At 34.9% G+C, this 286151-nt stretch overlaps 28 protein-coding genes, 6 long non-coding RNA genes and 4 pseudogenes across 45 annotated transcripts in view; 15 read left to right on the top strand and 23 right to left on the bottom strand.

The window, feature by feature from the left end:
* The window catches only part of LOC145597433 (5-formyltetrahydrofolate cyclo-ligase, mitochondrial-like), a 3906-nt gene extending 120 nt beyond the window's left edge, over positions 1–3786 (top strand). Inside the window, exons 1-8 of the mRNA XM_081653596.1 lie at positions 1–229; positions 1197–1337; positions 1709–1873; positions 2445–2486; positions 2579–2624; positions 2995–3065; positions 3159–3285; positions 3407–3786. The exon at positions 1–229 is cut by the window's left edge and continues 120 nt beyond it. Coding sequence (XP_081509722.1) covers positions 1–229; positions 1197–1337; positions 1709–1873; positions 2445–2486; positions 2579–2624; positions 2995–3065; positions 3159–3285; positions 3407–3425 — 840 coding nt within the window. The 3' untranslated portion in view covers positions 3426–3786. The remainder of the gene's footprint in view (positions 230–1196; positions 1338–1708; positions 1874–2444; positions 2487–2578; positions 2625–2994; positions 3066–3158; positions 3286–3406) is intronic.
* Positions 3787–4049: 263 nt separating this feature from the next.
* On the top strand, positions 4050–4839 carry LOC145597434 (germin-like protein subfamily T member 2). Its single transcript, XM_081653597.1, has one exon. It carries the CDS (start codon positions 4093–4095, stop codon positions 4729–4731), a length of 639 nt encoding a protein of 212 aa, XP_081509723.1. The 5' UTR covers positions 4050–4092; the 3' UTR covers positions 4732–4839.
* Positions 4840–6450: 1611 nt separating this feature from the next.
* Positions 6451–7572, top strand: LOC145597134 (F-box/kelch-repeat protein At3g06240-like). Its single transcript, XM_081653298.1, has one exon. The coding sequence runs from the start codon at positions 6451–6453 to the stop codon at positions 7570–7572; it is 1122 nt and encodes a 373-aa protein (XP_081509424.1).
* A 1034-nt stretch (positions 7573–8606) lies between these two features.
* On the top strand, positions 8607–9284 carry LOC145597132 (germin-like protein subfamily T member 2 pseudogene; annotated as a pseudogene).
* A 3350-nt stretch (positions 9285–12634) lies between these two features.
* On the bottom strand, positions 12635–17661 carry LOC145598105 (transcription factor bHLH79-like). The gene is made up of 6 exons (XM_081654412.1): positions 17025–17661; positions 14580–14768; positions 14321–14386; positions 14054–14122; positions 13741–13812; positions 12635–13080 (listed from the first exon to the last, which is right to left on the bottom strand). The coding sequence occupies exons 1-6, from the start codon at positions 17364–17366 to the stop codon at positions 12931–12933; spliced, it is 888 nt and encodes a 295-aa protein (XP_081510538.1). The 5' UTR covers positions 17367–17661; the 3' UTR covers positions 12635–12930.
* A 19254-nt stretch (positions 17662–36915) lies between these two features.
* Positions 36916–38830, bottom strand: LOC145598257 (uncharacterized). Its single transcript, XM_081654587.1, has 2 exons — positions 38181–38830; positions 36916–37092 (listed from the first exon to the last, which is right to left on the bottom strand). Exons 1-2 carry the CDS (start codon positions 38778–38780, stop codon positions 36937–36939), a joined length of 756 nt encoding a protein of 251 aa, XP_081510713.1. The 5' UTR covers positions 38781–38830; the 3' UTR covers positions 36916–36936.
* Positions 38831–41653: 2823 nt separating this feature from the next.
* Positions 41654–46677, bottom strand: LOC145598256 (uncharacterized). The gene is made up of 4 exons (XM_081654586.1): positions 46099–46677; positions 45173–45277; positions 44406–44687; positions 41654–42289 (listed from the first exon to the last, which is right to left on the bottom strand). Exons 1-4 carry the CDS (start codon positions 46561–46563, stop codon positions 42089–42091), a joined length of 1053 nt encoding a protein of 350 aa, XP_081510712.1. The 5' UTR covers positions 46564–46677; the 3' UTR covers positions 41654–42088.
* A 17688-nt stretch (positions 46678–64365) lies between these two features.
* On the bottom strand, positions 64366–65676 carry LOC145598802 (uncharacterized). Its single transcript, XR_014103622.1, has 3 exons — positions 65335–65676; positions 65011–65066; positions 64366–64586 (listed from the first exon to the last, which is right to left on the bottom strand). It is a non-coding gene; the product is annotated as an uncharacterized LOC145598802 (long non-coding RNA).
* Positions 65677–87716: 22040 nt separating this feature from the next.
* On the bottom strand, positions 87717–89237 carry LOC145598849 (uncharacterized). The gene is made up of 2 exons (XR_014103634.1): positions 89069–89237; positions 87717–88216 (listed from the first exon to the last, which is right to left on the bottom strand). It is a non-coding gene; the product is annotated as an uncharacterized LOC145598849 (long non-coding RNA).
* Positions 89238–91414: 2177 nt separating this feature from the next.
* LOC145598593 (uncharacterized) lies at positions 91415–92863 on the bottom strand. The gene is made up of 2 exons (XR_014103585.1): positions 92380–92863; positions 91415–92200 (listed from the first exon to the last, which is right to left on the bottom strand). It is a non-coding gene; the product is annotated as an uncharacterized LOC145598593 (long non-coding RNA).
* A 658-nt stretch (positions 92864–93521) lies between these two features.
* Positions 93522–94895, bottom strand: LOC145599293 (uncharacterized). Its single transcript, XR_014103723.1, has 2 exons — positions 94756–94895; positions 93522–94039 (listed from the first exon to the last, which is right to left on the bottom strand). It is a non-coding gene; the product is annotated as an uncharacterized LOC145599293 (long non-coding RNA).
* Positions 94896–99906: 5011 nt separating this feature from the next.
* Positions 99907–101690, bottom strand: LOC145598383 (uncharacterized). The gene is made up of 3 exons (XR_014103545.1): positions 101672–101690; positions 101455–101593; positions 99907–100312 (listed from the first exon to the last, which is right to left on the bottom strand). It is a non-coding gene; the product is annotated as an uncharacterized LOC145598383 (long non-coding RNA).
* Positions 101691–105360: 3670 nt separating this feature from the next.
* LOC145597131 (serine carboxypeptidase-like 20) lies at positions 105361–109787 on the top strand. Its single transcript, XM_081653297.1, has 14 exons — positions 105361–105812; positions 106205–106350; positions 106708–106790; positions 106921–107043; positions 107320–107422; positions 107523–107560; positions 107707–107808; positions 107887–107967; positions 108059–108304; positions 108713–108778; positions 108880–109001; positions 109107–109220; positions 109316–109361; positions 109560–109787. The coding sequence occupies exons 1-14, from the start codon at positions 105664–105666 to the stop codon at positions 109641–109643; spliced, it is 1503 nt and encodes a 500-aa protein (XP_081509423.1). The 5' UTR covers positions 105361–105663; the 3' UTR covers positions 109644–109787.
* A 783-nt stretch (positions 109788–110570) lies between these two features.
* Positions 110571–112251, bottom strand: LOC145596627 (uncharacterized). Its single transcript, XM_081652835.1, has 3 exons — positions 112116–112251; positions 111844–111979; positions 110571–111384 (listed from the first exon to the last, which is right to left on the bottom strand). The coding sequence occupies exons 1-3, from the start codon at positions 112249–112251 to the stop codon at positions 110571–110573; spliced, it is 1086 nt and encodes a 361-aa protein (XP_081508961.1).
* A 7333-nt stretch (positions 112252–119584) lies between these two features.
* LOC145597376 (hydroxyproline O-galactosyltransferase GALT6-like) lies at positions 119585–124383 on the top strand. The gene is made up of 7 exons (XM_081653530.1): positions 119585–120952; positions 121470–121702; positions 121781–122071; positions 122166–122294; positions 122375–122548; positions 123515–123622; positions 123741–124383. Exons 1-7 carry the CDS (start codon positions 120088–120090, stop codon positions 123948–123950), a joined length of 2010 nt encoding a protein of 669 aa, XP_081509656.1. The 5' UTR covers positions 119585–120087; the 3' UTR covers positions 123951–124383.
* Positions 124384–127295: 2912 nt separating this feature from the next.
* Positions 127296–135626, top strand: LOC145597981 (calmodulin calcium-dependent NAD kinase-like). Of its 4 annotated transcripts, none has more exons than XM_081654262.1 (8): positions 127296–127720; positions 129018–129141; positions 131158–131548; positions 132837–133064; positions 133334–133463; positions 134319–134638; positions 134764–134908; positions 135210–135626. In XM_081654262.1, exons 2-8 carry the CDS (start codon positions 129057–129059, stop codon positions 135471–135473), a joined length of 1563 nt encoding a protein of 520 aa, XP_081510388.1. In that variant the 5' UTR covers positions 127296–127720; positions 129018–129056; the 3' UTR covers positions 135474–135626. The 4 variants fall into 4 exon arrangements, with proteins under 4 accessions (XP_081510388.1, XP_081510389.1, XP_081510390.1 ...); XM_081654263.1 differs by lacking the exon at positions 127296–127720 and having other exon boundaries at positions 128805–129141; positions 131158–131381; positions 131487–131548; positions 133331–133463; positions 135210–135625; XM_081654264.1 differs by lacking the exon at positions 127296–127720 and having other exon boundaries at positions 128805–129141; positions 131158–131381; positions 131487–131548; positions 135210–135623.
* Positions 135627–135996: 370 nt separating this feature from the next.
* Positions 135997–137383, bottom strand: LOC145597662 (uncharacterized). The gene is made up of 2 exons (XM_081653881.1): positions 137175–137383; positions 135997–136813 (listed from the first exon to the last, which is right to left on the bottom strand). Exons 1-2 carry the CDS (start codon positions 137271–137273, stop codon positions 136274–136276), a joined length of 639 nt encoding a protein of 212 aa, XP_081510007.1. The 5' UTR covers positions 137274–137383; the 3' UTR covers positions 135997–136273.
* A 2613-nt stretch (positions 137384–139996) lies between these two features.
* LOC145597130 (putative mitochondrial protein AtMg00310) lies at positions 139997–140482 on the top strand. Its single transcript, XM_081653296.1, has one exon. The coding sequence runs from the start codon at positions 139997–139999 to the stop codon at positions 140480–140482; it is 486 nt and encodes a 161-aa protein (XP_081509422.1).
* A 2122-nt stretch (positions 140483–142604) lies between these two features.
* On the bottom strand, positions 142605–146252 carry LOC145597129 (fructan 6-exohydrolase-like). The gene is made up of 7 exons (XM_081653295.1): positions 146204–146252; positions 145943–145951; positions 144370–145244; positions 144102–144260; positions 143588–143835; positions 143088–143178; positions 142605–142811 (listed from the first exon to the last, which is right to left on the bottom strand). The coding sequence occupies exons 1-7, from the start codon at positions 146208–146210 to the stop codon at positions 142605–142607; spliced, it is 1596 nt and encodes a 531-aa protein (XP_081509421.1). The 5' UTR covers positions 146211–146252.
* Positions 146253–147501: 1249 nt separating this feature from the next.
* LOC145597128 (AAA-ATPase At3g28580 pseudogene) lies at positions 147502–149683 on the top strand (annotated as a pseudogene).
* Positions 149684–150562: 879 nt separating this feature from the next.
* On the top strand, positions 150563–158361 carry LOC145598859 (uncharacterized). 2 transcript variants are annotated; one of them, XM_081655256.1, is made up of 4 exons: positions 150563–150698; positions 152773–153118; positions 155618–155725; positions 158223–158361. In XM_081655256.1, exons 2-3 carry the CDS (start codon positions 152827–152829, stop codon positions 155695–155697), a joined length of 372 nt encoding a protein of 123 aa, XP_081511382.1. In that variant the 5' UTR covers positions 150563–150698; positions 152773–152826; the 3' UTR covers positions 155698–155725; positions 158223–158361. The 2 variants fall into 2 exon arrangements, with proteins under 2 accessions (XP_081511382.1, XP_081511381.1); XM_081655255.1 differs by lacking the exon at positions 158223–158361 and having other exon boundaries at positions 155618–155876.
* LOC145597127 (hyoscyamine 6-dioxygenase-like) lies at positions 158236–159641 on the top strand. Its single transcript, XM_081653293.1, has 4 exons — positions 158236–158436; positions 158658–158908; positions 158978–159296; positions 159369–159641. The coding sequence occupies exons 1-4, from the start codon at positions 158236–158238 to the stop codon at positions 159639–159641; spliced, it is 1044 nt and encodes a 347-aa protein (XP_081509419.1).
* A 1530-nt stretch (positions 159642–161171) lies between these two features.
* On the bottom strand, positions 161172–164811 carry LOC145597297 (eukaryotic peptide chain release factor subunit 1-3). Its single transcript, XM_081653432.1, has 2 exons — positions 164674–164811; positions 161172–163121 (listed from the first exon to the last, which is right to left on the bottom strand). The coding sequence occupies exon 2, from the start codon at positions 163091–163093 to the stop codon at positions 161780–161782; it is 1314 nt and encodes a 437-aa protein (XP_081509558.1). The 5' UTR covers positions 163094–163121; positions 164674–164811; the 3' UTR covers positions 161172–161779.
* Positions 164812–167764: 2953 nt separating this feature from the next.
* LOC145597126 (AAA-ATPase At3g28580 pseudogene) lies at positions 167765–169249 on the bottom strand (annotated as a pseudogene).
* Positions 169250–170103: 854 nt separating this feature from the next.
* LOC145598247 (DDT domain-containing protein DDR4-like) lies at positions 170104–181160 on the bottom strand. The gene is made up of 12 exons (XM_081654578.1): positions 180140–181160; positions 179930–180040; positions 176829–176915; positions 176690–176727; positions 176530–176611; positions 176092–176198; positions 175780–175948; positions 172953–173045; positions 172646–172766; positions 171835–171877; positions 171546–171725; positions 170104–171461 (listed from the first exon to the last, which is right to left on the bottom strand). Exons 1-12 carry the CDS (start codon positions 180758–180760, stop codon positions 170720–170722), a joined length of 2394 nt encoding a protein of 797 aa, XP_081510704.1. The 5' UTR covers positions 180761–181160; the 3' UTR covers positions 170104–170719.
* A 13512-nt stretch (positions 181161–194672) lies between these two features.
* Positions 194673–200888, bottom strand: LOC145598157 (HIPL1 protein-like). Its single transcript, XM_081654471.1, has 9 exons — positions 200764–200888; positions 200410–200662; positions 200173–200305; positions 198470–198627; positions 197094–197894; positions 196803–197016; positions 195803–195981; positions 195349–195590; positions 194673–195158 (listed from the first exon to the last, which is right to left on the bottom strand). Exons 4-9 carry the CDS (start codon positions 198521–198523, stop codon positions 194738–194740), a joined length of 1911 nt encoding a protein of 636 aa, XP_081510597.1. The 5' UTR covers positions 198524–198627; positions 200173–200305; positions 200410–200662; positions 200764–200888; the 3' UTR covers positions 194673–194737.
* On the bottom strand, positions 200700–204127 carry LOC145598158 (protein NUCLEAR FUSION DEFECTIVE 4-like). The gene is made up of 2 exons (XM_081654472.1): positions 203603–204127; positions 200700–202153 (listed from the first exon to the last, which is right to left on the bottom strand). The coding sequence occupies exons 1-2, from the start codon at positions 204056–204058 to the stop codon at positions 201008–201010; spliced, it is 1602 nt and encodes a 533-aa protein (XP_081510598.1). The 5' UTR covers positions 204059–204127; the 3' UTR covers positions 200700–201007.
* Positions 204128–206801: 2674 nt separating this feature from the next.
* Positions 206802–216417, top strand: LOC145597292 (uncharacterized). Its single transcript, XR_014103314.1, has 5 exons — positions 206802–206925; positions 207882–207954; positions 208045–208173; positions 210849–210946; positions 216278–216417. It is a non-coding gene; the product is annotated as an uncharacterized LOC145597292 (long non-coding RNA).
* Positions 208817–213617, bottom strand: LOC145597289 (protein NUCLEAR FUSION DEFECTIVE 4-like). The gene is made up of 2 exons (XM_081653424.1): positions 212772–213617; positions 208817–210079 (listed from the first exon to the last, which is right to left on the bottom strand). The coding sequence occupies exons 1-2, from the start codon at positions 213234–213236 to the stop codon at positions 208928–208930; spliced, it is 1617 nt and encodes a 538-aa protein (XP_081509550.1). The 5' UTR covers positions 213237–213617; the 3' UTR covers positions 208817–208927.
* On the bottom strand, positions 213826–216653 carry LOC145597291 (protein NUCLEAR FUSION DEFECTIVE 4-like). Its single transcript, XM_081653426.1, has 2 exons — positions 216183–216653; positions 213826–215379 (listed from the first exon to the last, which is right to left on the bottom strand). The coding sequence occupies exons 1-2, from the start codon at positions 216651–216653 to the stop codon at positions 214252–214254; spliced, it is 1599 nt and encodes a 532-aa protein (XP_081509552.1). The 3' UTR covers positions 213826–214251.
* A 267-nt stretch (positions 216654–216920) lies between these two features.
* On the bottom strand, positions 216921–219090 carry LOC145597290 (protein NUCLEAR FUSION DEFECTIVE 4-like). The gene is made up of 2 exons (XM_081653425.1): positions 218526–219090; positions 216921–218388 (listed from the first exon to the last, which is right to left on the bottom strand). Exons 1-2 carry the CDS (start codon positions 218982–218984, stop codon positions 217258–217260), a joined length of 1590 nt encoding a protein of 529 aa, XP_081509551.1. The 5' UTR covers positions 218985–219090; the 3' UTR covers positions 216921–217257.
* An 836-nt stretch (positions 219091–219926) lies between these two features.
* Positions 219927–222985, bottom strand: LOC145598777 (protein NUCLEAR FUSION DEFECTIVE 4-like). The gene is made up of 2 exons (XM_081655167.1): positions 222483–222985; positions 219927–221232 (listed from the first exon to the last, which is right to left on the bottom strand). Exons 1-2 carry the CDS (start codon positions 222951–222953, stop codon positions 220096–220098), a joined length of 1608 nt encoding a protein of 535 aa, XP_081511293.1. The 5' UTR covers positions 222954–222985; the 3' UTR covers positions 219927–220095.
* A 7712-nt stretch (positions 222986–230697) lies between these two features.
* On the top strand, positions 230698–235083 carry LOC145597860 (protein NUCLEAR FUSION DEFECTIVE 4-like). Its single transcript, XM_081654117.1, has 2 exons — positions 230698–231276; positions 233230–235083. Exons 1-2 carry the CDS (start codon positions 230812–230814, stop codon positions 234379–234381), a joined length of 1617 nt encoding a protein of 538 aa, XP_081510243.1. The 5' UTR covers positions 230698–230811; the 3' UTR covers positions 234382–235083.
* Positions 235084–240347: 5264 nt separating this feature from the next.
* On the top strand, positions 240348–253360 carry LOC145597568 (zinc finger protein BRUTUS-like At1g18910). 2 transcript variants are annotated; one of them, XM_081653763.1, is made up of 12 exons: positions 240350–240703; positions 241835–242053; positions 245331–245525; positions 245602–245930; positions 246032–246263; positions 246387–247960; positions 248670–248885; positions 248959–249096; positions 249178–249415; positions 250123–250182; positions 252779–252850; positions 252928–253360. In XM_081653763.1, the coding sequence occupies exons 1-12, from the start codon at positions 240431–240433 to the stop codon at positions 253027–253029; spliced, it is 3648 nt and encodes a 1215-aa protein (XP_081509889.1). In that variant the 5' UTR covers positions 240350–240430; the 3' UTR covers positions 253030–253360. The 2 variants fall into 2 exon arrangements, with proteins under 2 accessions (XP_081509890.1, XP_081509889.1); XM_081653764.1 differs by lacking the exons at positions 250123–250182; positions 252779–252850; positions 252928–253360 and having other exon boundaries at positions 240348–240703; positions 249174–249349.
* Positions 253361–253680: 320 nt separating this feature from the next.
* LOC145597125 (LOB domain-containing protein 27-like) lies at positions 253681–254676 on the bottom strand. Its single transcript, XM_081653292.1, has 2 exons — positions 253970–254676; positions 253681–253768 (listed from the first exon to the last, which is right to left on the bottom strand). Exons 1-2 carry the CDS (start codon positions 254674–254676, stop codon positions 253681–253683), a joined length of 795 nt encoding a protein of 264 aa, XP_081509418.1.
* Positions 254677–261237: 6561 nt separating this feature from the next.
* Positions 261238–275209, bottom strand: LOC145596663 (uncharacterized). 2 transcript variants are annotated; one of them, XM_081652881.1, is made up of 16 exons: positions 274143–275209; positions 272224–273843; positions 271991–272119; positions 271717–271908; positions 271559–271599; positions 271111–271399; positions 270785–270917; positions 270437–270646; positions 266811–266912; positions 265295–265491; positions 264991–265206; positions 264640–264915; positions 264356–264503; positions 264105–264238; positions 262145–262231; positions 261238–262065 (listed from the first exon to the last, which is right to left on the bottom strand). In XM_081652881.1, exons 1-16 carry the CDS (start codon positions 275112–275114, stop codon positions 261979–261981), a joined length of 4833 nt encoding a protein of 1610 aa, XP_081509007.1. In that variant the 5' UTR covers positions 275115–275209; the 3' UTR covers positions 261238–261978. The 2 variants fall into 2 exon arrangements, with proteins under 2 accessions (XP_081509007.1, XP_081509008.1); XM_081652882.1 differs by having other exon boundaries at positions 271111–271360.
* A 2088-nt stretch (positions 275210–277297) lies between these two features.
* LOC145598990 (pentatricopeptide repeat-containing protein At1g18900 pseudogene) lies at positions 277298–282361 on the bottom strand (annotated as a pseudogene). 2 transcript variants are annotated; one of them, XR_014103677.1, is made up of 2 exons: positions 282166–282361; positions 277298–280432 (listed from the first exon to the last, which is right to left on the bottom strand). The product of XR_014103677.1 is annotated as a pentatricopeptide repeat-containing protein At1g18900 pseudogene, transcript variant X1 (transcript). The 2 variants fall into 2 exon arrangements; XR_014103678.1 differs by lacking the exon at positions 282166–282361 and having other exon boundaries at positions 277300–279945; positions 280022–280150.
* Positions 282362–283360: 999 nt separating this feature from the next.
* The window catches only part of LOC145598216 (uncharacterized), a 4471-nt gene continuing 1680 nt past the window's right edge, over positions 283361–286151 (top strand). For all 4 annotated transcript variants that reach the window (XM_081654539.1, XM_081654541.1, XM_081654538.1 and 1 more), the window contains exons 1-3: positions 283361–283409; positions 285472–285618; positions 285714–285801. In XM_081654539.1, coding sequence (XP_081510665.1) covers positions 285514–285618; positions 285714–285801 — 193 coding nt within the window. In that variant the 5' untranslated portion in view covers positions 283361–283409; positions 285472–285513. The remainder of the gene's footprint in view (positions 283410–285471; positions 285619–285713; positions 285802–286151) is intronic.

Genomic DNA, 286151 nt, shown 5'->3' with positions numbered 1-286151 from the left:
ACCACCCACATTCGCTTACTCAGCCCGTGCCACCGCCTCGCACGACCTCCTTCTTTCTCCCTCTCCTCTATTAGAATGAGCTCCTCCGCCGTTGACGGTGGCAAAATCTGCAGTTCCGGCGATGTTTCTGCTACTGAACTGGACCCCATTTTCAAGCAGAAACGCCTTATTCGATCCAAAGTTCGTAAATCCCTTAAGGAAATGGACCCTTCTCAGCGTGCCATGGAAGGTATAATATAAAAATATCTAAACTTTCTTCAACTCTTGTTGATTTGATTGTATTTGTGAATTGGGGTTTTAGTAGAATTGCTTAATTTGGTGGTGCATTGATTTGATTGGGGAGTTTTAGTGGAGTGTTAATTGGGGGTTGGAATTGGGTATTTTGGAAGTTTGATCGTGTGGGTATTTAAATTGTGAATTTCATCAATTTCTTCTATGAATTAGTATATTTTACTACTGTATTTTAGTTGGATGAACACATTATTGGATCATTTACCAAGAGAAATTTAGTTTTTGTAGAAGATTAAAGGAACAATTGAATAAACTTGCACTCGTTTCATTGATTTTTGAGGGAGTTGTAAAATACCCTATTGTGAGGTCTTAACTTGATTTGCACTATAAGTTGAAGAAGGTTCTTTAATCCCTATGCAAAAATTGTCTCCTTAGGCATCACCACATCATTTCAGAATAAACCAAAATGGGCAAAATCTGTGATAAAGTTATTTCTAAAATGTTGCAGCACTATCTGGATTAATCTCATAAAACCAATGCGGGTTGGTTCTTTGTTACAAGAGTATTGCACAGCATGGGTTCTTTGGTATGGGTCGGTCCTGTGGCATGGTGTGATGATTCAACCTATTAAGACCCTCTTGATCACTGCACAGCATTCTTGAATTTAACTACAACCTGCAAAACCTAGGAAATCCAATGCTCTGGTATAAAGTCATTGTAAAATTACAGGAGAAGAATTGAATAATTTGAGGAGTGCTCCATTCTATTATGTGCTCCATTCTAATGTTATTTGGAAATATCTGCAATAGTGGGGCTTCCCTGCTTGACAACGGACTTTTACCACCGTGTGCTTGCTTTGTCCTGCTGCCATCCTTTTTCTGAATTTCATATGTTTAACTTGTAATAACATTAGTAGGTCACTGTTACCTTACTCACATATTTTGTATTATTAACTTTCTACTCAGATGATGCAATTCAGAGTTTGGTACTGGATGCTCCATGGTTTAAATGTAGCAGAAGGTTATGTGCATATATAAGCTGCCGTGCCTTACGAGAAGTTGATACGTCTAAAGTTTTGGCGAAGATCCTACAGACCACAGACAAAGGTTTGACTCTGTAATTTAGCCCTTAACTCTTAACTTCAAGAACTCTAGTATTTGGGCAGTCTAATGATCTTCTGAAGGTCAATGATGTTCTGAAGGTCAATGATGTGAACTTAATTAAGAATGTTCACTCGTACTTGATAAATTTAATCTGTCATTAAGGTCTGGAAGTGACAGAAAGTCATAGAATCTGCCATTGGTACCTATTAAGACTATTAATTTGGAAGTTTACATGTACTCTGTATTTTACTGGATTATTGGTGCTAGTAAATAGAATTCCCTGGTGAAATTTGGGTTGACTACTATCTTGAAAGCACTGGCCCAGTATTCTTCATCTTCTTTTGACAATTTTAAACTTTAGTTTTGGCTTGCAGACGAACAGGAACTCAAAGGGAAAACACTTTATGTGCCAAGGGTGGAGGACAAGAACAGCTATATGCGGATGCTCAACATCTCTAGCATGGATGATCTAATTGCAAACTCAATGGACATTCTGGAACCTGCTCCTGTAGATAGTGGAGGAAATCAACGTGAAAATGGTAGCTTATGTATCTAGTTCGTTATTGACTTGATTCTGTTATGTTATGTGTTGTTTAGGTGACACATCTGTGGCTATAACTGAATGAACTCATTGTATCTATGTCATGAAGTTAACTGAAATTTGGCTTGCCTAAATACAATAGATTTTAACTGCCAGCTTTTCTACAGCTCTGTATTGGGTATGTATAATAATAATTCATTTACTTCAGTACCTAATCCAGGTAAATTGTTACATTTTCTCAGCTGTATAAATTCATGCTTGGTTTTCTCATGTCTCAAATCCAGTCTCTACTAAATTATCTGTTTTAAACATGAAAAAAGAAGTCATTTCCATTTCATTCTTGTTTGGTTTTCATGAGTAGGGATATATTCATGGTGCTCAAGTGATAAAGTTGATGTAAGGGGGACAGGTGTCCAAATTTAATTTGTGTAGCTTAAGTATATCTGGTAAAAAAATTCTTCATTTTGTTTGTAGTTAGTAGGCCATTAGCATCCTTGGGTTTTTGCTTTTCTTGATTATGGATCTAACATTGATAAAAGCAAGTTATGATATATGATCTCTTGTTGCAGTTATGCATGCAAACGAAGGAATTGATCTTTTGCTCTTACCTGGTAATATAGCTTATTAGTTGCTCTGATCATGTCCACATTGCTGATATTGAAAGTGTAACCTTTTAGTTGATTTATGTTATTCCCTTCTCCAGGACTTGCATTTGACAAATCTGGAAGGCGCTTAGGCCGTGGTGGAGGGTATGTGAAAAAAATTTCAAGTGCCTAAAGTGATATTTCTTGATTGGTTTTGCTAATATTTTGTGTGTTACAAACTATTACTCTGGTGCCGTGAGGTGTGAACTCCACCACGTCTCTCTGAGTATGCTTCTCTGACATTCCAGTATTCCACCCTCCCTTTCTTATCATAAAGGGAAGATAAAAATGAATATAGTGCCTATGTGTAGCATGTATCAGGTCACTAGCATTTAGTTTACCTTTTAAAAAAAAAAAAAAAAAGCTCCATTGGCATAGACTACAAGGGTGAAATAGGAGGGCTACAAAGTGTAAGCTTAAATTTGAGTGGTTGTTTTAGTAATCTTCTAATCTTTTGTGTTCCAACCTTTTGAAGTTACTACGACACCTTTCTGAAGAACTACCAACAGCTTGCCAACGAGAAGAACTGGAAACAACCACTGCTTGGTATGTTTTTTACCCCTCCCTGTATTAGCTATCATTCTTGTTAGCAATTTGTCTAAAGATCAGATATATTGATTCATTGATTTTGTTCTGTAGTTGCTTTGTCGTATTCTGTTCAAATCTTGGATGATGGAGTCATTCCGATCACGCCCAATGATGTTTTTGTGGATACCTTAGTATCTCCAGCTGGTATTATTCCCATAAGCTCAGCTGCAATTCAAAGGTATCAAATTTTATTTATCACCATCAGTTGCTTTTCTTATAGTTACTCCGTTTATTTTAAATGCAACACTTTGACCTGGACGGAGTAATAGCCATGTAGATTAAATTGTATAATGTTTCAGGATAAAGCATGGCATATGACTTTTGAGGCGCCAGTATCTCAATCTATTCGTCAGGTAGTAGTCTCGGACTCTGATGTATTCAAAGTTGCTTATGCTTAATCTCTGAAAATGAAATGTATTCTATCAAACTTTCTTGATTGGGTTGTTTAATACCCCTGCTACGTAGCCTTTTCAATTGGTTAGTGACCCTCTTCATTGCTCTTTTTCAATTGAGCTGAGAAACAATGTGGTTTAGTCTGAGAATGCTACAAGGAGAGAACTTATACATGACCTTCTGCTAAAAGCCTAAGGTTTTGGTGACAGTGGAAAGATTGTTATTCATATATCGAATAATATACGAATTTACGAATTGATAATAACTTATGTATTTTTGTGACTAATTGAGTTAGTGTGTGAAAGTTGGATGGATTTTAAGCAAAACATGAGCTTCTTCCATGTTCAGCAAGTTGAATGAGTCTTTTACCTCCCAAGTCTCCAACCACTACAACTTACCATATCAAAATTAAGGGATTACCTATGTTCTTCCCTCAGCAATGCTAAATTTTCTTATTAAACACCATTTGCAGCAGTCGTAATGAATTAAATATATTTTTGCATGTCCTTGACAAAGTCGCATGCTGATGGCCTATATAAACACCTTAATCTATTTCTTCAGACATACAAAGCACTCTTCCAAACACATACTCATGGCTGCCCTACTTTGGATGGTAGTTTTCTTGCTAGCTCCTTTTCTCTCTAACGCCGCTGATCCTGATCCCTTGCTGGACTTCTGCATAGCAGACCTCAACTCCTCCCCCACGTTTGCCAACTTCCCTTGCAAACCTACCTCAAATGTCACCTCCGAAGACTTCTTCTTTGATGGGTTGATGAAGGAAGGCAACACGTCAAACATTTTTGGATCAAAGGTCACACCTGGGAACGTTCTCACATTCCCCGCCCTAAACATGCTTGGGCTTTCAATGAATCGGCTTGATATCGCCCCTAATGGTCTGAACCCGCCTCACACCCACCCACGATCAACCGAAAGTGGGGTGGTGATCAGTGGTAAAGTCCTAGTCGGGTTTGTGACTACCGGGAACGTATTCTACTCCAAGGTGTTGGTTCCAGGGCAGATGTTTGTGATCCCCAGGGGATTAGTTCATTTTGAGAAGAATGTGGGGAATAATAAGGCAGTAATTATAACAGCTTTCAATAGCCAGAATCCAGGGGTAGTGGTTGTACCCACAACACTATTTGATGCACAACCTTCAATTCCAGATGATGTTTTGGCCCAAACTTTCCAAATTGATTCAAGCGTTGTCCACGAAATAGAATCCAAATTCTGAAATTTGGAACGATCATATATACTATGAAAAACTTACTATGAAGATTTCCTTAATTCTTTTTACGATATTTTACGTGAATAACTGAATAAGGATTGAAGCTTTTATGCATGTTATATTTATTATTAATTCAATAAATGATGTAGTTTAATAGCTGCTGGCATAGTCATTGCCAAGATACATCAATAAAATATTCGAGTTGTATACGAACTTATTGTTTTGTTTCCTGATGAATGAATAAAGCATTGGTAGATCATCTAACACTAATTGAACGTGAGACATCTAACTACACGGCAAAGAAAGAAATCAACCCATAATATAACAAAAGTCAACCTCTATTAGGAGGTGCTTGGCTCATTTAATTTACTACCTCCGCTACATATTATTTGCAACGATTAGACATTTCCCCCTCTCTACTTTATGTCAAATCGTTGCAAATAATATGTAACGAAGGTAGTAGCTATAATGTACGGATTTTGAATGATTTAAATTCATATATGTTTGTTTTACAAGACAATTTTGTAATGCCTACAAGAATATTGTAGCCATTGTAATCTTTCAATCTGGACCTTTAAAATTTAAAATTAAGTCTTGACCATTTATAAAATTGAATAAATAATAATTATGAAGCATAAGCATCTCCAATGGAAAGCTACAATGCTTTGTAGTTTGCTTTTCCATATTAATTTTTAAGCTACTACACTTTTTAGCAACAAAATGTTCCAATAGTAAGCTACAACATTTTATAGTTTGTAAAAAATAAATTTTAAAAAATAAGTAAATAATTATACACATGTTACAATATAAGTGGAGTTTATTTATCTCTTTTTCAATAAATGTAGCTAGAAATTTTATTTATATTGCAAGCAAGTCCTTTTAGCTACATCTTACATTGCCAGGCTTAATTTTATTGTTTTTGACGGAAGGCTATTTACCCCATTTTTGTCCCCAAAAAAAAAAAAAAAAAAACCTTTTAACCCAAGTTACCTTTTTTTTTTCTCTCTCTCTTTTAGAAACAATTTTAGGAAATTTTGTCAAGAACTACCAATTAAAACGCGTGTTTTGAAAACAACTACCTATTATAAATTTTTTTTAAAAGAACTACCACAAAACTGTAAAAAGTTTAAGTTACACTACCACTCTAATAATTCCAAGTAGAATATTTGGCATGTAGGTTCCACTTTTTACCTTTACCTCATAAAATCATCATCTAAATTGACTAAATTACCCTTTATAAAGGTAAAAAGTGATAAAAAATGAGAGTAAAATACCAGAGATTCTAGTCAAAATTGTTAGATCGAGTGGTAGTGCTACTTAAACTTTTTACAACTTTATGGTAGTTCTTTTAAAAAAAAAATTTAATAGGTAGTTGTTTTCAAAACACGTGATTTAATTGGTAGTTGTTGACAAAATTTCCACAATTTTATTTCTTTTTTTTTTTTGAAACAATTTTATTTCTCTTTAACTTTTTTTTTTTTTTTTTTTTTTTTTTTTTTTTTTTTTTTTAAGATCCTAACTTTTATGTCCTATACTCCTATATATGTTTGTTTTACTAAATATTCTAGGTTTAGGATTCTTTCTTTATTTTTTTTCCATCACTTCACAATTTCACATAAACCAGATCAAATCATATTATCCCACATATTGGCTTATCATTGCATCAAAAACATATTGGCTTATCATAAAGCCGAACAATTGATACTATTGAGTGATTTTGTCACAATGAACCACTCTATAACATGGAAGAATGATGATTCCGTATTACCGGAAAGCAATCATTTACTGCCGGAGTTATGGATCGACATCTTCGCAAGACTACCGGTAAAAACCCTTTTAAAAATCAGGTGCGTGTGTAAATCCTGGTGCTCTGTAATCGATTCTTCAATGTTTGTATACTTGCATCTTGATCGTTACAACAACAATCGCGACAAATCCCACGTGTTAGTCAAGAGAGGGTTTAGCAAGAGATGCATGTTTTATCTTCACAACATTCACGATTTTAATAAAATTGGTTTTGTTCATAGTACTCGTGATTCGTACACCCTTGTAGGAAGTTGTAATGGGATATTGCTAATGCGTGATACGTCAAGCGAGGGAGTCGAAAATGTGATGCGTTTATGGAATCCGTCGATAAGAAGGTCATTGTTACTTCCTAGACCTCCTTATACGTATCGACAGTGGGTTATTATGGGGTTTGTACCTCGTACTAATGATTATAAGGTTGTCGCGTTTGGAAACTTTAAATCTATTACTGAAGTAATGTCCTTTGCAGTTTATTCACTCATTGATCATCGTTGGAGGATTGAGAATATGACGAGGGTTATTCGTTTTGTTTATGCGAAGAGGTTGCAATATGGAGGTGGGTATGTTTATTTGGATGGGGTTGCGTATTGGATTGGAGGCTCCCCAAACAGACCTGAATACGAGACTCATGTTGTCTGCTTTGATTTTGATGTCGAGGAGTTCAGCTTTGTTGAGTTGCCTGATGCAGGGGAAGAAGTGACTGGTAGGATCGCGTTTCTCCTTGATGAGTCGTTAGCTGTTTTGAGTGTCTCTTCTAAAAAGAGTTGTGTATGGGTTATGGAGAAGGATGGTAAAGGAAAGGAGACGTGGAGGGTGTGGTTTTCAGGGGACTCGAATTCAGAGGCTTCCGATTTCATCAGTGATTGCATTAACAATAATGTTGTGATTCTTCATGTTAAGAACACTGATATGATTTTTGTAGTACTCTCTGGAAACGCATATTACTATAACATTAGGACTCAGCAGTTAAAACAGTGCGAAAAAACTATTCGCGGTTTAGATTCTGTTTGTACTTATGTTGAGAGCTTGGTGTTGCATTAGGATCCAAATGATTGGTATAGGAACAACAAGTAAAAGCATTGTATTTGCAGTCTATAGTAATAATACACCTTTTTTTTCCCCTGTTCTTACAACCTTCTTACATATATATCTATGTTCAGATGTTCTTGTGGATTTTGTATTGCTGTGTCTCATTACAAATAATCTGCTTCAGTGATTGTTATATGCCTTGCGCGATAATGATGGTATATGTATACTTTGTTTCGTCTTCTGACCTTCATCTGGTAATGACAGTAAGACTAAAAATTTACCCATTGACAGCAACTTTTATCATTATTAATTTGAAACTTAACATGGGAATTAATTGTTTAGTGATGAATCTGTTCCTCTGGGATTATATTTGCTGAAGTTAAGTAGATTATTGACAGATTGTTGAGGCTTTCATATGTAATTCCATTTTGTTAATACTGTTTTTCGGTTTCTTACAGTTGCTGATTTTAAGTCTTAACTTGCTACATACTTTGCTGTGATGCTTGCTAGGCATCATTGTTGTCATGTACTAAATCATCTCATCATTATTTATCTCATGAAGTTGTTTGAAATTTGGCTTCACTAGATAAACTCAGTTTAGTTTACTGTCTTATATCTGCTCCATTGTTATTAATTTGTCAGTCCAAGTTTATTGTTGCATTCTAACTATTATGAAATCCGAATGCATGAACTATTCAGGAACTCATCTCTTGTAATCAAGAGAACATTAAGTTGAGTGTCTAAGATGATTGCAGGAAGAATTTGGTGTGTGAAAATCAGACTAATCAGTCGTAGGTAAAACATGAGCTTATTCCATGTTAAACTAGTTGAATTAGTCTGTAATTACATCATAAATGACCAAGTCATTAACAACTACAGCTTATTATTTACTCGATTCTTCCCTCAGCAATGCTATATTTTCTTTGTATAAACATCATTTCAAGGTTTTTAATTGATTAATGTATTTTGTATGCCTTGACAAAGTCATGTTTTATTGGGCTATATAAACACCTTAATCTTAGTCTTCAGATATCAAATATTATACCAATCACCTTCCTAAAAACATACTCATGGCTGCACTACTTTGCATTTTAGCTCTCTTGCTAGCTCCTTTTCTCTCCCACGCCGCTGATCCTGATCCCTTATTGGACTTCTGTGTAGCAGACCTCAACGCCTCTCCCTCGTTTGCCAACTTCCCATGCAAGCCTACCACAAATGTCACCTCTGAAGATTTCTTCTTTGATGGGCTTATGAAGGAGGGAAACACATCGAACCTCTTTGGAGTCAGTGTCATACAAGCAAATGTTCTCGCATTTCCTGCACTAAACATGCTTGGACTTTCAATGAACCGGGTTGATCTAGCTCCTAATGGACTGAACCCACCTCACTCCCACCCACGAGCAACTGAAAGTGGGGTGGTGATCAATGGAAAAGTTCTAGTCGGGTTTGTGACTACAGGGAATGTATTTTTCTCCAAGGTGTTAAATCCGGGGCAGATGTTTGTGATCCCAAGGGGATTAGTCCATTTTCAGAAGAATGTGGGGAATAAGAAGGCGGTAATTATAACAGCTTTCAATAGTCAGAATCCAGGGGCAGTGATTTTACCCACAACTCTATTTGGTGCACAACCTTCAATTCCTGATGATGTTTTGGCTCAAACTTTCCAAATTGATTCGAGCATTGTCCATGGAATAGAATCCAAACTTGGATCACCAATTTACTAGGAAGATCAGGTCAAATTGATTTTACTGTGAAGAGTTTCTTTATTCTTTTTACAATATGTTGTGAACTAGGATTGAAGCTATATATGCATTTTTACGTAATTATTTTACATACAATAAATGATGTAGTTTTTTTTGGTGACTTGCTAGCCTGCTCATTGGCAAAAGACATCAAATAAATAAAACATTTTACTTCTATGCAAAGTTTTTGTGTTGTTTTATGAAAAAAGTCTTGGTAGACCAATATAATCTTCTATACAATCTTCCACTGTTAAAAGAGCATACAGTAAAGCTGAAAATTACAAAAAATAATACTTTCTGACAAATTTACAGAGGACAGTATTTTTGTATTATCCATGAAACTATATACAAAATTAAACACAATTACTCAAGCAGTAATTAAGATAGCAATGGGATATCTCAACTCATAATGGATCATCGTATTGTTCGTTCACAACTTCAACCTAATTACATGTGTATGTAATCACTGATGCAATCCTCTTATTTCTGCTGCCAATACTCTTGCAGCTTGTTCCAAGATCATGCCTCTTGGATCAACTGATGAGGGTAAACTTAGCTGATTAACTTGGATATATAGTTGTAATAGTTCCATATTGCTATGTAAGTAGCTATATAAACTTTTAAGTAAACCTTTAGTAGGATTTTATGCAACATTGACTTCAGCTCATAGGAAATTTACCCTTGGACTCGCAATAGGCATTAAGCTTGAGCTTCCGATTAGACCCAAACAGAGGAAGTCTTATAAACTAGCCAAATTCAGGTATAGTAGCCAAAAATTCTCTGCTATATGTATGACAATCACATAGTAATGGTTTTCTAGGTATGTTGCATATGAATTATGAACTTTGATTCCTTAAGTATGATAAAAGAACTAGTGTTTTGTTGAGATGATTCTTCATATAGCTGATGTATTTTGACACTTAAGTATTAGCTATGATACATGTTCTTGACAATAGGCTCTCAGATCATTTTCCTTTTAGTATGTATGTTGATGCTAGCCGAGGTCTTATGTATCAAAGTTTAATGGCATCTAGATTCTTTGTTTTGTCTTCTGACCATCATTTAATTGTGACAGTAGTAAACTAAATAATCAGCAATTAGTACTACAAATTAGTACTAATGCAAGAACTAATTGATTAATGGCGCGATTCTGTTAGTTCCCCTGAGATTTACTGAACCTAGTAGTAGATTATGATGATTGAGGCTTTCATATGCAATATTTTTTGGCTGAATCATCCTGGGAAGTTACTCTTGGTTTATTTACAACTGTGATTTTGATTTTACTTCTTAGCTTGCAGATAAAACAGAAACTTGGTGGGAAAAACAATATATGTGCTAAAGTGGTGGCCTATAACAGTCATTTGTAGTTGCTTAACATCTCTAGCTTGATGCGTGAAAGTCAAATTGTTTACAAGCAAAATATGATCTTTTTCCAAGTTCAACAAGTTGGAATTAATCTTTTGTTACATCATAAATGACCAAGTCTGCAACTACAGCTAAAAATTTACCCTATTTTCTTTCCTCAGCAATGTTATATTTTCTACACAAATTTTTGTATGCGGCTGGCCACATGGTGCGGCATGGGTTACTTGTATGGTGTTACCTGTTTCTGGGGTTACTTGTATGAGTGTTACTGGTTTTGTCAGGGGTTACTTGTAGGTGTTACCTGTATTCCGGGGTTACTTGTATGGGTGTTACTGGTTTTGGTCAGAGGTTACTTGTAGGTATTACTTGCATTATGGGGTTATTTGTATTGGTGTTACTAGTTTTGGTACTGTTCAGGGGTTACTTGTAGGGTGTTATTGGTTTGGTATGAGATTTTAGTCTGGGGCGGTTACTCAACCCATTCAAGTGTTCCATACAAGTAACCCCAGAATACAAGTAACTCCAGAAACAAGTAACCCAGAATACAATTTTTTTTTTCAAGAGTTACTTGTACGATATTACTGGTTTTGGTCAGGGGTTACTTGTAGGGTGTTACTAATTTTGGTCAGGGTTACTTGTAGGGTGTTACTGGTTGGGTATAGGGCATACGTACAAGCAACCCTTGAACAAGTAACTCATACAAGTAACACTTATATAAGCTAGTAACGTAACTCATATAAGTAACCCTTGAATAATTAATCATACAAATAACCTCCGAATAAGTAATCCATACAAGTAATCCCTTTAAAAAAAAAAAAAAACAAATAACCCCTAAAAAATACAAGTAATCAGTAACTCTTGAAAAAAATAAAACAAGTAACCCATGAATGATACAAGTAACCCTTGAATAAGTAATTCATACAAGTAACTCTTGAAAAAAAAAATATAAGTAACCGCTGAAAAAAAAAAAAAAAAAAAAAAAAAAAACAAGTAACACCTGAAAAATACAAGTAACCCTGACAATACCAGTAACTCTCATTATTTTTGCTGACTTGGCAGTAGGCCACACCATGTGGCCTGCTGCACCAAAAAGGCACTGTATTTTCTATGTATAAACATATCGTTCTCAGCTAACTGAATAATTATATATTTTACATGCCTTTGACAAAGTCTCGTTTCATTGGGTTATTCAAACACATTAATCTCAGTCGTCAGATTATAATGTATAACACTCCTATGAAGTACTCAATCATGGCTGCTGTACTCTGTGTTGTAGTTTTCATGCTAGCTCCTTTTTCTCTCCCACACCGCTGATCCTGATCTCTTACTGGAATTCTGTGTAGCAGACCTCAACGACTCCCCCTCGGATGCCAACTTCCCATGCAAGCCTAAGCTACATGTCACAGTGTCACCTCCAAAGATCTCTTCTTTGATGGGCTTATGAAGGAGGGCAACACAACAAACTTCTTTGGAGTTGGTATCTCACCTGGGAACGTTCTCACATCCCCTGCCCTAAACACGCTTGGACTGTCAATGAACCGGGTTGATCGTGCTCCTAATGGACTGAACCCACCTCATACAGTCATACCCACCAACGAGCCCACGAGCAACTGAAAGTGGTGTGCGTGGTTATCAATGGTAAATTCTAGTTTGGTTTGTGACTACAGGCCTACAGAGAATGTGCTCTACTCCTAGGTGTTTTTTCCATTGTTGAATTTTTTTTTCAATTGTTGATTCAAGTATTATGAATTATACATTTATGATTCAAGTTGCTTTGTTGGCAAGACACAACATTATAAATCTATTTGTATGCAAATCTTTGGTGGTGTTTGCAAAATATATATGGAGAATGTCGACCATATCTTAACTAATTTCATTCTGAATCGGCTCATACACAACTTTGCTACCTTAAGATCAACCAAGATAACCCCAACTTCGCAAACAAATTAGAAGACCATATCTAACAATAAAGTCATTATAATAGAAGATTTTTCTTAGAAGCATAATTATCTCGGTTATACAGATTCAACACTTTCAGCAACCTAGGACTCTTCAGTCTTTGGGTACTAGTTAGAGGGTCATACAACAGGGCTGAAGGTTACAATGAATACTTTCTACAGAAGGCAGTATTCTTGTATTACAAATCAAGGAAATTAAATGTAGAAATAAACATCCCCACCCAATGATGTAGGTAGAGTTGTTCCCTGATTATGTGAAATAATTGATTAAGGTAGTGAATTGCAAAGCGATCTTTTACAAGAAATCATGATGTTCGTTCGAAACTTCCACCTAATTGCATATGTAACCACTCTGATTGCGGTCCTCCTCCTCCTCCTGCTGCAGCTGCTAATTCTCTTGCAGCTTGTGCCAACATCATACTTGGATCAAATGAGGACATCCCTAGCTGATTAGCCTGGATAGATGCATCATATTTCATTATATTAGTAGCCAAATATACTTCAAGTAATCATCAGTAAGAAATGTGTTATATAGACTTCCATCCTCTTGGAAAATTACCAGTGTTTCTAAGACTTTAAGCTTACGCATTTGATTTAAACCAGAAGTCTCAGAAACTAGCCAAATTTACTCTAATTGTAAATTCAGGTATGTCTCCGTATGTGTAGTGGAAGGCGGAACAATCAACTGAATAATGCTTTATGAGCACTGACTGTTAATCACAGATTAACAAGTTTCAGACATGTAGCATATATATCATGAGCTTCCTTAATTTCTTAGTAACAGAGGAGGAAAAAGATTAAAATTTCCCAAAAGGAGAACTTATTTTCTTCAAATAGCTAATAGCATACACTTCTTAAAATCACCAGCCAGGACTTCGGGAAATTAGCTCATATTACATAAGAATTCTTTAACAAAAAAAAGTCCATTGTTCCAGTTTGTTTAGAGATTGAGTTGGTCACGAGCATTACTCAAAAAGAATATAGTAGATTCAAGAAGTAACAGATTGCAAGAGATCAGTTTGTTTTTACTAGTCTTGCTAGATGAAATTGCAAAGCAATATTATTGGGTCAAAAAAATATTATTGGGTCAAAGACTGACAGATTTTCAAACTTACATCTTTTGAATGGAATCCCCCGATAGAAGGGACCATGCCAGAGTTGACTGCTTCAAGCTTCATGGACAAGAACTGCAACACAAAAAAGATAACAAGACAATAAGATTGTAAGCTTTGCTAACAATAAATGTAGGCAACATAGCAATATAACATCTGAAAAAAATTAGGATTGGGATTTGATGGGAATCATGACAAGCCTAATTTACAGACGATCTAGAAATGACACAAAATCGAACATAGATATTGATCGATTACAGAAGATCCTAATGAACAGATTATCTTCAGACTTCTCAGAAATCTAGATGTAACTCACCTCAACCTGTCGTTGTAAGGATTGTATATAGTTGATGATCTCATCAAGGACAAGTGCTTTTCCAATAACCTGCCCAAGAAAGTAAAAACTCAATTGCAAGAAAATGATATCTGAGAAAGCATTTCTAATATTCAGGGAAAGACAGCTGACCACCCGGAATTTTTTTTTTGAAAAAAAGAACATATTTTTGAGCTCAAAGGTCAATAATATTACACATGATTATCTAAATGACTTATGCATACCCATTTATTGATCCATAATACCAACCTTGTTGCATCCAGGAACCAAATCTTGTAAAATTTTCATTCTCTCACTTATCTTTTCTCTCCTGGCCTGCCAGAAGCAAAAATAATGAGTAAAAACTGCTGCAGAAGCCACAGGAGTATTCTTCCACAAATCAAGGGATTCAATTGCAACAAAAAAGCATAAGAGCGTATCTTGTTTCATGGTTTATAATTTAGTTAATCTTCTACAAGAACTGAAAACAACGGGAAAAAAAAGTCACCAAAATCAAGAAGAAAATTACTCTTTCTGCAAGACTGTGGCTATCTGTAGCTTGACCCCTTCTTGCTCTGACATGAATGTAGTCTTTTGGTGGTTCAGCTGATTTATCACCAGGCTTGTTACCACCTGCTGAATTTGATTCACCTCCAGCCTTTGAACTGCCATTTTCATCCTGTGAGGATGTTTTGGTGCGTTTACCATTTGATTCTTTCTGTACAACAAGAAAGAAACAAAAAGTAAGGTGACAAATCAAAATTTAAGAATATAAAACCTAAATCCACAAGAGTATTGGATAAACCACAATTCTTATTAAATGTGGATTTACCATAATTCCAATTATTCAGATCTCAAGAGACAATTGCAAACTAAGTACATGATAGGAATAAGTCATCAGCTTCATGTCTCCTATAAGGAGTGGTTTCGTTGCATACCTGTGAATTGTTTGAGATAGATGCATAGCTACTGTCTTAAATATCCATGGTGCAAGTCATATAAAAGAAATCCAAGATTCCGATAATTTTTAACAAGGTCCTAAGAACAAAATGTGGATTAAGCAGCCATTTTCAGAGCTAAGTTTTAGTTCATTCAATCCCAACAAGCTAAGAAGAACAACTAGTGGAAAGCTGCCTTTGACTTAGATTGGTATTTTTATCGTTAATGTTTTCATTGTGGACATCAAAAACCTGTACCTATGTTTTTGGCATGTCTAGAACTAGCATTGACCGTGTCCCTAGAGTTTAAGAAAAAACAGGTTAGGAAGCTTCAATTCATTATCTGTTTGTGTCTTCCCACCATCTTCCTTGCCCCTCCCTCTTTCCACTAACATAGTGAGTTATATCTTGTTGCAAAGGCCCTTCATTTCACCTCAAGTACCCCTGATTCATACCCCTCCATCCCCAGATAAAAGTCTCAATTGCCTTTTGCACACTTCGGCCAAGTCTGACAGCTATACGGGTACTTATGCAGTTATGCCAGACATTAGTAGTCGAGCATGACTAACATAGAGGGATATACAATCATCTACGCCTGTCTGCAAAGGGATGGGGGGAGGTTGATCACCAAAAAAGAGCCCTATTCTAAAAAAATGCTCCCTCCATACCAAAACAGAGTTTCTTATCACAAAGTTGAGATGTCAAAGAAAGAGAGGTTCCATTCGCAAAGTTGAGATGTCAAATAAAGAATCACCTTTCTATAATGATATGATATATCTTCTCAAATGCACCCCCTTCAGTAATTTTGACAGTTTGGACTTTGGAAGTTAGATTCTATAAAAGCTTGAATATAGCAATTATTTAAAGCAAGAAAAGGTTTCTAGGCTTTCAAGCCCTACCCTTATCATATATGCCAAAAGCATGGAGGATGTCTGATTCAGGACAAAGGGAGAACCGGAGAAAAGAGGATTTCACATCTTTCATCAAATTCAAATGATAAACTAGAGAGAATGCTAAACTAAGATAAATGGGCATTCCTACTTAACTATATTTACACTCAGTTTATGCTTTAATATAATATACTAGTACTTCGTATTTGACATTTCATAGTTTTACAACTATATGTTGCAGTGGTAGAAATCAACTATTGATAAGAGGATGACTTATCAATTGTTATCATAACTTTACCCTTCTTTATACTCTAGTTCCTGGTACCTTCTCTTCTCCTTCTCTTTATCCTCTGATAGTTCGTTAATTTTGGTCAGAGATAGCCCAATTTTACAGGGATTCAACCTTATCAATTTCTGGCCTCTTCTCCTACTTCATCAAGTTAATCAAAAAATTGCATGTATATTCTATAAGTTTCTGTAGTTGTCTTCTGTGTATGAGGGTGTTCATATAACTCTTCTTTGGAGCTTTTAATGTAGTTGCATAAGTTCTCTAAATTGTCAAGATGCTATCATGGATGTAAGTTCTATAGGAATCCCATAAAATTGAAGAGATAATGCTTTCAAGGAACAAGACGACAGCAGAACATGATGTGTGGATCATCAATCAATTAAAATTCAATGAGTTTGAGTCTTGTTGATCATGGTATCATACGGCATCTTATTAATAAAATTGTACCTTGCAATCGAACCAAATGGGATGATCGATGCAAGTTTAAACCACAAAGCTAAAGATGGCCTATTTGATGGAATGAAAAAAATTCCATTTGCTCTTCTTTTAACCTCAATTTCAAGAAAGCCTCAGCTAGAACTTGTTTTGGTAAGTTGACCAAATCAATTGCACCAAGGTTTGTTAGTTACAGTCCATCATTGATCAAGCTCAAGTCAAAATAAGACAGCAAAATCAAGATAAAATGCTGAATTATCAACATAAAGCAGCCAAAACTAAGAAAACACACATGTATGAGCATAATGTATACCACATAAACATCCATAAAATTATAACCCAAACTTTCAAGCTTCAAAATCATAACAAAATTACAATAAAACAACAATTGACAAAATAAATAAAAGGAAAGAGAAAATTACCAATTCATTGCCACTACTAGTAGTGGAAACAATCTTAGAGGACTCATCCTCTGAAACATTCTCTCTCCTCTTTCTTCCACCACCACCGCCGCCGCGACTACCACTTTGGTCAGTGACAGTCGATTCTTCAATTGATGCATCTCTATTTATTACTCCAACAACACTATTATTCAATAACCCATCAATCAAACTACTCACAAAACCACCACTACCACTACTCATTCTCAACCCCAACATTCCGCCGCCGTCTGAATCGCCGCCGCCGCCGTTAAACGGCCAAATCTCCGCCATTGAAGGGTTTGCAGTTGAGAATGAACCTTCACTTATCAATGGAGGATCCATTAGATTAGTTTTATCTTTAATCACATTCAGAATTTGCAGTTTAAGGTTGACCTAAAACGTCAAATCCCCAGAAAAAATTGGAGGAATTTCGAGAAATTGAGATGTGGGTATTGCAATTGGATAGTTAAATTCAAATGGGTGATGCTTAATTTGGTGAAATTTGGTCCAGATTGTTGATGAATTGTTCTGATTAAATTGAGGGAAAAATGAATTTAAGAGTGAGCTTAATTATATAAAGTCTAGAGAGAGAGGAAAGAGATCTGCTTGAGTTGGGGTAACTGGTAAGTGTACACTGCGCCTACTGCGCACGTTAAGCTTAGTGAGGTCAGAGAGAGAGAAAGAGAGATGGATCAGAGTTTAGATCGGGCATAAAAAGCCCCACGCGCAGGGTGGAAGGTAGTGATTTCGCACTCACATTAAACTCTACAAAGATGTTTGGCGCGTGCACCACATATGTTGACTCGTGAAATGTAGATAATTGGAGCAGAATGTATGAATTATGAGTCGATTATGCACATAGCTTTTGTATACTTATGTGTATGATGTAATTTGGGAATATAATTTGACATGGAGGGATTGTATATTTATATGTATGAAAATCGTGCACCCATCGACAAATGTGCAATTCGTGATACTGATACATTATGTTTTGTGATGCATATCATGCATTTAAAAATTGACAAACAATGTGTGTATGTTAACACACTCTTGGACATGTAAGGGTAGTAAATTATGCCCCCTTTTTTTTTCTCATATAACTCCATTTCTTGTAAAAATAAATTACAAAGTAACTTGATTTCTTCCGTCAATATCATCCATTATGATGAATAATTTGACTAAATTATTAATACTAATAAGACTGTCAAAGGATATATGTTAATATGTTACTCCCTAATATATTACTCGTAATATGTATGACACTTTGTTTTGAGTGATAATTAGTTATTGTTTTGTTATCAACAATTATCAATTTTGTTACACGGAGTACAATACATCTCACTTTAAAATTACAAAAAAAAAATATAATAATCTTGTTTTTAGAAGGAGATCAAAAAAACATTGTTTTCGAAAGAGAAAAAACATTGTTTTTAAAAGAGAAAAATCATTTACTTTCAAAAGAGGCAAGTTCCTCTCGAGTAGAGAAACTATTATTATAAGCTAAAAGAATACAAAAGACAATTAAAAAAAACCTAGATTGGGGCATTCTACCAGCAAGATCTGATAGAATCCCCTCAAAAATTAACAATGGAAGCTAAGATTTAGGGTCTGTTCACATTTACTGAAACAAGATGAACTGAACTGAACTGACTGATTGGAGCTGAACTGGACTGAGCTGAAATGAATATTATTTCATGAGAGAGGGAAATTAAGAGCTGAATTGAACTGATTGGAGCTGAACTGAACTGAATGGATTGGAGCTGAACTGAACTGAACTGAAATTAAATAAATGTGAACAGACCTTTAGATTGAAGCTTTTCATCGGCCTTTAGTTTAAAGGATTTTTTTTTAAAAAAAATAAATGGCAAATCGAAGTAGTTATTACAAGCCGTAATATTTATCAAATGAAGTCAAAATCTTACAAAAATTTGAAAACAATTAATAATAACAAATCTATACAAAGCAGCAAATAAGAAGGCGAGTACGTAGGGTCTGGCACACTTATATTTGAGACATCAATTATTTGAAAGAAGTTTTGGGATCATGCACTCCTCCCTCCTCTTCTGATTGCTGCAACTCTCTGACTTTCAAATGAGACTGTTAATTAGTTTAATTTAGTTAATTAAGATGCTTAATTGTTTCAAGCCAACTAGATAGCTTGCTCCCACGAGCTAATCATATTTTATTAATTAAATTAAATTTTTTAGCTTAAACATACAAGTAGTTCTTTATTTGTTTTATTTGTATTGTTTTGTTTTGTTTAGGTACTACACTTTATATTTTATTACTTAACCCATGATTTATGACCTTACCATGCAATTTATATTATAATTTATGCCTACTATTATCATAGTCTTCTGTTGTATTTTTAAATCATTGATTATTAGATTAGATGTACTATTATTGGCTTTTTTTTTTTTTTTTTTTTGCCCATCCCTAGCCATTAGATGCTTTCTTAATGCTTATGTTTTGTTGTTCCCTTTAGTATTCTTCCCAACTTGATAAATGTACATATACGGATGATAGAATTAAATTTAATTCTAAACTAAAGTAGGGTCGGGTCAAAGACATAATATAGGGTTCATATGATTGTACACCTTTGATCAAATCACTTTGACACCACCCCAAGTGGTCATAATATTGTGATTTGAGATTTAATTTCTATTTTGTTAGGGGTTACTTTTCACTTTTTTAAAAGGGCGAGTTTTGAATTTAATACAATATTTATCTCAAAATATATTAGTGTGCTTGTTGCACAAGATAAAGTCTTTTTCGATTGGCATAGTCTTACAACAATATATATTAGAATTTGGAGGATATGAGGAGAATTGAAGGAAACCACACATATTCCCTATCAAGGAATAATTTCATTATAAGATCTACTAACCATCTCTTTGTTAATACATCAATTGTCTCCTTTCAGTAATTCTTTTTCCATTTTAGTGAGAAAAAATGCTCCTAAATTATTCTTTTTTTATTTTTCAAAATATACTTTATTGTTAAAGTTAGCTCTGAAGCATACTTTTGATTGCATTAATGATTTTTCTTATTAAGGTATAGTTTACTTTAAATTGACAAGTCTTTTAAATCAATTAATTTTTACATTGTTCAACTTAATTCAACTATTGTACATTTGTACCGGTGCCGCCTTACTTCTAATTCTCTAAATATCTAGCTAGCTTAATAATAATTAAATATCCATTCATTTCACTATCACTTTTATAGTCTATTAATTTCAATGTCATTTTCATAATCTTTCAGGTAGTATTACGTCTATTGAGGAACAACAATAGCTCTCCCTCCGATCCTTTATGCTGCTCTCATTCAAAATCTTTAAATCCAATACTCTTTCAATAAATGTATAAGGAATAACATACTCATGTGTGATCTTGCATTTGTATATATACGTCTATTTGATATGTATTGTCAGTACGAGATAAGAGATATAATTGGAAAGAAACCCGGATAACATACAATAGCCCTCACTCAACTTTCTCTCTATGGCATGAAATTATGTTAGATTGAAGTACTTATCAGCATAATTAAAATATGCACATCATAGGCAATTGTGAGACCAAACAAAAGGTTTGGTGATTGGAGGTGATAAAAAATAACCAAAAAAAGATGAGAGGCTAAATATTGTTAGTTTTTCTCAAGTAAGATTGTGTAGTTGATTGCCTAACTCCTTTCAACTTTGTCATGAATTTTGACATTTGCCTAACTTTACCTTAGCAATTACTCTTGGTATTAAGATCAGTTAAACATCTTCTTAATCCTTATAAAGCTTCTTTGTGATGCTCCTAATATGGCCATTATACTCATCATCATCATGTGGCTTTAATTATGTGCCTACCTCACTATTATTAAGGGATAATCAATTAAATTTTAATTGTGTAATAAGGAGTATATTCACACATTTTTGGAATATAATTGTGTTAATTTTTGTGGAAGGTAGTTGAGATGGACTTGGTTGAATTGGATGCATTATACTTTGATTGCCTTATCTTTGATAAGCAACTTCATTATGTAAAATGAGCAAGTGGGGGTGCTACTTTATGAGTAATATCTTTTGCACAAAATAAATGAGCTTCGAATGTTGCTTTACTTACTTGACCTATGAAAGTTTAGATTACTTTTTACATCGTCTTAGTCATCACTGTATATTGATACATAATCTATGATTTTAGATATAAGGATGTGGAGTTGGCTTGATGGTAGCACTCCCATCTCGTAACCTCGAGGTTACGGGATCGATCCTTGCCCCCGACATATGCTGAAATTTCCCCCGCCCCCCGTTGTACCCGCCCTTGTGGCTCATATGAATCAAAAAAATAATCTATGATTTTAGATGCAATGGACTCAAATAGCATGGTTGATCAAAGTCTAGGAAGCTACACCCTTCAATTTATATATATATATAATTTTGTGGTATTTATTGTATTCATGTTGTTTAGGGTAAAAATACCCCAGGAACGTGGCCCAATCTCATAGTGACACGTGGCCCAATAAACAGGTGACACGTGGCCCTATGAGAATGTGACACGTGTCCACTGGTCATAGTGACACATGTCAGCCATCTCTAAATGCCCCAATGCTAAAATCAGAAAGAGAAAAGGGCCCTGATGACCTCAGGCCCAAATCCCGAGAAAACCTTGAAAGCCGTAAAACGGCGCCCCTTACGACACGTGGCGACTTCTGATTGCGCAGCCAATCATGTCACGAAATTCTAGGGTATAAACCCTAGAGGGGTACATGTTCTCACCCCTATAAATACCCCAATCATTTATGATGGGAGGGGGATTTTGTGACATAACATAAATACAGAGCATCAAAAAGCTCCAACTTCTCTCTACTTTCTCTCTCTAGCCTTTTCCGTTTCCGTTCACTAACTTGAGCGTCGGAGGCGAATATTCCGTACACCGGAATATTCGTTATTTTGCAGGTGTCCGAGTCTCATTGCCAGCAGAGCGTGACCAGTATCCGAGGGAATCACAAAAAACCCCGAAACATCTGGCGCCGTCTGTGGGGATACTCGTCCGTTATGGCAATAGACGGTCAGGCACCTAATTCTGGACCTCGTCCAGGCGAAGATGGATATGTAGAGGACATACATACTACCATACACTCAAGCAATCCTTTGACCGCCTCATTTGAAGAGGCCGAACAACCTTCCCCGGCTGCTTTAATGGCCGAGCTGACTAAGCTCCGCAAGGAGTTAGCGGCTGTCCAGCAAAAAGGGGGAGGAAGTATCTCTAAGAAAGCAAACAACAAGACCAATGCAACCGATGCTGGTAATACCCCATTCCGTCGTCCGCACGGAAGATCTCCCCGAGTCCCTCGGACCAATTTCTCTGACCTGCTGGCGAAAACACAGTCGGCTGGGGGGAAGGGCAGACAGCCAAAAAGAGTAGAGGCTGAACCGTCCCAGCGTTTTAAGGATGCAAGGGATTACATTCGGCACAAACAAAGGGAGAGGGCCGCATACTCTGACACGGCCTCTACCCCAACCATGCCGGAGGGAGTCTCCAACCAATCTTTCTCCCAATACACCAACACGGCTGCTTCTAGCAAGAGTCATACTATTACTCCCCGACCAGTTCAGCCGTTGCCATATCAGCCCCCTCAGGTACTCAATGGGTGGATGCAACCAACTCCCCAAGTTTTTGGGCAAAATGGGCCGTATGGTCAGATGTTCGGCCAGACTCCCTACCTGGCTGGAACGTCCGCTCAGCCTCAGCCCATTGACTGGCAGATGCGTTTGTTGAATTTGGGAGATAAGCCGCCTCCGTTTTCGCAAGACATATTAGCATCTCCTCAACCAGCAAAAGTCAAGAGTGTACTAGTGGGTGCCTATGATGGTACGGGCAACCCAGAAGAGCATGTTACCTCGTACAGGAATCTGATGTACTTGCAAAGTGTAGATGATGCTACATGGTGTAGATGCTTTCCGGCCACTCTCAAAGGGGTAGCTCAGGATTGGTTTAACAGCCTCCCAGCCGGGTGCATCAATTGCTTTACCACCCTCAGTTTGTTGTTTGTGGGAAACTTCTCATACAACATCCCACCAAGAAAGACAAGTCTCAACTTGGCTACAATTGTCCAAGAAAAGAATGAAGGACTACGTTCGTACGTCCAAAGGTTTAACCAAGAAAAAGCCCAAATTCATAATCTTCCGGACGAAATGGCTTACTCAGAATTTCTCCGGGGATTAAGGCATAATGGTTTTAAGTTTGATTTGGTAAGAAAAAAGATTCGGTCATACGCAGGTGTGTTGCGGGAAGCCGAAGCCTATATTGAGGCCGCGGATTTTTGTTCGCTCACCAAATCAGAACAGCCGGCCAAGGGGGCTGAGAAGAAACAATCTTCTCGGCAAGACTCGGCCGGTCGAAAGAAAGAAAGAAACAAAAGAAAAGAAATCTGGGTAGCTGATGACCAGCAACCCAAGTCAAAGAAAACCAAGACATACGAGCCTCAGTATGAGTTCAACAAGGATGGGTACTCTATTTTGATGGAGATAAAAGACAAGTTTGAGTTTGAGAAGCCTCAGCCTCTGAGAGGCTCAGCCCAGTACAGGAACAAAAACAAGTATTGTCATTACCACAAGGATGTGGGTCATGACACGAATGAGTGTATCAATTTGAAGAGACTGTTGGATAAGTTGGCCGACAAGGGTCTACTGAAACCCTATGTGACCAAATCCAAATTCACCTTCAAGCGGACAGACAACACGTCCGAGAAAAAGCAACAAAGCGAAAAGAAAAATGACAAGGAAGATGATGGGAATAGCACTGATTCAGGTTTTGTGGCCGTCATATCAGGAGGCTTTGCCTCAGGCGGCCCTACCATGAAAGGAATCAAGCAGGACGCTCGAAACCTGTCAAAAGTGATGCAAATGGACGTTGTTAAAGCCGAGCCATTTCCTGAAGTGATCATAAGTGAAGCTGACCGTGGTGAGGTCAGAGCTTTGCACAATGATCCCATGGTCTTTGTAATGAAAATAGCAAATTTGAAGGTGGGACGGGTATTGATTGATACGGGCAGTTCGGCCGATATCATAAGTCTCTCTGCCTTGAGGAATTTAAGCTTCCCAGAAGATGCTCTCCAAGATATAACTCATCCTTTAGTAGGATTTGGGGGGAATATCATTCATCCAGTCGGACGGATTGACCTTCCCATCCGTTTCGGGCAGAAGGGGGAAGGAAGAGACATGGTCGTCCGTTTCCTTGTGGTAAAAGAGTTGACTGGGTACAACGTAATCCTTGGCCGCCCTACTCTCAATGCAGCCAAGGCGGTCATAGTGCCTCACTTGATGTTGCTCAAGTTTGAAAGGTCAGACGGAAAAATCGGAACAATTCAAGGAAGTCAGAAAATGGCCAAGGAATGTAATCAGCTGGCCGTGAAGCCAACAGCACGCGGCCCAAAGTTGTCCGAGGTAAAGGAGGAAGGAGCCTCACTCCCAGCATACCAGGTCGGCCAGAAGCGTAAGGCGACCAGGACAGAGGAAGCCTAGCAACTAATGACTGTCGGCCGGCCAGATGAGTTGAGGCCCCAGCCGGCCGGCAGCCACCAGGATATAGTGCTTGACTCCAACCACCCAGAACGGACAGTTAGTGTCGGCACTATAGCCTTGGAATTGCTTGGGGATGAGTTAGTGCGGCTGTTAAGAGAATTCAAAGATGTGTTTGCATTTGAAGTTGGTGAAATGCCAGGAATAAGCCCTGACCTGGCCGTGCACAAGTTGGCCGTGAATCCTTTGATAAAGCCTATCCGCCAGAAGAAGAGAAATCACGGAGAAGAAAGGAATCAGGCGGCCGCAGCAGAGGTAAAAAAGCTGCTGGACGCCGGTTTCATTCGGCAATGCTCTTACCCAGATTGGGTGGCCAATGTAGTTCTTGTGAAAAAGCCGAATGGGACTTGGAGGATGTGCGTGGATTACACGGACTTGAACAAGGCGTGTCCTAAGGATAGTTTCCCCTTGCCTAAGATCGACCGCTTGGTTGACTCTACAGCCGGACACGCCCTCATGAGCTTCATGGACGCATACTCCGGATTCCATCAAATTCCTTTGTGGGAAGAAGATCAAGAGAAAACAGCGTTTGTGACCGAGCAGGGGTTGTACTGTTACAAGGTTATGCCATTCGGCCTCAAGAATGCCCCTGCTACATTTCAGAGGCTGGTTAATACAGTCTTCAGAGACCAGATCGGCCGTAACATGGAGGCGTACATTGATGACATGATTGTCAAGTCAAAAGAGCCGGCCGACCATCTCAAGGATCTACGAGAAACGTTCGCCGAACTCAGGCGGCATAAGATGATGTTAAATCCAAAGAAGTGTGTATTTGGTGTTGAGTCCGGCAAGTTTCTCGGATTTTTGATTGATCAACGTGGAATCGAGGCCAACCCTGAAAAAATTCAAGCCGTCCTTGACATGAAGTCTCCAAGAACAGTCAAGGAAGTGCAAAGACTGACCGGTTGTTTAGCAGCCCTTGGAAGATTTTTGTCAAGGTCAGGGGATAAGTGCCGTTACTTTTTTCAAACCATAAAGAAGAAAGCCATGTTCGAGTGGACAGAGGAGGCCGAGGAAGCATTTGTACAGTTGAAAAATCACTTGCATACATTGCCTCGCCTCGTCAGTCCGTTCAAGAATGAGAAACTATACATCTACCTTGCCATCTCTGAACACTCTCTAAGTGCCGTCCTTCTCGCTGAAAGAGACGGCCATCAGGTCCCAGTGTATTTTATCAGCCATGTACTTCACAATGCTGAGCTGAAGTACCCTCCAATTGAAAAATTTGGCCTGGCCTTGTACATGGCATCTAAGAAGCTGCGGCCATATTTTTTAACACATTCAATCGTGGTCTATACAGACCAACCCTTGAAGAAGCCGTTCTCAACTTTGGAGGCAAGCGGCCGCATGCTCAAGTGGGCCTTAGAGCTCAGAGGTTTTGACCTTGTATTTGAGCCAAGGAAGGCAATCAAGGGGCAAGCCTTTGCAGATTTTTTGGCTGAAATGACACGGCCTGATCTTCAGCCGGCCGGGGACCGAGTTTGGAAAGTGTTTGTGGATGGTAGTGCAACAGCGACCGGGTGTGGCGCTGGTATTATATGTGAATCTCCTGAGGGAGACAAGTATGAGTACGCGTTGAGGTTTCAGTTCCAAGCGTCAAACAATGAAGCTGAGTACGAAGCATTGTTGGCCGGCCTAAGGATGTGTAAAGCGGCCGGGGCAACCAAAATTGAAGTATGCTCGGACTCCCGGCTAATAGTCCATCAGGTCAATGGTGGCTTTGAGGCCAGGGAGCCGGCCATGATGAAGTACATGCAGCTAGTTAAAAATGAGGCCGAAGGCCTAGAGCTTTTCTCTCTCAAGCAAGTTCCCCGTTCAGAGAATCATCAAGCGGACGCCCTCTCCAAATTGGCTTCCTCGGCGTCATGTGATACTCCTAGATCAGTGTATTGGGAGGTAAAGGAAAAAAGGAGCATTGATGCCGAGCCCGTTCATATAATAGATAGAAGTTCAACCTGGATGGACGGAATCATTTCCTACTTAAGGGATGGAATACTTCCGGACGATCCGAAAGAAGGTTGGCTATTGAAGAGGAAGGCGGCCTGGTTTGAGATGAAGGACGGAGAGCTATTCAAAAGAGCCTTTGTGAAGCCTTACCTTAAATGTATAACTCCCGAAAGAGGGCATGATGTGTTGGATGACCTTCATCAGGGGCATTGTGGTTCGCATATTGGAGGCCGAGCCTTAGCTGAAAAGGCGACACAGTTGGGATATTACTGGCCGAGCCTAAAATCGGACGCCATGAAAATGGTGAAAAAATGTGACAAGTGCCAGAAATTTTCAACCCTTATTCATCGTCCAGCAAATAGCCTATCAGCCATCAGTAGTCCACTCCCCTTTGCCAAATGGGGCATGGACATTTTGGGACCGTATACTCCTGCATCCGGCCAGAGACGGTATGTATTGGTGGCAGTAGACTACTTCACCAAATGGGTTGAAGCTGAGGCCGTCCGGGGCATTAAATGGACGGATGTGTCAGCCTTCATTTGGAAAAGCATTATCACTCGGTATGGGGTGCCTCAGTCAATGGTGTTCGACAATGGACCCCAATTTGAGACGCGTCAACTCAAAGAATGGCTGGGCGACCAAGGCATTACCCATTGCTTTGCCTCGGTCGGCCGACCACAAGCCAATGGTCAAGTTGAGGCCTATAACAAGTTGATTGCAAATGGGATCAAGCGCAGGCTTGAAAAAGCAGGCGGCCTATGGGCAGACGAGCTGGTCAATGTACTATGGTCCATACGGACAACAGCAAAGAGTTCTACAGGGGAGACTCCATTCTTTTTGGTCTATGGAGCTGAGGCCGTACTCCCAATTGAAATGTATGAGCCCACTTTGCGGGTAATGCTTTATGATGAATCGGCCAATTGGGAGGCCATGAAGACCGCCCTAGATTTCCTTCCGGAAGCTAGGGGCAATGCGGCGCTTAGGCATGAAATTTATCGCCTAAGGATGACAAGGGCATATAACCGCCGAGTGTCTAAGCGGCCGCTCAAGATGGGGGATCTAGTGTTGAGAAAAATGGAAGCTGTTGGTCGTGCCAATGAGGACGGCAAGTTGACTCCAAACTGGGAGGGACCGTACAGAATCAGGGAAGAAGTCCGAGACGGCACATATCGCCTTGAGGCAATTGATGGCCGTCAGATCCCACGGACATGGAACACTGATAACTTGAAAAAGTATCATGTTTGAGCTTGGTTTCTTTAAGTACTTAGCCAAAAAGCTGTTTATACAGCTAGGTCTACTGACCGAGCCTTGTAATTAAAGTCGTACGGCCACAACAATGTACTTTTGACAAAAATTAATGAAAGTCAGGCATTGTTGAATTGTTTGTTGTTTTTATGTTTAAAGGCCGAGTTAATAAGGAAGCAAGGTTGCTTCCAATAAAGTAACGCGGCCTACCATTCTTTTTGAATGGCCGAGTTAACAAGGAAGCAAAGTTGCTTCCAATGTAGTAACACGGCCTATCATTCTTTTTGAATGGCCGAATCAAAAAGGAAGCAAGGTTGCTCCCAATATAGCAACTCGGCCACACACAAAAAAAAAAAAAAAAAAAAAGAAGCTGATTTAATTCAGAGATCAATGCGTCCGCCCAAATCTAGGCGGACGATTGAGGCAAGGTATCCCGAACTTGTGTAGAGAACAAGTGTCCTTTATAAATAGGGCAAGGGCATACCTAGGCATTTAGCCCGGCCAATCAAGGAATCTCTGAGTTGAGATAATACTCAGGATTTCTAGGGTACGTCCGAGCGATAGATTCAACGGACCACTCGTACAATGATAGCCGAACGGCCGATTAAATTAATTCGGTGCTTCACCTAGCCCAAGGGCAATCATTACTATGATTTGATTAACCTGCTAGCCGTCATGCCCTTTTAAGGCATAAAAACTACCAAGTTAATCAAACCACTTAGAAAATGGACTAGGCGAACACCGAATAAAGGGGCATACCCCTAGAAGCGTACGAAAAGGCATAATACTGAGACGTACGGAAAACTTGCAAAAAGCATAAAATTTGCAAAAAATTGCCAAGTACAAAATAAACTAAGTACACAGTAAGCTGAAAAAGAAAAGGAAAGCTGAGCAGACGGCTGCTGGAGGACCTGAGCTCTACTTAGCCGTGTTATCTGTGGCAGGCTCCTCCGCTATCTTGGCGTCCTTGGCCGGGGCAGCCTTCTTGTCCGCCTCCTCCTCCTCCTCATCCCCGTCCTCTCCGGACTCGGGGGAAGTAACTACTAGTTCTGGAGGAGGCATGCCGGCCTTCCTTGCCTCTTCTTTAAGGCAGACGTACTGAAGCCGCTTTTTGAAGCGTTCCTCGTAGTAGGCGGCTTCACCTTCGTCCACCATCAAGTTGAAGGCATCATAGAAGTATGCCTTAAGCCTGTCTTCTGCATTTTGCTCGATGCGGATGACTTCTTCAACGCTGATCGGCCGAGGAGTTTTAAGTTGCTCCTCATAGTCCGCAAGGGACTTCTTTAGGGTTTCCACCTCGGCCTTCAACGCGTCCGCTTCATCTAGCGCAGACTTAAGGTTGGCTTGTGCCATCTTCAGTTCGCTCTTCAGGGCCTCGGACGCCTCGAAGCCCAACCGCCATTTTTCCTTTTCCAGGACGGCCTCGTCCCTCTCAACCCTCATGGCCTCCCTGGCCAAGGACTCCTGTTCGAGTGCCTGGCCCAGTTTGACCAGGTCCTCTGTTTGCCGCGCCGCTTTGTCGGACAGCGCGGTTATTTGGGTCTCAAAGTGTACCCTTTGGACGGCGGCCGTCCCAGTTACAGCGTCCTCAGCTTTCCTGATTTCAATCCAAGCGTTCTTCAACCGTTCATTCTCCTTGTCCTTCCAATCTAGGAAGGCGTTCAAACGGAGGAAGAGCTGCGGACAGAAGGAAGAAACTCAGTCAAAAATATAAAAAGTTGGCTAAGTGTTGGAGAGCAAAAACATAAGGAGATAGAAGTCTACCTCGGCACTGCAGTTCAGCATGGGGCCGAGGAAGCCTTCGTTGATCCCCCGCAGCTTATCACGCTGCGCTTGTGGGACCGCGCGAACCATGGCCTCGCGCATGGCCTTCCTGTCCGCGCCAGTCAGTGACTGGCCGGGTACCCTCAACTGCATCTCCTCTGATATATCTGCGGACGACCGTGTAAGAGAAGTTAGCTGAATTTTACAACAGACTTATAAAAAGTGAGGAAAAAGATGGCTAACCAGTGGAGAAGGTTGGAGGAGAACGGTTGGTGGGAGGAGGCGGTAAAGGAGCTTCCTCCTCTTCCGGACGGCTCCCTTCAGCGTCGCTGGACGGTGGGTTGACCAGCACCGTCCCGATCCAGCGACCGGTCATTTGTTCTGGGGTTAACCTATCCCCACCGTCCGAAGGGACGGACTCCTCACGGACCTGACCAGCAACAGGTTCCGTGGGCTTGGAGGCCCCGCTTTGTGTCAGCCGGGGTTGTTCTCCTTTAGACTGCGTTGTAGCAGTCTGCGACTTTGCCATGGCCGCTGCTTGAGAAGACGTCTTGGAAGCAACCGTCTTTCTCCTCTTGGATGCGTTCGCATCAGGAGTGGACGTGGCCGGCTGCTTCCGCCTGGCCTTCGGGGTGGAAGAGGAGGTCTGCAAAAACACCAAGTCAGAACAATTTGATGGCGTCCGTGCGATTTGGGAAAGGAGCTCCCTGTCAGCATGCATGAACGGACATAGAGCGTCCGTGCAAACTCAGGAAGTAGGCTCCTTCCAATATAGCAGAGCGGACGCATTAAGAAATGAGAAATTCAAAAAATAAGCTAAGTGTTTACCTCTTTGAGTTGCTCGTACATCTTGAAGCGAGCCTTGTATCTGGCCAAGTCCACCTCGGACATCTCAACCTCCGCTTTTTGGGCCGAGTCAAGCATAGCGTACGCCTCCGCTGCAAAAACAGAAGGCAAAAGTGTTAGAATATTTTTCTGAAGAATTCTATGTGCGTACAGAAAAGTTTATATATCTAGGTGCCCACCTTGGGGCATGTTCTGGTACAGGCCGTACGCAGACATGAAGATAGGGTCCCTAAGCCAATTGGCAAGTGGAACCCAATGGCTAGGGACCCGTTCAGTTTTGTTGCCCCGCCTGACTCGATTAACTTTGAAGTACTCGAGCTGGTGTTCGTGGCTTGGGTGGATGGGCGGCTTGTCAGGCTTGAGGTCTCCGCGTCCGAGTTGAATAGGCTCTGGACGGCACCTGTTCATGCGGAGGTTGAACTCCGCGTCCTGAGTTTTGATACGGTAGAAACGGTGCTTCCAGTCCCTCCACTTACTGACACGGTCGACCACGACCATGTAATCCCTGGTTGCACTCAAGATAAGCCAACCATCCACCTCCTTTTCCAGCCGAGTGAGTGAGTGCATCTCACAAAAGACCGCAAAGTCTGGTGTAAATTTCTTAGCGATGCACGTCACTAAGTACCCAAAGATGTTCAACCAACTGTTTGGCGTCAGTTGGAAGAGGCCGATGTCATACTCGTCCAGGACAGTCCGGACGAATGGGTGAAGAGGGAAGCGGAGCCCTACATCAAAGGCGGCCCGGTAAACGCAAAACGCTCGTTTGCGCGGCTTCTCCTCATCCCAGATAGCCACAGCAATGGCCTTCCTGGGGACTTGAATCTCGAATCCCTCCCCCAAATGGAGGGACTCCTTATACTTCTCAAAATCTTTCTTTAAAAACTTTAGGGCTGTCTCCCCAATTGTACAGGCGTACGGGTCCCTAAAGTTATCAATGTTGGCGACGGTCTCTTCGGCCGCCTCCTCGCCCTCGGCTGTCTCACCCACGGCCTCTTTTTCAACTTCCTCCTCTTCCACTTGGTGAGAAGGGGCACTCCCAAACTCTGAAGACAGCACTCTGTCCAAATCTGCTGCCTCGGCCGAGCTTCGGCCCCTTGAGCTTGGGACGCCCATCGAAGAAGGAACGTCCTCCTCGACCATTGGACGCTTGCCTTTATCCTTGGCAGCGTCCGCCCCATTTCCCGAAGGAGGGGCGTTGCGAATAGGCAGAGCGGACGGTTCACGGATTGAGATTCCTGTTAAGGGTCTGTCCGCCCCACCCAGTTGAGGCCGAGGTTGAGAAGAAGGGACGGACGAACCAGAAGCGTCCGCCCCCGGGTTGGAAGGGTTGTCCATACAGGCTACCAGTTCAGCCCCATCCATGACTGAATTGGCAAATTGAGGGAACCTAAGTTCCGGAGCGGGTGCGGACGAGGCGCCTTCAGCTCTAAGGCGTTCCTCGAAGGAAGAAGTGACCTCCACGGCCAAGTGATGAGAGCCAGTGGAGGCGGTCGTTGTTTGGGCGGTGGAGTCAGTCTCCACCATTGTACTTGGATCACTAGGGTCATAAGGGACCCTAGGATGAACCAGACTTCCGTCTGGGTTCCTGGCCGCGTTAAGCTCACGCGTACGCATGGTTCTCGCCATTGCCTGTTGGGACAGAGAAGAATAAGTGGGGGTGAGTATGTACGCATCAGACATAGACTCACTCCAGGGAGGAGACAACTCTTCTCCGTCCACTCTAGATTCCTCAGTCCCAGGCGAACGGCCGGCCTCATGAGAAGAGTCGGACGAAGCCGAGTATGGATCCAGAATTGAAGTAAAAGAAAAAGAAAACGAGTAAAAGAGAAGATGTAGACGGCCTACCTCTGTACGTTCTGAAAGTTCTGAAGGTGGTGGTGAAGTTCTTGAAGATTGACCGGAAAGCTCAAAAATGCCCGGAAAACTCAAACTCACGGCGGCGCTCTTGAAGATTAAGGGAAAAATAACTTTCTCTCACTAGAACGCTCTGACTTCTCTCTAGAATTCACAATTGGGTAAAGTGTGAAAATGAGAATTCACCTCCCATATTTATAGAGTGAATTCAGGAGGGCAAAATGGTAAAACCATCTTTCCCGCCTAAACACTCAAACGGTAATTTCTTGAGAAATCACTCGAAGAAAGGGCCAGGACGACGTTAGGGTTCTGTTAACTTGTGAAAGAGACCAGATGAACAATTAACACCTTCAGCACTTAGTCTCCAAAAATTGAGAAAATCTAAGAGGAAAAGCGTCCGCCCAGTTCTCAGACGTACAAAGCATGATTAGAAAGCCAGGAAGTACATCTGAAATCATGGAAGCCCAGATTACCCCAAAGAAGATATATGGCCGTTCTGGGTGGTTAGGAGATAAGCTCCTCCCAGAGTACCAGAACGTCCAGTCCCATTAAAGTGGCCGTTCTGGTCAGTTAGGAGATCAACTCCTCCCAGAGTACCAGGACGTCCAGTCCCATTAAAGTGGCCGTTCTGGGTGGTCAGGAGATAAGCTCCTCCCAGAGTACCAGAACGTCCAGTCCCATTAAAGTGGCCGTTCTGGTCAGTTAGGAGATCAACTCCTCCCAGAGTACCAGGACGTCCAGTCCCATTAAAGTGGCCGTTCTGGGTGGTCAGGAGATAAGCTCCTCCCAGAGTACCAGAACGTCCAGTCCCATTAAAGTGGCCGTTCTGGTCAGTTAGGAGATCAACTCCTCCCAGAGTACCAGGACGTCCAGTCCCATTAAAGTGGCCGTTCTGGTCAGTTAGGAGATCAACTCCTCCCAGAGTACCAGGACGTCCAGTCCCATTAAAGTGGCCGTTCTGGTCAGTTAGGAGATCAACTCCTCCCAGAGTACCAGAACGTCCGGTCCCACTAAAGTGGCCGTTCTGGTCAGTTAGGAGATCAACTCCTTCCAGAGTACCAGGACGTCCAGAGTGCAAGATCAGAGGAGGCGGCCAGTAAGTGTACGAGCCACCCCCTCTGAGGGGCAAATGTTTAGGGTAAAAATACCCCAGGTACGTGGCCCAATCTCATAGTGACACGTGGCCCAATAAACAGGTGACACGTGGCCCTATGAGAATGTGACACGTGTCCACTGGTCATAGTGACACATGTCAGCCATCTCTAAATGCCCCAATGCTAAAATCAGAAAGAGAAAAGGGCCCTGATGACCTCAGGCCCAAATCCCGAGAAAACCTTGAAAGCCGTAAAACGGCGCCCCTTACGACACGTGGCGACTTCTGATTGCGCAGCCAATCATGTCACGAAATTCTAGGGTATAAACCCTAGAGGGGTACATGTTCTCACCCCTATAAATACCCCAATCATTTATGATGGGAGGGGGATTTTGTGACATAACATAAATACAGAGCATCAAAAAGCTCCAACTTCTCTCTACTTTCTCTCTCTAGCCTTTTCCGTTTCCGTTCACTAACTTGAGCGTCGGAGGCGAATATTCCGTACACCGGAATATTCGTTATTTTGCAGGTGTCCGAGTCTCATTGCCAGCAGAGCGTGACCAGTATCCGAGGGAATCACAAAAAACCCCGAAACACATGTTAATGTATAATTCCAAATATCTACTTATACTAATTGGTAATTAAAAATGTTATTAGTTAAAATTTAGAACAGTTACCAAAAAAAAAAAAAAAAAAAAAAAAAAAAAAAAAAAAAAAAAAAAAGCAGTCCATTAAGCTACGTCTACATCATTTGTCCCCTAATTGAGGATCTTTCTAAATTATACCAGAAAAAAAGAAATTAAAAGTAAAATAACCAAAAAAAAAAAAAAAGTTGATTGGGCTTGGTGAGCTGGTGTAGAATGTAACTTGGGAATTCTAGAGCCCATTACTATCAACAAAACATAAGGTCTAGTAAGAATGCTCACAAATTAGGTCAACTTGTTGGATAAGTAAAGTTTTGTTTTCTTCGTACGAGTATTATTTTTAATCAAGTAAATTTTTACTATTTTTTTTTTATTAATACTTATATTTACTAAATTAAATTTAATTTTTTTGTTTGAAACTCAATTTTAATTATTAAAACTGATTTTTGTATAAACTTTTTTTTTTTGTAAGGTGATAAGGCAAAATATTAGCCAACAATCTATTTCATCAGAAATGATTGGATCTAACATGGTTCGGTAAATTTTGTACTTGCAACTTCCGAAGACTGCAAATTATGGTATCATAAATTGGGGAAAGAAATAATAGCACACACAAATTGAATTTGATGTGGTTTGGGTATTTGAGAATATGATAACTATACTTTTATAGACCCTATTTCGGAAGCAATGTTTCCCATGGCCTCACAGTTATGCACAAGCAAATACAAACAATGGTAGTTTTGTAAATAATGACATTTTGAGAGTACTATTGATAGGTCCTATATATATGATTCCATTAATATAAAAGACACTCTTAGTAATACTTAAAAAAAACATCTCAATAGTTAGGACTTTTAGTAGTGTAAAAGGTTGTTATGCAATTTTGCTTGTGTCCAACGCTAATGTATTAGGAGATTTAGGACTTCCTCGTTTCATTATATAACTCCTCACCTAGGCACCTAGCATAAAAATAGAAACTTACATAAAGTTTCAGTGTAAAAAAATAAAAACAAAAATTACAAAAGGCAAGGTGTGTTCTATTCACCTGATTTTCACTTATCCAAACTTATTTGAACTTAACTTGACTTAATTGAACTTATCTAAACTTAAATTATTCGAACTTATTATAGTTGTAATTTGAAGTTGGGCAACCCTTATCAAAACTAATTTTTCTTGAACTGAACTTATCTGAACTTATTTTTTCTCTGAACTGAACTTATCTTAACTTATGAAACCTGAAATAAGTGAAAATAAGGTGAATAGAACAGACCCGCAATATGTGAAGAGAATAATCCATACTTGAGTTAGGAAGTTATGCGCTAGAAGAACTTACGAGTCTGTTTGACTACTCCACCAAAAGGCTAAACTTGTTTGTAATTAGACTCTCAAATAAAGCTGATTTGGTTCAACCTAATGAAGATTTATCATGGTATCATATTGTATCACGATTGTAACAAAATACCACAATGTATATAAGACTATTGGGTTAGGGCCTTGGGGCTGTTTGAACTTTAAAGGTATATACAAATATACAATAATGTCTAATGTTTTTATCTTCAGATCATATTTTGAACCTAATATCCGCTTGGAAAAATGTTGGTACCTAGTGGATCTGGATCATGACCTTTGTTACCTTGGGCCTTTTATTAATTGGTTTAACTCCCTCTAAGCCGGCCAGTTTTAAAGGTTAAGTTTAATTATAATAGGAGATGCAGCCATTATACGTAGTGTTCTGAGAGTGAGGGAAAGCTCAAGTTGTTAGAGCTTCCCTTCCGGTTTCAGAAGATTTTGGGATCGATTCTCACCCCCGTTCTTTGTGGCTCTCTAAATACCCAAAAAAAAAAAAAAAATTATACGTAGTATTCTTATTCTGATGTACATTATTACAACCCAAAACTGATCCCTGAATCCGAATCACCCTAAAGGGTGAACGGTGTAGAACCAACAAAAAAAAAGAGAGTAAATGCTAAATGTTCCATGATTGTAGTCATTTTTATAATTGGTTAGCATTTGAAGTACGGTACTGTCCTATTCACAACTTAAATTGAACTTTCCCAGTTTACAAAGGAGTCCTGGATGTTTTGAAAATGACCTCTCAACTTAAGGCCATGCATGCATGTCGTTGTTGTGTTGCGACACTTCTTCCTCGAGCATACGTCAAAGAGAAGGTACACAACTACACACATTCATTAGAAAAGAGGATTGATGTGAAATATCAAATGAACCTAGATCTAATACTTTCCATAATTTCATCCCAACTTGAATGCAGCCATTTGACAATAACTATGATCGATCAAGATTAGATCAGATAAGTTAAGATTAACAATCAATAAGGATACGTTCTATTCATTCTTATTTTCATCTTTATGAGCGTAAGGTAATGCACTAATGCCTAATGCATGGTTCGAATTTGTCAACGTTAATTAAAAAGGACATTCCATAGCCCTTTCAAAGACTTGGAGCTTGAGATCATTAACAAAGCATACTACTTCAGTCATTTGAGCATATTAGAAATATACCTTGCACCTTGTACAAATTGTTGAAATATATCCGAAATAGTTGTCACACTCGTCACCATTCAAAAACAATACAAGATCATACCATATCCGTAATTATACATCATGATAATTTTCCCCGAATGAAAGCAGTACAGTATCTCATAATGCATAACATACACTACCACAAATGCATCTACAAAACATAGACTTGTAACTTTGTAAGTCATAACTAGATTAATCGTATTAATATTTGAAGTAGCAAGAAACATGTACAAGCTTAGCTTAGCTTTCCAACCCAAAAATATACTATAAGCAGACAAACTTTGGTATACAAAACTACAAAATGTGTTTCACTATTTACTCCCTAGGAAACCTTTTTCTTTTCTTCTGCATCTTCAATTCTTCATTCATCTAATCAATTCATCTTCAATTTTTGTTTTTTTTGGTACCATTAATCAGCTCTTTGTACAGTAGTTTTAAAAATCAAAACATACAATTTCTGATCCAAAGAAAAATAGAGAAAACCACCAACAGAATGAGTGACAAATGACCCAAAACTGGTCCCAACAATACAATGCCAAGCAGGTCCATAAACTCCATCAAGTTCCTGCATTCATTCATTCAATTCAAAGTTAATCAAATTTTCTACACATTTGACCAACCAATCCCTTTATATGGATTTATTTGACATGACTAACAACAATATGGGTCCCAATTTTGGACTAATTTGATGGCCGGAAATACATGCAAATCTTATTGCCCACCTTACCATTAATTATATTATATGGTTTAATTATATTGGTCACATTTACATTGACTGTTCAAACCTAATTAAAGGGTGTCAAAGATATGGTTTTTTTAGTTGATTTTTCCAATTTTAGTGAATAGAGTATAATTGCATTCATCAAATGTCAATTAGAAACACCTAGGTCCATTAACTTCATTAAATTTGATTGAATCTACTCGGCTATACACCTGAATAGGATGTACTCTAAAGAAGGTTGTGTACATCTGAATATCTAATCCCTTCGACCCTCGATGGGAAGAAGGGAAACCTCTCTTCAAGGCCAACAAGGGTATTGGAGGTTTTGGAACAATAGTTGACATTATTTACTTCTACCATTTACAATAGAATCATGTCATAATAACATTACTCTAGTTTTCCTACCTAATGTTTTTCAACTATAGTCTTATTTTTGTACCTACTCTTCAAAGTTCAAATGCAAAAGGGCAGAAGGTGGACCCCAAATCTGACCAAAAAAAATTCAATTACACACCTATGACCTACAGTCATATCATTTCTCTGATCATGAATAGTCAATTAAACAGTATTCATTTCAAAATATTTGGCCATGTTTCTATTGTTTTGGGATCATCAAATCATATTCAAAACAAAATAACTGTAATTAACTAAACATATTAGTCATTCAACAAATCATAATCTTTCACATAAAAACCTTACTATATTCAAAACCAAATCTATTGGACTGATCATTAATGATTTAACAGCCAGAGCATTTACTCTCCTTATTTTCAATAAATTTGGTGTACCTCTTCACTCAATCTCATGAAAACACACATTTCAAAAATACAAACCCGCACATTACTAGTTCAAATTACACTGTCAACACGACTATTAATCCCGAACCAACCATAATATACACAAACATTAGGAAAATAAGAGTAGTAAAGTACCTTTTTGAGTGACAAAGCAAGAGTCTTTGAAGTGAATTTCTCAAGACTATCTTTAATCTTTCTAGCAAAACCAACAGCATGAATCTGCATAAATGGTGGCATATCAGCAGAAACAACTTTAGCACAATTAGTCACCAAGAAATTAGCCAACTCCACTTTTGCATCACTAAATGACCTTCTTTTATCAATCCCATTAACCACTAATGATGGTTGCTTAATCACCATAACCTCACTATTATTAGTATTATTAACCTTCTCTTCTTTCTCTTGAACAACAACCAAAGACTTGTTTTTGGCACTTTCTAAAACAACCCTTTTCTCATTTTTCCCAAATTTTTGATTAGAGGGGTCTAAATTAACAGATTTAGAGATGGGTTTAGCTTGTAATTGGGAGTTAATCTGTTTAATAGGAAGTGGGTTGTTTTGGGTGTTATTGGGCTTTATTGGATTGGGCCTAAGCCTTGAAAAGTGGTTGGTGAGGTTGTAGACGGTGGAAGTTGCGGTGGTGGAAGGTTTAGTGTGGCGTTTACCGGTGGTGGGTTGTGGTGGTGGTGGGTCCGGAGTGGCTAACTTGCGCCGGTGGGTCGGGTTGTGGGCCATGTTAGTGGGTTAGGGTTTGGGTTTGGTGGTGAGTTGAGAAGTGGGTTTTGGTGCTAAATTGAGCCGATTGAGGACTAGAAATATGAGTAAGTTTTTGGGGTGTGGAAAAAATGGGAGAAATGAAGGGGAAAAATGGGGAAATGGTAAAGTGGGGTCCTTAAGTAACATGCTTTTACATGCGTTTAGAGCAGAAAGTGTGTGAAATGGGGACCACTTTTCGTGAGTTTTGACATATTGTCTCCTTTAACCAAAGTTCAATTGTAAATTAACATTATAATTGTTTGATTAATTTTTTTTTTTTTTTTGAGGGAAGTTGTTTGATTAATTAGCTATGGTTGTGTCTAAAGAAATGAAATTAGCTATGGTCTAATTTTATTCAGCTTATCTTAATCATAAAGTTTTTTTTTCCTTGAAACAATTTTACACCATTGAAATAGATAGAATAAATAAGTTCGAACAAAATAAGTTTTTATAACACTCATTTGCTCGGTAGGTTAAAGTAGTATATTGTGTCCAAAAAAAAAAAAAAAAAAAAAAGGTTAAAGTAGTATGGACTCTCTGGAGTATATGACAATTAGATCCTGATATGAGATGATTTAGCTAGTTCCCACAATCCATCATTGATGGAATCACATGTAAATCAGTGTAATCATTGTTCATTAGTTAAAATTTTCATTATGTAGTCTAAAAGTTCTACTCATAATTTCCATTTACTTCACATTTTTTTTTTTAGAAAATGAAAGAAATTACTTAAGGTTCAAGTAAAGGAAATGCCCCCTTTCATGAGTGTCCATATGTCATTTATGCATAAGTGCATAACTATGCCACTTTTTAGTTTGATTAAATCACAAGGACAATCAAAATTACAAATAAATCAATAAGGGTGAAATATTAGAGCTTGCAACGTACAATAATATACACTGGCTATTAGTCTAAGGGCATGTTCATATTTACTAAACTGAACTAAATAGAGCTGAAATGAATATTTTATGAGAAAAAGGAAATTAGGAGTTGAGCTGAACTTAACTGAACTGATTGGAGCTGAACTGAAGTGAATTGAATTGATTGAAGCTGAACTGAACTGAAATAGAATTAAGTTGAAGTGAACATATCCTTAACCGTTAGATGAAAGACTCATTAGTTGTTGCAACTAGCTAGCATTTTGATATTTAACTTTCACTTGTGTGCTAGACTATTGTAGACACACATTTTGACAAGCTTCCTAAACTCTCCTTGTTCCTAATTGAAAAAAAAAAGTACAGGCAACACGTGAGATAGAATATTGACAAACTTAATTAAAACTTGGCATTCGTTTAGGTTGTAATTATCTGGTAGGCTGCTTTTGTCTCGTGCTGTAATTGCGATGATTAACATTAGATACTAAATTGTTGTCCCCACTTACTAATTCTGGTTATGTTATAGCCAACATCGCTAGGTAATACTTTTTCCCGCAAATGAACGCTCAAGTTATTTATGTGATTAAACCTATGAAAGACATTCATAATGATTTGCCACTACTACTAATAATACAAACCAGTCAAATCAAGAACAATGATTTATTTAGACACTAACAATTCAGACTAGCAATTCAAATTTTGTGGAAATACATTTTGTCGATGATAGGAATTTTAATTAAACATTTAAACCCTTGTATTAATGATTAGTTACGTTCACTCTTTTTACCAATTATCTATTCAGAAGAAGGTTTTCATAATGTCATTTTAACTAGTACTTCGAATTAAAGATAATTTTCAACATAAATTGTGAGTTGGAGCGGAATCTCATCCATTTCTACACAATCTTCTTTCAACAATGATGACGAGGGCCTATCAAAGGGAAAAATTTAAGGCTTATCTCGGGTATACCAAACTTACTATGTTATACAAATACTATACATTTGTTGTAATGATGTGCTCTCTCTTTATAATTTGTAAGGAACTAAGAATGAGTTGTTCCCTTAAAAAAAGGAGTTAAGTACTCCGTAGTTCTATATTGAAAAATAACTTTTTTTTTTTTTTTTTTTTTGGTAATATATAAATTTACAAATTTACAATTCAAGGGAGAATTATGTGCACATACTATACAATTATATGCAAAATCGACATGGAAAATTTTGGTACACATTTGTTTCTCAAGTGTTCTTTCCTTATCATGTACTTCGTATGGTTTATGAGTACAATACTCAACTTTAGTGGGATAATAGTATATACAGTCCAAAATAAAACTTGGTAGTTACAAAAATACAAGCCCATGGTCCATGGATAGAGAGAGGTGGCATATGCGGCATTTCACTTTCAGCTAAAAAAAATGGATGTGTGAATACCATAATCAGGCATCATATAGCAGAAGTCTGTGTAAGATCAAACATGGCTCCCAAGGACGGCAATTAGTCTTGTATTCCTAGGCAACATGGATGGTGCACACGCTTACGAGTGACATACGTGCAAGGCCATACGACACGCAACACTCAAATATAAGGACCAGTCGTGCAAATTAAAGCATGAACTCACCTTATTTGAATACAAAGACGCATGGTGAATTGGTGATAGAGAAATTGAACTTTGTAATGAGGCACGCGTGACGATATAAATCCAAACTTATTCTTTGTTGGATTGTTATCATCCACAGGCAGTGTAGGTTTGCCCTGGATGTGCAAATTCTTATGTATAAATCCGTGGTCCAGCTGAAACTGAAGAGTAGTTCGTTGCTGAAAATATGCCAAGACCTTGGCTCTTTTGAATTACATGCTAAAATTCATAAAGCTGGACTTTCTAGGATTCAGCCAAATCATCTACTAGGAAAGACATGTATCAATTATTACATAATAGAAACAACAAGAAGAAGCAGAAGCAGTATGGATTTGCATTATTCATTACGAGTGTACCCAGCTATATAAATACGAGTTGGTGCTAAACCAAAAGTCCAAAATGGACTTTACATAGCCTTCTAAATAAAGACATTAAAATTGCATGAAATTCTGTTTTTCTATCAATTCATTTACATCCATTACAAAAATCACCCTGATATACAACCCAAAATGAACACCAAGAACCGAGCTAACAATGATGTACTTCGAAATTCCATGGCACAACACCATACATCAGGAACTGTATGTAGTACAAGAAACAAATATTACTAAATCAGTACAGCCGTGTCTATATTTGCAAATTTAATTATCTAACCTAGTAGATACTACAATTTACTGCAAGCAATCAACAAAAGCAAGCTTTGTCCACCAAAACGGAGCATCAAACCTTATCTAATTTATACGCCTAGTATGTCTGAACCTGAGATTGAATATAAGGGCATTAATTCCATGGGCTTGGGTGCCGGGCATCTCTAAAACCTGAAGTGCCACCAGAAGCAGCAGGGGAAGGTGAAGATGCAAAATAGTTTGTCCCAGATACAGAAACGGTTGGCAAGTTTGATGGGTGACCTTGATTCCCCGAGGGAGCAAAACGTGAGGGACTGCCAGCAGCAACCAATGCTGCTCGAGAAGGATGAGGAGCCTGCACAAGCAAATAACATCTGAGCTGAAGTGTAACTATCTTTATTTTCTTCATTAAATTATTATCACATACTCCATAAAGCCACAAAAAAGTAACAAATTTCATTACTCAGTATTAAAGTCTCAAAGACACCTTAAAAGGAAACTCATGCAGGACACAACATATTTACAGACTACTATTTCAATGATTTCTATTCCGGTATAAAAAGGCCACTTGTGTCTAAAATGAGGCTTTCCAGAGATTCAAAGAAAAGCCAGCTTGAATACTCTTTAATATATATTCCAAGAATACAGGATATATTTTTACGCTCCCACAGAACATGAACTTCTGACAGCTAAATAGAACAGTTATTTATCATTCATTAAATTGAATAAGATGACATGATCAAAATGCACTAGCAGAGAGCGAAACAAAGAATTATTTCTTTCTACAAATTAAGCCTGTTGATTAACAAACCATGATAGACAAGAATCAGAAAAATAACCCACCGATGATCGATAGCATTATTCCCAAATTGCTGATATATGTAGTGCACATGTAGTCATGTACATATATACACTTGGCCTGTATATCATGGCCATCTAAAAATAAATATTTCCACTTTACCTCATAAAGAAAGATTGAAAATAATTTGCATCAAATCACTTGAATTTTCCTATATGTAAATTATATATACATGTAGTACATCCTCCCTTACACGCGGATGTCACTGAAACTATATCATTATCTTATCAGGTTCACCAGCTCCCACAAGGCACCCCGTTCATCTATGTAAAAATAGTTTTTAACATTTAAACTAATTATATATCTTATCTTCTTACTCCTTTCTTCTATCCTGGTGGGTAATTTTTTTTTTTTTTTTAATTATTGTATATTTTGTTATCCCTGAACCCCCTGGATTAACAAAAAAAATTCTTCAACCTCATTTAATTTGCAGTACACATCTTCAATCATTGTTTACTTCCCAGTTATAAGAGGTCTTCAATTCCAAACAAATTAAACAAATAGTATAATAGTATATTACTGTCACAAGATATGCATGCCTATCTTCAAAAATCAAAGGAATGCTAACCACTCACAAGGCTTGCAGTCATAATATCTTGAGATGTGAGTCATGTGACAAACAATCATCCAAATAAAAACTCATTCTTACTCGACGAGATCTCTTCAATCATACTTTTGTAAAAGGAGGCTAAGAAGATTTCAATTACATCCTACTCACTCTTTATCCGACACATTGACAACTTGTTTGGTAGCTTCTAGTGAAAGAAGTAAAGGGAAAGAAAATAGAAGAAAATGAAAAAGAAAGTAATTATACATTATTTTCAGATGTTTGGTTAAATGTTAGAAATTGAAGAAAATCCAATATTTGGTTATATATTAAGCCTGTTAAAATGAGATACAGGACCGTGAAAAAAAATGAAATCAAGGAAAGGCAAGGGGATCAAAAGGTTAACACTTTTAGATTATCTTTCATCCTAAGTGTCTCAAATTTCTCCAATTTTGGAGAGAAGTTTACAATTTTCAATTTCTTCCCTACCAAATCCACATATAGTATAAAACCAAATGGAAAGTCAATTACTGTATTTCCTTTTCCTTCCTTTCTTCTCCAGCCAAATCCTCTACTACTAGCAACCAAATTAAAAAAATTAAAAAAAAAATAAAAAAAAAACTTCATACTAACAAGTTTCCATAAATAATCACCAAAAGAGACTTCCTATCCAAATTTAAACCTGTATCAAAACCAAATCGCCTATTACACTTCAGAGCTCAAATATGTGATTATTATATAAATTAACAATACAGGATATACCAAACAAACTTACACTACCCCACCCCCACCCCCCCCCCCCCCCCAAACCCCGCGTCAGGTTAAAGATGCAGTAGCCACATATTCACATGGATAGAACTGTTAAAATTAGCGCTATTTGACATAATGATCGACAATTACACACATCCACCAAAGGACAAAGGTAAAGTAACTGGCTAGAAATGACAGAAAATCAAGTGAACAGATAAATTTTTGCACATCTAGGAGTTTTCACAAGTCGCGTCTTTAACACTTTACAATATAGAAAGAAGGGTATGTGAGATAATGAAGTTAATAAAGATTTACCGCATTATGCTGGAAATATGGTGCTCTTCTGAGAGCAGACTCCGCAGAGGGTGAAGTACTGCTCATGCGGAGCAATTGTCTAGATTGTGGGTTATTATTTACAGCATCATCTCCTTCACCTCCTTCCATATCAGCATTAAGATTTGCCTCTGAACCTGTTCTAGGTGTAGCATGACGAGTCATTGACCCAGAGTCATTTGAAACATCCACTTGAAGAGGAAGAGGAGGTCGACTTGCTTGCATACTACTTCGTCTCTTTAATTCTTCTTCTGCATTCAAAATCTTTATACAAGCAACCAAAAAAAAAGTCAAGTTAGGGATTAATGAAAGGGTAACATATGAAAGAAGTTAGATCATAAACAAGAGGATACAAAAGCTACTATGGTGGACAAGATTGGCGCTATTAAACCCATATGTAATGAACTAAATACACCAAGATGAGTCCTAAAGATACAGAAAGATACATTTAACTAAGGACATAAGACTTTGACTAATTACAAGGATAAAAGATACTTGTATAACCATAAGATCAGTAACAAGGGAATATAAATTTGGAGGAAATTGCTCTGATATGATGTGCAATCTAGTTCCATACATGAGATTCATTCAACAAACAGCCACAAACAATTGAAGTTATGCAAACAAACATATCTAAAACCTACACGAAAGTACAAACCCTGTACAGATGAATACAGCCATCATTCGCAAGTCATAGACAACAGCTGCAAGGAAGATACCCAGTCAGACAAGGCATAAATAAGCCTTACCTGCTTAAGTGCTTGTACTAAATTGTGTTTCTTTTCATTTAATATATGCAACTTTTCCTCAACCTCTCTCTTCCGCTTCTCTTTTTCATCAACTTTGTTATCACCCTGTATTGAATGGTAAACAGTTTCAGATGTGAACCACTGTAAGCTTGATAAAGATCGATACATGGCAAATTGGAAATGCTTGAAACTACAAAGAAAAAAAAAAAAAAAAACAGGAGAAAAATAAGCTAATGTCCTATAATGTGCTTCAAGTTTCAGGCCATCAACAGAAGCATCTCACTAGCACAAAAGTTCTATGAATTTTTTTGAGCAAAAAGTTCTATGAATTAATTACATACTTCGTATATAATTTCTGAATCTATTCTATCATAACACTCATAAGCAACATTCTACTGACATAAACATAAAAAATGTTCTCTTTAACAGTCTATGTCACACACAAAACAAATTCATCATTACTTCGTATGTTGCAAGCTTAACTTAGCAAGCCTAGTGTTCATAATGACGACTACCATTGAAAGAACAATATCCAAAGGAAAAACAGGCAAACATCATAGCTCCAACAGAATTATAGACACATGAAAAATGCAGCTCACAATCTTACCATCTCTAGTCATCCAAAACCATCATCACCTCCCCCCCCTTTTCCCAATTTATCTCGCCTAAATGGCTAAATATCAATGTACTTATTAATTGTCCATTCAAAAAAACCAATGCACTACGACAACACAATCCAATATTATACACACAAAGCATAAAAACTTCAAGTTATCTAATTTAACAATCAAAGTTGGAATTGGCAACCCAGTTAACCACATTATCATAATAGACAATAAATTGGCAATTTAGCATAAAATCTCAGCAATAAAAATCCAGTAAATTGAAAAAAATAAATAAATTATAAAATTGGGGAAGAATTAAACCTCTAAAGTAGTAGCAATTGGATTATCTACAACAGGAGAACTCTCCTTCTCCTTCTCCTTATTCTCATTCTCTTTCTCCTTCTCTTTAATTTCAACCAGCATCTTAACACCCTCATCAATCAACAATGGCGGATGATCCAACGGCGCAGAATCACTCATTCTAACATCAACAGTAACAACATCACTAGATGGTTGATGACCCAAATTAGGGTTTTCAACATCCGATTGATTAGACGGCAACGGCGGCGGAGGTAAGGAATTGACAGGATTGAAATTAAAATTAGGGTTAGGGTTATCGACGACGGAAGAAGAAGAAGAAGGGAGAAGAGAGAGAGCCTTGGAACGGCGGCAAAGAAGAGATCGGAAATCCTTGATAGAAATACCATGAGTCGGCATTAACCACCTTCTTGGTACGTCGGAAGGTAATCTATGGAGGTTTCCCCTGTACAGTGAAATGGCCACCATTGTTGTGTTGTTTCTCTCTCTTCTGTTATCTCTTTGCTTTGATGTTTCGTTTTCTGTTGCTCATTTCATGTTGTTGTTGTTGGGGACTTACGTCATTGCGTGTGTTATGTTGGTTGCCACCCGACGCCTATTTTTGTAAACGGAAACGGATGCTACATCGATTAACGTAGAGCGAACGATAAAGCTCGGATAGATTAAGGGTCTGTTCACTTATTAAGGCTAACCCACTAAGCTTGAAACTTTATAAAATATACTTTGTACGGAGGGGGTGTTTGGTAAATGGGAATTGAGAGTGAGAATGGGAATTTTAATCCCAAATAAAACAAAATCTCTTGTTTGTTAAATGGGAATGAGATTAAAGTAGGGAATGGGAGTGGGAATAAATGGGGTGAATTCCCACCATTTTATTACCTAGGGAGGGTAGGTAATAAATGGGTGGGAATGGGAATAAGTAGAAAATGACATTTTTGCCATTAATGAAAAAAAATGGAAGAGAAAGATTAGTAAGGATAATATTGTATTTTTGTTATTTATTCCCCATCTATTCCCATCCACTACCCAAACAAAGTATTGTCATATTTTTCTATATTCCCAACAATCAATTCCCAATCCCATTCCCACATTTTAATCCCTAAACTCCCATTCCCACATTTTAATCCCTAAACCCCCATTCCCACATTCCAAATGCCCCGGGAGTACTTTAGAGCGAACGATAAAGCTCGGATAGATTTAGTGCCAGTTCACTTATTAAGGGCTAACCCACTAAGCTTAAAGCTTTACAATATAATTCATACTTTCGTAGTAGGTAATTGTTAATAGCTGTACTCGAGCCCAATTAACTCTGGCTAGTCCCTCATCGAGAAATGAATATTTACTATAACAAAAATGAACATTTTTTAACTGAACATATTTTATAATAATTTTGTATTTCTCAATACTCAAATGTTTATTTTCAAGTAGTATGATATTCATTCTTATAAAATATGGTTATTTTCTTTTTTAATTAATACAAATTTCTGTATTTGCTCAGTTGTATAAAATTTTCATTTTTATAGTAAAGGATAACCATTAACATTAGCATTCGTTCATAGCTTGTTAATAATTCGTTCATATGCCCGGTTATGACTCGCTCAAGCTCGAAATAATTAATTTCACTGTTTTAATTATTCTTAAAAAAAGTACAAGAACCAAATTAATTATAATCAATAACTATCGTATATAATCAATTAGCTATGTTACTATCATATTATAAATTAAAAATAATCGGATCGGAGTATTAGTTGTAAGAAAGTGAATAATATATTTGCTTAAATTTCTCATTGATAATCAATTACTCAATTACTGCCTATTTTGTTATTATTTTTTTTTTTTGGTGAAACCCTATCTTGTTATTATGATGAATAACATCAAACGACTTTTTTTTTATTAGAGTATACTTATTATTTTGCAAAGTTGATTAATATTAGCTTAATTGAGCTCATTCACGTTTGAACTTGTTCAAGCTCGAAAACAAACGAGCTCAAGCCGAGCTCGAATAAGACAAAATCTTAATGAATTGAACAAAGCCTGAACACAAAATTATGAAGCTCGTTCAAGCTCGAAAATGTTCGAACACTTGAAATCTTTATCGAACTTTGCTCGAACTAGTAAAAACTCGATTCAGCCCGGATTGTTTGCTGCCCTAATTGTAACTTTACAAAGATTGATCAATATCTTATTAGAATATTTTCTATCACTATCCTCTAATACGAAAAAAAAAAAAAAAAAAAAAGGGGTAACAAAAAGTAAAATCAATGGTTTAATATTTTTTTTTGCTGATATCTAAACATACGGTTATGTATTTAGAAGAGTGATTTCAAGGATGAATTTATCATTCTTTTTTTTTTTTTTTTTTTTTTTTTTTTGAGGAAAATTAAATACTTCGTATACAGTTACAAGCAAGATAAGGGTAAGTTTCTAACTAAATACTCCGTATTTTTTTTTAAAGCAAAGTCTCTAGCTAAATATGGTTATACAAGATAATAATTGCTAATGTTTCTCAAAAAAAAAAAGATAATAATTGCTAATGTAAAGTGTAAATTAAATCTTTTTAATTAACGCACAATATGGGTTGATATGATGCTTTTTTTTAAAAAAAAAAATTAGGAAACAAATATATTATGCGTTGATAATGATAACTGCTCCTACAAAATTATAAAAGTATACGACTAAAATCGATGCTTCTCTACCGATGTAAAATAATATTGTTAGGAATATATGAAATGAAATGATAAAGTTGATTAAAAAAAGGAAAAAAAAAAAAGATAAAGCATAACCAACAGTATAGAAATTTGATATGCATGTATAGGTATCATATTACTCATAAATACACTCTTGAAACTCAACTAATGGAACAAACCTGACTATATCTCATTCCTAAACGAATAATTCTAGTATTCAATAATTATCTTAATAACCCTCATTACCACTATATATACCCCTTAAACTTCATTCTAAAATCATTTCACACTCCACTTCTAAGCACAACACAAGTAAAAAGCCGTAGCCCTACAGCAAAAAATGAAGTTCATCCTTGCATTTCTTCTAACTATTTTGTTGGCAGAATGTGTATTTGCTGAACAAAACCAAAAAATTAAAGCTGATGACCCACCCATCGGATTCTCACAGCTTGGATTACCACAACCTAACCCTGGATTACCCATCGGATTACCACAAGATTCTGGATTTAATTTCCCAAACCCTGGTGGTCCTGGATTACCCATCGGATTACCACAAAACCCTGGATTTAATTTCCCAAACCCTGGACCACCAAACGATGGTGGTGGTCCTGGATTACCTATTGGATTCCCACAACCTGGCCCTGGATTTAATTTCCCAAACCCCGGACCACCAAATGGTGGCGATGGTCATGGATTACCTATCGGATTACCACAACCTGGCCCTGGATTTAATTTTCCAAACCCCGGACCACCAAATGATGGCGGTGGTCATGGATTACCTATCGGATTACCTGGATTTAATTTCCCAAACCCCGGACCACCAAATGGCGATGGACATGGATCCCCTTCATTCCCACAACCTGGCCCTGGATTTAATTTTCCAAATCCTGGACCACCAAACGGCGGTGGTCCTGGATTTAACTTTCCAATCCCATTTCCTGGTGCACCAAGTAGTGGTGGTGGACCTGGATTTAAGCTCCCTCCACTTCCCTCACTCCCCCCATTTCCTAACCCCGGATTTAATCTCCCTCCGTTCCCCCCATTCCCTGGTACACCAAGCGGTGGTGATAGCCCTCCTAGCTCTGGATTTAAGCTCCCTCCCCTCCCCCCATTCCCTGGTACACCAAGCGGCGGTGATAGCCCTCCTAGCCCTGGATTTAAGCTCCCTCCCCTCCCCCCATTCCCTGGTACACCAAGCGGCGGTGATAGCCCTCCTAGCCCTGGATTTAAGCTCCCTCCCCTCCCCTCACTCCCCCCATTTCCTAGCCCTGGATTTAAGCTACCTCCGCTCCCCCCATTCCCTGGTGCACCACCAAGCAGCGGTGGTAGCCCTCCTAGCGTTCCTTCTCTCCCAAAGCTCCCTCCTCTACCCCCATTTCCAAGCCCCGGATTTAAGCTCCCTCCACTCCCCCCACTCCCAGGTGCACCACCAAGCAGCGGTGGTAGCCCTCCTAGCGTTCCTTCTCTCCCAAAGCTCCCTCCTCTACCCCCATTTCCAAGCCCCGGATTTAAGCTCCCTCCACTCCCCTCACTCCCCCCATTTCCTAGCCCTGGATTTAAGCTCCCTCCACTCCCCTCACTTCCCGGTGCACCACCAAGCAGCGGTGGTAGTCCTCCTAGCACTCCTTCTCTCCCAAAGCTCCCTCCGCTACCCCCATTTCCTAGCCCTGGATTTAAGCTCCCTCCACTCCCCAAACTTCCCGGTGCACCAAGCAGTGGTGGGAGTAGTCCACCACCCGCAAATGATGGGTTGGCAGCTTGCTTGGGAGATCTTCAAAACTTGTTCAAGAGTCATAAGATTTCCTTAAGTCCGGATTGTTGCTCAGCACTTGAGAAAATCCAGAATCCTGTCATTCAAGATCTTATCAAGGCAGTGTGTGCTAGTGGTAGTCCTCCACCTTCTTCTTAGAAAGCATCTACTCGTACTTGAAATGATTGGGAGTTTAGTTATTAGAGCATAGTATTTAAAGCTTTTGAATAAATCATGATAATCATGATGTTAGTATTTAGTTTTTTTGATGAGCAAATTATTCAGTATTGTTAGGATAATACGTAGAGCATTATATGTAACATTATAATGATGTTTAATATATGGTATTTAATAATTTTTAGGTGGCATTTTGTTTATGTAATGATCTTTTTAATTTATGCTCTCTGAATTTTTTTTTATTTATTATTGTTATTATAATATTTCAAGAAACATTTCTTCAACTCCATGCCTCGATTTGATATCAATAAATTTGATGTCTCCATGTAACACACTAACACAAGATGGACTGTCAAATCAATTAGGTGTATGTGTGAATTTCACAAATTTTTTTCATATATATTTGTCGTATTATCAATAAACAAGGTTTTAGGCTCTAATTAATCGTGTATAAATTAAATACTCAAATTAATCGTGTAAAAAATGATCGAATCTTTAGTTTTATCCAATTTTAATGTGATTTCCTGATGATAATAATGAGGCATTAGTATATACTTAGTATTGGTTTTCTTTGCCTCCAATAGTCCAAAATGCTAAATCACATACTCTGAAATACTTTATTATGCTTGGTGTATGTTAGTGGTGTGGAAGTATTTTCCTAGATTGACGGTTGTCAAATATACTTGTCGATTGTTTAATTCTTTTTAATATAATGTTCCCTTAGTTATACATGAAACATGATTGATGATTAGTCAAATCTAAATATTAGATTAACCTGTTAGTTAATTTTTTTAGCTTGCTTTCTGCTCAACATTGGGGTTCAATGTATGCTATATTGAGTCCAAACCTAGAAATTCCGTAGCCGGAGAAGAGGGGTTAATCTAAAGCTCAAAATAAAAACTTTCTGGATTATTAACTCAAAATAAATAAATAATTAAAAAGCCTATAAAAATTGAATGTGAAAAAACTAGCAATTCCGTAGCCGGAGAAGAGGGGTTAATCTAAAGCTCGAGTATCAATCAAAATCACATACATGTAACAAAATGATAAGAATCATGTTATCTCTAACCTTTTTTCACATACAAAAAAGAAAAGTAGTTTTTAAAATAAGTTAGCAAAATTTTAAGTTATACTTGTATCTTTTATCTATGTTTTTTTGATTCATATGAGCCACAAGAGCGGGTACAATGGGGGGCGGGGGAAATTCCAAGATGGGAGTGCTACCATCAAGCCAACTCCACATGTGACTACATGGTACACGGACATGAGCTAAAGATATGCATCGTTTAAAAAAAAAATTACGGTTTGAATAATACATTTCTGAGATGTATATACTTAACTTTAATTCAAGAAACATTTAATTTGTTTGTGACGATTAAAAACAATTGCACCGTATCTAAGTTTTGGTAAAACAATAATTTGTTAAACTTTCCTTAAACCAATTTGATTATGTCATCAGTCAGTGCAATGCACGAGTCGATCTATTTTTTTTAAAAAAATATTTTTCTATTTATGACTTTATGTGATTACATTTGTTATTTTATTAGTTGTATGTAATATATCATTTTCTCCGTATTTGTTTTAAAATATTAGATAAAATTTCTAATCTCAAAAGATAATATTTCGTATTTGATTAATATACTCATTAAAATCTCATTGGTCAATTACGCTTATGTGGCACTTGAATTATTTATTGGATATAACTATAAATTATAATACATGGCACGTTAACTAATTTTAGGTGGCATAATTCTATTGTAGCGTTTTTAAAAATATTAATCCTATGTGGCGCCCTAATACTTTTTAAAAATAAAAATCCTACGTGGCGCTCTAAAATCTCGGGAAAAAACTCCCCTTTACATATATACTGTATATTAGATTCATGAATACGTACGGATCCATAAAGATTAGACCTTATTATACATAATAATTAAATCGAAAGAGCTCCCTCAAAAAAAATTGAAAATATATATATGCAGCTAATTAATCATGATAGTGTTTGTTGATACAAACATAACATGCGTTGATAGCTACGTAGTACTTGTCTTTAATAAGTAAAGATAACTAGTATATTGAAAAAAAAAAATAACTAGTATAAATTAATAAAGGAAGTAAAATAAACTTATCACACCACTTTCTAATTTTTTAAGTTTTTTTATGAAAGAGTTTTAAACTACTTAAGTAAAATGATAAAGTTCCTTAAACAAAAATATGCATGTATGTGTACCATATTACTCCACAATACATTCAAATATTCAATACTCTACAAATGGAACTAATCTCGACTAAGTCGACTATATCTCATTCTCAACTAACTAAAAGATAATTTGTTTTGATATATAAAAAAATTATTTTAAGAGGTAATCTTCACCTTAATCACCCTCATTAACATTATAAATACCCTTCAACCTTCATTCCAAAATATCACTCATCATATCACAACAAAAGAGAAACAAAAAAAAAGCCCTAAGAAATAACAATGAAGATTACCTTATTAGCTATCCTCTTTACTCTTTTCCTAGCAAAAACTACATTAGCCCTAGAACAAGAGCAGACTCAAGCTGCAAACCCGGAATGGGGGTTTGGCCGGCCCGGGTTCGGATTCCCACATCCTCGATTCCCTTTCCCACACCCTGGCCCCGGGTTTAAGTTCCCATTCCCTGGTGCACCAAGTTCCGGTCCCGGCTTCCCATCATTTCCATTCCCACATCCTGGTGCACCAAGTTCCGGTCATGGCTTCCCTTCATTTCCATTCCCACATCCTGGTGCACCAAGTTCCGGTCCCGGCTTCCCATCATTTCCATTCCCACACCCAGGCCCCGGGTTTAAGTTCCCATTCCCTGGTGCACCAAGTTCCGGTCCTGGCTTCCCTTTCCCACACCCTAAGTTCCCAATATTTCCATTCCCCGGTGCACCAAGTTCTGGTCCTGGAACACCACCCGCCGACGATGCCACGCAGGCTAAGGGTACCTTGAACGATCTTCAACAATTATTTAAGAATCACAAGATTTCTTTTACTGCAGAATTTTGCTCCGGCCTTGAGAAAATTGACAATGCTCTTATTCAAGCTCTTGTTAAGGCAGAGTGCATTAGTGGTAGTCGTACTTCATCTCATGCTAATTAAGTATGGATTAATTAATAGTAATTATCTTATCTAGCTCTAGAACATATTAGTGAAATTTAAATAAATTAGGGATGTTGATGTTCATAGTACTCTACTAATCTACTACTACTCGTAGTACTCTATTAATTAGTAAGTTGGACGTAGCTACCCACTCGGGTTTTTAGTATGTAGTTCTAAGGGTTGCATATTATTAGGAGCGAGTTATATATATATAGTATTATAATAATGAATTATGTTTTATGGTGTTATATATATGGTTCAATAAAAGTTACAAAAGTTTAGTTATTTATTATTAGTAATTCATGTTCCTTTGATGTTTGATTTATTGTGTTTCCGAATTGTTAATACCGCATCAAATCTACATAGAAAATGATCTACGACTTTAATATAATTAATATCTTTGATAAGATTCATTAACATTTACTAATTAAAATGGTTAAAGTTTATTGTCACAAATTCAACTTGTTCTTTTTGATGTAAACATAAATACTCATGATTTCAGTAAATCAGATTAGGCCCTTAGATTCTAAAGTCGATAAATACAATAATTAGCCAGCCATTCCAATTATCTCGTTATTTAGTTGAGTGGTAAGTGGAATTTGTTATACGACATCAAAATCCTTATTTTTCTTCCTGAATTTTTTTATTTTTTATTTTTTATTTATTTTTATTATTTTATATTTTTTTTTGTATTGTGATCCACCTCGCACAATAATTTGGGTAACTTTTGATAGAAAAGATATTGTATGTATTTATAAGTAGAAGAAGCATATCAACTACAAAATTAAAGCATATATATGTGGATACATATGAGATCATATTTATAAATAGGAAAAGGTATATCAACTATAAAGCATATGAGAATACCATATAAGATCTTCGTAAAATACGGAGTAATGGTTAGATCTGGGATACATACATGACCATCATTGTAAAATAATAGTTGTACATGGCATTAACCTAAGAGGTGAAGAACAAAAAAGTTAAATTAATTGTAAAATAATGAGATGGATAGGCGTGCATAAATATATTTTAGGTTTTTGATTAGAGTTGTACATAGCATTAACCTATGAAGGGTATGATAAATGTGCATATGTATGTAGGTCTTTGAAAAAAATAGTCATGCACATTGACTACAAAAGTATGCAAACAAATTTTAGTTAAAAAATTTCATTCTTCGATTTGTTTACGTACTACGTTATCTTCGTCCCTCCTAAATATTTTTGCCATTTTAGTGTCCCTAAAACTAATAAGTACATCATTAATTACTTGAATGGTAAATGTTTGGTAGAATTGTGTTGGACAATTCCCAAGACACATACTCCATATCATGGAGTTTGATTTCAGATTTTCAGAAGAAGAGGTTGCTTAGCATGTCTGATGCATGTTTTGAAGCATCTTCAAAAAATCATAGCTAAATTTATACTCTAGCACGTAAGTTCCCATTCACCTTTGTATAAATGACAATTTAACATTTATTATACTAAAAGAACACTAAATTAAAACATTTAAACTGAATTTTAGGGAAAAAAAAAGTACAACCTTTTAACTGAATTAAGCTTAAATATTAGGGAGCCACGCCAACTAGTCCTCCAAGATTTGGCAATAGCTTCAACAATACCGATGCAATAGTCGGATCAATTATATACTCAATTCGACTCGTTTACACCCTTATATGTTAGGATCTCTAGCAATCAACCTTTGAATGAACTTTTATCACTTATGTAGGGAACTTATAACACATTTATGAGTAGAAAATATATTTATCAAAGGTAACGCCTACATGGCTCCATTCATGATGCAAACAACTCATACAACATAGAAACTAGCTAGATTTTATTCTTTCAGCCCAAAACATATAAGATTAAACTAATTACTAGTACATGGAGCTAGATAGATAGATAGATATCGTACTCCCTAGTTCATCGGTTCGGTTTAATTACTTGTTACATTAGTATATAGTTTGAACGGTAGTTCAAACATGACTATTAATTTCCGATGAAGAGAGTACTAAGTCGTCATAGCCAATGACGAAACCCTATTTAGGGCAACAAAGGCATCTTCTGCGAAGGCCATGGCAAATTCCTGCTCTCATTCCCTCCGACCTGCAAATGGCGTCACAGTTGGAGTCACTTGCGCATAGCCCTTTTTTCGTTTTACTTGGAACACTGCATTTCTTTCCAATTCCCAAGAATCCTTCTGCTACTCTTGGACCCACCCCCTCTACAAATCACATTATTATTAACCACAATTTTGGAGAAAGGTAATTAGGAAAAATAGTCAAAAAATAATATTACCTCCGTTATGTATTATTTACAACGATTTGACATAAAGAAGAGAAGAAAAATGTCTAACCGTTGCAAATAATATGTAACAAAGGTAGTACGTACAAACTTTAAACAGTCTGCCAAAAATAAATTGGTTTTTTAATTTTTTTTTCTTTTAATAATGCAAACTTTGGGATCTCCGCTTTAAACAAGATAAAAATTACGGCTAAAATAATTTAAACATTTTATAGTGGTTGTTTGAAATACGGCTACCATAATATCTACTCCCTCCGTCCCAAAAAGAACGACCCATTTGGGTTGATTACGCGGGTATTTAGGAAGTTAAGTAAAAAGAAGTAAAAGTATATTAGAAAGATAAATTTACATGGGGTTTGTAAAAAAAATAGAGAGAGAAAGTAATAAAATAACATGAAAAATCAAATTTTTATATGGGGAAGCTAATTTTGCACAAATATTGTAGCAAATTGGTGGGTGTTTTAATGCAAATGGGTCATTCTTTTTGGGACAAAGTTTTGGCCAAATAAGTCGTTCCTTTTGGGACGGAGGGAGTATAATTTAAACTAATTAAAAATTAATATACTTCGTGACATATTATATGTATTCTATGATCTATTACACAAATCCACATTTTAACTTCAAATAACATGTGTTATAAGTATTAACTTTATACAATGCATGCAAGCCCGGCCCGATCGGGCTAGTAATTTTGTGCAATAAATTTAACATAGAGCATGCGTGTAGCATTATAACATTGCATAACAAAACTAATAAGGGGAGAAATGGAAGCTATACCTAAGGTCAAGGCAAGGAAGAAGATAAGAACAAAGGCTGCAAATGGCTTCATTATTGACTTCGTTGAAATTTTAGCTTACCAACTTTAGCAAAAGAGAGTTTAATTTGGTTTAGTAAAATAGCTTATGAGTAAACATAAAACTATAGGTTACTTATATATGAGTACAATTCTTTGACAAATGTAAAGTTGGCATTCTCTATGTGTGTAGCAAGCTACACGTAACATACCATGACATGATATTTTGACACGTTTATTTTTCAATTTTTAGTTTTGGGAGGTGGCTTTGCATAGAAATAGATCATACTGTCAAATTGTCGATCGGCCATGCTCAATTATACAAGTACTTGTATGTTTTTTTTTTCCTGATGTATATACAAGTATGTTTATCATATTGTTTCAGCAGAAAAAAAAAAAGTATGTTTATCATATGTATGGAGTACATATCTATATCTATACTTCTATATTAAAAAGCGTAGCTAAAAACGTTTACGTGCCACGTGGCACCCTTACCATGTCATCTTTCAACTATGAGCATCTTCTAATAAAAATGTCTATCATGAGATTCGAACTCATAACCACAAAAATATACATTAAGTGTCTTACCATCTCATCCATATATTAATCATGATTTAATACTCGACTCATAAATATATAAGTATATAGATTAGATGGAGATCTGAACATCTAATAACTGCAATTCTTTTAAAAAAAACGATCCTATTATTTGCTAATTATGCTAATCGAGGTAATACATACAAGCAAGAAAAACTAATTATTCTTATAAATTAATTTTAGTTAGTTAATTATTTAGATAATAATTATGTTTGTATTTTCATTTTATTATAAATAATAAACAAAGGACATGTTTAAATAATTTTTTTTTACGGAAACACGTTTGTATATTTAATCAATACTTGTACCATAAATAATTTATTCAAAAGTTTAATGAAAAATTATTATAAATTATAAACAATAATGAATGCATGAATGAATAATAAATAATGAACTTGTTTATTCAATTACAAGTGTTCAAAAAAAAAAAAAAAACAGAGCATCATTTGGGCCATACACTAGTTTATAATTTAAACAATATCTTTTTTTTTTTAGATTCTAATGAGGTTACAAGCACCAAGCAAAGAAAAGAAGAAAAGAAAAACCAAACGACAGAAAGCAAAAGAAAAACAAACAGAAAATAAACTACCTAGGGAGGAATAAGCCGTGGCAAGGCCACACCTTGTACATCTTCCTCCAAGATACGACTAAGCTCTACCGGGATACTATTACTAAAATAAACTAATTGAGAGTCCTGAATGACTCCGCGGTTGGCCAACCAATCCGCCGCTCTATTACCTTCTTTATAGACATGCGCTAGCTTCACCTCCCATTGCGTGTTTGCTATCAATTCTTTGCAATATATGATATCATGAATGTTCTCTCCTCTCGGTACTTCTTTTTTGTTCATGGCTTGAATGCACGCAATGTTATCCATCTGAATTTCTAACTTGGAGATTTGGCAATTCTTGGCTAGTTCCAGACCTCTAGTTAGAGCCATAATTTCAGCTCTAAAAGCCGAGCAATATCCAAAGCTGGAAGCAAATGCTGTAACAAAGGAGCCCGCATAATCTCTAATTATCGCCCCTCCTCCTGCTGGGCCTGGACATCCCTTTGCCGCGCCATCGCAATTAAGCACATACCAACCATATGGTGGAGCAATCCAAGAGATGTTGGCTGGCACTTTGTACTTCTTAGCCCCTGCATTGTCTTCTAGAGCATCCCAAATTGCTCTCCTTGCCTCTTCGTATCTGATTTGCAAAAAGGCTCGAAAGTCAATTGGAACTTCATCTCGTCGATTGAAAGTGAAGCAATTCCTCCATCTCCAAATCCACCATATCGTGACACCAAAATACGTTGGCCAAGATTCACCACCCATGTCATCTTCCTTCACATTTTCAGTGATCCAATCTCGAAGACTACCTTGATAAAATCGATTAGCTATCGAAGTATCAACCGTTTTTCGCCAAACCACCTTAGCCGCAGGACAATCACGAATGATTTGGAGTGTGGTTTCTTCAGCAGCCCCACATATGTAGCATTTGGGATCGTCACTCATCTTTCGCTTAAAACGATTGTGATTGCCTAACACCCTATCATGACAGGCCAGCCAAAGAAAGGCACGAATACGCTGTTGGACTGGTGCATTCCATATCGCTTCCCAACATTCATCATCGAGTACGTCTGTTTCATGCTTCATAATGCTTAGCACCGATCTAATAGTGAATTTCCCTTTGTCACCGTCTTTCCAAAACAGTAAGTCTCCAATGCTAGGGTCAGCTCTAACCTCATGGTTTTGAATTCTTTTCAAGGCAGATTGGTCTAGGTAGGGTGAGAAAATATTCCATCTCCACCCTACCCCTTCCTCCCACATTTCTTCCACCGTGGCGCCTTCGATTTCAGCTGGAATATTCTGAGTAGCAAGCTTGCTTAGAGGGTCATCCGTTGCCCAGGCATGGTCCCAAAAAAGAGTTTGTGCCCCATTACCAATAGCCGATTTAACCCCTTTGCATAGAACCTTCGCATTATCCGTAATTCCACTCCACACATTCGAACTTCCAGCCTTGGGTTCAAACATATCGATGTCGCATCTCCCTTTGCAATATTTAGCCCTAAGCACTCTAGACCAAAGAGCATTTGGTTCCGCTAGCACCCTCCACCCAAGCTTTGTGAGAAATGCGGCATTGGCTTGGCTAGCCGAGAAGATGCCTATCCCTCCCTTTGCTTTCGGCCTTTGTAATGCTTCCCATGATAGCAGATGGACTCCTCTCTTTTCATCATTGCCTCCCCATATGAATCTACGGGTTTTCTTATCTATCTCTTCGCAAGTGGTCTTGGGAATCTTAGCCGATTGCATGGAATATAAGGCCACAGTCGAAATGGTTGATTTGGCTAGTGTCATTCTTCCAGCGAGAGAGAGGTATTTAGTTTTCCACCCTGCTAGCCTCCTATCAATTCTTTCACACAAGTGGCTAAAGGTTTCCTTCGTAACTCGGCTGGTGAGAGTAGGCATCCCAAGGTACATGCCTAAGTCATCCGTACTTTCCATCTTGAGCTTATCACTTACTGCCAATTTTGTCTCAACATCCACATTTGCCGAGTAGTACACTCGTGATTTCGCAAGACTGACCTTCTGTCCAGATGCCTTGCAAAATTTATCGAGACACTCGTGGATAATTTCTGCTTGATCAGTGGTCGCTTCTGCAAAGAGAATGATATCATCCGCGAAAAAAAGATTTGAAAGCACAGGACCATTGCGGCTAGCTCGAATGGGCTTCCATCTTTTATTTGCAATCGACTCTTCAATAATTTGATAAAATCTTTCCATGCACATCACAAATAGATAAGGTGAGAGCGGATCACCTTGGCGAATTCCTCTACTTGGCTTGAAATGTTGAGATGGTTCACCATTCCATAAAACTTAATAAGTTCAACCATAGTGATAGGGAGGTTCATAGCCACCAAAGTATCTCTAATGAATAGCCATCTTAGTCGATCATATGTCTTCTCAAAGTCAATTTTGATAGCCATATAGCCTTTAGCTCCTTGTTTTCTTCTCATAGTATGGAACACCTCTTGCACAATCACAATATTATCCGTGATTTGTCTCCCCGGTACGAAACTTGCTTGAGTGTTTGAAATCAATCTTGGCAGGATAGGCTTCAAACGGTTAACAAGAACTTTGGTAACCATTTTATAGGCTACATTGCATAGCCCTATAGGCCTAAATTGGGATAGGCCTAAACGGTTAACAACATCCCAATTTTTCTGGTAGAATAGAGCTTGAAAGACATCGGGTTCGGGAGCTTTAAGGGCACTCATCTCCTTCACAACAAGTTCAATTTCCACTTTCGAATACGGTTTCACAAGGCTACTCCAATCATTTGACAACAGCTCTGGGAACACATCTTGCGGCAAATCAGAAAAATCCGCACCTCCTTCTTCTGTAAACAAATTGGTAAAGTATTGAACAATGTGGTTTTGGATCTCCAATTTGTCAATGAGCCATTCATCATTATTATTTTTGATGGCTGCTACCTTATTCTTCCAACGTTTCACAATTGTACTAAGATGGAAAAAGGTGGTATTGCGATCACCCTTTTTTAGCCACTCTATTCTCGATTTTTGGTACCACAAAATCTCTTCACGGTCCAAAACCTCATCTAATTCACGACGGAGTCTAGCTTCAAGCTTGATGAGACTTCGATCCATCTTAACAGCCAGTTTCTTTTGAATACCAGCTATTCGAGCAAGGATCAATTTTTTCTGCTTATAAATGTTCCCAAAGACATCACGGTTCCAGTTCTGTAAATCCAAGGATAATTGTGAAAGGCTAGACATTAATTGACCTGTCGAGTCCCATTTATCCTTCACAAAAGATTTGAAATTTTCGTGGGTAAGCCACGCTGCTTGGAAGCGGAACGGTCTATGAAGTGAATTCATCGGAGCAAAACCATTTGGTGAGATGAACAGAGGGCAATGGTCAGAATGTACTGCTGGGAAGTGTTTCATATGTGCTTGATCAAATTGCAAAGCCCATTTATCGTTGCATAACGCCCTATCTAGCCTAGCACTCTGTCGAGTCTCTAAGCTTTTCCCCCTAGACCACGTATGTGCAGCCCCTGTAAATTCCACTTCAAGAAGATCCAAGTCATCGATCCAAGTGTTGAATAAAGCTGACCTTCTTGCGGTTTCTCTACATGACTTATTTCTTTCAGATGAGAATCTTGTTTCGTTGAAATCACCTGCCAATAACCAAGGTTCATCATGTTGCTGTGCAAAGTTTCTCAATTCTTCCCATAACTCCTTCCTCTGTTCCGGGTCAGGGCTAGCATATATCGCAGTGAAATACCAAGGTGTTGCTCCCCTTCTAGTCACCGTCATGGTGATGTATTGCTTGTGTTTATGTATAGGGTCTACTATAACAACATCCGGTCTCCACTAAAATACCCCACTAAATCCCATAGCATCGACTCAATCATGACCTTGATAGCCTAAAATCGAGGCAATTTTCATGGCTTGCTCTCCTCCCATATGGGCTTCTACAAGCACTAACACATTCGGTTGGTTCGTTCGAACCAAGTCTTTCAAGATTGAAATAAAATTTCTATTGCCTGCCCCTTGGACATTCCACACTAGACAAGTGATAGGGGACGAGTTTGGAGCTAAATTTGGTAATGTGTCATCCATAGAAACTGGTATTGAGGGGAGGGATGATACATAGGCTTGACTTATCAGCTTAATCAAACGATTAACTTCAATGGGAATACCCATCATCATGACTAATTCCGGTGGATTCGAGACCGGTGGCATCCAAGTTTCGACTCTGATCTCCAACACGTGGGTCAGGGGGTTCACAATCACCATGTAAGGCTGCTCCATGATGTGATTCACACATATGGTTTTCTCCGGGGGGATCCTCAAAGTTATTGGGGAAGGTTGAGGAAACATGAGTGCATTCAATCTGTTGGCTTGGCGTGCTTCCAGTTTGCTTGGTGGTAGCTTCGATGGTCAAAACAGCAGCTTCTTTTTCTCTTGGAATAACAGGGAAAGTAGGACTTGGACTTTTTTTTCTTTGTGGTGCCTCTAACTGCTTCTCTGGTGTAATTTTAGGAATATCGGGACTTAATTCCTTTAGTGGTTCAACTGAGGGTCGATTTAAGGGAATAATATTATCATTATAGCCTTTGGATATATTTTTGGTGGCAATATATTTTTGCTGGCTATTTTTCTGGGAAATAATCTTTTTCGAATATGTATTATCTTTAGATTTTGACTTATTTTTCTCAGCAATTCCCATATCAAAAATTCCCTTAACTGCTCCTTGATTATCTTGAGAAGATTCTCCCAAATCAACAAAATCATTCATACTTCCCTTATTCGACTCATTGTTAACCACTTCATCATTATCTAAAATGGCAAATCTTGAACCAAATCCTTGATTTTCTCCTAAATTATTCCCAGAATCTTTTTTTCCATTCTTATCCCCAAGATTTCCTCCACGATTGTTTTGCTGCACTGTCATCGACGCGCCACCTTGACGAGGTTTGTCCACCCCCGTAGTCGATTTTTGACCTATAGGTGTATACTTGCGAGCAGGCTTCTTGACTAGCATCCAAGAGCCAAAATTCTCTGTTTCTTCTGGTTTATGAGCTTGATGAAACAGGGGATTTTCCTCCATTACAACATTGGTATCATTATCTATACCATCTTGAGGGCTACAATCATCTTCAACGTGTCCTAGCTTGCCACATTTGAAGCACACCATTCGAATGCCTTCATATTGCACCCTCCAAATTCTTCCCTTCAGCCAGAATTTAGAAAGAAGGGGTTTAGACAGGTCAATCTCAACACTGATTCTAGTGAATTGTCCACGTTCTGCTTGAGCCGTAGTCTTATCAACTCTGAGTACTTTGCCAACCTTTGATCCAATCTTGTTCAAAAAACTAATATCAAAGTACTCAACAGGGAGATTAGGAATTCTAACCCAAGCAGTCAGAAATCTAATTGGAGTCTCATCTGGAACAAAGTTAGGAATCCACTTCCTAATAGTCAAATAATGATCATCCAATAGCCATGGCCCTTGTGTAAGAACATATTATAATCTGCTTGATTTGAGAATCTAGCTATATAATAATTACATCCAATATCAGTCAAGGAGAGCTCTCCTTTGATGTTCCATTTCTTCTTGAGTCTACGCATTAACCCCATATAGCCAATTTTTCCACTAAACATCTTAATTATAAGAGAAGTCTTCCATGGCTGTCGAAGCCTTTTCTTTTCATCTCTTGATAATTTGATGACAGGGCATCTAGGGTCATTCAGAACTTCCTCTGGAATAGTTTCATCATCAGAGATATCCTCATCATCCTCATCCTCGATGTTCACCATGGAAAGGGGCGAATTTTGGCCACCATGTCCTCTGAGCATATCCTTGAATAATGGTGGAAAGTTTCCAGGGCCAGAATTCATTTCATTGATTCCATCGATATTCATCCCAGAGTTCTCAGAAGTATTCATGGCATCATACTCTTTTTCATTGTGATTGAAAAAGAATTGAGTTATTTTTGTTTTAGGTTTTTTATTAGATCGATCACTACCACAAAATAAGGAATAGAGATTGCCTAAAACAAGCAATATAGATCGCCAGTAGGGCGCTCCTCTGAGGGGGTGCCCTATAAAGTCTATAGAACGCCTCTTTGAGGCGATCTATATCTTACACCATACAAAACGCCTATCTAAGATAGGCGCTTTATGTTTTATATAAAAAGTAACTAAAAAACTAGGAAAATAGAGCGCCCATCTTCCCATAGGCGATCTCTAGCTACATAAAAACACAACGCCTATCATAGATAGGCACTCTCTATTCCTCACCTTTTTTAATAAAAAAAAAATATTATTATTATTATTATTATTACTATTATTTTAATAATAATAATAATTAATACGGAGTACACAATAATATTATACGTAGTACGAGTATTAATTAAATAACAAATAGTATTTGAATTACAATAACTAAATTTCTTACAAGACATTTACATTACAATTTCTCAAATACAACTTAATTAAGCCGATCTTGTCAAGCCTGCTGTAGTCAAGCAAATTTCCACGCTAATATCTGTAAAAACATGTAACAACTATTAGAAGATTTTCCTCAGATGATTAACATTCATGTACAACAATCTATACACAATACAAGACTAATTCTTAGGCTTAAGTTAGAGAGCTAAATATATCTACACTACCAGAAATAATAACAAACGATATATAAAAATATATCTTTAACAACAACAAATGATAAGACTATAATTGCAATGTAATTTAAAGAGAATTATATACAACTTCATCACTGAATCAAGTCCTCGCTAGAAACCCAGAATCCACCCAAACAAATATAAATCTTAATACAATTTTAATTAAGACATTAAATCTCATCCCACAAGAAATTAAAGTAAACCCAGTTCATACGTCACTCATATATGTTCAAACAAGACAATTAAAGAAACTAAATATAAAAAATGAAGAAATACAAACTAACCAACCTGCCAACATCATAGTAATGCTTCCAGTTCCAGCCTTCCACTATCGGCGCACAGAACTAGAGCAACCGCACCAAACACCCACAACCACAACATCAGCGCACAAAATTAAAACAAATCGCACCAAACATAAAATCTAGATCTAAAGTAATTTTACAATGAAAATCATAAATTTAAGATCTAGGTATAACTGAAAATTAGAAATAAAAATCTAAAGATGAAAATCAGAAACAACTACTCAAATTAGAGAGCTAAAGTAATTAAGGATTAAAACGAAATTGAAAATCAAAAATTGAAATAAGAATTAGACATCAGTTGAACTCTTACAAAACTCTCTGATCGCCATCTCCCGGCTCGGTGGTGGACAGTCGTGGCTCAATGGTGGCTCGTGGATCAATGGTGGGCGTGAAAAGCTTGCCTACAGTGTGTGGATTTATGGGCGTGAGAAGTTAGACTATGGTATGTGGGGATTTGAGGAGACATAAAGAGAGGAAGAGGAGAGAGGGGATGATGATTTTAGATCTAGAAAGAGAAAAGGAGCGAGAAAGAGAAGAAGATAAGGAAGGGGCGGCTTTAATTTGATACTCGTAAGAAGTAAGTATATTTTAGGGTTATGTATATGATACTTTCAATTATTTTTAAAAAAAAAAATTATAATGTCTATACAACGCTCAAGTCAAAGAGGCGCTCCATATTATTTAGTGTAAATTTGAATAAATCATATAGAGCTGTTAACTTAGACAGGCGCTCTATAGGTTTTCCATACAAAATGCCTATCTTACATAGGCGCTCTATAGGTTTTCCATACAAAACGCCTATCTTACATAGGCGATCTATATAATTCTAGAGATCGCCTATCCAACTTAACAGTTGTGTATTGTGTGTTACTTATTCTCTATTTTGTGGTAGTGGATCCAATTGATCATTCTCTTCCAAGGTTTTTCCATTTTCACTCGCACTCACATTCAGAGGATTTCTCTCCATTTCGCTTATTATAATCATGGTGGATAATCTGTTATGATATATAATTTAAACAATATATGATTGTTCTCTATTTGCAAAATATATCATTTGAAATAAATTGCTAGTCTAATTAGTTCCATTTCTGTTTTCCATTTCAAATTATAGAAATTCAAAAAACATTAAAGAATATTATACAAATAATTGTAAATGACTTTATGTCACATTACATGCGTTTCTTAGTTTATTTATGTTAACTCCACTCTAAAGAATATGGTAGCTAGTACACGATTTGACTCGTTCACCATTATAATTATTCTATTCATATGTAAGATCGAGAGTCGATTCGTTTTGGAAAAGGCTACACATACAATGGTTGTATGTGGACCACCCACATACAACCATTGCAAGGCCGTAGAAGGGGGTGTGCAAGAAGGTCTCTTGCACAGGGCCCCCAGTTTTTCAAAATTTTCAAATGTAAAACAAACTAGAAAAAATAAATAAATTCTATTTCTCCATTAAAGATAGACATATAAACAAAAATAAATCAAGAATAAAATACAAACCCTCATATAGTCATATACTCAAATTGCTTTGTGAATTGTTAATTTGAGACTTTGAGTGATTTCGATAATTTCATGGAAGTTGTTGCTTAGTTCATCCTTCGTTAGATTTACGGTAAGGAAATTGTTTTATTTTAGCAATATCAATTAGTTCCTTTATTTTTTTTTTTCTTCTAAATATAAATCTACAAGTATGTATTAGTTTTAAAATTTCATGAAATAAGTACATAAACGTGTAATTATTTTTGTTTGTAAGGTTGAATTTGTTAGTGACGTGCCTAGTGCAAAATTTATAATGTTGATGATACTAATAATGTTAACGTTCGGTTTTTTTGGCACAAGTGTTGTTGGTGATGTGTCTATTGCAAATAATGTGTATTATTTGTCGCTTCGATTAGTAAAAAAAAATACATATTACCTAAATGTAAGTCCTATTATAAAAATATGTATTATATTGAAATTATTAAGGGCCCATTTTTTATTTTAGAACAGGGCCCCCAAAATCAATGAGGCGGCCCTGATGAGGAAACATGCAAATTCTTGGCTGCATTCTAGTGTAGCCAAGCTAGCTGCAACAGCATTAAATGTGAATATAAAGTACGTTAAAATGAACATACGTTTTTTTTTCTTCCATATATCTTAATTATCTTTTTTTTTTCTTCCTTAGCTCTATTATTTTTCTCTCTCTTCAGTTTTCTTCTCAATTAAAATTTTTCTCTCTCCTCTTTACCTCACTTCCCTTCAATATTTAAACTTTTCTTCTTCTTTATATAAATTTTTGAGTTAGTAATTCATGTTTTGATAGGTCTACTCCTTTCTAATCTATCAGTTTCAGATTCAATCATTTGGCTTTATCAAAGAGGAAAGAAAAAAATGGAGAGAGAAAGTTGAGGTCAAAGAAAACAATGGAGGTTAGATTTTATCAATTTGTAATTGTATTTTGTATGATTTCGTTGATCATGTATGATGATTTATTGTTTGATTATTTTCCTATTTGGAATTATTATGAGTTTGTGATGAATATCACTTAAATTGCTTAATTGTCAATGAATATCAATTGTATTGCTTAATTTGTTGTTATTTTCTCTCCCCCCCCCCCCTCTCTCTCTCTCTCTCTCTCTCTCTCTCTTTTGATTTTTTTTTTCTTTTGATTTCTAATCATGTTACAAATCAATAATTATTTTCTCTATGATGAATCATGATTAGATTTAAGGTGTATATTCAATTTTTTAGAGTTTCAATAATTACAATCGATCTTGAATATAATTTCTGTAAAAAAAAAATGAACACGTAGGAATTTAAAAATGAACATCTTTTACAAAATGAGCATTTAGTACACCGAAAATGAATGTTAAATACATAAAAAATGAACATATTTCAACAATTTATTTTATCTTTATTTTTCATTAATAATTATGTACAATGAATTTGAACCTTTATGAAAATCATGTTCATTTAAATGTTCATATCTTTTTGTTACATGTTCATTTTATAAGTGTTCATTTTTTAATACTAAATGTTCATTTTTATTAGGTTAAAAGTAAAATATAATACGTTGAAAGTTAAATTATCTGAACATTTATTGTTGAAAATCTAAACAATTTATTATGAATATATATGTTTCGTTATTCTTTACGAACATATATGTTATTGATTATGAACACATATGACATATACAGTGATTATTATTTATACTTTTAAGTATTGTATTGATGATTATATATTATGAACATTCTAAATAATTATTATGAACATATTTTGTAATGATTATGAAAATTCTGATTATTTGTTATATTTTAGTGAGTACAGATTAATTGTATTTGTAAAAGACAAAGACTCTGAATTAATGAAGGGAAACAACTAAGAAGTGTTGAAGAAGTATATGATATGTACAATGAATTTGCCTTTAAGTTGGAGAATTTCCGATGTATATGATCCCAATGTTATGGTTATATGATAAAGGTTCATTTCTAATATACTAAATGTTCATTTATTTTTTCGACATGTTCCCTTTTTATGACTGAATGTTCATTTTTTTTACATGTTCGTTTTTATTACCGATTTTTTTTTTTAATATTTTTTTTTTATTTTTTTTGTTATTATTTTTTTAATGTGTTCATTTTTCTAGCTAAATGTTCATTTCTAGCAAACTTAAAATATATGATAATCAGATTCATTTTTAATAAATGATCATTTCCTTATAACATGTTTACTTTTTAGTATTAAATGTTCATTTTTTTTACGTGTTCATTTTTTGTTATTAAATGTTCATATTTTTTTTTCATGTTCATATTTTTTAACTAAATGTTCATTTTTTATTTGGGCCGCGCGTTTTGGGCCTCACTTGTTTTAACTAAATGTTCTGTGCGTACTAGCTTAGTACGTACATCTGTGCATGGAGCTAGATCGATAGTCATATACTCATACTTCCTCCGAGTTTAATTGTTACTACATCTTCTTTTTTCATGTCATAACGCTAACTGCAGCAATTATTATTGTGGCGAATTGAAGGCTATGGCATTTTCATGATTAAAATCCTTCCGACTTGGCGACTAACTTGGTGTTACAGTTGTTAAGAGTCCCTTAATTGAACATACTAGGAGGGCGTTTGTTTAGAACAATGGAAACGTGAAAGGAAACAAATAAGAGGTGAAAATAATTCATATATATAACTATTATATTTTCATCTATTTGATTTAACTATGAAAATAAATCCCTTTATACGTGTTTTGATGAAGGTAATCCATTATCCTTAAGTAAAGGTAATTACCAAATCTCTTAACCAAACATTCGATAATGGTAAATTTAACCAAATCCATTTCTAACTTAAAAAACACACTAACCAAATATACACTTTTTACCTACATATTAAAATTAAATTAAATACTTATACATAAAATAATCTTAAGTCAAGTAGGTCCTCTAATATAATCATGATTCAAATCTCATTCATCACCCTTCCTTTCAAGTAATGAAAATTTATTTAGTTATTTATTTCAAGTGAAATTCATTTATTTCACGCCCAGTTTGGGATTATTATTACAAATTATGATCAATTCCACCTTTTTTTTTTTTTTTGGTGAAAATGATCAATTCCACCATTTAACTCTAAGAATATGCTTATGTTATATTTACAATTGCTTAGAAATATGTTGACAAACACCATATATATACCATACGAAAGAGAATTATTGTTGTTATAGTAGAATAAACTTGATACATAAGCTGGTCATCACATTAATTAAATCGATCACAATAATGAGACAAGAATACAATAAACACGAACAAAGGTTGCAAAGCCAATAAAGGGCTTTATTATTGACTTGGATTTCGAGCTTTATTTGAATTGAATTGATTTTGGTTGTGAAATAAACATAAAGTTGCAATCCTAGTACATGGAGCTAAATAGATAGATAGTCGTACTCCCTAGCTTCATCCTTGTGGTTTACTTGTTACATTAAAAGTTTGAACGGTAGTTCAAATTAAACATGTGACTATTAATTTCGAACAAAGGGAGTACTTAGTCATTGCCGATGACGGAACCCTGGCCTAACGACAGCAAAGGCACCTTCTACGAAGGCCATGGCAATCTCCTGATCTCATTCCCTCCGACTTGCAAACGGCGTTACAGTCGGAGTCAGTTGCGCATGGCCCTTTGTACTTTACACTTGGAACACTGCATTTCTTTCTAAACAAGAATCCTTCTGCCACTTTTGGACCCACCCCCTCTACAAATCACATTAACCAATTAATAAGAACAAAAAAAAAAAAAAAAAAAAAATCAAAATACATATCATCACAGAAAATCGTCAAAACTATTTAAAGGGGTAAAAAATAAACCCAATACTTAATTAGAGGCAGTAAAAATTACACTTGCAACAATAATTAGTGAATCAGACAGCAGCCAAAGTTATTTAATTAATTAATTAAGCTAATTAAAGTTAATATATACATTTATCACATTATATATGATCAATTAATCCCACAATTTAACTTCGAATACGTGCTAGATAAATTATTCGTAAGCTTATATTACAACTCAAAAACAGAAGATTTCAGTTTTGAGAGAAGACGAACCTAATCATACAATGCATGCGAACCCGCGGCCCGACTAGTAATGTTGTGCAATAAATTTAACATAGACCATGCGTGTAGCATTATAGCATTGCATAACAAAATTGATAAGGGGAGTTAAGGAAGCTATACCTAAGGTCAAGGCAAGCAAGAAAATAAGAACAAAGGCTGCAATTGGCTTCATTATTGACTTCCTTCAAACTAATTAAGTAATTAGCTTTCCAACTTAAGCAAAAGAGAGTTTAATTTGATTTAATAGAGTAGCGTAAGAGTATTTTTTTTTTGGCTAATTATGAAGTAAACACAAAACTATACGTTACATATATATGAGTAGAGATCTTTGACAGATGTAACATTGGTAAATTCTATGTGTGTAACAAGCTACACGTACCATGCCATTGCATGATATATTGACACGTTCTTTTTCCGATTTTTATTTACTTTTTGGGGGGTGGCTTTGCACAGGGATAGAGCATGCGCTCAAGCAACTCAAGTCATTTAAGTATTTATACATGTATTGATGCTTGAGTTGGCTCAAGTGGTAAGCAATTTGATGTCGCTTGAGGGAGGTCTCGGATTTGAGTCTCACCGAATGCAGAAAACTCTTATTAAGAGACTCATCCACCATAAGCCAAGTGTGTAACCCGGGTCGAATCCGAATGTAGTCGGAGCTAAGTTCCGATGATCCAGATGGGACAAACTCTAAAAAAAAAAAAAAAAAAAATGCATTGATGCATGCGTGCTTAAGTTAGGTATAAATTTATAATCTACTACGTATAAATTTTAGTGACTTTTGAAGTAGCATGAAGGAGATGGGGGATTTGGCACCAAAAAAATATCATTTATGTCATTTACCGCAACCAATTCTCAAAATTTGTGTTGGATGTTTGTTGCTCCATTTTAAGTTCGTGCTAATGAGTCACCAATTGCAAGCATTCGAGTTGTATATGAGCCTGAGTTTAGTGAGTAAGAAAAACCTCATCTGATTCCCTTGCACGCATTTGAAAACTGTTGTGATTCCAAACAAAACTTCACCATTGAACTGATAATAGGGTCTCTCCAAAAAGTAAAGCCCAAAACTTGTTTGTGAGGCTCGTGGTTGATCATATGACTGATCGAAGTCATAGTGGTCCAATTCATTGTTAGTACTGAACAAGTTTACAACAGGGCTTTAAGAGTTTGCAGTTTCCAAGTGAAGGAGTGATGGGACTGCGGGACTGTCACTCTCACAAGATAAGTTAACTCCTAAAAAAAAAACCAAAATCCTTCATCACATTTGTTAAATTTCAAAACAATATGAAATGGGCCTGGGCAACCCGAACAAAGAGGAGGAGAGTTTGGCCCACAAACAAGGCTTTGGAGCTTCCATACTAAAATCAATTGGCAATAGTAGGAGTTACTCCTCTACTTTATAAAGTGGAACCACCTCTCCTCTTTCTCCAATGTGGGACACTCACAAGTGATACACATTGGGTGCCAACACTCCCCCTCACTTGTGAGTGTCCTTATAATTAGAGCACACCAGAAGGTACAATATAAATCCTCTTTGGGAATGAACATCCAATAGAGGCCCCTTAACCAGTGGCTTGACAAATACCCAGTTATAAACGGCCCAACAAACCTGGGCTCTGATACCATGTTAAATTTCGAAACAGTATGAAATGGGCCTGGGCAACCCGAACAAGGAGGAGGAGAGTTTGGCCCACAAACAAGGCTTTGGAGCTTCCATACTAAAACCAATTGGCAATAGTAGGAGTTAGGCCCTGTTCTCTTCACCTTAAAAAAATAATATTAAGTAAAAATAATTTCAGTTCAGTAAAAATAAATTCAGTTCAGTAAAATTCAGTTTTCTTAAAGAAGAATTATAATGAAAAATCAGTAAAAATAATTTCAGTTCAGTAAAAATAATTTCAGTTCAGTAAAAATAAGTTCAATTTAGTAAAAATAATTTCAGTTCAACAAAATTAAGGTGAATCAAACAGGGCCTTACTCCTCTACTTTATAAAGTGGAACCACTTCTCCTCTTTCTCCAATGTGGGACACTCACAAGTGATACACATTGGATTCCAACAACATTTCACAAGTAGCAAAGAAACAATTAGATATCTTTCTAATTAAAGAATGGTTGTTAAATTTGCTTAATACTTCGTATAACATAGTAAAAAATGTCTTATTGTTACAAAAATTAAACCTAATCCAGTATTTCCTTGACAAAAATTATCTGACAATGTGATAAACTTACCTCTAAATACACTTTAGCTAAATACATAGTTATCATCAAAGGTCCATAAAGCCATGAGTCTACGAGTAGAGCCCAACTTTGGCTCTCCTCCGATTGGCTTTTTATTATTTTTTAAATTTTTTTTTTTTTTCAGAATTGTCTAAATTTACAATTTTTTTTTACACCGAATAGATGGTCAACCCTAATTTACAATTACTCCATAGTTACGTTATGTTTTATTCACCTTATTTTTATTGAAATGTACTTTGTAATATAATTATATTTATTAAAATTTAATTATCTTTGTTGAACAAAATTACCTTACTATACATAGATTACTTTGACTAATTCTCTATTATTTTATTCTTTAGACTTATTGTTTTTTATTGATTAAAGCTTCTTTTACTAATTAAATTATTAATTTTTTTTTTTTTTGAGGGAAACTAATTAAATTAAATTAATTATTATTGAATCTATTTTATGTACTAAATTGAAATTATTTAACTAAAGTCATATAAGTATATAAGGTGAAGAGAACATGATCATGGATTCATGGATTAAAATTGAGCAAACTAATGGGCTTGTGTAAGAGCCTAATTCTTGTAGCCAAGTAATGTTTACATTGACTGTTTTTTAAGCTTGTGAAGATCTTCAAGTCATAGTGGATACTTGATAGGGGATAGTAATAGGTTTTTTTTTTTTTTGACGGGATAGTAATAGGTTGATCCTATCTAATTCGTGTATATGGGTTATAATGTTAAAGAACCTACGATAGGTCCAGGTATCTTAATCTAAAAAGTATGAACCCCTTCAAGCTTGGATCCTACCCATACCCTATCTTTCGAGCTTTTAAATTTAAATGACAATATATGGTCTTCATATTTAAAGAGAAACTATCTTCAATTCTTCATATATTTACCTAGGGGTGACCATGTAAATAATTGCGTATGTTTTTCACTGTTCATGGATAAAACATCTATATGAAAATGCGATTTTGCCTTAATATAGCGGTTTTACTTACAAAAATTACGATTTTATTCCTAAATAAATAACTTATTTATCATGAAAATAAATAAGGATGACCTCTTATTTAAATGCAACTATGAACTTTTTTGTTTTACGTAGCTCCTAACACAATTAATTCATTCACAATTGTGAATTTGGTCATGCATTATCTTATTTTTGTGCTACAATTTTTAAAATTTGTTTGTTTGTTTGTTTATTTGTTTATTTAGTAAGGATAAGGGCGTTGCTGGGCTTAAATCGCTCATAGCCCCTTCCAGCCCAAGTTAATTGGCTAAGCCTTTTTGGGAATTTAGGAAGGGGGGAGGGTGGAAAGGGAAGGGGAAGACGTCTTTATTGGAGTCTGGTCACATAACCTCGTGGTAATTGATGATCATTTTTTATTTTTGAACAATGATGAATAATTATCTAATCATATATTGTTGAAAACGATAGACAAACCCACTTGTAAATAAAAATGTTCTCATACAACAAGTGTGAAATTAGTAACGAAATTACTCTGTAATATCTTCCTAGTTATCCACCCTACTACGAGTATTATTTTTGTTTTGATCCCACCATAAGCAACTACTTACGGGTATATTGTTCACACATTTTAAGGATATTTTTCTCAATTTAATGAGTGTTAGGTGTCGCTAACATGTTTGTCATTACTCATAGTAATTCAAAGAAAATGATATGACATTGAAATTAAAACCTTGGAATAAATCAAGATCTATCAGTTATGTTCGTTTTAAATCCTCCACCAACCACGTACCATCTACCATCACCCTATCATCCACATACATTAACTCGTAGTAACACATTCTTAAATTGATCTATACTTTTAAGAAAATTAGTATTAATTTTAAGAAAATTTCATCAATCTAGTCATAAAATAAAAACATTTAAAATAAAAGAAAAATACTTGTACGATTGATAAACATGTTTAAGATAAGAGTTTAACATTACGATAATAACACTAACACTTTAGTCACAGCAAACATACAACTTTATCGCACATAAACATACTAGTAATCGCGATACATGCAATAAACACTTTATTTTTCGCCTCAATTTAACTTATGAGTAACATTTTTAAGACCGATAGTTGGTACATCTTTTGCAACCTTAACATTGAAAATACATAATTAAGGATCCGGCCATGAAAATAATCAGTAATTAGAGGGTAATTAAGCGCAGGGCTTATTGCAAAAGCATCTTCTGCGAAGGCCTTGACAATCACCACCAGAAAATCCTTCAGTTTGACAGACACTTTCGCAGTTCCTTTTACTTAAGCATGCTCCTTTGAACTTATGGCTTGGTGTTTCACATGTTCTTGCTTCAGCTACTCTTGGCCCCATCTCTATACAAACACACAAATTTTTTAAAGGTGAGATACATGTACGAGGAAGTTAATTAAACACATTTTCTCTCAAGACCGTACATTGGCCAAGTTTAATCTTTAATTAGTTATGAACAATTTTTAAATTCTCATCCTATATACTTCGTATGTAACTAAGTAAAATTATAAAGCTTCATTTTTTTTTTTGAGTATGTATTGCGAAGTTATTAACATATTATATCAGCACATACAAATAAGTTATTGAACATTTTATATTGTGTCCGCCCATGAAGGCCATATGGATTAACTAGGATTTTCTTCGTTAGTTGTTACTCTCAATTGAACTTGTTACGGTAATGCTAGTAGTGTTTTGCATTAGGTGTAGTTATGAACCAAAAAAACATACTCTATAACATTCTAATTACTCCTCATTGTCTCAAAACTCATTGAACATTCAACTTATGAAATATTTAGTCTAATTGTACGTAAAATGTACTACTTATATATACCGAGTTAATTAAAATGGTTGTACCTGCGGCCAAGACAAGTAGGAGGACGAGAAAAACAGCTGTAAAAGGCCTCATTGTTAGCTACAAGTTGCTTCAAAGTTGAGCAAAAATAGAAAAGGTGTTTAAAAATTATAGAGAGTTTGTTTTGGTGATATAGCTCAAGGCTGCCCTAGAACTCATTTATATAGGGAAAGCATTGCCCACCTACTCCTTACTTCCTTAGTTGTCAATTAGATAATTTTTTTTTTTCATTTATTTAAGGAATTTTAATTAGGTAACTAGATAGTGGATTTAATTCAAAATCTAGTGTATGTGATTCTTTAGAAGTCATTTTCAATTTATAAAATGTACATAGATCTTATCTACAGTAATCAATTTTAATTACTTCTAATGTCCTATTCTTTTGAGTTTTTGGGCAGAGCATAACAAAATTAAATCAACGGGGCAAATTAAAGGAGAGCAGGTACCAGTAGAACATATCAGCATATTTTAGTAGAGTAGAGTAGATCAGCTCTAAAACACAAGGCCTTGCTGTATTTATGCATGTGAACTTATCTAATGGAAGTTTTAGGTAGTGTGCGTACTGCGATTATGTGAGATACTCACGTGTAATGTTTTATAAGACCAAATTTTAACAACATTGTCCTTTTTTTTAACAATATACACGGAATAGCACGTAAAATTGAACATGAATATACTAGTATTAGATTACATATGGATAAAATTATAAGGTAAACTTAATATTTTCAGAGTACATATTCATGTGGATGATACTAGCATGATTTGACATGATATGTTATGGAGTACGTCTTATGCTTTGTAAGTTATTGGGAATTTGTGGTCAAATTATGTATCCCGGTTAAAAGAACTTATACTGTATCAGTAATTAGCACGAATATATCATGCACGGAAAATCAACCAAAAAAAAAAAAAGGAATATATCATGCACATCCAAAAAGTTAAAGAGAAAAATAGGGCAGCAAGGCAATCAATATGGACTAATTAAAAGAACTTGTATGAGAAATTAAGTACTATTCACTTCAGCTTAATTTCAGTTCAGTTCAGCTCTAATCAGTTCAGTTCAACTCCAATCAGTTCGATTTGGTTTAGTTCAGTTCAGTTCAGCTCCTAATTCTCTTCTCTCATAAAATATTTATTTCAGCTCTATTCAGTTCAGGTTAGTTCAGCTCCAATCAGTTCAGGTTATTTCAGCTCCAATCAGTTCAGTTCAATTCAGCTCCAATCAGTATAATTCAGTTAAGTTCAGTTCAGTCCAGTCCAGTCCAGCTTAGTGTAGTAAATGTGAATAAATCCTTAGTAGTAGTAACGTATTAATTTATGTACTTATATAAAAAAGAGACTTTATATCCTAAAAAGTTGAGTTGATGCACATCTACGGTACAAGTTTGTCTTAATGCCTGGATCTTCACGAGTCATTACTATTCGTGCATTATTACGATCAATTCAGTATCTAACAGGCCCCATTACCTACGATTTTGTTGAATTTTCAGATCAACAAAATACCAAGGAACCATTATCAACCTCAATTTGGACCATGATAGATAACGTTACACTACTGAACCAACTGGTTTTTGCTTTGGTCCATGAGTTTAGATCCAATCATAATTATAATTAATTATATCAATGAATATGATGTATATTTTGAATAACAATACAGTATACTCGTAAAAGTATGTGTTGCTCAAACATTTATACAAGTATATATAAATTATATTACTTTTGAAATTTTGGTTGATGTGTTAATGTTAAAACGTAATTTAAAAAGAAAAAATACTTCCTTCGCCTTATAATACAATTAGTTTTTGGGGCTTTAATGATATTTAAATTTAAAATCTATGTAATCTTTTTATATAATCGAACATATATATAATAGAAGGTTATTGAGTACAGACAGTTATTATGTAGAGTATACATGAAAAGAGCTAATCAAAAGGCCAGGGTACATCACACATGAGCCAATTGAAGTGGATATGGGTAAATGGGTAATTGGGTATGATTAAGGTGTGAAAATGAATATGCCCTTTATCTAATTCATCACGGTATAAAAGCATGTATGTTTCTTTTTTTTTTTTTTTTTTTGACAAGAGTAAAAGCATGTATGTTATAAACAAGAAGTAAGCATGTATGTTATAACCAAAGTTGTTCTTTTTTTTTTTTTTTTTTTTTTTTTTTTTGAATCGCACCAAAGTTGTTCATTTAGCTCTCAAAGTTTTTAGAGGTTATGGTGGATTTTAAAAATTTCGAGTAAGAAGTTCTCAAATTACTTTTTTAATTTCTTGATTTTTTTTTTACCTTTTTGCCCTCCTGTACAATATATAGACTAAACATGGGCACGGGCCGTGCCCGTGCCGCCGCGGGCCGTGCCGGGGTGGGAGCCGTGCCGTGCCGTGCCTGAAATTGGCACACCCCAGCCCACGGCACGGCACGGCCCACGTGCCTAGCGGGCCGTGCCGTGCCAGGCCCCGGGCCAAACCGTGCCTACGGCTTAATTTTATTTTTTTTTTAAAAAAAAAAAATAAATGTTAAAAAAAAAACGAATTAAAAACAAAAATGCATATAATAAAAAAAAAATACTAGTGCGATAATCCGAAAACACAAAAAATTGAAGAATAACTTATTTTATTATATGACGGTAGCCGGTACGAATGTATGATAATTCAATAATACAAAATTACAAAATAAGTAATGATAATTAAAAATCGTACAATAGTGTATGAATATTGAATAACTTCATTTATTATACGGAATACGAAGTTTGATAATACAAAAAGAATACAATAGTGTATAATGTAAATATGTAATCATGTAATTATTATTGGTCGTCTTCGTCTTCGCCTTCGTCTTCATCTTCGTCTTCGTCTCCTAGAGGTTCAAGGTCATCCGCCAATTGAGTGGATTGAGAAGTATGAGAACTAAAAGAAGTCGACGTTCCTTCATCGTCGTCGTTTTGTGCATAAGTACGATCTTGAGAACGAGTTTCGGCATCCAACCAATCCTTGAAGCAAACACACATTTTAAGTGTTTCGGGTTTTAGTCTTGTTCTTCTATCGTCTAGAACTCTTCCCGACGCACTAAAAGCTCTTTCGGAAGCAACGGAGGAGACTTGGATAGCAAAAATATCACGAGCCATTGCCGACAAAATTGGATGTTTCACGGCTTGTGATTTCCACCAATCGAGGATGTCGAGGCCAAACTTCTCTTCATCGTCCATGCCTTTCATGAAGTCGTAACTTAAGTACATTTGCAACTCCGAAACATCGCTTTGTGTTCTCCTAGATGATGATGATTCTGTACCTGAATACTTAGACATCAAGTTAGCAGCTTGTGCAAATAAACCTTTGGCCCGTTTACTTACATTTTTGGATGTTTGAGAAGGGGCAAATCGAGACACGGTTCCATATTTACTTTCATAAACATTATATAAATTAAAAAACTCATCCGTCACCTTATTCTTAAAAGTTTCAACATCATCTTCAAAATTCATGTTACTATAATAAATATCAATTAATAAAAAGGTGCCATCATATTTTTGTCTAGGATCTAAAATAGAAGCAAAAATATAAATCATAGGAATATCGGTGTGATATTTACGCCATTTATCCTCCATGGATGGAAGATATCCACGATAAACATGTTGTTTTTATATAATTAAGTAGTTCCAAGTATACAATAATAATAATAATAACAATAATAATAACAATAATAATAATAATAATAATAATAATAATAATAATAATAATAATAATAATAATAATAATAACAATAACAATAACAAATTAAAATAAAGTGGAGTTAGATCTTACAATGACGCTTCAATGCTTTCCCAAATTTATAATTTCTCGAACTTATAATTTCCCGAAATTTTAATTTCCCGAATGTAAATATAACAATTTTTTTTTTTTTTTGGGTAGTAGACTAATAATAGTAAAAATGTAAAATTTATAAGAGAGTAGGAATTTTTTTTTTCTTTTCACAAAAGAGAGGAAGATTGTATGATTTGTAGGAATTTGAGAATTGAGAATTTGGGAGTAAGAAAATTAGAGAATAAGAGAGAAGAGATGAGTTGATGAATTGTGAAAATTTTGGAGGAAAATATGAGGTATTTATAGGGGATTTGGGTGGGAAATTGGGTGGAAATTGGAGGAAAATATGGCCGTTTATAGCTGTTGGAAAACGGCCATAAACGGCTATTTTCCAACGGCTAGTACAAGGCACGGGCCGTGCCGTGCCTGGCCGTGCCTGGCTTCGTGCCGGGCCGTGCCACGTGCCGTGCCGGCCGCCGTGCCCGTGCCCGTTCCAGGAATTTTGTTCATGGCACGGCCCACGGCCCATAGGTGGGCCGCCGTGCCGTGCCGGTGACTGTGCCCGTGTCGGGCCGTGCCGGAGTCGTGCCGGGCCCGTGCCGCCCGCGTGCCGGCACGGCCCGTGCCCACCTTTAATATAGACCATTTGAAACCTACTTTCACTCTTTTCTCCTCATAAATATCCAATAGTAAGGGATCTATTGGCTTGTTTAATTTGATCAATTAGCTTAGGTTTGGCCGATTTAGGGCCTGTTCTGATTTACTGAACTGAGCTGAATTGAATTGAACTGATTGAAGCTAAATTTAACTAAACTGAACTAGCTGAAATGAATTGTTTATGAGAGAAGGAAATTAAGAGCTGAACTAAACAAAACTAAAATGAAGTGATTGGAGCTTAAATGAATTGAACTAAAATTAAGCTGAAGAGAACATACCCTTACTTCAGAGATTTAATTACGTCATAACTTCATGTTAGATTTTAATATAGCTTATGGTGGTGCTCAATAGCAATTGTGTCATTGGCTGATTTGGCTCATTCAAGTTAATTAATTGGGCCATTTTGGGCCCTTCATGATCAAATTGGATGCTATTATGTTCTATAGTTTCTACCACGAGTCTAACTGATTAGCTTAGGGACAGGTCGGGTGGACTACTAAAATGTACTTGTATCTTCTTTTATGATATTTATTTACTACGTATTTAGGTTAATATTGTGATTGAGTTTGGATTTAGTTGGTCCACTGGGTAAAATTGTTACATTACTAATTTACTATATTAAAATTACCACAATGAAACACATAACATGATAATTGTCATCTTACAAGAACTAGTACCGTTGTACAACTTGTACATAATAACTCATTGAAAGTGATTGGTGACTACTACAATAGTCGCTAACATACAAGTGGTACAACAAACTACACATACACAATGTTGCATGTAACAACATATATTCATGCAATAATAACTTTATTATTCAACAACCATCCATATCCACCTCAACTAGAACATGTTAAGGATGGAATTAGCATTTTAAGGAGCACCCATTTAACATAATGAGCACATAATTATAGCTTAATTAAACGCACGGCCCGCTACAAATGCATCTTCTACGAAAGCCTTTGCATCCTCCTCCTGGAAATCCTTCAGCGCTGCAAGTATTCTCACAATTTCTGCTGCTAGTACAAATTCCCTTGAACCTATGACTTGGAGATCCACATGTTCTTGCTTCGGCTACTCTTGTTCCAATATCTTTAGTTTATTCACGAGGATAAAAATTAGATACTCGATCATAAGTAATTACCTAAATATAAATCAATATAATATAAACAAAATTTGATCCTTTTTTTGGGACCACTACGATCCCAAGATTTTATCGACAATATATACTTTTTAACCAAACAAAAAAGCAATGTTAATTGAGTGATGATTAAATTTAATTGAAATAACGTGGTTTACTACATCATGTATCTCTTTGCAATAATACTACGTATAAAAGGTGTGCTATTCAGTAAGATTTGATAAAGATATTAATTAGGGTTCCAGTTTAATTTAATCTTTGCTTATTTTAGTTGAGGCATGCATTAACTTTAATTGATACTTCATACAATTCAAAATAATGACTTTATGTAAATTTGAATAAGGGAAGAAGATTTCTAGGTACCTGTTGCCAAAACAAGAAAGAGCACTAGACAAATGACAGCAAAAGGCCTCATTGATTGCTTCATATTTCTGCTTTAGGTTATGGGAAAGAGGTTTAGAGAATTGTAATGGAGAGCTTAATTGATTGGTGAGTGACCAATATAGCAACACTGGAGGTTTCTTATATAGGATATTTGGTCCAATATTATAATTGTGAACACCTAATTCTTTATATGTGGCTGATATAAAAAGAGTTTATTTGTTTTTAGACTTAGGGTCTGTTTACTTGAGCTTAATTTCAGTTCAGTTCATTTCACTTAGCTTCAATCAGTTCAGTTTAGTTTAGTTCAGTTCAGGTCCTAATGTCTTTCTCTTATAAAATATTCATTTCATCTCTATTCAGTTCAACTTCAATTAATTCAATTCAATTCAGCTTCAATCAGTTCAGTTCTGTCCAGCTCCAATCAGTTTAATTTAGTTCAGTTCAGTTCACATGAATAGACACTTATATTTATTTAGTTTCGCAAAGAACTGTGAAAATAAAATTGATGTACTACGCCTAACTGCAATCCAACAAAAATCAAAGTGATTTGAAAACAAAATTACACATAATATGTATGTACGAATATACTAATTCCGTATATATAAACAGATACTCTATCTGTCCCAATTTACTTGCAACATTTTGACTGGACACACTTGTCGATGCACAAGATTGACCGTCAATATCTTTTATTATATAATTATATAAGCTATAAAAAGTTTATATTAAGAAACTATACATTAAAGTAGATCCAACAACATATTACATGATTGCATTGACTTTCATATAATAACTAAAAAAGATAGTCAAAGTGAGATGTGTGAATAGTGCAAAAATTCAAAACGTTGCGAGTTATTTGGAACGGAGGGAGTAGTAAATCCAATCGGACGGGTCTTAACATACATAAAGTGTTTACTATGAAGTACGAAGTATATGTTAAGGCCCGTCAAAAAGTGTTTATAGGAATGAGATTTGTGTTAAGGCCCAGTCCTTATTTTTATCATTTGTACTTACAAAAATAAATAAATAAATAAATAAAAATTTTGAATCATGAATCATGGCTTTGCCGACCACGGACCACCATTTTGTTTTTTAGGGAGATCACAGTACAGTACAATTTTCATGTCAATTTCTAAAGGAAATTGTGTAAACTATAGGTTCAACCAAACAAGAATATGATGCCAAAAATTTTTTGGACAAAGCGTATGGCAATATTATAATAAAGGCTTATGCACGCACCATCGTTTGAATTTGCATTTTGCAACTAGGAAATTGAATTATTTCTCATTTGCTCCACTATTAAGTTCCTCGACAATTCTACTTTACTCGTTAACCTTTAAGTCATCTCTTGCGATATGGGGCTCTATGCTACCACTACTTTTCCTTTCCAATAACAAAAAATTAATCTTTATAATGATTGTGTTTTATACCATACGTACACATTCAACAGGAACAAATACTGGCTAGGCCTAAGAATTTATTTTATACTTTACTTATTTTCCTTATTTATTTCGAGCAGCTCACTACTACGCAACTTTGCATATCACAAAGTTACCAGAATTAATAAGTAGTGTAGTACTAGTACACACGCGATTGTACTATTGCATATAGTGTATTCAGGTATGCTGCATCATATCAAGTTGATTATTGTCGATGAGGAACGTAACGTAGGGGATGGGCATCATCGGGGTCGGCTAAGCCTAAGCGCAGGGCTTGTTGCAAATGCATCTGCGGCGAAATCCTTGACAACTTCCTCCAGGAAATCTCTCAGCATTGCAAACTGTTTCACAATTTCTGCTGCTAAAGCATAATCCTTTAAACCTGTGACTTGGAGTACCGCACACCCTTGCTTCTACTACTTTTGTGCTTACCTCTGTCCTCCATCACATCCAATATTGGCAAAATGTACACAAATTTGAGTTCGAGTTATGAAATGAAGTTAATTTTTTAATTGGTACAAAATAAATCAATTCACATTATGAAAAGTTGAAATTAGTACAAAATGAAGCATGCATGAGAATCTATGTTGGAATTAAGTGTCAACGTTATTGCATGTCCTCATATTTACGGATTTACCTTTTTTTTTTAATTTTTTTTTACGGGAAGATTAAAGATTTCATTTATAAAATAGCCAAACGGCACTTGCAATCAATTTTTGAGAAATTTAAATTTCCAACAAAAATGTATAAAACCCTAAAAATAACATCAATTTTTTTTTGGCACACACTTTTTTTTTTGGATTTACTTAATTTTACTAAATAAATAACATTACTCCATTCCTTTATATATGTAAAAAAAAAAAAAAAAAATTACATTGTCTTTCCTTGATCATCAATTAGATATCTATGCAAGGGTAGATCTTTGTTGGGACATGCAAGTGTCTGATCCCCCTAAGTATTTTTAAGTTGTTGGTTATAAGTAATATGATGTCTATTAATTAATTAAAGTTGTGGCATATGTAGTATTAGTTAAGTAAAGTTATTTTTGAGCAAAAGGTTGGAGGATCAAACTTTGGCCCATCAAATTTTTGGCTCAAGATCATCCACTGTATCTATGTAAGCAAGATTATTTGTACGTGGAAAACATAATCAATCATAAAGTTACATCCTCGGATCCGTCCTCCATGTACAAACCTTTTGGTTGTCTTTTTTAGAAGACTATTATAGAATTTTCATTCTGTTGTAAGTAAATTTTTTATATTTGCAAATTTCCTCTCTGTAATTAATTAAAAACTCCTTAATTATCTTGAAATTAATATAAGAAAGGAATTTTACAAAGGAAAAAGAGGGAATAATAATAATAATAATAATAATAATAATAATAATAATAATAACAATAATAATAATAATAATAATAATAATAATAATAACAATAATAATAATAATAATAATAATAATAATAATAATAACATGATAAAATAGATAATCCAAATTCTATAGGATTTTTTTTATTAATATTATTATTGGAGAGATCAAAAGGAATTTTCTAGTACTGGTTTTTTTCATGTCTATGAAATGGTGCTCATAAAGTATACATGTATAATATGATAATTCAAGAAAGTAAGGATAGAATTAGGTACCTGTCGTCAAGACAAGTAAGAACACAAGGAAAAAAGTAGCAAACGGCCTCATTGCCAGCTTCATAATTTGCAAATTTGAGCTTTAAATTATTATAATATAATTGGTTATTTAATCTTATTTTTGAAAAAAATAATATTGTATAGGATTGTTATGCAAAAAAGCACAAAGTAACTTTATTTATAGGAGAAAATGTTCCAATTAAAAAAGGTACATGCCAAATTACTATGGGACACTTCAATTGATTGGCTTAAAACTTAAACTTTATATTATCATATACTTGTATTTCTTATTTTAGATTGTGCAACCAGATTTTTTTTTTTTTTTTTTAAAAAAAAAATACTGTGGTTTGAAATGAACTTCTCAAAGAAATATTAATAATAATTAATAAATAAATTGTGTTGTCGTTCTCTTCTAGAAAATGCGGGGAGAAGAGAATGAAATTAGCATAATTGCAAATTAAATTTCATAGACCCAATGTGCATATACCAACACATCGTGTGAGTTGTCTAGATAGTACTTAGGAATAATTTCGTGCCAAACGTTAATATGTGTGGTACATGTTGGAAGTGTAGTGTGAATCTACCCCAGTGATGAATACCGACCATTCCTAGTTTGTTAAAAGTCATCGGTAAAATACCGATAGTATAAAGCCATCGGTATTTTTATTTTACCGATGGCTTTTAACCATCGGTAAAAAAAAATTATTTTCTTTTAAAAAATAAGATTTTACGGATGGATGAAAACCATCGGAAACAATGTGCCGATGGTAAGGCCATCGGTATTTTAAAAAATACCGATGGCTTGATAAAACCATCGGTAAATTATATTTTTACCGATGGATTCTAGTGGCCATCGGTATTTCCCATCGGTAAACGCACGTATTCTTGTAGTGTAAACATATGAATGTTAAATCAAATCTTGTTTATATAGAGTAGTACTCTGTATTATTTATTATTTGTAGCAATTTCTACACATATGGAGGATAAAAATGACAAATTAGGTGTAGTTTCTCTAATGATTGAGTGATATTATCCTCACAAAACTAATTTTTTCACTTTTTTTTCCTAACACATACTTCTCGATCGTTTGCCTGGTGAGAATCGAACACGCATAATTTCCTTGTCACTGACGATGATTTAAAAAATTTAAAAGGTCTGTTGTGAGCTTGGTTGATGTCTTAAATTAGCTTCTTCTTAGTTGATCGAGTGGTAGTCATTTTGTAGCAAATTCTCTAATTTTCGTTGTTTTTTCTTTCTTGTCCACACATATATAATTATATACTTTTTTTATAAATTTATGAAGCTAGAAATTTCAATAATTGATCCTACACTTTTTTTAGAATCAAATTTTATTTGGTCCATATTGAAATCAATCATCATAAATATGTGTGGCTCATGTAGGTATGCATGTCAATAATTGATTCATAGAACTTGACCTAAATCGTAAATCAAAAGTCGCTCCAATTTAGCATGAACCACAATTCTAAACTCATTGCATCTTCCAACACCATAGCCTTTATATACACCATCATATGATACTCCTCCTTTGGCAACCACAAACTTGTAAAATGAATAATAAATACTTCGTTACGTATAAGATAAAACCTTCCACCACTATGAGTCTATGACTATGTTTGGTGTTTGCATCCCACCATGGTGAGGACGCCTACAAGAATGCAAGTGCCACCACCACGATGGGGTGTAAACAATACACTAGACTTTGTAACTAGCAAAGACACCTAGCTTAACGTTTGTACCTCTAACAACCATGTTGGCCGCATGGTGACATTTGCATTAGATGTCACCTTTGTGGCAAAGGTATGTATCTAAGCCAGCATGCATGGTGAGCCACAGACATTACTACATCTTGATGATAGATTAACAGTACAAGTGGTTAATAAAAAACTTAATGGAATAGAGGGAGTAAAGATTATACGGAGTAATAGAGTAGAAAATGTATAATGCGTTTGAATGATTATTGTTCAATGTAAAATGGTATACACTAGAATACGATAGACAAATGTTCCATTTCACTTGTGAATGTTTTGATAGATATTATCAACCAATCTCTCCAATCAATCATAGAAGAATTATTATCATCGGAGTTACCTAAATTTAGACAATTGTATTTCGCATTCTACTAATTTGTGATGTAGCACATTTTTATGGATATGGAGTGCACAAGTGTATTAGACCATGACCCAATTCAATTAAGTAGGCCATATATTTTGAATTTTGATTGATACGAAAGGGGTGATTCTGTGATTTGATCACTCTACGCCAAAACCGTCGGTGCTTTGCTTAGGTGTGTGCTTCAAAGTTAAATTACTGATAATGACAAGATAGACTTCATTTTCTCTTTTAAACTTCTTTACCAAAAGTTTGATACAGACTTTATTTATTTATCATAAAAAAATGTACAATGTACAAAGTATATATTTCGTATATGAATGAAATCGTCTCACCCTCTCACTATACACGAGACTAATAGGCTATATACAAATTACAGAGTATGTTATTTTAAGGTAACGGAATCCGATCAGACTTTAACTTTAAAGATTTTTTAAAATCTAATTTTTACATGTCAGATATTTAGAGCTTTATATTGACTCAATTACGTACATAGTTAGGGCCTGTTCATATTTACTGAACTAAGATGAACTGAACTGAACTGATTAGAGCTGAACTGAATTGATTGGAGCTGAACTGAACTGAACTGAACAGAGCTGAATTGAATATTTTATGAGAGAGGGAAATTAAGAGCTGAACAGAATTGAACTGAACTGAACTGATTGGAGCTGAACTGAACTGAACTGGACTAATTGGAGCTGAGCTGAATTGAACTGAACTGAAATTAAGTAAATAGAACAGGCCCTTAGTTAAATTATTCCTAAAATAATCAAGCAATAAAATGCTCAATTGCTCATAGCTTGCATGCATAACTCCATTCATGCAAACAATTTTATTATTCAAAGATAACCTCCCTCTTTTAACGGGGACAACACTTGTAATACATAACATGTTAGTAGCTTTAACTTCACCAGGCCACATTACCATTTCAACAACACAACGACGGACAACACACCAACATAAAGCAACAACAATTGCAACATGCTACTACTACATCAACATGGAGCTAGCTAGTAACATAATCGTACACCCTAGCATCGTCTAGGTACAGTACTTAATAGTTGAAACAGGGAAACTATTAATTCCAGACGAAGAGAGTATGTATGACATTGTAACGGGTGGAACGTTATTAAGCATGGGTGCAACAAATGCATCTTCGGCGAAGGCCATGGCAATTTCCAGCTGGATAACCTTCATACCTACATGCGGTGTCACAGTTGGCGTCCCTTCCGCAAAGTCCCCTGAATGTTTTACTTGGAGATTTGCATTTCTTCCTGCTAAATATTCCAGCTTCTGCCTTTCTTGGACCCGCGTCTTCTGCACGTCACAAATTACCAACAAAATTTTTTAAAAACAACTACTAGATAGTATATTTTACACTACTTAATTTAGCTATAATATATACTTTCAATTATTACTCGTATTTTATATGGAGTAATCTACTACTTGTAAATATTAAATTTACATTGCTCGTTCATATTAATTAAATCTTCATAGTCATATTTATTAAATCAACATGTAAATGTAACATAAAATTAGGAAAATGAAGATACTATTAATTTGGTGTTATTTGTGGCCTATTAAAAAATCAAACCGCATTTTGTAAATCAATTATGTGCATCCATGCATGCGTGAGATTGAAGTTATGCTACGGAGTATAATTTTACTACATTATGTACGTCTGAAAACTAATATAGCATAACCTATTTCAATTTTTTATTTTTTTTTAAATTTGGTTATTTTTATGTGTTTTTATCCATTAATACGGCGAGTACAATATTAGCAAGGTGTCTAGTCTATCTAGCTACTACGGGTATGTTCTATTCACTTTATTTTCACTTATTTAAATTGTAATAAGTTCAGATAATTTCAGATCAGGTTTGATAAATTCTGATAAGAGATACCCAAACACAAATTACAACTAAAATAAGTTTTAATAAGGTCTAATAAATTCAGATAAGTTCAGATCAGTAAAAATCAGATGATAAGAACACTCTCTACGTACATACTACTTCGTCCCTAAATAAATTGAAATGAACCTACAATTGAACTTCAAGACATTAACGTATAGTTTCATATATAAATCAAAACTCGATAGATAAATAAACCCCAAGTATGGTGCTCAAAATAAAAATTTGAAGAAAAATAAAGATAGGATTAATTAAGAACCTGTTGACAAGACAAGTAGGCACACAAAGAAAATCACAGCAATCGACCTCATTGACATCTTCATAATTTTCTTTATAGAATTATAGAGTATGAAATATAATGTATAAGATTAATTGTTATGATAAACTAACACAAATTAACGACTATATATAGGAGAAAAAATAATACACTATTTTTTTTTTTTTTTTTTGAGAAAAAAAATAATACACTATTGTAAAGGTTTAAAGGTATAAAATGCCGAAATAATATGGGACACTATTATTATGTCTTGGTGCCAAAAAGCTTCTGACGGGGCAAGTGTTAAGTCTGTTTAGGCCCAAAGCCCTATGTGCATCTACCGACATAAATTCTATGCGATATTTAGGTGACCCGATGAAATATCTAACCTAAACGTTTGGTGTACGTGGTTCGGGCATCAAGACCTGTCAATAATGATAATTGATCATACTCGAGAGTGTCCAAATTGACTAAATTTAAATTGAAATCAGATTTTAAGAAGTCATTATGAAATTGAACTTTACAATTGTAAAATTAACATGATATGAATTATGGTGTATGTGTGTTATGAATATGACATCTTGATATGTATCGTCTGATCTACAATTTTTTAGAACCAAAGAGCTCGTTCCAACTAGTATGAGCTAAATTCGATGGCATTTGCGAGTACTTACAACACATCAAACACACAATGATTGATTAGTTTGAAAGGTCTATTATCCATCTACGTCGCATGATTTAATTAAGGGAAAATCTCATTGGTAGCCGCCTACTTTTGCATATTTTCAATGGTAGCTACTTTGTATATGAATTATCTTTGGTAGCCTCTTACTTTTAAAATGTTACTTCCATAACCTTATTTAGCTAAAACCGTTAACTGGCTGTTAAGTTTAATCGAAGTAAGTTTTATAATAACTAAAAATACTTAACTAAGGTTAGTTATCATAATTTAATTACTCTTAAAAAAAAATAACCACCCCTCCCCCAACCAGCCAGCCACCCTTTCCCTCTCCCCCTCCACTGTCGGAGTCGGTACCGGCACTAAAGCTTCCTCCTTCCATCAGCGCCATTTCCTGACACCCCAGGCTCGAATTCCAACAACCCAGCCCCAATTCTCGACACCCCAGCCCCTACTCCCTCACGCACCAAGCCCGCAACCACCAGACTACTGAACAACCAACCACTGTCACACCAACCTGCAACCAGCATCACCACACCGCCTCACTACCGAGCAGCGCCGCTAGCCCATAATTTATAGTCGCAAGCTTCAATTTTAGCCCAAATCAATTGATTCAATTAAGCCAACGACCAAGTTTTTTATTTATCTTGTTGACTATAATGCTAACGGATGGTGATGGTCAGTGAGGACAATTGATAATGGTTGATTGGTGAAAATAGTGACACTTGAGCAGCCATAGAAAGGAAAGATCGGCTTTGGTTTTGGGGATTTTAATTTCATAGAAAATTAGAAAGAGGGAAAGTGTATTGGTGGTTGTGGTGGATTAGGGGACGACTGAGGGTTGGGGAAGGGCAGCCGGAGTAAGCGGAAGGGGCAGCCGGAGCGGCTACGCCGGAATTCGAGGGGGGGAGTGGACTACGGGAGGGAAGTGGTTGGGCTACTGGTTGGGTGGAGGAGGGACCATTAAAAACAAACTCATACTCCGTATCAAATTTCGGATTATTAAAAAATAATCCATAGTTGGGATTATTTTTGGCAAATGAGAGAAAGTTGAGATTATTTTGGACAAATGAGAGAAAGTTGAGATTATTTTGGACAAATGAGAGAAAGTTGGGATTATTTTTGTCAATTTTTCCTAAAAAATATTAATTGAATTAAAAATAATTCAGTTAAATTTAACACCCACTTGACGGTTTATAGTATTAAGGTTACGGAAGTGAAAACGTTAAGAGTATGAGGCTAACAAAGATAATTCACATACGAAGTGTCTACCATTGGAAATAAGCAAAAATACAAGGCTACCAATGAGAATTTTCCTTAATTAATAGGGTATTTATGTTATTTTTTATGATAAATTAAACAAACATTATCGAGGTAATGCCAATACATACATGTATTCGAAACGTGAGTACTTAGCTTGACACTTCTGCTACTTTATTAGAGCTCACTATCTTTTCTCTAACAATTGTTTAGAGGGCTACAAGGGCGGGTGACATTACAAAGTTGAAAATTGAACTGATATCTTAGATGAAAATGATGCAATATGCTTGGTCCTGAATGGGGAGATCTGAAATCATGGAACATTTGGGCGAAACTCACTGAAATAGTAGTTACAGATAATCAAAGAAACATTGGATAGTGAAGCATCATGTTTCTAAATACCCTATATCTAAACAAATTTATTTGGAAATTCCTTTGGAGAGAAGCCAAATTCCATTGAATGAACTGGAAGCAAGTCCACATACATTTGCAATGTCCAAAAGAAATAAAGGTTAGGGAATGACGAACACGGCTTTTTTTAACAACAAACTCAAAGATATGGACCAAACATATGCTTATGACTGGTTTCTAGAATCCCCTCAAGAACAGATTGAGTAATGAATAATGATCAACTCCCTAAATCTTCTAGAAGATTACAGCTTCTTATCACTTTTACATTAGCCCTACTATCCGACCTCCCCATAACCTCCATCTTTCTCTCTTCACCCCTCCCTTTGCCCACCACTTTCCATCTTCGCCTCTCTCTTGCTCACGCCCTCACTGCTATCTCCCTATGCTATCCTCAATCTTTGCTGCCTTTGTCATCAACCAACAATAAAGCCGAGCAATCCTTAAACGGGCAATAGAACTTTTGCGTGGCCTGTATCACAGCCTCACACAACTGATCGCACCACCGAGCATAAACCTCTTTTGGAAGTATTTTCCTACAATAATCTGGCTCTAATACTCTAGAGCAACTAGGAACCGGGCAATTAATTACAAGAACACCGTCTTGAAGCTTCGAAGCAACATAAGTTTTCACACAACGAGAGCAGCAATACGAATGAGAGCAACCCTTTATCTTAAAAGCCTTCCTTGGAAGCTTAGAGACAGCACAAATTTCACAAACAAACTTAATTTCCATAGGTTCAATTTCAACCACACCCATAAAGCAATTAGCAGCAACTCAAGAAACACTGCAAAATCCCCAGATCAAAACCCAATTAAAAATTTCATAAAATTATATATAAAAAAAAAAGTATATATTCACAATTAACAAATTCGACTATGAAATGGGGTATACTGGAATTATTCAAACAAAAAATAACATAAACCCCAATTAAAATAACAAAGGTTGTTGGGGAAATTAATTTACCGGCTCACAAAAATGACACGAAATTGGACAAATTAACACTTCGAGGCCGGAACGAAATCAGAAATTTTCGACCTGAATTTACACACCGGGTGTCACGAAATTACACTTGCAAAACGATTTCAAGAAAAATAAAAGAAATCTAACTTTTCTTCTCGTTATTAAGAGAGAGAAACTAGGAAAATCTAATATATATTTAAAGGGGAGTTTTTTCCCGAGTTGTTACAGAGCCACGTAGGATCTAATTTTCTCAGCGCGCCAGGTACGATTATTAATTTTTGTTGTACCCAATTAAATAAGAGATTATTAATTTCTATATTAAATAATTCAAATGCCACGTAAGCAAAATTGGCGAATGAGATTTATAAATTTAAACTAATTTAATATTAAATATTATCTTTAATATTAGGATTGTTATCTAAATAAATAACAAATTTTAGCTCATAAATACAAAAAAAAAAAAAAAAAAAAAAAGTATCTAAATATGTAACAAATTTTAGCACATAAATTTTTTATAAAAAAATTATTTTAAAAAATTCAAAAAAAAAAAAAAATCGTGCATCGCACGGGTTTCATCTAGTAATTGATAATCGAGGAGAGAGAAAATTGATAATCGAGGAGAGAGAAACTAGGAAAATAATTGATAATTGATGTTCGGTTGTGAAGGGTGGTATTGCATTAAAAAGTACCACTTCTTAGGTTTAAGTTTTGTTCTTAGTGACGCGGCGCAAGGAGATTGAGACATCTATTTATTTGATGAACGACTGAGATTTACTTGTATTTTGTAATGAACGGCTGAAACATCATAATGATAGTTAATAACTATTGAAAATTACCGTAAATGGCATAGGAACTAACCTAGTATAATATATATATCATTATATATAATATATTAACATTGTAAATATATATTTTACATTTGAAAAGTACATACGCACTGCATATATATAAATCTAATGATATCTCCCATCCGATAATTTTACTTTCTTTGGCTCTTAAGGATCAAATGAGGTCAAACTTTATTTAACCAAATTTAATAATTTTTGGTTATGTAGAATTCAAACCCTTGACCTCATTTGAATTTCAGAAATAGACAGTCACATACATAGATTAGTAGAAAATTATAAAATTAAGACTAGGCTCAATTGCTCAAAGCTTGCATGCATAGCTCCATTCATGCAAACAATATTATTATTCAAAGATAACCTCCCTCTTTTAACGGGGACAACACACTTGTAATACATTACATATTAGTAGCTTTAATTTCACCACATTACCATTTCAACAACACAACGACGGACAACGCAACAACATAAAGCAACAACGATTGCAAGATGCTACTACATCAACATGGAGCTAGCAACATAATCGTACACCCTAGCATCGTCTAGGTACATTACTTAATAGTTCAAACGGGGAAACTATTAATTCCAGACGAAGAGAGTATGTACGACATTGTAACGGGTGGAACGCTATTAAGCATGGGTGCAACAAAGGCATCTTCGGCGTAAGCCATGGCAATTTCCAGCGGGATATCCTTCATACCTGCAAGAGGTGTCACAGTTGGAGTCCCTTGAGCAAAGTCCCCTGAATGTTTTACTTGGAGTTTTGCATTTCCTCCTGCTAAATATTCCAGCTTCTGCCTTTCTTGGACCCGCGTCTTCTGCACGTCACATAATCAAGAACAAAATTATTTATATATACTGCATTGTATAGCTTGAAAATTTTATATTCTCCTACTCGTAATTTTTGTTAGAGGACCAACTCAACCAAAATCTTAGACTAATTATTGAAGCCGAGGATTATGTTTTAAACTCTTTCACTTCCCCTCACATGAAAAGTCCTTTGGACTTGAAATATGGATGCAACACAGGCCCATCCATGCCTGGTGCGAATTAATTCTACTTTGACGATGAGGAGGGTGAGATTCGAACTCCTAACCTTTGTGTCACGCTGGTTTTTGAAAATTTTATAATCTACTACTCGTAATTTCAATTCATAAATATTAAAATAACATTGCTTGCTCGAATTGAATGAAATCTTCCTAGTCACTTCATAGTCGTACTAAATCAACATGTAAATGTAACGTAAGTAGGAAAATGAAGATTTTTTTTTAAATAAAAAAAAAAAAAGAAAATTGGTTATTTTATCCTTATATACTACGAGTAAAATGTTAGCGAAGTGTCTAGTCAATTTACTATGTACGTACTACATCACTTAATAAAACTGAAATGAACCTACAATTAAAGTACTGAACTTCAATACATTAACGTGTAGACGGTGTAGTTTCATATATAAATCAAAACTCGATGAATAAACCAAGTATGGTGCTCAAAATAAAAATTTGAAGGAAAAAAATAAATAGGATTAATTAAGAACCTGTTGACAAGACAAGTAGGCACACAAGGAAAATCACAGCAATCGACCTCATTGACATCTTCATAATTTTCTTTATAGAATTATAGAGTATGAAATATAATGTATAAGATTAATTGTTATGATAACTAACATAAATTAACGACTATATATAGGAGAAAAAATAATACACTATTGAAAAGGTTTAAAGGTATAATGCCGAAATAATATGGGACACTATTATTATGTCTTGGTGCCAAAAAGCTTCTGACGGGGCAAGTGTTAAGTCTGTTTAGGCCCAAAGCCCTATGTGCATCTACCGACATCAATTGTGTGCGATATTTAGGTGACCCGAGAAATATCTAACCTAAACGTTGGTATACGTGGTTCGGCCATTTAGACCTGTCAAAGTGTCAATAATGATATTTGATCATACTCGAGAGTGTCCAAATTGCCTAAAATTGAATTGAATTTCGATTTTAAGAAGTCATTTTGAAATTGAACTTTACACTTGTAAAATTAACATGATATGAAGTATGGAGTATGTGTGTCATGAATATGACATCTTGACATGTATCGTCCGATCTACAATTTTTTAGAACAAAGAGCTCGTTCCAACCTAATATGAGCTAAATTCGATGGCATTTGCGAGTACTTACAACACATCAAATACACAATGATTGATTAGTTTGAAAGGTCTATATTACTAATGTACGTCGCATGATTTAATTAATAGGGTATTTATGTCATATTTGATGACATATAAAACAAACGTTGTCGAGGTAATGCCAATACATACATGGATTCGAAATGTGAGTACTTAGCTTGACACTTCTACTTTGTTAGAGCTCACTGTCTTTTCTCTAACATTTATTTAAAGGGCTACAAGGGCGGATTGATTATCAGAATATAAATTGAGAAGGGAGCTCTAATCCTCTAACCACCTGAGTTATCCTATGCTCTTTCTCTAACATTTGTGAGATTTTCCGACAGCTCTTGTAGTTCTACCTTACCTCAAACTAACCATATACGAGTATTAGTTATGAGGTGGCATACTATTAATTGCATTCAATTGGAATACTAATTAACATTTTTATGGGATAAAAAAGAGAAAATCATTGTAAAACAGAGTAAGTATATACTTTTGTGTATAAATTAAATACAAAAAATAGCCAAAGAAATATGTATACTCTAAATAGTGAAATAATACACCATTACAATAAGAAAGTTAAATTTCATATATCAAAATAACATCACCATCATCATCAATTGAACGTTTAAAGTGTGACCACATAAAATACTTTTTTCTTATTCTTTTTTGTTGGCAAGGTAAAAACTGGAAATAGAAGACGAGTATTTGATGGTGCATTTACTGATAATCTGATATGAGTACGTAAAATTTTGAAATGTGCATGTCGGCAATGAATATTAGTGGTCCTCCAATCCTACTTGCATTGCCAACTTTATAACTTGGATAGTTTCTTCCACCTTTTGTCATCTTTCTATATTTTCATCTTTTAGTCAATGGATGCTTTCTCCTTAGACAAAAATAATCATACCTTATCTTCATATTTTCCTTTTTCTTTTATACTAATTACTCTTCAAAAAGAAAAAAAAAAAAAAGGGGTACTGATTTGTTTGATTAATAATACCAATAGCTTACAATATCTGTCTAGATTTTTCTTCTTACGATAAATCTATCCTCATATTTTTTAAAACTATATGATAATCTACCTCCTTTAATGGAATGAATGATTGGTCTCCACCAACAGTTCAGCACATATAATAAATTAAATTAATGGGAGTATTACTGTAAGTAGTACAACACCTCGTTAGGTCGTTTTCAAAAGTTATTTACATTCAAAATTTGTGTAAATGCTTTCAACAAAAAAAAATATACATATAGTTGTGTAATTGCGTAAATGTAAGAGTTCAACATAAAATTAAAAATAAATTCGTAGATGTCAAAATTAAACATTTTATAATTTTTAACTAGTGTGTGTCCCGGGCTTTGCCCCGGGTGATACTTTGAATAATTTCATTTTTATATTAGAAGCTTTAAAAGACTTATTAATTTATTTAACTTGGGTAAATTAGAATACAATGACATTAAAAATTTATTTTGGATTTTTTTTGGTTTTTATTCTACATTCTAATACATGTATGTTGTATTCATATATAAATTTGGATTAATTAAGCATGAATAAATTCTAGCTAAGATCAGATTGTGATGCATTTGGTTTCCATTCAATGAGGTTTAGGGTTATGTTCAAATCTCCTTGTATGCATTTTTAATTAAGATCATTGGATGATGATGTGGCAAGATGCTAAAGGCTGTTGAAAGATGTGTGGTGCTTTACAGGTGTAAGAAAGGAAACACGTGGCACATACACAATTTTATAAACGCCTTTTAGAATATAGTATAGGTATATTCAATTGTGTATGAGAAAAAATTGCGTTTATAATGATTTGCTAATAAAAGCCTATTCTGATTTACTGAACTGATTGGAGCTGAATTTAATTGAACTTAATATTTTATGAGATAAAGAAATTAGGAACTGAACTGAATTGATCGGAGCTGAACTGAACTGAAAATAAACTGAAGAGAACAGGTCTTAAATATGCAACAAGCTAGTTAATTAAATTCTACAAGATATATGAATATATGTTTCGAACGTAAATTCAGCTTAAGGGCCTGTTCTCTAACGTTGGAATTCATTTCAGTTCAGTTCAGTTCAGTTCAGCTCCTAATTTCCTTCTCTTATAAAATATTCATTTCAGTTCAGTTCAGTCCAGTTCAGTTCAGTTCAGTCCAGTTCAGTTCAGTTCAGCTGAGTTCAGTCAATGAGAACATGCCCTAAATCCAATTAGGAATAGAACAAGTATTTAATTCAGTTTTCTTCGAACTATCCTTATCAATATCATCAATTACATCTTCATATATATTACTCACTACTAGTATATTTATCTATTCATCAACAACCATGGAAATATTGTGGATGGTATATTATTACTTTTATAAATAACTAAACTACAAAAGAATAAAAATCTTATAATGGCCAATTGAAATATGACTACCATATTGTTTTAATGGTTATTCAGATTATAATTGACTTCTTTTTCATCAAGTAATCTATAAATTGTTTATTTTATTTTATTTATTTTTTTTTTTTTTTGGGGGGGGGGTGGATACTGGGTATAATATAGTGATAGAGTATAAAACATACTCCATCAATCATAACCTTAAATTTTTGGTTGATTTGGTCTTTTAATAAATAGTATCATAAACATTTTTTTTTTCTAGTTTTTAGTTTCATTTATGTATTATTTTATTATAATTAATAATTTCTCGAAAAATATCTTTCGTATGTTGGATTAAAATTTTCAAAATTTATATTGCATTTAGATATTAAGAAATTAATTATGTCCATATTATATTTTGAAAAAATAAACCGATTATATTATTTATTATTAAAATATTATGATACATTTCAAACGACCACTATAAAAACATTGAATAAGGTCGTGACAAGTTTGTTGCATGCTTTCCCTTCTTGTTACTTTTGCACGGGATACACAACTACACAAGTCACAAAGTAGACATGGACATTTCCCTCAAAAAAAAAGTAGACATGGACATTAAGCAGCGCAACATACCTTATCTTAACGCGATCCACGTATAGCGTTAACGCGATCCACGTATAGCGGCATAGGTATATGCCGTATATCTAGTAAGGGGCCTAAGTACGACATGTCCCACCATTTTGGCAAATAGTGGATAATGTAGTCAATTTCTAACTTAAAATCAAAAATTATTCAAACTCCATCCATGAAATTCTACACAATCTCTTTCGATTTTTTTTTTTTAAAAAAAAAGAAAATAATAATGACTTGTGTCTTGTAGCATTGGTATATTCTCTTTTTATTCCATGTATAATATGTATATTCTAGTTTATTTACAACAAGAAAACAAAAGATAATATGAAACATGCATTGAATTTTACAATAAGTTAATTATTAGTGCTCCATAAACTCAATAGTTTACATTTGCCTCCTACACGAACACAAAAAAAAAATGTTAACAATGCTAAACTTGCTATTGTTAATGTTATGCATTTATGCAGATGCAAAAAAAAAAATAAAAAAATAAATAAATAAAAATAAATAAATAAATAAATAAAAATTAAATTTAAGTATCCATCAATAATGAACACAGAAATTCACATATTCAGAACAAGTAACAATTAACATCCATCACATGGATATAAGATACTCCGTATGTTAATGCATGTTTTCATAGAATCATACGAAGTATATAACCCATATAAGATAATTTAACTTAATGACCTCGGGAATTCATTAAGTTCAAACCAATGTACCCCAAGTTTTAGGGCATTGCCCTACAACCCTAAAACTAGAGTCAGTTGTCCTTAACTACACGCAATTTGTTAACAGGGCAACGTGTGAGACCGTTGTGCCAAATCGTCCTCATAAAACATATAGGTTCAAGACATATTCTAACACTTGAATTGTTGTAGACCTTGTAGTCCTTCCATCATTTTCATATTAGTTCAATTTTCAACTTTGTAATAATGTAACTTTGAATAATCTACGTAGTATTATTGTTCTCTGAAGCTGTACCAGTTTGCATATAATCTCCCCTCTTTGGTAATTTACTTAATTTTATATGCTACTTTTATTTACCTTTCATCCCATACACTCTCATTATTTTCCCTTTTAAAGTATAAACAAGTTCCATAATATAAATGCAACATGCGATGTAGGGTTCTAAACTCTAAACCTTTTATCGTACCAATATGACAATCGACATATTACCCATTATTATTTATAATACTCCGATCCGTATTATATAAAAGTTGATTATATGCAAGTATTTCGTATTATATATGTAATAAATATATACGAGTATAGTACTTTCTCTGTTATAAAAAAAAATATATATATATAGCAACATTTCGACTAAAATGTGAGAGTTTTTAGGTTCGCAGGGTAGGGAATTGAAGTGTATTTCTACCTTCAATGTGCCCCTAGTTAAGATTTATCTCACAACGATTGTGATTGTAAATAAGAGAAAATCTTTACCAATAGTAGGTCAAGTATTTTTTTAATACGTAAATAAAAGTGATGACATAATATTATAAGTACAAATACAAAGATAAAAAACCGTCCATATTATTATAACACGCGGTAGGCTAGTAGCCTTCAAGCAATATATCTTTTTCGAGTACCAAGCCTTAATTTTTTTTTACATCAACATACTTTTTCTTGTAACGATAAAAGATAAGGAGACATTAGAAGACTCTCCTCACGAGGAAAAACTCTTCTTAATGCAACGACAACAACAACGTACGTAGATGCATGAATGGACGATGACATGACTTATGAAATTATTCACAAGGTCTGCTGCACATGCATCTTCTACGAAAACCTTGACAACTTCCACTAGGAAATCTCTCAGAATTGCAATTTGATTCACAGTTCCTGCTGCTAACGCATATTCCTTTGAATGTATGACTAGGAGTGGTACATGTCCTTGCTTCTGCTATTTTTGGCGCAACCTCTTTTTTTTTCACCCAATTACAAAGGAGAAATTGTACAAATAATAAGTCAGATTAAAGAAATTGTAAAGTACATCATCTAACTAATTAAGACAATTATAAATTATACATCCTCAAATCCTCAATTAATGATTGTATCATTATAACTTTCATGTTATTAACACATAAATTTAACCATTAATTTTAATTTCTATGACATGGTTGTACAATTATAAAAGTTGACATTGAAATTTAAACAAGTCATCAAAACAATTTTTTATTTTTTTATTTTTTTATTTTTATTTTTTTTTTTTTTTTTTTTTTTTTTTTTTGTGGTATGTGACTATCTAGAGATCGATAGAGATAATGTTTTAGATAAGAAGAATAAGATAATAGAAGTTGCTTTTGGAGGTATGGTATAGTCTTTGAAAGTTTGAAGTAGACAACAATCTTTAAGACTTAATAATCCTAATACTCTTTATAATTCATTGGAGATGAATGAGAATAAAAGGGCTAGAATTAAATTATCCACTAAATTAAATAATCAACCTATACATGAAGAACGGCTATAAAAAAAATTATAGCATACTCTAAAGAATGATTTTCCTTTATGGCTTTATTATATTCACAATAAAGTTTTATTTAATAAGGACTGTATGTGCATACTAAAGGCCTAATCACATCATTCACACAACAATTTTTTACAAATCCTGCTAATGTAATTTACAACATGCCATAGATTTGATAATGAGTCAAATTTTATGTGAAATGAATGAATTAGTCCACGTTATCAAATACTCTGTGTAATTTTTTTGTCTTCGATTTTATTTGAGCTTGTGACCTTTAATAACACAGTATAGTGAGGTACATATACTATTGTTATTCAAACAAGGATAGTAATAGTATAATTAAAGAGCATGGTATTTTCAGAAAATATACCATGAGAGTTACGTTTATGCTAAAAACAATAATAAAAATAAAATTGTTACGTAGTAGTATGAGAAATTAAAGCACTATTGTTTCCTCTTTGATTCAAATAAAACATTATATAGCCCTTAATTTTATATTGCATAATCAAATCAATTTTTTCAAAGGAATAATATATTATGGAGCTAGAATAATATACTAGGTAAAACTATTGAATTTTCAAGGGGGGAGAAAGAACCTGCTGCCAAAACAAGCAAGAGAACCAGAAAAATGGCCTGCTTCATATTGATCTTTGTTATTGATATTTTGTAAAAGAGCTCTAGCCTTTAGTTTAGGATAGTGTATGTTTGGTGATGCCAATCAACACAAACCAAAACCTATTTATAGAAGAAAAAAGTTGAATATTTTTAAAAAATCTATACCAAATAAATATTTGTACGTATAATAATACTCACTTGTCTTGACGTGGAACATCATTATTATCTCAACCAAAATGCAATTACCGACACTGGAGTTATCGTAGCAAATGATAAGAAGATGACTTGCTAGCTTGTGCTGTTGTGAGTTGTGACAAATGTAAGAAATATTAGGGAAAAAAAATTAAAAAAACGTGTAGACTTATGATTTCGATCATCAATAATGACTTATCTATATCTATGTCTCATACAGGCTAAGAGTTTGTTAACATTTACTGAATTGAGTTGAATTGAATTGAACAAAATTAAACTGAACTGAATTGAACTGAACTAAACTGATTGGAGTTGAATTGAACTGAAATGAATATTTTATGAGAGAATGAAATTAGGAGTTGAACTAAACTGAACTAAACTAATTAGAGTTGAACTGAACTTAACCGAACCAAACTAATTGGAGCTTAACTGAACTGAAATTAAGCTAAAGTGAACATACCCTAAGTGAGATGACATTTTTTTTTATTGATCTTAGGTCCTAGAAAGTAAGAAATACCGATTATAGCATTTGTGATACAATGATTGATAATTAGTATAAAATTTTATAATCCAAAGTTGAATCATTCATAATGAAAAATTGATTCAAAGCATATTATAACATAGACTCTATTCTTTTCACACTCGTCTAATCTTACCTCCTCTATTAATTAGTTGTGAAACATATTACAATTAACCTAACAATGAGCATCAAGGGCGGCTTAAAGATTGTATTAGATAAAGGAGTAAATGTTATGGTAGATAATAGATGTTGTAGGTACTTGAGTTGATTTGATAACTTTATAAAGAAGATATCGTGGTTGGCGGGCCTTGAGTTCAATCCCCCTAACTTGTTTATTTGAAATTCGATTTTGGGCCACTTATACCTCTCCCGTTCTTATTTATCTAAAAGGCTTAATAATTATATCCCAGTCCATGAATAAAAAAATCAATAAGTTACGAGTACAATAATTGTAGCATAGCCTAAATCTCATACACACATTGCCTGTAAAAGAAAAAAGTCTACAACTTTAAAGGAACTACATAAAAATCAATGTGTGATGATGGAGTTGTCGTCCACTGAATTTATATGGTACAAATTCTGTATCTCAAATCTCAATGCTACATATAAACATTTATTGATTTCAATTGATTAAGCATTGTTATTATTTATTACACAAATTTTCATAGGTGATTAGCCACAGTATGTGGCCGAGATTACTTATTTATGAGTTACTTGGTTCAGTTCAGGGGTTACTCACTTATTCATCCGGTCATGAGTTACCCTCACACATAAAACGTGTTAATTGATTGAATAACTCCAGAATAAGTTACCCCTAAATACGTAACCCGCCCACACTGTGCCACCCAGAAAAAGCTCCGTAATAATGAAAATTGAGTTTCAAAAGGTGTAAAATGAGTTAATATAAGTTTACACCCCCAAAGGATCACTCATTATATCTTTAAAAAATAGCTCTTTTCTCTCTTACATTCTCTATGAACACCCTCAAGAATAATCAAGATAAATTTTTATTTAAAGGTTAGAATCGAGATACATATACTTTAATAACTCCATTATTCATACAAGATATAAGACTTTAATTTCCACTTTTAGCAAGTTGACTAACAAATTAAACGACTTTATCTTCCACTATTAGCAAAGGGACAACAAAGAGATTATCCTCCACTTAGCAATTGAGGTATGTTTAGTGATTATTAGTGAATGTGCTCATTTTTAATAAATAAATAAATAAACAACTAATAATTTCCAGAAAATATAAAGATCTAATTCCACTAGAAATGCACTGATACATAAGCCTTTATTAAACTTGCGCATGTCGGTAATCAAAATTCAATATTATGCTGCTCATACAGACGATACAGTACTATATTACTGACTAATAAAGCTTTAATTAACTTTGATAATTAGTGCACGCTAATTTATCTTGTTTATCTAGATGGATCTTTCTTTAGATGCTTTTTCATCCGACAATGAGGCCTTGTCATCTTTTGGGAAAATCGTGTTATTCCTTTTCACATTCATAGATTTTTATTTTTTCATGTTCAACATGGTTTTTTTTTATTAGCTGTAGCTGTAGTATAACTAGTATATACTTTGCATGTAAAGTGCTCGACGAAATGCCGCAGAGAAAAAGTGGTGAATTGGAATTGTATGATTGCTGGGTTTGGTAAGAATAACATGATAATATATATTGATTTATTGGTTTGTTTAATTAATTGTATGCCTGCTAAGAATATTGAGTGAGAGTATTGGGCTAGGGTTATGTTTCAGAATTCAGATGTGATGTGTTGGATATGCCGATATGATATGAATCAACCCTTAATCTAATCAAATATTCGAATGACTAATCACCTCGAATAATGACCGGTCCTAATCTGAACAACCCATTTGTCATCTTGAGTAGTAATGCATTATAAACATATTATACATAGGGTGTTATTTAATAATAGTCCTTAAAATTTTAAAATTTTGGTCCACTATCTATCTTAGTGGCATGCTTGACTCTGTTTATATATAGGCCTCATTGAGTCACTTCAGATTTTATAATATTTGTGTTGATAACTTGGCTCCATTTCTAAGGGTGGTGCCTCGACAATGAACGAGTCAGTGATGGAGTATATAAACTGATCTTGGGCTTCTTTTGACCAATAATTCTTAGTAAAGGCATTTGGAATAATGATCATATTCCATTGAAAAGTTTGATTGTTCCCCAAAAAATGCCTCAGTAATGCGAGTATGACAGAAGAAAATTTTGTACTGACCGCATTGCATATCAAAGTAGTGCTAAGGAGCATGATATTGTACCATAAGAAGCTCATATCTTCGGGTCTGCAGGTGCTCATCTAGAGTTATGTCACCTAGCTGAGATGATTAAGCACATAGGCACATAGCAGAAATGTTAAATTTCAGCTAGAAGTTCAATAATAAGGGGAATTACCCTGATTAACTGATTTGATGCATTGACAAGCCTTAGTTTCTCAGAAGTAATGATCTATGTATACTGATCAATGTTTTACCTTGAATTTTGTAGTGACGATCATGATATGGTGATTCCGTATACAGGCCAAGGAGTGATTGAGGGAAGCATAGGCAATATCACAAAAATGAAATCTTCGACGAACACAGGCCAGGTTGATGGGTAAAGATGGTCTTATATTACCTCATAGACTCTTTTACCTGTCATATACTCATATCTACCAAACTTGATCAATTGGCACAATATAAGCAAATGATTATGCACCGTCGTTGTACACAGATCATTCTGCAAGCTCTGTTATGCAGGGTGCAGGGCATATGGTTCCAGAAGACAACCAAGAGAAGGTTAGAGGTGTACATGTTTAGCTGTATGTAATACCAGTATGTCACAAAAATAGACGAGTCTGAGGCCAATAGCTCAAAAGCATGAAACTGTATGTTTATTTTTATTGTGTGACTAACAATATGGAGTTATTGACAGTCAAGATATATTACTATCAATTATTCAATTGCACCTTTACCTACCAAGCAACATGTTGATCCTGTTAATTAGGTAACGTGCAATTCAGTGTAAACAATAGAGGGAGAGACGGGGAAAACAAAAAAAGCTCATTTGATTGGCTTGACATGGTTTTATAAATTTATTTATATAGGAAAATGATTTTAATAAAAGAAAATAATTCGTCTATAATCATAATCATTGAGTTAAATCATACTAGATGATATCAATAAAATTTCAGATTTTGGAAATTGAAGATCTTATCATATTATGTCATTTTCCATTATTTAATCTATGTATACTTGATAGTTTTCTGGGTAGATACAGATTGCAGTTGAATATGCAGTGTTTATTTCTTACAAGTTAAACCCATATTCCAATCATTTAGCCTATTTTTTTGGTATGAAGATTACAAGTTCATGAAATAAGAGAAACAATAATAGGATTGATGTTATATACCTTATAGTAGTAATTGCATCGTTTTATCACAAAAATTAATTCAGAATGTCTAGCAATTGTCATGTTGTTAAACTAGCAACACTGATTATTTATGTCATACTTTGTTTTACTCTGATTAAAGCTGCACCTCAAAGTTCACTTGTTACACATTTGCCAGGTTTTAGTGGCAGCTTCCCTTCTAAGCACTACTCTGGGTAAGCGTTACATTCATTTTTGTCTTTCTGATTTTGTTTAGTATTTACAAAGTACAATAGCTAGATCAATTATAGGGCTGATCAAATCAACCCGGCCTGCCAGCCATTTCCGGCTTGATTAACAAAAGTTTAAAGGCCGATTTTGGGGTCTATATCGAATTTTTTTGGGTGATCTAGGTTCTCATATTGGCCAAATATTCGGGGGATCGGGGGTGTGCTGTTTTCATAGGATGTTTCACATGTGTGGCCTAGCCAAATACGGCCTATGATCAACTCTAATCGAACATGATTTTTAACTTTATATATATTTATTATTGTTGAGTGAAAATGGATGAGTTTTTTTTTTTTTATTTGTGAATTATTATTGTTGTTGCATGTTGGTGGTGTTCAAGGTATGTGCCAATTGATGAACATAACGCGAAACACATGTTCTACTATTTTGTGGAATCAGAAAGAAATCCTGCAAAAGATCCTGTTGTTTTGTGGCTTAATGGTGGACCTGGATGTTCAAGCTTAGGGGCCTTGGTTTATGAGCATGGTAACTCTTTTTACCCCTACTTTTTCGATATAGTACTTTATTGTCCCGAGATTTGAAAATCTTAACCTTATGGCACCGACGGATGTACAAAGTGTTATGACGTGTCAACTCATACCCTGTATTTTTCAAGGACAACAATGGTAACTTGGGTTTTTAAATTCGCAATAGAAATAAGTTATGACGGGAAATTTGACTATAAGTAGTTGCTTATCACCTACTTACGTTGTTTAATGATTAAATTTGTGCGTTGTCAAACATTGAAGTCAAAAGGGTGCATGTACTGCGAAAAGTGGAAGTTTGATGTAACTTAATTTTATGTTGGAATCGTTATTTAATTGCGGTTGAATATGTATACAGGCCCATTCAATTTTGAAGCTTCTGGCCCAGTTAGTTCTGAAGACTTGCCAAAGCTGCATCCTAATCCATATAGCTGGTCTAAGGTCTAATCCTACAACTATTCTTCATACTTCAGACTAACTTTGAACAATTATTGATGAGTTCATTATTAAGTTACTATTATAATCTCATAATTTATATTGTTTATGCTAATTAACTAGTCTGTTCAAGCAGGTGTCCAACATTATCTACTTAGATTCTCCTGTAGGTACTGGCTTTTCTTTCTCAAGGAACACAAGTGATTACATAACTGGGGACTTAAAGACTGCCAAAAATACACTAATTTTTCTGCTTAAGGTACTTATTTGCTTGTCAATATATAATAAGAAAATGTCTAATTGTATAACTTGTTAACGAGGCAAAATGTCCTATATAGTCGATACCTTTAGTTACACCTTGGGCAAGGATGCTATATGGACATTTCGCCCCTTGTTAGTTGCCTAATTGTTAGGTATGCAGTAATTGGTGTAACTTTTTGAACTAATATTGTAGTAGATGTTTTAGCTCTATAGAGAAGCATACACACACTAATTCCATGTTGTTTGTATGAAATTTGATATGCTGCAAATGTAGTGGTTTGAGATGTTTCCAGAGCGCCTTAACAACCCATTTTTCATTGCTGGAGAATCATATGCTGGTATTTTTATACCAACTCTTGCACTTGAAATAATGAAAGGTATCTAATAGATTTCATGTAGTATTAGAGTACATTATATCCTTAAAAAGGAGAGGGTGATGCATTATTTATTTTCAATGTCATGGTTGATTTTTTGTAGGACTTGACTTAGGCTCAAGGCCAATCATTAACTTAAAGGTAAGCACCTTCTGATATTATAGAAAATGTGATACAGAATATTATTTTCTGGACATTCTATAGTAGTATATGTAACTACGGAGTAAGATTTTGCAACAGATGGATTAACATATTACAGTAGGTTACAACATTTCCTCTACACACAGGGCTATATGATAGGAAATGGAGTTACTGATAAGTACTTTGATGGGAACGCTGCTGTTCCTTTTGCTCATGGAATGGGCTTGATCTCAGATGATCTATATCAGGTAATCTTTACAGTTCATAAAGCAGTTATCAAACTGCTTAAGCCCGGGTTTTTAGCTCAATTATCTGCATTCCTGCAGGAAATCGTCGATGTATGTCATGGCAGCTATTTAACACCATCAAGCAAAACATGTCAAAGCAAACTCGACAAGTTTGATGATGTAATTGATTTTAGCTCTTTTTGAATGCAAATTTATGTTCTTTTTCAGAAAGATTGCTGACTTTATTTCTTTGCCTTCTGATTAACAATAGGTCACTGAGAATGTGAATCTTTATAACATCTTGGAACAATGCTATGATTTTTATTATGATGAAGGGTATCAATGCTATAGCTGCATTGCTGACGAAGATCTTGATAATGCTAATATGAAATTGTCAAGAAGCTTTGGCAAATTTGGACTCAATGAGAGGCGTCTTCCTATCAAGAGAACATTTACAGATCATAAAATTAGTTCACTTTGGTCACAAGTTATCAGCAATGTTAGTACTTTATGTCATGTAAGTAAAAGTTACTATAAATTTTGTACTAATTCCTTTGTTCCGGTGCATATTGCCTTTACTTGTCATCTGTCAGTCATGCATAGATGAATGCATAAAGAATACTAATGATCCTTAAAATTTAGATCAATGGTTTACTTATTAGCTTTTCCAATTTGAAATTTTAGCTATAAACAGGAAAGAAGTTCCAAAAATCAGAAAAACTATAGCTTCAAATTAATATGTAGTCTCAAGAACAACATGACTAACTTTTGAGTATCCATAAACTGGAAACTGACAGTATTATATACCGAACTGGCCCTTAAGCTTCGATTCATGACTGGTATTGCAGTCTCAAATTTACTGTCACGGTATAGTTCTCAACTCTGTTTATGTTAAGGACTCACTTCCACTTTATAACTTTATCAGAGTGATATGGCTCCCATCCTGTGGCTTAACAATAAGGCGGTTAGGAAAGCAATGCATGCTGCAGAGGTAGGATAAACACCTATGCAAGATCAGTTCTTGGTAAAGCTGTATAGAAAACAAGCAAATCCATTGACAAGTTTGATTATTCCCTGGCAATGTTGCATCAGGAAAGTGAGACTGGCAGATGGGATTCTTGTACAGACCGCCTAACATATCATCGTGATGTTGGGAGCATGATTAAATACCATAAGAGGCTTATTTCTATGGGCCTGCGGGTGCTCATATACAGGTATGTTAGCATTTAGTGGTCACATAATCTGAGTCTAGAGTTTAGCATTGTGAATGTTCATAAATTCTTTGTAAACTAATAGACGTTTTAAACTGAGTCTTGTAGCGGAGACCATGATATGGTGGTGCCATATACTGGAAGTGAAGCATGGACAAGATCACTTGGTTACAAAATCATCGACGAGTGGAGACCTTGGTTTACAAATGGACAAGTTTCTGGGTACATTCATTCTACTAAAATCTTAAGAATGGTAAAGCTAAATATCAGAGAATTATGGTGCACTTAATAGTCATCCTATTGATTGCAACTTTCAGGTTTACACAAGGTTATGACAAGAACCTCACCTTTCTTACTATTAAGGTCAGCAGCCCATAAGAACCTTACTTGCTTTTCTGCTGTGTAATCCTTTAATAGTTGGTTATTAATAGTACTCGTACAGTCGTATGAGTCATATCCTTTATCCTAACACACATTAAACGAAAAGTTATTCAAACTTCACAATTATGTCATAATTTGCTACTGATTACGATCATCATTCTGCATGCTCTTTCAAAACAGGGCGCAGGGCATATGGTGCCAGAAGACAAGCCTAGAGAAGCATTGAAATTTTATAGCAAATGGTTGGCAGGAAAGAAAATTTGAGAGATTTGGGCTTAGAAGAAACAAGAAAGTCCAAGACATTGGTAAAGTATTCTTTAAGCTTTGCTATCTATAATCACCTAACAAAGAATTAAGGTGAAAATATACTTTGTATGTACTTTGCTCACCTAAATGGTAGTCAGAGAAGCCAAGGTCAATTGTTCAATACAATGAAACATTGTGTGGAACATTGTTTGATTGACAAAATTGGTATACAGATAACAGTTGAAACAAAATACAGATTATTGAATTCTACGCGATATAAGTTATTCCAACATACAGCAGTAAGCTAGCTAATACCTCTTTTAAACTTTTTTGACTCTCCCTCGTACCAATCTTGATCCATGTTATGTACATCAGTGCATGTAAGATGAAATAACAAATATTGAGGGAATTTGAACAGAAAGGCATGCAATGTGTGCTTGAAATGGGTTAGAGATAAGAACTTAAACCACAATTAGCAATGAAGTAAATAAAAAGTCTCAAAACATAAAGAGAACTGCAGAAGCCTTTATGTTTCATGTTGTGTTCACAATTTCGCATGGAAGCGGTACATCAATGTCCGATTCTAGGGAAAATGTCCCCTTGTCAAATATGTCAATTATTTAGAGACTCGGTATATCTGACACTTGGAAATATACTCAGCATACTCGAAACTTCTAGCCATGTTTGAGCAATATAACTCAGTAAAGTGTGCAAAGTTGATCATACAGAACAGAACTAGTATTGGCATATAACAAATGAAATGAACAAAATTAAAGTTACACTTTTGCAACGTTTAAGTAAATGGTCAGAGTGATGATCTTGCTAATCAGATTTGAAGGCCTGTATAATAATCTCCAACTAAGACATCAATGAATCATAAAGGAAAAGATTAGCAATCATTATTTTCTGGATTCTTATTTAAGGAATAGATGTTATAATCAAGAACTAGTATGATGGTTCTTCCATAAGCCCTGGAAAGCTCAAGAACATGTCGTTTTCTTGATCCAGCATCGCCTCCAAAAATGATGAAGCATCTGAAGAGGCTATTAATGGTGAAGAACCAGCTTGGATTTCCTTACAATCAATCCCTTTATTATCATTAATCAACAAAAACTCTGCCAAATCATTCTCTTCTTGCTCTTGTACCTGACTTTGAGCTGGTTTGAACGCCTCATCTAGGAGAAAATCATGCCAACTAAAACACTCAGGGGACTTGGCCATTTCCCCTGCATTATTATAGCCTGAAGAACAAGCTGATGTTGATGAATTCGACGATGTTTTAGGTGAAGGTAAGCTTAAGAAATCGTAGCTGCTGTTATTGGGTGGTACATTAGTATCGGAATTTGGTCCTTCAGTGACAAGGCTTATGGCTTGCAGTTGAGACAGAAGGTCTAGGGAGTGACTGTTACTGTTATTCGTAGCATAGTTGTTTTGCATAGGTAAGACATTATTATGAGATACTTGTGAATTTGAGAGGAAAGTGTATGAAGGTGTAGTAAAAGAATCTGGTTTCGGAAGGCTGGATGTGTTATTGCTAGCTTTCTTCAAATCCTTTCTGAAAGTTCCGATATACTTTGGGGTGTCAGAAGACCTAGAAACACCACCAATGTTCCCATAATCCGCTAGGATTTGGGAGAATGGCTTATGAGTTATGGGATCAATCCCCATCTCAGTTAGCTTCTTCCTTAACTTGGTATTCCAATGATTCTTTATGTCATTTTCTGTTCTTCCTGGTAGCTGATGCGCTATTAAACCCCACCTAAATGCAACATACATTATATGAGACAAATCTTACAAAAGGGAGAAGGGTGAATGCACAATAGGTGATTTCAAATTTCAAATGTACTTAACCAAGGGCTGATACACAGGCTGATACACATATCGCGAATCAAAATTCACTCTCCAAGGACATTTTTAGGTAGTTTGTGAGATATCTTAGGGCATTTCCTGAACATCCTTAGAAAAAAAGTGGCTTTTTCGGGAGAATAAAGGGTGAGTCCACTCCTAGAGATGGGTCAATCATTTCTCGTGTGTAACCAAACAATGTAACTATGTAAATTTATTTAGCCAATCAAGAAATTACAGATCGAGAACTAGTTATGCATCAAAGTTAGGGAATTGATCACTTACCAAAAGCAATCTGAAGTACTGAGTAACAAGATTATACTGAAACAGATTAAAAATACATTACTCTATATAAAGTGGGAGACGAAGTAACCTGCTACCAACAGCAGCATGAAGCTTGATGATAAGCTCCTCTTCCTGTTGAGTGAAACCCTCATCATGTAGATCAGACTTCGTATAACTATTATTATTCCACCTTAATCTACAATTCTTCCCACATCTTTTTGTCCCTAAAAAGAGAATTTTGCATACAATCAACCAAAACTAATATAAATCAAACTTTTCATACACCATAAATATAAATTATAACATAATCATGCATGTTACACAATATTACAACAATGTGATTATAGCATTGCAAACTACCTGTTTTTCTAGGAACAGAACTCCAATTCGTTGTCCCCTGCTTTGATACATACGCGAATGTAGTACCATCCTTATCTTCACCCCAAGCACCCTTCCTCGCATTTAGTTTGTCACAACATGGAGGAGGTCTTACCATCTTAAGTATATCTTCTTAGCATATAAATAATTATGTTAACTTATATTTGCAAATTAAAAGATCATTATAGGATAAAATGTAAGAAAATAATGAAGGTATAAAGTTTATGCTACAAATGATGTATTTATTTTTTTTTCTTAAGAGAAAAAAATTGGTTAGGAAATGAGTGTAAGAGGAACATAAAATGAAAAAAGCATGAGACTTTTACGATGCATCTCGTCTAAACTAAACTTTCATGATATATGCATTGTAATGAAGATGATCAAGTAAAATGGATGAAATAAATGTTTATAATTTCTTTTATTTTCTCTTTCTAAAATTTGAATTGCATGGCTCTAAGGAAATACAGGTTCAATTTGGGTGACTAATTTGGTTAGAGTTGTAGAATTATACTAATTTAAAATATGTATTTGTTTAGATTTGTTGGTTATTGTGAAAGAGAATGACTTTGATTTGGATTCTAAACAATCATAAACTTATCGCGAACATTATAATGAAATTTTAAAAACTTACTTTAATTCATTAATAAAAACAAGTTTCGGATGAAGAATTAATTGATCCATCCTCCCACCCGACTTGAACACTTTCTCTTATCTCTTCTTGCAAAAAACTGTGAATCTATCAAAAATTGAACCATTATTAGTGATTTTGAGGGAGTAATACTTATTTCATACTAGAAGATGCAATTATTTTGTCCAAAATTGTTCTAAGTTCTTTGATCTTACGTGAAAAACTTTAGTGTAACACATGCATGTTCATTTCAATTAATCCGAGAGTAGTTTGTTGTTTTTTTTAAAAGCTAGCACTCCTATATGGTCAAATAAAGCTTGTTATTATGTTGAAATACTACATATTATTATATTAAAATCTAATGATATATATGCAACTAATAAAATTAGCACTACTGGTCAAACAATATACATTGAAATATTAATCTTACTCTTAAAAATCAAATTTTGAAGTCAAACTATAATCTTGACTTTTTTTTTTGTGGGGGGGGGGGGGGGGTGATCGACATCGCTTGATGCTTATTTAGGACAATGATTTATAATTAATTCCTGAAAATTTCCATAATAATTAGTTGGTCATTACAACTACTAACTACATGTATACTGTACATGGGCAGCAGTCTGAACCCATGTACGATAGATACATATAATATGCATGGGAAAATATGGCTTGGTGTATAATTTAATTAAATATGTTGGCAACTCTGAAAAATTAAGTCCCTTAAAAGCCAAATAATGGTATTACATATACCACATTATTTGGCCGATACAATGCCACATTACACCTACAAAAGTGAGTCAATATTTTAACTTTTGTTTTGCGTCTTTGCCTGCCTATATAGCCTTTGCCGTTAAGGAATCCAATCCTAGAGACTTGAGCCCAAAAAATAATGTTATTTAAAATGCATCACTAAATTGGCTCCTCCAATACTTTATTCAATTTGAATCTAAATTAAATGTAATTTTTCTTACCTACATTGAGCTACATTTGAAACTAGATCAATACTTTCTCTAATTTTATAAGTCTTCTTTATATTTTTTTGGTTAAAGCATGTTTTTATTGATTTATTCTAAATACGCGCGAGTAATTTTTGTGGAAAAAAAAAATTATATTCAAATGTTCATGTGTCAAAACAAAATAATTTTTACAGTTTTTTATAATTTATAAGATCCTTTTAATTAGATCCTTTTAATGTTAACTTTCATAATTATTACATATACACAATCATCTAATGTATTAATGTTTAATGGTGTGTATTAAAAACTAATCAAAAGCAATTAAGTTGAACTTTTAGATTAGGGGGAGTATCTAAATACGGAATATTATCCTTACAAAATCAAACCAAATCAAATCAAACTCTATAGATTGACTACAGCTCTTTACCGCTTCTAATATTCAATAAGATAAGAATCTAAGCTCGAAACTCATTCCTACATAGTATATGTGTATGGCTCATGTATAATCGTATCCCAAATCATCACAACAAATTCATACGTACACATTCATTAAGAAATCTAGCTACAAATTGTAAATTGTGATGATGTAAATTACTGTATTACAAGTACTTCGTATATTCCATCATTCCATGCACAATCCGTAAAAGGATTCATTACAATAAAAAATTATTAAAAGAAACATACATAGGTTAAATTATGATATTCATGTATTCTACAATTGGAATGAATGTTGCAACCCACTTGGACCGATTTTTAGACAATTCAAATAATTATATTCAGCCGTATGCCAACCAACAATTAAATGTTAATATTATATATACTAAAGTTATTAAACCAAATTTTAAGCATATTATTCTGCCCTAATTATTGATGCCCATGTAATCATTTTTAGTGTATGTATTCAGATTATATGTTTGTTGTATATTTCATTTTTGTTTTTATTAATAATTTTAGGTAAGTTGTATACAAGTCCCAGGCATGTGGATAACAACTAAGATGACAAATTTTCGAATTTTTGGACGAAAATATGACATTTATTCTAAGATTTCATTCTCTTGAAATCATCTAATAATGATGATGAGTTCCATATAAGTTTAATACTATATTTTTGGTTGTCAAATGTTAAGGTTTATTTTAATGTTTTGTGCATATAATAATAATCAGGAAAGACTATACTTTTACATGTACATCTCAATTGGTTTACTATAATTGCAATTTAAGGAAATATTAACTAATAATTTGAGATTGTTAATTAAGTCTAAATTGCCTGTATTGTGAAAAGATTAGGCTGTGGGCTGTGTGGCTAAAAAATGAGTTGGATTGATGGGACCATACCCATTATTTTTTATTACTATTGGGTTTGGATGTAGCAAATAGCCAAATAGGTATGGCCTATGGAATAGCTAGTACAATAATTGATAATTGAACCTTTTTTTTTTTTCTTTGACAATGAGATAATTGAACTAGTGCACATAGTTACCGAGTACATAATTTTGAATTTGAGAGTGGGGTAAGTGTCCTGATTTTTAATGCGGGCAACATCTTGGTTTCAGAATCTTGCTCATGAGTGGGAAAAAACATCATACTATGTGCAACTTTAGAATATTATTTCTGAGATATACAAAATTCGAAAGTTGCACATTATACGTAACGGAGGTAGTAAATGAAATAACATTGAAGAAATATACAATTATTAGAATGGCTAATGGCATTGTAAACTAATCAACATTTTGATAAGGAATAATATAATTGTCATCTAATTTAGCTGGTTAATTTTTGGGATTTGATACCTAGAATCTAAGATCAAATCTATGATTTTATTTGCCCATTGCTCTTTCATTTACACCCAAAATACAAGGAATAATAGATCTTCATATTGCTTTCATAAAGAAAAAAGTTGTTTTTGTAAGGTAAATTGAAATACCCTTCAACCAACACCTCTCACAGCCTCACGAGTTAAGTCAGTTTAGCTCCGCAAGTCAATGTTTGAGACTTTGAGAGTAGAAGGGGAGAGACAAGGGAGAAAAAGGTTACACTTGAATGATAATATCTTAAAAAAAAAAAAAAACCTTTTGATATGAGATCATGATAAAATTGCAATGCATGTGTTTTAGGCAAAGCTAGCATTAGGTTGGCCCGTCCAAAGCACAACACATTACTACAGATCAGAGTACAAAGTACCGTATTAAAGTTGAGTTATTTTGGGTTGCATCGATCTATGCCATATTTAGTTAAAAAGGTATGAAATGTAAAAATTACACAGCAAACCACAACAAAATAAGTGAAATATAGCTTACACATGTTTATATACAAGTGGCACAACACATACATACATTCAACACAACTTACATGTGATTATTGGGTTCATGGGTTGAGCCATGGAAGGATGGACCAGCCCTAGCACACAAGCAGCATGAATAACAATACAAATTTGATAAAACTTTGACTTCATTATTTTGACTGTAAAAACAAGCAACCCAAAATGAACATTGTTCGTTCTTTAATTTCATTTATAGTACTCCTAACTTCGTAGGATTTACTAAGAAATAATGTAATCCAATTCTCCAATGTCATCAATGACATAAAGAACCAAACAGGCAAACATATAGTAGCTGGAGAAAACTTTTTTTTTTTTTTTTTTTTTTTTTTTTTTGTGAGGGGAAGCTGGAGAAAACAGTTACATAACTGAAGAGCATTTAAGTCATAATTTCAACTTAACAAAAATGAGGTAATTTTCACTTTCATATACACCAACCAAAAATGAATCTTCCTAATGCTAATCTTTTGATGTGACATTATAATAATTTGCCGTTAATTAGCTCTTAATATTCACATCTCCAACGGTCAATATTGGACCCACTAATTGTCATCTTTAAATTTGTATTGGCCTTTACTATATGCCATGGTCAATTTGGTCATGGTATTACGGACATTATGACCCCTTCGTTTATTAATTATATTTACGTGTTATGAATTTTTCAAATTTTGCATTAATTTTGTGTTGGCTTGCCAAATTTGACCTGATTAATATCATGGGAGTCTTCGTTAATCATGTCTATAATCATATATAGACAGTTGTTAATTTTGTGTTATGTCAAGATTACGTTATGTGCTAATTAACTTTACTTTCATGGAATGAATGATTAGGACCCTATATTCTAGTATTTAAAAAAATATATATATAAATATATATATATATATATATATATATACTTGATTATTTACATGTATGGATTTATAATGATTGAGTAATCCGATGATGTTTTGGTTTAATGGTTAAGACTGAATATCACCCCAATATATATTTTCCTTGTGAATCATTTAGGAAAAAAAAAACGATATAAATGGCTAATCATCATTCATATATCTAACACAGATAGACTCATCATTTTAAATAATGATTCGAATAAGTTAAAAACAAAATATAACCAACTTTCATTGTTTTTTACTTTGCAGTCTGCACAAAATTAAATTAGGTTATATATTGGCATTTAGAAAGTTTTTTAGTGAATAAAAGTTTAAGGAATGAATGTTGTTATTTTACAATATTGTCTTTCAATGTGTGCAAATTAAATGTAACAAGGTTAATGCGAAGTACGGAGTAAAATTTTACAATACATATAATTAAGGGTTCGTTTGGCATCGTTGTGGTTTTCTGTTTTTTGGTTTTTAGGTTTTTTAAAAGTATGTTTATATGTCACATAATGAATCAAATATTATTTAGACTTATTAAATCATGATAATTTTGAAAACTGACAACAGAAAAGTGGAAATACCTTTTTCTTGTTTCCTATTTTTGGATTTTAGTTTTAAAAAAAAAAACAGAAAATTAAAAACCAAAAATGATGTCAAACAAGCCCTAAAGTATTCCCTCCGTGTTTTAATAAAAAAAAAAAAAACGAGATATATTTGACCATTAATATCTTTTTTTTTTGGTAATATCTTTAATTGCGTATTAGTAAAAATTATAAATTATAACTAACTCAATGATATACGGAGTATTATACGAGTATAATACATTAACATGTATTCATTTGATAATACTAAAAAATATTACTACTAAGGGCGTGTTTATATTTACTGAACTGAGCTGAACTGAACTGAACTGAACTGATTGGAACTGAACTGAACTGAATTGAGCTGAAATGAATATTTTATGTGAGAGGGAAATTAAGAGCTGAACTGATTGGAACTGAACTGAACTGAACTGATTGGAGCTGAACTGAACTAAACTGAAATTAAGTAAATGTGAACAGGCCCTAAGTCAAAGAGATTATGTTAATCGTGTACAAGTTAAAATGATACAAATATTAAAGAAGCGGTACCAGTAGCTAATTGTTGTGTGACAAATTTAATTAAGAGATATAAGATTTTTGCATTGCAATTTTGACTATTCTTTTTTTTTTTTTTTTTTTTGAAACAACAATTTTGACTATTCTTGTTTTTTCTTGCATTTAGAAAATCAAAAGAATGTTTTGGTAATTATTTTTATTAGTGTGGAGAAGGACGTCGCTCGCGTCAGTGATCAAGATTTAATAGGATGTTTTGAAGGCATTATGGTGGCTGGTGGACTAGTGGTGTAACAACTATCGATAATTACAAGCCGATAGAAAAGAAAAAACACCAAAAATCAATAGCGTCTATGGATTATTCCATGAAAATTACAGTAAGATATTAGTGTAATTTACGGCATGTAGATGACTTTTGAAGAGGCATTTTGGGTCCAATGGATTATTCTCCCATTGGTTAAAGGAAATAGTACGGGTTCTTAACTTTCAACTAGTGCGTGGCCCGGCCCCGGATTGCTAGTTCGTATTTGTTGGTTTCGAGTTTAAGTCTTACTATAAACATTTTTTAGTTGTCAAACTCAATCATTACATAATGGAAACAAATACTATAATAAAACACCAAGTAACTTATATAAATTAACTATAAGTTTATTAGATAAAAAAAAACACAATTAATAAATGGCTTAGATAGTAAAACTTGTAACTTAAGACTTGTTGGTCTTGAGTTCAAGTTTTAAGCAAAAAAGAACTGAATGAGTATAAATTCATTCCATTTGCCTATTACATAACTTTAGATTACATGAGTATAAATTCATTCCATTTGCCTAATATCCTCTTTTTGTAGAGTTTACAATGAGTTAAAGCGATTATAATAGTGTAGTACATACTGGAAGTACTACATAGGCTTTAACTCACTATAAAGAATTACTTTAATTACAAATTAAACGTGAATATCTCTTATCAAAACTCATCTAAACTTATCGGATTTAATACCAAATCAAAATCGATCCCTCAATCGAATACCATAATCCAATAAAGTTTCAATAAACAAATACTATTACTCAAAGGAGCCTTAAAAAAGCAACATATAAACTAAAGCTGCCTATTACATGCAATTGTTACTTTCCCAAATGCAAAAATAAAGCTTACTAATCCACTAACCCATTACTTCATCTACATACTCTCCACTATATTATGAACATGACTACCATCAAATCTCATAAATTACTCCCACAATCTTTAATTCTTTCATTTTCTCACTAAATTACATTCACTACCCTTAATTAATTACTAACCTTCATAACGGCAATAACTTAATTAATTAATCTGCCCATTCTCTTGTCTTATTACATAAAATTAAGTAAAAATTCAATCTTTAATTCTTTCATTTTCTCACTTAATTACATTCACTACCCTTAATCAATTACTAACCTTCATAACGGCAATAACTAAATTAATTAATCTCCCCATTTCTTTTGTCTTTTTACATAACTTAAGCAAAAATTTAATCATTTAATAATTTTCAAATTTCTTTTTTTTAGTTTTGAAACATTCAAGTTTAAATTTATTTAAGTTGAAAAGTACACCCACCAATATGAGATTCTCTCCTGAAAGTTAGAGAGAGAAAGTGCAGAGAAGAAGAAGAGAGAGAAAAATAGCTGTTGAGGAAGTCGGTCGGTTCATCTCCTTCACTCTCTTTCTCTTCTCCATTTCTTCCTCTTTCTCTCTCTAAATTCTCTTGCATGTTTTCGTCGTTTTCTCTCTCTAAAACCCACCTTTTTTCTTTCTTTTTCTGTGTTCTTGTTGATGACCTAACTCAACTCTCTTTCTCTCTCTAGAAAAAAGCAGTTACTTCTTCTTCTCCCTTAATTTTCAATAACCCCCACTTAATTTCTCACCTCGAGGATTAAAGGGGTTTCAGATTTCATCCCCAATTTCAAAACCCATATCTTAATTTCTCCAGAAAATCCCCAATTTTTCTGGGGTTTTTTTTATTTGTAATTTTGTTTTTTTAGGGTTAGGGTTTTTTTTGTTCTTAATTTGTAGTTGGAAAGCTCATTTTGGGGGAAATTAGTGTAGTTATGAAGAGGGGAGGAGGGAAACTAGAGACATACATGGGAGTAACACGAACTCGATCGGTTCAAATTCTGGCATTACTGGGTTTACTGTACATGATCTTCATGACATTTGAGGTACCCTTTGTTTTCAAAAGCGTTTCACAGGATACTTCTGGCGTTTCATTCCAAAACGACGCGTTTGTGAGACCTCAGCAGCTTGATAGTGAGGAAGAATTGCAGGAGAAAGAAGCTCCGATCCGACCGTTGAAAGAGCCGTTAAGGGCTTCATCAGTTTCTCCGAAACCTCAGCGTCAAATGAGGGAGTATAAAACACTTTCTGGGTTGATTTTTGATTGGAGAGCTTTAGATAGCACTGAAAAGGATGGATTTTCTGGGTTGCATAAATCTGCAATTACTGCATTTCAGTTGGGGGAGAAGCTTTGGGAGGATCTCAAGTCAGGGAAGATAAGAATCGATGTCGAAAAGGCGGCTGAGAATCGGACCGAGACATCGTGCCCGAACTCGGTTTCGCTATCTGGTGATGAATTTACAAAGAAAGGGAAAGTAATGGTGTTGCCCTGTGGGTTGACATTGGGGTCTCACATTACTCTGGTGGGTAAACCAAGGATAGCTCATGCTGAACATGATCCAAAGATATCATTGTTGAAAGATGGTGATCAAAGTTTGATGGTTTCACAATTTATGTTGGAATTAATTGGGTTAAAAACTGTTGATGGTGAAGACCCTCCAAGGGTTTTGCATTATAATCCTAGGTTGAAAGGAGATTGGAGTGGGAAACCTGTAATTGAGCAGAATACCTGTTATAGACAGCAATGGGGAACTTCTGTTCGTTGTGAAGGGTGGAAATCTAGGCCTGATGAAGAGACTGGTGAGTTTTTAAAGATCTAATCTTTGTTAATATGATTTTGATTAATTTGTACATTGGATTATGCTTGCTTGGATTGGTTGAAGCTGGCAAAAGGGATTGTCTTTTTTTAGTTGTTGGATTGAATTTTGAATTATACTTTTGGTTTAGATAAAATGGGTGGAGTTAATTGTGATTTTTGGTGAATTAAGACTGGTGTTGACTTAAAAATAAAGGTGGATTTTTGTGATGTTTTGTCCTAGATATATGTTGGCTGTTGGATGAATGAGAATGAATGATATATTCTAGGATTAGCTCCCTGTTGGATACATTAGAGTGTTGGGTTTAGCTCTCATTGTTGCATGTTGTAACAACAAAGTAAAAATGTAGTGGTTGAGGCTCGAGGGACATGGGTGTGAAGGCTTGGGCTGTGTCACAAATTCAGTTTTATATCTGTGTGTGATATCGGTGTTATCAAGCTTTGATTACTGATATTTTGATTCTAGTACTGACTTAATTATGTGCTTCTTGGTCTTTATAGTTGATGGGCTGATTAAGTGTGAGAAATGGATCCGAGATGATGATAGTAATACTGAAGAATCCAGGGCAACATGGTGGTTTAGTCGGCTGTTGAGCAGACCAAAGAAGGTGACAGTAGATTGGCCATTTCCTTTTGCTGAGGATAAGCTGTTTGTTATGACTGTCAGTGCTGGATTGGAAGGTTATCATGTCAATGTGGATGGAAGGCATGTCACATCCTTTCCTTACCGAACGGTGAGTAAATTCCTTGAATCTGTGTAAAGATATTCTGCTGTTGTGCTTCTTCTGATATTGATTCCCCAATGTTTCTAGGGCTTTTCACTTGAAGATGCAACTGGGTTGACATTGAAAGGAGACATTGATACTCATTCTGTGTTTGCTGCTTCTTTGCCATCATCACATCCTAGTTATGCTCCACAGAGACATCTTGAGTTCTCTGATAGATGGCAAGCTCCACCTCTCCCTAGCGGCCCTGTGGAGCTTTTCATTGGCATTCTTTCTGCAGGCAACCATTTCGCCGAAAGGATGGCTGTGAGAAAATCTTGGATGCAGCATAGGTTAATTAAGAATTCCAAAGTGGTAGCCCGCTTTTTTGTAGCATTGGTAAGTGGAGACTATGTGTAAAAATGGTTCTTTGTATAAAAGTGTGTTATTGAGTGAGCCTGTGTGCTAACTTGACTCTGATTTTTTCTTTCAGCATGGGAGGAAGGAAGTCAATGTAGAGTTGAAGAAAGAGGCGGAGTTTTTTGGTGACATTGTTATTGTTCCTTACATGGATAGCTATGACCTTGTTGTTGTGAAAACTGTAGCTATTTGTGAATATGGGGTGAGTGTTCCTACACGGTTTAGCTTCTCTCATTCCTAGTTGCAATGCAACTTTAAATGACAACCTCCTTTTGTTAACAGGTACGCACTGTCGCTGCAAAGCACATTATGAAGTGTGATGATGATACCTTTGTTCGAGTTGATGCGGTTATTAAGGAAGCAAACAAGATTCCCGAGGGTAGCAGCTTGTATGTGGGTAACATCAATTACTATCACAAGCCTTTGCGCAGTGGTAAATGGTCTGTCACATATGAGGTATGACTTGGGACCGTGCTGCCCCAACTGAAATGATAATTAGGTCTTGTGCTTACTAGTGTCTTCTCTAAGTTTGTGTGAATCTTGCTGCTGGTTATGCTACTATTAGTTTGTGTTCTTTTTTTGTTTTTAAATACGGATTATCTTCCTATAGAGCCTCTATTTTGACCAGTTGTTCATCAGAAATATATGAATTTCAATATATTTTGGTGGGTAGTTATGCTTGACCAATATGTGTGCTATCAGAAGCTGAGATGCTTTCTTCAAAACTTTCGCTGGTAGAGCATCTCCATTCCTGTTTGTTTGCTAGTTTAGTCATTATCAGGCATTTTGAACATATTCAGTTGGAAGTATGTTGATGATTTGATACTGTGACTATGTTAGTGACTTTTAACTGAATTTTACATTAATAATCGCTTTAGTAATATATGTCATTAGCTATATTATATGGAGTGTTATGTGCTGTGTTTTGATGTGTGTTATCTCTGTGTTCCTAATCATCGTTCATGACGTAGTCCAATTATTAGTATTCTCTGCGATATGGCTTCAAGTTTAAACTTTGTGCTTTTATATTTGCATGATTTTGGAGACGCTCATCTTTTGCTCATAATTGTTCACTAATTTGATTGAACATGAATTGTTCCCATGAATCACCTTGTGGACCCAGCAAGAAAATAGTGCATATAATGGAACCTGAACAGTGGCTGCAAAGTCCTAGAGTGTCATCATGGCAATATCTGGTTTATGCCCACCTTCTATATTGTGGTGGGAGAGAGGGGTGGGGGTGGTGTTGTTGTGAAGACTAAAGAGTGGTCCCTGTTACAAGTCGTCTTGCCAATAAGGTCAAGGATGTTGATCGTTATGTCTTGTGTTCTAATATGAGTGCTGGTTATGAATTGTCAATATCCCGGTAATTAGCAGAATTGAGGGAAAGTATCTCACTTTTTGTTCCCGTATTATCTTCAGGAGTGGCCAGAGGAAGATTATCCACCTTATGCCAACGGACCAGGTTACATTTTGTCATCAGATGTCGCAAACTTCATTGTTTCCGAGTTTGAGAAACATAAATTAAGGGTAAGATACTCATCTAAATTAGAAAGAAGAGAGGAAAATAAAAAGATATTTTGTTATATTGAGATTAAAAACCCAATCTTTGTTAAAAATCTGAGTTGTTATTATTCATCTCTTGCAGTTGTTTAAGATGGAAGATGTGAGTGTTGGAATGTGGGTGGAAAATTTCAACAGCACAAAACCAGTGGAATACGTTCACAGCCTCAAGTTCTGTCAGTTTGGATGTATAGAAGATTATTACACTGCTCATTACCAATCTCCGAAACAGATGATCTGTCTATGGAACAAGTTGCAACAGCTAGGCCGCCCAGTTTGCTGTAACATGAGATGATAGTTAGTGATTAACAGGGAAGCCAGCTGCCCTGTTCGCTGATCGTCGAATAGATAGCAGATTTTTGAAGCCAAATATCAGTTTCCCTTTTTTGTAAATTCTGCAAAAGGTCCTTCTTAGGTTGTTCTCTAGGACCATATAGGTGTCTAGTTCCAGATTCATTCATTATTTTCCCCACTTTTCCTCCTTTCCTTTCCTCTTACCATTATTCTAGTTTTTGTACCTTGGTCGAGTCGAGCCGTGATGATGATGATGAGAAATATGCACCCCTGGTGAACAGCCTTATCCAGTTGGAAGGTTTTGTAATCTAATGTAGAGAAGAAAAAACAGTACAGTGGAAATGAATCCTCAACTTTCCAGATACTGATCAGGTGTATATCTATAAATTATGATTGGATATGGAACCATCCTATGGTTATTCAATTAGAAGCTACTCTCTCACATTATCTTTTAATTTTCTACTTAATTTGGCTAAGTGAGAAAGGCCATGAGAGGGAGTTGGTGGTTTATATGGCAAAATTAGTAACCACCATATTATTCTTTTAATCATTTTTAGCTGTATATCCATTCTCGTTTCGCCCTATTTTTTTTTTTATTGGTTCGTCCTTTTAAGTTTGTCTCATACTCTAGTAAATGATTATTATAGACGATTGCAAAGTATCATACTCTGTATTTATCATATTTCCTCCATTTCATTCCGGTACACTAGTTTTGATTTTAAATGTGTAAAAGTTAAATGTTTGTAGTTAAAAATAAAAATAAAATAAAATAAAATAAAATAAACTCTATAATACCTATTCAACCAAATAACACCCTTCATGATAAAATGTGGGAAGGAAAAAAAAAAAAAGTGAAATGTATCAATTATTTTAGGGCGAAGAGAGTATTTAATTCCTTTATTTACCTTTCAATAACTCTTCTCATCCACCGCGACCACCGGCCAAGGCCAACAAAAGAGCGGAGAAAGTATTACTTCTTCATATTAACAATTTTATAGTCATTGTTGTTTAAAGTAAAAGAAAAATAAAAGATCGAACGACAAAGGTGGTGTGTAACTTAAACTTCCGACTAGTTGTTCATGAAAAGATCGTAAGTTGCACATGAATATGTCCCATTAATAATGAATAATACTACTATGTATGTGCTCTACTTTGGGAACATGGAGACGTATTAACCTCTTTGGAACTATAAAGCGGTTTGTTCTCGAATGGTATAATGGTTCTTACTAGAGGCTATCACTTTGAAGTGTTACAAGAAAAGTATAAATCAAAGCTTTTGTAAATGCCCGATTTGTTTGTTGATATATTCACTGCTATTTAGGGTAAACGATTATTTGGCTAAATGATAGTCACCTAATAATAAGGTAAAATAAAGAGAAAAAAGGGGTCTATCTTGGCATATTTGGCCTTTCTACTTCAATAAGCAAAGTATAAATGAAATTTTATTTGACTAATTTTTAGATACTTATTTAGACCTTTTTTCTAAAATGGAAAAAGTAGGTATAAGTGTATAACTGATACAGTGATAGTAATTATATGAGGGTGAGACGGTGAGTGTATAGAAATATAGAATGATAATGTGAAATCGACGGTAATATAATGTTAAATTTGTAATATTTTTTTTCCTTTGTATATTATACAAAGTAAAATTTTCATCCTTATCTCCATCACCCTAAGCGAATATTAGATTTTCCCTACTCTTACCGTGTATAAAGTTATCCTTATCATCCCTCCTTATCCCCTAACAAACATCAACGTAACAACTAAGCAATATTATTACTATTTTAGGACAGAGCGAGTAAATAATGTTGTATAAGTTGCAAGACTATAGCAATAGCAAATACCATTCATGGGGAATGACTAGTCTAAACAAACAAAGAAATCTTGGAAATTCATATATAAGTTGTAAGTTTTGACACCATTCACGCTTCACGCTTCACGCTTTCATTTCTTGTCATCATATTAGCGTCTTTTATGTAACAGTTGAAATTAGCCTCACACTTTTTTGTAATCTTTTCATTGTTTTTGATTCGTGAATTATGGGTTTGATGTGGCTTTATTTCGTCTCTACCTTTTTTTGTGTGGTTTTTAGGTTGTTTTGGTACTCATTTTGGGTGTTCTTGTTGATTGTTTTTGTTTTGAAGTAATGAAAATTATCTTAATGAAATATGGTGATTTTTTCCTAACATAGGTGGGTAGTGGCTAACTGGCTATGTGTTGGAGTTCCACCAAATTAAATAATCGGGGTGGATCGGTTGGTGAGACCATCTATCTCTGTTTAACTGCGAGCAAGGTTCGACTTTCGTTTGGCTCATTACTCCCTTCCTAATGTTTAAAGTAAATGATATAAAAATTTGTTAACATTAAAAGATGGAAATTATATTTTGGTTGAAGAGATTATAGTAACAATAAAAAAATACAATAATAATTTTAATTTTAATCTTCCAAATCGAAGTAAGAAAACCACACATAAAATCCGCAATGTAGATGTTTTGTGACGTACTACATACCCTGAATTAATCTTTTTAATAGCAGCAATTATGATAAAAACCATCAAGGTTCTTGGCATCAATGTAGATGCTAGCTATTGGTTTTCCCTAAATCACAATACCCTATGAGCCATAGAGTCACAAAGAGTACTGATATAGAAGCTACAAGTTTAAACAATATTAACGGGTTCCAGCTATCACATTTCAAGACTTAAACAATTAAACTAGTTAACGCCCACTCTTGCATCTACATTGATGGATTAAGCCAGATCATTTACTATTAATTCAAAACCTATCTCTTTACACGACTTTATTGTTTGAGTATTATAAAAAAAATTGGATAGGAATGGGCTTACTTCTCTTGTTGTATTGTAGCTCATTCATGTAACCTTGAAAATTGAGTGTGTGTTTATGGTAGAAGCAATATGCACCTTACAATTTACGTGCTAGAAGATGTCCATTATTAAATGAGTATGGGCTTAGGACACAAAAAGGGCCCATCTTAACATAAAAAGGGAGATGAAGGCCCATATATGTAATCCAATTCCAAGCCCATCCCTCAGCTACTAGCTGGTTTTAGAATTTTTTTCAAATAAACATTTTGTTCCAATATAAGTACTTCTTAAGGTCATCTTATGAACTTTGAAGATTTTTTTATGAGCTAAAAGTTTCACACACACACACTAAACATGTGAGCACACAATATTATAGATGACTAACCAAGTGTGTGGTTCATGTCATATCCTATCGATGCCATTCGATTTATATATGTTTATTTAATTTCGGTTCAAATTCAAGTCTATTATCAATTAATTTATCATGATTATGGATTGTATTAATTTTCTCTTCATCTAGGTCAAAATTGGGTTATTTAGTTTCAGGTAGAGTTCGAGTCAAAGGTTGAATGGTACGGTGGAGCAAACCAACACTTAGCCACAATTAGCTAGATAATAGCAATGCATGATGAAAAGTTTGTTAGAGTGAATTCGGCTAAAGTGGAGACGTTCCACGAGATGAATGTTCATGAAATGAGTGGATTTTGGAGAAGGGTTAACAAATTTGAGTCTTTCCTTTAGTAATCTCAATTAGAAACCATTCAAAATTGAAAGGAAGAGATAAAGTTATGGCAATTTTGAAAGATGAAGGAAATAAAGGAGAAGCACAAATTTGTAACAAGGAGAAGATTTTGTATCTTGTGGAAAGATGGTGGAAATCTAGTGCTTTTATCTTCGCAAAATAGTGCATACAAATTGCAAACAACAAATTGTGGATTTCAATTAAGGTAATTAATTTTAAATTTGGTACTCAAGTTCGTTACTTTGTTTTTCCTAAGTTCTACTCATTTACTATTTATGTGGCCTGGTTAGATTTTTTTTTAATTTTATGTGTTAAAAGAAATTGTGTGGCAGATAAAAAACTTATAGATTTATGTTGAAGAACTTCAACTTGTACTGGTGTTAGACAAATGTATAATATTAATCAACTCTAGTCCCTCTCCGGCTCTCCCTTTATTGGCTATATATTTCATAATCCATTTACTATTCATGCGACACCATTGTTGGTGATTTAAATCTATGATCTATATACGTAATCTATGATTTTATACTAGATCAAATAGTACGAGTCCAAATTTAATTAGACGTCAATATGATTAATCTTTTTCCATGTTATTTCCTAAACTCGTTATACTAACTACTTCAATTTTGGGTCGCTTTAAGGTAGAGTTGATTTTCTTGGACATCTATGTGATCAAGGAGTCAATGACGACATATATTTTGTCCATACATAACATCCTAAATGTAAACATGATTAATGACCTCTATTTTGGCCAAACATAAACAAATAATGAAGTACATCTTCCATCCAAGAGAACCGTATTTAACTCGGATTATTCTCCTAATCCTCTTAATTAGACTTTTCTTAAGTCTTTTTCTATCCCTTACCATTTCTCCACCATAAAGATTCCTTAATAATTCTATAATTCAAGCTCTAACTCTCTAAGCTCCCACACATAACATACCCGAACAACATACTCCTTTCTTCCCTTTTTGTTTGCCCTATAAAAATAAATTAATTTTTTAAGAGTACTGGAGAGAAAAGGGGTGACCAATTGATCTACGTAGGATACGATTACAGTCTCATAAGACTATTTGAGACGAACTAAAAACAAAAACAAGACACACGTTAAGAGACAGACAAATTGACGGAAGGTAAATAAATAAACAAGAATGAAAACGATAGTACTTACTCCATATATTTTATGATTCCACAAAATTATGAGTTAGTGGCAGTCCACCACGTTATATATATATAATATATTATATCAATGTTGAGATTGTTCACCCTTGTCACATTATATTAAAAAAAAACACCATTACAACAACCAAACACTACCATAATATAAAAATATCATCTTAAACCATTGACTTTATTCTATATTTTCTTTCTATTTCATTAAATCTTCTTCAAATCGATCATCATCTTATTCTTTCTCTCTCATAAAGTTTGCTGGTTATGAACATTTAAGTTTGTTTCTCTCTCTAAAATTTTAGTGACCTGTTTGGTTGCTGATTAAACAGAAGAAGAAGAAGAAAAAGAAGGTTAGTTTGGTAACTTACATGGATCAAAAGCTAGTTCCACAGTTGCATAAAGCTGAGTCAAGTAGCAGACATGGAAGGCTTGAGAGATTCTCCCATTATGTTGGTAATTATTTTTAATTAATCTTTACCTTAATCTTACTTTTTCAATCTTTTTGTTCTTCTTAGCTTTTTGTGGTTGGTTCCTCTCTTAATTTGTTTTTTTTTTTTTTTTTTTTTTTTTTTTTTTTTTTTTTTTTTTGACAACTCTCTTAATTTGTTAATTAACTTTTATTATGATTATTGATTATGGTGGAATGAAATGTGTACATGTTCTTTTAAATTTAACTTTAATTTCTTCTTATGTCAACTTGTTTATAAAATAATGTATAGTAAAGATGAAATTATATAAGCTATACATATTTTTGCCATTAATAGAAAGGGGGAGTTTTTGGAAAGAAAATGCACTTTTATCTTTTATCATTTATTTAAGGGGTGGTTGCTTTCAAAAAAAAAAATTATTTAAGGGGTGGTTCATCTATAATAAAATAAATTGAATAATGAATCATAGAGCAAAGTAAAGATTGATAATTATAATACGACGAGTGATTTTGTCGTGTATACATTACTTGAACAATATTTAATTTGGTTAGGATCTTATGAAACGTTTAAATTTGGATGCAAAGAAGATTAAGTATGTGAAGCTTAGTTTCATATGAAATGATCTTGTAATATTTTGATGAACATGAATGGTTTTTGCATAGCATATACCTAATTCGTGTTAGGTATATGCTATAAAGGTAAATTAAAAAAAAAAGTGTTAATTGCTTTTAATGTTAAATTACATAGCCATTGTGAGATTGACTTGAGCAAGACTTCATTGTGAGATTGGTTTGAGCAAGACTTTAAAAAAAAAAAAAAAAAGAGGGGTATGGTAAATAATATCCAGTTAGATAGAATCAAACAAATTAAAGGATCGGAGTAATACACACTGGCACTGAAAACTTTAGCAAAAGTATCTTTATTCTACTGTTTTTGCAAATATAGGAAAGGTTGCTATCAATTCTTCGTAAGAAAATTTAGGAAATAATGAAGTACAAAAAAAAAAGGAAAAAAAAAAAGTAGAACTAGCTGTAATTAGTAACACTGTGCTTGATTAAGAACGTGAATTATGGAGATTTGAGGCAGAAAAAAGGACCTACTTTGAAAAGAGTTGAGGATAAACCATAATAAAGTCAATTTGGCATTACTATACAATCATAGTACAATTAATGAATCCTCATTTATTACTTATGAAATATATGGATTCAAGAAGATAATGTTTTTGTTTTTTAAAAGTAATACTCGTAGTATGTTATGATTGTCCACCAATTTTAGAAAGCTAAATTAACACACACCCTAACACCATGTAACCGATTTAAATTTACTCCTGTCAAAAATTACTGTAATTTTTTGCCTTCGTAGAAGTAACTTTTATAGCTGTGTCAAAAAATAAAAAAAATAAAAAATTTAAAAAAAATAAATAAATAAATAATAATAATAATAAATAAATAAACAAACACTTTTATAGCAACCCCAATTTAGTATATTAAAGAAATGTACCTTTCTTCTGTTCCCAAATGTCATTCTCTTTTAAATTCTAACAAAATTTAAAATTCTTTAATTTCACTTGGCAAATATTCCAACAAACCTGCCATGTCTTAATATCATTTTCTTACAAATTCTTTGCTAGAACATCAATTCAAAGGCAAGTGTTTATATTAATAATATATATCGTGCTCTTTTAATTGATTATAAAATACTTTGTATATATATAATAAGAATCCATACAATAAAATAAATTGACGTGCATTTGCACGGCACAATACATATACATACCTAATTATAGATGATGATGATTACACCCAATAACAACAATAGCTTTTATTAGTTTAAAGGACATATATATTAGCATTTGGAAATTCAATGTTACTTCATGTAATCATGTTCAAACTTGGGACAATTATACGTAGTATATATTTTCTGACTTCTACCTCTTAATTAATCGGATCATTATTCTATATACTTTTATTATTTTTTTCGTAATATGGAGTACTACATATAGCATTATTCTTATATTTATCGTACATTGACATATTTGTAGCAAGACAAATTGGGTTTGACGATCCAAACGAGTGCCCTCAGTTGTGCAAGTTGGCAAATGACTATTTGAAGAAAACAGATGGAAGTGAAAGTTTTATCTATGAATATTTCTCCAATGAACCAGATGCTGAATCTCTTTATGTCAAATTAATTGAAGAATTTGATAAATGCATTCTTAGTTATTTTTCTTTTCATTGGAGCCAAACACCTTCAATGATCAGTCAGGTGAATTTCCCTTTTTTAACCATCACCTCCGCCCTAATTTGCTTTCGAAAAAATTCTAGATTTTTATGTTGTTTTGCTAAATTAATTAACTTATTTAAATTGAAGGTCTTGGGAAATAATGATCATGAGAAGAAAAGATTCAAGGACCTTGTGATGGCAGCTACAAGGTTAGTCCTCATAATTCTAAACATTTAAAATAAAATCCTTAGGTTTAATAAAAACAAGTTACATGTGATTTATGATATCAAATCTTGTTAATTATGACTATTATTGTTAGATCTTTGTATAACTGTATAATAATACTTGGTATTTTTAACCACTAAATCAAATGTGAATATTTATTTAAAATATATATGGTTGTCATAATATATAATCGAAGAGGATAAAACAAAAAAAGGGGGAATATTGGCTGAGCAATTATATCATGCATGACTACTTACCTACTGACTACAGTTCTATCATCCGCACGAATCATGAGTTCAGAAACTAATAATGCCACAATTATTTATCAGTATTAATAGTTTCACCAGACGACCAAGTGGTGACTACTAATATTATTTTTAATTTTTGTCAATTACGAACTATATGTTGAAGATTGAGGACTTGTGCATTATTAGGACAAAAAAAATGTAATACGTATATAAAATGGAGGAAATATTTATTCAATGGGTAACGGTTCTTCTAATTTATATCACATACTTATTGGTTGTTACACCAGCTTATTTTCCTAGTTATTTTGGAGTTGTGGTGCATAATTTTAGTCCTTTGTCACGTCTCACGTGTGAAACCATTGAACAAAAAGATAAAGACTCATCGCAAGCGACGAACAAATTGTTTGTAAAATCAACTTAGAAGCCTGTTGTTGAAAATTTATTATGTTTGCTTCATTAGTTCCTCATTTGTGGTTAATTAGTTTCTCCAAAGTCAAAATATTATATGATTACGTACGTAGTTAGTGGTAGACCGCTCAATTAGTTCACATCAATTACGAGGAAATTTGTCAATAATTTAGTGCTCTACTTGTTAGCAACTTAATTAGCACTAACAATCAAATGTAGACTTTGTATGAAAGATTAGATTCTTCCTTTTCTTTAGTTCATGTTTGCATTACTTTTAGTTAACTTGAAATCTTATGTGTAAATTGTACTTTTTGAATTGACTTAATTAATGGACGTGATATTGTTGAGGATTGACTCACATAAAACATGACTTTAAGAAATTTTAAATTATTATCCTAGTTTGTACTCATTAATTCTGATCCAAAATACAAGCTAAGTTGTCTTAAAAATTGACAAACAATTTTTTAAAAATAGAAAAATTAGTGTAACTTTGTGACGTTATAATTAATTTTATTTTTCAAACAAATTAAAAATAAAAGTGTTAGATTATGTATCAAAGATATTTGTATTACATGTTTAACTAAAATAGCTAGGTACATTATTGTTACACATACAGAAAACAAAGATTCGATAGGGTGATACATAGTTTGAAGGTGACACGAGTGTTTGCAACATTAGTTGAGGAGATGAAGGCGATAGGTGGGATATCTAACGGTAGCAATGGAGAATCGTGTACGGAGGTGATGGTGCCGGTGGCTCATAACAAGAGAAGTCCGGTACTCCTACTCATGGGTGGTGGAATGGGTGCCGGCAAGAGCACTGTCCTCAAAGACATCCTCAAAGAGTAATTTCATCCTCCTTTTTCTTTATTTTCTCTTATGACTTTCTTCTAGCTAGGTTATTTGGTAAAATCTAATTAATTGCATCACCTAAGTTAGTTGTACATTTAAATGTTTACACGCTGAGCACTTAATTTAATTATGTCAAAGTCTCTTCAAGGACAACAAATTAATAATGATTTACTAGCTAGTTGGCTTCTTTTAGTGTAACAATTTGTTTAAATTATCATAAATAATGCTTGCTAAGAAAGATATGAAATTGTTGTTGTAGCAGGCCATTTTGGTCAGGAGTTGGGGCAAATGCGGTAATAGTGGAAGCAGATGCTTTTAAAGAGACAGATGTCATTTACAGAGCCCTTAGTTCTAGTGGTCATCATGGTGATATGCTTCAAACTGCTGAATTGGTAATCACTCATATTATTCTCACATTAGATATTTTCTTTGTCTCGTAAAGATCGTGTCGTTTTCTTTTTTAGTATGCATTTGTTCCTTTAAAGTTGTCTTATATTATTACTGGTCGTATGTAGGTATCATTAATTTACTCTCACAGTATAATTATTTTTAATGGGTATTCATTAGAGATATTTACTAGGGTTCAAATGTCGGTGACCAACTTTTAAAAGTTACATAGTACTGACAACTGGAAAACTACATTTGTTGGCCATTCAAAACAATTGATTTTGTGAATGGATGTGACTACTAGATTACCTAAAATATTTGATGCTTAGACCATGATTTCGTTAATTTAAACGGAGATTTGGCCATGATCTTGCTATGGAATAATTATTGGATCTAGATTTTGTCAATGAAGTTGTTTGTTGTTACGTGAAACCACTCATAGTGTAACATGTCATCGTGCAATCAAATAAACTTTTACAAGAATTATGCATTAAAAGAAAAAAAAAAAGTACTTAATAACAACAATTCTATTCATATTTTATAAGAATATTCTTCTTTCTCTAATAGAGCCATGTACGTGTAGGGGGAAATCGAGGAGTGCACAGCTTTTCTAGTTTGGATCGAATAAAACTGAAACTAAATCGAGATTAATGACTTATCTGACTTGAACTTATTGGATAGATAAGATTACATCTAAATTGAACTTATCTGACTCAAAAAACTAATTCACTGTTACTTGTCATGTATGTATGTGTTATGTCAATTCAATTTGGTCCGATCCATTTAATTTCTATGATTTAAATTCTCGTTTTGATATAGAGAGACTAATGCTGATTATGCATCTCGATGATTTAAAATAGGTACATCAATCATCAACAGATGCAGCACAATCGTTGCTAGTAACAGCCTTAAATGAAGGAAGGGATGTGATAATGGACGGGACATTAGCATGGATGCCCTTTGTGGAACAAACAATAGAAATGGCTCGTAACGTTCACAAGACTAGGTATCGAATGGGACTTGGTTACAAGGAAGCAGAAGATGGTACCACTATAGAGAATTATTGGGAACAAGTGGAAGATGATGCTCATTCAAAACAAGTAAAGGGCCGGAAGCCCTACAGAATTGAGCTTGTTGGTGTTGTTTGTGATGCTTATCTTGCCGTTGTAAGAGGCATCAGGTAAACGTTACATTATCCCTCCGTTTTTTTTTTTAAAAAAAAAGCTTGATATATACTTTGGTTGTTGTATATCTTATTTTGCTTGGTGCTCGTAAACTAATGAATGAATGAAATGGATGAAACAGGAGAGCAATAATGGTTGGAAGGGCAGTGAGGGTACAGTCACAGCTAAAGTCTCACAAGAGATTTGCAAGTGCTTTTCCAATATATTGTGAGCTTGTTGACAATGCTAGGCTTTATTGCACCAACGCCGTATGTGGTCCGCCCAGGGTAATTTCTTCTCCCTTCACTAATTACCCCCCTTAAACATATACAAGTAAAACAGACATGTCATTTACAATTGGTGTGTCATATAATATTAACACGTTTACATATTACATCATCTTAGATGTAAAAGACGGAGGTGTCAATACAAAAATAACGCGTCTTAATATCACATCTTAGACCATGTTGTAGCATAATTGACTAGTTGTAAATAAAGGTGTATAATTAATAGGGTGACATCACTAGTTAATGGTAGAAACCTTAGTACAAAATTTGACTGATGGTAATTGGATTCAATGATGTGCAGTTGATAGGATGGAAGGATGGACACAGCAGACTATTAGTGGATGTGGAAGAAATCAATTGTCTCGACATATTGGGTAGCCTAAATGACGAAGCTGAGTCAATTTACGAACTTCACACGGATCAAAGCCCACTTTCACATGAGGGCTCAGCCTGGAAAGAAATGATCTTATCACCTTTAAGGCCCAATATTCAGAAGGATCTCAAGACTGCCATTTTTAACTGTGAACATGCTGCTATTCGTAACTGTGAAATTGCTGTAGCCTAATTTGCATTGGCTTGGCCCACCTAATTTTTTCAGGATCTTTTTTTTTTTAAATTCTTCTGGATTCTACTTTTGTTATCCTTCCCCCATTTCAAACTTTACTGGGTAACCAGGATTACAAAATTTGAAATTATGATCCTTACCAAGTAAGGATTAATTTGATGCAAATCTCAAACTTGTCTCGAATTCTAATTGAATCTGTGTTTTTAGCCAAAGTTTTGTCCTTCATATTCAAATTCTACAAATTTGGTAAATATCAAAATGCAATTGCAAAAATTCAAAATTTCCCTAATATGAAAACTTTTATGATTATGATTACCAAAAATTCAAAATTTTGAAAATTTTAACTTTCAATGAAATTGAGCCTAAAACAAAAAATTTTAATTATGGATAAGAACATTTGTGATTATCCTTTGAAAGGATAGACCTTCAAGTTGCAATTTAATGCAAAACGATACATTCATTTCACAAATTGATTGTGTTATTATAGACAATCAATGTCGTAAAATCAAAGCAAAAGATAATATATCGAAATCCAGATTTCTTCATTGTATTAAAGCTGAAGAACTAAAAACAAGCAATTAAGCTAAACTGAGGTAAAATGATTAGCCATCTAATCATAAATGATAAAACCTAATTTGAATAACAAACCAAACTACTAGTAAATAAGTCTGAGTTTTCTACAAACCCTAGAAATTCTTCATTTCAACTACCTAAAAGTAGTTATGATCATCAACATTCATCCTAAAACACAAACTTAAACCTATCGACAAATTTACAAACTCAAATCATCACAATCTAATTCACTTCTTGTTAGTCTTCTTCATCGCAACAGTTTTCTTCACGGCAGTAGCTTTCTTCGCCGGCGACTTAATACTCTTCGGCTTCTTCGCTTTCACCGGCGCAACCTTCTTCGCCGGAGATTTCGCCGGCGACTTCACCGCCACCTTCTGCTTCTTGGTTGTCGACGCTTTAGTCTTTGCTGCAGCAGTAGAAGATGCCTTGGTTTTGGCGACGGCTGCTTTTGGCTTAGCGGCGGCTGATTTTTTGGCTGGCTTAGCGGCGGCTTCCTTTGATTTTGGCTTAGCGACGGCGGCTTTTGGTTTCTCGGCGGCTGGTGCGGCGGTTGGAGATTTCTTAGAGGTGGCTGGTGGAAGTTTGAAGGAATTCTTCACTTTGACGAGCTTTCCAGAAGCAACGCTTTTCTTGAGTTGGTTGAAGAGAAGCTTTCTGAAGTTTGGAGGAAGGTCGCGAACCTTCTGCTGTTCTTCGATGTGTTTCGCGATTGCGTAGTGGCTTGATCCTGTTCTCTCCTTCAGAGAAACCAATGCTTCTGTTATCATCTGTGAAAATTTTCCAGAAAATCATCAGTTTCATCATCAAAAACATCACAAAATCGTAAGAAAATACTCTGAAATTCAACGTTGATTGAAACAGAGCTCAAAATCAAACTAAACATTCAACAAAACCTCAAAATTTCGAGAAAATCATTAGTTTCATCATCAAACATTCACAAAACCGCATAAAAACACTCTGAAACTCAACGATGATTTAAACAAAGCTCAAGTCAATAAAATCGAGCAAAAGCATATCAGAAACTCAATAAAAACCTTCAAAATACCAAAATCGAGTCAAAAAAACCATCAAAAATACTAGAAAAATCATTAAAATCATTCAAAAAAATCAAAAGAGAAGAACAAATACCTCGATGTAAGGAGGATGAGAAGGAGCAGATTTCGCAGCAGCAGCTTTCTTCGGAGCAGAAGATTTCTTCACAGTCTTAGTAGCAGTATTAGCAACCATGATTCAGATTTTCAGAAAAACCTCACAAAAAGAGGAGAGAGAAAATGAGAGAGAATATCAGAAAGAGTTCAAAGGAAGAATCAATGGATAGAAGATGATGGTAAAGGGGGAATGAATATTTGGGGAGATATATAATGAGTCACTAAGAGTGATCTGATTGGTGGAAAAGAAAGCACACGGATCATGACCTCTTTGAAATGAGTGCGATTATGAGCCGTTAGATGGAAGTTTGATCGATGGCTGGTATTTAGTTTGAGATGGTGACACGGATCGTGGGGGTGATGGATTAGGATAGTGTGTTTTTTAGGTCATTTTGAGGTGTCTGATATTTTGAATGATGTCAGTTTTTGTGAAGGGAATGGTATTACGTAATGGATTTTTTAGGGTGGACCCACTTTACCTTTGTGTAACCGCCTTGTTGGTTGGAAATGAGGATTTTTTTTTTAATTAGAGAAATTAATGATATTTTTTAATGCTTTGTATATGGAGTTTTTGGAGCAGTGCCCAGTTAATATGGCATATTAACATAACATGTTAATATGATGGCATTTTTGCAAATACAAGCACTTGTTTCTATTATTTTAATGTTTTCTACTTTTCTGGTGATGTGGCCACTTAACTGGGGGGTTAGCTAAGGGTTAACGTCTGTTTCCCCTTCTTCCTTCTACTTCCCTTCTTCCTCATCCTTCCTTCTCAACATAACAATGGCAGAATTTTTACCAAGATCTCAAACAACAACCCAACACCACAAGATACACGAACCCCGACCCACCAATTCGCCGACCATTCCCGGCGGCGGAGCCGCCGAATTCTACGAAAACCCCGAGAAAAAAGTGAGAAATAAAGGGCATTGTTAACCCTAAAGGGTAGGTATTTTACGTTTTCTTGCAAGTTTTCCCTCCTCCATTGAAATTGCTACATACTACCTTAAGAACCTTAAAATTGATGATTCTCGATTAACAGTAGATTGTTAAATTGAATTTTAATATCTAAGTGAATTACAATAAAAAAAAATCGCAGCCAATCTTCAACCTTGCAATTGAATTGCAGAGCTGCGAATTGGAGAATTACTTGACAAATTCCGAGAAATGCAGGTGCTGCAAATTGGAGAATCACTTGGCAAATTGCTCGAACTACTTGGCGAATTGGAGTTCTGCAGTTTGGGATTTGAGGAAAGGAGTTATGAAGGGGGGTTAACGATCGTTAGACTGTTAACAATGGTGGTCAACAAAATTACGAAACGACCCTTACTTTACTAAGCGAAATGACGTCTATTGCCCCCATATTAACATGTCTCGTTAATATGCCATATTAACAAGTATTTTCTCGAATGGTATTGAGAATCCTAACCTTAATGATTTTTTGATCTGTCTTTACGGGCAGACACTAAGGAGTAAACGAAGGGCAAGGGGATTCCAACATTGAGGCCAACCTTTTATATTAGGTGTTATTATCATCAAACAGTAATTAACCCGGATTTGTTTAGTACTGAATGTTGTTGTTTTAGCAAGGTAATGAGATACGGAGTACATAGTTACCATCCCTTTTAAAATGAGACCAAAAAATGGGCTTAAAGAAACTATTTAAAGATAGAAAATCATCTAGAACACAGTCGAAATCAAAGTATATAAAACAAGAGCTTTCTAAAGTAGGTTAATGAAAACTAAAAAATTTGACTCCAGGGCGACAACTTCATAGCCAAATTGTTGGACGAGTTTGACAACCAACAAAAGAGCTTCGCCTCGCGATCTCCAGAGACTACCAGACACGAATCCTCCATACTTATTGCAAAAAATAAAACTTTGCCTTTTATTTGGGGGGGGGGGGGGGTTGGTTCCCATATCATGCACAATTTTTTTTATTGAAAGATACATGACGGAAGGTTAAGAATACTGTATGTCTTCGTTCTTACAAGAACACGGCCTATTCCATCAAGGCGTAAAAAATAAGAAATAAATTTTACTACTATCTTCAATTCAATATCTTGTCGCGTCGGAGTTGAATAGTTGAGAGAGGCAACATAATATGTTGCATAAATGTCTTCTCAATGAATCTGCTGCGTATAAAAAGCCATGAAAGAATATATTCCAAAATAGATTGACTTGATATTTGTCATGAGAAGATGCAGCTTCTACAAATAATTATTTTCATTATTCAATACTACTCGATACGTATCAATTTAACATTGTTTTGCATAAAATCTTTAAGTCTGATTTTGCAGGGTCATAGATACAAGATATTATTGTGAAAAACTTTTCTATAAAAGGATTAGACATACTTTCAATAGCAAAATATTTATTCAATCTAAAGATCTAGGGTTGGCCAAACTTGAAAATTTTAAGTCAATAGACACATGCATATAAAATAAGGCAGAGGGAATAAGAATAATTAATTAGCTAGAAAGAGGCAAAGGGAATCATTGAGATATTGGGGGTTAGAGAGGTTGAACGACACGAGAAGTATCTTGGGTTGCCGACGATAAATGGAAGATCGAAAAAAGCAATATTTGCAGGGTTAAAGGAGAGAATATGGAGAAAGCTCCAAGGTTGGAAGGAGAAGTTTCTATCTAGGCCGGGTAAAGAGGTATTAATCAAAGCTATGGCTCAGGCATATATGATGAGTATATTCAAGCATCCTGATGGGTTTATTGATGAGATACATTCGATGCTTGCACGATTTTGGTGGGGCTCAACTGACACCGCTAGTAAAATGCACTGGCAGAGATGGAATTATTATGTCGTCCTAAGGCTCTTGGGGGATTGGGTTTTCGTGACTTAAAATGTTTCAACCAAGCTCTTCTTGCCAAGCAAATGTGGAGATTACATCATAATCCAGGTACCCTTATACGCGCAATTTTAAAAGCGAGATATTTTAAAAAGTGTGATGTACTTGAGGCTAGCCGGGGTTATGACCCTAGCTATGCTTGGAGGAGCATGTGGGGTGCACGGGTTTTGCTTAGTGAGGGGCTCAAATGGCGTGTGGGAAATGGGTGCTCAATTAAGGTATGGAGTGATGCTTGGCTGCCGGGTAACTCCTCTATTAATACCCCATCTCTAAACCCCACGAGCAATTTGGAATTAAGGGTATGTGATTTGATAGATCACTCTTGTGGTGTATGGGATAGGAGTGTTCTGAGCAACAATTTTTGTGAGACTGATATAGCTAGAATTATTTCTATACCTTTGTCTCCAAATTGTCCCCCCCAATAGAATGTATTGGTGGTCGTCTAAGGATGGTGCATATAGTGTTAAATCGGGTTATTGGCTGTGCAATCGAGAGCCGAATCTTGCTCAAGGTGTTGATATGTCTGAGGTCTTGCACCTTGTTTGGTCTCTTGTATGCCCACCCAAGTTGAAGCACTTCTTATGGAGAGCTTGCAAGGGGTTTTTAGCTGTGAAAGAACGCCTTTTTTTATCGACACATTGCCACGGACTCTTCTTGCTCCATATGTAATGCTTAAGAGGAAACCATCTGCCATGCCATGTTCGAATGCTCTGCTGCTAAAGATATTTGGGAAGCAAGTTCGTTTAATCATCTGCTCAATGCTGTCCCTGCTAATAACTTTAGTGAGAGACTTTTATGGTTGTAAAAAAAATACACAAAAGCCTGACTTTATTACCATGACAGCACTTATGTGGGTTGCGTGGCACTACAGGAACACAACCATTTATGAACAAGAGCAGGTTGTTGTGGTGGAGATTACTAGGGGATGGGTGAACTATGTGCGTGAGAGTAATGAATATGCTGCAAAATTCATTACCAAGGCTGCTCCTAGAACTGATGTTTCAGCAGGTTCGTGGCAAACTCCTGCTGTTGGGGTTGTGAAGATCAACTGTGATGCACATATTGGTGCTGCAACTGGCCTTGGAGTGGTGCTAAGGGATGAGCAGGGCACTCTGTTAGCTGCTGTTGTACGAAAAGAGAGTGCAGGTTGGGGTGTTGACGAAGCTGAGGCTGCTGCCTACATGTTTGGGCTATTGATTGCAAGAAGGCTTGGGAACATGATGGTCCATATTGAAAGCGATGCTGAAAATGTGGTGTGAGCTATCAACTCAAAGGCTATGGGGTTCTCTCCTATTTTCTTGATTTATGATGACATTCGTAGTTTGATTTCCTATTTTAATGTTTGTTGTTTTTCTCATGTTAAGCGAGCGGGTAACACTTTAGCTCATAATGCTACTCGTTGGGATTCGAGAGGTTGTAATGAGTTCGTATCTTTAGGTCCTTTTTCCCAAAGCTTGATTACTTTGGCGGAAATTGATCTCCTCTAATGAAATTTACAACGTCGTTTCAAAAAAAAAAAGGCAAAGGGAATAAAAATCATTAATTAGCAAGGCAAATTTTCCCTATAGGCTTTTCCTTAGGAGGGTGATTTTCTAGTTGTTGTTAGAGTTTTTCTAGTCTTTTGGGTTTTATTTCAATCTTCTCTTCTACCTGTTTTTTCTCCTTCATTAATCTCTCCTTGATCTCCCTTGTGAATATTGGTAGGGGCTACCAATGGTTCCTTGATTACTGGTAAACCCCAAAAAACCCCTTTTTAATCGCTTAAAATAATAGATCTCATCTTTATGATAGTCTTGATCAGTGCATGTAGAAGATGATAGTTTTGATCAGTGCATGTTGAAGATGATTTATCTATTTCCATCCATCGGAAGTTCTAATATGATGGTGGTAGTTCGTGCGGTGTTGAATCAATTGTCAGATCAACGACTGCAATTAGTTGAATCACCATCTGTTCAATTCAAAAATTACCAAAGATCGCAAGGCCCCCTTGTTGAATAAGGCTGATGAGGAGAGCGATTCAAGAGACGAGGGTATTCATCAATTTTAATTCTCATTCGCGGTCATAGTTTTATAAAATTAGAATTGTTATTTGATTCAATTTTCATTATATTAATTGTTTCTAATCTCTTTTGTATATGTCGTATGATTTTTTATTAATGAATTAATTTTCTCTTCAAAAAAAGGGACAAAGGGAATTCAAATTGATTCTATTACAATAGTTAAATAAAATTGGACATGACACAATGCAAGATCTAGACTAGTGTAATAGTGTTACTATGGAGTATAGTATAAAATTAATCGTACATGTAAAATCCTCACTTTAAAAACAAAGTAAAATCATGTATCTTCCTAAAATATGATAGATAAATAGATAGATAACATAACATTGTCTGGCCACTATCTTGTAGGGCAATACCGATCGAGTAGAACTGAATTCACATTTTCCAGATAATTCCGTGACATTTGCTCCATATAGCTCCAACATAAATTGAATAACGAATATTGAAAAAAAAGAAAGAAATTATGATTATGATTATTCACAATTCATTACTTCTTCTTGTTAGTATCTATTGGAAGATTAATTTGAGCCTTCCTCATATTCCAAGCACTTAATTTAGTAATATGAATATCTTCGATTCCATAGTTGAACAAATACAACTTTGCTTTGTCATTAATTGCCAATGTGGGATAAACCCTAGCAGTCATGCAATTCTTCCCTTTAGCACCAAAGCTCTCCACTATAGAATGATCAATCTGTCGAAATAAATAAATTAATTAATAAATTTTTGAACATTTTATATTTTTTTTGCAATTGAGTTAACTGCATATTCTATCAGACGCCTGAATATGACACTTAATTTCTACATATTCTCATTTGATAATTTTTGTTCATTTTGAATTTATATTTTTAAAAATGAGCAAAAATCACTGAATGAGTAAAAGCCATTCTTTAGTGCACTTAAGATACAAGGTAGATGAAGGTGCAATATGTTAATATTATTAGTTTTGAAAATAGATTGTTGAACTTACCAAAGCTCTTAAAGATAACTCTTCTTTGGCAGGATTCACATTCACAAAAGTTCCATAGCTAGGTTTAGTAGTAGTTGGATTCCGAGAAGACCTGTATAACCAAAACAGCAAAGGTATAATTGTTGTGAAGTATACATAAGATTAATAAGTATTATTATGCAAACACAATCTAAGAGTTGATGAAGTTAATTACAGGCTCTATCTGACATTTAAGTTTATAAGATTATACAAGATTATTGACTATTCTCTGTATTATGCAAACACAATCTAAATTGATGAAATTAATTGGAGATTCTATCTGACATCTGAGTTTATAAGATTTATCTGGTACTTTGTATATCGGCAATAATTTATGTTCAACTTTAAACTTTTTTCGACTAAAACTAAACCCATTCAAATTGGGTATATAAATGGAAAAAAAAACGAAGTAGTAACAATTTAGATAAAAGGAGAACATTGATGAAGTCCAAAATAAGAATAGTTGTTGAGTTTTGTGTAACCTGCTTAAGTCATTGCCCATTAAGACAACATATTTGTTTGGGGCATTCGGATCTTTGAAAACTCTGAAGAAGATTGCTGTGTATTCTTCTAAGCCCGTTGAAGCAAGTGTTAGTAGCCCAAATGGCCCAATTGTTCCTTCAATAGATACTCCCTTTTCTCCGCACAATGTCCTTGGATCGGTCCATGTTGGGTTCATTGCTTCAGCATTTTTTAATTCTGGTATTTGGAATGAAACTTCCACATCCGCCTACAATAATATCAACCAAGTAATTAATGAACATTAGGCCTGTCTTTTCAGCTTAATTTCAATTCAATTCAGTTACTAATTTTCTTCTCACATAAACAATTTATTTAAGTCCAGTTCAGTTCAGCTCAATTCAGAACAGACCCTTATTCCCTTCATCTTTTAAAAAGTATTTCATATTTAGAAAAAAATAATTTATACGGAGTAAATTTAAAGAATAAATACAATAGAGAATTAACAAAAATGTCAATACTACTTGTGAATTTAACCTGAGAGCCTGTAATTCCAGATATTTCAACAACTGATCCTCCTCTAATATTTTGAGATGGAAAATCTACTCGACCATATCGCAGTGTTTCAACTTCCGTGATTGGCCATTGCACTAATTGTTTGCCAAATTCATCGAGCACCATTGTTCTTGGGATTCCCTTAAATACAAGAACAGGATTATATTACAAGATATAATCAACTTATATACTCTCATTGAAATTAACATAAAGATGACACTAAACATTACAAAGGTCAAACAAAAAATACCTGCAGACCAGCCCATCCCTTTAAGATGTTTTCTTCTTTGGCTGAAGTTTCTTTAGACCACCCGAATAGTATTCTTCGATTAGTCTTACAATCAAAGAATGACTTTGACGCAAAAATTCTACCATAATCACACATCAAACCCGAAACATCTTCAATAGATCCTTCATCCGGTACATATATGTCCTTAGCAATATCATACGTTCCAATAGTGTAGAGTTCCTTTTTACCATTAATTAAGCTTACCTTAAGGACATGTTTAACGTCGTCACCATCACCAATAATAGATGTATCAGCACCTATTGACTTTCCAACATAGACCGGGAAAAAATCAGGACATTCCCACATCCCGGAATCTACAACTGAACGAAAAGGATGATCGACGATGCTCCAAGTTACAAAGTCCTCACTTGTATAAAGAGCTGCTAACCCGTTGTTCCCTTGTTGGGTACCAATAATGGTTCTCCACTTACCATCCGGTAATAGCCAAGCAGTGGATGGATCTCTAAGATTAAAGGGATCAACGTCGTTGTTATTGGGTGTGGCACCTATTATTGGATTTTCGGGTGCCTTAACCCATTCCTTAAGGTAAGGGTCAGATAAATCTTTGGGTAAGGCTAGGTTTTGAACTTGGTAACCTTGACTGTCGATACCAGTGTATAGGATGGCCGGTTTATCTCCCGGGAGTATGGTAACGGATCCTGACCAACATCCTCTAATATCGTAAGGTTTAGATGGAATGAGGGCATTTGGTTGTGTTGTCCAATTGATTAAATCAGTAGATGTAGAGTGTCCCCAAACTAGTTCATGTTTCCAAAATGTACCATCGGGATTATGTTGGTAAAAGAAGTGATATATTCCCTTGTAAATCATGGGTCCTATAACATATATTATATAAACAAAAGTGAATATGCTTATTAGTAAAAAAATTGCATCCATACTACAGTATTATACTTAGCTTGAATATACAAACAAACTCCCCCTTCCATTGAACATTTGAACTAACTCAACTAAGGAGGTACATTTACAACCCCAATGTTATGCATGAAATATGGATCATAAAGGAATATATTAATTTTGTATCTAATATTTAAACTTTTTTTTTTTTTTTTTTGTTTACTTGAGACAATTCTTGTATATATTCTTGTATTATGTTTGTTAATTTACAAGTTTTTTGTTTGCAAAACAACATACTCTATATTAAATACACATACATATTTTGCGAATATTTAGCCGAACAATTATATTTTAAAAACTTTTTTTTCCTTCAAAAATGCTATTCTCAAAATTAAACCAAAAAAAGAAAAAAGGTACGAGTAGCATTACCACAAACACATATTCAAAAAAAAAAAAAAACACATGTTAAAAAATTCCATTTGTAGGACTCACTTTTTGTATCTATCTCTAATTTATTAACTTGTTTGACAAACATGCATACTATATATGGAGTACTCCATAAAATATACTGGTGCAATGTCTGATATTATAGAATTGCTTGATATTAATAAAGACTAGTAAAAAACTAAAAACAAAAGGAGAAGAGCTAGAACTCTAGAAGAGGCAAGGGAAAACTAACCATTTGGATCTGCCAAAAGTCAACCCAAAAATGCAAAAAGTTAACGCAAAAACCAGTCCAACATTCAGCATCAAGTTCAGCAACGAACAATCCATGAACATAAAATGTGCACCAAAAAAAAAACCATCCGTTAATATAAATTAGATATCTCATTGTAAAGAATAATAAAGCTAGGAAGATAGAGTTAATGATTTTTTTTTTTTTTTTTGAAAGAAAGAGTTAATACTAAAATTAGTGTTAATAATACGGAGTAGAAATTACCGTTCATCCAATATCGTGTTTGCTGAAAGTGATAAGCAGTTCTATATGGATCATCAACATTATAATCCGGTTGATCTTTTGCTAAGTTGGTCAACATTTGGTTATCATTGTTGTTAACAGGAATGGCCATTTTTGAGAAATAATGATTAAGAGAATTTGACCTTGATTAGATGAAGATTAAGTGTTGCGTACTTGGGTGCTTTATGTATACTCTGTACTTAGTTTTTTTAAAATTAAAAATTAGAATCAATAGACTTTCATAAGAGCAGTCAACTTTTCTTTTTTAGGAAAAACAAGGGGGTCTATTTAATTGGAGGAAAGTGGAGAGGATGTAACAGCCCTAACAAGTAAGGGGACTAGGGGAGTAAAGGGTGTCATGCAAAATAATGTCAGTTGATTTTAAATCAATACTTGTTATTTTTAATTGTTTATTAAAATGTATAAATATTCACTCTGATATAAGGTACGTCCAATGTTAATATTTGCTTATTTGATGATGAAATGATCAGTAATCATCAAACTGAATAAGCAATACCCTTTAAGTAGTGTATCATGTACTCAGATGATCGGGTGTATATAAAAATTTATGTAGACGACATTGGTATCACACATTCACACTATCACCATAGTACCAACGTACTCGTACTTCTTTATTGTTCACGATTGTTATTTGAGTCATTAACGACCCAAGTTATAAAAGGCAATAACGTATCTCTTTCCATACTCATTATTTTGCATACCCCGTGCCACATATGAAGAAAAATTATGGTCAGGAAAAGCTATGTAGTACTTTACTAATTCTTGAAGTCCATACCATAACAAGACAATAGGTAGTGCTACTTTTGTGCTAGTGTCTCCATCTATTCTCAAAATTTCTAAGAGATAAGTTCAGTTTTGTATAAAAATAGCATCATTGTCATGTGCATACTCCTTAGTTTTGGCATATAATGTACCTATTTTCCAAGCAAAATTATAAAATCTTTTTACTTGTTGTACACAAATTGTGATATTATTTCCTGAAATATCAGATTTTTTTTTTGTAGAAAAATTGGTCAAAAACAAGTCTTATTTCCTGAAGTAGTAGTGTAGTAGTACACTATATTGCTACTTGGCACTTTGGCAGCTAGACTCACGCCTAGTAAATGATCAAATCAAATTTGTAATTCACAATAATTTTACCTGATTTGTTCTTGGCCTTAACAATTCTTAACTAAAATAAGGTACGTATATTCCCATTATATTTTCTATAAAACAATCCTATTTTGTCACATAATTCTTGAATTTTATTACCACATATCATGAAACCTTTACATCCAAAATTCATACCACCACATTTTCTCCCAAAAAACAACACAAACATGCTAGGAATATGGGCAAAACTAGCTTCTTCACTAGCAAGTTTCATGTTTGTGTGGGCAATGTTAAGCCAATTCATCCCTTACGAGCTTCGTAGCTTCATCGAAAAGCGTCTCACACATTTTTATTCCCAATTCCATCCCTACATCGAGGTGACAATCCCCGAACACTCCGGGGAACATCTTAAACGTAGTGATGCCTATACCGCGGTCCAATCCTACCTCTCGTCTATCTCCTCCAAGTCCGCTAAGCGGTTCATGGGGGAGATAGGCCGAGACGGGAAGAGTGTGGACCTTAGCATGGACAAGCATGAACGTGTCGTAGATGAGTTTCGTGGTGTTAAGGTTTGGTGGATTTGTTGTGTTAGTTCAATTAGTTCTAAGAGTGTTTTTCCACAACAAAACACTCTTGGGACAGAATATAGGTTTTATAAACTCACATTTCACCAAAAAAATAGGGACTTAATTACTGAAGATTACTTGAAATATGTGGTCAAACAAGGGAAGGCAATCAGAGTCAATAATAGGCAGAGGAGGCTTTACACTAATGTTTGAAGGTATGGATTTTTATTTTATTTTTTTCATTTTCAAAATTCATGTAAATATTTAATTCTCTTACTAATTACTTTTTTTTTTTTTTTTAAAAAAAATATACTTCGTGCTTATTAATACTTGTGAATTATTAATATTATCATGGTTTATGGATGATTTATATTTCAAGGTGAATAATATGATCTTTCTCCTTTATTTATTTATTTTTTAATTTTTTTGCATTGTAAGTAGATGTGGCAGGCTTTTAAGTATGAGAATGTCGTAGTCGTATTAATTTTGGGACCAAGTTGTGTCAATTTTAGTTCGGGTTAAAGTTGTTAATCGGTTCGTCCACTTATAGTCAAATTTGCTAACTTATTCTAACACATTTGAGGTCGTACTCTATGGAACAGTAAAATGTGTGACAAGGCAAATTTGCTAATTAATTCTAACAAATTTGAGGTCATATTCTATGCAACAGTAAAATGTGTGACAAATATAGAAAAAAAAAAAAAAAAAAAAATTAAACAGCCTATAATTTTTTGTTTTAGGAAAATATAAGTCGGAAATACCGTAGTATTATTGTAAGTCAAGCTCCGCCAAAGTCAAAATACTTCACGAAAAAAAAATCCACATCTTATAATTTCTCTGTTTGAGGAAATTTTGTGGTTTTTTTTTGGATAGGTACTCTATACATGGGAGCATGTGGAGTGGTATACCATTAGAGCACCCTGCAACATTTGAAACACTAGCAATGGAGTCAAACAAGAAAAAAGAAATAATGGATGATCTTACGAAATTCAGTAATAGTAAACACTTCTACAAAAGAATTGGTAAGGCATGGAAAAGAGGGTATTTACTATATGGTCCTCCAGGAACAGGGAAATCAACTATGATTGCTGCAATGGCTAATCATCTCAAGTACGATATCTTCGATTTGGAACTCACAGCAGTGAAGGACAACACTGAGCTACGACGTCTCCTGATCGAAACCACGAGCAAGTCGATAATTGTGATCGAAGACATCGACTGCTCGCTTGAGTTGACCGGCCAAAGGAAGAAGTGCAACAAGGAGGATGATGATAAGGAGATGGTAGAGAGTAATAAGGAGAAGGGAGGTGATAAAGCGGCGAGGGCGGGTTCGAGTAATGTTACATTGTCAGGGCTGCTGAATTGTATTGATGGGATATGGTCGAGTTGTGGGAAAGAGAGGATTATTGTGTTTACTACGAATCATGTGGATGCACTTGATCCTGCATTGATTCGAAGAGGGAGGATGGATAAACATATTGAGATGTCGTATTGTAGTTTTGAAGGGGTTAAGGTTCTAGCTAAGAATTATTTGCTTGTTGAAGAGAATGATGACAATGTGGATTATCAAGGGTTGTTTGATGTGATTAAGAAGTTGTTGAGTGAGGTTAAGATAACACCGGCTGATGTCGCGGAGAATTTGATGCCTAAGTGTTGTGATGATACTGCTGATAAGTGTCTTCAGAAGTTGATCAGGGTGCTTGAGGAAGCTAAGGAAAAGACTGCCAAGAAGAAGAAAGCAGAGGAGGAGGATGCAGAGGAGGAGGATGCAGAGGACATGTAGTAAGAAATGTGTTTAGTTTGTTATCTTCTTTATCTAGTAGGGCTAATTAAGTAGGACTAATTAAGTAGGACTAATTGTTATCAATTTACCATGTTATGTGGTTTGAATGATTACATGGGACAGGGAAGAAAGGTAATGTAGCTTCTATTGGTTTAGAAAGTTTAATTTGTGTAATTGTTTAATGCTAATTTTCATTTATTTCAAGCTAAGTTTATTTGTCATTGCTAGTGTTTAGAAAGTTTAATTTGTGTCATTGTTGTGTACCTAGTTATGCTAAAATTGACTTGTATTGGGTTGATCCTTTGGTGAAAACAACTTCTTTTGGTGAAATTATAATACTTTGTATGTTGTTACTCTTTATGGTTGGCATGTTGTAAACTTGTGAGGGTAGCATTGTGGATAATAGTGGCCATTGGTTGGGTCGTTAACTCTTTGAGCCAGATTGGACGAGGAGGAATTGAATTCAGCTCACTAATCACACTACGAGGTGGAGATCTTTGTTTTAATCTAAATTAAATTATTCGTATTTATAACCAAACACCTTGTCATATACTATCAATCAATGCTCTAATGCACATTACATATATTTTATAGAAAGCACAAGTTGGATAAGTGGTTACGTAACTTATGTTGTATTCTTGATAATCTCATAACCCTGAGGTGTAGGGATCAAATCTCATGAGACTCATTTGAAGAATTTCCCTTATCTCCCCCCCTCAAATAAACCCCCTTCTTTTGATAGGTTAGGTTACATTGGGGGTTGGAGGTTAGGTTCGAACCAACCCAACAACCCCCGAGACCTGTCCATATGCATTTGTGGCCTTCTAAAGTTAAACGGGTTAATCCAAATCCAAATTCAAATTGGACCCCAAAAAAAATAAAAAAAAATACCAGAAAATTCAATATTGCCGCTAGGCTTTTTGGGTACAAGTTTGGAATCTATAGAACAAGAATTTTCAGTATTGGCGGGCAAGGGGATCATCTTCTTGATTCACATCTTTTCGTCTGGTGTAAGGTAATATTTGAATTTCTCATCAATTTTTCCATTAATTTCTCTACTTTGCTGATTTTAATGATGTTTATTCTTAGTTTCTCGACTTTTTTAGGGTTTACCTCCTTAATTTCAGAATTTTGTTCATTTAGTCGATGTAATTTTAAATGAATTGCTGTTTGTTCTTCTGTTCATTTTGATTGGTTTTGTTCATCATCAATATTTTGATTACTGTACATTAGTCTCTCAACAGATTGTTTGATTGTTCAAACTTCAAACCCCATTTCTTAATGTAAAATGTCAATTTTTTTCTGTAAATTCTAAACCCTAATGGATGGTAGAGTAGCAAATGGTAGCATGAAGAGATTACGAGTTGACCACATTAATACAATTTGGAGCAGAATTAGGTTTTAAGTTGCAAATTTCTCGGTGCAAAATATGTAGTTGTAGTTGGTGTTAAGAAAAAATCATTGACCTTAAATGATACCTTCACGAGCCAGAGTGAAAAGCTCACTAACTGAATTACCTGAATGATAAGAAGGATTCGTGACATCCGTGTTAGTCGCTTCTACAGGAGTCAAGGAGTGTCTGAGTATTGATGTTGTTGGGTGTATACTTATATATGAGAATCCAATATATAAATTGAATTCTTTTGAAGGAAATAAATGATCATATGGATGAGAAATTTAAATAGTTAAGCTGCCGTGATTTGATACAAAGAGAAGATTTACTGGAAGTTGTTTAGCAATCTGTTGGGATTCTAGAAATCAAGACTATATTTTCTCAACACCCTGATGTGACCGTTATTTCTGGGTGAGGGAAGTATATCAATAAAAAGTTAGGGACGGGATGAGAGAATCAACAAGCAATCAGAACCCATTGGATATATTTTAAATGATTTCCATAAAGATGACAAAAGGTTAGTAGTGTGTTAGTCAATTATGACCTAGATGTTGATTAGAGTATCAACAAACCGGAAGAAATTGGGTATGCTAATCAAGGTTGATGTAGAAACAAGTACATTAATTTTGCTTTTGCAAATATGAATTAAGCTATCGTAAAGTGGTAAAAGCTGCTTTAGACTTCGTGATGGAATGTGTTCTGATTTAATTGATCTAAGCAAGTACAGAAGTTGAAATAAATCATTTGTCTTTTTTTCAATTAGTAAATACTGATTATGCTTTAAATATGGTCTTGGACTTTTACGCTTTGTTTGGATAGCAAAGAAGGAAGGAAAGGAAGGGGAGGGAAAAAGGAGTAAGGGAAGGGAAGAGAAAGGGAGGGGCAGGTGAGCTCAATTTTCCCTCCAAATCTCTTCAGGAGAGATTATGCTTATTAAAGAGAGAGGGAAAATAGATCCCTCCCTCTCCCTCCGCTTCCTTCCCCCAATTCTTTACCCAAACAAGAGAATTTGCCTCCCTCCCTTTCTCTTCTTTTCTTTTCCTTCCATTTCTTTCTATCCAAACAAAGTGTTAAGCATTTAGCAATGAAGGATATGAAATATTTAGGGAAGCAGATTTGATATAATACACCCAATTTGGTTCTTGTTTCAGATAGAGGGTATCTTTGTTTTATGAAAATATGGATATTTCATTTAAAACTTTTGAAAGTTTTGTTTAAAGTAAATCTTATTTGGTTTGAGATATCATATTTTTTTTGGTGGCTCGTGAACTCTCTTCTTTGATTTGTTGTTAGGATTCTTACCCTCTATTTGTAATTAATTATCACATACTGTTTTGGAATGTCCATATATAATTTTCAACTTTTTTTACAAAATAAATTATGTTCGGATCTTTGGCGATGTTCCAATAAGAATAATTGACGGAGAGGGTGCAAGGTATTCAACTATTACAAATCTCTCTTTGCAAAACAAATTAATACCTTAAGTTTAGTGATTTGGGACAATGTGATGACTAATTCTGGATGAAGTTTTAGAAGGACACCAAGGGATTGGCTTTATCTTTTATTTCCTTTTTTTTTTTTTTCCCTTTTTTGGGTGGTTGGGGGGGGGGGGGGGGGTTGTTGGTAGGCAATTAGGTAATTGGAAAATTCATCTGGTTTGTAAAGTTACTGATTAGGCTTGCATTCTACTCATCAGGAGGGCTTGGAAGATTTGCTGCAATACCCATCCTGCATACCTGGTGCTCCTTTAATGGCATCAAAGCGTAATGTAAAATACTCTCCACTTGCCACTGATGAGGATGGAGGTGACATTTACAGTGATGATGGTCATATAAAGGGAAAACAGTATGATCCTCGGTTTGATTACACGCCAAAATATCTAGACAAAGTTCCATGGAAATCAATTCTTCTCGCACTGTTTCTTCTTTGTCTTGGTTCACTTCTTCTCTTTCTGTCATTTTTCATCCTCACTGGTCATATGGGAGGGGAGCAGTCTCAAGCATATGGTCTCCTTGCACTTGGAATTCTTACCTTCCTTCCAGGTAAAGACACTCCCTTATTTAATTATCTTCTCTCTCTCTCCCTCTCTTAGTTTTTTTCTGTTATGCAGTATGCACTTTTTTGGCTCAGTGAATGAAGGCTTTAGCAAGCACGAGTAGAATTATAAAAAGAAATTGAGAATGCATTAATCAAGTCATTGATTAACTGGTGAATGTGGTGCCCCTTTAGCTACATGCTCAAGTTATTTTACTTGTGTAGTTTTATCCATTCACCAAGAGTTTTGCAAGTATATTCTTAATTTTTGGGGAAGCATCTTTCTTTACTCCTCCCTCTCGAGTGTATGCCTTTTTGCGGTTGTAGTGTCAGTTGGAATCTTTCATTATTTGGTTTAAAATAAGACGTGAGGTGGGAAGCTGAAAAAGAGAGAGAATGTAGGCTACTCAATTTCTGCTTGATGGTCATAAGCTGAAGTGATCAACACCAATACACCATAAAAGAATAATAATGGCTAATGTGTTAAAAGTCAGAGCACATGAACTTTAAGGTTCTCAGGGCATGAGTATGGAAAAGAAAGTTGAAACGCTAGATTGAATGTCTTTGACAATTTTATTAGCGGGCTTCTGTAGTTTTGTTTGACGTGTTTTCAAACAAGGAATTCTATGATTTGAAGATTAGATATGATAGAAATTTGACAGCCCGAGTGAAGAGAACAAATCTCATTCGTCTTTGTTTAAAGTCTGACAAAGCTAGCTTACCTAAGTGAAGAAAACAAGATAAGTCCTCTTCATTTGGATGTGTACTCAAAAAGATGAAAGGACCAGAGCTTACTATGTTCAATGAGGAATTTAAGAAAAAAGAAAGATAAATTATATGCAGAATAGACACATCAAAGCTAAGACAATAACTCTTTAACGTGCGTCTTCTACAATCTATCCACCTTAAGAACAAATTGATTTTGAGGTATGATGTCTTTCATGCTCAAGGAGTCAAGGATATGATTTACCTCAGGAACCTTTATAGTGGAGAAAACTTAGTGATTAATATACATTTATTACCTTAAGCAAGGCTTTCCTCTTGAAGCTTGTTCCTTGAATAATATCTTTGGCGATTGTACTACTTGATGTACTTGATTTGTTTAATGAACCAAATGCTCTCTGTGGTGTGCACTTTGCTCTGCAGTCTTTGAAATTAACCCTACTCATTTAAAATAGCCTTATTTCATTAGAATGAGTCTATATTCTATATAATGTATAAAAGCTCGTCAATATACTGTATCAGTTATCTTTTAAAAATAGCTCCCTCGTGGCGGACAGGTTTAGTTGCCTTGTTTTTTACACTCTCTGCTTTGTATCTACTGATGAGTAGCCAGCAGCAGTCATCCTATCTGTTAAACACTGCCACTTTTGGCAATCTGGGAAAATTCTTCTCCTGTCCCCTTAAATGAGTGTGCTTGTTACATTTCATAGAGGTAGTAGTAGCTTATGGCTTCAAAATGCTTTCTTTCTGCTCACTAGTCATTGCTGACAGATCACACAGGAAGGATGAGAAAGATCTATAGGCTTTGCCTTTTGGGCAGCATATGTTTCTTTCAGATATATACGCTCCAGCTTTCAGAATTCAAAGCGTATTTCACTTAATTAAACAAACTCTTTCTTTGAGCTTGCAAAATTTGGCTAATGAATACTTCTTGACCTTCTGATTGATTTGTTCAAACATAAATTGTCATTAACAGCACATATTCTGTTGAAACTCCTTCAATCTTCCGCTACCACATGATGGATCTTCTGCCTTGTATGATCCCTAGTTGTTGATATCTATGCAAGTAACAAGCGCTATAGTTGACTTAGCAGTGTTCTGAAAGGTCCTTTCTTGCATATCATAGACTTAATGGTGCAAAGAATCTTGATGAGTGAGTGAGTGACCCTTGAGCTATGCCATGGTAGCCTAGTACAAATTCCACGTATATTAGCACCTTGGCAGCAGCAGGAATTGTTTTTATTAGTGTGTGTGTGTGTGTTATATTTTACTCTCTAGTCTTGTTTCGGGTGCTATTATTCTTCATTTAATCTTGAGGGGAGGGATGGTATTAGCATTAGCTAGCCTGGAGCTAATCCAATAAAGGTTTGAAAGTATCTGCATGACTTTTGAAATAATTGGGGGTGAAGCCTGCCCAAAACCCGTCTTGGCCCATGTATTCCTTCAAAACATACAGAGAAAGAACAGGGAACGAGAATTTCTTGAAGATTTAGATTGCAGGTACCCAAGTTCTTGGAAATGGAATGCTATTTAGAAATAATTTATGGCTTACAGCTGATGGAATTTTGTGTTTACTGTCTAATAGTTTGTTAGTGCTATAATGTTAGAAGAGATTCTTCTTCTTGCCTGTAGAAACATGTGCACTAGTCTTTTGAGATATTAATGCTACGCTGCATCTGTATGTTCATGGTTAGGAATGTTGATACTATCTCATTTTTAATTTCTCTTATGTGGCCCTGTTTTATCGAAGTGTAATAAAATCCTGGTTCAAATTGTTAATGCAGGCTTCTATGAGACTCGGATCGCATATTATTCGTGGAGAGGTGCTGCTGGCTACCGTTTTGCAGCCATCCCTGACTACTGAGTCTTATTCTTCAAGATTGGCACCTCTGGTTCATGCTTCTACTTTGTCTATTCTAGTCTGTTTGTTGATGTTATCATGCATGCCTGTTGTATAGAGCACTAACCTTTAGGAGTGTACTTTATGATTGTATTTTGTCACATTATGTGCATTAATTAATAAAATTAAGTGATTTGTTAGAAGTCTGATATTTCTTAGAAAGTGATAGTAACAAAAAATTAAACAAACATGTTTAGGTCTATTTTTTTCAAGGAACCATACCATGGTTCAGTCATTTCATGAATTTGAAGGGAAAACGTGAAGTGTTAAATTTGTTTTTCAATTGCTGTAATTCCTCTTATAAGGGAATGTGACACAAATAATGGTGGAGAGTGTCATGATTCAATATCATGTATATTATGGAGTATACGTTTAAATCCAAGACTTTTAAGACTTTACAAACAAAGTTAGTTACTCCATCTAAATTAAGTGGTAGATCCACCGTTAAGTAAAAAGGTATGGGCTCTTGCCTTTACTTGACAAACAAATTGAACATCTCAGCAAATACCATTATTGATTAAAAGTGGCATATTGGTTAGTGAATGTATTTTAAACTTGAAGGTCACTTGCTCTTCGAGTCTTGTATAGCTCATGCTTTTCGTTTCTTGTAAAACTCATGCTCTTTGTGCATGCTCTGTATATGGTCTTTTTCAATTTTCCACATTTGAAAAATCAAATAGCTTCCTCATTAAGAGTAACTGAGTAAGAAATACGAATACTTCATATAACAGTGTACAATATTTTCACCCCCTCAATTTCAGCATAAGTGACACACTTTTCTTTCTTAATCGTTTAAAATCATTGAGAACTACCATAAATGCGGGATTCCTACTACTATATTGAATTACACGAGTATTTTATCATACCCATCATGATCGACTAACTTCTCAGTTCTCACATACATGTTTATTTACTTTTTAAAAAATATCTTTTTAAAATTAAATTCACTAACTTTACATTAAACAATTCATTTCATGATCTCCAACTATTACATTTGTAAACCACGTGTCAATTTATCAAAGGAGCATGTTAAAGTGAAGAGCATAAAAATTACTAACATTTCTTTTGGAAAAAAACTTTGAGAGGACAAATGATAAGGTGGCATCCACAATGCCAACCTTGTTTATATGCTTCTACAGTTTCCACACTCCCATATAGGGTGTTTGTTTTTTTTGGCCATGAAATTGGTGTCCATAATGAAACAAAGAAAGATAAAGCCCTAAATTCAACCCCAAATGTGGAAAATTGCGTCATTAATGTGATTTTTTCTTATCTAATTTTCTTTATACATAAGGAATATAAGAAAAAGGGTGAAATTCATGCTTCATCTTAAAATAGCACCACAATTAAGAAAAGAGCTCATACAAGTAGTTGATTATTTAAAGTGTTATAATGTGTGATATAATATATCCCATAAATTTTCCATATAAATACTCCATTCTTGTATATCATAAAACTTATATCATACTTTGCATTTCATACATGATACATCTCACAACCCAAAACTAGAAGACCAACCTTTTTTTTTTTTTTTTATAAAAAATTATATTTAAGAAGTAAGTTCTCTAGCTAGAAAGGGTTAGGGGGACCCATATCCCCCCATTTGAAATGATATATAACCATCCATAATGTGGTTTGTACCATTATTTTACATTTTCACATCACATTTCTCATTATATCATAATCTCGTTCATTCCCCTTGCTCCAAAAATGTCATTAATATCATGTTTAAGATGTGATGGGCACAATTAAGTAGTTGGATTAGGTTTCTTAATGTGATTAGTGCTTGGTAGTTGCTAATATAAACCTGCTTATGTTTTGGACTTATGGCGTGCTTTGATATTTCTAATATCATTAGTTTTGGAAGCATATTATTTAGGAATGTATCACAAAATCACGCATCAATTAGTGTGATTTACTTTTTTTTTTTTCATTTATTATTTTCACTTTTAATCAACATGCTTGAGATTATGGGGAAGAAATATTATTTCCGGCCTATGCTTGTTTTTAGGGAGAGGGATTAGACTTTAGAGAGTGGGTATGGGAGGGGGGGGGGGGGGGGGGGACAGGGATTATAATGGAAACGACATATTTATTTACCCTTAATAAAAGAAAAAAGTGAAAGAAAAAGAATAAACATAGTAAGGATATTATATTAGTAATTATAACTTACTTGACTCATAACCCTAACTTATACCAAACAAATGATGACACTTTATTTCATCCTTATCCTATCCTCTTATCCGTATCCCTCATACTAAACGGCCCGTATATGTAGCCATTATAGCTTTATATATCATGGTTTTTTTTTTTTTAAAAAAATATTAAAATACAACTTATTATTTTTATTTCGAGCAAGAAGTATTAGTTTACTATGTGTACATTAGTATGTTTTTCCTAACACTTTAAATAGATGCTACAAGTAGTTATGATTTTAAAGAACCTATGTTTTATTTATTTATGTATTCTAAGGGTAAATTTTTTTGCAGATCATAACAAAAGATGGACAAGTTTGTTTCTACTTGGTCTGATGGTAAGATGCTGCCTGAAAACTATGTATTTTCAACTGAAATGAGACCCGGGGAGCAAGTCCCCATTTCCAAGAATATTCCGGTCATTGATCTTGGAAAGGCGGTAGGGCTTGAACGCAACAAAACAATTCAAAAGATTATAGAGGCTAGCCAGGAGTTCGGATTCTTTCAGGTTCATCACAAATTCACAATATACAGTTGCTTGCACACCACATACATTCCCCTCTAAAAAACTACTATGTCCTTGTTTTTCCCTCTTTAACATATTATGATATTAACATACATTGGCACGTTTATTAATTGTTACATAGAAAGTACTTTTTACCGATGTCATGGTATGAAATAAGCTCATTGCTATTATGCTCATTATGTTGGTTGCTTTGTGTATGACAGGTGATTAACCATGGAGTTCCGCAGACAGTAATTGATGACGCGAGAACTGCTTACCAAGAGTTCTTTGATCTTCCAACAGAGGAAAAACTGAAATTATGTTCATCTGATATCAGTCAGAAATGCATATATTACACAAGCAATGTCATGTATGATGACGAAGACATTCATGCTTGGAGGGACTGTTTAAGACACTTGTGCTCTCCTCTGGAAGAATGCATCCTTTCTTGGCCTCAAAAACCAACCAAATACAGGTTATTTTCCGAACATTAGCTCAAAAGAGTACGCTTATAAATATTTGTGTAACATATAGTGTATTTCAGGGAGGTTGTGGGGAAGTATGTAACTGAAGTTAAAAAGATGGGAACAAGAATTCTGGAGCTCATAAGTGAAGGACTAGGGCTTGGAGTAGGATATTTCGCGAATGAATTGCGTCAAGACCAACATATGAGCATTCATCGGTATCCTCCATGCCCTGATCCTAGTTTAACCTTGGGACTCAAGCCGCACTGTGATACAGGACTCATTACCATACTTCTCCAAGGAACTGTCCCGGGGCTTCAAACCTTGAAGGATGGTCAATGGATCGGCGTTGAGGCAATTCCTGATGCATTTGTTATAAACATTGGATACCAATTACAGGTACAAATATTGATTACTGTACTAACAATTCCCTGTCAAATTTCTCATGTTTTATTTGCAATTTTGCTTCAGATGGTTAGCAATGGTAAGCTGCATAGTGTGGAGCATCGAGCAGTAACGAACAAAGATGAAACTCGGATGACTAATGCCTTCTTCATAGAGCCTAAGGGAGACTGCATTATAGAGCCTGCGAAAGAATTGATTAATGCTGAAAATCCTCCAATTTATAAGAGTGTAAAATATGCACAGTTTGTTCAAATGTTTAGGGCAGCCTATTCAGGGAAGATTAAGGATCCATTAGAGCCTTATATGATAATATCAACATCATCGTTGTCAACCGAGTAAGGCTATGTTTAGTTCAACTTAATTATGTAAGTTGATGAGAGTGAGGGATAGGTCAAGTGGTTAGAGCTCCCTCTCGATTCCAGGAGATCCTGGGTTCGATCCCGCCCCTCTAAACAACCAAAAAAAAAAAAATTATGTAAGTTGATATTTGGTTATTTAAGGAATTAATTAGACAGATCTTAATTATTATTATTTAATTCTTTTTTGCGTTTATTTATCGTTGAATATCTTTAATTTGTTACTAAAACTATATGAAAATTTGATATTTTAAAAATGCAATAAAAATCTAACGACAATTCATTTGATAATTTAATCTTATAGAATAGTGCATATATAAGGTCAAAATTTGGTCAAATTTAAAAATCTGATTAGATCATATTAAATTAGATGAAATAAACATAGCCTAAATCAAATACCTTGTACATCCAACAACAAATTTCGCCGTGATTGCTAATGTATATACCAGTGGCGGATCTAGGATTTGGGGAATGGGGATACGAAATTACGTTTAATAAAAAAACAAATTATAAAATAAAAAGTAATACGTGGAGCGTAATAATTTTTTCCTAGCTAATAAATAATTTTACTATTGTATATTTGTATTAATATTTGTGTGTACTATACACCCTATCTTCCGACACTAAGGCTTAAAATTAAGTAATAAAATTGTGAGGAGAATTTTTTTATCTAAGAGACCTGTTATTTGTAACAGTAGGTCTCTTTGATAAAAAGTACAAATCTTTCAGTGGAGAAATAAACAATATCACTTAAGAGACCTGTTTTTGTAACAGTAGCTCTCTTTGATCAAAAGTAATATTCTGAAACTCCTAGGCTTCTAGCATGGAAGGTATAAAAAAAAATACCTAAGAGACCAAATTTTTACATAGGCTCTTTAAATTAAACATAAAAAGGCGGGGCTAAGAGACCGCATATTACATAAAGGCGGTCTCTAATCTTAGCAGTTTTTTTTTTTTTTTTTTTTTTTTTTTTTTTGGCGGAATGGGGGTACAGCTGTAACTCTATGTACCCCCTGGATCCGCCAATGGTATATACCATAAACTATAACATCTTAATATCTTATACTATCAATTTTTTAAAAAATTTGTTTATAATCTTCATATTTACTACGGAGTTCATTTGGTCAAACTTTAAACCTTTTACCAATGTATATAAGGAAAAAAAAAAATTATCATATAAAATATGGTTGATTTTGTTTAAATATGTACGGAGTAGTTTCATAATACCTACTTTGTCTTTTTAATACTTTCACAAATATGATATTAAAAATGTTAATAATCAAAATATTACAATTGAGACCGCATATATTGCCTTTGTTCCACATTTATAGAGGGAAGGGCCAATAAGGATTAAACCAACACACTGTCAGCAGTATAAGTATAAATTGCTCTAATCCAATTGAACCAAACTCCATACAAGCAAATATAAGCATTTTCGGCTATTTACCCAAAGATGAAAAACATACAATACAAGAATTAAACTCCAAAAGATCCATACGAAAGTAGTAGCGAATAGCAGAATACAGGCATACAGCAATATGTTGAAGGTAATTGACTTATTGCTAGAGAATAAAGAAGAAACATTATTTCTATACTTGAGCATACAGCTTCAAAGTATGAATCTTTTCCCAAAACACTAACATAGAAATGTTTAAAGCAAAGGGCGAATCAACCCCTTGACCTAATATACCTAGGATAACAGTTTCACTACCTGAATCAACAAAGATCAGAAGAAAAAAGGCGATCCTAAAGAAAAGAAAAACGACATCTTTATACCATTACCTCATGCAATGAATTCTATGATATCAAACAACAATATTGATTCATTCAACATCTCAATCAAAATCACTTCAGGTATGGTCAACCTCAAGACGCAATGGTGTATTCTCGGAGCACAAGAATTCTAGATTCTAAAGGGATCTCGAGAAAGGTATTACACACAACGTTATATGAAACATGTTGAAATTGATAATTAAACCTTAAATGGAACAACTCTGTAGAAATCCTCAGAGGACAACCTGAGCAGCAACTTATCTGCGATGAATTATGTACTACTCGTACTTACTTAGGTCTGGTTGATGCTCAAGTTGTTGGGCATGGGAATGCCAAGCTGATGAGTGATTAATCAGAATCTCCATAGGTTTCCCCATCATCAGAAAGCTCATCAAAGGATCGCATATCGAGTTGGTAACGGAGAATTCCTCCTATGCCACCAAAACCCCTGCAAAATTGCGATCCTTCTTGGGATTTGTTAGTGACAAATTCAAGGGAGCATCCAAAATTCTTGTACTCATTAGCAAACCATTCCAGCAAAGAAGTTTTTTCCTGCACCTCCAACTCAGCATTAGTTTCTGAGTCCCGGAAATTGCTCTGGTCAGCCTCTTGCTCCTTGTTCAAATGTTTTACGATAAGTTCACCAGTTGAGGCATTTTTCAGTGAGTATCTATTGATATCAAGATTTTCCCAGACAATGAGAATCTCAACAGCCCCCATTTCCAAAGCCTTGAGTGTATCTTCAACACCAAAAACATACTTACCTGTATCCTGACTGATCTCCTCAAAGTACTTTCCTATCAACTTCTTCTCCTGAATAAACTTCACATTGGCAAGAATTTCAGCAGAAAGCTCTATTGCCTGGTTAAAACCATTCTCACCACCATAAGAAACATCTACAACATTTAGAATCTTTGCCTGAAGGCGAGGATCGAACATGTCAGATTGACTGAGCTCAGTTTTAAAGTCAGCTGACCCAGCAAGTATAAGTCCTGAAACATTAGGCTGGCTTGTAGCAGGATTAATGAAAAACTGAGTGGCGAGTTCTGCAGTCTTCCTCACATAGTTATGCCGCTTCTCCATTCGAAGACGAGCAAAACGTAATGCAGATTGTCCTCCTCTACCGTGCTTCTTTGGAAGATCAACAGTAAATTTGTGAAGCACCTCCCTGGTGTTCCCACTCAGAGTACCGAATAGGGTACCATTACCATCCATGACAATAAAGCCAAACTTATCATCAGACTCAAGTAGTTCATTCAATGCCTCTGTATGGAATTTGTTGTCACACAAATACAAGGAAGCATTTATTGGCCTGAAGGGCTCAAAATCAATGGTTACTTTCTTTTCTTTACCATCATCGGTTACGATGGTTCCGGTGTATAGAACAAGCCCATTAGGAGGAACCTTGTTGTACAGCTTCAACCTCTGTTGAGCAGATGTAATAGCTGCTAGCACAGATTGACGATTCACCCTACTCTTGATATTGGAAGCAGTTCCATACTCATCACCCAACATCTTTGTAACCCTAGCAACTTGATCACGCGGAGGCATGATAAGGGAGATCATGCTTGTTCCATTCCCCCTGGCAGCTTCCAATGCCTTGATCAGCTTTTTGATCTTCCATATTTCAATATTCTTGTCAGTCTCATGGCTGTCTGACATCTTAAACCAGAATTTTGGGTATATTCACCTGCACAAATAAGCCTCCCACAATCAGTAATATGAAACCACTCGCACCAGGTACCAATTACATGGTGAACTAAAAAGTATATACTTTGTATTATTTCTCAAGATAGTAAAATATATAGATAGGTCACAAAAAGCCAAAACATTAGAATTATAAGTGAAACTACTAATTACTGATTTGACTAAGATTTTCAAACAATTTTTAAATGTTGTTTCAAAAAAAAAAAAAAAAGGTTTTATAACAGATGGAACCTAAGCTACATATAATCACAATGATCACATATTCTCATGAACTATCATAATTATGACCAGCAGCATCTCCAACTAGTAATTAAACAACTATTAAGTAGAAAGTCCAATACATTTGGTAGCAAATCAATCTACTATCGAAAACGGTTGGTGTCCTAAATGACTTCATATAAACAGCGAATGAGCGTTACGAGTCCATGACAAACATATCCACAAAGGAAATAATTATGACCAACAGAATGTCCAACTCTAGAAGTTAAACAACCATTATATAGAAAGTCCAATACATTTGGTAACAAATCAATCCAGTATCGAAAACGGTTGGTGTCCTACGTGACTTCATATTAACAGCGAACGAGCGTTACGAGTCCATAACAAACATAATCCACAAAGGAAATAATTGGTCAACACAGGTCTTCCTAAAATAGGGGATTGCTCCTTTGGTGCTATCATTAGTTTGGTTAACAAGAACTTTAATTGGCAACACGCAGCAAGATTATATCTCCCTGGAAGGCTGGAATAGAATTAAAGTTAAAATAATTTCCCAAAACTCCACTACAAACCTTAATCTGGATTCATGATCGCCACACAGCCAATTCATCTATCATCTATCATCTATCACTGAATCGATTTGCTACCGACTGAATTCCCTAATTTCCCACAACTCCCTACAAACCTTAATCTGGGTTCATGATTGCCACACAACCAATTCATCGATTACTGAATTAGTTTGCTACCGACTAAAATTCTATACTTCAATAATTCCTACCATCATTACCCAGTATCCCTTTCTCGCCCACAATTTTTTTTTTCTTTGACAATACTCCAAATCACAAAGATCAACACAAAAATTTTCTCATATAGCTACATAGCATAAGATCAATCACCAAAACCCCCTTTTCAGCATAGATTTTAAAAAGGGTAAGATCTTAAACTCAGAAATTCAACTCAAAAGGGTGCAATGCAATTTAACCAACAAAATTGAAGCAATTAACAATAATAATATGCCATAATTCTAAAACCCTTTACACAAATTTTAACAATTACAACATAAATCCATTCAAAAAACAATCCAATTCAGTATTTTTATACCCAAAAACACCCAATCTGAATAGAAAGATACAAACTTTCATCATAAAATCTACAGAAACAAAATCTATAAGATCAAAATCATCAATTCCACACAAAACCATACAATCAAACTGATGATAATCTTGTAATCATGCACATAAAAACCCAAAATTCTGGAATTTACAAAAGCAGTAAAGGATGATAAATATGATAAAAAGAGGAGGAGAGATAAAAACCTGGAAAAGATGGAGGGGGATCTGAAGGAGAAAAGCTCACACCGCCGTCGAATGAGCTTTAGAAAGGGGACGGCTGTGTTGTAAAAGGGTCTTAGGGTTTTCTCAATTTTCCACTTTTATTATTGTTTGAGATTGAGATTATGGACTACTTCGTATTTGTATTTTCTTTTGTTTAACTTTAACTATTTTTATGGTAATTTTAATCCCGGGTAATTTTTAATTTATTGTCTGTTTGAATTTTATTTCAATATGTAATTTTTTTAAATATATTCATAATTACAAATAATCTATTTATATATTAACTATTACTAAAGCAAAACTTGCTGACATCATAAAGGGACACATGTCACTTTTTTATTAAAAATTTTCCCGCCTAAACTATTTTAGACATCATCCTTTTATATATATATATATATATATATATATATATATATATATATATTGAGGACTATTCCAAACTAAATAAATACAATACTTCTTTCAAAATTAATTGATGAGATTATGATTATACTTTTTTTGAATATAAAATTGGACAGTTATTTAAACAAATAATAGCTACTTAATCCGGGCAATGCACAGGGACTAAACTAGTTACATACTATAAAGACTAATATGATTAAATTAATACATTATAAGTTTTATTGTAAGATAAAATTAATCATTAGATAAATAATAATTTTTGTAGTATAGGGGTAACTTTATATTTTAAAGATAACTTTTACAATAAATTAATCTATACCAGCCTAAGGCCTCATCTACCGAACCTAATTTTTGATAGACTGAAATTACTTTTGCTAAACTGAAATTATTTTTATCGAACTTAAATAAATTTACTAAACTAAAATTAATTTTACCAAACTGAAATTATTTTTGCTACTTTGAAATTATATTTACTGAATTGAACTTATTTTTGCTGAACTAAAATTAATTTAACTGAACTGAAATACTGAAATTATATTTACAGAATATTTATTTTTAAATTGAAATGAACATAACCTAAAATACTGCTGCCAACAAAAAAAAACATAGAAAAAAGAAACACAAAGTAATAATTTTGTGCTTACATTTTTTTTTTTTTTGAAACCAATTTTGTGCTTACTAATAATGACGTTCTACACTTATTTCTTTTTTATTTCCAATCATAACTTTTATACTTTTTTGCATAAAAAAAAATAAAAAAAATAAAAATTTGTACTCCGTACTTTTATAACGGGGTTTAATTAAAGTCTACTTCATAAAACTCAACAAATCTATTTCAAATAGAGTATTTAAATGAAACTTATGATTGAAGCATCATTGAACCAATTTTTCTATCATCACTTTAAGTAATATTGTGTTAAAAATCTAGTACTTTTATGCGAGTTCTAATGACATAGCTAGTTGTAAATCTTGTTATAGTATGTACGTACTAAGCGTTTAATTGCACAATTGCAAGGGTTTCTAATTCCTCTAGTTAATTAGGTTTTCCTTTGGAGCACCTATTTATCTTTTTTCCCATCATTGATGATCTTCTTTTTTCCCTTTTAAACTTGTGAATCTTGGATCCATACCAAAACTCATCATCATCATCTTCATCTCCGTTGACGTCATTACTACACAATCTTTCTTGAATTTCTTGACCACCACTTTTATTGACCACCTTACCCTTTTGTTCTTCCTCTTTCTTTACGACTTCTTTATGTTGTTGATCATTGTAGTTATCATCAGATTCATCACCAGCACGAGAAACATCAAAATGTAAACTACCTGCCATAGTTTGATTGTAAGGATAGACGAGTTCTTGATCTTGATAATAATGATCATCATCATTATATTCATTAGCACCAGAAACATTGAAATATAAACTACCTAAACATTCGGCCATGGTTAGGTTGTAAGGATAGACGAGTTCATGATTTTGATAATAGTGACTACCATCATACTCATCATGAGAAACATCGAAATATAAACCACCCAAATATTCCGCCATGGTTTGGTTGTAAGGATAGACGAGTTCATGATCTTGATAATAGTGACCATCATCATACTCATCAACACGAGAAACATCAAAGTATAAACTGCCTAAACATTCCACCATGGTTAGGTTGCAGGGATAGAAGAGTTCATCATCTTGATAATGACTATCATACGTAATAATGTTGCCATTGCCAAAATATGACTCCATTTTTTTGGGTAATGTTTTGTTGTTTAAGGTGAAGTAGCGGAAAGGAGGAGTTTTATTACTGATAGAAATCAGCTACTGTTTAATCTAGAGAAATAGCGTGAGTAATCCAGTATATTTATAGGTTTTTTTTTACTTCACATCGTATTCCATTAGGTTTAGGATTATCTATCTACGATGTATTTAATGTAAGAATTTTAAACAATATTTTTAAGATATTTGACAACTTACATTATTTTTGTCTTGATAATCTTTTCATCCCAAATTATTGGTCGTTTGACTATTTTTAAGTCAAATATGATTGATAAATTTTTATCATACCATATCACATAAATTGATGAGCGATTTTTCCTAAGCCCAACAGTGCCCCATATTAGCTTCAATTTATAATAAATAAATAAATAACTCATTATTTAGGATAAAGATTCTTTTAAAAAAAATTAAAAAAAAAATGTAAAGATAAAGATTGTTATTATAGTAATTTAGTTTTAGAGTTAAGGCCACACTTAGATTGGTGTAATTACTAATTAACATGTTCGTAGCTAGCTGCTTTCAATCTTCTCTTCCACTGACTTAGGAATTTTCGTAGAAAAGCAAAGTAAAAACATTTAAACAGGTCACTGTAAACCAACATAGGGCAAGACAATTATTAAGGCATAACATGAGCATAAGAATAATAGTGAGAGAATGAAGGATAGCTCAATTGGTTCGAGATTCCCTCCCAATTCAATGGATTCTCACCCCGCTCTTATGCATAACATATGGCTCTTTAAACACCAAAAAAATAAAAGAATATTAATAGTATTACTGTATGTATAATTATCTAATGCATCTATATTCTATATAGTTATACTTTAGACTTGTAACTTAGTAAGTGATATCTAGCTTCCTAATTTTCCTATCAAAGTCCCATTAACTTAACAAGCTTCTTCAATCTTTTGTGTTAGTTGTCTCCTTCACTTCCTGTGGTTGTGCAGCAGCAGCCTCTGCCTCTTCCTTGGCCTTTTTCTCCATTCTCCTTTTCACTGAGGCTGCCTTCTTAGCATCCTGATCTACCTTCGCCTTTTCGAGGGCACGAATGAGATTCTCCAAACATGTATCAACATCATCATCAGGGAACTTAGGCAACAAACTCTCACCAACATCAGCAGGTGTGATTTTAGTTACTTCCAACAGATCTCTAATCGCGCTAAACTTAGAGTGTTCCTCAATCAACAAATAGTTCTTAGCAAGTACTTTGAAACCTTCAAATCCACAATAAGATAACTCTATATGCTTGTCCATCCTTCCTGCCCTTATCAAGGCCGGATCCAACTTTGCCACAGAATTCGTCGTGAACACTATGATCCTCTCCCCACCAAGAGATGACCATATCCCATCAACAAAATTAAGCAACCCTGAAAGAGTTACAGAGCAACCTCTGTTCCTACCCTGACTCGACGATCCTGCACTCTTTCCACCACTGGTCTTAGAATTCTCCTCCCTCTTACCAGTTAAATCAACCGAGCAATCAATGTCCTCAATAGCAATTATAGACCTACTCGTCGTGTTAATCAATAGCTTCCTCAACTGTGAGTTATCTTTAGCCGCGGTTAGCTCAAGGTCATACACATCATACTCTAACAAGTTAGCCATTGCAGCTATCATTGTAGACTTTCCGGTCCCTGGAGGACCGTAAAGCAAGTAGCCCCGTTTCCACGCCTTCCCAATCCTCGAGTAAAAAGACTCACTATCCCTAAACTTCAAAATATCAGCAATAATCTCTCTTTTCTTTTCAGGGTCTAAAGCCAATGTATCGAAAGTTGCAGGATGGTTAAACTCAACAGCATTCCAAATTGATTCAGGGTTATAAGACTGTCCAACTTTGTTCAAATAAAGTTTTCTTGTTCTATTTTTTTCTCTAACTTTTTTTCCTTCCTTAATCACATAGTCCAAATACTTCCCAGTTATTAACTCTCTATGCTTCTTATGAAATACAAGCTCATAAAATTTCTCCTTATTCTCTAGCTTATTCAACTTCGACGTCGATTTTCGTGATCGGAACTTCCACCAAACTGTGATCCCATCAAAATTATCAGTCATTTCCTCATCAACATCCATGCAAAGGATACGTTTTTCGCCGAAAAGGTAAGGTAAACGGAGTCTTTTAGCATTTTTAGAGCCGTTTTGGGCTAAATAAGCTTGTATAGAAGTAAAATCATCATTCTTGTAAAGGTTAACTCGGTTGGAAAACTCATCAATGTAAAGATGAATGTAAGGGGACAATACGTCGAACAATTGGCGTGCATAGCGAGACATTAAACGGCGAAATTGATAGGGTGCGTAGTTTTTAAGAATTGACATTAAAAACATGAGGGATGCAATAGCTGAACTCGTGTTTACCCACTTTGCAAGGGTTTGTTTTTGCTTTGCCATTGTTTTGGATTCTAGGGTTTTCAGCAAGATTCAAACTTTTTCAAGGGCCTTTGGGGAAATGCTTGAGGTTCTCTATTCCCCACTTTGTATATGCCACAGAGCTAGGGTTTTCAAATAAGTCGTTTTGTGTCGGACTCGTGCATGTAAATGGGCTGAAAATTCTGGACCCAAACCTATTTATATATACTATCTCCGTTTTATATTATTTGAAACAATTTGACATTTTATTGCAAATGATATAATCATATAAAATACGGAGTATTAAATACTCTATATCAATTAATACTTTGTATATTGATACAATTAATACAAACACATGTTATGCTTGTCGAGTTTGGGTTCAACTTATTTATGAGTAGACAGGTAGTTTTGGGTTGAAATTTCAACCCAAACCTAACTTGCCTAATTTCATATTGGGTTTGTATTTGATTAAAGGGCCAAGAGAGTCAAACACAATTATTTTATATCAATGTCGTATCAAGTTATAATGTCATGCCATGTCATCTTGTGTTAGTTTTGGATTTGTCGTGTTCATTTTGAAGGTATTTTAGTAAAATCGATGCAAAGTAGTAGAAGATTGCAAATATTGCTTATTGGTAATTTATCAGACTTTTCTGCCTTATGGAGTTATGGTTTTCAAAGCCTTGCTCAGTCCTAGAGGATGTGATTAACATACAAAATTGGAGTTCTAAATTAACTTCAAATTTTCCGACTTGAAAATCAATCCTCTCAAATAAGGAATAAATTACACAAAATGTGTCTTCAATAGGTTATTAGCTAGCTTGCTCGCTTCATTCAAATTGATTGTTTACCAAAAACCTGTGTTAAGGCGAGGATAACAAGCTCAAAGCAAGTGAGGGAATTCCAGCATATGTGCATGTTATAAAGGGAGCAACAGGGCAAAGAATTACAAGTATCGTAATAAAGTTACAAAGAAGCAGCAGAATAAGCCCTTAAAGTGGGAGGAGAATCGAATTACAACAAGGTATTCCCAGCTCCCTTTTAAGAGAATTTATCAACCAACCCAGTCAACCCAACTACATACTACTACATAATAGATACTTTCGTCGTCCCAGTCAACAAAAATTTAAGAACAGGGCTCTTACTCTAAGGAAACTTGGTTACCGGTTGGGTTAAGCTATTGTACACTGAACAAACTCTCGACAATTTTTCCCATCTCTCTCGAACCCTGTAGATGTACGAATTCTGATAAATGACTAATAAATCTACCATTCCTCCGCATTGTGTTGCTCCCTTGTGAAAAATCCAGAGTAATATTGCACAACAGGAATCCCTCGAGTATCCCACAGAATAAAATCCGCCAACAGTGAACGTAGAACTGAATATCCTTCGTGGACCTTTGTGGGCTAGACTGTAAACTCATAATTTCCGTATATGATACAACTAACCACCCAAGATGGGAAATAAAGACAAGGAAAAACTGAGACATCCCTCTCTTTAAAAAAGAAATCACTCACCTTTCTGATCATCATCCTTCACTAAAGCACTGGGTCCATCATCAAAACCGGAACCAGGCGCTAATTCATTAAGGTCAAGAAACCCCCTTGTTTCAATCCTGTCAGGATCAACTTGCTTTGGACTTTCAGGCTTAGGCAAGGGCTCGTTTTCACTTTTCTCAACAACCATGGGAGTGGACCCACCAACTCCTCTTTCCAGCTGCTCTTCCTCATGATCATCCTCATCAGAGTCCTGACTTTCTGTCGAGTAATTTGGATAACCAGCTCTATCATGATTTACCTTCCTGTTTTTTGTGGATGTCTCAGTTTCAGAATCAGATAGCTCGTACTTCCGGTAATCAATACGGTTCCTCGTAGCCCGTTTACTACGCCTCAAACCCGAGTCTAGGTCATCAACTGACCTTATTTTAGTTCCTCTTCGAGTCCGACCCTCAGGCTTCTTAAACCTATCTCTTGGTCGGTCACTATCATCACTATTGCTCAGCAAGTCTTCTTCCTCTTCTTCCACCTCATCTTCTCCATTTTCCTCACTCCATTGGTATTCCTCATCTCCCTCACCTTCAGAGCTGCTAGTTATTCTCTTCTTATGTTTACGCTGTTGCATATATGCCTCATCATAAACAGCTTCCCCAACTATATCATCATCACTATCTAAGTATCCCTCCTCATTGTCTGAAATCCCTTCAACATAATCTTTCTCTGAATATCTCTGAGGTCTTTGTCTCCTCCGATTACTAAATATCACAAAAAATTAAAGTTGTCAGAAAACCCTATCATTGCAGTAAATTAGAAGAAAAACTAGAGTGTAAAGATCTAACCCTCGATCCAATGGTTCAGAATTGTGGTCTACATACATTTCATCATAATCAGCTGGAGATGGGGGACTAAATGACACGTGCAGAGAGGAGTGTGAAGAGCCATTCCATCTACCATTGGCGGAAGGTTCAGGTTTGATACCCTCCCTTTTAACACCAGGTTCTGGAGATGGCTGTTTGCGCCTATATTCAAAGAAAGAAGTAAAAGGAGATTGAATTAGTGAGGATAAGACAGCATATAAATATATCCGAAGTATATATGTATAGAATATGTCCAAATAAATTTCCATACTTGGTGGTCTTGATAGCTTCATTAATTGAACGATCGAAATCATCTGCATAAGAGTATAATAAATCAAAGATCCACGATCAGATAACAAGCTCTATTACTACAAAGTGGTAACAAGGTAGACTCTAAGAAATAATGGCAAGCTATCTAGAACCGACTATAATCGCCTCACTACTCCTCGATAACATAAATCTGCTCAAACCATTAAATGCAAAATGGGAAACTAAATTGTTTGCATACACAAACAGTAGAGCGTATAAAACCTGTACTTTCTTAGTTTACGTAGCAAAGGCTATTCAAATTTAATAGTTCATCAAATCACTATAAGAAAATATGTAGTAAAAAAATATAAAGTGTCAAATTACGACAATATTTTTGGGGAAAATAGGGTGATTACAACCAAATGCTGGAACTTTAAACCTTCCATAGATTGTTACTTCCTCCGTTTCATAAAAATTGAAACACACTGCCCAAAAAGCTCTCACATATTTAGTCTTAGTGTGGCAATTTTATTTTATTTTTTTGAAATATAGGAAGTATATATTTCAATATTTCTCATTCTCAAGTTCTCAACCCACCCACCCCCTCCCCCTCGCAAGTACCAACAAACAACTAATTTGGTGTCTGGGCATGAACAAAATACTTCTCAATTTCTCATCCCATTAAGGCAATCCTAATAATTGTATGTTTACAGCCACTAGTAATGCAAGTCTCTGGCATGCTTGCACACCTTACCAATTAGATTGGTAAAAGGTTAATTAATAAATTATTGTATGGTAGGCGAAAGCCTCAAGGTTAATTTAAAAGTTCTTACCAAATGTATAAGTGACAGGTTTCCTGTCACGAAGGGAGCGGCCACCAGCAAGCCCATCCATGACAAAATTATCCAGAAGAAGAGCTTGGCGTTGCTGCTTTTTCAGCAATTTTTCTTTTCTCTGTTGAGAGAGAGAGAGAGAGAGAGAGAGAGAGAGAGAGAGAGAGAGAAGCAAACAAGGCAAGAGAACATAAGCATATCAGGCTATTCTGAAGAAATTAGTACAAACTGGAAAATAATCCCCAAAGCTGGAGGCAACTGTGGAACTAAGTATTAGCAAAGAAGAAAGAATTCAAAACAGCTTTACCCTGTAAATCTTCTCAATCTCAGGAAGCATATCATTCTTCAACTTCTTTCCAAGTGAAGCTTCTGTTCTGTTCGTGCTTGAGAATAGCTTCTCCTGCAGACAAACACATGGACATTAGCTTTTTCATAAAATTTGATGACAAATCCCAGCCAAAATCCAGTGACACTTCACAATCAAATGAAAGGTCATCTGTATCAGACCAATCTCACAGAAGTTTATAGCTTGAAAGGTCATCTCGACTCAATGAGATACAGAGTATTAAAAAAAAAAATTGTTAATCCACAGATAGCCGGATATTAGCGAATATATCTTATGAAGGCTGATGCTACAATGGCTCCAATTCTGAGAGGACATGGGTCCTCACTTCGAAGCCATAAAAGAATTTAATGCCATCAAGTAGGTGCGCACGCCTTAAGGTGTCATTCTACAGAAGATCAAAGGTTACTAGTGAGAGTTAATGACTTGTAATTGAGAAAGAAACCTTAATATTCATTAAAAACTACAGCTTGACGTATTTGTTTCACCTTATATTGTCCTCTCACCCAACACTTCATTCTCTCTTGTTATTCTATCTCTTCTCATTCAACATTTCTCCACTTTTCCTCTCATACTCAACAAAAATATACATCTTAAGTTCTTAACTAACACATGTATCATCTCATACAAGGAAAATCCAGTAGCATAGTTTGCTCATGGTTGTAGCTTAATACCACTGTTTTTAATCACTAACCCTTCACATATAGAATTCTCAGTACAAGTCAGGTGTGTGTTTCTACAAACCCAAATGCACCTTTATTACCTAGTTGCAGAACTGTGCATAACTTAGCCCTACTGCTCAAACCTTGCTACTTCTTTACTAACACTAACCATATCTGACCATTATAGGATCTTCAATTCAAACTAACACTAACCATATCCATGCAACATCACATACCGTTGCTTAAACATTCTTTACACGTTCCATTTTGAGTTACCCCATAAATCCGATTTCAAATACTACCTCCGTTTTATATCATGTGCCAAATCTACTAAAAACCGTTGCCTATGTGCAAAAAATGTTTTCTTGCCTTTTAAAGTTGTCATTTCTATCTCTCTCCTCATCACATGCAACTCCATCTTTCTCTCTCCATTCAATACTCACAATCAAATTTTGCCTAGGAGTCCGTGCAAACTCATTTGTTGCACAATGTGACAATGCACATAGCATTAAACTATTTGCTTTGCTCCCTCCTAAGTTGCACGGAAACGGATACGGGGACAAAAACGGGTACGGATACGGGGACGGGATACGGCAAAATCAAAATAAAACGGGTACGGCAAAAAATGAGCAAAATATAAATCCATGAAATATATATTAAATAAATAAATAAATAAATAAATAAATAATCTATAGTGACTTATAGTACGGAGTACCATTTAAAACGGAAAAAGGTAAAAAAAAAAAAAAAAAAAAACAAGTAATTGATTTCTACACCACTGACATCTATAGTGACTTCAAATAAAAAATAAAAAGAATCACATGCTGCTGTAATGTTTGTAAGATATTCCGTACTAGACTACTAACCAATATTAATCACATTATTCACGTAAATTTGAAAAAAAAAAAAAAAAGAAATAAGAAGAAAGAGAAAAAGAAGGTGCGAAGAAAGAGAAAAAAGAGAGCTAGAAGCAGAAGTGCAGAACAGAGAGAGAAGAAAGAGGAACAGTAACAAGTCGAAGCCTCGCCGGTCGCCGTTGTCGGAGTAGTCGCCAGTTGTCTCCGATCACCGCAGAGGATTGAATTAAGTCGCACCTCTAAGGGAATCGCTGTTCGCAATTGTTAGGGTTTTTGAGATTTGGGGGAAATCGAAAATTAGGTTAGTAATTCACTAATTTGGGGTTTTTTTCTGAAAATTTGGGCTGAAATCCTAAGGAAACGTCAGAAAATGAGCCACGCCGTCCCCGATACGTATCCGAGCAAGAGGCTAGCCGTCCCCAAATTGGCTTGCCGTACCACTTTCGAAGGGGACGCCTTGGGGACGTTTCCAAGCCGTACCCGTCCCCAAAACGTTTCCGATACGGGAGACGGCTACCATCTGACGAATCCGTGCATCCTTGGCTCCCTCCATCACATCAACCCCTATTTTGGTCAAATAATAAGGATAATATATTTTTTTTTTAAAAAAAAAAAAAGCTAATTCCTTCTTAGACTAATTGAACCTTCTATGCGTTGACAATTAAGCATCTCTCAAAACTCTAACACCAACAGATTAAGGAAGAATGTACAAGGAAAGCAAGCAATTTTATACAGCTAGCATTTCTAATTAGAAACAACTAGTTATATCAGTTATTATATTTTATCGCAGAATGAACCAATGAACAAATATATTTTTGAAGGTAGGAAAGCAATGTGAGAAATCCTACAGCTCTGGAAGCAATAAAAACAAAGTTCTTCCAATAGATAGGCAGTAAAGGTCACAGTTCTAACAAAAAGGAGAAATGAAGAACAAGAAAATGCAAAAAGGGGGTTCATCTTTCAAAAGATTATTCACACAGGAATGGTAAACAAGAGCATATGCAGGCCATAATATTATCTATCATTTACTCATACATAGCATTTAAAGACTAGTAATGATGTTGACCAAACTGCTATTCTGAAAATTGCACTGAAGTGGGAAATAATTGTTTATTTGGGTTGCACATTAACTATAATTGTTTCCAGAAAAAAGGTGCATTTATCAGTGTCTATTTAGTTGTGACAGGGGTATTAAACAAAACGTGGATGTATCCTTCATGAGAGAAGGAATGATGAAAATATAGCAAAAAAACAGTCATTTCAACAGCTTACAGAAACATCAAGGAATTCATCCAGATTAGTTGCCACTGTTTCCCACTCGTAAGTTGTGCAAGGAAGGACATTAGAGCCCTTAGTCTTTCCCTTCTTCATCTCAATCTTCCTTTCAACTTTCCTGATCTCCCGATATAGCCTATGGCCAACAAATTCATCATCTTCATACCTGCAAAATGACACAAACCTTGATTTCTAAAAAACAGTGCAAAATCACAAGTACTCGTATACAACTGACAATAAACAAATCATCTAATTAGTTTGCAGCATGAAAGACATCCAGAAACTTGGATAAGTGATCAGATGTAATACCAAAACGAAGTTCCATGTGAATCACCGCCAATTCGCTCTTTCCGAAATGCAGAAAGCTGAGCTCCATGTTTGAGTGAATTATCAATATAACTCCTGATATCATCTTGCTGCATATTACAAGCAAAACAAATAAATGTAAGTATCTAGGGTCATGAACTGGACGGACACAAATTCAACACAAACTTTCTAGATCACAATATTTGCTGGTCACACCAAGATACCATGGTGAGCTTCTCAAGACTATTGTCTCTAAACTGACCAAAAATTAATTGTGGTATTAGCGGTCATAACATGCCTCTTGGTACAATGAGAAATATCGCTCACAACACAAAGTCCTCCAGACGATCGGAATGAATGTTAATAGATATCAGATGAAGTTCTGCAAGTCGATTCCAAATAAAAGCATAAAGAAGGCTTGTGATTAGATAATAGTGATACCTCTACTCGAATGTCACACAGGGCTTTCAGGATCACCACACGCACTGCTGGATCAAGGGTCTTGTACATTTCAATCTCAGCCCTACAGATTGACGCAGCAAGCACATTAAAGACATAATCACCAAAAAGTAGAGAGCTCAAAAGGCAATCAAACACTCACCCATGATTAGCAACTATAGGTAACTCTCCTTCAGCAACCTTCAAACAAATACAAATTCAAATAAAATTAAGGCAATCCAGAAGAAGGGGCAATGTGGCAGCATATCTGTCCATAAAAAATAACTAAGCATGACAATTACCCAATGCCACCAGTCTCGCAACTTTCTGCATAGCACGGTCACCCAAGTTTCACGTCCACAAGCCATTCGAGTAACTGGAGGAATTGCCTACCAGCATCAAGAAATATTTTTAGATCACTTCAAGAAAAAGCAGAGTAATTCAATGAACAATAGTACACAATAAGACCACATTAAACCAATATTCAATTCAGGAATCAACTATGGTCAGAATCTTAAATCCAAAACTCTAGGAGAATAGACAAGAGGTTTGCTAAAACCAAGAAAAAAAGGGTTACAATGTCCAGTAGGTGAGCTGTGAAGGTTTACCATCACCAGTAATAAAGTCTAAAGTACAAGTAACAAATGAGAGGGCAAAATGCAAAAAAACATAAGCAGAACAGAAAGAATTTCCTAAGACCCAAGATGTATTAAGCTAAGTAAGCTCACTAGACAACCTTTTCAGCACATTCAAAGTATTCAAGGACAAAAATTACCCTTTTGCAACAATAGAATTAGCAAAATAAAAGATGATAACATATGATGCCCCAAATAAAAAAGGAATTTCTTTTTCTAAAATCACATGCACAAAGATAACTCCTATAATTAAATCATGTACTAGATCGACAGCTACAAAGCATGATTATAATCTGAAACATCCAACCAAACAACTACTTCAGAGAGAGCTACTGCTTTTGAATAGGGCTACTATGCCAATACAAAAGGTACATAAACATATAAAAGACTATTTCAACAGATCATTCTATGAGATCACAAAAACAACCACCACCCACACTAAATTATATACTATCTCACAATCCAACGCAATCACTGACCCACTGCTCTCCCTTTTATATCTCAAACATTTACTTTAGAAATATGGAGTTTCTTTCCATGGAAATTAAGTCAACTACTAGGCATCCAGCCAAGTATAATTCTTGTTTACTACTTTACCCACAAGCAACCTTACTTACCAACCCAAAGGTCATGGCTCAATCCTATCTTTACTCATTGAAAAATTCGAAGTAGCTTCATACTCCCAGCTATATTATACATTTATTACCCTGGTTTATCCAAAATCAGCTTGACCTGAGCTTAGTGGCTCAAGCTTCACCAATAATTTAAGACAATTAAAGTCTGAATAAGCAGTTCCCATTTTGCTATACCAATAGATCATTCCTATATTCAAGCAGAGTCTAAAGAATAAAAATAATCAGCTTTAAATTAATACACTTGTTTACAAACCTAGTAAAGGGTAATGTGTAGCCGAAATACCTTAAAAGGAATAATTTCCCAATTACTTTGAACAACCCTACATTTTATCCATAAGCACAAAAAAGATGCCCAAAAGCTTTAGCCTTTCACCAATTACAAAATTCCACCAAATTGAGCACCATATCTTGCCAGACTAAAAATAAAAAATTAATAATCCATGTAGTAATAATTAACAAAATCCTCCTCTCTTTCTTCTTTTTTGAGCTTAGCGAGTTCAGTCACATTCATCAGCAAGCCCAAACAATGTAAACATACAGCATCATTTCATTAATTAGAAACCCTATACAAATAAAATAATACAATTTACAGTTCAATTTTGCAATATATATTTTAAATGAAAGCTACCCCCCCCTCCCCCCCCCCCCCCCAAAAAAAAAAAAAAAAACCCAAGTACTCATCCCACCATATAATTGATATCACCAATTTACTTGTATGCTCTATGATAAGCTCTTAATTGACAGAAACTAACACAAAAGAAAAGGTAGCAGTAAGCTAACTATCCCAATGCCTACGACACAGGCTTAATATTTCAGACATTAATTGAACAAAGATACCACAACTAAACACTCACATGCTTTCAAAAAAAAAAAAAAAAAAAAAAAAAAAAATAATAATAATAATAATAATAATAATAATAAACACTCACATGATTCTGCACTTTCTAAAAATATGAGGCATACTCTTACTACGTGCCTACCAATCCACAACAGAGGCTCCGTCACACTCACATGCTCATTAGAAGGATCATATTGACCAAAGTCAATGAGCAAGCAAGGTAGAAAAAATGTCAATCTACCCCACCACTTCAGGTTCCTAGACGATATTGCATACATTGAAAGAAACTTACAAGAATGAATGGATGGTAGATATCAGTAACATTGCATATGCACACATAAAGTAACATGTGGATGTCAACTAGCTTATTTGGTCAAAGTTTGGGGGATACCCAAGACCTAGGATCAAATCCCGCCTACATCACTTTCCCTTGTGACTCTCTACACCAAAATAAATATATAAATCACATTAAACACCATTTCTTTGCAAAGACATTTCAGATTCATGATCATCTGCGGCACACTCTTGGAGAGTTGAGGCTCAAACCAGAGTGGTAAATGGATTCTTCCTAATTCAATTGTGAAGCAAGTGAGCTTAACCCTTTTCCTTGCAGCAAAATATAACTAAATACAAGCTTCTAGAGTTCTAATATGCTACCTCATAAAGACATACTAGAACAAAGATACAAACTAACACTTCCTGTATATCTAAGGTTTCAAAGCAAGATTAAAAATCTAATCAGCTAGCGATCTCATTCACCAAAAGTATAACTAGCACAAGCTTCTAGAGTTCTGCTACACTACCCTAAAAAAGACAGACTAGAACACAGATACAAGCTACAATTTGCCTGCATATCTCAGGTCTCAAAGCACAATTAACAACCTGATCATACAGCAATCTCTTTCACAATATTACCAACGAAGTCTCAGACCTGAACATCAAAAGCCTTCAAACTACAGTAAAGAATTTTTATACAACTAATACATGACAATGTCAAACTCAACTTTAAATCAATGGAATCCTAGGAGTTAATACATCAATTCAAGCAAGTGCATACAGGCCTCCGATATAAAAATTACACATTTGCAATGTCGTAATTCTCTTCCAGATAGACACAAAATTCCTTTCTATGTAACAAATATCATAGTAAGTACACATGCATTATCAGTAAACACTAACCAGTTTCAAATTATCATTCAAGTAAGCAAACAGCTATTACTTCCACCATCAAACAAACATAACAAACGGTAAAATAATTTCCACACTTAATATAGATTAGAAAGCAATGGACCAACCTTCAACAATGGGATATGTATATCACTCAATGTACTATTGGGAGTAAGCAATGCAGACTCCAACTCCTCAGCACTGAATTCAGCATTAATGTTCAAAACTGCCCTAAACAACTACAACCCACAAACAAAAACACCTCAATCAAGCTCAAAAAACAACAAAATAAACCAAAATTAAATAACAAAATTCCATTCCTTAATATCTTAACTGACATGGAGAAAATTGAGTATTGAAGCCAATTCCCACATAGACCTCAAGTGCCACCGCGGCATTTGCTCCGGTGTAGGTGGATTCACCAATGAAGTTACAACCTTACTACAATGCTCCTTTGGCAAATCATCATCTTCCTCTTCCAGTACCTCCTCCTCCACCACTACCTTCTCAACTCTCTCCCTCTTCGGCGGCCTCGCCCTCCGCTCGATCACCGGAGGGTCGACATACTTGGCCGGCCGAGCCGTGCAAGCTCGAGTTGGCCTTTCTCTCCTAACTATTACATTATTATTACTATTATTATTGCTCTCCTTCTTTCCGTTTTTGTTATTGCTCTTACTACCAGCATCATTACCACCCAGCTCTTTCTTGCTTTCATCCTCAATTGGGTTACTACCCTCTTGCGTTACAGTTCTGGTTTCGGTTTCGGCTTCGGCTTTGGCTTTGGCTTCGGCTTCAGGGTTATTGTTGGTTTCAGGCTTTTGGGTATCCCCATTAGTCTCCGGTTCAACCAAAGATCGGTGGATCGGGGACGATACGGCGTCCTCCATAGCAGGAGGATCAAGAAGGTGAGGGTTAGGGCTAATTAAGGTGGGATTTGGCAAAAGATCATAGCTTTGCATTGAAAAAATACAATGAAATTAACCCCAAGTTTTTTGGTACTTAGAAATATCCAGGAGAAGGTAAATTAACCCCAGAAAATATGAATAATCCAACATTCATTACATCATACCACTCTTCTCTGTAAATCTCTTCAACCCCAGAAAAATCAAGAAAACAGGGAGAAAAATGGAAGAAATTTAGAAACCCAAATAATAAATTAGATTAATTTTTGTGGGTATTCGGCAATTCTGATGTTAAGCTTAACCCCAGTTCTTCTGGGTAGTTTTAAAATTGGGGGGTTTAATTGGAGTTTTGGGTATTTTTTGTTGTGTTCACTGGATTTTTTTGATTTTTTGTGTTAATTGAGTTTTTGTTGAAAAGGGGAGAAATAGAAGGGTTTGGGTAATTAGGGCAACTGGGTAAAAAAGGTAGTCTTCAAAGGAACATAGCATATGACAATTGACAAGGAGCATGGAAATAGAGGGAGAGGTTTTGCCTTATTTCCACGGTCTCTTTTCTTTCTTGTTTCTTCGATTTTCTTTTTCTCAAACATTTTTTCTTCCTTCATGGTAAACATTAAAAATTAATTATGCATATACTACGTATAAAATACTCGTGTATATTTGTTTGTATATCATATTAGAATATTGGATTATAAATTTATCATGATGTAAATTTTAGGGATGTTAATGGAACGAGTTTTAGTTGAAACCTGTCTTGCATATTGCATCAACCCAATAAGGTGACGCTGGATGATGAAATGGAGATGAAGATAAAAATCGAACCTAACATGTGTGATGGGGCGGGTGTGGATGTTACAGTGTACATATCCCATACATGTCTCATCTCCATATCCGACCATTCCGAATCTACCATATTTTAAGTTGTGGCGGATTTTGATGGCTGGAAATCCCTTACCCGACCCGAGAACCTGGCCCGAACTCGACCCGAAGTTACTGAGAGAAACTCTAACCCGACCCGAACCCGAACAACCCGAATTCTGCTTGATTTGACCAAAAATTCATATAACGTAATATTATTAAGCTTTAAATAATTTTTTTTTTTTTATAGTTTTTAAGCACAACCCGAAATCTGAATCGAACTCGACCTACTGACCCGAAACTCGAAATGAAAATATTATAGGGGCCGAATTTTGAATCTTTAATCTCTTGTTCAAAACTAATCACTATGGCTGTAACACCCCAATAATTCTCCCTTTTCCAAACCACTTACTTTAAATAAAATAGTGGAGAACTATTGACATGTTACCGCCACGTGTTAAAACGTTAAGGCTTTATCAAAGTATCGCAGCGGAAAATCAAACTTGGGTTTTTTTAAATAACATAGTTTAGAAAACGAATAAGTAAAAGCTTACAAATTGGAACCATGTAAGGCCCTTATTTAAAACCAAACCAATATTAAAAATCCAATACATAAACGAAATAGCAAAATATAAATAAGTTCAACACAAGAATCGAATACTCTCAACCACGCCAAACCCTTGACAATGCGTATGTCAAAATCCCGAACTTCACATCATCAAGATAACCTGTGTGATACTGCTCCCCAATAATACAAGTGTAATAGTTGGATCATCACAAGGTCATTGAAAGGCGAAGGCCATGACCAAAAGAAAGACACATACAAAAGCACGCAATCAGCAAAGCTGAGTACATACAAGCTACAACGTACCAAACCTAGCATGCTCAATTAATTAAAGTAAATAAACATACAACTCAAATTCATTAATCAAGACTCTACACTTAAACAATTCAACTGACTCAACATACTTACTAACCAATTCCAAACACTTAACTCTTTATATTTAATTTAATTAATTTAATTTGGAGTAAGCAATAGACCAGGCTGTCCAATCCACCAAATCATTTTGGTCCCAAATGACCATTTGAAATAAAAGTTTAGCGCGATGCAAGAATGGGCGCGACTCCATTCTCACAAAGTTAGTCTAGGATCCCATCTAACTTTCATTATAAAATAAAATGTAAATACCAAAAGAGAAGAGGACATGTTGATCAAACAAGCCTCGAAAAGCCACGGGCTACCACCGTGTACCCCAACCCATAATTGTCAATACTCTAGAAGTGCACGCTTTCCAGAGTTTTATTGTTCATCCATGTTTCACTTTACATGATTACAATTTTAATTAATAGCCGACTCAATCAAGAAGACCATACATAACAATCATACATCAATTCATTTTTAATCTTATTTAGGACAATGGTGATCACATCACAAATTGACCTTTAATTCCATTAAACTTTCAAATTATTCAAAATTGTTGAACATAGTCAACCCACCTAGCCATTTCGGCTTAATCCACCTTTACTCAACATACTAACAAGTTATGATTGAGTAATAAATAAATAATAATAACCTTGTGGAATAATTAATAAATTCATTCCACTTAAACCATTCAATTACAATCCTTTAATAATCCAAATGTGGTTAACAAACCAATCCAATAAAATATGTTTGTATCAACATTCCATACAAACAATTAATCCAATATAATTCCACATACTTGCATCCATAATTCCATACAAGCATAATTAATTCACCAAAACATGCCTCATAAACATAAATACATGAATTAATTAAATATATAACCAAACAATTTCCATCCAAGTGTTCTCTAATCATGAAACTAAGTTCTTTCCTTTTGGTACCTAAACATGATACTACTTGCAATGAAGTAGACATGTACGTACCTCGTATAAACAATCCTTTGAGCCACTTTTAATCACTTAAAAGTCTCCTAAGTAATAATCACTTCCTAGAAAACAACCAACAACAATAAATTAATACTTAACCAAAATTCCAGCAATATAAATTAGATTAAAATTGCTTAAAACTTTATCAAAAACATGTTTTTATGCTTAATTAATCATTAGAAATTGACTAGGAACAAAAGCCCCAAATTAATTAGTCATAATAAGAACCCTAAAATCCCAATTTAAATAAATTGAAACCCTAGGTTTTAAAATTATAAAATCTGAAAATTATAACATAAACAAAATCTGAAATTTATAAGTTTAAGCTATCAAAAACATGATTTTAATACTAAAAATATAATCTTTATACTACAAAATCAAAACCCAAGACAATTATATGAAGATTAAGCAAAAGTATGAAAGCAAAGGAGGAATAAGGGGAGGGAGAACAGCAGCCACGTGGCTGCTGCTGGAGCACCGGCGGTCAGGGGTGGCGGCGACCGGCGTCCGGCGGCTGGAGGTGGTGTGGTAGCAGGCGGAGTTGGTGGTGCAACAATGGTGGTGAGTCAAAACTCACGTAAAGAAAAGGAAAAAGAAAAGAAAAAAAAGGAAAAGAAAAGAAGAGAAAAAAAATAAGGGGAAAGAAAATAAAGGAAAAATAAAATAAAGAAAATAAAGAGGAGGAAAAATAACACTAACCTTTTGTGTGGGGAAAAATTTGGGGATGTATGAGGTATTTATAGGAGAGAGAGAGTGGTGTAGGGTTAGTTTTAAGGTTGGGCCTCATAAAATTAATGGGCCAATTAGATAAATGAAATGGACTAGCTTTGTTTAATATGTATGACATATATGTAGAATGGACAATTAAAAATCCTTTTAGAACAAAATCAATCATCAACCCAAAAATAATTTGGAACTTTAAAACTTAAATCTCGGAAAAACACATATAAATATTATAAATAAAATAAAAATTCATTTATAATATATTTATAAATATGGGGGATTACAATGGCCTATTATTTTATAAGTAAAATTAGGTTATTTAAGTTTATTAACTAATTAATTGCAATAACTAATTAATTGCTGTTAAATTTTATCTTAGTCATAATCTCTCAAAAATGATTTCTCGGTCCAAATCAATCAAAAATTGTCTTAGCTCATTGTATTATGTCACAGCCAGTCAAAAGCTTATCAAAGATCTTAATCGGTCTCAGCACGTATTTGTTGTCCCAATGATTCTTAGCATGTCTCAACATGTCTCAACTTGTCTCACCATGTCTCAGCAGGTCCTAACTTGTCTCGCCTTGCCTTAGCATGTCTCGACCTTTCTCAGTTCTCAACATGTCTAGGAGCATTTCAATTTACACCAGTCTTAACTGATTTCAATTTGCACGACCAGTCTTGGTCAAGCACAACCAAGAGCTACGTAAGGTCCGATTCCTTTACGGATACGTAGGCAGCCTATCCACAGGCGCGGCACCCCTTAATTTGCAAATCAGTGTCTGCATGAAACCACTAAGAATCCCAAATGCAAAGCTAGGGTCTCGTCACCTTGCTGGACTACTTTTGACTCATTTAACAGCACACCACAGCTCAGACAATCCTTCTATTCCCAAGCAGAATGTCCAAGCAACATGAGAATAAAATCCCCAGTGGTACATCCCATATTTCCAGCGGAGTATTTGCAGTAGACAAACAGTTCAAAACCCTCCCTTGCAGAGCTTAAGTAATGTAATTGTTCCGGCAAATCAGATCTTCAGACAGTCAAACCCATGGAGCAGGATGAACAGCATCCCTAGAAACCCTAACATTTGCTTGTTTTGCAGGTACAAGTGGTAAAAGGGCGATTATAAGCGCAAAAGCATTATAATCGTCCTTCGTAGCTATTCACTTTGACCTTCGTCTTACGGGACTTTTGTCTCTATAGACTCAGTCAAAGTGGGGGCTTCTGTAGACCCCTCATTTGGTGCCTCCCCATGGGGGATCAATGACGATAACAGAGGAGGACTGTTGGCCAGACCTGAAAGGGTCGCTGATACGACGTTGTGGAACCTTGTCTTTTCTAAACCGTCCAAAGCACCCCTTTTCTAAAGCAAACCAAGCATCAATCCCAAAAATAGCATCCGGGCTAGATTCGAGTCCTCTAAATAGCACCCCGGTCTCGTTTTGAGTCCTCCGAAATCCCAATCAAACACCTTTTCAATTCAATTTCAATTCTTCTCGAGACTTGAATCCTGAGTCTAAGTTATTCGAGGGTCATTTTGTACTTTTTAAAGGTCTGTAGCGATATGTCCAATGTCATATCGGAGTCCCGAGGGCCGGAATCATGAAACCGGGCCTAATTGAGCTGGTTTTGGCCTAAATCCTGATTCTGGTCCATAACCGTCAAAAATCATCTTATAATCATCAAATTCGGACATCAAATCATGCATCTAGTCTCTCATTGGCCAGAAACTGGGATGATGTAAGCCTGCGCCGCAAGACAAGTCCCGCGTGGCACGCAGGCTTGCTACGTGCAACACAGGGGTGACACGTGGCCATGCGTGGCATTTTGCACAAAACTGTTGTACTTATGAAGAGGTCCTATATTTTTGTACTTGTAATGATGTAGGACTTGTACATAGAACAATGACCTTAACATCCAAGCGCCTGCTCTGGCGATCAATCCACACCAACGCCCCACTATAGATGGCAATGGATCGGATTCGAATCGGGTGGAGCTTCACCCGCATCCATCCATTTTTCCAATCGCTTCATCCACATCCATCCATCATCCGCTTCACCCATCATCCGTATCGGTCCATCCATCATCCGCGGATGAAACGGGTGGATGGGGTGACTAATGGATGAACATTTAATGAAAAACAATTTCATATAAAATTTAATTTATGGTTATTTATACCATAAGTTATAATAATTTATTAATAAAATGGAAGCATTAACTACATATTCTTTGAAAAAAATTAATTTGCAACAAATAAAGTCTTTTTATTGTATATTTAAATTTTTTTAATTAAAACTATTAGATTATAAATCTTTATATGTGTTAAACGGGTGGGTGGATGGTTAGCGGGTGAAAAAATCATCATCCACATCCAATCGGATTCATCATCCACTTCATCCGTCACCCGCTTTTCATCCATTTATTCCGGGTTCTCGTCCATTTATTTTAAGCGGGCGAATCGGGTTGGCGGATATCCATTTAATATTGTCATCCCTACGCCCCACCTCTCCATTGCTCAGGGTGAACTTATTAACTGATCGATATTGATTTTAACAATTAACCTGGTGCATAACTATTCTAAATGGAAGGTCTTTTGGACGCTTTGACCTTCACATTGTGGAGCATAATATAATCCCAAAACGATTTAATTTAATTAGTAGAGATGAAACCTAACGAGACCAATAAATAGTAGAAAAAAGGTTACGGTGCTTAGCAAACTAAGACTGACTTCAGATATTTCCAAGAAGAATGATATCATCTGTGGGAAAAATATACTTAATCATTTGCAAAAATGTAAATGCAAAACCACCCCATCTTTTCGAATAGCATCTCTCTTAGATTGGTACACTTTGAAAACAAAACTACTCAGAAGTCAAATTAGGACAAGCTCTTTTAATTTTTTTTTTTTTTGACGGAAATGGGCTAAAATAGATCAACTATGTACTCGCTGCTAGCAATAACATCCCCTACATCATTAGATTGAGTTCCTTTAAGTATAGACTCATACAAAAGTTAGGTGGTTCATACAACATAGTCACCGAATCATTAGAGTGCAGATAGTCATTCCCATCATGCGTGGCCAAGCAATCTGCTAACTAGTTCAAGCTCCTCTTGTCGAACTTAATTTGAAACCTTGAACAAAGTTGTTTCAGTTCCCTGCATTCCATGATAAGATTAATGTGAAAATCCGAGCCCTGAAAAACATCATTAATAATAACAGCCGCCTCCTTGCTTTCCGAAGAGAAGACCACATTTGCTATGGGTAATGCTTCTTTCAAGGCCAGTAGCTCTACACCTTTTGCAGATGTGGCCATACTTGCCTTCCTAAAACCAACAATCCATTGTCCTCTATGATTCCTCGCAACACCTTACCTACAAACACAGCTCGACAACTCACCCTATCCTAAGAGGCCAAGAGGTATCAGTATTAATTTTGAGTTGGTTGTGCATGGTTGGCGAGAGTCCAGGGGGCATATGAGAATCATGGTGAGGGGAAGGACTGTGTGAGAGGGAGAAAATAAAACTCCCCAGCAACAAAGAGAGCTAGATTAATAGCCTCTTGCTTTTTCATATTCAGACACCTAAATACCCACTCATTTCTTCATCTCCATATGGAAACAAAGTACTCCAGGGATCCCTTTTGTAGGAGGAAGAATCATTTAAGTTTCTGAAGATCCAATCTAGGAAGCAATCACAATCCAAATTCATATTAAAATAAATTCATAATTCCTTAGCTCTAACACAAGTGCTATTGGTATTCCCTAACTATTACACAGAAAGGACAACATGGGAAGGGGAAGAGACCTCTACCGTGGAGGAGAGGTCCCATTTCCCTAACAGCAAGCCCATCATGGCCCTGGGGAAGGGGCCCAATCACTAGAGACCTACGGGGACAAGCTTTTTTAGTTTTAAACCAGAAGAATTGCAAAGCAAGAAGAAAACCAAGTGCCCAAAATAAAGCATCAAATACCAACAATATAACACCCAACCCAATACTTGATATTCATTCTACACACAGAAATTTATACCACATACAGATAATTACTTGACATAATGAACTCTTTAACTCTAAGAAAACATTCAAAGAGTGGGAAATGGCCCTTCCATTATAAACCTCGCCAAATTTTCTTCAAAGTCTACGACTCTGCAAAATCAAATAAGATATATATTAGGTAAATAAAAAATACTTTTTTTTTTTTTGCACTTTTGTTGTTGTTGTTGATACTATACCTCAAGTATTATTCAGGGAAAAGATATTGATGATTTATCACATAGATAAAATTGGTAGCGTAAAAACATCTTAGATGAAAATGGGAAAATTCCATGCTAAACCAAATCTTAAATCAAGAAAATAATAAGAACATATATTAAAATAATAAAATGTAATGACTTAATGAAAAAAATTACAAAATAAAAAGTAGATATCAATATCTCATTGAAATGGTTGTTCAGGTAGGGATTGTGACAATGTTGATAAATACCATTAATACCATATTCATTGGACACCCTTTAAATCCTCATACTTCCTCCTTCTCCTCAATCCTTACTCCAAATGTTCAGAGCAATTAATGATGGTTTGTATACCCAATACAGTTCAACAAGTGATATTCACCCTTTGATTCAGGGTTATCACCCATAAAAATACCATGTCATCATAATGTATTACTGAGTCAAGTGAAATACATGTGCTGCTTTTTAAAATCTAGCATTTCATTAAGTAGTTTTAATTACAATTCAATATAGAAATAATTATATTTTATTCTTATGTATAAGTCATTATGAAAATATTTTTTTCAGATAAATCAGTTCTTAAATATATGAAACATTACATAAAATAAATTATATTAAAATTATTTATTAATTAACAAATTACATGAAATTACATGAAATTACATGTATATTATATTACAATGGTTGACATGCATAATTATGGATATTGATAAATTTATCTAAATATCATTAAAAATGAAGGAAAATTTTTAATTTACCACCTTAAAATGTATCCATTTTCAAAATAACCACCTGTTGAATTTTTATTTTTATTTTACCACCCTTAAATTAAAAAACTAATTAGATATATATAAGAATAATTGGAAAAATGATGTCTTAATACCTCCAGGTCCTGGCTTTTACATACAAGTTAGAGGTGAACGAAATTTCCTCCGGTATACTGGGAACATACTTTTCCACAGTGGGTAAATACACTTGCATATGTAGGCCGTAGAAATATATGATCCCAATAATCATAATACCAAAAAGATTAAAAAATACTTGTAGAATGTGAGATTAATTTTATACTAAGTCTTTGATTACTGTAGGCAGAGAAAGATTGAAGTGGCTTGACACTTGTGATTAGTTTTTCCAATCTTCGAATTATTTTTCCTTCGTAAGATGGAAAAACGAAAAATTAATCATTATAAACATAAACATCATCCATCCCAAAAACCACAAAACCACCACTTTTTTTTTTTATTGTAACTCTCTAAATTTTATGAATTAAAAACACTTGCTGATGAAAATTTTTCATACAAAATAATACAAGTATTAAAGAAGAAAATAGATTTTATTTTACCCCATTCTAACAAGTATACTAGCCCCACAAATATGAAACAAAAAGACCTTTTTTTTTTAAAAAAAAAAACTGCATTTTGTTGAGGGAAAGTAACTTGTTATTACTCCGTACATCTTAGAACAGAAATTATGAAATCATTGAAATGTTATTGAAAAAAATGCAAAAACTTTTCACCGTAGCATAAAAGTAGAGTTAATGGTATATATATGTTTGATAATGTAAGAGAAATTTTTTTACGAAAATATCATGGTAAGTTGTAAATAAGGGTTGTTTCAAAAAAAGTCCACTGATAGTTTCCCAATTTCTACTCATATGGTCTTCCTCCATTACCGGGGAAAAAAAAAAAAAACCTTCTTAAAAATGGAAAAAACAAAAAAACTTGAAAATGTTTTCATTTTTGTTTCTTCCACTCCTTTCATTCCGAACGTAACAACAAAATTCATATTTCCAACAAGAAAATACATACTAGTCCCACAAATATGAAACAAAAAGATGCTATTTTACAAGTATTTTTTTTAATAAAAAAACATGCATTTTTTGTGGGAAGGTAACTTGTTGTTGCATCTTTGAACATAAATTATGAAATATGTTTTAATAAAATGTTAAAACATGTCATCGGTAACATAAAAGTAGTTATATGTTTGATAATGTAATAGAAAGAAGAAAAAAAATATTATGGTAAGCTGTAATTGGGGTTGTTTCAAGAAGAGTCCACTAATTGAAAGTTTCCGGTCTCTACTCATATGTCCTCCCCCATTACTGAAAAAAAACCCCTCCTAAAAAAAACGAAAAAGAAAAGAAAATTTTTTTTAAAATGTTTTATTTTTGTTTATCGCAACAAAATCTCTCCTATTGCTTTCATTCCAAAGGGTAACAACAAAATCCATATTTCTAACATAATTTTTTTAAAAAAAAATAAAAAAAAAGGGAGAGAGAGAGAGAGAGAAAGATGAGGGGAAATGATTTTGGCACACCATTTATTGATTTTGGCACACCTCTATGTGAGAAGAGCATAGAAAACTGTGCTCTCACATAAGGGTGTGCCAAAATCATTTCTCAAGATGAGGGACAAGGAGAAAAATACATTTTAAATTTTTAAGTAAAGTTAGAAACTTACCAGCTGGTAATGGATGAGATGAGGGAGTAGATAGTAGATTTGTGAGAGGTTTTGTTATTTACTTTGTATAAGATAAATAGATGAGTGAAATGCCTTTCTCTCTCAGCCTTTCTCTTTCTATGTCAAAATGATGGAGTGCAGCTGCCATTGTAGTAGCTCAGGTGTAGGAGCAGGTAGACTTGGTGCTCAAGCTATTAATTACAAAGATGAGGTGTACGGCGGAGTAATGAAATAATCATGTGAAGCATATAAAGATTAATTTGAATTTTCTTTCGAGCATTTTTATTATGGTATGAGCGAGATATATATGTTTGATTATACTGAATAATGCAAAACTTATGCTTCATTAAATACTCTATACGATAACTGAGATTTTTTTTTCTTTTTAAGAAAATAATAAATATTACTTTTACACATTAGCATTTTGAATCATACAACAAAAATTTATGTTCATCAATTGCCTATCAAATACTAATTCAAATCAATTCATGTTCTAATAATAAGCACAATAATTAGGTTTCAATTCTAATAATTGTCCATGTCACTATGAAGGACATAAAATGTACAATTATTAATCTCATAAGTTAAAGTTGAGATCAATTTCCAATTTGGAATAAGTTTGTGTCCAATGATTTTGGGTAAATTTCATTTACTTTGAGTATGGGAGTTTTGGTAAAAAGATTAAGGATGCGTTATGATCTAATATGATAAGAGATGAAACTATTAGAGGGATAAGAGTTGATCTGATCTGATTAGAGAGTATCATAGTATATACCTCTTTGAGTTGAGAGGCAAGAAGGTATCAAAAGAACTTTGTTCACCTACCACCATAGCATTAAATAAAAGCTGCATGCTTTTTTCTTTTTTTTTTCCTTTGATTTTTTTCTTTTTGATAGCCAAAGGTTGCATGCATGTTGGAGTGCTCATGTCTCTAAATTTCCAAAATTGGGTTAGACATCACATTTTATGTGATTTCCAAGTACTTGTATATAGTTGTATATGAAGACAAAGAAATACTTCGTATGTAGATAGACAAAGAATTACAAGTACTACTCTATCGATTTGTTATGCTAATACCTTCAAAATATTGTTACATAGAAAAGGAGATGTTTATTTGAGCAACACAAGACATAAAAAATAGTAAAAAAAAAAAAATCATAAAAAGGAAAAGTGGGAATAAACCCCACGTAAAAAATAAATAAATTAACACACACTATAAAGTGTCCATGATCAATAGTAATAAGGAGTAAGTAAAGTTGATCTAGTGGAAAAGTATAATATTAATATGTTTTTTTTTTTTTTTTTTTTTTGACATTGGAAAAACAAACAGTTTAATACATAAACGAAGAAGGACTAGTAACATAAGAAACTAAAAAGGTTGCTGCATCCTTAGCTAATCTATGGGCTACTTCCACCTTTGCTCTGCTTTCCTTGCGGATAACGCACCAGGTAAAACTCTTACCCTTTTCCTTGATCTCAGAGATAGTCCACTCAACTGTTTTATCTCTGGCCTTCCCCTTCTGTAAAAGAGTAACCAAGTTAACAGCATCCGTTATAAATACCATACTATGTAACCCTTCCTGGAGGCACCATTTTATAGCATTTAGGCAAGCCATAGCTTCCGCTTGAAGAGCAGAGCTTGCCATACCAAAACTGCAGCCATAATGCCCTGTTAATACTCCACCTTCCGCTAGTGCCCAACCTGTACCCATCCTCTTTGTTTGCTTATTCCAAGCACCATCTATTTGTATCGAGAAGTTGGAGTAGCCTTGAGCTATCTTACCTAAACTTGCAACTGTGAACCCCGGAGGATGCATAAGGTCTAGATCTTGAGGATACATTTCTTCTAGCCCACTTGTTTCCTGATTCACAAAAGTCCGATGTTCTTCCATACGCTTGTCAATTTTCTCCAGAATCTCCTCTGCAGGCACCATGTTTCCTCTAAATATGAACTCATTTCTTGCTAGCCAAATTTCCCATAAGGTGGCTAAGAAAATTGGAACCCTCTCACTAGCGGGACCATCCTGACTATAAAAGAGTCGGATATAAAAGATTAACCAAATTTGAATAGTACTCTCCATATTTTCATCTGATCTAATATTAAGGGTTCCACCAAACCAAACCCTCCTTGGAGTACTACACTGTCGCAAAAGATGATTGATATCTTCTTCTTCACTATTACAAAGCTCACACAAGCTCGAATCGCTTAGATTTCTATGAAGCAGATTACTCTTAACCGGCAAACCATTATAAAACACTTTCCAGATAAATATTTTCCATTTTGGAAGCAGTTTCTGTTTCCACATGAACTTCAAAAAATTAATCTCATCAAGCGTAATTCTATCATTCTGAAATTGTTTGCTTATTAAAAAGGCATATCCCGATTTCGTGGTAAAGTCACCAGCCTTGGTAAAATTCCAACAAAACACATCATCCCTATCTACCTCCGGGAGTTCCATAGCCCCTATTTCTCTCGCATCTGCAAACGTGAAGGAGTCACGTAGTTTCCTTGCATCCCATGCTCGGTCTTCCCTTTTTATAAAACTACTCACCTTTCATCTTAAAGCTTGTTGAAGAGTTACACTTGACTTAGGCTCTGGAATTTTCCCGTTTACCCAAACGTCACGAAAGGCATTAATATTACTCCCATTTCCTACCTTCCATCCGTATCCTTCTTTAAACTTCATTTCACTACTCCTTATCCCTCTCATTCCCCAAGAGATCCTTCTGTTTTTTAGGGAGTGTCCCCTACCCTTTAATAGCATAGAAGAGCATTTCATGGAATAGATCCTAGAAATCAATAGTTGAGGGTTATTGTGCATACGCCAAGCTTGCTTCATCAGCAAGGTATCATTCAAAACTTCCACCTTTCTTACCCCTAAACCCCCCATTCCTTTAGGCAGTTGAACAATCCCTTTTTTTACCCAATGGATACCCCTATTTCTCTTATTACCCCATAGGAACCTCATCACCAAACTGTCAATCTTGTTAGCAATAGCACATGGAAGCTTGAAACAATTCATAACATGTGCTGCCATCGAGACAAGGACTGTATTTACTAGTATTAATTTTACTGAAAATGAAATGTTGAGAGCATTCCATGACAAAATTTTCCCCGCGATATTATCCACTAGTAATGTAAAATTTGAGCTCTTATTCGATTCAAAATCGACTGGAGCACCCAGGTGAGTCCCCAAATTTGTCGTAATGTTCATACGCAAGATATTTTTAAAATTATCTTGCTTTTCCGAAGTTGTGCTTGGGCTGAATTTGATAAAGGATTTGTTCAAATTCAATTGCTCCCCTGAAATCTTACAAAAACGCCCAATAATGGTTGAAATAGAGGTACAAGCTTCTTTCGATGGATGATAGAAAAGTAGGACATCATCCGCGAAGAAAAGGTGATTAATCCTTGGTGATTGTCTTGACAATCTAATTCCTTTAAGAAGATTAATGTCCTCCGCAAGCTGTAGCATTCTTGAAAAAATATCCATACAAAACAGAAATAAATACGGAGAAAGGGGATCACCTTGTCGTAATCCACAACTGGGCTTGAAATTTGACGAGACGCTCCCGTTTATAAGAATCTTGTAGGATACTGTAGAGAAACATTGTTTACACAAAGAAACCCAATGGTTGGGGAAACCATATCTTTTCAGAATATTTTCCAGAAAATCCCATCTTGTCGTAATATTAATATGTTACAAGGTAAACATAATGCCTTTTTTTTTTTTTTTTTCCAATTGTTTTGAAACTTTGATATTGTTCAATAAAAATATGTCTAGTAAAGGCTATTATTATTACATGTTACAATGATTCCAATTTGGAAATTAAAAATTATGTACAAACTGATCACATATCTAGGCAATTCATCATAAAAAGGACCAAGGAGGACAAATAAATCATTAAAATCATGCATAGGTGTTTGCTCAACTGGGTGGCTTGTGAGTGTGAAGGAGACGGCGATGGAGCAGGTGAATGGGCTGCAACAGCTGTGGTGTTTTCTTTGGAGCAAGCATACTTACAACGACTTGGATGAACAACTCTGTAAACACCACTGCTAGTTAGGACATAAACATCTTTATTCAGGTCTTCCCCGAAAGAGAAAATGTAACCCAGGGCCGGTGTTGAACTTCCTGTGACAGAGCTACACTCTATAGGAGAGTCTGCAGCACAGCTATAGGAAAGTAATCTAGAGGTGAAGTTCCCACTGTTTTTCGGATTTTCAGAGCCTTCCCACATAGCATCTCCATATAAATCAGCATATAAGTACCTTAAAACCACCAGATAGTTTGTTTATATCCCAAGCAATACCAAATCTGAACAATTCATTTACCACCTGTGAACTTGGAAGGCAAAAATACTGAAAATAGACTATGTTTTTTCGATACAGATGTAATGTAAACTCAATTTTCGTTTGTAAAGCATTATTACGTAGAAGAAGCTAGCTGAAGAACACTCACCTGCCAGACATGCAAGGATCAACTAAAGACCTATAAAAATAACCTCCAGTAATTGATGCTGATCCTTCTTTTGAACTCACAGTGGAATGGTTGTAACCCATCACAGGGAAAATAGGGTTAATAGAGTTCAAAGATGTATTTCCTCCAGGTGAGGTTAGAGGAGTATAGCTGTAGGGGCCTTCATAAACTCGCCAACCATAGTTTCCACCCTTTGTGATTATGTTCACTTCTTCGAACTTGTCCTGAAGCAATTGAATTCTGATGGTGAATAACAGCATTAGGTGGTATATCGTATAACTTTTTCATGAGAATCGAGGAACAGGCATTAGACTTCAGCCAAATTTTATACTTTTATGTAGGGGTCAAAAAAGACAATGCAGACAGAAATGCGCTCCACAGGTGTTCAGAAAGCTAGTAAATAGTGACTATGTGTAGCAAAGAGAAAGATTAAAACCTGTCCAACATCAGCGCACATAAAGTATGAAGGCCTTTCAGAATCAAAGCTGCATCGCCAAGGATTCCTTAATCCAGAAGCCCATATTTCAGGTTGTGACTGACTATCATTGATATATGGGTTGTCTTTCGGAATAGTGTAGTTTCCCCATAAACCCTCTATACTTATTTCTGCAGCACCTGGATAAACAAGATAAGTTGCATAAGCAGGCAAAAGGAATTGTATAAGTGAAACAACCTCAAAGTCCTCATTGCAGAGTAGTAGCCATACAAGTTTGCTAACTTTAGTGTTTCTTATTGGGTTTTATTTTGATTTTTTTCATTATATTTTTGCATTTGAAGCATCATATTAACCATATCACAAATTTCACACGATACTTTAACAGTTGAAATAAGCATACTATCCGGGGTACACAAATGGAAGGAAATTCCAGCATCAAAGATGGATGGCTAATAATATGTGTTACTCCTAAGATACCAATGTGGACAGCAAGAGCAAGTGAACTATTAAACTGCAAAAAATACACCTCTGACACTAAGCAACTGGCTTTAGCATATGTTCTATTAATTTAAGGATCATGTAGTACCTTCACGGGGCGTTTGGATTGTGGGAATGGGAGTTTGGGGATTTCAGTGATAATTCTGATATGACTTGTTGAACATAAGGAGAAGGATTTTTAAATCAGCATTAGATAAGAGAAGTTGATAAGAGAAAATCACTCCAGACCAGAGGAGCAAGAATGGCATAAAGCAGGAATTACGAAGAATCTTGTATACTTCACTGCTTAATATGGAGTAACATGATACAAAATGACTGTAACAGTGGAAAGACTTGGTTAATTTATTTTTGCTTTCCACTACTTTAAGCAAAGAGTAAACATTACGCAAGAAACAGCCTGCTAAAATAATTTAAGAATCAAACATGGTATCATCATAGCATTACACCAAAATCATATGTTTTATAGAATTATCACATAGGAATACAGGCAAAGAATACTAACTTGGGGAGCTGTTGACGTCAAACCTCATGATTTTACCAAGCAAGGATTTCTTGTTCTGAGAAAAATTATAGGGATCACCACTTTGTCCTCCGTCTCCCATCATAAAGTACAAATACCCATCTGGGCCAAAAAGAATTTGTCCACCATGATGAGATGTAAATGGCAAGCCCATGGTGAATATTCTTCTGACTTCTGCCGGGCTAGCAGAGCTTGCCTGGATAGTTAGCAGAAGAGGTTAACTAAAAGTCCGAAAATTAGTCAAAAAAGCTTAGTTTGTATCACATAATTTACCATTGATGGCTGGATATTGGCACCACCGACAGAAAACTCAGCAATGACACTTTGATATTGGCAAGGTTGTGCACCATTATCAGGTGGTAGCTTTGAGGGATCACAGTTTACATCAGAATTACATGCACAACGCCCTTCACATCCAGGCCACACTGTCTTGTCACAATTGAATGAAGCAAAGAAACGACCATTCTCGGTGAACCTTGGATGAGTAGCTATGCTCATCAATCCAAACTCAGCATCAAAATGTACTATATCACTTAAATCCAGAAAGGGGCTTGATTCATCAAACTCGATGACTCCATCTGAATCTTCTCGTGGAAGTGTTACCAGCCAAATTTTTCCTTCTTGGTTGGAGAAGAAAGCTCGGTTGGAGCCATCAGGATGAGGCACCATACTAAGGTAAGAGTCATTCCCAATTTTCTCAAGGCACAAACCAGATGGGCTACTTGGGGCCTCTGCAGTAACATTAAAAGAAACAGGTTCGCCACCAAAGCATAATGATCCATCACCTGAACCTTCACCCAATTTATTGCAGAAATCAGTTTTTGACCGCCACATGTCTGTGATCTTGGTAATACTGGAGTTTACTGATGATCCGCCCTGATGTTGAGATGAGGGTGCAAATGGTGAATTCAATACTGACGCATTCATACATGTATCCCATACTTTTGAGCAAAAATTGCTCACTGCTTGACTGGATTGTGGTGATGTTGGTGACAAAGTAGAGTTGCACAGAACAGGAACTGAACGAGGCACACTATTAACTCTGAACAACTCCGCTGAAAATTGATCACATCTCTGTAATTACCAAAATCCAAGGAATCCTCAGAAAAATACATGCTTAAGTAACACCTACTGGATAAGAACAACAACAATCATCTGACCACCTAAAACTAATCCCACCAAGCACAGGTTCTGAGAGTGTGTTTTTCGCAGTAGCTTTTAGTGATTCGACCAAGTCAAAACACTACTAACTTGGAGTAGTATTCTGAAATGTAACCTTTAGAAGGATACATTTTTCAATTTATTTTACTACTTCAAAAACTAGTTGTGCCGAACACCTACATGAAATAACTACTTTGACGATTAGCCTCTGTCAGGTAACCTTTTTCAGCTAACCACTAAATAGTAGACAACTAACAGTTATGCATAACAAGTCTACAACACTTATATTTTTTACCAACAACCCCAGTGAAGGTGGTGAAGATGTATGCAACATAAAAAGTAGAGACAAGTAGAATTACTCTTCCCAAGAGACCCGTAGAGAGAAAGAGCAATTACACCAAATAATTAAGCAGCAAAACAGGTTATGCAAGTCAACTTTGCATGAAGCGGCAAAAAACTATTTCTAATTAAAGGGAAGACAATCTTACAGCACAAAGGATTGATTTTACAATAGAGGCACAGGCAGGATCAGATACATTCATGGACTGAAATTGCTTCTGCAGTTGCACATCTTGTGTGGAATTACAGCATGAACTCCCATTGTAAGGGCAAAATTTCAAAGGGCTCTTTAAAGTTATAGGATAGCCTAAAAACAAGGGAAAAACACCCATACTACATGAGATTAAATTAAGATACCATAATGCAGAAACAACTGAAATTTGAAGAAAGATGAACAAAGGGACTCACTCGAGTCAATGCAAAGAGGATGAGATGACAAATTATAAGCAAGAAACAGCACACTAAAAAGATAGAAGCTGATAATAGTAAAAGGAACTCCCATTTTTAGAAAGAACACACAAATAACGTCAATTCTCTACAATCCAAGATACTAACAGACACCGCCTTCTTTCTATCAACTCTCTAAGATTCTACTAGAAAATGACCTCCCCATGATTCATGACTGGAGAAGAAACTAAAAATACAGTTATTTTAAGAAGTTTTATACAGAAGAAAATTTTTATGGATTTTCAATAATTTTATTTTGCTCAGATCATACAACCACTAATCTGAAGTCATCAATCATCATCTTATATTATTGGTGTATATGATTTTTATAAATATTATAAATTTCACTCTCGTCTACACTTCAGCCCTAAAAGAAATTCATATTTAATACCAGCTATTCCAACCAAACAACCCAGCCCATATAAAATCTTACAAGTTGACTTAATCCAGTTTTCTGAGTCAAAAAAAAAAAATTGAATGTAATTGTTTATCTTGGAAACCAAGTTGTATGGATCATGATTGGTTCACAGTGTTTTTTGCAGGCATTTAAATGCTGATTTCATGGTAACATATTATTTCTACTGATTTATTTAAGGTAGATTGGTGATGCATGATCGGAATTCAAAAGACCCATGTGAAGAGAAGCCCACTTGCATAGTTGCATATTACAACAGAATAAGTTAAAAGCAGACATTAATTTTCCATTAGGCATATAGAAAATTTAAAAATTAAACAAGTAGAGTGCGAAAATAGCTCACCTAGTCACATATTATACTCTAGCAAATTCACAGATATAAGGGTGATGCACAATTCTCAGAGAGACGAGGAATTTTAGGCAGTTTTGGGGTATATAAGGGTGTTTCAGGCACGTCTTAAAAAATATTGTTAAGGAGAAAAATATCAGAATAAACTCTTGGATCCACTATTGTCTTTTGCATATCAAAATTTAAGACAGGAGTATCTTTTGCGACTTCTATTCATGGTTTTAAATCTTGGATGCAGTCAACAGTCATATAACCACTTTCTCAAGCAACGCGGGTGGAAGGCGGCTGTTTTGGCCTAATATTTTGGTCACAATCAGCTCAAAATCCTTTCAATGCAATGATACAAGCAATATAATAATACCTTGCTTCTATTTGAGTTAGCCAAACACCAAAGTACAAATCTTGAATAATCTGGTCAACATATCACGTATGCTTCAATCAAGAGTTGAAAAAGGACAAAAACAGCAGGAAAAAGAAGGTATTTAAGATACAAAATAGGTAAATTGCACGAGGCTAATGCATCACAAGATCACAATTGTATCAAAATACTCAAAAAATGCTAAACTATTGAATAAAGAATCACCTAACACAGAAAGAGTGAAATGCTCAAAAAATTATTGGATAAGTAACAACTGAATTACCAGCAGAAAGTCAAGGGAGAGAGAGAGAATCCGGGAAAGGTGGCTTCAAATGGGACGAAATCTTGGGTGTCTGCTTCTTGTCTATGAAATGGCATCATTTTGGTATCTTTGTGATTTTTGGTGATTTTGAATTCTGTTGAGGTTACACAAAGTATGAACCTTGCAGAGACCAAATAACAAGCAACAAATTGTCCTACTTAGCTCTAATTGCTATGGTAGTAAAATCAGCCCAATTACCTGACTTCTCCTTCTTGCTCCCCCCTTTGAGGAAGTTTTTTGAGACATCATTTCAGCTTCGCCTTGATAATAATTAAATCAGCCTTTGTCAAGAGAGTGATTAAGCTTCATAGAGAGTGAGAAGAACCATCGTGGACGACAAAATTTTACCAGTTTACATAAATAGAAAAATAACGATCCGATGCCATATCATCAATTTTTTTCCAATACCGTGCCATTGAAAAGAATTGATTTTGAAAAGTTCCATCAATTTCTGAAGCATATGAAAAATCCATTATTCTGGTCACAACTTTCAATAATAATAGAGTGAGTTACTGCTTCATAATACAAAATTTAAAGTAGACTATGGTTTACCTCATAGTATAAAGCAAACAGTACAAGAATGTGCCAAATATGTAATTTATATTTACATGAGCTGAGAACCCTGTAGTGTCAGGTGGAGTACAGAATTTCCATCAGCCAATAGAAGAGAGAGAGGATCATAAATTTCTATGGAGTGCAAAATGCGGGATAAATATAAGAGAAATAACAGGAACCAAACTTTTCCACACAGTCAGAGAGACCAATTTCTTGGTCACATCTAGCTTCCTTACTGCCTTCAGGGCCGTAGAAACCTCCTACATATAACGCGCTCATAATAGCTTCTAGTCCTCAAAGACAATACCACGGCAAAGAGAGATCCCAGGAAAGTAATAGCTGCCATGATGAAAAAAGACAGCATAAAGCAATGTACACCCACACAAGTATTGGTTTCGCTGGATGTTTCTTTATCATAGATATGACCAACCACCCTAACTGACAGAATGTATGACCCAAGAGGTCCTGCTATAGTAATGGTATTGAATATGGTTCCCATATTTACAACCCCAAATAATTCGGAAGCAATTGTTGGCATCAAAGAGAGCTGTGACCCATAACAAATGCCCACCAAAATTGAACCAGCATAAAGACACCCAGGCATACCAGAAGCAATCACCAAATGCCCAATACTCATGATTCCCAAACTACCAGCCATGAAAAGAGGCCTTCCCCAGCTTTTCATATGAAGGATGTAGTCTGATACATATCCACCCCCAAACCGTCCAAGAGAATTCCAAATACTCCACAATGAGACAAGGGTCGTGGTTTCTAAAGGTGTGTAGCTGAGAGCCTCTCCAATTTGGGTGAGATTGTTTAATGTTGCTAGCCCGGACCCAAGTGCACATGCTGTGGCTAAAAATAGAAGCCAGAAATTCATAGTCCTCATGGCTTGGAACAAATTGAAGTGTCCTTCCAACTCTGAAGGTCTATTACTAGCTTCTGCATCATCCTCCGGATGTTCTGACAGTCTTTGATAAGAGATATCATCTTCTCTCCCATGTATCTTTTCAGGGTCTACCTGGTCAGTGACTCCTTCAGAGGATAAGCTATGCTGAGCTCTGAGAGCAATCCACAGGGGTGAGGCGAGCAAGAATAGCAATACGATAACTATCAGGATATGAGCTAATAATTGAACAGTAATCACATTCTCCAGGACAATAACAACCACTAGATATGCAGAAACTACCACAACCACCCATGAAAAGTTGTTAAGATGTCGTCTCTCATCTCCAGCATTGGCATCATAGATTTTCACAAACCACATGAGCAATAATGGATTCACTGTAGACAACAAGGAGACCATTAGAAGAAATGAAGCAGGGTTTCCAGGGAATATGGTTCGATAAAGCTGAATCAACATCGCTGCACTCAGACCCAGAAATCCCTGAAATGGAAAATTCTACCCATCTTAGAAATCATACTATTACAGAGTACTTGCAAAGGCAGTAGTTCATTTGCTAACATGTTTAACAGAAAACATCAAGCAAAACCTGTGGAGATCATGAATTAGATTAATTAGATTCAGCAATGCAAAGCATTTTATTCTTTATTATTCAAAGATTGATAACACTAAAATAGTGACAAGCCGATGACGGATTGGAATTATGAAGATAATCAAAAGCACAGTCCACCAAATATAAGAAAATAAACCAAGATTAAAACACGCATAAAATATTGTACTGAAGAACTTAGCAAAAGCATTGCATCCTTCCCTTTACTGAAGAACTTAACAAAAGCATTGCATCCTTCCTTGTCACTCTAACAAACAAATGAAAATTAACCTTCAATTGCATCCTTCCCTTGTAAACATTATCCAGTTAAAACTGTTTTCCGTGCATCAAAATAGGCAAATAGAGCCTTAAAACCACAAAGCCAACTAATACCTTGCAGATCTACACTCTAGAGTAAATTTTCTAGCAAAATGTCTACCCTTATGACTTGTCAAATAACAGGAAAGTAATACTAAAACTACTTAAAATTCTCTGTTAAGGGTAACATAAAAAAACTGGAATAGTTAAAGTTAGGGTTCTAATTAGGTTGAACAGCTAAACAACTTGAACTCGACCAGAAACTATAAACTTGAGCAAGCTATAACTCAACTCAATAATCTCATGAACAACTTTATACTCTGTATACTTCCTCCGTTTTCTTATACTTGCAACAGTTTGACTTTTACACTATTCATGTACTCCACTTTGACTAGCTTTGACGATTTATAGCTAAGAAAAAATATAGTCATGTGTGATCTTGTTAGATTCGTCTCGTTTTATACTATTTTAACATATAATGTTTATAATTTTTACATATTGCTAATTAAAGATATAAACGATTGTAATAATGCATCGGCAAGCGTGAAAAGAGAAGTGTTGCAAGTAAAAAAAAACAGAGGAAGTAACTAACATCTTTTGGAGAAAAAAAAAAAAAAAAAAAAAAAAAAAAAAAAAAAAACAAAACCTTTTTAAAGAGAAAGATGACACTAAATACTCTTATTAATTATAGATAATAATTAAAAAAAAACAATAAAATGATGAAAAAAATAATATAACTAAGTCTTAGATATTTGTTACTCGTAGAAGGATTGAAACTTTAACAAGCACGAATCAAGAAAGAGCATCATCGAGCTTAGCAAGAAGCGAGCACACTTCAATGACTTACTTAAGTGGTCAATCATAGCCCGAAATTGGCCAAACCCCATGAATTATCAAAATACAACAATACATTCAATTACATAATCAACCACCAATCACTAAACACAACATATGATCAATAAAAAACATAAAATTAGGGTGAATAATAAAAAGTAATCAATCAAGAGAGTTAATGTAATGTAAACCTTCATGATACCAACAGCAGTGCCACTATAATCCCGGAAATTATGAACAGCCGTAACGACATCCGCGGTATTAAAGAACGGCATAGCATGTCCAGCCAAGAACAAGAAAAAACAAACGATAGGAACTGGTGGCCGGGAAATAATCCCGGTCACCGTTAACCAAATCAAGAAATACCCAGTAAAGCATTGGATTGACCCTGCTAAGATAGCGATCTTAGGACCACCGAAGATTGACCGGCGGTAGGCGGTGGCGGCGTAAAGAACGCCGGCGAGGATGCCGACGTTGGCACCCAAGTCTTTGAAAAGGGCAACAGTGTCAAGGGTAGTTTGGGAATAACCTTGGGAAGATTTGAGGGCAGGAGAGTAAATTCCAAAGGTGGATGGTGTGCCACTGGTTGATTGAATCCATATACTTGCTACTGTTGATACCCATTTGTTGTTCATCATCTCCATCATTTTTTCTCGGTTAATTATAATCTATGTTTTGATTGGCTTGATTTCAAATATAAACATATCATAAACGGATTTGATTTGATTTGATGTTGATTTGTTCGTACTTCCGGTTTGATGAGTATTTGACACTTTCGGTTACGACGGTTTACTGGTTTAGGGCCTGTTCACATTTATGGAACTGAACTGAACTGAACTGATTGGAGCTGAACTGAGCTGAAATGAATATTTTATGAGAGAGGAAAATTAGGAGCTGAACTGAACTGAAATCAAGTAAATATGAACAGACCCTTAGTACTTTAGGGTGTTCTTTTTAGCTTAATTTCAGTTCAGTTATATATATACAGGTGTACCTTTTTGTAGGTGCATTTGAGGTCTTTTCGTAAGTTTGCATGACTTAACTTTTCTTTTTTCACAATTAACAATCTCTATCAAGGGAGTTTGGAGATTAGGGGTTGGAAATGGGATTGGAAAATTATGACTGGGAACTCAATAAAATATTGACAATCCCTTGTTTGGGTTGTGAGGAAATTGATTGAGAATGAATATCAAATTTACAATAACACCCTTATAATGTTATATCCTTATGCTTATATTAATGGCGAAATAGTATTTTCCTTTTTATTCTCAATTCTCATCTCTATTACTTGCCCCCCTAGGTGATAAAATCATGGAAATAGAGCTATTTTATTCCCATTCCCAATCCCACAACCCATCTCAAACTTTTCCTCTAGATAGTCTAACTTTTTCCCTCTAATAGTCTAACTTTTTCTCTCTAATCTCAAACTCTGAAGTCAACTTTAAAATAGAGGTGATAAAAAAAAATTGAGTCGGACCGAGCCTTAACATCAAATGTTGTGCCTAAACCCACAGAAATTGGTTGGTCGGGCTCAAGCGAGGTTTTTGGGTTTTCATTCTAACCGAGTTCGAGTTTTAACTAAACAAGTTTTTTTGGCTTGCACAAAACCGTCCTTTTTTCGGGTTGGGCTAGCACGACGAACCATAGTTGATCACCATTACTTCAAAATTATGATTATTTGTGAAATTAACCAAGGCTCAATCCATTTTGAACTTGACTCGGACACGTAGTAAACTAGCTAAGAGTCAATCCAAACTATATACTTACCCCATCCAAAGTTAATCCAAACCTAAGGTAAACTGGTACAAAGTACAAACCTGCCCAAACCTTACCCGATTAAAACAAAACCAAAACAACTCAAACTGAAATCGACTCGAATCCGAAACAATAAATGATCCGACTTCACCCATGACCTGAACAAATACAATTTGACCAAGTAGACACACTTAACATTACTCGAATCCAAATTCAACTACAAATCTGATTTGACCCGAACCTAACCAACTCACGCTATTGAGCCTAAGAACTCTATAAGTTACGGAGTTCGAGTATTATGTTGTCATTAATCTCCCTCTTAATTTTTCACTTTCACTATATTTCTTTTATTCTCTTTTAGAACAATATACTAGCTGAAAGTTGACTTGAACCTTATATCCACTTGATCCTAACATAACCCAAATTTAAAAGTAACTAGATGTAAGCCCGTGCGATGCACGGTTTTTAAATATTTCATTTTTTTTTTTTTTTTTTTTGTAATTTCTTAATATTATTTGTTTTTATTTTCTATTCTATTATTTTAACATTAATTTAAGATAAAATATTTTGTTAAGTTTTAAATTATTCTTATTCAAATTTCACGTATATAGAACTTAAATTTATAAATTGAAATAAATATTATCTCATTCATCGGATAGTTAGATAAAATCATTAAATCAAAACATAATTTTTAATTTCTAAGTATTTGTTAAAATAATATAAATCCTAGTGTAAAAGATAATATAATAGATAATTTTTGTTTTTTTTTTCATTATTTAAATCTTAAATTACTATTTTTTTGTTTTCAATTCTCAAATTTCATTTGTTAATTTTTTCTTAAATGGCGACTGAAAATATAAATTCTAAATTAATATATAAATCTAATTTTTCATTGGTCGAAATATTACTTTTGCTTATATGGCGTGCGATGCACGAATTTTCATATACATTTTGTATATAAATATTTTTTTTGGTGATATCGTAATTGTTTTCTTGCATTATAAGTTTTAAAAATTTTGTATGAAAATATCATATCATCAGATATTTACATAAAACCATTAACATCAAATGATAATTTCAATTTTTTAAATATCAAAATATAATTTTTAGTTTTTTGAATAATATAAATCCTAATATCTAAAGATAATTTTTAGTTTTGTAACAAATAAAAATGATAAAAATTAGTGTTTTTAAATAATTAAAATCCTGATAAATTACTATTCTTCGTTATTACCTACGTGGCAAAAATTTAAAATTTCATTCGTCACTTTTGTTTAGGTGGCGAGTGATTTTTTTAATTCTAAAATAAAATAGAAATCTAATTTTTAATTGGTCGAAAATATACCTTATCTTATGTGGCGCTCCGAATGCTCTCTAAAAATGCCTACTTTATTTATATATATTAGATTAGTACAAGCCTACACCAAACCTAACCTTAAAACCAAAGCTAAAATTACCCAAACCGAAACTAATCCGAATCCATAGCTATAATAAGCCTCTAAATGATCAAACTTCAACCAACTCAACCTAACTCGAACTAATCCGATACGACCCAAGTAGACACACTCACTACCTCACTGGCTCACACACTAACCTAACATTATCCAAATTCGGGCCGAAACATAACCCAATTTATCAGCCTTTATTTTTTTGGTCCTTCTTTAATGGGACCTTTACACTTTAGCGCGCACGCTGAAAGCTCCATTGAAGCGGCTTCTGAGCATTCTCTTCTCCAATCTCCATTGAAGCAACTCCTGAGGTTATTTTATTTTATTTCTTTTTTAAATTATCGAATATGAAATTCACAATCTAGGGTTTATCGTTGATTGTAATGGATGAACAGTATGTATTTCAATTCAAGTGTGTATTATTTTTTGGGATAAAGTTCGAATTCGTAATTCTATAATTCATTTGTAAATCCGAAATTCCAACACCAATTTAAGGTTTAATGATCATATTATTGATTGAATTTCATTAATCGTATTTATTTATCCCTTTCCCTTAATGTTAATTGAAGAAGTTGCTTAATATGATTACATATTTTGAAGGGTTTCAAAAAAAAAAAAAAAAAAAAAAAATGATTACATATTTTGAGGTGTCCTTATTCATGTCACTTTGAAATCTCAGTGTTTTTCCATTCACTTACAACTGAATGCGCTCTGATTAAACTATCTTCTTATGAATTTGACCACGGATTATGAATATGTGGGAGAGTCTTTCATGGAAATAGTAGTGTATTTACCCGTAATGTCAGCAACTGTAGTGTATGTAATTTGTAGCAAATATCTTCATGCCAAGGTACATACGGAGTTTTGTAATGTTGTATGGGCGCGTCTTTAACTTTGATGATGTTGTGGAGCTTCTACAGTTCTACCTCTTTCTTCCCACTATTGAAAACCTTGAGATATTGGTAAATATGGCTCACTTAGCTTCCCTAATGATATAAGTAAAAACATGTGGACAAAGTTAGTATATTAAAAGCATGTGGACAAAATTAGTACTTTCTCCATTTTTTTTAGTTGCATCACAGTGATAGGAGAGAGATAGAGAGAGTTTATTTACTAAAGAGGAAAATGATGCAACTAATTTGAAACTTTTGTGTTAGGAAAGTGATGCAACTAAAAAGAAACGGAGGAAGTATATTAATAGTGCAAAAGTAAAAACATGTGCCATTAAACAGGTAATATTGTTGACGTTTGTTGATCTTTGTTGCAGTTGCCAAAAAAAAAGAAGATGTATATGGCTTGAAGTTCCCTAGTATATTACCATATTGGAATGTTCGAATCATGTAAGATTCTTGTAAGGCAGGTTTATGAGATTGGATTGCCAACTTGAATTTTTTCGCTAAAAGTTCTCTTCTTGTGTATTTCTTGTCTAGGAAGTAGGAACACAAAATGTCTGATATGCATTTGAAGCTTGACCGAAGTACCATGTATTGGAGGATGCGGTGGAAACTTAGAAAATCTGTGGCAAGTGGTGCTAAACTGCTTACTCCTTGGAGTTTAAGGTTAGCCTATGTGTTTATGCTAACTGGAATTGTTTCTGCCCCTTCCCTCTTGAAAGCCCTGCTTTTGTTTTGTTAGTTATATATTTCAAAATGGTGTCATTTTGTTAATTTGTAATCATGCTTTCATTGACACAAACATCAATAGATTAGTGGATAATTTGTAGTTTGTTGTTATATGCTCATTTTGTGAAGATGACGATATTCTTTTACTTGCTTTAGAATTTTGTTCAACCAATTTTGAAATTTAATTTTTTCTGCATTCTGATATGCGTCTCGTACAATAATCCAAATGGAACAGCAGATCAAATTTCACAAAATCCTGTCTAGCATCAGGCAATATTATATATCACTTACACCAACTTTAGGTAGCCAGGAGGGAGAAAAATGATGCCATTTAGCACCATTGGAAGTGTATCCAATTCTTTAGATCTTAATAGTGACATCCATTTTTATCTCAGCTGCCTCCACCTACAAAAGGCTTCACATTTACACATCCTAATTCCAAATGCCTGAGGAAAAAGAGATTGCGGTACGAAACTGTTATAAGCAGGGAGTACTTCACTACTTCCATGCTTTAGATTAAACCTGCTATGCATACTGTACTTTTCTTACAACTTACAATAGGCCGAGACTCTATCAACAATAATCAAAACCATTGTCTTATTTCATTTCTTATGCTCCTATTGATGACATCTCTATATCTCATAGAACAAAGTGGACCAATAGATGAACAAGAACCCTTACATCAAAAGCTTTACTTTTTAAGGAAACGCAATCTTCTTAGAACAACGGACTGGTAAAATGCCTTAGTTCGGAAGAACAATGTTAGAGCAATAAGAAATCCCAATAGGCTTATGAATGCCAAGATAAAGAAGGATACCATGAAACACTGAACCCCGTAGCAAGTATTGTCCTCCCCTGCTTTTTTGTCATAAATATGTCCAATCACCCAAACTGAGAGGATGTAAGTGCCAACCGGACTTGCTATACCAATGGTATTGAAAATTGTACCCATATGCTGAACACCAAATATCTCTGCAGTAATAGTAGGCATTAGGCTCCACTGAGCACCATAACATATCCCAACAAGGGTAGTTCCTATGTACAAATTTCCTGAGAAGCCCGAAGAAATAACAAGATGCCCTGCAATCATGGTTGCTTGAGTGATTGCAACCATCAGCGGTCGTGTCCACCCTTTTTGCCGCAGTAATATATCAGATATGTACCCTGCTCCAAAACGACCTAGGAAATTCCATATTGACCAAAGCGAAACCAATGTATTGATCTTGACTGTATCATAACCCAGTGATTGCCCTATCTGGCTTAGATTGTTTATGGTAGCAAGCCCTGAACCCATTCCGCAAGACATGGAAACAAACAACAACCAAAAGTTTAAGCTCTCCATGGCCTTCATAATATCTATGTTTTCTTCGGCTGGTAGTGGTATTTCATTCAAAGTAATGGATAATTCATTGCAATCTTTTTCACCCACAAACTCGTCAGATGCATATAAATAATTACTGTCAGCCAGTGGCTCTTTTTCCAGAAGCAGTCTCTGAGATTTTTCCTTGCCAATAGCTTCTAGGGCAATTCTAAGAGGTGAACCAAGCAACAATAATAGAACTACCAGTGCAAAAAGGCGTTCCCATTGTGGAAAGACGAGTACATTTTCCAGTATGATGATGATCATAAGAAACACGGCCAGAATCAGGGCAATTAGTGAGAAGCGATTTAGGTGCCTTTTGTCGTCGGATCCACTTGCTGGGCAGATTTTTACCAAGCACATCAGTGAGAAAGTGACTGTAGTTGGCAATAAAGCCAGCATTAGAATGAAATGGCTCTGGTTGCCCTTGAAAAATGCTTGATATATTTGGATTAAAATTGCTCCAGTCAGTCCAAGAAATCCCTGGCCATTAGGGGAAAAAGGAAACTATCAGTAACTTTAATTGAACATTGGAAGTTAAGAAAAGCCATGTATGTGCACAACTTATAACAAATCAAAGTTTTGTGCAGGAAAGTTGTTAATAACTTAATTTGTTATCTACTTGAGAAATTCTAGACTCTAGAACTCTAAAAAGAGTCTCAAGCATTGCTTATTACCGTTGTTAATGCAGTTAATCTCTGATTTACTGTCTTTTATGGCACTAATAGTATTGGTGCCATATAGACGCCTAGATGAGTTACATTTCGATAGTCGTTTTTTTTTTAAATTTTTTAATTTTATTTTATTTTATTTTTTATAATTTTAAATATACTGTATAGTTATGCTGTATACACTCGTAGAATGTTGGCTGTAGCTCATCACTTTCTGTTTTATTACCATTGCTGTCTTTTACTATGCCGTTATATTTGATCTAATATGCATCTGTACTGTAGTTTGTTTCTTAAAAAAAAAAAACTAGTATTGTCAGATCTTACACTCATAAAGGGACGATTCTTTGACCATCAGCACTTAGAACAAATTTCTTTTGATTATTGCTATGTTTGTTACAGACTTACAGGTCTAGCGGGCATGATTTCTGACCTTTGTCTAGTACTGTAATATCGTGTATGATCTTTGTGGCTTGTGCAGTGTGGACATAGGTTGCCGGGTGTTTGCCTGTAATTTTTGTTCAAAGTTTGTATTGACTGCTAAAGGGCTTATAATCCGTAATTATCTGTTTATTATGATACAGCTGACTAGTGAGGCTGCTGATCTCTGGTGGGGTTGATTCGAAGCTTGGAAGGCTTAGATTTGAATGACATAGAAGAGGTTTGAAACCATGGCAAACAAGTAATACTTCCTCTGTTCACTTTTAATTGCAACTCTTCTTTCAATTTATGATTGCTGAACATAAAAAAGATGAATTATGAGTAGGTGTCACTTGACGATGTGTCGATGACTTGATGTCTGCTTGAGCTTCCTGCTTTTAGTATCAATAGAGTTGATTTTGGTTTAGATTGTGGGTTTGTGGTCCTGCTAATCTTGTGGAGTTGTAGAGAACAGGCTATTCTAGGATTTTTTACATTACATGTCCATTGAAGAAGTTATAAGTAGCTTTCAAAACTGTATTATTAAGTAATATCGCTTTCGAAATTGCTGGACTATTTGGGTGGCTTATCTATGGTTTATCCGGACTAATCAATGAGGGTCTAAGGTTATTGATCTCGATGTGAGGTGGGAATCCCTAATTATTGTAGCGATTGACAATTAATAATATGAAGTATACTTGTGTGTTCATTCGAATTTTTAGAACCAATCAAATAAGTAATTATGATATTTTTAGTCAGATGAAATAGAGACGCCTGATTACTCTATGGGTTGCTTATTATTTGAAGAGTGATGGTTTAGTTAGGGACATTAGGGCCTTAGGGGGCACTCTATAAATTTCCAACTCCCCAATTTGCAAATTTAATGGATTTAGACCAACCAGGCATAAAAGGGTAAATTGATTTAAACAAAGTATCAATTTAAGTCAAATGATAATATCTAAAACAAAATTTATTAAATGTATTGATAATTTTTCTTATTACTTCAACAAATTTTATTTTGTACAAAGTTTTTCTATTTTTAGTTACAAAATAATTTAAAGAAGAGATGACCAAAAAATAAATAAATAAGAAAAAAGAAAGAACAAATTGAGTATGCCTTCAAGAAATTTGATTTTTTTCAGATGAAAGTGTGAATGAATAAGGAAGTCATATAGCTGATTTATTAGTAACCCAAAAAAAAAAAAAAAAAAAAATCTAAGTGCATGAAGCAAGACAATTGGATCACCGATCTTCTAAATGGCCTAGTGGTCCTAATTTTGAGATTTTTTTTTTTTTTTTTTTGAGAATTGTTGATACAGTATCAATTTGGGAATAAATTGGTCCTACATGACTGGTTAGCTAAACTTTATCCTCTCTCTCTCTCTCCTTTTTTCTTTTTTTTTTCTTTTTTCTTTTTTTTTTTTTTTTGTTTTTTGGAAATCTCAATAAACAAAATAATCAAAGCAAAAATCTATATCTTGATAATTTTACACTATTGATAGGTTAAAGTACTTGTATAATTTTTTTTTTTATAGTAATTAACAAAGATACACATTTAGAAGTTCTTCTCCGAAAACTACTAAGTACTTGTATCAATTGTACGACCTTCTTTTATTTAAAGTCTCTTAAACTTTTTGTATGTTCGATTTAATAATTTTAACATTTTCATTTTATCCATTTTGACAAATTGCTCTATTACTATACCTTACACCTTAAATCATTGAACTCAGAAACGCGTTTGTTGTCGCGTTAAGATGAGTTAATATCAATTATATGATGATCATAAAAGTATTATCATTTTCTTCTTTTTATTGGTTGAGAGAAGTATCTGACATATGTAAGTAATACAACAATTACATACAAATTATAATTTTTGAAGGGAATCTTTCCCACCCACTATTATTGTGGAACCTTTGGATATTAGTCTTCTATTTTTTGAGTTAGTAGTAATGTACTAATGTCTAACAATGTTGGTCATCTATCTTTGACATTGATTGTAATGTTACTAGTGTAGGATATTTGCAGACACATGAAAAAACAAACAATTTACATAAATTTAAAAATTAAAACAAATGAGTTCAAATCACCTTCATGATGCCCACAATGGTCCCGCTATAATCTGGAAAATTCAGCACACCAGTGACAACAGTGGCAGTGCTGAAGAATGTTGGACCATGGGCAGCTAGGAACATGAAGATGCACATGAGGGGCACTGGAGGCCTAGGGATGAACCCTACAACTGCGAGCCACATTAAAAAGTAGCCTAAGAAGCATTGTATGTTTCCTACCGCAAGGACCACCCAGGGCCCGTGGAAGCAATGCCAGGGGTGAGGTCTGGAGGAAGCTGTGACAGCAGCATATAGGAGGCCAGAAAGGACACCTACATTACTACCAATGTCTTTGAACACGGACACAGTATCCAGGGTTGATTGGTCGTAGGATTGGGAGGATTTGATTGCAGGTGAATACACACCAAAGGCATAAGAACCTCCTACAATTGATTGTATCCATATGCTGGCCACTGTTGCCATCCATCTTTCGCTACTGCTCATATTGATATAGGTGATACTCTTACAACTCGTTTGAATAGGATCAAGTTTAGGAAGCCGAAGGGAAGAGTATTTTCTTGCTTAAATAGCACTAGATGACTAAGATGAGGGAAGGCAGGGGGAGGGTGATAAATGCATTTGTTGAAATTATATTTGCATGCCTATATTGCCCTTATTAGAGAGTGTGACTGGCCAGCAAACGAGACTACTAATGGTGTGTTTTGATTGCAATGGTTGGAGCTGGAGGAAAGGGAGAAAGAAAGAAAGCTGGGCTGACTTAAAACATTTTAAGGCTGTGTACTACGGAGTAATTATGAAATTCGAGCCCATAAAATCCGTAAAAGAACAATTTTTGTAGAGAGAAGGGAGGTGAACCGGTGAAGTGAGAAAAGATAAATAACAAAGGAGGAAAAAGAGGTAAGTTAGATATCAGAGTTGTGGTGAGGGTGAGGATGGGGGTGATTGTTGAAGGCTCATTTTGTCATAGATAAGTGTTAGTGGTTAAAAAAGGAAAAGCCAAGAATCCAAGATAGGAACTTGACGTCTTTTTCATATGAAAGCAATGGCTTTAAAATCAATTTATTCCTATTCCTTCCAACTTCCAATAGATTTTAAGATACTATGGAGTAATAAAATGTAATTTGTTTGCACTGTAGGTTTCTGCATTTATTTTCTTCTTTCTTGAGGAAACTATGAAAGGAGCTATTCAAACAAACAATTTTCGTCTTTCTTATACAATGGAAGTCTGTGAACTACAACTTGGTGAAAAGTGTTAGTTTGTTACTTCCTAAATGCTACCAAACGATAAATTACTAAGTACTTCCTTTGTCCCCTTATTTTTTTTCACCAAGAACCCGCTTTTTTGTTAGAGTTTTTTTAGGTCAAATGGTGAAAAAGCAAGGGACAAAGGGAGTAACCGATATTAAATATAGGACCAAGCAATACAAACAAGAAGCCACATTGAAGCCCCTTCCTTGAGGGGAAAAAGAATTGATACATACATTCAAGCTTTACAGTTTCAAAGAATATGTAATCTTCTTAAGACAACAGACTTATAAAATGCCCTTGTTCGGAAGAACAATGTCAAAGCAACAAGAAAACCCAAAAAGCTAACAAAGGCCAAGATAAAGAAGGATGACATGAAACAGTGAACTCCGTAGCAAGTATTGGTATTCCTTGCTTGTCTGTCATATATATTTCCGATCACCCAAACTGAGAGGAAGTAAGTTCCTATAGGGCTCGCGATACCAATGGTGTTGAAGATAGTACCCATATGTTTCACCCCAAATATCTCAGCAGTGATTGTAGGCATCAGACTCCACTGCGCACCATAGCATATCCCAACCAAGATAGTTCCAATGTACAAATTCCCCGGAAATCCTAGTGAGATAACAAGATGTCCTACAGTCATGGTTGCTAGACTGATTGCTATCATTAACGGTCTAGCCAACCCTCTCTGTCGTAATAAGATATCAGATATGTAGCCTGCTCCAAAACGGCCTAGGAAATTCCATATTGACCATAGCGAAACCAATGTATTGGTCTTCACCATGTCGTAGCCAAGTGACTGTCCTATCTGACTCATATTGTTTATAGTAGCAAGTCCGGAACCCATTCCACATGACATAGCAATAAACAATAACCAAAAGTTTAAGCTACATGTGGCATCTAATATATCCATGCTTTCTTCGATGGGCTGTATGACTTGTATCTCATCTGAAGTACTAGGTAGAACTTTATATTCCTCAGTTACAGCAACACTCTCAGCTGGTGATTCGCCTTCCAGAAGCACTTGGTATGTGTTTTCATTTTTAGTAGCTTCAATGGCAATTCTGAGAGGTAACGAAAGCAGTACTATAAGAACTGCAACTGTAACAAAACGTGCCCATCGTGGGAATTCCATAACATTCTCCAATATGATAATGATCATTATAAAGGCAGCTAGGACCAGGGCAACCACGGAGAAACGATTGAGGTACTTTTTGTCATCTGGTCTGCTTCCCGGGCTGATTTTCACCAAACACATCACTGTGAAAGTGACTGTAGTTGGCAGCAAAGCTAGCATTAATATAAATGTGCTTTGATTGCCCTTAAAAAATGCTTGATAAACTTGGATTGTCATTGCTCCGGTAAGTCCAAGAAAGCCCTGACCATATGAATTACGAAATCACTCAATAACATTCAATTAACAATAAAAGATTATTTAAGTGCCAAAAAAAAAAAAAAAAAAAAAAGAGATTATTTTTGTAAGCATAAGCTGTAACCTCTGATATTTGTTGAGATAATCTTGAATATACTGTATTCTAAGGTCTAGATGACTAGTATGAAGTTTGTGTTCATTTTTTTTTTCTTCTAAAGTTGAAATAGGCAACCCAAGAATACTTTTATGTAGTTTCCTTGTACAGATCTTTTGTGTAGTCTTTGGAATGGTCTTTATTATCTGGATGACTTAGGCTCATTTGTTAACAATGGTGTTGTGGACCAACATGGGTGCTGTCCAAATTTAAGAGATTGGTTGGAGTTAGGAAGTCTTGCTCAATAATATCTGCTGTTAAGATTTTCTTTGTATTTGGAGGGACTCTCTAGTCTCTAGAGTAGACCTATGGCTCAATCTGTTGCAAGTATGGTGTTATCTATCGTATAGTTCACCTCCATGGATCCAAGATAAACTTATATTAGAAATTGCTTGGAGTTGCATGAAAGACTTGCTCTATATCTAATTTTGAGTGCTTTATGTGTTTAGAGAGATTCGTTCTGTAAGGTATAAGCTATGGCTCTTTCAATCGCGACAATCTGTTGGAAGAATGGTGTTATCTAAGGTCTTGTGTCATGCTAGCAACATTGGATTTGTTATACTTTAGGAACATTTTTTCATAAGAAAAAGCACACAAATACACTATATTCTAAGGGTAAAAATAAAGATGTAACTTCAATTTTGAATGAACTGACCTTTAATATCCCCACTATAGTCCCGTTATATTCTGGGAAATTTAGAACACCTGTAACGACATTAGCCGTACTGAAGAATGTTTGAGCATGGGCAGCTAGGAACATGAAGAAGCACATGAGGGGCACTGGTGGCCGAGGAATAATCCCAACTACCGCGAGCCACATGAAGAAGTATCCCAAGAAGCACTGGACTGCCCCTGCAGCAAGGACTACCCATGGTCCATGGAAGCAGCGCCAACGGCGAGGTCCAGATGAGGCAGCAGTGGCTGCATACAGGAGACCTGATAGGACACCGGCATTAGCGCCAATGTCTTTGAAGACAGAGACGGTGTCAAGGGTAGACTGATCATAGGATTGAGAGGATTTTAGTACAGGGGAGTATACGCCAAAGGCGTAGGAACCACCCATGGTTGCTTGTATCCATATGCTAGCCACAGTTGCCACCCATCGGTTGCCGATGATGTTGTCCATTGCATCTATTTTGTGTTCAACGAAATTCTAATGTGTTTCTTTTCTTTGTTTGAGATTAGTTCAAGGGACTTGTGTTGTTCTTTTGTATTTCTTTTCTTTCTTTGAGATTAGATTTAAGGGACTTGTTGTGTTAGTTGATGCACTCATGGAGTAGGTCTTTGGTTGCTGTTTCCACGTTACTTGGCATTATTAGCACTATAATTAATTACAAAGACTTGATCTGTTAGCAGGAAGATTTGGAAAAATATCCCTTTTCACATAATCAAAATATCAAATATTAGATAATACTATTTAGAGTCACTGATTTTGTGACCTGCAAGCTGTACACTTAATATATATATTACTATATTAGCTATTGTGAAGCATACATAATTATATTTAATCGTACTTATAATTGACTATTTCTCAAGAAAACAATAAGCAATAATAATTTACAAAAATACGAAGTACTTATTAAGTACACGAGTACGTGTCCACACGAGTTTGAGGTGTACTTGAGAATTGTTCTTCATATTCATCTCTTTCTAAAAATGTCTGTGGCTAATGCACAATTTATGAAGTGGAGGAGTCAATTCTTGGCAATATCAATGGTGGTTGCCTTTAGTCATCTATTTAGAGAACGGTGTAGTTTTCTTAGCACAACAGACCTGTAAAACACCCTTGTTCGAAAGAACAACGTGAGAGCAACAAGAAATCCCAATAAGCTTACAAATGCCAATACAAAGAATGATACCATGAAACAATGAACACCAAGACAAGTATTTTGGTCTGCTGCTTCTTTGTCGTAAATACGCCCAATAACCCAAACAGATAGAACATAAGTTCCCAAAGGATTTGCTATACCAATAGCATTGTAAATGGTTCCTAGATGTAAAACACCGAAAATTTCTGAAGCTATAGTAGGCATCAAACTCCACAATGCACCATAACATATCCCCACCAAGATTGTTCCTATGTACAAATTTCCAACAAAACCAGAACTGATAATCAAATGTCCTGCAGTCATAGCTCCTAGCGCGATTGCCATGACTAATGGCCTAGCACATCCCCTTTGACGCAGTAGAATATCAGAGATATAACCTGCTCCTAAACGACCAAAGAAATTCCATATCGACAATAGGGAAACCAAAGTATTAGTCTTGGTTGTATCATATCCAAGTGATTCTCCTAACTGACTCATATTGTTTATGGTGGCAAGTCCCGATCCCATTCCACATAACGTCACAAGAAACAAAAGCCAGAAGTTGAAGCTTCCCATAGCTTCCAAGAGGTTCATGTTTTCATGACACAACTCGACAACTTCTTCACCCACAAGGCTCTTCTCAAGTTCATTTGAATCAGCATAATCACAGGGTGGTAATGCATCGTTTTTTACGAGCAGTGGGTGTGATTTCTCCTCATTGTTAGCTTCTGTGGCGACTTTTAGAGGCATAGAGAGAAAAGCAAGAAGGACTAGAAACGAGAGAAGGTGTGCCCATTGTGGGAGCACGAAAATGGCTTCCATTACAATGATGATCATTAGATATGTAGCTAGAAGTATAGAGACTATGGACATAGCTTTTAGCGGGTTCTTGTTCTGAACTGGATTGTTTGGGCATTGTCTCACAAAATATATGAGTGATAATGAGACTATACTTGGCAATAATGCAAGCATTAGTATGTATGTACTTGGATTGCCATTGAAGAATGCTTTATATATTTGGATTAAGATTGCTCCACTTAAACCTAGAAAACCCTGCTCATATAATATACGAAGCACAAATTAGTAATACATTGAATTATCTTCTTGAAAATTATGTAATGTGTACAAGTATATGATAATAGGAAATCATATTTATAGTTTATCAAAGCATATCTTAAAAAGTTATGTACCTTCATAAGCCCTATAACCGTACCGCTACATTCAGGGAAATTCTGAACAGACGTAACAACATTCCAAGTATTGAAGAATGTTAGAAAATGAGCAGCAACAAACATAAATAAACACATAAGAGGCACGGGTGGCCGAGGGATGACTCCAACCACAGCTAGCCAGATAAAGAAGTAGCCCAAGAACCCCTCAGCTGCCCCCAACACGTGTACCACCCATGGTACACTATACCTTGAGGACGCGGCAGTGTAGAGGAGGCCGGAGAGAACTCCGGAAGTAGAGCCGATGTCTTTGAAGACCGAGACGGTGTTGAGGGTGGACTGATCATAGGATTGGGAGGATTTTAGTACAGGGGAATATATGCTAAATGTGTATATACCACCTAGTAATGCTTCTATCCATATGCTTGAAGCTAATGCTATCCATCTACTATTGTACCTACTAATTACAGAGCTTTCCATTAATTAATTTCTACTTAGATTATTATGTTTAGGACTTTAGGATATGATATGGACGAAAATGGAAAAGACTTTTTTTGGTAAAGTATGCTGCATGGAATATAATCAATATATATGGACGTTGTACAATGTTGAGAAACTTTATGTTATTGTGGTTTGTGGATGTAAATTAATTTGATTATAAATCTTATGCATGGCCTACGTAAAGCATTAAATTATTTAGTTGGAAGGGTAATATAATTTCCCTTTTGCTTAAGTCATTTTCTATGAGTGGAGAAATTGATCGAATAGATCATAGAGAATAAATTCCCTTCTTTTTAGGTCACTTAAATAATGAAATTAGTAAATTAATCTAAATTATAAATTGAGTCCACATAATAACTAAAGATTAATAAGATTTTTTTTTTTTTTTTTTTTTTTTGACAAGAAATATTTTGATCAAAAAAGTAGGCCAGGGTGAGTTTTATGTTTTGAGTAACGGATATAAAATGACTACTCTGATGAATTTTAACGAGTTATTTCAATTGTAAAGTAATCTTGAGACGAGATCTCACTCGGAGTTGGTAATTTGAGATGCAATCTCAAATAGTTTTCGAGGTCAAATCATATCTATTTATGGAAGGGCACTGCACGTCGTTCATGCGTGATTTGTTACATAAACAAAAGGCATCATCTGGTGAAAACAATAACTAGCCAGTAATGCAAGAATTTAAATCCATTACAGTGATGTGGATGGTGATGCTGCATTTGTTGGATTATGTGGATGGTTATAGGGCACTTATTTCTGAATTAGAAACTACCCACAGATAGAACAAGGACATGACAATCAAACCAAAACAAATATTGATAAACTAGAACAATACTAGCACACCAAGGATTGTAATAAGGAAAAAATTATTTACAAAGATAATAATGAAATATCAAAATCTAACCTTTTTGTTCAAATAATTTACACATAAATAAGCAAAGAAGTACATACTTTCAATAAATCGGACAAACAAGTTCATAGTGTACTTTAATATACCCTATATGTATTAGACTCGATCCAAATCTGTTTTTTAAAAATGTTTGCCAATGCGCTACCTTATGACTTATGACTCGAACCATCAATCCTTTATCGTCTTAGAGAGTAACGAAGTCTTCTTAGCACAACCGACGTATAAAACACCCTTGTTCGAAGGAACAATGTAAGAGCAACAATAAAGCCCAAGAAGCTAACAAATGCCAATACAAAGAAGGATACCATGAAGCAATGAACACCAAGGCAAGAATTATGTTCCCCTGCTTCTTCGTCGTAGATATGACCAATCACCCAAACAGAGAGAACATAAGTTCCCAAAGGATTTGCTATAGCAATGGCATTGTATATAGTTCCCATATGCAAAACACCGAAGATTTCCGAAGTTATAGTAGGCATTAAACTCCACAATGCACCGTAACATATTCCCACCAAGATTGTACCTATGTACAAATTTCCAAAAAATCCTGAACCAATGATCACATGTCCTACAGTCATTGCTCCTAGCGCGACCACCATGACTAATGGCCTAGCCCATCCCCTTCGACGTAGTAGGATATCAGATATGTAACCTGCTCCAAATCGACCAAAGAAGTTCCATATTGACCATAGTGAAACCAATGTATTAATCTTGCTTGTGTTATATCCAAGTGATTGGCCTAATTGGCTCATATTGTTTATAGTGGCAAGCCCCGAACCCATTCCACATAATATAGCAAAAAACAATAGCCAAAAATTGATGCTTCCCATAGCTTCCAAGATATTCATGTTTTCTTGACACAAGTCACACAACTCGACGTCTTCTTCACCCACTAGGCTCTTCTCTGGCTCATTTGAATCACTTGAGTCATAGAGTAATGGTTCTGTTTTTAGGACAAGTGGTTGAGATTTCTCCTTCTTGTTTGCCTCAGTCGCGATTTTTAGAGGTAAAGAGAGGAATAGTATAAGGACTAGAAAGTTTAGAAGGCGCGCCCAATGGGGAAACACTAGAATGTCTTCCAAGATGAGGATGATCATAAGGTATGCAGCAAGAAGCATTGAGACTAAGGACATAGAATTTAGGTGGTTTTTGTCTTCTGATGTTTTATTTGGACATAATTTCACCAAATATATTAGAGATAATGAGACTATACTTGGTAGCAATGCAAGCATTAGTATGTATGTGCTTGGATTTCCCTTGAAAAATGCTTTGTATACTTGGATTAAGATTGCTCCACTTAGTCCTAGGAAACCCTGTCCAAAAACTGGAATTAGAGGAGCACTTAATTGGCATAATTTTGTATTGAGATTGTAAAACGACTAATCTAACACTCATAATTTTCGTATCAAATGTTATCTCGTGTCCATGGTTATATTAATATCTTATAGTGTTTTTAAAATTATGACGAAAAAAACAAAAATTAAGCAAAAAGTAATAGTATCATAATTAAAAACATAAAAGAAAAGTATTTTTAATTGCGGAATTAGAAACATAAAATTAACATTTTCTTATTTTGAATATTAGACATGCATGTGGTCTCATCTTTTCAAAAAAGTACATATATAGCTAATTATTGCCTTTCCATTAGATTGTGTCAAGAAATTATTATTATTATTATTATTATTATTATTATTATTATTTTATTTTATTTATTTATTTATTTTTTTTTTTTTTTTGAGATTGGGTATGTTAAAACTTTAAATACATATCCAAAGAAGTATGAGTATTGAAGTTGATTCTTTCAAAAAAAAAAAGTATTGAAGTTGATCAGTTCATAATTTCGTTTAAGGTTGTATTACATTTGAGCTTTTGGATTAATCGAAACACTATTTGTTTACTAGGCCCTATATATATGACCGTTCAACTATCTTATATTCTTATACGTAAGATTACGGTCCCCCCCCCCCCCCCCCCCCAAAAAAAAAAAAAAAGAAAAAAGGCCCAATCATACATACTAAATAAACATATGATTGGCGTTTGATAATTTCCTCCAAACAGAACCTTTTACTTTTGTTCAATTGTTTTCTCTTTATTGTGAAAATGTGAAGGGAATAAATTAAACGTTACCTTTTACAAAAGCATATATATTTTTTTTGAAACATTTTACAAAAGCATATTTTGTTTAGTATTTGACATTATTTCTCCAAAAGCACCTTTTTTTTATATTCTCTCAAGCTTTAACTTGAAATTTACGTCAATAATATTCTAAGACAATTCTTATACAAAATCACCTAATGAAATTACACAGCGTGTGTAGTGTGTCAATTAAATAACGTATTGAGAGTAGCAGTATTGAGAGTAGCATTCATGATTCGAATTATAATTTTACCATATTGAAGTCTTTATTATAGTAAGGTATCCATGCCACTAATCCTAAGAATTAACGTTGTATAGACTAATCATTGAAATAAAAAAACAGTTATTATGAAAACTACTTTTGCCGAACATACCCTATATTTATAAAAACAACCCTTATCAGCCCGCGTAAATGAAAAAGACATACCTTCATAAGACCTACTACGGTTCCGCTACAATCAGGGAAATTCTGGACAGACGTAACAACATTCCAAGTATTGAAGAATGTTTGAGAATGAGCAGCAAGGAACATGAACACACACATCAAAGCCACAGGTGGGCGTGGGATAACTCCAACAACAGCTAACCACATAAGAAAGTAACCCAAGAACCCCTCGACCGCCCCCACCACGTGCACCACCCAGGGCACACCATAACCGCGGTTGTGCCCTGAGGTAGCCGTGGTATACAAAAGACCGGCTATGACCCCGGCGTTTGCACCTATATCTTTGAACACCGAGACGGTGTCGAGGGTGGATTGATCATAGGATTGTGAGGATTTAAGTATAGGAGAATATATGCTAAAAGTGTACGTACCACCTAGTATTGCTTGTATCCATATGCTTGCAGCCGTTGCTATCCATCTACTACTGCTTCTACTAATTATGGAGTTTTCCATTGTACTTTGATAAATTTTGATTTTAGTTATGATTTGAGAGAATTGGTAGGAGCTTATATTATAGTGTCGTATGCTATGAGAATTGCAATAAGGACAACAAATAAACATATAAGCTATGATATGATCGATATGAAATCTGTGCATGGCCTACATGTGAACATTATTAATTTATTATTATTATGGAGGGAGGTGTAAAAGAACTTCCCTTCTCTATCTTAGATAATTTTCTATGAGATAATTTATATGGACCATATATATCTACCCTTGTGGTGTCAAGTCTTATTGTTCTTTTCTACGTTAAAAGTTACATGATCTTAGTTCTTAAGGAGTGTGACAGCAAAAGTAAAGCAAGGGATCTCTTGGTGTAGAAGTTATAAGTTCATGTGAAATCTTCAAATTTACACACCTCGTCGGTCTATTTAATTACAGCTACTATCAATCTTTTAGGTGTGATATTGATTAACAGAATATGAGAATTTCATAAGATCAAGTTTCCCGCTTCAAAATTGATTTTGACACCACTTACTATCTATGAGAGCAGACTAATCTTTCAACCACTTGCTCCTTAGGGAATAGTTAATATAATTCTCGAAAAATACGTTATGTATCCCCTCCATCTATCTCTTAAAGATTGTCCACACACTCCAATATTCACAATATCAAAAGGGGTACATGTTAAACTTAAAGGAACACCCCAAAATAATATACTCTGTACTCTTTACAAGACAACCATCAGGACATCAGAATATGGAGAGATTAGTAGCTTAGGGATTAGAGGTGCCAAAAATTGATTCAAAATCGACTCAAAAATAATCAAATTGTGATTTTGACTCATTTGTACACAATAATTTACCACGACTCAAATAGATTCAACCCAACCCAACCTCATCAACCTGACTCAATTCAAACAGCCGAATTGACATGTCTATTAGAGAAGTACTACCCTATTGCAAGAGGCAAATGGACTTTGGAAAGGCCGTTAAAGTTGTTCAACTCACCCCTCTACACCTTCACCTTATCTAAAAACAAGACAAAGTGGTCACTTCTCACTTGTCAAAATACCGCCAAACAAACGCGTATAAGAGATTGAAACATGCAATTTTAGAGGTCGATCCATCAAGAAGGATAAGCACGTAAGGCGTGATTGTAGCAATAAAAACACACACAAACATAGGCGTCAACTGGTGAAAATTACAACTGGTGTATGTACAAGAAGTTTTTGCTTTGCTTTTGAGCTACACAATTTCATACTCAAATAATGTTTGAATTTATTTTACAACTACTAATGCTTATATTGGTTCAAATTTGGCCATGTGTACTTTCATATAGCCTTTCAAGTTTCAACTCACCATTTTCTATTATGGGACAAATGTAGTACAAAATATCACCTATGCATTTTTTCCTTTGCTAAGGTTATTGTACTAAAATATCTAAACAATTGATTGGTACACTATTTTTCAATCTTCTATTGGTTTTTGGTGTTCGACCAATACAAATTAAACAATACATGTACTTCCTTTGGAATAAATATTACACAATTTACCAAAATGTCCTCTATGATGTTAGATCATTCCCAAATTATAGGATTTATTTTGGAAAATCACAACCTATTAAGGGGTCGTTTGTTTCACCCGAGGTAAACAGAATAAACAAAGAGAATGGAAAAAAATGGAATGAAAACACCTCATATTTTTCTATGTTGTTTGTTTTTAAAACAAAAGGAATCAATCCCATAACTCCCACTACCACACTACCACCACACAACATTCACTTTCCACCTTTTCCAGCCACAATCCGTCCACCAAACCACCCACCGTGCCTCCCTCGCCCTTCGCCACCCTTTACCAACCCTCCCCCTCTCCTCATCACCGGCCCACGCAGCTCTCCCCTCCCTCGAAAATCAGCACTGAAAACCCTATAAACATCCCTCACTCCCCGTATAACCCGTCGGACGACCCTCCCCAACCCTCGAAAACCCTAGTCGCTAGGGTTTCGAGGGTAGGGGAGGGTCGGACGGCGGGTTTACAGTGAGGGAGAAGGGTTTTTTTGGGTTTTTACGAGGATGGGGATAGGGTTTCGGGAGGGAGGTTGGCTGGCGAGGGGAAGGGCGTTGCGACGAGGGGTGGGGGAGAGGAGGCGAGTGGTGACGTGGATGACCGTGGTGCGAATTTCCGGTGATTTGGGTAGGTAAGAGGGTGGTGGTGTGGTGGTGTAGGGGTGGCTAGGGAAAGGGAATGGAAAAGTCTAGGGGGGTGGGGAATGAAGTTGGAAGGATTTGGAGTAATGGGGAGGGTAGAGGGAATGATAGAAAGTGACAAACAAACAACAACAAAGGGAATTGGATTTGTCCATTCCCTTTTCCTTTGATTATTACCCCCAACCAAACGACCCCTAATTCTTTTGTGTTTAGTGTTTAAGTTCATATTGACTACCCTAGACCTATTTACAAGTCAAACACTTAAAAATGAAGGGAAAGGATAAAGAATGTTCTCCGTATAATACCAGTGTACCACAGCTAGAAGGATTCAACCTTATGACTTCAAAGTTACAAGGGAAAATCCTCACCAACTACACCAAACCTCTTTTCTACTTGTACTTTTTTTTTTGGAAGGAATTTTTTTACTAATAATTAACAAAATAGACTGTACTATTTTGTGGATTCTTACTTAATTTATATTATTGTGTTTATTTATAATATCAACTTTTGTACAGTGATTTTGATTAACATGTAATCAAGAAAGTTTATTTATCCTTAGAAACTAGAGGTATTATATTTTCACACTCTTTGTTTCTCTTGTGCATGATTTCATCCAAAGAAATCGATCTAAAAGAGTTTAGTTAAAGTCAAAATCATGATTATCTTCCTCATTTTGCATTTTTACATACATTTTCTAATGGTTACAACATAAGACTCGCAGAGCGTCTCTCCTCAAGCTTTCAATGCTTAGGCTTAAAACCTACTACCTCCATCATTTTTAAATATACTATTATTTTTCCCATTAATTAATATCTTTAACCATGCTACAAAACTATAGTTTGACAATACATATTGAGATTAGCTCAACAATAATTAAGATAATATTAACATTTATTTCTATACGTATAAAGGTATTATCTAAACGTGTAAAGAGTGATACTCAAATTTAATCGTGAGACTCTAATCTCCTTCAAGTAGTCTTACAAAAATTCCATGTTCTGCAATGAGAACTTCAAAATACAACACGATTCTAGTCTCCTTCAAGTAGTCTACAAAAACAAAATAGTTCTCCCTCCGTCCTATGATAAGTGTTACGGTCAAATTGACTTGTCAACGCACAAGTTGACCTTATATAAAAATAATTAAGTTTTAGTAAAAAAGTTATTTAAAAAATTGATATTATGAAACATTGTACTCATCCGTTTCACAATGATGTTCTTATTTGAAAATTTTTTACTTTAAAAATGAGAGGGAATATTCTAAATTTCTCTCAATTTATAAGAACAACATATATAGTTAAATTGTTTGGGGTCTAGTTTGATTCGTCTTGTTGGTAAGTACATGATTCATATCTAACTTTTATAATTTTTGCTAGTTTGAGATTAAAGATATTTGCGATCAAATAAAAATTTAATTTGCATTGATTTACATAGATAGAAACATTATTATGAAAAGGATGGAGTATTAATACTTGACCTATTTAATTAACAACTTCATGACAAAATTTGTTTTCAATACATTACTATAAAACTTTGGTCAAAATAAGATATACTACGTAAGTAGTGAAAATGTTATATATGTCAATAATTTTGAATGAAGAAAGTAAAATTAAATGCAAATAAACTAGTTTAGTTGGTAAAATCTTTATACGTACATACGCGATCGGTACCTTGGTAGTCAAGGTTTTGAATGGAATTTAGCCAACATCACTTCCTAAATGGTTCTCTAAACATGAAAAAAAAAACCTTTATGTCATACTTACTGGTCTCTCAAAAATCATCATTAATATAAACACAATAGCATAAGCAAACATCTAATGATTCTTAAGTTGAAAGCTAAACTTCAACAAAATAAATTAGAGATGGACGTACCTTCATAAGCCCAACAGCGGTCCCACTATAATCAGGAAAATTCTGGACCGACGTAACAACATTCCAAGTATTAAAGAAAGTTTGTGAATGTGCTGCAAAAAACATGAACACACACATAATAGGCACGGGTGGCCGAGGGATCACCCCAACAACAGCTAACCACATGAAGAAATAACCCAAGAACCCCTCGGCCGCCCCCACCGTATGTACCACCCAGGGCACACCCGCATTGCGGTTATGCCCTGGGGACACGGCGGAGTATAGAAGGCCGGATAGAACCCCGGCATTTGAGCCAATGTCTTTGAAGACCGACACGGTGTTTAGGGTGAATTGATCATAGGATTGAGATGATTTTAGGATAGGTGAATATATGCTATATGTGTACGTCCCACCAATTATTGCTTGTATCCATATGCTAGCTGCTGTTGCTGCCCATCTACTGCTACTACTCTTATTACTAATCATAGAATTTTCCATGGCATGTACAAGTTATAGGCAGGAAATTTGGAGAGGATTAAATAGAGATTTATATATGTTACATTAAAATGTGTATAATTATGGATGTCGTATAAATTGTGGTATGTTTATGGTACTGTTTATGAAATTGATTGGTTGAATAATTAATTAAGTGGAGTATTATAATTGTTAAGTGGAGTAAAAGATCGAATTTCTCTTATGTTTAGTCATTATCTATCAAGAAGACAAAGGAACCTGATATAATTGACTATATCATGACTTATAAGTTTTATAATTAGTTGATCAAATATTTTTCTGCCTTAATTGCTGGGAGAATTTTTGTGTTAATCTCAATATAACTTCTTGATTTTGGGTTAAATATAGAAGGTTTTTCGTAGGGCAAATGTGTTTATGTAAGTCAATTAGTGGTGCATGCAACCTAGCTATTTGCAATGTAAATTGTACTCTTAAAATATATGAATGATTTTTAGCTAAGGTTCTTCAATATAGTTGGTTAAGAGTTGGTGTCACTAAAGACTTAAGGAGTACATACAAATACAATAGTAATTACTAATTATTGTATGTGACACTTTGTCTTGCATTATTCACTAGAATTTGGCAATCCTGCCTCTAGGCCATCGACATTTAATATGTAGATGTGGTAGGACTATGGGAAGAAGATTTTCTTTTAACGAAAGTGATGGATATTGGACTTACGATAAGCATATTTGATGGGATAAAAAAAAATTAAATGGGATGGGTCACTATAAAGTCTTATCAGTTAATTAAACACGATGTTAGACTCCTATGCACTTAGTCAATTGTTAATATCAACCAAAATAATCAATCGAGTACAATGAAATAACCATTTTAGCTATTAGGCTCGTCAAGTAACAATTTTTTACCTAGGGCATAAATGCAACCAAAAGGCAACATGCATGATCTGAATCATCTGATGATATCCTTCAATTCTGAATTTCTCATTGAAAGACCTTTCGTTATTACTATTGTTATAAGACTTACTTCGTATAACCTAATTTTACAAAAACATTTCAATCAATAGCTGTGTCAATTTTAACAAGTCCCTTCCGCCTCATCAATCAACACTTGATTAATTACTAATTAGACAAATATTTCTAAACATTTTAAAATAGTACTTCGTACGTGTAAAACAGACTATCGACTACTCCATACTCGATTCATATGGTGTTCCAAAAGACAAAAATAATGCAAGGTATGTAGTAGTAACGTCCGAGACCAGCAGAGTGAAAATGGAAACAAGACAAAACTCAGTAATCTTAATCTTACATCAGTAATTCAGTATCACTATATCAGGAAACATGGAATGGATCATCTAACTAACGTTAATTCGTAATTGAAATGATGTTTTTATGCCATTTTTTCATCAATAAATGGCACGTAATGCATTACTAATGCATGATTTGTGTCAACAAGCAAAGACCTTTACTGGTGAAAAAGAAAAAAAAAACATACGTAATTGTGGCGTACAAGAATCCTGGGAAACGCAATTCAACTACGTCAAAGTACAACAATTATATTATTTTTAGTTGATTTGCTTGGCTTTTAAGCTACAATCTAATTATACAGAACATATAATCAGCTAATTAAATATGTTTCATTATGATGATCGATGATGCTACGCTCTACGTACCTTCAACTCACGTACGAGTACAGCCTTAAACTAATTAAGAAACAATTTACTGTATTTTGTGATTTTAATTTATTTATACATAACTAAAATTATACTTCATAGGTAATATAGTTGTATTCGTTTATTGTGCGTTACTCAAATATCAAATTGTCATTATAAATTTAAACTTCGAACTATGTTATGTAATTATATAATTATGAATTATCATACAGTGTAATAGTGTATGTGTTTAGAACACTGTACAAAATTAGATTGGTAGAATAGAAAAGAAAAAAAGCTTCATTTTTTTTTTTCATTTTTTATTTATATATTTATTTTTTTTAAAGAGCCTGTTAGGTTAATATTATGCTAATTTCGACTATATGGTACTCGTGTATTTTTGTGTAGTCATGTAGACGAGCCAATATTTGTAACTTTGTAAGATTTAATGAGTTATTAATTTGAATTAATTTTAAGATGGTGATTATGGTTAAGCCAAATGTATGAAATAGCTTTGGGTTGCTTTTAGAAAGTCAAATTAAAGGAACTTTTTTTTTTTTTTTGGTGTTTAGAGAGAGCAACAAGGCGGGTGAGAATCGATCCTAAGGTCTCTTAGAATCGGGTGGAAAGCTCTAATCACTTGAACTATTCCTCATTCTCAAAGGATTGTTGGTTTGTTATTCATTATTAGGCTTCGAAATAATAAGGTCCATGTTTTGCTCTTGGTTATTTTATTTTTGTGACTTTTCTTAGAGAACAATTTTTCATAGTGTTCAAAATAATTAGTCATACAATATTTTTTTTTTTTTGTTTGGTGTTCTACTCGGTTCACTCTTTGGGCTAATTCGAATTCGGGGTTCAAATCTGGGTGGTTAGGTTCCAGTCCCCTCCCAATTATTTTTGCGAGGGATAGAATACATGTCCTCCCTACCAAATGTAGTCTCAATCAACATTCAACACAACACCAACAATCAATTAGTTAGTCCTACAATAACATAACAGGGGTTTTTTAACTCCTTATTCTAAGAGGTGATAATGAGCGTGCAGAAAAGCAAAACCAGCTCATTTACAGTGTGTTTGGATAAAGAAAGAGGAAGGAAAAGAAGGGGAGGGAGGAGAAGAGAAGGAGAGGGAAAGGGAGGGGAGGGAAGAATGGTGAGTTTTCCTTCCAAATCTCTCCATTATTGGAGGGATTAATTTCCTACAATGTAACCCTTCATTTCTCTCCGCTCTAATTCCCTTTTTTCCTCATTTGTTATCCAAATGAAAGATACTCTATCTCTCCATTTTCATTTCCTTATTCGTTAATATACTTGCCCAAAACTCGCAATATTAGACCGGGCTTGTGGGGCTGGCCCAACAATTGAGTTCAGGTTCATGGCACCCAAGATTGCCAAGATCTTGCCTATCTTATCTTGAGTGATACCCAAGATAGGCTATATCTTATTAGATCCATTATCCATATGGATATATCACTCAAGATGGACAAGATCTTAAAGAATTACCATTACCAATATGGATCACAATCCAATGTGTTAATTATCTATATGTCCAACTAACAATCATTTATCCATCCACCTAATAATCAATTAACTACAATTATTCCTCTCCCAAAAAAAAAAAAAAAAAAATCAATCATCAATTCATCATCATTCATAATCATAAGAATCAAAATCAATTTCAATGGCAACCACCTTGATGAACAATAGATGGACATCAACCTCATCAAGCATATGGATACAAGCAACAACAGGTGGGTCCTACGCATTTAGCATATACTCACCCGCCCTCAAATCCTCCCAATCCTACGACCAATCAACTCTCGACACCATCTCCGTTTTCAAAGACATCGGCGCCAACGCCGGCGTTCTCTCCGGCTTACTCTACGCCGCCGTCTTATCCCGCCGTCGACGGTGCTGTTTCGGTGGGCCATGGGTGGTCCACGCTGTCGGGGCGGTGCAGTGTTTTGTTGGGTATTTGTTTATGTGGTTAGCCGTTGTTGGGTTCATTGCGCCGCCTCCTGTCGCGGTTATGTGTGGGTTCATGTTTTTGGCTGCTCATGCTCAGACTTTTTTCAATACGGCTAATGTTGTTACTGGTGTTGAGAATTTTCATGATTATAAAGGGACTATTGTTGGTATCATGAAGGTGAACTACTTTCTTACTTCTCATTTTACACTTGCCGGGTTTTAAGTAGTCGTTGCTTTTAGTTGAGTTGATCACTTTAATTATTAATATGCGAGAGTATATTATAAAGTGTTAGGTATTTGAAAAGTATTTATCGTGACAATTTAGTTAGAGTGGATTATATGAATAGTACAAAGGTCAAAATGTAAAATGGAGGTGGTTTGTGTTGAGTCTAGGTAGTGCTATTGATACTTAAACAAATTATTAATGTATTTGGCATTTACGAGTTTGGAGTTAAATTGGCTGTTTGGCAAATTGTTGAAGAAGTGGCAACTATAACTTCAGATATGTTTGAATCAATTGTTTAAAACTTGAGTGTCTAATTAAGGCCTTGGAGTGTTATTTACTTATTTTATAAAGTTTACATTTTTTATTGGTAAACAAGTTGATTGATATTGCTTTGAACTTTTGTGTGGCTTATGGATGTAGTATTTTTAATATGGAAGGTAGGAAGTAGTTGATATTGTTTAATTTTGGCTTGATTTGTATTTGATAGGAATTTTCATGTATTAATTGATGGTTGAATATCATGTTAATTAGTTGTGTTTTTCTCGAGGGGTGGGGTTTGTTGTTAAGTGTAAGGCCAATGTAGGTTCTCTAATTTGCTTTGAATGGGTTTTGAAAGTTTGTTGAGTTTGGACATGTTTAGTTGAGCTAAGTTCTAAACAATGCTATGAAACTCCCTTGATTTTATTAGGATTTTCTTCAAGGTTATAAGCACAAGTGCACAACTGTAAGGAATTATTGGTTGTTGCATTGACATCCAAAGTTGGCAAGAACTATTACATTGTTATCTCAAAATGTCAAAGTAATTTGCATTGATACGTTACCGTGTGTAAGAGGGATTTAAATGGGACAAAAAAGGAGTGAGAGCGAGGTGCCTAATTTCCCTTGTTTGGACATGGAATGGGAGGGTACGATGGGAAGAAAAGAGAATAAGAGGGATCCATTACTAACGAACAAATGACACTTTGTGGAGGGTGTGGATGTACATGGGTAGCCCAAGCTTTTGGGAGTAAAAATCTAAGGCTTGGACATGTTGTTTTGACTTAGTTGGTCTTTAATCGAAAATTTCATTCTCTTAATTAGTTAATTTAGAGGTAGGTCATGAATCTCATGACTGCAAAAGTGCAAATGTATGTTGCATATATATGGAAGATTGGAAGCCGTGTGAACCTCAGCATTGTGTTGTAGGGGCTTATGCTCTATACTTTCTTTGCTTTGGCTAATTGTAGGTTTTAGAGGCATGTTGGGACTTATCAATTATGGAATCCTGTGATGATTGAAAAATAAAAATAGGAATGAATATGTCAAATTGTCAATCATGCAATATGCATCAAAGAAATATGTCGCTCCACTATGCTGAGAATCTATTAGGTGATTTAGCCGGTTAGCCCTGAAGAACCGAAAATGGCCTACAGTTCTAACTTACGTTGGAAGACTAGATGCTTTGTGTGTGCGTGCGCGTGTGTCCATGAGATATGCATATCCAATGCAAGCATCCTTTTGTGTACCATTTCATTCCTAGGAAATTCTGTCCAGCATATTTGTGGACCATGTTACCAATGCAAGCATTCGTCATTTTTTATAAACATTTCATTCTTTGGATTTTCTGTCCAGCATAATTATGTGGATCATAACATCCTTTCTGGCATCTGTGGAACTGAGCATGCCTCATGAAGCTATATTACTCAGTTCGAGACTGTTAGTTTCTATACTGTGTTTTTATACTGTTAGTTTCTCAATCTGTTTGTCAATATCTTGGCATATCTGTGGACAACTTAGTACCTCTCTGAAGATCAAAATGGATTATTTGTATATGACTTAAAGCTGTGAAAAGCATGTATCTGATGTTGAAGAAGCTGTAAATGTAATGTGACTGACATTCTGCCCTTTCTTGATTCTTATTGTCAGGGTTTTCTTGGACTGAGTGGAGCAATTCTAATACAAGTTTATCAAACATTTTTCAAAGGAAGTCCAAGCACATTCATCCTACTACTTGCATTCTTGCCGACTTTAGTCTCTCTCTCACTAATGTTTTTGGTCAGAATTTGCCCGGGAAGCAAAGTTGATGACAAGAAGTACTTGAATGGTTATTCTGTAGTTGCCCTTGTTCTGGCTGCTTACCTGATGTTCATCATCATATTGGAGAACATTTTCGTGTTCCCAAAATGGGCACACATTGTTACTCTTGTCGGTCTCTTTATTTTGCTTTCTTCGCCTCTTAAAATTTCTTTTGAAGCTTTTGGCAAGGAAAATACTAATGCACTACCAGCAGAAAGGGACCCACTAGTCTATGGAATTGATCCAAATGAGCCCGAGAAATTTCTAGGCCAGAAATATGGAGGTTATGATGAATTACCTGGTACTTCCAATGAATCTCCTCCAGCTACAGAAAGCATGAATCTGTGGGGGGCAATGAAAAGCTTGAATTTCTGGTTATTATTCGTTGCTATGTCATGTGGAATGGGATCAGGGCTTGCCACAATAAATAACATGAGCCAAATAGGACAATCACTTGGTTATGATACAGTGAAGATCAATTCATTGGTTTCATTATGGTCTATATGGAATTTCCTTGGCCGTTTTGGAGGAGGATACGTATCTGATATCTTATTACGCGGAAAAGGATGGCCTAGGCCATTACTGATGGCAATCACTCTAGCAACTATGACTGCCGGACACATCACAATTGGTTCTGGTTTTAGTGGTAATTTGTACATAGGAACTGTCTTGGTTGGGATTTGTTATGGAGCCCAATGGAGTTTGATGCCCACGATTACTTCAGAGATATTTGGCATTCTGCATATGGGTACCATTTTTAATACCATTGCAATAGCAAGTCCTGTAGGAACTTATATTCTCTCCGTTTGGGTGATCGGACATATCTATGACAAAGAAGCAGGGGGAGGCCGCTCGTGCTATGGGGTTCACTGCTTCATGGAATCCTTCATTATATTGGCATTTGTTAGCTTTCTTGGGTTTCTTGTTGCTCTGACATTGTTCTTCCGAACAAGAGCATTTTATCAGTCTGTTGTGATAAAAAATTTACGCCGTTCTCTATAAAGCTAAACAGATTTTACAGTAATATGCTTTGGATCTAGTTCTCTTTTCCATCATGTTACAAGTTTTTACAAGGGCTTCTTCTTGTACCATCCGTCAATCAGGGTAAGGTAAGGTTGCCTTTTCCTTACCAGCTAATGCTTGATCCTTGAAACCTCATGAAGCGGTGCTGATAAGTGTAGCCTGCCTTTTGCTGTGGAATTTCTTAGGCAACAGTGCAGGGATGAAATGAAATTTTAGAGCATTGATAAAATGCATATGCTGAAAGCTTTACTACACTACTACCGTTGATTCTCTAACTTTCGATGACGTATCAGTCTATGGGCCTGGTGCAGTGGCACAGGTTGCACTGGTTAGGGGTCGGCCTTGTAAGTATGCTTTCGTTTTTGTATAGTTGTTCATGTGAAGCTTATTGCTTCATTCTGGCCTAAGGCGGAAACTCTTTTTGTGTTCAGACAGGGTTGAAAGATCCGCTCTCAAAAGATTAGGTGCTCTCTAGCATCGTCGTGCTAAGTACTGATATGTGAACATTTTAGTGGAAGCATTTGCTAATAAAAACAAAAGACAAATGAAAATTGTGGTATTATGGTCTACTTTACACTTAACATACACACTAACTTTACTTTGTTTTTGTAACTTTTGCTTGTTATTGGCTGATTTACCTGTAAATTTTTAATGTTTTTTACCTTTGATGTAACTATTGCGGACTTGCTGGGTTGCCGTACATACTGTTATAGGTCTTCTGGCCTTATAGCATCTTAGTAGACATTTTTGTTTCAAGTTTAGATTCTGGCATGAAAATGCATTGTTGAGCTGTGCAAACCCACACTTCTTGCTAGTAGGCTACTAGGGCTAGGGTTGTTAATAATCAGCTAAGTTATATTATATCCAAAACTAGAGATGACCATGGGCCGGGTAGAAGGCCGATAAAAATCAGCCCGGTAAATCGGGCCAAGGTTTCAAGCTGAATCCAATTGGTCTTGGATGCATCCTGATGCACCTAGAATAGATGCAACAAGGGAAGACCCAAAACGCGCGGCCCAATTAATAACCCAGACAACAAATCTGCGATCCGTCAAAATCAACACTACGCTTTACAAAATGAACACTTAGTAACAAAATATGAACATGAAAAAAAATGAACATTCAATAATAAAAAATGAACACGTAAAAAAATGAACATTTAATACTTATAATGCATATGTTTCATAATCATATTATTTTTTATTTCTTCAAATTTTTATGTTCATAATTAAATGCATTATATTCATATTAATATTTTATATGTTCATATATAATTTAAAATATTCATAATGTAAATATGCGTTGTTCATGAAATATTGATTAAATCTGTTTATGCATATGCGGTCTTTCTTAAATGTTTATGTTCATATTTTTTTTACGTATATGTTCACATTTTAAATGCTTATATTCACTTTAAGAAAACCAATGCTTACGTTCATATTTGAAATGTTTTGTTCACTTTTTGAAATGCATAAATTCATATTTTTTATGCCTATGTTCACTTTCTAAAAAGCTAATGTTCACATTTAAAAGAACCTATGCATATGTTCATAATGTAAATATTCATAGTAAATATTTGTTGTTCATGAAATATTCTCATTAAGCCTGTTTATGCATATGTTCATATTTTTTACCCACATGTTCACCTTTTAAATGATTTTGTTCACTTTAAGGAAAACAATGCTTACGTTCATATTTTAAATTGTTATGTTTACTTTCGGAAATGCATATGTTCATATTTTTATGCCTATGTTCACTTTATGAAAAGATAATGTTCACATTTAAGGGAACCTATGCATGTGTTCATATTTTGCATAATTATGTTCATCGATAAAAAAAATGCAAAAAAATCAGATGAAATTCATACACAAATAAAATTGATCGAAGCTAAAAAAAAAAAAATTCAATTCATATGAATTCAAAAGTTAGATAAACTTAATCAATCGAAATTAAGCACAAATTCACCACATAAGAAACTCAATTGAAAAATTGAATCGAAAAACTGAAACAAAAGAGGAAAAAAAAAACAGAGGAGAGATAAATTAAAGAAGGAAGGAGAAAAAACAGAGGAAAAGAAAAACAAAATGATATTTTTGATCGAAGATTTTGATGAGATTTAGGAAAGAACGTTGATTGAATTCAGAAGAACGTTGATTGAATTTTGATGAGAATTAGGAAAACTTGGCGCGAAAATTGTTGATCGAATTCAGAAGAACAGGGCTGTGTTTTGCTGCATTTCATTCAGTGAAACATGCGTTTTGGGTTGTTGCATCTAACTCTACATGCACAAGCATGCACCTAAGTATATGCGAGTTGAATCGTCCAAACCCATAAATTAAATGGGGCTAAAAAAATGCTTGTCCATGACCTGTCCAAAAATAAATAATTTTGGGCCAAATTTTTATGTCCACACATACTCCATAGCTCACCCAAAAATCAGTTCAGACCCATCTTGATCACCTCTAATCTTAACGAAAGGAATATTAGCATTCCTCGACGCAAGTAAAACGAGTCCACGATCACTCCGACGAGTTGCAAGTTGAATAACCTAACATGCTACTAATATAGCTAACACTAGCATATAGTAATACAAAAAATCAACAAGTAGACATATATATTAAGCCATAGATCCTAGGAAAGTTGGCAACCCTATTTCAATTCTAACAGTCCAAATAATTTCATACACACGATAATCTTGATTATTTATGAAATATTCCATGGTTTAATTCCTAAACTTCGAATATACTGTTTATGAGTCACTCACATTACACATTTTTAGTGCAGCCACTCTAATTTCTTACCAAATAATCCGTACTTCTTCAAAATAAACTAAAGTATTACTATAAATTAATACATTAAAATCTACTGATAGTGATATAATTAAACTTTTATTCTTATAATCAAACAACCCATGATGGATGATTATTGGAGGTAACTCTTTGTGATGTTGAAAGGTGGATGTTTAATTAATTATTAATAAACCATGCTTAGTGTAGAGATGAAGTTAGTTTAGCTTGGAACGTGTAAACATGAGTATAGCACGTGTCTAGCACCCGCCTAACACACTTTTTCATGACTATATTAATATAATGACTAAAAGGAAAATTATCCTCTTAAAATATTATTACAATTAGTTCACACAAATTTTTATGTGGTCAGTCCCATAGATCATTTATCGCATAATTGATGTTGTGATCACTTCATGATCGACTTCACGTATAAAATACTACTTTCTCCGTTTTTATTTAGTTGACGCGTTTACTTTAGGCACATATATTAAGGAGAGAAGAGATAGTGAGAGAGAATGAAATAGCAAGTGGGGTAGTTTGTAAATACAAGGTAAAAAATTTACGCTAAAAGGAAACGTGTCAACTAAAAAAAAAAACTTCCTAAAAAGGAATACGTGTCAACTAAAAAGAAACGGAGGTAGTATTAGGATTTAGGAGTTACAACGATGATCAAATTAGTTTACCCTAATAGATGGATGTAAGGCCGTGTAACTCACATGAAAAAAAATCAAAACAATATACTACCTCCGTTAATTATTATGTGCAACAAAGGAATATTTTATATCTCACAAATAATACCCATTGTTGCACATATTAATTAACAGAGGTAGTAAGAACATTTACATGGATAAATAAATGAAGTCATTGAAACTTTTTGTAAACATATTCAGAGTAGTATGTAACTTAATTATAATTTTTTTTGTTTGTTCGAATGTCTCACAAAGGCAATACACATTACAAATAGGGAAGGGGTTTTAAGTTTTAAAGCCTTAAGGGCATGTTCATATTTACTGACTGAGCTGAACTGAACTGATTGAAGCTGAACTGAACTGATTGAAGCTAAACTAATAAACTGAACTGATTGGAGCTAAACTAAACTAAATAGAGCTGAAATGAATATTTTATGTGAAAAAGAAATTGGGAGCTGAATTGAACTGAACTGAATTGATTGGAGCTGAACCGAACTGATGAACTGATTGAAGCTGAAGTAAACTGAACTGAAATTAAGCTGAAGTGAACATGCCCTAATTTTAATTTATGATTTTCAGTTTTAACCACTAAACTAAACTCTCATCGGTGTATAAACTAAAATAAATTGATTAAATTATTCTATATATTATAGTTGAATATATGTAGTGAATTCCACATCATTTAAAACTGTGTTTACGTAAGATGTGCTCATGTGCAATACTAAAAACTATAAATCGTAAGTTGTTGGATGCCTGCCTGAGAGATTTTATGATGAAAATTGCCTATCATTTTATCAAAATAATGTGTCCACTTCCGAATTCCAATTGTGTACATAAAAACTAAATACGTTGCGTGAAATCAGGAATTTTCTTCTACATACGTGTCTTAGAGGAGCAATTTAAATTAAATTAGCAATTTATAAATTTTACCTTTAATTTATTGCTCAAAGTCTAATTTTTGTACGTCAATTAATACAGTGATATCAGTCCGTACCTTCCTCTATACTTCTATTAAATTTGATTTTTGATTTTTTATTTTTTTTGAAAATTTTGCAAAAAATTACCTTTTAAATCTTGTTTTTTGCATTTAACCACCTTTTAAAAATTATGTTGCAAAAAACCACTAATTTTAAAAATTTTGTTGCAACTTACCACCAATTCAATGTAAAACAATTGATAATTTGGCTAAAAAAGTGGTAATTTGCAACAAAATTTTTAAAATTGGTGGTCTTGTGCAACATTTTTTTTAAAAGGTGGTTATTTGCAAAAAAACAAGATTTAAAAGGTGGTTTTTTTGCAAAATTTTCATTTTTTTTTTGAGAACTTTTTCTTGCATGTAACCCCCATATGGCCATGTCTATACTCCTATGACCCTACGACAACTCTATAAAGTTACATCCTTATAAAAATTATGTTCCACATTCAGGATTAGAATGTGCATTATGCTCCCAAAATTACAAATTAAATAGTTTTCACAATAATTTTGGTAGAAAAATTATGAATATACTTCCTCTATTATTCACAAGTACCTTTGTCTGGGTAAACATGCTACTATATAATTTTCTATAGTTTCTTTAATTATCAATAAGTATAATTTATAAGAAGTTAGTACTTTTTAAAGTATACTTTAAGACGTATTTAATAAGATTTTACACCTTCTTTCTAAATCACTTATATTAATCACAATGGAATATGTGAAGATTGCAAACAAAAACTCAATTCGAGGCACTTAGATGTAGCGAAGAAATATACATTTATGTTCAAAGCAAAATTCATGAAAATTTGTTATTTCATTTACTTAATTTTTACATTATCAAGTGTTAGACTTATTTGACTTTTACATTATTCACATATGTCACTTTAATCTTTTTTTCAGCGAAACATATGTATTGACCAATGTTGGTGCTTTATACAAAGGATAAGCGCATGTAAATACTTATTATAATTTTTTTTTTTTTTAATAATCTCAATATATAATTTTCCAATGCCAACTTTTTAAGTTTTATGATTTATGCTTAATGATAATCACTGACAACTCCTTTGTATATTAAAAAATTATACTTAATGATAGCATATTTATAGACAATATGGCTTATAGTATAATTAGACATTTGCATCAAAAATAGTATAATTAGACATGTAACTAACTCCATACACAAAAGAAAATTAGGTAGTTACTAAAATAAACATTCACCATTTGGCCAACGCAACAAAGTGTCAAACCCACAATTAGTCAACCGTAGACTTCCGGGCAGCGGGCAGTCTTAATCATTCATCATCACCAACAATTATATCACTAAACGACATCTAATGTCTTCATTCTCTCTTTAATTACAACCCCAATTTAATTAATTAACTACGACTAATACTTTATTAATCTGCAAAATCAGTAACATAACAAAGACAAACAAAACAAATTTAAAATTCAAAAAATCAAAAATCAAAAATTAAAACTATTTTAGAAGTAACTTTCTCTCTCTTCAGTAGCTACTAGTATATGAGCATCAACCTTCTCTTTTTCATGCCTTTCTCTTTCTTCTTTCACAGCGCATGGGAGGTGAAGAATCCTCCTCTTCGCCGTCGCCGGAATTATTTTCCGGCGACCGGAGCTCCGGCGCTCCGATACGAGTTCTTGTGTTTTTTCATAAAGCGTTTAGAGGTGAGCTTGGAGAGCTTGTGCGAATCGCTGAAGCCGCCGTCTCCGGCGCCGGAGACGACGACGAGAGTGATAAGCGTCGCCGGAAAACGGCGGCGGTTGAACTTCGGCGGAGGCTTGAGTTCTTCAGGACTGTGTTTAGGTACCACTGTGCTGCTGAAGATGAGGTATAAACTGTATAATTCACCTTTTAATTTTCTCGCTTATTGCTAATTTTAGCTCGATTTTGTTTGCAATGCAATTTGGGGAGAAATTAGGGTAGAATTGTTTGATTGGATTGAATTGTGGGGAGAGTAATTTGTTTGATTGAAGTCAATTTCTGTGGATAGAGAAAGTGTGTATAATTATCTGGTCTTAGATTACAATAATTTCATATACTTCCTCCGTTTCATAATAATTTTCGCGATCAAGCTCCTTGGAGTAAACGAACAAATTATTCTAACTTAAAACATAGGTAAGGGCTTGTTCTCTTCCGCGTAAGTTCAGTTTAGTTCCTAATTTTCTCCTCTCATAAAATATTTAGTTCTGTTCCTAATTTCCTCCTCTCACAAAATATTCAGTTCAATTAGCTCAGTAAATCAGAACAAGCCCTAAGGGGTGTGTGTGTTAATGCACAATATTTTAGGAAGTGATTATAATTGATATCTCCATTTACCCAAACAAAATCATTTTTGTGTATTAGTGCAATTTACAAGTATGAGGATGCAATTATTATATCCCAAAATTATATACTGCCATCTAATAAGTAGATTAAGGTGTATGTAGTAAAATCAGATTTTCCTTGGTTTCTAGTTAATTGTTTTATTTTCATTTGGCATGAAAATTAAGGTGGAAAATAATGGCTAGGTGTGGTGTAACTGTAAACTTAGTTGCCATGTATCCCAAAATTGTTTTGTATGCCCTAAAAATTTTATAATGCTAAGATTATTTGTTAGATGGGTTTGATAAATGATGTTTTAGGCCAAGTAATGTGATATTGTTTGTTAATACGAGTACTGATTTTGACCTATTGGCTTCATCTTTATTAGAAGATTTAATTTACAAGAACATCTTATTGGTGGAAACTTTGTCTATTTAAATGATGAATGATAAATCCATCTATGAAATTGGATTAAATGAATACATAACATACTATAATAAGTTTAATGTATTGATTCAAAAAATTATATGGTTTTGTTTGTGTAAAGATTTTGTTACTGAGAATATACTATTAACATTTTGTAAAGATTTTGTTTGTGTTTTATACCTAAAAAGTTTTTGAGCTCAAAACATTGTTGATCTTTACTATTTTTCAACAGGTTATATTTTTTGCTTTGGATGCACGTGTGAAAAACATTGCTTGTACATATTACTTAGAACACCATATAATTGATTCCATTTTTGAATCAATTTTTTCCCGTCTAAATGGCATTTTGGAGAGCCATGATAATTCATGTCAAGAATTTCAAGAACTTACCTTTCACATTAGCACTCTGCAAGGGTCAATTTGTCAGCATATGTTGAAAGAAGAACAACAGGTATGAAATTTGACAGTATCCATTGTAATAAAAAAACTTTCATTTTTAACCTATAGCATCTAAAATTAGCATGTTGTCATTACTTTAACCTCTTTCATATTTCTATATTATTCTAAATTGTTAAGTCTATTGGATTATGATTAAGATACTTTCAATTTTTCACTTTTATATATTTCAACTATTTTAGAATAAACTATATATTAGCATTAATATATTTTCCTCAGCATTCCATATGATTGCACAATTACATGGATAATATGATGTCAATCAATAACATAATACCAAAACAGACACCAGGAATGACATGTGTCATTTATTGATGTTGTATTTTTCCTCCAAAACTCCCCCCTCCCCTTTTAGCAAAAAAATATTTTATTTTGGGAATATTTATATAATAATACAACTATAATAATATTATTCTAAATCTTATATATTTTCTTTATATAAAATGTATTCATTTTTATTTTGTTTTCTTAATTCTTCTGTACACATTTGCCTAAAATCTTATTTTAACCTCTTTTTTAATTATAGAAAACATGAGCCACTGGTTCAAATACGAGGTATTATCATTACCGCGTGGACATCATTTAAACAAAGTATTATTGAATTTTGCCGGAAAAGTAATAATAAGATTGATCTACCCCCAACTACACTTTAAAATATCACTTTATTTATTTATTTATTTTTTTTCAAATACCTCTAATATTCTGTTTCTTAGACTAAGGGGGTGTATTAAATTAGTGATGATTATAAAATAAATGTTGTGTTCAATTCGAAAACTATATCATATTTCTAATTCTAGAAAAATGTAAAATATCAATCAATTTTAATTTTGAAGTGACATCTTGTATATCCTTTTATTTGGATAAATAGTTATCATCTACAAATTAACTTTTGAATAAAAAAACAAACAATGATCAAATTACAAGTATTGGATAGCTTTAAGCACAGTTTTATCACAAAGAGCGACAATATCATGTAAAACATTAATCCATAACAAACTAAAAATGTACTACTAATGATATAGGTTAGTGTTGCCTAATCATGGATTATTATTGCCTTTATTAATGATCCAAGCTAGTATTATTATTTCCATTGAAATTATTTTATTAGATATAATGGTGATATATTATTTGTAATTTATATATTTACCTATATGCTGTGCTAATAGTTTTACCGTAGATTTTAGTTTGTTGTTTGATTAACAATTTGATGTTTATTAAATGACATTTATAAATAAGCCTTTAGTCATGTAATCAATAGTTTTATTGGGAATAATATGCATCATTAATGTAATGTAATATATAGAACTCCCTCCGCCCCTTAATACAAAGCTTCTTTTTAGCATTTATTCCTCACATAATAAAGAGAAAGAAGCGCTGTATTAAGGGACGGAGAGAGTACTTTTAAATATTTTCAACACAACTAATCAACAATAAAAAAAATTTATTTCTCAATTGTAGTTTTAATAATTTTTTCCTTATTATTTTTTTATATATACATTGCATTTTTTTTTTAAAGGATACATTGCATTTGTTTATTCTACGTGACTTGTCTCATTTTTTACATTATATCACAATTAATTAAGGGAAAAAAATTATTACCGGCACCAATCTAGTAACTATCTAAACTCATAACACACAATTTCAAAAGTCTTTATTTATTCATTTATTGCATGTTATCTTTTCAAAATTTTATCTAGTTCCAATTCCCAAAATATCTGATAAGATACGGAGTAATTACTTTGGATCAAGAGTGAAATATAACCTCTATATAGATTTTTTTTTTAAAAAACCATAAACGACAATTATAGAAATATCTAAAAATAAAAACATCATGAATCATCTCATCATAATTCTAAGTTGTGAATTTGTTTTCCCTATTTTCCACCTGAAATGCACATAATGTTCCTTTTGTTCTCTTTTATTTTCCCCCAATTTCTCTAGTTCTTTATTCTTTTTTTTTTTTTTTTTTTTTTTTTTTTTTTTTTTTTTTTTTTTTTTTTTAAATGTGACTTCTCTCTGGACCCATCTTTTCTTTCCTAGTGACCACTTCACATAAGACAATGAATTGAGTAATAAGATTATATTGATGATCAAATGGGATTATCAAGATGGATAGGTTACTCCAATGATGAAAATGGGTACTCTTTTCAACAAGAGGTAGTAGTTTTTTTTTAAAGTTAAACCATATCTAAAGTTTTAAATTTAATTAATTGATGGTATTTGTATAATGAATAGTTTATATCAGAGGTTACTCATATCAATGAATAAATGGGCTATTATGAACTAAGGTGGCCACATACAAACTTGGGTAATACAAAAGGGAATAAAGGATAAGAAGATGTGGTTGTATCAGGAGGGTTTGTAAATTATTTTAGACTTGTATTATAAGTGTAGATACCGAAAGAAATGTTGTTAATCGGATGACACAGTACAAGAGGGGTGAATTGTAGGATGTTCCTTAGTGCATAATGTTTGCGGAAACAAAAAAAAAAAAAAGAAAGGGCTGAAAGAAACTTAAACAGTCAAAGCGGATTTCACGAGGAACCTTTCGACCCTTCTAATCTCCAGGGGATTTTCCTAAATAAACATTTTTACTACAATAGGCCAAAGCTTCTAGTCAAACCTTCTTGATATTTTCAGAAACTTCTAGAGCACAAAGGGCCAAGGTTTGGGCCATGGATCCAACCAATACTTTAATATTATTGCATTTACCTCTTTAGGAATTTTTACAAATATTGCAACGTACTCTTTCATAGAATATAAGTATGTCTTTTCACACTGCATATACCAATATACTCTTATTTTTTAATACTTGTTTCATTAGTTAATGTTTGCAAGTTTGCAACCACATAGACAAGTTTGTAATATTGTCTTTCCACTTTTTATTTTCACTCTACTTAAAATCTTGTGCACTCCGACAATCTTGTAGTATTAAAGGAATGGAGGAAATATTAACTATGACATTCCAATATATATTAGATTTTATGTGGACACTAAGTACTGGAATGGACCGATATCCCCTGCCTCCTCTCCTTTTAGGTTCCTGTTGATTTTAGAATTGATGTCATAAATGGTTTAATGAGATGCAAAGAAAAAAAAAAAAAAAACAATTCATCTTGAAGAGAGGCCAAACATGTAAATGGATAAAAATAACTTTTTTTCAAGTTGCATGCTAGCTTTCACTCATGTACATTGCATAATGATGTTTGTCAAATTGTCAGCTTATGTTTACCACTATACCTGTATACCGTAACTCACCACTCTTACGGCAGGTGTTCCCTCTACTAGTAAGCCAATTTTCTGATGAAGAGCAAGGTTTCCTCCTTTGGCAACTAATGTGTAGCGTCCCTGTGGTGCTCATGGAGGACCTTTTTCCGTGGTTAGCTTGTTTTCTTGCTCCAGAAGAACAATTCGATCTGAAACATACCATGAAAAAAATTGTGCCCCAAGATAAAATGCTACAAGAAGTATATTTCTCACTGAACTGTACCTCCTATTTAAAGTCTTCTTTCTAACTCTAATGATAGAAATCATTCTCTGAAGGTGGTGATTTCCTGGATTGATAAGACTACTCAACCATCTTCAGGAGGTTGCATAAATTTTGAGGCATCATCTCAGGACTGTCCTGATGAAGTGGATGATTTGAGGGACAGCCTGCTCAAAACCTCTTTTGATAAAAATTGTCAGTCAGAGTTGCTGTCAGTTCTTAAGGATAGCCCATTTGATGGCCTTCTTCTTTGGCATGCTGCCATTAGATCTGACTTCAAAGAAATTCTGGACAAATTATATAAAATAGGATCGGAGGAATCCTCAAGATTGTCGTCATTGCTTGTTCGGATCAACTTCCTAACAGATGTGCTGATTTTTTATAGGTATTTACTTTCAAATATATTTGGAACCAATTTACCGTCTTGAGTTCTTATTAGACCTTTTTTGTGGTAGTATTTCATCAAAGCATAATTTATATTTGCAGTGATGCATTGGAAAGAATCTTTTATCCTTTGCTAGAAGACATCTCTGTACATCCGACATCGTCCTCATATAAAGCATTTCCTTGCAAAAATGAAATTGAAGGATTTCAGAAGATCATATTCAATGCTACTCAGATTAATTTTGCCAATCCAAGATTTTTCGAGATGATGTGTAATAAGATGGAGGATCTAGTGTTGGTGACTAGTAAGCACTTGTCTTTCCAAGAAACAAAGGTATATATTCATGTACTGCATGTATGGCTGAAATTGTTAATTTATACTGACTAATATTTTTAGAATTTCAGCAGTTAAAATAGAAACTAAACAATGATCGTTCTTATCGCACTGCTTGTTCAGGTTTTTCCTGCCATCAGCAAGAACTATGACTATGAAACCCAACAGAAATTAATCTTCAGAAGTCTTTGTATGCTGCCCCTTGGCCTGTTAAAGTGTGTGACTACTTGGTTTTCTTCTCATTTGCCCAAGGATAAGTTGAAGTGTATTTTACATGGAATTAAGCAATCTGGTTTTTTTGCTAAACCTTTTGCATCCCTTTTACATAGGTGGATCCGCATAGGTTACTCAGCCAAATTTACTATAAAAGATTTACAGGAGATGTTCAATAGTAGAGTATCTTACATGTTTGAGCAGTTTAGACAGAGTGAAGATTCTGAAAACAAATTACACAATGCCACAACCAATCATATCCCTGTTAACAGCTCCAACTTCTTTCCCCATGCTTTAAGCAAGTCTTTCCAGCGAACTGAGAAGCATGGGACATTGTACTCTAGTGGCATTAATTTGCTCGTGTTTTCTTCACGAGCTTTAAATCAGGTGTATAACATTTCTGGATGTCCCCTTGAAGCAGTTTCTGCTAATCACCGAGAACCACGGCCAATGGACCACATTTATTATTTCCACAAAGCTATAAAAAAAGACCTTGAGTCCCTAGTTCTTGACTCGAATAAGCTATCTAAAAACCTAGAATTTTTTGTGGAGTTTAATCGACACTTCCGTCTAGTACGATCTTTGTATGAGCTTCATAGTGAAACTGAGGATCAGGTTGCATTTCCAGCTCTGGAGGCTAAGCAAAAGGTCCAAAATCTTACACAGTCTTATTCACTTGACCACAAACTGGAAGATGATTGCTTTAATAGAGTTTCAGGAATTTTGGATCAGATGTCTGAATTGTATAATACACTTTCTGGTTCTAGTATCAATGAAGTAGGTCCAGCATGTGTAGAGTATCATCAATTGTGTTTAAAGCTCCAAGATAGCTGCAAATTGCTGGAGAGGATATTAAATGATCACATTCATCGGGAAGAGATTGAACTTTGGCCTTTATTTAGAGAGTATTTCTCCTCTGAAGAACAGGAAAAAATTGTAGGGTACATGCTTGGAAGAACACGGGCAGAAATTTTGCAAAAAATGATAGTATGGCTTATGGCCTGTTTAACATCAGAAGAGCAACAGGCTGTGATGAACTACTGGCGCAAAGCTACAAAATATACAAAGTTTGATGAGTGGTTAGGAGAATGGTGGGAAGGAATGGAGAGCTATGTTTCTGCTGAGGTAGAGAAACCAGAAATTCCTGGTTCATCAGCAATGGGCTCCCTAGATCTTGTTGCGAAGCATTCATCTATGGGTGTTTCTGACCGAGGGAAAAACTCCAAAATTGGAAATGTGAAGTTTCCTTACGACGAGGCCAGCACCATCAACATGGTTAAGAAAATGGAAGGTCTTGATAAGGAAAACAAGAAGCACAAATCTTCTGAAAATATAATGCTCTTTGGTGAAACGGAGAAACACAAGAGAGAAGGAAATCTCAGTAATTCAGTAAGTGAACTAGAGGCGGCAATAAGAAAGGTGTCACAGGACTCTTCTTTGGATCTGCATGAAAAAACACGAATAATGCAGGACTTGAGGACAAGGTTGGCTTTATTTCATTCCTTCACTTTTCTCTTTTTATTCCCTCTTATGCTTTTTCAAGGGATGAGCTACACGAATTCATCTAAACCATGCAGTGAGAATAATAAAACTTTATCTTATTTCAATTAGTCGCCTTTATCCTCTTTTGGTGGTAAATTATGTATGATCTTCATATCCTATTGGGTCCTGGTTATGAATTCTTAATATCGTGGCCCTTGTATGTGATACCTACGTTGCTGATCAATGAACACTTATCTTAAATTGTAGAAACTTCCATATCTGAAAAGAACCTTCTATTATAGTCAGGTTTAATTTGTACCTTTACTAGGATTATGAGTATTCCAGTGATCCAGTACTCACACCCATAGAAAACTTCACCCTTTCCTTTTGAACTTTCTCAGTCTCCCACCCCACACATTTTCTTGCCTTTTGTCTTTGTATATACTGTTCATAATCTCTGTTCCAAACCCAAGTGTGGTTGTTTGAAGGATAAAGAGGGTTTAAATGAAGACCTGTACAGTGGCAAAAAAGATATACAGTGTTGATATTTTTGTTAATTGGAATCTTCTCTTTTGACTTCTCTTTAAGTGAACATAGTATTTTTCTTGCATTCTCATAGTAGGCTTTCTTAAGTTATTGACCTCATTGCATCTCAAAATCTGAATTATATATGTTAGTGGCATCTAATTCATGCTTGTTCTCTGTCATCAGCCATTGGGTTGCGCAATCACTGCCTGATTCAAATGGCTTGATTACAAGCGAGGCTGGAAGGCTTCCAGGTCAATTTCCCTCATATAGAGACACAGGAGGCTCTGTACTTGGTTGCAAACACTACAAGCAGAATTGCAAGCTTGTCGCAGCTTGTTGCAACCAGATTTTCACTTGCAGACGCTGCCATGATGAGGTTTCTGATCACATGATGGATAGGTAATTTATAATAATTTTTTCCTTCACTTGTTCATGAAAATGTCCTTTCCTCAATTATTGAGCTCTTCTGCAGGAAATCCACAACCCAAATGATGTGCATGATATGCTTAGAAATTCAACCGATTGGACCCAATTGCCAGACTCCTTCCTGCAACAAGTTTTCTATGGCAAGACACTATTGCAAGATTTGTCGATTATTTGACGACAACAGGTTAATTTACCGGGGAGAACTCTATGACTATTATTTTAAAACCTGTGGTCTCTGATGTCTCTAACAAAATTTATTAGACAGGGAGATCTATCACTGCCCGTATTGTAACTTATGTCGACTTGGAAAAGGATTGGGGATTGACTACTTCCATTGCATGAAATGTAATGCATGCATGAACCGGTCTCTTTCATCCTCACATGTATGCAGGGAGAAGTGTATCGAGGATAAGTGTCCTATATGCCATGAGGACATGTTTACTTCAAGTGATCCAGTAAAAGCCCTTGCGTGTGGTCATTTGATGCACTCGTCATGCTTTGAGGTATTGAAAAGCCTCCTTTGTGCTCCTTTTGGTTCAGTAGACATTTAGATGATTTTTTAAAAGGACACTCATAAAGAATACCTCAATATGAATGCCAACAATAAATTTATGATAAATTGATACTCTCTTTTCCTCAAATAAACTTCTTATTAGGCTTACGCACAGTCGCACACATATCAAAAGTAAAAACAGGATTTAAATTTTGATGTAGCTACTCTAGCCAGTGAATAAGAAAAACGGAAAGACAAAAAGGTTAGTGGAGAGTAACAAAACACATTGTACATTCTTACATTCAAGCTGAACAAAAGAAAAGTAATTTTTAAACTTTTCATTTATCAGAATAATATGTCTGCCCTTTAGTCTGTTAGAATATAAATCATTGTAAAATAGCCGAAACCTGTTTTTTCACACAAAACATAAAAAGTGTTTGTTCTTTTATTTGCATAATATATGTTGAATAACTTTTGCAGTTTTTCATATAAGTTTATTTTAACAGAACTGGTACGGTTATGTTTAAGTGTTGAACCCGCCCTGCTATAGAGTTTCCTTAAAATGCAAGAGTGACATATTTCTATACAATTTCATTCCTCTAAGTTGTAAACTTTTAAAATATTTCATGTGAGGCACCAAAAATTGTTAACACGCCATGACCCTTTTATTTGTCCAAAACAACATTACAATTCTGAATTATTTCACCTTCTGTGTAGGAATACACTTGCACACGCTATACATGTCCAGTATGCAGCAAGTCGCTCGGTGACATGCAGGTTTGTAATCTTCTTTAACAATTAATAGCTTTAGTTTAGCTTTTATACTTAGATTACTTTTACCTTTTTTTAACCTAAATCTTTTAATCACTTCTGCAACATCATAGCCTAGAAATTTTCATTAGTTGGTTGATTGAGATATGCTTTAGTGCTTAATAAATCTTCTGATTTTTCGTTGCTATTTATGAATAATCTGCACATCTTAGTTTCATATTTGTTCTCTTTTGCAGTAATAGGTAATTGTTAGGAAAATAAAGTTCGCATCAACTTAAACTAGTAATTGCTATGAGATAACATATCTTTGAAACACTGAAATTAGGGAAAAGGAAGATGATTCTGATTAATAAACTGGAATAATTGTAAGATAGGGTTACTGAAGCTTTCGAGGGGCTTAATTTCAACAACTCCAACAAAGCCACAATCCCAGGAGGATTTGGCTAACATGAACCATCATTCAAAACTGTTTGTGAAAGTGGTGTATATAAATCAGTTAAGAAAGCAAAGTAAAGTGCGAAAGTGAAATCAGGCTTGTTAGACTACAGAAAACATGAGGGGTAAAAAAAATCTTCAATATTTTTACCCTTAATAAGCTTCGTGATCTATCAAGGACTTGCAATGGTGTTGACAAACATAACACTAGTGTATGATGCGGGGTATGATCAATATTTTAATTGTAACATATAGCTAAGATACCCTCATGAAAATCAGGACACAAGAACGCCTTGATGGCTTGTTAGTTGATTTTATAAAAAGTTGATGGCTATGCATTGTTTAATGTTTAAAAATTCCGAAAATAGAGGAAAAAAAAACCCATGGATGATAAGCACCTGGAAATCCAATATATGATAGTATATGAGAGTACAAGAACCCTGAAATATTAGGGGTTAAGTCATACAATAATAACACTCACTATCTAAAAGATAAAACCTCATAAAGAAGTTGTGCAAAGTGGATTAGTAAATTGGGTGGAATGGTGGATGGCATACAAAGAGGAATAATATGTACAAAGAACAAAGGCTTGTAGTTTGAGTATGGCATGTTCAGGCTTGTGAATGAATGCCCTAGTTGAAGATAGTGGATGAAAGAAATGGTTATCATTACTATAGCTATAATGTTCTAAAAAGTTCATGAGTCATTTCTTCTAGTTGCTTCCAACTTCAAGTAATCTCTTGCAAGATACAACCTTGTACTCCATTCTTCTCATTTACTATAGCAATTTGAAAATATTGGTGGAAAATGGGTCCCTCTTTTGACTTTTTGGGTAGGGAAGAATTTATTTTTTAGAGACATCAGTATTATTATATAATAAAATGTGGATCATGTGGTGGGTTAAGGAGATATTAAAGTGAGTATTCTCTATACTACAAAAAGTTTGAAAGCAAAATTAAGAAGATTAAAAAGGCAAAATTGGTCTTAACAACACCAACTATAGCTTGCTTGTACCCTACAACACGATTTAAGCGGGTGCAAGGTTTCATCCCACACCATGAACTATGAGTTTGGGTGTATCCATAACACAAATTATAGATTTGTTGCAATAAATGACATAGATGAAATGACTACTGTTTTATTTCTCATTTGATGACCTATGTCATTTCATAAACTACATGGGCTTAGGTTGGAGAAATAACTTAGATTAGCAAATAAGGGAAGGGAAGGAAGGGAAAGGGAATGGAAAAGAAGGAGGGGGAGGTGAGCTCCATTTTCCTTCCAAACCTCTCTAAATTTGGAGGAATTATGCTTATTATAAAGAGAAGGAAAATGGATCCCTCCCTCCCCTTTCTCTTCCTTCCCCCAATTATTTACCCAAACAAAAGAGTTTGTCCCCCTCCTTTTCTCTTCCCTTCTCTTCCTTCCATCTCCTTATATTGAAACAAAACGTAGAGGATATAGTTTTGTATTCCTCTTAGACAAAGTAAAGAGAAAAGGGCCTCGGTTTTTGAAATTACTTAAACAAAGTAAAGAGAAAACTTATTAAACAGAAAATCTATTCTCCAATTTTATTATAATTAGTAAAATATTTTTCATCAAAGAAATGATTTTAGGGCCCAATTTAAAAAAATTGCACCTGGCCACTTTCAGTGTTAGCTTGCCTCTGTCCTCTAGTGCTATTTATGTTATTTCATGCACCCAAGTTTATAGTTCATGATGTGGGTTACACCCACTTAAAGTCGTGCTGTGGGCTACACCGACTTAAAGTCGTGCTATTAGGTGCACCCAAGTTATAGTAGTTGGTGCTGCTGAGTTCAATCTTGGCTTAAAAAAATATCAAAACGGAAAGTAGAAGATAACAAAAGAACAAAGAGAGGAGATTAGTTCAAATATATCATGAACAAGTATTAACCTTACTTGCTTGATTTATTTGGAAGCTTTTAGAATGTGTGTGCACATACAATTTACCAACACATTGGGCCACACTCAACATTTCGCTTTGTACATATCTCTCCTAAGCAAAAGTTTTTTTCTATGGAATAAATTAGTTAAGTTTGCTGAAGATGTAAGTGGATTTTGAAATTGTAAAATAATTAGTTTTGTTTGCCGAAGTTGTAAGGCTATAAATTCTTTTTATTTTATTAAAAACTGGGATGTTATGCAGGTGTTATTTGGAATGTTGGATGCACTTTTAGCTGAAGAGAACATACCAGAGGAGTATGTAGGCCGAACTCAGGTTGGTGCATGCAATCTTTGACTAGTCCATCTGGATTAATACTTTCTGTAATTATAATTTACTTAAAAAATCTCCAGGCCATATTATGCAATGATTGTGAGAAGAAAGGAACTGCTGCCTACCACTGGCTTCATCACAAGTGTCCATTTTGTGGATCTTACAACACTCGGCTTCTATGACATTACCCTAAATACAAGACGGAAAATGAGTAAATGCATAAACAACCTTGTAAATAGTATGTTATGTATGATTCAACCAATTTTGACACATTTAGTTGGTTAGACAACTAGAGTACATGTCTAGCCGTCTAGTTTTGAGGAAATAGAATAGGCGACATCTTGTTTAAATAATTATAGGTCATGCTTCCTTGAAGTATCTAGTTACACATCGTATGTACACTTCTTATGTAGTTATGTTCCTTAGTACATTGAGAGTTCACGGGACATCAGATATTAGGATGATCCCCAATGAATAATATCATCTTCAACGACTAAAATAATAATAATATTCTTTCTGTATGAATGACAGTAACGTAGAATGGTTTCTATTGCTGACTACCAAAAAATTTATGACTATGGTGTCTTTATATCTTTACAAATAGCGACCATATGTTAATATGCTATATGAGAAAGTAAAAGATAACAAATAACTTCATAAACTCTTTCATTTCATTTAATTGCTTATGTAATGAGTATAGTTTTATCATACACAACATAACTCAAGTGTGAACTAAATAAAAAAATTGCAAAATTTTACCCGACTAGAGAAGAAAAAGACTCGAAAAAATATTCTCAGATCAAAATTGGGCTTATCAATGTCATTAGATGACATTAGTAAGACTGAAAAGCAGCTCTCATAAATTCATTCTTAGCAAAACGCGAGCTACACTTTGTTGTTTTCTTTGCCGATGAGTTTGAACTGCATATACACATTCAACAAAGGATATTAGCTTCGAATGGAAAAATAAGTACAGAAAGAGTTCTGTCATCGGCTGGCATAGATTTTGCCATACCTTGTTCTTTTTTAATCTATATATATGCAATGTTTCTAGCATTTTTTTTCATTAACATGATGAATGTTACATGTGATATATTATACAGTATGTAATTTGTTATATACCTTGATTCATATGCTTCCTTAGTATCAAGGTAGGATTGTCTGTCATCAATGGTGTCAAAGTACTGATGCATGTTGTTGTAATCCTGAAAGGATTCTTTCTGAACAGTCTCTGGTTTCGGAGTGACCACCAGCTTGGACTGTGCAGGCATTATTTTCTCATTCTCACTGTTGTTAAGATCATTATCTTCACCTTGTTGGTTCCACAAGGAGTTCACTGGTGTTTCTTTGACATCAAGATTAGGATTATAGGGACTACTACTGCTCGAGTACGAGTGACTATGGGAAACTGGCACCATGTTCGCCATCTCTATTTTTAATTGTGAAAGACCATTTGATGGCATCTGTTGCTGGGGTTCATGTTGCTGGCGGAATATGTTAAGCATGTTTTGAACATCAAAAAGTTCTGCTAGACACTGCCAATATTGAATTTGCAAAGCATTAATCACCCCAAGACATCCATACACCGGGTCACGATCCCGCATATTTGCTTGGTAAATTATGGATGTCATTGCTTCACCATGTGTGCTTGGGGGTAGCACATGCAGTAGTTTCTGAATTTTCTTAACTCCAAAGAGTTTGTGAACATTCAGAAACACCTTATGCTGATCAGCAGGGAAGTAGGGGGCAAGAACACACGTCGGTACACACTTCCGCCGCTGGTGTTTGCACGCGGCACATGCTTGGTTGGTGCCACCCTTAAGGGTCATTTCACCAAACCCCCTTACAGGCCTTACAAAAGTTCAAAAATACAAGGATAAGAGAGTTTCTGGAAACAAAATCAATGATATTGTTTGGTTTTTTTTTTGGTTGTGTTTTTTGTGTGATATGAAAGAGTCTTTATAACAACCAAAGTAGATGGAGATAAAATGACTTAGTTAAAGTTATCATGGTTTTTGCTAATCAGTTATTTTTGAAGTTTAACTGTTGACAGATTAAATTTTAGGAATATTTTTATTATTTGAGCCTGAAAAATTTGGCAACCTAGTACCTCATACCTTGCTCTCACTTCATTAGTTTGGTCCAACTTGTGTGTGTGTGTGTGTGTGTTTTTTTTTTTTCTTTGTTTTTTTTTTTTTTCAATGTATCTTGTTTTCTTATCTCGTATGAGATATGATACGAAGCAATCTATGTTGTTGAGATTTATGAAATTGTTGACTTAATCAATTAGTTTTGTCACATTATTATTACCATTAAATTGTTTTCTATGAATATCTTTTCTTATCTCTCAATGTAGAGGTGTAATTTGGCTTGCTATCGATTTTCAAAGCATGCACTAAATAATCTTTAATGTTTTCTTATAGTAAATTTTATTTTAATGATGTTGTCACATTACTATTTCTTGCACTATTATTGAAACGTTTAATTTTTAATGAACGGTCAATGTCATCAAGGATTAAAAAAAGTTTGGACTAAGCTATACACTCTCAGTCATCATTTATCTAGCATATTGTTCAGTATGGAACATTAAATATTTTGTTTGTTAATGTATCAACTTTACAAAATAAGTATTTTTTCATATATAATTAATTTAAAATAAACAAAATGACCAAACGTTAATTAAAAGGTGTAGACTAACTTGTGGGAGATATATTCAAATTTCAAACACATAGAACAAGATATATTTAAAATAAAAAATATAAATAAAAAAGGAGTTGTGGAAGATAAGTAAGTAATATTACAACAACAGATGTGTTTTTTTTTTTTTTTTTTTGGATAAAGTACGGATATATTTTAACGTTGTAAAGATTTGAATGAAATAAAGTCGAATAAAGTCTAGCAAAGCTAGCAAATAGACCAACCGAGTATTTGGTTTAGATATCTTTATTGTTCTATGAACATCTTACAAAGGTTTCAAGCTACAAAGTTCCACATTGGTTGGCTACAACACCTTGTAGCTTGCCTCATCAAATAATTATTTAATTTTTTTTATTTTATGTTTATTATTTATTAAAATTATTGGATAATATTATAGTGATTTTTTATTTACTACTTGTATATCATAGATGATTGTGGTTTTTTTTTCCTACCTTTTTAGTTTATACAAATAAAACCAAAAAAAATTAAAAATCAATTTCTGATTCATAAAAATTAAAATGTTTGAAAATAGTGTAATTGAGATAATACCCAAAAAAAAAAAAAACATATCACATATTTATCAAATTAAAAACTGTATTTTTTTTTAATCTCTACCTACCTACTCCGTAGCATTTTGCATGCCAAGAAATTTTACACACATAGTATTCCAATTGGTGGAAATTACTTTGCATTACTTTTTTAATTACCAAAAAAAAAAAAAAAAAAAAAAAAAATTATTTTCTTCAAATTTTCAAGCAGTGTTGCTTGAGTGAGCAGTGTTGCTCATTGAAGCAAGTCTTCCAATGGTCAAGCTACTACTTTAATACTTTTAAAATTTGCAAGCAAGACCCTATAATAAAACATTGGAGATGCTCTTAATGACTATATTTCTATACTATGTTAATGATAACCTTTAATCGATGTTTTTAAATTTAAACCATGAAAAGTCATAGTAATAACTGAAGGAATTATGTCTTTGTCATGTGCAATTACTAGATATATAAATGGATCAAACTATGGAGATAATCAAGTTCGTACATTTGGGTCGTCGTTATATCATAGCTAGAGTACCTAATGATCTTTGGGCTAGTAAAATAGGTCAAAGCCCAATTGGACGGATCCTTTAAGGTCATACAAAGGGCCTAGATCGAACACGAGAGGACGAGGCCCATGATGGGCCTCATCCCCTATAGTGGTCGACCATATGGAGGGTTTAGAGAGGTTTCGGGCTTCCTAACCTAGTCTTATTATAATATGATTAGAGTTAAAACTCCTCTCTCTCTCCGCCCCGGCGCCTCTCAAGGTGGTTCGTGGTGGTCGGTCCTGTCCGATAAAGATGGTGATCGTGGTTCCTCCCCTTCACTCGACCAATCTAGTATTGTTGGACGGGTCGTTCGAATCCCGTGGACCAACTAGAGGAGCAACGCTTGAGGCTTTATTCTCTTCCTGATTTGCCTGTCAAATTGCTACGTAGAATTCACGCTTGAAAGATATAATTATGTGTCTTGTGTGTTATGCATGTGATCTTGGGATTAGGTGCTTTATGAATATGATTTATGTTTTTCCACATTATTGTACCTATAAACTCCTACGGTGGTATCAGAGCCTCTTGCATGAACACGCTTGATTATAATGTACGATTATTTGAAGTCCACGTTAATTTTATAATCAATTAAGAGGGAGAAATTAATTTAATTATGGTTCAATAGTTAGATTAAATATGATTAAACTTTTGGAATCGATTAAATGCGATTTAATTATGCTCAAAAAGCCATGAAGAGGACCGATTTATGCCCTAGTTCATTCGAAAATTTCAAACCCTAGAACCCTAATTTCGAATTTTTCGAAAATTTCTAAGCCCTAAAATATGATTTTTGTGCTTGATTTTGATTTAATTCGATTTTTTTTTTTTTTATGTTTCATAATTTAATTGATTGATTTATGCATAAAAATGTTTTATGTATGACCAACGATTTAATTTTAAGAGTTAGAATTAAATTGGGATTAATTTATGATGAACTCTAATTTTAAAGTTGAGTATGATTTAATTTTACTTTTATGGACTGATGTAATTTAATTTTGATAAACTTTAAATTAAGTTAAAACACAGCATCCGCGGCTGGGTGGCGCAGCCACGGAGATTACCGACTAGGTGGTCAGTCTAGAGGGAGGGAGGGAGGAGGTCCGGTGGCCGTGGGCAGTAGGGTGCAAGCGTTGCACAGCTGCTGCCACGGCTGCAGTGTTGCTAATGTTGTTGCTTATGCGGCTATGGCTGCCGTAAGGCGGCCAGTCACCGTGGCTAGCCTTGGCTGGCCACGCACGGTGGACTACAGCACGACAGGTGCTACTGCACGTTGCTGCCTTACGGCAGTGGCTGCAAGAAAAGCGGCCAGCCACCGTGGCTAGTTTTGGCTAGCCAATCACAGTGGCCGGCGTGTGTGGCACGGTTTTTAAAAAAAAAAAATATGTTTTTGAAAAAAATTTCAAGATAATTATAAATTATTTTGGGATAAATTCAGTTTAATTTTCGATAAAATCTTTTATTTGGGATAAAATCAAATCTTTCAAAAGTTGTTATATTTGATATTATCCATATTTAAAGTTGTTAAATTGATAATTATCCATAATTCAGTGGTTAATTTTGAATAAGATTGATTAGGATATTCTGAGCATATTCCTAAAGGACAGTAATTGATTTAAATAATGTGATTATCGCATAATTAGATTAGGATATAATTGATTTTATAATTATTTGATTGGCTAGTAATTAGGATGAGCATATTCCTAAAGGATAGTAATTGATTTAAATAATGTGATCATCGCATAATTAGATTAGGATATAATTGATTTTAAAATTATTTGATTGGCTAGTAATTAGGATAGAATCTCCTAAGTTAGTTAGGATAATCATGGAAGATTAAATATGATTTATCTTCTAGATTAATATATGATTTGATACTATCTCATGACTAAATTAAATATATGATATTTTATAAACAGTCATGAATAATATATGATATTATCTAATTATGATTTAAATATAAGGCATTTTAGGAAGCGTTGACTTAATTAAGAACATTCGATGTTGTAGTTTAGACAAGCATGTTTAGTGATTTATTATATGACATTTTTATAATATATGATATTATGTTGCTATATATGGACTCGGCCCATAGATTCTTAATAAGATCTGCGCATCGTGATGTATTTTTGTAATCTAAATACGGTCTGCGAATCGTTGAGTATTTTTGTAACTATTTAAAGTAAATAGATAAGTTATTCAAATAGTGTTAGTCCAAAGAAGCTCATGAAGTAAACGCCCAAAGGAGCAAGATGGATGGAGATCCATGACGATTCAAGTAGGAGCAATTTCAATTCTAGTTTTCTTAGGACTAAGGGGTCATACTATATCATGCTTTATCTTGAGCATTAGTAGATTATGCATGTTAGATTTTATTTATGTTGTTTGATGATGCGCTAGAGTTCACTAAACAATCACAACATAATGAATCTAGGTCCTAGTTATATTGAGATTGCTTTTCCAATTAAAAACCCAACAAACCTTTGATATTTATGATAGGTAATGCCAAAGCTGGGTGTCATTCTATGTCTTGGGAGACTTGGGGTAAATCAAGTTTTACAATTTTAATTGATTATGCTCAACAATGTTACCTAAAGAGTTTAGAACCTTGAAGCAAAGAGAAGTAATTAAACATGTGATGGTTTATTATTCAACTAAGAATTACAAGAGTTGTAATCAATAAAGAGTTTACTCACCTTGAAAATGTAATAGTTGATGGTAGGGCCAAAGTCCGGTTAATTATTACACAAATAAAGGGTCTTGGATTCACTTAAAATTCAATTGTGATCATTTAATTATTGAAGAAAGTATTATAAAGTTACCTAATTAATTCGTCTATGGTACTTTAAATTTTAACTAAACATAATTGTTAAGCTTTGCCTTATTTTGACATAGATGGGTAGCCGTAATCACAATGACAACAACATTTACATTCTTCGACCATTCCTTCAGAAGGATAGGTTGACATGGGACAACTTTTCCAACTGGGAAAGAATGTTGAGACTTGTTCTGAAATCTGAAGGTAGAGAGAATTTAATTGACACCCCATTGCCAGGACCTTTGCCGGAAAATCCAACTGTGGTAGAGATCAAGAAGCACAAGGAAACTCATGAGAGAGTTGTGCCTATCACTTGCTTAATGATTGCTACCATGGAGCCTGGTCTTCAAAAGCGTTTTGATTAGGATGCGTACACAATCATGCAAGAACTCAAAGCCTTGTTTAAGAAACAAGCAAGAGTTTAAAGGTATGAGCTCCATCGTGAAATTCTGGATTGTAAGAGTGAGAAGGGTAACAAAGTTCATGATCATGTTTTCAAAATGATCAACCTTATTCAAAATATGGAGAAACTGGGCACCCATACAGTGATGAGATGGCAACAGACATCATTCTCCATTCACTTCCAGAATGTTTCAACCAGTTTATCATAGACTTTAACATGACTGATGCTGCAAATACTATGAATGAGTTGCACGCAATGCTGGTTAGTGCTGCAAAACAAATCCCTAAGGAATCTAAGAAGGAAGTTCTTATGATTCAAAAGGCGCACATTTTAAGGAGAGGAGAGTGTAAGAGAGAATGATAAAGCAAGTGGGGTAGCTTGAAAATTCAAGGTAAAAAAAATTACCCATAAAGGAAACATGTCAACTAAAAAAAACTTCCTAAAAAGGAATATGTGTCAACTAAAAAGAACGGAGATAAGTATTACATTTGGGAGACATCCGCTTTAAATTGTGTGTGATAGGTTGATAACTAGTTTAATGTATAGGTTCATTTTGACACACTGTAGACACCCAATTGTGTCTCCCCAAAACCAAACCCAGTGATAAATATCTTTCACGTCGAATGATAATCGAATGAAGTGAAAGCGTGAAAAGTCTAGTGTTGCGGTTGTTTTTGTTAAAAATCCTTCTTTTTAATACTCCTAATACAGGGACTTTGGATGTATCTGATGTTAGATTAAATTAATTGAATGTTCTTTTATTACCCAATGAAATTTCAAAAAAGAAAACAAAAGAACCAAAAAAAGGGCATGAAGCTGCAAAGAGGGGTGGTATTTTACAATCTATTACAAGTTGTTTGGACTTGAGTCTATCCCGGATGATATGGAGTTTATATAAAACTGGACTCTCCTCCCCTTAAACTAGTTTTCCCTTAAACTAGCTTTTGTGAATGATTCTCCTTTAATAAGTATTGAAAGTAATCATTTAGAATGGTTCTCCCCTTTTATTGATGAATTAAAATGCACAGAGTACTAACTTTTATAAGCAATGGAACCCGCCTAGATAAGAAATAAGGCTTTAAATTTAGAAACTAAAGTCTCAACAGAAATTGGAATTTTTTATTTAGGAACGGAAAAAGTAGTTATAGACCATTTCATCAAATGTGCATTAATTCATCATTCCCATCTGGCCCATCCCCTTCCCCAATTCCCCGCGCTTTCTTTACTTATTTGTCATTGCATGAAGACAGGAATTTCAGTGCAAAATGAGCTTACAGACCAGATTACCAGAACTTCGCATGAAATGACCCTAATTACAGGCGCTTTCAGCATTCTTCTTCACATAGGGAACGGGGCGGGAAGTGGGGATTTTGCTGCAAGAGGAACTGGAATTACCACAATATCTAATCTGCTAATTTCTATTCATCGTCAAAATTCTCATATTGAATAGTATTCTAGCCTGCAACAAGTTCAATGGGATACCGCACTACCTATACAAAAAAATTTCCTCACATTTCCTTGTTTCATTTTTCCAAAGGCATGCTCTTTTCTGTCGGAGAGCGCTAGGGAAAGGATTAGGGAACAGAGGATTCGAGCTGAGTAAGATACATATTTGCTGTTTTAGTTCTCCCAATTGCAGGCGGTAAATAATCTTTGTTGTAAGTTGTAACCCATAATATTTGCAGCCAGTTGGTATTCTCCAACTTCCCTTAGAACCACCTTAAGGGGTGGCCAAAAGGCAAATATACTTGTATACAATCAGCCTTTGCCAATAATTTCCTTTGAGGAAGACAAAGATGGCAGATACTCCTCCATTTTCCGACAACACTGCAGTATGATATGACATCCTATCTCAAGTACATTGACCTTTACTGAAGCATCTTCCTTTCAGTGTTGTTTTGACTCCGTTCCAGGAAGACGCTGTGTCAGATACTCTTCAGCGAGCAAAACTTTTCTCTCTCTAATCCTCTTTCTAGCAGAAATTAGGATTTCAATCATCGAACTTTTTCAACTTTCTGGAAGATATCAGTGACTTAATCAAATGCTTTCAGCAAGGCATTATTTATAACGACAGACAATTTTGCCGTTGACCCTCCCATTCTCTAGCTATAATGACCAGGCCCTGCATTCAGTCAGTTTGCAGCTTCATAAAAGAGAACCTGGGGTTGTAAATGCCCTCTTTCGCACATGGAAAGGACCTCCTCCCAGGTGCCAATGACCTGACAAGAAAATGCTTTATCAATAATTAAGAAATGAAAAGAATCATTAACTGTGGATGCTGAAGAAAATAAAATTTACCTTCACTGTCTTGTCATCATACATTATCCATCTCTCACGTTCATGACTATAAGCAAAGCAATGATAATGTTGACCATAATAGCAAACCTACAAACCAAGTGAAATACTTTTAAGATAAGAATACGTTTTGCTCATGGAGTAGAACACAATATGAACCCAGGGACTAGAACTCTAGATCCCGAAATCAAGTGAGATGGAAAGTTACAGCTCATTCATATGTCACATCTAAGACAAACATGACAGGAGACACTGCGGTATAACTGTATAAGCCCAAAGAAAACCTAAGGCTACAATTGGTTTTCACAAAAAAAGCATATTGAAGATATCAAACACTCCCAACCAAAGTACTCACATAACGATGAAAGTTGCAGACCACCAAAGATATTATTCTCCTCATACCTCAAAAAATTCATTTAATGGCCCAACAAATCATCTAGAACGATAGCTGGACTAGCCTATCCAATCAAATAATACCTAAAGTCTGCCACAGATTACTCACCAACTTGTAATACAAGAGCAAGTGATTCCCACCACTACACTGGCATTACATAAGATACACACATGAGACAGCAATGCCATGCTGGGTTTCAACCAGATAGTTTTCTCGTAAGTGTTAAACTTCTCCAAACTAGCACCCCACACAAACGATGTAGCCCACTTTGGATCCAAGGCCTTGTGAAAAAATAATTATTATTAAAAGAGGAAAGAGACTGCAAGTTAGGGGTCTCAGCGCAATAGTGCATGGCTACAAAAGTACAAATACTGATGAGTGAAAACCCATGAAGCATCACCCACCAGAAGGTCCTTCTATCTTGAGTCTCTGTTAAAGCTTAAAGATTTCTCCTAGTCCCCACTCATTTACATTCCTTACAGAATGGAAAGGGTAATATGTCAGATTTGATTTTGCCAGGCAGTGAGATAAAGGATACCCACCAAAATCTAGAGAAGTGGAAAATGCTTCCATTGAGTACCATCAACGATTACAAGTAAGTCAAGGGACTGGGTGTCCCCTTCAAGACTTCAAGGATAATTATCTTCACTATTCAGCTGTTGCCATACTTTGCAGGGAGATCTAAGGCACATTAAAGACTAAAGAGTACACTTGTATAAGTAACTACCCTATGCAGATAGGTATCTTTCAAAAGCCACTTCAATTGATTGGCACCAAGATCAGGGATAATGTTGTCATTGCAATTTGCAAGTTTCAGGAAATTAGAAGTTTCCAATTACCTACTGACTTATAATTAAAGTTCCTGAATAAGTAAGTCTTCAAGCAATGCACATCAAGCATAAAGATCACAACAACTAACAATTATAATTCAACTCTTTCTCTAAGAAATAAAAAAACCAAATCTGTTTCAGGATCTCAAGGGAATCAGCCAAAGCCACTACCCACTTAATTGATGTGGTCATTCATACACCAAAAATCCAAATCCTAGATATACAAAATTGATGTGGTCATTCATAAAGGTCAATTATGGATCCAAGCCGGTCATGGGGAATTCTTAATTTAGACTTTCAGAGACAAATACTGGATTCAAGGTGAGAGATAATGTTTTATTACACCGCAAAAATTTTCAAGGAATAAAGCTAAAAGATAAAATAGAGAGGTTTGAGGAGCATAACAGAAGAATAAATATATCATGTCGGAAGGAAGAAGTTTCAGAAGCATAGAGAGGGAAAAACCGTGCCAATATGCATTCAAAAGAGAAAATAACAAGATTTCAAAAAAAAATAAAAGTCTTGGAAGGTGCAAACTATCGCCCAAATAAGTATAGGCAATAACACACAAAAAGAAAAAAGGTGTCCTGAGCCAATAAGTGTAGCCTTGTCTCGTAATTGAACAGTCAAACACCACAGTAATCCAACGATGCTTTTATTAATCTATTTTTGGCAAACAGAACCATAGTACTTATGTTTCTACATTATCCAAAGATTTCCATCAAGACAAGGTACATACCACAGAAACCAGGCGATGCACATTCTTGGGATCTAGACCGCGGTAAAGCACACTGATGTCTATCTCAGTAGCCAAGGCTGACAAAGTTGCTGCAATGTCATCAACACTCTCACATGTATTTTGCCAGCCAAGAACTGCAAGACATGATAGAAATACAATTAGAGGTTTCAATGAGAGCAGTTAACTAAACATCTAGATGCTGAATTTAAAAGAAAAGGTATATTCAAAGGACAAGAGAAACTATAAGTCACCTGCAGTGAAGATGTGAGGAGGGTTTGAGAGAATGTGATGAATATGATTAAGCTTCCCACACCCACCATCTTCTAGGTCACAAGCTAATTGATGATTCATCTCAACAAAATTCAATAGCTCGTCAAATGAACTTTCTGCACACATTACCTGAAAATAATAGGGAGTCGAGTAGTAAGCCAAAGATATGATGGACAGATAAAATTGTTTAAGTCCTAATGAACTTGTGAAGCATAACACGAGAAAATGATTGATAGTGTCTAATATATCACTCTAAAAGTCATACCTTCATTGTTCGCAGGGCACTGGCATTAATGTGATGAAAAAAAGAAGTGTACTTCATATGCCTGGACTCCAAATGACAGCTATAGCAGTTCATTTGTTCAAATATATCCATCCCAAAAAGAGTGTGTGCTATACATGAAGGGCTGGAGCAATCCCAAGACTGTAAGCGGCTATTTACAAGTGACTCACTGTCAGAACCGCCTGGACCTGAAATAAATGATTGATGCAGGCATTCAAATATTGCATCCAGCACTTCAGAAGCATCATTCATCTGGCCCTGTTAATTGAAGTATATTGGATCAGTCTTAAAAAATATATAAATAAGAAGAAAAATTAATTTACAAACACTAACCTCCTGAAAGAAACTACTATCTGGAAATTTATTACTCAGAGCAATTCTCAAAGTAGTAGGTGCCACAGGCTCGCCTTTTGCATCATCAGATGCCACACTTAATGCTGTTAAGATATCAAACAACGCACAAACAACACAAGGATCTCCCACATGAACATGCTCAGAAGGCGATCTCCTCAAAAACTCTTCTCGGAACCGTTTTAGATGCCACAGGGACTATGACAAGCCACTTGAAAAAATCAGACCAAAATAGCTGCAGGCAGCATGAAGTGAAGTATAATGAAAAATGAGTTATATTACAAACCTGAATGATCACATTTAAGAAGCAATTGTATTCACCAATTTCATTCTGCAGTCCTGCACCTAAGGAATCCATTTCATTCACATTTATGCTAACCGAATCACCAGTTTCTGTTCCCAAACCATCTGCATTCTGCAAGGAATGTTGTACTACCCTAGAATTAGGAACCAAAGGCAGCTTCTTACGGGCTTGAAATGTATCTGGTCAAAAAAATTCAGAAGAGTTAAACTGAGGTCCTCATCTTATCGAGCGAAGATAGCATCAATAAACACAATGTTTAAAATCAAGAGAAATTCTGAACTAACACAAACCACTTACCCCACAGAGCTAATTCAAATCAATAGTTAAAATTAGCAATGCCAATTGTTATATCATATAATATTCCTTGTTGCCAGGCTATAAGCAATTTCAGTCTTCTATGCCATCTTAGACTAGTGTATACTCTGCCCAACCCCATTTTCGAAGAATATAGGATTCATACATGATCTCCCATATATTCTTTTTGTACATTCATGTAACTAAATAATATTTTTTTTTCAATGAACTTTATTTGTGAGTCTCAATGTGTATACATTTAGATTCACAACCAGATATCAACCACATACTTTTCAGGCAGCCACAACACAAAGATATGTTTGATTTAATAAGATAACATAAACACTGATTCTAAAGAATACCTAAAGGTCCTAGACAATATCTTACTCCCAAACATAAATAAACAAAAAGTAAAGGCTGACCTAAGCTAGGATGGAACACAAACATAAGCTTAAGGCTCTGCAACAAAGATGAACATCATTTCCCAAAAAGAAAAAAAATAAGTGCAACAAATTTTATAGTTCAACTGAATATCCCTTATTCATATATACCACATCTATGTGTAATGTATAATTAATAACTCAAGGATTAAGATAAAATAAAAATAAAAACCAAGAATAAAGCAGCTACTCATTGTATTCAAAAAAGCAATAAAAAATTTGTATCCATGTGTAACGTGCCAGTATCTAATTACACAATCACCAATATCAAGTAGAGGATGTTATACAAAACCAACCTGCACCTTACATATGAAAACATTCACAATCCATATGTATGCATATAACTAACAGAAATACAAGTACATATACATATAATAAACACACGCACACATACTCCATTCCCATAAGTTTGATTTACTAACTTATAGGTCTATAGGCTCTTGTTTCTAGGTAAATTTAAAAAAATGGAGTGGGTGTAAGGAAAAAGAGGATAAAATAAGAGTGAAATTTAAAATTGGATGGTTATAAGACAAAGTTGAATAATGTAAGAGAGAGTGAGAGGAAAGGTGTTAATAATGTGTGACAAAAGGGGTAAGATTGTAAAAGAGGTCTGCCAAAAAGATGGAATGTAATAAAAGTGAGTCAAACTTTTTGAAAAATCTCAAAACAAAAATTGAGTTGAAATTTGGGGATGGAGGGAGAAAAAAGGTCACAGATTATAAATGTTTACAACACACCAGTGGCACAAATAAAACCACCACTACCTAAGCTTTGCCGTACAGCTTTCTTCAAATCAGCTTGAAACCTTTCCTCCTCATCTTCTTCAGCTTGTAATTGTCGAAGTGTTTTTGACCCACTGTCTACAACTGATTTAGAAGCAAGCACATAATCATTAACTTCATTCTCCGAGACATAGAATATAACTTATAAATTAATTTGAATAAAGCTTCAGAAAGTAATGACCAATGGCAACGTAAGGAAATCATGAAAATGATAAGTGGTCAGTGTTTTCCCAGTTTCTACCCACTTGTAACAGCTTTTCATCAGATCAAAACTCAAAGAAAACCTTTGAAAGTTATACAGCAATCGCAGTTCAAATACCTTTGATTGAAGAGAGCAGTGAAGGGACGATGGGTTAATACAAAATATAATATCACTTCTATAGTTTTATAATCTCATGGGGCAACCCCTACTCCCAAGGCCCTGATTTTGATATCTCATGGGGCAACCCCTGACAAACAATAATAACCACTATCCTTTCTATAAGCAACAGAGTTACACTTTATGTTTCATTAAAAAAAAAAAAAAAAACAGAGTTACACTTTATAAGAGAGGAAAGTAACACAAAGCCTTTGTGGGAATTCAAACACAAGAATTCATGTTCAAGGAATTGCCACCAAGAGAACCCCACCGAAGCTATTGTCATGCAATGATGTACATGCACCGTACAGTCTCCAAGCACCTTGCATAAACAGCTTAATCAACAAAGATTGCACCCTCAGACAATAAATCAATAACATTAAAAAGGAAATTGCAAATTACAGTAACCAATCAGTTGCTTCTGTTAGGAAAAGCATTTTCATAAAACTTAGTGAAGGAAGAAGGGAGGGATTCAAAAAAAAAAATAAAAAAATTAAAAAAAACCTTCATTTTATATAATTATCTGGTCTTAAGATGCCTCACAACCAACTTCAGAAACATTGTTTTTTTTGACTTTTATTGTGCAATCTATTTGTTAAATCATTTTTTATTATGACCTATTTGTTCAGTTCATGTACAGCAACTATTTATAAAAATAAAAATCAACTTTAGTGATTTAGACGGAGATTATTCACTTCAAAAACACCCTTGTTTCCTTTAGTAAGTAGTATTAAATTTTCTGATCAATCTTTACTTTCCTCTGTACTTTTTGTTTACACCTAAACTCCTGAAATCCTTATACCCAATCTCTCCCCTCAATGATAAAAATTTCTACAAGTTCCTCTATCACCTCACCCAAGACCATGAAGGCATGATCTAATCCTCACCACTACCATAATCACCATCCTAAACCACCTGGCACCATCAAGGACTGAGAGAAAAACATACATTTCAAAGCTCGATCTCACCACTAGTCCACTACATACCAGCATCCTATCCCATCTTCCATTCCTCACTGAAGTAATAAAAGGAAACACAAAAGATTCAATCTCCAAAGTTCTTTGTTACACCTAAACTCCTGAATTCCTTATACAGTTATACCCAATATCACCCCTCAAGGATTAAAATTTCTCCAAGTTCCTCTATCACCTCACCCAAGGCCATGAAGGCATGATCTAATCCTCACCACTACCATAATCACCATCCTAAACCACCTGGCACCATCAAGGACTGAGAAAAAAACAAACATTTCAAAGCTCAATCTCACCACTACATAGCCAGCATCCTATCCCATCCTCAATTCCTCACTGAAGTAATAAAAGAAAATACAAAAGATTCAATCGCCAAAGTACAGAGTGGGCAAAAACTGATTCTTTTCCTTTTCTTTTTCCTTTGGATGCCACATCCACCAACACTACCAACTTTAGGTGGCAAAAGGATTAGCTAAATCAGGTTAGATTCGGAACAATTTGCTCTAGGTTATGTTCAGGTGATGAGTCTATTCAGTTCAAGTGAATCAGGTTAACAGTCAACACCACATCAGGCCATGTCTATCGTAAATTAATTTACTATGGGAAAGTTGATAAATTTCAGCAACATTGGTTTAAGATCAACGTCGGGTCAGATCATTTTAGATAAGGTTCTCATCAGGATTTTCAATTTCAAGGCCAATTCAGGAGTGGTTTTACAGTGTCTTTCCTCAGCCCTCAACAAACATCACTTTCAACCCATAAAGTCAATATCAACCACTACCACACATCCCACCACAAGAACCATGCAACGAACCACCTTCAAAAGTGCCAGCTCACTTAGATATGACAGAGAGAGCAAGAAAGAACAAACAACCAGTCAACCACTCAAAGCAGCTAAATTTGCAAAGTTTGGTCCAAGGTAACAAACCACATCTGGGATGCCACCTAACTGAGGAGAGACACAAAGAAAAATGACCTACCATTACCGAGCACAACAATAGACCCTATCAGGGATTCAGGGTTCAAATTAGCCATTAATTTTCAACTTCAGCCAACATCAGCCTTAGTATGATGGTTTTGTCACATTATTGATCACTTTTCACAGTTATATAAATCAGATTGTTGATTGTGGTGAGGGTACGAAACAGTATGATGGTAATGTCATCTTTTCATCAATAACTGTGAAAGGTGAGCAACAACTTGAAGGAACAAGTATGATGAGTGAAAACAACAGGATGGATATATTTAGTCATTCTGGCTACCACGAGATAGAAACACATACCCAGCCCTAACTCATGAACATTTATCTCATACACAGGCCTTACAACATAATGCTGCAGTTAGTTAGTCTCTTTCCCATCACCAATAATTAAACCCCGTGAGCCAAGAGATTAAAAAAAAAAAAGGCCCTTTCTTTGTACATGATTTTCCAGCAAGAACGATCTATTCTTTAATGTTCTACCTGACACATTCATATTAAATTACAAGCTCAACCAGTTTAAAACAAGAGGCAATAAAAAAACAGCAGCAGAAAAATACTTGAGTATCAGTATTCCCTTCAAAAAATCCTAAGTTCTACAAGTTGAAAAAGAGAATGGTAATTTAAGGCATATTTCAATTTCCAATAAAAGATTAATATAAAATTTCGTACTATGTAACTTAAGATATGCTTGATTTATTTAAAAATTCCTAGAAACTAAAGCTATAAAGTAAATATTCAATTCCCAAACTCAACAAATCTATTCGTTTCTGGCAAATTTATTTATTTCCTTAACTCTAATTGGTAATGATTGTAAAATGGCAATCCTATATGGTGCTCCTTATGGTCCTGGCAAAGCCTCATATATCTATACATATTAAAGATAATGCCAAAATCAAAATTAAATTCTGCATGAAAGCTCCAGCACTATTAATAGTGACCACCAACTCCATCATAATAACCTGAAAATATAAGGAGATACGAAGGCCCTTAATTGCTCCACCAAGATCATAGTAACACTATAACATTATATGGACCAAATGAGCCAAGTTATTGAAGAAATTGTGGGGAAAAAGGCACAAAACTGTTTTATTGTCATCAGAAGTACCTTTTAATAAGTTTAAAAACATCCACAGAATTAAATAAGCGTCCAAATAAATATTAAAAAATATATAAAAAAAATTATTAAAAAAAAAGGATAATTATTTGCAGCTGTCAGTAGTCATGCAGGACTGCATGAGAAAAACAAAACTGCAATAAACAAAACATCCTGATTAGCAGCAGACCTTGAAAACCCTACCATTGCAACTCACACCATCGTCCTGATTCCAGACTTGGTCTTTTTGCATTATATCGACAGCTGAATTCTCAACTTTAATATCTTCCTTTCCAGAAGAAACAGCTTGATACCTTCCTTCTGATATTTTTGTAGAGCTCCTACGCTTCCCTCTCCTTGCAGTTCGTCGTTCAGAAGGCAAAACTTCATTTGGAATTTCTCCATCAGATAATCCTGAAAATGAGAGTCTTACATTGTCATGAACTCAGATCCAAAAGGCAACTTCTATAAGGATCCTGTGGACCAATAAACATGCCTCCAAGGAATCTTATGCAGGGGAAGGTTCTAAAAAATGAGAATTATGGTGCTTACCTTGCTTAAGATAACTTATATCACTTTTATTACATTCATCATTAGCAACACCAGCACAATCACTGCCATCCCTCAGGTTTCTATCCAGACCATCTATGTTTTTCTCAGATTCACTCTTCAATACCAGTTGGTCCTGCATTAAGTTAACAGGAGTGTGTCACTTTTTTATAATAATAGGAGAGAGATATCGTATCTGAATTTGTGTGCATTCCTTCTCCAAAGAAACAAGGGTAAAAAACTGAAAGCACTACTTAAATACATTACTCCAAATCTACTAGACCAGAACAGTAACATAAGTACAAAACCAGAAAGTATAAGGATCATACTTGCTTACAGGGTGCAGCTACAGAGAAGCCAGGCTCCAAAGGAACATCACCCACACACTGTTCAGCATCTTGAGGGGCTGCAACATTTTTCCGCTCAGCAAGAAGCTTCTGTTTTGCCTCATTTTCCAGCCGTCTCTGGTACTCCAACGTTTCTTCAAGTTTCCGTTCTTCTGCCTCAAGCTCAATCTTTCTTCGAAATTCTTCCTCCAGGTCTTTCAGGTTATCACTACTTTCCAAAGGCACTAGGTCACTATCCACAATATCAACGTCAGATGAAACACTAAGAGAACTGCAGCAAACAAAAATAAACAAATTATAATAGCCTGCAACAATCACTGGTGTTACAAAAGGATATAAAATGGGAGAAGAAAAGAAAATACAAGGCATGAAAGGCTTCTAACAGGTGACTACATAGACAGATTATGATGATAATTAGGCATAGACATACAATTGTTCAGAAGGTTCAAGGTGCTCATTATAGCTTCCAACCTGCATAAACATAAGAGTATCAAATTAGTATGAAGATTTGACTACAGTATCTAGATTAGAGCAGACTCAATAGAAATCTAAAATACTTTTAGAGCATGGTATAGTTAAATAGAATACTTTTAAATCCTTGCTTCTCCTGGAATCTTTATTTTTTTTCCTGTCCTTCATCTTATCTTGAGTTTGTTTTGAGTTATCATTTGCACTTCCACTGCCTTTCTTAGCATCAAGAGCCAGTTCTGCCAAGAATGCTTCTCTTGCTGCATCAGATTTCTCTGTGGCGTCTTTCTCTGCGAGATTTTCTAAGTGTGCCTGTAACGGTTATACAAGACTTAGTAAGTTAAAAATCAGGAGTGAAGCATATAAAACAAATTCAAACAAGGTCTGCACATACCCGCATGAATGACTTCACAAGTGGCAATAGCACAAATCGATAATCAAGAGAAGAAACAGGTTCAAGCTTTAGCTCCAGTTGCTGCATGCTGGCCACATCCCGCATTATACTTGCATCAATTTTGCACAGCTGCATAGCTAAGGAGGTAAGATAGCTATCCTAATAAAAAATTTAAAAATAAATAAATAAATAAATTTTGGTTTGACAGGAACCTTAAAGCACCAAACACCAACCTCTATATTCATCTGCTCCTTTTGTTTCTGGATAGCCATCTCAATGCATGTGTCCAACTGATGAAGATAGTCCTTAGATCTCCAGTCATATTCACCAGCTTCCAAATCACATAGATGAGAAGTTACCCCATCATAGGTTTCTTCATATCCAAACTGGGTAGTATTGATACTTTCCGCCTCCTTCAAGATATTCGCGATAGCATCCAGCTCCATCCTATCACTGCAGACAGACAAAACATCGTTTTCACCTTCAACAAGCTCATCTCTACGCTTCCTGAGGAGCGACTCATAGCTACGATAAGAAAATTCAGTATTGTGTTCCCTCTTCTTGCTTTCTTCCAGACAAAGCTCCTCCAATCCCTGCAGAGCTTCTTCATAACCCACATGCTCAAATTTCCTATCACATAAGCTCTGGAGATGGCCAAATTCCTTCTCAAGCATCTGCAGCAATTCCATACCTTGCTGTGATCTTTCTTCTCTGAGTCTGCACCATGTTGCTATCTGCTCCCCACTAGAAGATCCAGCATATATCCAGGACAAAAAAGAATCAGAATCGGTCTGAACACTCTTCTCAGAGACACCAATAGAATAGCCTAAACCCAAGTCATTTCTCGTGCCATCAAAATTCAGTAAGTTCTCATCCAGTAAGAGGGATGATGCATCATCACTAAGCATGATTCTTTCCTCGCAGTCAGAAACTTGGGAGCGATTACTGGCATTATCTGTGGTGACTTTCTCAGGATATCTACTCACACCACAAGCATGAGACACATCCTGCAGAAACTTTACTAGCCTCCTAAGCTGGTTAGCTCCCAAAAAGCAAATACATAAAGGGGTATCATCCACACCAGAGTTTAGAATCTTTGAGCCAGGATAAAGGCCTTGTAACTCCTCCATGGTATAGTGTATCACCCTATGGAGATGCGTCACAGCAAGACATTTGTGCCTAATTAGCATTTGAAATAAAGAGCTAATCTTCTCAAGCAATTTCGCCCGCTCAATATCATCAGATAAAGGCCAACTATTTGTAAGACTGTACACCTTGGAGCTTTCTTTTCTATCACACGTTTTACACTCGATGTTCGAATCTCCATCATATTCTTTACTCTCACAGAAACCATCAGCCAAGCTCTTTTTCTCTGGTAATGAGTCCCACACTTCCTCAAAAGTGTTATTCCAGCAGTCATCAATTTGCTCCTTGTGGTTTTCCATTCCAGAAAACTCAGAGTCCTCGGATTTTGACTGATCTTCTAGCATCCTCACAGAGGCAGTCAAATCCAAGGGTTTCCAAGAACAATTACTAAGCATTTCAACCCATTCATTAGCAATACTCTGTGGCACAGCAGTCTGCACTCTTGACAATTGGTTCCCCATATGCTCCTGAACGACATGCTGTATGTGAGCATCAGCCTGTGAAAACTTTTCTCCACAACGACAGCAAGTCCAAAACTTCCAAGTCTTATTCGTTTTACCAAACTCAAGAGCCTCTGACAAAACCTCACACCCTTGACCTTTGTCCTTATTAGACAGGCCACTAAAATGCGCCCTAAGATCACTAACCCTAACACTCAACAACCCCCTCTTCGTTTCAGAACTCAATGAGTTCCAGAATGACCTCACCTGCAATCAATCAATACATTGTCCACAATTCAATCTCATAAAACACTAACACCCACTATACAATACCAAATTACCAATACAGCCTTCTAATCAAACTCAATCGAATTCTTAACATGAATGAAAATGATAAAAACAACATGATTATCTTCATAGAAAGTATATGCATCACAAAGTAAAATCAAAAACCAATTTACCTGATCATTCTGCTCAGGAAAGCAATAATCAAACTTAATCGAATTCTTAATATGAACGAAAATGGCTAAAACAACATAATTAAAGAAAATCAAGAACCAATTTACCTGATCTTTCCGCTCAGAAAAGCTAGAATTCCTCTTAGAACTCCCATACTTTCTCCTATCACCACCCCTACTCACACCAGTCCCAGAAACCACACTACTCGACATCGAACCACCGCCATTCTTCCCTTCCTCAACATCCTCCCCCTGCTCAGACTTCTGCTGCAACAACCTAGCAGCAGCAACCCTAACCTCAATCTCCTTCCTCCTCTCCTCAGTCGTCTTAGTAGCCTTCTTGATCTCATTAGGCCTCCTCGAATTCGAATTATTCGTCGAAAAATACCTCGAATCCAACGGCTCCTCCCCAAACTTCCTCAACGGAATCAACCTAAACTTCTCCTCCCCAGGCGGACCTCCCAAATGCTTCATCCATGTCGAAATCGAGGCGATATTCGACTTCTGGATCAATCCTCTCAGCTCCCCCTGCACCTGCGCAATCCTCGCCTCCGGCGTCAAATTCAACAACGATTTATCCTCCAAATGCTGATTATTCAAATTATCCTTAATAGGATCAATTGGATTCTCAATCGACAAACCTCTCTCACACTCCGCCACCACCTCCTCGTAATCCTTGCCATCATTGGCAGTATCAAACAACAAACTCGCGTAAAAACTCGCAAACTCAATCGAATTCGGCGACAACAACGCTGCCTTCCTCGCCGATTCCACCGCGTTTCGATAATGCCGCTGCTTCGTATTCGGATCATCGATTATCCCCGCAACTTTCACAGCAATAGTACCATGAACACGATGAAAAACCGCCGAACTCTCGAATTTCTGACTCGATTCCTTCATCAATCGCAGCGCTTTGTTGTGATTACCTCGACGAAGCGCATTTAGGGCTTTCTCACACTCCTGCTTCATCTCCGTCGCCGGAGAATCGGTGTCCTTCGACGGCGGTGTTGCCGTCGGTGACGTCAAATTCCGGTGAGAGGCGGCGGAGGTGGTGGTTGTTGCGCTCTTCTTGTGGCCCATTGTTTAGGGCAGTAGAGAGAAGAGTGGGGATTGTGTGTGTGTGTGTGTGTCTGACTCAGTAGAGTCGTAACATATGAAGAAAAATTAAAGGAGAAAAAATATTTAAAAAGAAAAAAAAAAAAAAAAAAAAAAGTAGCAGAGATTTCGGTGGTAAGATGTAATAGCAGAGAACAAGAAATGAAAATGAAGGGCCAAAAAGGTGGATGTTGAAGGGTTTTTATATGTAATAATTTTTTTTTTTTTTTTTTTTTTAATGTTGTGTTATTTTTTTTTTATTATTTGTTGTACTACCAAATACACAATCTCACCTACCAAACAAATTTTGAAGTGAGGGAATGAGTGAGTGGTCTTGTTGTTGTTGGTTGTGGTCAAGGACTAAAGGGAGGATATTTTGCAAATTATTGGCATATTTTTTGTGTGTGCCTTTTGAATTGAATGAGGTATAATTGCATTAAAGATTAATGATTTTTAATTATTTTTGAGTGGTGACGTGTGTAATCGATTTGGAAAGTGGTATAATTGTATTAATTGATGATTAATAATTTGAAAAATGGTATAATTGTATTAATTGATGATCAATAATTTGAAAAGTAATTTAGTTTAAGGTCCCGTTTGGTTTGTTGTAAAATGCTTTTCATGGAAAATGATTTTCCCTTTTTTTTTCCATTTTCCTTGGAAAATAATTTTCTCAATGGTGGAAAATCACAGTAAAAGAAAACTAATTTGCAATTTTGCTTTTACTTGAAATTATGTTTTCCGTGAAAATAAACTTTTTATTGAAAATATATACTCGTATTACATAAGTGGTAGCACATGCATATGTCTTTCACACTCTTAATCCTGTTCTCTTCAGCTTATTTTCAGTTCAGTTCAGCTCCAATAAGTTCATATCAGTTCATTTCAGTTCTGTTCTTAATTTCCTTCTCTCATAAAATATTCAGTTCACTTTAGTTCAGTTCAGCTCCAATAACAGTTCAGTCAATCAGAACAGACCCTTAATTTTAGTGTGTTTGCTTAAACTTCTGGTCGATTTTAATTTACATGTGGGATAATTGAATTAAATATTAATGATTTGATAAGTGGCTTGGTTTGAGTGGTACAATATGTATCTTTTACATTGTCGCTTTAGTTTTCGGTACGAACCTTGTGCTCGATTGGTCATAATCCTGTTTTTATGTGTTTTTTTTCCTTTAAACTTGGCATAATTGCATCAAAGATCAATGATTTCAAAAGTGAATTGGTTTGAGTTATAACACATACTCACTCCGTATTTTAACAAGTGTTACAGGTTGACTAAACACGCATGCCGAGACATGACTTTGACCATTAATTTATCTAAAATTCATATTTTGAAAAGTATACCTTATAACAAATCCAACAATGTATTATACAATATCATTTGTTTTTATATATTAGTGAATTAATCAAGTCAAAACCATTATGTGATTAATGGAAAAAGTCAAACTGTAACACTTAGTTAAAAAAAATAAATAAATAAAAAATCCTCTTTCACCATAATCATATGTGTAATTTTTTTTTCCCCATTTGCGTGTGGTATGATTGCATTAGAGAATAATGATGTGATCTGTGGCCTATTCCAAGTGGTAATACGATTGTCTTATACACTGAGTTTTGGTTTGTGGTTTGTACCTTCTAAATGTAATCCTTTGTACATTTTTGGTTTTTTCTTTTGATTTCAATTTACATGACATATTGGATTCAAAATTAATGCTTGAGAAGTGACTTGATTAGAGTGGTAATGTATGTGGCTTTCACGCTTTCATATTCATTTCTTATTGTAACAAGGCCTTCTCATTGTATTTCTTTCTCTAGATGAGTAACTTATCAAACTACGAATCTTTGTGAAAAACTTATCGACAATACTCATATTCTAGGGCCTTATACTTTTATGACATGATTTAGCCATCCTTGAGGTAAAAAGAGATGTCAATGAGTGAAAACGATCATTAGTCGTGAACAAATCATGAGCCAATATGTTCAAAGTTCAGGCAAATCTCTTCTGTTTGGTACAATAATCAGATTGATCAAAAAATGCTTGTGCTCTCGTACAATAATCTATATCAGCTTTATGCCTTCAATCGTTAGGCATTCAACTCGTTTGTCACCTTTTACTAACTCAATGAAGACCATCTGAGACTTGTTAGAAACCTGTAGTTTGGCAAAAAAAAAAAAAAAAAAAAAAAAAAAAAAAAATATGGTGACTATCACTATAGTTGGCTCCAATAGACAGATATCCAGACTCCGGAAGAGAATAGTACTCAGACTTTTCGCTAAAACAACAGATTTCTTCCTTGAAATATTCCAGTACATATAAAAATATGAATAGCTTTACAAAAACTAAATTAAATGCATCCTGCAAACCTGCATCTCAGCCATAACAAGCTTCTAATACCCGCGAGTAACTGATAAAACAAACACTTCAAAAATGCCTAGCTAAATTTTGCAGCTAAGATATATAATAATAATAAACTAGGCACCTAATGGCAATGCTAATCAACTACATACATGCCATAGCTAAATACACCAATTTATTATACTCGAAATTAGTGCTAGACTGCTAGTTGCTTTATCCGGCATCCACCACAAAAATGCAACTAACATACCATGCAGACTTGTTGCTAGAGCAAATGCATCCGCTCAACACATGACTGCTGCAACCATTTGTTCAGGGGCTCCCCACACCCCACAAAGCACCCAGAATTTCCATTTTCAGTGAAGAATGGAAAGCTAAACATATCGAGCAACTCTTGAACAGCCTGCCTCACCAATGACGCTCCTGTCACCCTACTACGCCGACCCCAACCAGTCACAATGTCGATCCTGGTGGGACCCACCCCTGACATCAGCAGCTGGCGGCGGAACCAGGCTAGTGTCCGAGAAAGGGCAGTCACTGCAGTTCCATCAGACATGACGTGCAAGTTAATTAGCCAATAGCAAGAGCTTTTTTCCCTCACAGCATCAGGATACACATTCTTCATGGCTGCAACCTCCCACACAGAACCAGCCTCCTCCTTCAAGCCTGATTTGTGAAGAAAATCTACCACAGCATCAATGAGTCCTCGTTTACTTTCTCTGTCTTCACTGTGCATCACGTCCAGGAACCTTCCCATGTGATCCCGAACATTCTGTCCATCAGGCCCTGATGCTGGCATGTTCAGCAGAAAAACATGTGCTGGGTGGCCCGTTATGGCCATAAGTTGCCCACAAAACCCCATATTGAAGGATGATTTAGCTTCAGTACAGCAACTGAGGAGCAAAGTATAAGTTTGAAGTGAAGGATTTAGTCCCATATTAACCATCCCTAGGAGCACATTATAAGCATCTGAAAGTCTATGAGTTCGAAGAAAAGCACTAAGCAAGGAATTACAGGTTGGCACATTAGGATACAAGCCTGCTTGCAGCATTGATTGATACCAGTGCAGAGCTTTTTCAGCATTCCCAGCTTTACCCCACAAGTCCACAAGAAGCCCATAAACAGGTTCATCAGGAACCCAATTCTTATTTTTCATCTCAAAAAATATTGCTTCTGCCTCCTCAAGATATCCACAATGTCCGAGGACTTCCATCACTATACTGTATGTGACTTTGTCAGGCTCGTATCCTGCATTTTTCATGTCACGATAGATCTGCAGGGCAACAGGGTAGTTTCTTGCCTTGGCTTGCAAGGCAATCATTATGTTGTATGTAACAAGATTTGGGATACAGCCCGAATCAACCATCTCACAGAACAGCTTGTGAGCAGCAGTCAAGTGGCCAGCCTTTCCCAAGCAGTTGATCATAACACTGTACGTAAATGTGTCAGGAGAAAGGCCTGCTTCCTGCATCTTTTGATACATGTGCAAGGCAACATCAAGATAACCTGATTTTGCATGGATGTCAATAAGTGTGCAATAGGTGACTCTGTCAGGTTCGCAACCAGCTTCCTGCATTTGGTGGAAAACACCTACTGCATCATTGAGATAGTTAGCACGCCCATAGCTATGGATCAATCGGTTGTAGGTCACTACATTAGGCTCACATCCATCCCTGGTCATCTGCTCAAGCAAGACATTAATTGCATCAAACTGTTTAGCCCGGCCCAAGATGCCCACCATAGTTGTATAAGTATGCCCATCGTGTTTAAAACCTACTCGGCGTTTCAACCAGTAGAAGAAGCCAAGTGCAGCAACGTAGTCTGGAATCTGCTTCAGAACTTGATTTGCTTGATAAGCATCCATTGAGAAATTAAGATTCTCAAGTGCAACTTCTGCTGCAGGACCCCATTTCAGCCTTTTCAATATATCTAGAACACTATTAACTTGTCCAGTGCTCACATACTGCCTAGAAAATGGAGCAGTTCCTGCCTGATATTTATAATCCCTAGCATAATTATTAATATAGTGAGGATTTCTGCCAGTGAACTTTGTTTTTGAGGCCTGTACATTAGGGCTATTAGTATATGCTTTGGATTTCTGAGAACTATAATTCTTCTTTTCCGATGAAACACCCTGAGTTCCTACATAGCATTTCTTATCAGAAGCTGCACTCTGGGTTCCTATGTAGCTTTTCTTATCTGATGCTACAGCCTGAGTTCCTACCGAACCTCCCACCTTTCTAGTCTCGTGGCTGAAAGCTTCTGCAGGCCCATGATGATCAGTTTTACCTTTAGGACCCTGATAATTCACTGAGGGACTAGAAGCAGTCTCCTTTCTCGATGAAGGTTTCTCATGTACATCATAAAAATCTTCTTTCTTTACAGAATATACAGATGAAGGTTTGACAGTTGATCGGGGTCTACTATGACCAACCATATAGGTTTGTGCAGAAGAAGCTGTTTCACTTCCATCTGTCAGAGGAATCTTATAATTCACAACATCTGATATAAAACCTACAGCAGCAATACCTACCTTGACCAACTGGTCTGTTAAGTGAGCTGAAGACTGTGACACATCATTTTGCTCAGAATTAATGCTGTTGGAATAATTTACACAGTCTGATTTCCCCAAAGCGCTTGAAAGAGAGACAACTTGTGGACGAGAAGTAGAGCAGTTGCCATCTTCTGGTTTTTGAGAAGCTTTCCCTGCATCCTTTGAGACTACAGAATCTACCCTTGCAGCAGGCAAAGGCACTACGGCCGATGGTTTTGGCCGAAGCAATGTAGTCTGTCTCCTTGAAGCACATTTATCATCATCTGCGCATGAGCATGAGCTCCCATCAGCTGTACTACATCGTGACCCGCTATATAATAAGGATCTAGCACAATTGGAAAAGCTACTGATCTGCTTGGCTCGAAGCATAGCATTAAAATGCAGTCAAACCTGAAGCAAGAAGGGCATCGTGGGTTAAGGCCAGCAAACAACAATTAAACAACAGTGCAAATGAATTAAACTTAAGCCCGATAAATTCCTAAACAGTATAATAAACTACAAGTCCAACGGCTAAAACCAATATAACTTAACAAATGAGACAAGATACCATAACATCACATAATCACAATGTGGATCCGACTAGGCTGAATATGTATGGAAAATATTCAATAGCATTGTGTGCAATACATAACACAAGAAAACTTAATCCACAAAGCTGTTGAAAAACATTGACAATTTGATTGCAATATATGTAATATTAAATGGACAACACTTTGAGTTTTAAGCTAATCACTCACTAGTCAAAGCACATTATATGGAAGTATAATCTCATAAGAAGTCGAAGTAACAATATATGTGCAATTCAAGGATTAAGAATTAATCACAAAAGGCAGGACATGCTATATAGCAATCAATTGCCAGAGGCAGAAGTCATGCAATATCGCAGATATAGGTAACGAACCAAATGAAGATATTCTACAAGTCAGGCTGCATAAAGCTAATGTATCCAGAGTCCAGACTCAACTATCTTCCTTCACAAGCACAGCCATATAACAATAAAAAGCTCAAATAACAGTATCCATCCAGTGTAATTGTCTGTGCTGCAGCTAAATTTCCCCAAGCAATGACTACAAGGGGGGGAAAAAAAACATTTTGTGGAATTGAAGATGTATCATGCTTATCAGAAAACTTTCCAAACAGTGGAACTTGCTTCAATAAAACCTGTGATAGCTTAATCTTCTATAGTTTCTCTAACATCTCGTTTAGAGACATCACCGCATCTCTGCTTGAACTTTCACACACAAAATGACAAAACCCCAAACTCAACAAAAGACCAAATTCATACTTTTACTAAAGAAATTAGCTCAAAGAACAGTCACAAGATCCTAATTATTGAAGACCCTTAGTCATCTATCCCGAGGAAAAGTTCGATCCACAGACCTATCCACGGTATGATATGTGTCTGTGTTCCTCCATCTGAGGGTGAAGATCAAGTCTATGTGTGAATATGAGTGTCCGAAAAGTGTGAATAAATCTGAGTTTGTATATATCACTCATGAAAGAGGTCCAATCCAATTACATCTTTTAAGATACAAGCATACAACCATATATTGTCAGTCAGTCTCAAAATTTCACAAAAAAAATAAACAACCCAAATTTTGAACAAAAATAAAGGGGGAAAATTGGAGAAAATGGAAGAGATCCCAAACACTATGTTGATAGCAGCTCTCAAAAATCGACTTCCACCAACGATCATCTTCCATTGTCACCAAATGAATTGTACCCCAAGAAAAATAATATATAAAATTGGACCCTGAGTTGCAAAAACACAGGGCATCATCAGTAAAATTGGACTTTCTTTCATAATTTACCTCAATTTTACACCAAAAAGATTCCAATTTTGGGTGTTTCAAACAAATTTACAACAATTCACGCAAGAACCCACATATCATTCAATAATTAAAATCACAATCAAATCTTTCACATTCGCCCAATTAAAAATATGAAAATCTATCAATTACGAAATCAAAATGCAACAATCAAGAACACCCATTTCATCAAATTAATAGATTATAACAAAAAGATTGAAGCTTTAAAATAAAATGTAGGCCAAAATTAGAATAAACAAAAAACAGAAGCATAAAAGTCTAGAAAGTTGTTGCAAAATTAAAAAGAAAAATTACCAGAATTTGCATGTGGGTAATGAAAAAATCACCAGAAGAGAGAGAAAGAAAGGGTGATAATGTAGGCGGCTCTTCTTCTTCGCCCGCTTGCAGTCAACTCTTAGAGTTTTCTCCAAGCAAGCTGGGGAGGCTGTTAAGGTAAAGTGCTCAAAGACCTGATTTTGCTTCAGATTCTTATTGATTTTGTTTGCCCTACTTTTTTGTTTTTTTTTATTTTATAGAAATAAAAAAAAAAGGGGATTTTTTTACCTTGTTTGGCAAAAATTTACGCCTTCCGTATTTTTTATACATGTTACATACTTACATTGTTATGTGTCACCCTCATTAAAAAAATGTTTATGATAAAAATTAAACTTGGGTCAATTGGAAAATAAATAAGAAGTCATACCATCTTTGTTATCTTCTTATCTAATAATGTTATTTATCTAATGTTATTTAATGTAGAGATTGTAGAGTGTAGGCCATGAGAGTGTATTTATTTGTAATTTTACAATTGCTATTTGCTAAGTATTACGGGGTATTCCGCACTATATACTAAAATTCATCTAAATCGGGGCATCACCCGGACTGAACATAAACACTAGTTTTAAAGTTATGATGCTTAAGTAAATTGGGAATTCTCACCCCAAAGTGTCTCTAGTGGGGTTTGATCCCATAACCTCTTGATTGTGAGATGCAAACTTGACCACTACACCAATTTATACTTAGTAATAGATGAATTTTACCGCGTAAAATTAACTTTTTCAAACATACATGAATACAGGTTAAAAATTATCCAAATACTAATAAAAAGTACCCTATAATTAGACGTTAATTAGAATTCCTATTGCATAAGTTATCTAGTTTATTGCAGTGAGCCCACCACCCTGATTGTTTATGTGGCTAATTAGCAATGGTTAATTAAATTTCTGGTGTAGTTTTGTTGTAATTTTGTGGGCATTGTCACAAATCACGTGTACAATCTTGTTGTTCACATAATAATACTCCGTACAACTTAACAACTAACCACTTGTCCACTTAAACACCTCTGACCGTGGCTGCGTAATTACGCGTTATCGTTTAATGGGCCTTTTAACCCATAAAATAAAATTAATGGGCTTTTTAACCCAAAAAAAAAGATTAATGGGCTTCAAGGCAGGCCCATAACTTGTTATTTCATGGATTTTCACTATTTGTAGCTTTTCTTCTATTGAGGCTTTAAGTAGATTTTGAGCTTCATCTCCTTCATTGAAGCAGCTTCTGAGGTAAGTCTTTTTTTTTTTTTTCCTTTTACCAAAAATCATCGGGTATCAATTTCACAATTTAGGGTTTTTTGTTAGCTTAACTTCTTTAATTCAGGGTTTACAGTTGATTCAATTTTCGAAATTTAGGGTTTTTTAAGGTGGATTATTGAACTATTGGTTAGTATATCTGAATTTATGAAGATTATGTCGAATTATTTTGTTCATGTTCTCAAACGAAAAGAATTTCCTGTAAATTTTGGAGCCTATTTTGTTTATTATCTTTCAATGTTAGAATGAAAGTATGAAGATTAGAGCTAGTCTTAATCAATTTAATTAATTGAAAGGAATTCTCAAATAATAAATCGACGAAACGATCAAATGTCGAAAACAATATTTGGACAGAAATAGAATAGAGGGGAAGAGTGAAATTTCGTTGCATAATACAGAGTATCTAATAATGCATACATATGTTTATTTATAGCATCACTTTATTGATTCTTGTTGTGATTTTGGAACTCGGTAATTAGTTAATTGGCAGGCAATGTACTGATTTCTGCGTGCTAGATTTTTCTGTTAGAATGGCTGAAAACAGAAATATTAAGAACTAAGTATCTGATCTTTTGATGGAAAATGTGTTATATATTCGTTAGCTTCCAATTTTTTGTTTTTTGAGTGTGTTCGTAGTTCATGCGTACTTAAACGAAGTCCCTTTTTTCTAGTTTTTCCCCGGAAGATTGTGGTTCTGAAATCAGATGATAAGAAGAGTTGAAATCGTCTAACATTTTTTTAATCATTGTGTTTCGTCTATGAGAATATGAGATGGAGATTTGGTTGATAGTGTTCTATCGTTTTATTTAATTTGAGGATACATTTGAGAGTAAGTAGTTGATTGTGTTTAGCGGTTTTGATGTGAAAAGGGGAGAGGAAAAGGGAATGGGAAGGATCCATTTTCCTTGCTTGTTATGTAAACTGAATATTTCCTATGCTCAAAAGCATTGTAAGGAAAATGCATGTCCTCATCTCCCCCTCCTTCCCCTGTCTCGCTCTCCCTCACCCACTTAGGTCTTTAGCTCACCCTCTTTCCCATTATTGTGATCTAAACACATTGTTAAGGATCTTTGAGGTTTTAACCAGGGATATTTATTTGTTGCATGAAGTAATGAACCCTTCTCTCATTTCAGCTATCTGACATTGGGTTTTGACTTGCTCTTTTGGTTGGGGTTTATTGGTTAGGAAGTTTACTATGGAAAATCAAATCTTTGATTTTTCTGTGCTTCATATGTGCTTGTATAACAAGAATATGTATAGTGTAGCTTTTTTGGAGTTGTATAAGAGACAGGGCTTCATCGAGGCCTAAGGAGTAAGGAGGCCAAGGCCCCTGTCAACATTCTTAAATTGTATTAAAATTTTACCAATCTGACAACAATCATAATGAAATTGTTTATTAGAGTGGTAGCAGAGCACGCTAAAATGCTGCCCTTGGTTTTGATGTGCATGGAAGAAATATGTGTATTTATCTATAAGAGCATCGATTTTATTTCTATATTTTTTTCAAATAAAACTGCTACAAGTATATCATTTTTCTTAAATAAGGAGTATTATTTTCGGTTTTCTGCTTTTTCTCATAGATTACTACTATATTCACATATTTGTTTCTAGAATAAAGAAAAATAAGTGAAACTTGAAAACATATAACATTAGGCCCCATCAGAAAAGAGCTTTGACTTCGCCCTTGAGCCCCACAATTTGACTTAGAAATTCTTGGATTCAATTTTGTACCCTTTGTAATATCAGACTAGGTTGCATTAGTTTTGCTCGAACAATAGTATTGATAAGGTCAAAAGAGTAAATATTATTTCAAATTTAATCTCGTTCATTGATTTTTTGGCACTTTGGACCATACCTTAGTCTATAGAGGGGCAATGCAGAAACAGAAAGATATGAAAAGAGAAAATGAGCAGAAAGAGAATTTCTAACTGAGGAGTGACTTTTCTGTCATCAAACTGCACAATTTTCTTGTGCTATGTGTTTGGTGGAGTAATGAACAATTACGGTGTATGTCTTTTTTTTTTTGATTTTGCAGGTGTCCATCTTGTATTCTTGCCTTCTAAATTCTTCTTCAAGAATGGAATTTTGTCCCACCTGTGCGAATTTGCTGCAATATGAAATGACAAATCCTGCTAGATTCTTTTGTCGGTCTTGCCGTTACATTTCTCCTATAGAGAGAAAGGTATGTATTTATGTATCAGCTGTTCTGATAGATCTTTGCTATTCCTGTAAATATGGTGTGTTAATAGTTAGAACATTACTCCCTATTCGTTTCAGGTGAAAATTAAGAGAGGGGTGCAACTGACCAATAAAGCGGCAACACCTATTGCTGTGGGGAAAAAACCTGTCGGGGCTACTACTGATGGTATGCGAATCCTTTTTAATTCTTATGAGTGGCAATATTGTGTGTTCCCTCCACATAATAACTTATTGTTCTAATAGCATGCTGGTAATTAACAAGTTTTTAATAAACAAGAACTTTTTGAATAGATTCTAGTAGAATTTTTAGGCATGTGATTTTTTGTTACTTTACTTTCCAGCTGTTAAAAAACTTGAATAGCAGTAATGGTGTTTGAATTTCGTTGTTAAGAAATTTGATTTTTAATGTCTTACCTTTGTAATGTCTAACCTGTACACGAGAGGTGGTGTTATAAAACGTGAAGCAGCAATGCTACTTGTTTTTCAAATTTAGGATATTGCTTCATTATGGGTAAT

Source organism: Chenopodium album, chromosome 20 (assembly GCF_948465745.1).
Source record: "Chenopodium album chromosome 20, dcCheAlbu1.1, whole genome shotgun sequence".
NCBI classification, from domain to species: Eukaryota; Viridiplantae; Streptophyta; class Magnoliopsida; order Caryophyllales; family Amaranthaceae; genus Chenopodium; species Chenopodium album.
This window is presented reverse-complemented; position numbering and strand designations above follow the sequence as displayed.

Excerpts from the sequence above, each read along its gene's own strand:
- LOC145597434 (XM_081653597.1), top strand. The coding sequence starts at position 4,093 with ATGGCTGCCCTACTTTGGATGGTAGTTTTCTTGCTAGCTCCTTTTCTC.
- LOC145597134 (XM_081653298.1), top strand. The coding sequence starts at position 6,451 with ATGAACCACTCTATAACATGGAAGAATGATGATTCCGTATTACCGGAA.
- LOC145598105 (XM_081654412.1), bottom strand. The coding sequence starts at position 17,366 with ATGGATCCTCCATTGATAAGTGAAGGTTCATTCTCAACTGCAAACCCT. Across the intron at positions 14,769-17,024 it reads CTAGTAGTGGCAATGAATTG|AAAGAATCAAATGGTAAACG; the intron begins GTAATTTTCTCT and ends CTTGTTGTACAG. Across the intron at positions 14,387-14,579 it reads GCCACAGTCTTGCAGAAAGA|GCCAGGAGAGAAAAGATAAG; the intron begins GTAATTTTCTTC and ends TGCTTCTGGCAG.
- LOC145598257 (XM_081654587.1), bottom strand. The coding sequence starts at position 38,780 with ATGGCCCACAACCCGACCCACCGGCGCAAGTTAGCCACTCCGGACCCA. Across the intron at positions 37,093-38,180 it reads TTGCTTTGTCACTCAAAAAG|GAACTTGATGGAGTTTATGG; the intron begins GTACTTTACTAC and ends GAATGAATGCAG.
- LOC145598256 (XM_081654586.1), bottom strand. The coding sequence starts at position 46,563 with ATGGTGGCCATTTCACTGTACAGGGGAAACCTCCATAGATTACCTTCC. Across the intron at positions 45,278-46,098 it reads CAATTGCTACTACTTTAGAG|GGTGATAACAAAGTTGATGA; the intron begins GTTTAATTCTTC and ends CATTCAATACAG. Across the intron at positions 44,688-45,172 it reads TAGTACAAGCACTTAAGCAG|ATTTTGAATGCAGAAGAAGA; the intron begins GTAAGGCTTATT and ends GCTTGTATAAAG.
- LOC145597131 (XM_081653297.1), top strand. The coding sequence starts at position 105,664 with ATGTCTAGCAATTGTCATGTTGTTAAACTAGCAACACTGATTATTTAT. Across the intron at positions 107,044-107,319 it reads CACTAATTTTTCTGCTTAAG|TGGTTTGAGATGTTTCCAGA; the intron begins GTACTTATTTGC and ends CTGCAAATGTAG. Across the intron at positions 107,561-107,706 it reads GGCCAATCATTAACTTAAAG|GGCTATATGATAGGAAATGG; the intron begins GTAAGCACCTTC and ends CTCTACACACAG.
- LOC145596627 (XM_081652835.1), bottom strand. The coding sequence starts at position 112,251 with ATGGTAAGACCTCCTCCATGTTGTGACAAACTAAATGCGAGGAAGGGT. Across the intron at positions 111,980-112,115 it reads TTCTGTTCCTAGAAAAACAG|GGACAAAAAGATGTGGGAAG; the intron begins GTAGTTTGCAAT and ends TTCTCTTTTTAG. Across the intron at positions 111,385-111,843 it reads CATGCTGCTGTTGGTAGCAG|GTGGGGTTTAATAGCGCATC; the intron begins GTTACTTCGTCT and ends TGTTGCATTTAG.
- LOC145597376 (XM_081653530.1), top strand. The coding sequence starts at position 120,088 with ATGAAGAGGGGAGGAGGGAAACTAGAGACATACATGGGAGTAACACGA. Across the intron at positions 120,953-121,469 it reads TAGGCCTGATGAAGAGACTG|TTGATGGGCTGATTAAGTGT; the intron begins GTGAGTTTTTAA and ends TGGTCTTTATAG. Across the intron at positions 122,295-122,374 it reads TAGCTATTTGTGAATATGGG|GTACGCACTGTCGCTGCAAA; the intron begins GTGAGTGTTCCT and ends TTTTGTTAACAG.
- LOC145597981 (XM_081654262.1), top strand. The coding sequence starts at position 129,057 with ATGGATCAAAAGCTAGTTCCACAGTTGCATAAAGCTGAGTCAAGTAGC. Across the intron at positions 134,639-134,763 it reads GCCGTTGTAAGAGGCATCAG|GAGAGCAATAATGGTTGGAA; the intron begins GTAAACGTTACA and ends TGGATGAAACAG. Across the intron at positions 134,909-135,209 it reads CCGTATGTGGTCCGCCCAGG|TTGATAGGATGGAAGGATGG; the intron begins GTAATTTCTTCT and ends AATGATGTGCAG.
- LOC145597662 (XM_081653881.1), bottom strand. The coding sequence starts at position 137,273 with ATGGTTGCTAATACTGCTACTAAGACTGTGAAGAAATCTTCTGCTCCG. Across the intron at positions 136,814-137,174 it reads CTCATCCTCCTTACATCGAG|ATGATAACAGAAGCATTGGT; the intron begins GTATTTGTTCTT and ends AAATTTTCACAG.
- LOC145597130 (XM_081653296.1), top strand. The coding sequence starts at position 139,997 with ATGGAATTATTATGTCGTCCTAAGGCTCTTGGGGGATTGGGTTTTCGT.
- LOC145597129 (XM_081653295.1), bottom strand. Across the intron at positions 144,261-144,369 it reads AGGGATGGGCTGGTCTGCAG|GGAATCCCAAGAACAATGGT; the intron begins GTATTTTTTGTT and ends CTTGTATTTAAG. Across the intron at positions 142,812-143,087 it reads AGTTATCTTTAAGAGCTTTG|ATTGATCATTCTATAGTGGA; the intron begins GTAAGTTCAACA and ends TTATTTCGACAG.
- LOC145598859 (XM_081655256.1), top strand. The coding sequence starts at position 152,827 with ATGGCATCAAAGCGTAATGTAAAATACTCTCCACTTGCCACTGATGAG. Across the intron at positions 153,119-155,617 it reads AATTCTTACCTTCCTTCCAG|GCTTCTATGAGACTCGGATC; the intron begins GTAAAGACACTC and ends TTGTTAATGCAG.
- LOC145597127 (XM_081653293.1), top strand. The coding sequence starts at position 158,236 with ATGGACAAGTTTGTTTCTACTTGGTCTGATGGTAAGATGCTGCCTGAA. Across the intron at positions 158,437-158,657 it reads AGGAGTTCGGATTCTTTCAG|GTGATTAACCATGGAGTTCC; the intron begins GTTCATCACAAA and ends TGTGTATGACAG. Across the intron at positions 159,297-159,368 it reads ACATTGGATACCAATTACAG|ATGGTTAGCAATGGTAAGCT; the intron begins GTACAAATATTG and ends ATTTTGCTTCAG.
- LOC145597297 (XM_081653432.1), bottom strand. The coding sequence starts at position 163,093 with ATGTCAGACAGCCATGAGACTGACAAGAATATTGAAATATGGAAGATC.
- LOC145598247 (XM_081654578.1), bottom strand. The coding sequence starts at position 180,760 with ATGCAAAGCTATGATCTTTTGCCAAATCCCACCTTAATTAGCCCTAAC. Across the intron at positions 176,916-179,929 it reads TACATATCCCATTGTTGAAG|GCAATTCCTCCAGTTACTCG; the intron begins GTTGGTCCATTG and ends TGATGCTGGTAG. Across the intron at positions 176,612-176,689 it reads CCTATAGTTGCTAATCATGG|GGCTGAGATTGAAATGTACA; the intron begins GTGAGTGTTTGA and ends GTCAATCTGTAG.
- LOC145598157 (XM_081654471.1), bottom strand. The coding sequence starts at position 198,523 with ATGAATGTATCTGATCCTGCCTGTGCCTCTATTGTAAAATCAATCCTT. Across the intron at positions 195,982-196,802 it reads TGACGTCAACAGCTCCCCAA|GTGCTGCAGAAATAAGTATA; the intron begins GTTAGTATTCTT and ends TTGTTTATCCAG. Across the intron at positions 195,591-195,802 it reads TGTGCGCTGATGTTGGACAG|GACAAGTTCGAAGAAGTGAA; the intron begins GTTTTAATCTTT and ends CAATTGCTTCAG.
- LOC145598158 (XM_081654472.1), bottom strand. The coding sequence starts at position 204,058 with ATGATGGAGATGATGAACAACAAATGGGTATCAACAGTAGCAAGTATA. Across the intron at positions 202,154-203,602 it reads CTGCTGTTGGTATCATGAAG|GGATTTCTGGGTCTGAGTGC; the intron begins GTTTACATTACA and ends TTTCCATTTCAG.
- LOC145597289 (XM_081653424.1), bottom strand. The coding sequence starts at position 213,236 with ATGAGCAGTAGCGAAAGATGGATGGCAACAGTGGCCAGCATATGGATA. Across the intron at positions 210,080-212,771 it reads CCATTGTGGGCATCATGAAG|GGATTTCTTGGACTGACTGG; the intron begins GTGATTTGAACT and ends CCTAATGGCCAG.
- LOC145597291 (XM_081653426.1), bottom strand. The coding sequence starts at position 216,653 with ATGGACAACATCATCGGCAACCGATGGGTGGCAACTGTGGCTAGCATA. Across the intron at positions 215,380-216,182 it reads CTATAGTGGGGATATTAAAG|GGCTTTCTTGGACTTACCGG; the intron begins GTCAGTTCATTC and ends TCATATGGTCAG.
- LOC145597290 (XM_081653425.1), bottom strand. The coding sequence starts at position 218,984 with ATGGAAAGCTCTGTAATTAGTAGGTACAATAGTAGATGGATAGCATTA. Across the intron at positions 218,389-218,525 it reads CGGTTATAGGGCTTATGAAG|GGTTTTCTAGGTTTAAGTGG; the intron begins GTACATAACTTT and ends TTATATGAGCAG.
- LOC145598777 (XM_081655167.1), bottom strand. The coding sequence starts at position 222,953 with ATGGAAAACTCCATAATTAGTAGAAGCAGTAGTAGATGGATAGCAACG. Across the intron at positions 221,233-222,482 it reads CCGTAGTAGGTCTTATGAAG|GGTTTCCTAGGACTAAGTGG; the intron begins GTATGTCTTTTT and ends GTTTTTGGACAG.
- LOC145597860 (XM_081654117.1), top strand. The coding sequence starts at position 230,812 with ATGGCAACCACCTTGATGAACAATAGATGGACATCAACCTCATCAAGC. Across the intron at positions 231,277-233,229 it reads CTATTGTTGGTATCATGAAG|GGTTTTCTTGGACTGAGTGG; the intron begins GTGAACTACTTT and ends TCTTATTGTCAG.
- LOC145597568 (XM_081653763.1), top strand. The coding sequence starts at position 240,431 with ATGGGAGGTGAAGAATCCTCCTCTTCGCCGTCGCCGGAATTATTTTCC. Across the intron at positions 245,526-245,601 it reads AAGATAAAATGCTACAAGAA|GTGGTGATTTCCTGGATTGA; the intron begins GTATATTTCTCA and ends CATTCTCTGAAG. Across the intron at positions 245,931-246,031 it reads GATGTGCTGATTTTTTATAG|TGATGCATTGGAAAGAATCT; the intron begins GTATTTACTTTC and ends TTATATTTGCAG.
- LOC145597125 (XM_081653292.1), bottom strand. The coding sequence starts at position 254,676 with ATGACCCTTAAGGGTGGCACCAACCAAGCATGTGCCGCGTGCAAACAC. Across the intron at positions 253,769-253,969 it reads AAGGAAGCATATGAATCAAG|TTCAAACTCATCGGCAAAGA; the intron begins GTATATAACAAA and ends GTGTATATGCAG.
- LOC145596663 (XM_081652881.1), bottom strand. The coding sequence starts at position 275,114 with ATGGGCCACAAGAAGAGCGCAACAACCACCACCTCCGCCGCCTCTCAC. Across the intron at positions 264,504-264,639 it reads GTGCCCTGCGAACAATGAAG|GTAATGTGTGCAGAAAGTTC; the intron begins GTATGACTTTTA and ends TATTATTTTCAG. Across the intron at positions 262,232-264,104 it reads TGCATCGCCTGGTTTCTGTG|GTTTGCTATTATGGTCAACA; the intron begins GTATGTACCTTG and ends CTTGGTTTGTAG.